The 269,896-nt window shown below is 42.5% G+C and overlaps 9 protein-coding genes across 11 annotated transcripts in view; 5 read left to right on the forward strand and 4 right to left on the reverse strand.

Annotated features, from left to right (window-relative positions):
• The window catches only part of atg10 (ATG10 autophagy related 10 homolog (S. cerevisiae)), a 7,986-nt gene extending 5,501 nt beyond the window's left edge, over nt 1-2,485 (forward strand). Inside the window, exons 5-7 of one of the 2 annotated variants that reach the window (XM_085803939.1) lie at nt 810-907; nt 998-1,095; nt 1,775-2,485. In XM_085803939.1, coding sequence (XP_085660065.1) covers nt 810-907; nt 998-1,095; nt 1,775-1,898 — 320 coding nt within the window. In that variant the 3' untranslated portion in view covers nt 1,899-2,485. The remainder of the gene's footprint in view (nt 1-809; nt 908-997; nt 1,096-1,774) is intronic. The other variant, XM_085803938.1, reaches the window with a different exon arrangement.
• A 16,136-nt stretch (nt 2,486-18,621) lies between these two features.
• Nucleotides 18,622-27,107, forward strand: LOC146970582 (sonic hedgehog protein-like). The gene is made up of 3 exons (XM_085803818.1): nt 18,622-19,007; nt 19,652-19,913; nt 26,224-27,107. Exons 1-3 carry the CDS (start codon nt 18,714-18,716, stop codon nt 26,889-26,891), a joined length of 1,224 nt encoding a protein of 407 aa, XP_085659944.1. The 5' UTR covers nt 18,622-18,713; the 3' UTR covers nt 26,892-27,107.
• Nucleotides 27,108-55,033: 27,926 nt separating this feature from the next.
• On the forward strand, nt 55,034-76,056 carry cnpy1 (canopy FGF signaling regulator 1). Its single transcript, XM_085804738.1, has 6 exons — nt 55,034-55,153; nt 58,868-58,970; nt 61,151-61,266; nt 72,951-73,163; nt 74,819-74,915; nt 75,883-76,056. Exons 2-6 carry the CDS (start codon nt 58,877-58,879, stop codon nt 75,921-75,923), a joined length of 561 nt encoding a protein of 186 aa, XP_085660864.1. The 5' UTR covers nt 55,034-55,153; nt 58,868-58,876; the 3' UTR covers nt 75,924-76,056.
• Nucleotides 76,057-91,578: 15,522 nt separating this feature from the next.
• LOC146970584 (homeobox protein engrailed-2b-like) lies at nt 91,579-95,705 on the reverse strand. The gene is made up of 2 exons (XM_085803898.1): nt 94,533-95,705; nt 91,579-92,186 (listed from the first exon to the last, which is right to left on the reverse strand). The coding sequence occupies exons 1-2, from the start codon at nt 95,080-95,082 to the stop codon at nt 91,867-91,869; spliced, it is 870 nt and encodes a 289-aa protein (XP_085660024.1). The 5' UTR covers nt 95,083-95,705; the 3' UTR covers nt 91,579-91,866.
• Nucleotides 95,706-108,289: 12,584 nt separating this feature from the next.
• Nucleotides 108,290-127,479, forward strand: paxip1 (PAX interacting (with transcription-activation domain) protein 1). Its single transcript, XM_085804110.1, has 23 exons — nt 108,290-108,493; nt 110,055-110,189; nt 110,748-110,791; nt 110,972-111,035; nt 111,164-111,274; nt 111,444-111,519; nt 112,394-112,915; nt 114,123-114,235; nt 114,399-115,365; nt 116,149-116,243; nt 116,434-116,529; nt 117,025-117,162; nt 117,265-117,386; nt 118,358-118,542; nt 118,752-118,795; nt 119,657-119,724; nt 119,813-119,915; nt 120,028-120,196; nt 121,138-121,238; nt 122,105-122,239; nt 122,640-122,715; nt 125,145-125,204; nt 127,187-127,479. The coding sequence occupies exons 1-23, from the start codon at nt 108,413-108,415 to the stop codon at nt 127,201-127,203; spliced, it is 3,522 nt and encodes a 1,173-aa protein (XP_085660236.1). The 5' UTR covers nt 108,290-108,412; the 3' UTR covers nt 127,204-127,479.
• Nucleotides 127,480-139,282: 11,803 nt separating this feature from the next.
• On the reverse strand, nt 139,283-225,125 carry LOC146970586 (uncharacterized). Its single transcript, XM_085805929.1, has 23 exons — nt 224,846-225,125; nt 192,508-192,830; nt 182,445-182,637; nt 181,895-182,093; nt 179,887-179,980; nt 165,384-165,657; nt 163,710-163,983; nt 161,464-161,766; nt 158,937-159,041; nt 158,699-158,736; nt 158,439-158,608; nt 157,244-157,419; nt 151,850-151,986; nt 148,455-148,602; nt 147,534-147,843; nt 147,303-147,455; nt 146,394-146,595; nt 146,045-146,089; nt 145,548-145,887; nt 145,342-145,426; nt 143,629-143,714; nt 142,729-142,783; nt 139,283-141,167 (listed from the first exon to the last, which is right to left on the reverse strand). Exons 1-23 carry the CDS (start codon nt 225,123-225,125, stop codon nt 139,377-139,379), a joined length of 5,781 nt encoding a protein of 1,926 aa, XP_085662055.1. The 3' UTR covers nt 139,283-139,376.
• Nucleotides 225,126-233,679: 8,554 nt separating this feature from the next.
• On the forward strand, nt 233,680-235,776 carry LOC146970587 (E3 ubiquitin-protein ligase TRIM39-like). The gene is made up of 2 exons (XM_085804074.1): nt 233,680-233,775; nt 233,996-235,776. Exon 2 carries the CDS (start codon nt 234,005-234,007, stop codon nt 235,634-235,636), a length of 1,632 nt encoding a protein of 543 aa, XP_085660200.1. The 5' UTR covers nt 233,680-233,775; nt 233,996-234,004; the 3' UTR covers nt 235,637-235,776.
• A 5,067-nt stretch (nt 235,777-240,843) lies between these two features.
• LOC146970588 (uncharacterized) lies at nt 240,844-246,697 on the reverse strand. Its single transcript, XM_085804061.1, has 3 exons — nt 246,581-246,697; nt 246,331-246,402; nt 240,844-244,542 (listed from the first exon to the last, which is right to left on the reverse strand). The coding sequence occupies exons 1-3, from the start codon at nt 246,636-246,638 to the stop codon at nt 240,908-240,910; spliced, it is 3,765 nt and encodes a 1,254-aa protein (XP_085660187.1). The 5' UTR covers nt 246,639-246,697; the 3' UTR covers nt 240,844-240,907.
• A 7,022-nt stretch (nt 246,698-253,719) lies between these two features.
• ca8 (carbonic anhydrase 8 (inactive)) overlaps nt 253,720-269,896 on the reverse strand; it is a 57,906-nt gene continuing 41,729 nt past the window's right edge. For both annotated transcript variants that reach the window (XM_085804063.1, XM_085804062.1), the window contains exons 8-9: nt 263,685-263,879; nt 253,720-254,633 (exon numbers count right to left, since the gene is read on the reverse strand). In XM_085804063.1, coding sequence (XP_085660189.1) covers nt 263,745-263,879 — 135 coding nt within the window. In that variant the 3' untranslated portion in view covers nt 253,720-254,633; nt 263,685-263,744. The remainder of the gene's footprint in view (nt 254,634-263,684; nt 263,880-269,896) is intronic.

Consider the following 269,896-nt stretch of genomic DNA (forward strand, 5'->3'; position numbering starts at 1 on the left):
ATCGTGGGTTTGATTCCCATGTTGACGGAGATGGCAAAACCGGCAGTAACCCCGTGGCCCATTCAAAATTTCCCCAGAGAAAATTTTCTAGTTCACAGTTGTGACTTTCTTGCTTATAAATAACAACTCCACCTCTGTCACATGAACACACCTGGACAGATCAAGCCTTGGTTAACTTGACCACTGACCAGTCCATAAGCAGCTTATTAGAGGTTTAAGGGATGTTAATGACTAATAATGTTAAAGGGATAGTTCAACATTTTGGCAAATTGGCTTATTGCCATAATCCCTATAGTTTTTGAGGCAAATGCAGAGACTGCTTGCCGAAAAATTGCTCGCGCAGCAGTGGTTTTGCACGAATTTACCTTGAAAACAACTCTGTCTCGTAACGTTCTGTTATTATCTCATAGCGTGGTGCAGGTCACAACTTGTCCACCAGAGCGTTTTGGAGTTGTGGGATTGTGTATTTGATGAGTTTGATGAGGGAAACCAAGAAATCCCATTAGCCACCGTAGCGTAGCTCTGAGCAGCTCGCGGCTCTGCTCTGCCGTTCTAAAAACAGCTTGCACCAACAATTAAAGGTAACGAACCTACTCCTTAAACTAGTGATTATGGCAATGGGCCAATTTGCCAAAATGTTGAACTATCCCTTTAGAAGCTTTTGTAGAAGAAGGGAATGGCAATTAACGAGCATACATCACCTGTAACACTGACATAGCTCACATAGCTCTGGAAGGAATGTTTGCTAAATTTGTAGCACAGTTCATCTCACCTCCTTTTTCCCTCTTCTCCTTCTGTCTGTGTGTCAGAGGGGAGGAGCCTGTCCCTGGAGGAGGTGTGGGGATCTGTTCATCCAAACTTCAGGGTGCGTCTTCAGAGCAGTCCTCTCAGTACAGTCACTCAGCAGGTAAAAGCAGCACTGAAGCAGCTTTGTTCTCATCGTCTCCCTCTGTGATGCTCCGCTGACATCATCTCTATCTGTGTGTGTGTGTGTCAGGAGCATCCTCTGCTGGGTCAGCCTTTCTTCATGCTCCACCCCTGCAGGACGGAGGAGTTCATGAGGCCTGTGATGCAGGGGGCTCAGGACCAGCACAGGTATATAACTATAGTTTTCATTTTGTCTGTCTTAAAAGAAGTAGTTAATGTCTTGAATGTAGTAGGTGAATGTCTTGAATCTAGAACAATATTACTTTTGTAGAGCTTACAATAAGGTACAATAAGATGATGACATGATAGTAAATTATGGCAAAAGAGCATTGCCTAATACGAGTCAGGAATGCTAACTTCAAGACATTTTGTCTCTAATCTTATTTCAAGTAGGTGGTAGACTTAAATCTAGAACAGAGTCACTATAGAACTAAAAATTAGTTAAATACACTTGAAACAAACAAGATGACAAAAAAAGATGCTACTTTTGAAGGGAAAGTACTATTTTTGAGCATCACAAGCTTATTATGAGACACAAAACATCACAATACTAGTAAAATATAGCTAAAAATGAGTTTTCCCAGCTAATTTCAAGATCACTCTTATCTTGTAAGGCTTAAATATAATGTCTTATTTCAAGAAATCTTACCAAGAGAATTTTCACTTGTTCCATTGGCAGATTTTTTAGCTTATTACAAGCAAAAAACATCTTTTATGGCTTATTTTTGGAGTGGCCTTTTTTCCAGTGTAGGACCACGGAAGGCTTATTTCTAATTCCTCATGCTTACACACTGTGCATCACATCCTTCACTTCACTGAGGTGTTTGTGTATTTTGTGTGTGTTTAGACCAGTGAACTACGTGCTGACATGGCTCAGTGTGGTGGGTCCTGTGGTGGGTCTGGACGTCCCTCTGAGCTACTGCACCCAGCTCCGTCCTGCAGCCTCTCACAGCAGCTCTGATCCAGACTGAGGCTCCTCGCTGTGGACTCTGAGGATCAACCAGGCTGACAAAACACAGTAGACTCCGAATTAGGAATAACAGGGAGCTTTTATACAGAGAAGCTCAGGTACAGGATCTTCTGGAGCCTGGGAGAGTCACACGGAGACACTCAGGACACATCCATCCAAGTGGAGAACCATGGTCGTCTGCAGAGCAGGACAAGACTGCCGGTGTTGGGACTGTGTGTTTTTATATCCACAGGGAAATGTGCACAAACACAAGGTTGATCTCTGCTGGTGGAGTTTGCACTGGTGTTCCCGAGGGACTTCCTGTTGACACTGTAACATCACCGATCGACAACCGGCTCAGCCTGACATGTTGTCCACCGTCTCCTGAAGCTACATCTAAAGACTGATTTACTTAAACTCCACCAAAATGTAAAGATCTTAACATCTCTGGATCAATAAACCTGAAGATGTCAGCTTGAACTCCACTTCTTGATCCTACATTTCCCATAATGCAACTGAATAGCACCGGTGCTACTCATTGCAACCCTCTGTGTGTACTGTATATGTTGTGTTAGGTCTAAGAAACATGGCAAACATGTCTTTCCTGAGTCAACAGAGGTTTTCCTGTCCCAGCACTATGGTACAGCCCACAGCAGGGGTGGGCAAACCATTTGGGGCCACAATGGGTTTTAAAATTTGATGGAAGGGTCACTATCAGATGGATGGAGACTGGTTGTGTGAAATAATATAAATGACATGTAAAAGCCATTACTTAAAAGTAAAAGAAAACTTCCATTCAGTTTCAGTGGAGCAGTGTTGTTCTTGTTGCTCACCCTTATTTGTCAGTGCATCAAAGTTGGGGTTCTTTGCTATAATTTGGACAATTGTGTTCAAATATGCAACGGGCTGGATTAAAAAGCCTAACCGGCCACATATGGCCCATTGGCCAGAGTTTGCCGATCCACGGGACCTTGATGTGATGATCTGATTCTTGTGGCCTTGTTACTGTAATTTAAAGGTATAATATGTAGGAATTCCCCCCATCTAGCGGTGCGGTTGCATATCGGAACGTATTCTTGATGTTGCATTCACGTGAAATCGGGAAGACATCAGACGGACAACAGACGCTGCATGTAACAGGATAAACGTCTATGTAAAGGCAAGGCAAGGCATCTTTATTTATACAGCGCATTTCATACCAAGGCAACTCAATGTGCTTTACATAAAGACAAAATATTAAAAAAAGAAGCATAAAACAGAATAAAAACAAACAAAACACTAAAAACAGAGTTAAAAGCAAGAGCAAATAAAAGAAAATAGATAAAGTTTTAAGTTCTTAAAAGAGCTCATAAGCACGTGAAAAGAGAAATGTTTTTAACCTGGATTTAAAAGTGCTTACAGTTGGGGCTGATTTCAGTTCTGCTGGTACAGTATTTTGTTCCACTTGTGTGCAGCATTAACAGCTAAATGCTGCTTCACCATGTCTGGTTTGAACTCTGTGCTCCACTATCTGACCTGAGTCAGTAGATCTCAGAGCTCTACTGGGTTTATACTCTACTAACATGTCATTCATGTATTCTGGACCTAAACCATTCAGTGATTTGTAAACCAGTAGCAGAACTTTAAAATCTATTCTGTAGCTGACTGGGAGCCAGTGTAAGGTCTTAACAACTGGGGTGATGTGATCTGATCTCTTTGTTCTGGTTAAAACTCGAGCTGCAGCTGTTTGATAGTTTTTTGGGGGAGTCGAGTCAGAAGACCGTAGTCAAGTCTACTGGAGATAAAAGCATGCATCAGCTTCTCCTGATCTGTTTGGGACATGAAACCCTACTTGTAAACAAGTACCTGACCCACGTTTTACCGTCTTTCTCTCGTCAAGTAAAATGAGGTTGGTCAGCTGACGGCCGTCCGCCTGACTGCACCTGAATGCAACATCAGTGCCTCCGTCCTTCCTCACACTACACAGTGGTGACAGTTTTAACAGGCGCTACCTGGAAAACTTTCTCCCCGAGCCGACAGCTCCGCTGAGTTTCCGTGGTTACCTACGGTCACGCTGCCACTGAACGTAAAAAATGGTGATGCAACATGGCAGCCGAGGTTCGGTGCGTCGCCCATTTATGTAGGCCTACTATTTGTAACGACTTGTAACAACTCATTCTTCTAAGGTAAGGGAAGCTTCATGCTCACACCACAGAGACCTTTAATGGAGATGCTCTTATTCGCTATTGGTGAAGTTCATCACATAGCTTTTTATATCTATCAGGTAAAGCAGTTATTAATGTTTTTTAATACAAGTCTGTTATCTTTAACCTCCAGTTCAGACTCAGGGCCACACGTGTCCTGTTCCTCTGGGCCTGATGAACAGGTGAACCAGATAACATGACATCAGTTATCAAAATCCCACTGAAGTCAGCAACTTCTTTAAAAAGATCTTTGATTATATGATTAGATGATCTGCTCTCACCTCAGTCCACAGAGACCAGACCAGACTGAGCTCCTCTGTCCCTCCTCTCCACCCCACAGGCTGACCAGAGGTGACATAGAGGATGAAGATGATAACAAACCGCTGCTGGCTCGACAGATCAGTGCTCTATTCTGATTGGTTGGTTCACCTCAGACTCTGAGCTGTGTGTGTGTGTGGTTGTGGGGGGTTGGGGTGACGTGTGCACACAGATGCATACAAAATCTGAGTCAGTATTTAACTTATGTTGATGTTGTGTATGAAGTTACTTTGAAAATTATTTTACACACACACACACACACACACACACACACACACACACACACACACACACACACCATCACCACCACCCCCTCGTTTTGTAGCACATTTGTTGGTTTGGAAAACAACCAGTTCAGATGTTCAAGGTCTGGACGAACAATCAGTCATAAAACACTGTCAGTCTGCCCTCACACACACACACACACACACGCTGTAGCCTCAGTGTGGTGTGGACAGTGAGGGAGCAGAGAGACGTCCATCAGCCTGTATTGACTGACTCTCTGCTCGGGGTCCTCGGGGACGGTGCAGACGGGCCAGAACACTTAGGATATTAAAGTAAGGCCAACGTCAGTGGACCAGATCTTTTAAGTGATGCCATCAATTAAGCAGCATTGTGTGTGTGTGTGTGTGTGTGTGTGTGTGTGTGTGTGTGTGTGTGTGTGTGTGTGTGTGGTGTGTCTGGCAGTGAAGTCAGACATCAGGGCAGCTTAGGTAAGAGCAGCCTCCACTGCCAAACAGTGATGTCATGCTCCTGGAGTCCCAGTGGGTCTGAGTGTCCTGGAGAAACCACTAGTCCAGTTCCTCTCAGGTTCAGGTCAGCTGGTCTAAAGCAACACAAGCCAGAGTCTTTACATCACTGTCATGTTCTTTAAATGTGACCTCATGCAGCCCATCTCTGTCACGTGATCTTTGCTGAGATGTGATTTTAAATGTAGCAAATAAAAATGTGTCTCACTGCTTTTATTCTGGAAAGATGGGACTTGTGGTTCAGGAAATCAAACAGAACCAGTGATTATAGCTGTTAAAACACTGGATGAAGCAGCTTTAGTGTTTAGAGACGTCAGGAGGAACTGCAGCTCAGATTGATGCTGATCTTTCTTCTGATTGTTTCTCTGAGAAATGATGAACCAGATGTTCAATAGGCTTTTAAATTGTCCATAGAGGAGTGCTCCATGACAGCAGGGGAATGAAAACCAGTGGAAACACTGAACAAAGCAGTTTCATGTTAAAAGTCAAAGATCTAAAGCTTTTCGACTGATACAGGACAGAAAATCATCGTGAAATCGTCTCTCAGGATTTGAACATTTCTGATGACACCTAGTAGTACTAAAATGACACTGTAGCAGAGAGTTACACAGATGGCTGGATACACTCTAACAAAACGTACCCATTAAAGGTTGTTTTGATATTAGAAGGACACACTCAGCCACATTGCAAATGGTTAACTCGAGGCTCTATTTTCCAAACATTTTAGTTTAAAGTGTAATTGCTCCTGTTTTGCGGTAGTTGTGTCTGTCCCCGCATCGCCACGGCAGTGATGAATGGGAGTGGATTGAAGTTCCACTGCTTAGGCTGTTTACATCCCTCAAAACCACAATTTTTCCACAGACAGTGTCAGATGGCTACTCAAACATGCACCGAGAAGTTTATTTACTTCAAGCAAGTCAAGAGTTGATTTTCTGTGTTTATGACACAAACAGGAGCTTCCGACTGCACGTAAACACACTGAGCGCGTCAACTTGGGTCTCGCGCGAGACTTTGAATTAGATCTAGTTTTACAAGCATGTCGGCTTGCTTGAAGTAAATAAACTTCTCGGTGCATGTTTGAGTAGTGGCGATGCGCGGACAGACACAACTACCGCAAAACAGGAGCAATTAAACTGACAATCTTCAGATTCTTTCTTTTAGACCTAAAATGTTAGGAAAATACATTTGCCCGGAATTGTCCTTTAAGGTTTGTGTAGTTTAGGGCAGATCGTAGTTTGTAGTCTTTCTCACCAGTTATAATAAACCCTTTGGTTAAAGAGGAACTTTGCAAGATTTTCACCTTAATTATGCTACATTTTTACCTTGACTTGTTCCAGTGAGAATGTAGGCTCTCTGCCTTCCACCTAGCATCTCTTGGCCAGAAACCAACCTGAGAGGTCAAAGCCTCCGACCCGGTGTCCCAGCTCTCGTCTCTGCGCCACCGCCACACAAACACGCCCCATAACCCAAAATCTCTTGTTTATGACAGATAAGACAACACAAATATACACGTTGTAACATCGTATAATAAATAACGTTATCCACCGCCCAATGCAGGGGCATAGGTTTTAAGGACAGGGGGGGTTCAGTCCCCAGGAGATGCACAGGATGTGAGCGAATGTAGCGCACCAGCACAAAATTTCACAAACAGCTAACAAAGACTCTGCATGCTTTTCAACTTTTTTGACAGATTTAACAAAGATACAGTACTGTGTAAAACTTTTAGGAAACCATTAGATTTGTAGTTTTATTTCAATCTGTTTTTGTTTTTTTAAAGAAAGCTAAGACCTGTGAGATTGCCACAGAGACACAGTAGAAAATGTAAATTTCCCATTTCCTGTCACTCTCAACTAGCCTGTCCATTAAAGGCTAAAAAGCCCTCCAAAAATACTTTAAAAAAAAAAAAAAATGTAATATCTAATGTGCAAAAGTAGATGCTGACGTGAGCCTGGGCAATTTTACAGATGTTTTATTATAACAGATATGTCCAGGTGGAATTTGACCTTTCTAAGGCTTTAGCCCCCCTAAAATAGGCCTAACACCACCACTGGCTCCATGGATTGTTTTCTCACCAGCTTTGTTGAAAATAAAATGCACATGGAGGAGAGGAGGGTTAGAAAAACAGAGGAGAAGAGACTGGACTTCCATAGTCACAGGTTGACTGTCTGTAGGAAGTCGTCCGTCCAACCACCCTGCTCTCCATGTGTCCTTTTATAAGGACACCTAAAGTCACCTGACCTCCTCCTCTCCTGCGTCGTGACCCCTGTGACCTCCAGAGAGCACTGTCACTTTACAATGAACGCAAATATACACATGAAACATTGTTAACAAAATCTGCTATTATATTTATATTTCGGATCATACATGCTGGTGAATCTGAGTCCCAGCTCAGACCAGACAACGGAGGCAGTGGTCAGTGTCACCTTTATGAGCTGCTGGTTTTATTGTTGAAATTAGGTCATGCGGGTGCTGACGCTCTGTCTGACACCAGTTAACGACCAGTCCACACTTGGGACACTTTCTCTCTGTGGGGCGTATGTGCTGCTCTGAGTGATGGATGGTCCAGCGCAGTTGTCCAGGTGTCCTTGGGACGCCCCCTCACTGACTCATCATCACATCCATAAAGAAGAAGAACGGCTGCTAATTCCAAAGCCGTATATCTGATTTAGTGGATATTGTACAGCCAGCTCGCACACAACTGTTCTTTTTTTTTATCCTCCACTGTTTCTAGAGGCTTGTTTTATGAAACATCTCCATCATATATCAGCTCCCTCACAGCACTTTGATCACTGATTATTGATGAAACAGGTCTGTTGATATAAGCAGGTGAGGGGGGCTGGTGATAAAGTGCTTTAATCATGTCTCAGTCCTGCAGATCATTACAGAGGAGCTCAGAGGAGCACTCTAAATCAGCCTAATCACTGACAGGACTGTCTGTGCTGAGATGCATTGTGGTTAATGTAGGCATTAGTTTTGACAATCAAGATGAATGTGTAGAAAAAGGAAGAAGATATTTGGGTGACTTATGATTCTTTATCTTTCTTTTTTTTAAGTGATCGTCCAGTGAGAGTTACAGTTTTTTTTTCCAATTGCTAACACACTAAAATGACATGCATAGCACAAATATTTAAACTGACATACAAAATGGCACTTTTTAAATGAACTGAACATGGTTCTCTGCTTAAGACACAACAATCTGACATAAAGTCACATCAAAAGCCATTCAAAATGACAGTGAGCTAATTGGCCAATATATGTGCCACCTGCCAAAGTTTCTTCAATTCTCTAATTAATAATTGTCTATTGCCTGTGCTTTGCACTACACTGTGACTTACTGTATTATAATTGTATTGTGTTGTATGCTGCTTAAGTGCCTTGCTTGATACCACTTCAATCAGGAAGTAAGCACTAAAAGACCTCAGGGTTTTTTTTTTTTTTTTTTACAACAATGGAAGATGTTGCAGAGAGCGGAACAGGGAGGGTGAGAATGAGAATGAGAGAGGGAGATATAGAGTTTTTCTACATTTTTTCTGCAATTTTCTCTTTCAGTTTACTGTTTTGTGAGCATATTTCTGTCAAAAAAGTTTCAACTGCGTGTGTGTATCTGCAAATATTCCTGTGCATGTGAACAATCTGAAGAATTCTCTACAATTTGAACTAGTTCAGTATTATGGCAAAGCATACTGCTGTAAAAAAGATGAGAGTGCTAGTTGGTTGGACAAAAATCTGGTAATATGAATGGTGCAAAAGTTTGATTTTGATTTTATAATACTATGTAGTAGTGGTTGCAGTGCTTCATTTTGCAGGCTATCTTTTTTTTCAGTTTGGGTGTGTGGTTTTGTGAATTGCGTTAAGTATTTTTTTGATAAAACCAGGCTAGTTTGCAAAATTGTGTTTTAGCAATTGGAAAAAAAAACTGTATTGCTGTAAGTGTGAATATGAAGATGATAAAAAAAACAAAAAAACAGCGTCCTCCACTGGTAGGCTAGGTATCCTAGTTATCCTTCAAATTCAACATTTGGTGCAAGCAGCATAGTCGTCAGTGAACATAAAGCTGTAATAATGTGTCATGATTGTGCTTTGATGGAGAATGTGATGGGACAGGTTTAGAGCCTAAACTCAGGGACTAACCACCTGTAAACTTCAGGGACAGTCTGCACGATATATTTCCCTTTCAGGTCACATTAATACCTGAATAATATTACAACGGTTTATTGTTATGCAGATGCTGAGCCACGATTACACACATCAGAGAAAAGCTGCTTAGAGTGAAGGCAAAAGGTCACAGTCCTGAGAGCTGAAGAGAATCAACAGTTTGACAACCAGTGTCCACAGTGCGTCGCTTTAGACTGAGATGACTGCCTTACTTCTCTCTGCTGTGTTAGTGAAGAAGAGAGGAGATGGGAAAATGAAATCAGTCATTCACGCAAACTTTTCCTGATCAATACAAAGGAAAGAACCTGTTTCTGCTCCAATGACCCATGTTTGCTGGTTTCCTGTTGGAAGACTTTTGGATCCTGAGCAGTCCCTCATCTAGGCCTCCAGTGGGAACGTCAGGCTCCAAACTCTGGACTGACAAAAGAGGATTTTATGGGAAATGTGTCCAGGAATTAGAGTTAAATCTGGCCACTAATGAGATTTCTTTATATTTCCTAATCTTTCCTCTAGCCACCACCACTCAGAGGATCAGGGCAGCACAAACAGCTTGAACCTCGTCACCTCACGTCAACATCAGCATCCACATCTCCATCCCCAAGTCCTGCTGAGGGTCCAATCAACACAGACATTAACGGCAAATGTCAAATGTTAGAAACACCCTTTGTTGAGTCCCAGGGGGGATCCTCCCTATGTTCCCCGGGTCCTATGTTCCCCACCTTGTATGGGACCGGGGAACCTTTTTCTAAAAAAAGGCTCCTATGTTCCCCACTTTTCCCCAAAAGGGTCCTATGTTCTCCACTGTGTCCAGACCGGGGAACATACAGTAGAACCTTTTTTTTAGAAAAAGGGTCCTATGTTCCCCGCTTTTCCCCAAAAGGACCCGGGGAACATACAAGTTTTATAGGCTACCCATACCTGGAAGTTGAGTTGTGACTTGGCATATTTTTTGCCTATTTTTGAGTGAGAAGTTGAGTTGTGACTTTGAGTGAGAAGTGGAATTGTCCCATTGGTTGGGTTTAGGCAATGAAGAAAGGAGTTGGTTAAGTTTAGTAAAAAGACTAGGTAGAGGTTAGACAGGCCAGATAGATAGAGAGAGTCCAGATTTGCCCAGAATCTTAATAATTTGCCCAGAAAAGAACGATGACCTGGATGAATGAGAATATCCACAGATACGTAGAGAGAGTCCATCGACCAGCAACAGTGGGGAACATAGGACCCTATTTTTAAAAAAAGGTCCTATGTTCCCCAGTATGTATTGCAACCGGGGAACATAGGACCCTTTTTCAAAAAGAGGTTCCTGTGTTCCTCGATCGGGGAACATAGGACCCGGGGAACATAGGTACGCTCCCGCAGACTTCTTCATGTGACTGTATTCTGATTGTTTGATGTTCAGTGATGTTGTAGGACTTCACTAGTCTTCGTGTCTGTAAAATCAGACCTCACCTGTCTGTGTCTGTGTCAGTGGTTTGACAGTGATCAGAGATTGGGCGGTTCAGTACCATGAGGAAAGTGCATGTAGACATGAAGCTGATCTTCTCAATAGACACAACACAACACAAACATATTTTTCCTTCAATAGTAATATCTGAGAGAAGAGGGTTAATGGTCATGTTTAAATATTGTAGGTCTGAATATTTCATTGTTTTCACTTAACAGAGGAAGAAATCACATCCTGTTGTATCTGGATTTGGCCGACCAGGTCTAGAAGGCCCCCTGAAACCCAAAACAAAGAATTCCAGACCGTCTGAAAACTGAGCATGTGTGAGACAGCGAAGGGCAGTTCCACACTAACCCTCATTAGCAGGTCAGAAATGTTAAGCAGTTTCCTTGTTGTTTTTCTCCTGGTGTACAGCGGGTCAGTCTAATCCCTGCAAGTTTAAGTTGCAGGGACACAGAGGCTGTTAGACTGGTGGAGTCCAACATGTCTTAAAGGGACAAGCCCTTAAATGGTGGTGAACGCCACACCAATGTCTGTCTACTGTTTGGCTCCTGTATCTGACATTACAGTAACACAACAGGTAAATCAGAGCATGTTTAGCCTAGCTTAGCACAAAGACTGAAGCTGTGTCTCAATTCGAATACTTCCTTGAGTACACTGTCATGTAGTATGTACACTGAACTTACTTCTGTAGTGCGCTAATTTCAGTTTGTGTTAGTGTTCTCAAATTGAATACTGTCGTTGTCCCCTTACCGGAACCAACGATCGCAACGGTTGCCAACATCTTCTCTTTTTTGGTCACCCATCAACACATCAAACAGCTTGTTTTGGTCATAATTTAAATTAGCAATAATGAACACCTTACTCTTATTTATTTATTTTTTTGCTTGTTTAAATGTGAGGTGGAGATTGTGCCGCTGCCGTGTCAGTCGGCTCTTCTTATTGGCCGACAGTGGACACTTTTGACTACTTGCCATCATGCCTTCATCTTCCCCCGACGAAGGCTCATGATTCATAGGATGCTGATAAAGATAAACCATATAACAAAGGAAAATATGATAACAAAAATATAACTACAGTATAATAAAAGGTTGCACATTACAAAGGACCGGTTCTCCCAACCTCTCAGCCACCTTGCAAAATCCAAGCTAATACAAAACCATTAATCACATAGAACTGAACCACTGAACAACCAATGAACTAACCCTAACTGACCCCACACTGGAACATCACACACCACATAAATAAGCTTATATCTGAAATATTTGACATTGCTTAAATGAGATTGGGTCTGCAGTGTGTCCTGCCAACACCCATAAATAGTCTCCCCACACTGCTGACCTCAGCTGTGAGCTCTTGGTTTTTCATGTTAACAGATGAGGGCAGCCACCCAACAGACAAACTGAGGATCCACAGGTTGAACGGATGGATCTCAGCACATTAGAATTAAGAAAGGTTTCTACTAGTGATCTTTGCCACTTGTTCACAGCCTGAGAGAGGCACATGTGGCCTGCACTCACGAAAAGTGGCTGAAAAATGAAATAGAGGAACCAACAACTGCAGTTCCTCTACTGACCATTAGAGTAAGTCTCCAACAGTGAGTCAGTCTCAGACTAGACTCTCATGTTAAAGGACAATTCCAGGCGAATTCAACTCAGGGGTGTATTTTCATATCATTTTAGGTCTAAAAGAATGAATCTGAAGATTTTCAGTTTAATCGCTCCTGTTTTGCGGTAGTTGTGTCTGTCCGCGCATCGCCGCGGCAGCAATGAATGGGAGTGGATGTAAGTTCCGCTGTTTAGGCTGTTTCCAGCCCTCAAAGCCGCAATTTTTTTCCACAGACAGCGTCAGATGGCTACTCAAACATGCACCGAGAAGTTTATTTACTTCAAGCAAGCCGACATGTTTGTAAAACTAGATCTAATTCAAAGTCTCCCGGAGTCTCGCGCGAGACCCAGTTGCCGTGCTCGGTGTGTTCAGGTGCAGTGGGAAAATCTACTGTTTGTGTCATAAACACAGGAATATCAACTCTTTACTTGCTTCAAGTAAAAAAAACTTCTCGGCGCATCTTTGAGTAGCCATCTGATGCGGTCTGTGGAAAAAAATGTACACTTCAAGCAAGTGAAGAGTTGATATTCCTGTGTTTATGACACAAGCGGTAGCTCCTACTGCGCCTGAATACACCAGCACTGCAACTTCGGGCTCGCGCGAGACTCCGGGAGACTTTGAATTAGATCGACTTTTACAAACATGTCGGCTTGCTTGAAGTAAATAAACTTCTCGGTGCATGTTTGAGTAGCCATCTGATGCTGTCTGTGGAAAAAAAATGCGGCTTTGAGGGCTGGAAACAGCCTAAGCAGCGAAACTTACATCCACTCCCATTCATTGCTGCCGTGGCGATGCACGGACAGACGCAACTACCGCAAAACAGGAGCGATTAAACTGAAAATCTTCAGATTCATTCTTTTAGACCTAAAATGATATGAAAATATAGCCAGGCTAGCGCCGCCTACTGGTTCCGGCAAATTTCATTTGCCTCAACCATGTAGTCAGGGAACTAGCAATGCGTTTCGGTTTGCTCCGTCCGCCAGAGCGGACGGACCAATCAGCGAACAGACGGGTAAGTGAAGGCGATGACGTTGAACTCGAGCGCTCAAGATTAACCTATGAGCTTAACCGGTGTATAGCACACGTGACCACCAAGCAGCAGCGATTAGTTGAAGCAAATGTAAGCAACCGCCTCCCGGAAGCAAACAAATCCCTATGGCTCGTGTTCAGACGCCACATGAAATGTAATGAAATAAGCGGCTGATGCATCAGGCTAATGAAAATACACCCCTGAGTTGAATTCGCCTGGAATTGTCCTTTAAAATGTCCAACTTTACAGCAGAAATAAACATGTTTACAGCCTGGTAAAGAAACAGGTTGGTCTCTACAGCTAATTTCCTCCTTCATGAAGACTAAGGCGGATTCAATTTTACAATTAGTCAGATTACATTAAAGGTCCAGTGTGTAAAATGAGGAAGTGGGGGCGGTGGGGGGGGCATGACATCCAGCGTTCAGATTATAGTTTGCAGCGCTCTTTTGCTCACTCGTGCTCACCCTTCCCATCAGCAAAGTGACGGTGGCCTCCGAGGACAAAAAACCTTGTTTACCACAGCTGGAATGACTGGGAGTATTTCAGGAGCATGGAGCGATGAGGTGAAGATCTAAACCATTTTGCCATATGTTTCCTCCTCCTTCTTCTTTTCACTTCTTTGTTGGTTTATTTATGAATACAAAACGCTCTCTGGCTGGCTGGACTCCCGTTTGGGCTGCCATACAAACATGGTGGCGAAAGATCGCGACACTCTCTAAAACAAGATCCTTCCATATGTATATATAAAAGAAGAATTACAAGGATACGAAAACCAATCCAATTTTATTTTATAGCTTATACATTCATGGGTAGTATATTCAGATTTTGTCAATAAACCTCAACAAATATTACACACTGGACCTTTAAGGTTAAATTTCTGCATAGCAGAAAGTGTGGCTTCTATTAGCAGCAGGCTCCCACAAACCAGCTTGCACCAAAGTTCATCTTTGAAATGCAAACGTCTCAAAATTGACCCTCAAAACCTGTTGGTGACATCACAGAGTCCTCATTTTCAATCTATGGTTTTTCATGTGAGGTGTTTCTCTGCAACAGTGAAAAGATCTACTGACATCAACATGACATCAGACCGACTCTATCTTCAGTGTCTGAGCTGAAAATATCACAGGTGTCACACACAAGTGAGTGTAAGTTCATCAGGAGTTATACTCATACATTCCTCAGGTTCAAATGTGTAAAAGCAGTATTGCTTCAAATCAGTGTGTGTGTGGTGTAAAGGGGAGAGATGGTAGACTGGGAGAGGGGTGAAATAGAAAAGCCACTTTTTTTTTTTATCAGGGGCTATTTTCATCCATCACCACATTAGTGGTCAGATCAAACTGTCTGTTGCCATGGCAACACCTGGGAGGAGACACAAAGGTGAAAAGGATGAAGAGAGAAGAGAAGAACAGAAAGGAAATGACAGAGGAGAGGGCCAAAGGAGCTGAGGAGAAGCAATAAAGGAGCATCATATTGTTTTTCATACACTGCAAAAACTCAAAATCTTACCGAGAATATTTATTACTGTAACTTGTTTTTAGATAATTTCACTTGTTTCAAGCAAATTTTCACTTGAAATAAGTAGAACAATCTGCCAGTGAAAGCAGGTTTTTTGTGCTTGTAATAAGAAAGAAACACTTGCTCCACTATCAAATTCTTCTACTTATTTCAAGTGAAAATATGTTTGAAATAAATAAAAAGTGTCTAAAAACAAGACAATGAGATTTGTTTTGACTAGAAATTAGCCTACATTTTGACTAAAAACAAGACAAATATTCTTGGTAAGATTTTGAGTTTTTGCAGTGTATACAGCTGAGAGATGAGGCCAGAGGAGAGAAAAAAGAAAGTGAGGTGTGAAGGAGAGAAGACGAGAAGAGGAAATAATGAGAAGGTAAAGAAGAAGAGAAAGAATCCTGAAAAGAAGTCTGGAAATTGTAGACAGCAGTCATGTGACCTCTGAAGCTCCTCTTCTTCTCTGCTGCAGGATTCACCAGCTGTTCTGAGCGCAGCACAACCAAAGTTCTGATCAAGCTGTTGGTGCATTGTGGATAACGTAGGCACCAGGTTTGACAAAGAGGAGGAATGGATGGAATATTTTTTTCTGGTGCAGCCCTGGGTGCAACTGCGTGTGTGTGTGTGTGTGTGTGTGTGTGTGTGCTGAGGTCGTTAGCTCAGCTAATTAAAGGCTGATAGACAGAGATGAATACCCAGTGTCCTGTTGGTGTGTGAAGTGAGGTCAGCGTCCACTTAGTGACCACACGCATTCACACTCTAAAGGACTGAGACTGGTGGGAAAGCCAAGACGCTTTAAATCACACTCTTACAAGACAAATATTCAATCTTGCAAATTGTCCCTCTACACACACACACACACACGCACGCACGCACGCACGCACGCACGCACACACACACACACACACAGAGTCTTAATAAGGAGGTTGTGTTTAGGGTATTTGAGGTAATTTGAGGTGTAACAGACACATGGAAAAGAACAAGTTCCTGCATAAAGGTAACATTAAAATGTAACACAAAAGTTATGATAAAGCATTGTTTGAGGGCAACTGTTTCTGTACGATTGTTCTGTTGGTGTAAGATCTTTTCTGATCGAATAAGACTGAAGTATTCCTGACTGTTGTGAGCACTGACAACAAGGTGACGTCAACCTCTCTGTCAGTCCTCTTAACCAGGCTGTCAGAGGCTGGTTTAGGTTTACATCACTCTTTCTTGATATGATCAATCTCTGTTTATTGACTGTGACAACAGCCTGACTCAGAGGAGAGACTCAGGTCGGTGGGTTCACTGGTTGGTACAACTCAGCAAGTTATACTTACAGTACTTAATATTGAGCAATGACGAGAACATAACGATTTATTGTCAAGGATTTTAAGTGTTCATTTATTCAGAGACTGTAATGGTTTTAGAGTAGTGGCACTGGCTAGAGACCAGGTTGTTAAGCAGTAAGTGATGGGAAATGACCATAGAATGCATCTTTGCTGCCTCTGTTGACATGTCATCTCGAATGAATCTGAAATTTAGAAAGTTTGAATTTAACCCGGTTACAGAATTTTTTCACCTGAACTTTGAAAGTTTGGAATGAATCAGAACTCCGAGGTACTTCATTTACGCCAACAACGTCATCATCCTCAATTATATTTGGTTCGTTTTAAACTGACGAAGCAACATGTGAAGGATCACACACAGCTGGGGGGTTGGGAGGGGGCAGTGACTGTTCTTACTGAAACCCCTAACAGGCCGATTCCTCACTTAAGACTCTTAACATAGTTTAAGGATCAGGAACAAAAGCTAATGCTAGCTCTAAGATTCGGACACTTCATGCCACACGTCGGTCTGCACACACAGTTGACTCACACATACCAGTCACTCTGTGTTTATCATGTGTTGTAAAGCAAAAATACATTGTTTTATTTTCTTAAATGAACAATGGATGTGGAATGAGGCATGTCACTGCAGACCTTTGGGGGGAAAAAAACACTTCAAATGTGATCAGCTGTGATGCAGGCTAAGCATGACACCAACTGCTCATTTTCACCCTTTTTTCCTCAGAAGCACTGTGAACACACCTGTCCAGCATGGAGCCGTTACACCAGAAACACCGCAGCTATACCTTCTCCATAGCTGTAGTTTTAAAAACACACAATGACCAAAGGAAATGGATGAACAGACTTGATAAATGGGTAGGGGTCTATGGTGCAGTGGTGGGTTGAGCTTTTACCTCTTGTGCAACAGTGCCGCGGTTTGCAATATATATATGTGGTGTTCCTCAAGGAAATGTTTGAGGTCCTGTCTTTTTTCTTTGGACATGCAGAGCAACGTTATCGGCCACTCCAACTGACTTCTATTCTCAATGGACATAAGCACCTTGCACTGAATCTTTCCATGACATGTACCGTCATGCAAACAAATTAAGTTCAGTATGATTCTAATTCTTGTCACTATGTTTGGTCTTTTCCTATTGTAGTCTAAACAAACAACAGTACAGGTAATTAAAGCTAACATTGAAAAATATGAGAGCACACTATCAACTGTAAACTAAGGCTAAAGATAGAAACCTGAGGATGGAGTCACTAAAAGAGTCCGGCAGGTCTGCAAGACATTCAGCCAACACTGATTTTTTTCTTTTACAAGATTTTTCCAGGCATGGATATGAAACCTATATTGCAGACTTCCAAGTACAAGTATGAAATGGTGTAATTAAATGTAGCTGGGTACATGGACTTCAAACTGTAGGATGTTGTCCATTTTGTCCAAAATCTAACCTTTCAGACAATGACTTCATCATTGTCTTTATTGGGCTATTTATTTCTGTTAAAGGGATAGTTCAACATTTTTGGAAAATTGGCCCATTGCCATAATCGCTAAAGTCATAGCAGTTGGTTTGTTACGTTTATTTGTCGGTGCAAGCTGTTTTTAGAACGGCAGAGCTGAGCAACGAGCTGCTCAGAGCTATGCTACGGAGGCTAATGGGATTTCTTGGTTTCCCTCATCAAACTCATCAAATACACAATCCAACAACTCCAAAACGCTCTGGTGGACAAGTTGGGACCTGCACATTCACCACGCTATGAGATAATAACGGAATGTTCGTTTTCAAGGTAAATTCATGTAAAACCATTGATGCGCGTTGCCTTCAGGGACACACACATACCTCAAAAACAACTCTGTCTTGTAACGTTCCGTTATTATCTCATAGCGTGGTGAATGTGCAGGTCACAACTTGTCCACCAGAGCGTTTTGGAGTTGTTGGATTGTGTGATGAGTTTGATGAGGGAAACCAAGAAATCCCATTAGCCTCCATAGCGTAGCTCTGAGCAGCTCGCGGCTGCGCTCGGCCATTCTAAAAATAGCTTGCACCGACAAATAAAGGTAAGAAACCTACTGCTATGACTATAGCGATTATGGAAGTGTTGAACTATCCCTTTAAGTCTGTAAACACTAAAGACACTATAAGTAAAATACTCCTCACCACTGATTGACTACATTTTAATTGGATTAAAAAAGTTAACTTATTATTATTATTATTAACTTATTTAAAAAATAAAAAAAAATGTTTACTGAAGTTTTCTTGTGTTGTCATTGTGAACACTACCAACCTTCCTCTGTCTGTCACTGGTATCTGTGTGCTCAGTGCGGTCAGTTGGAGAGAGAGAGAGAGAGAGAGAGAGAGAGAGAGAGAGAGAGGGAGAGGGAGGGAGGGAGGGAGAGAGACCTACAGTAGGTATGGTGCTCACACTGCTCCAGCTGTAGTGGACAGAGATACTTTGAGAAAATACAGGACACGGAATTAAGAGCAGTCCGAGGCACGTCACCGCCCCAGGATCCTCCCGCTCAACCAAAGATGGTCCTGATGAGAGTGATGCTGCCGGTGTCCCTGTGCCTGCTGCTCCCGGCCGTCATCTCGGGCTGCGGACCGGGCAGGGGATACGGGAAGCGGAGGCACCCCAAGCTGACAGCTCTGGCTCTTAAACAGTATATCCCCAACGTGGCAGAGAAAACCCTGGGAGCCAGCGGCAAGTACGAGGGCAAGATCACCCGCAGCTCGGAGCGGTTCAAGGACCTGACTCCTAACTACAACCCCGACATCATCTTTAAGGACGAGGAGAACACGAACGCGGACCGGCTGATGACACAGGTGGGTGACAGTTTCACTCCGTGTCATGTTTCTGGACTTTATCACTATGCAGTCACGTGGAACTGATGAATAAGTTTTCATTCATTCTCTACACAAGATCAGAGTCCAGAGCATTGGGAGCTGAACAATAGAGATAAATACTTTATGACTACATTCTTATAGATGGATAGATGTGTGCATGTGTTTGTACGTGTACATTTTTATTTTGGGGATTATTATTATTATTATATTACATAATGGCAAATGAAGTAGCCTATAACCCATGTTGTGACTGTACTGTGGGTCTGTCAGAGCAGCAATCCCAGCCACATGCATCAAACAATGACCAAGTCATGTTGACAAATTAGAAAGGGTATGGGGCCAAAATAATCATTATAACAGTGATGAAAAAGTTTTTTTACAGGGAGAAATGTGATGAATGTTAAGTGATTAATCCAACTTGGGTCTTGTGTTCTTTATAAAATTAAACTTTGAATGTAGCAGTGTTGCCTTTAGAAATGTTATTGACCTGACAACACTGAGTGGCCAGTTGTTGTATTAAACTAGAATGATCCCTGAACATGGTAGTAAATCATGTTTGCTGTGTTCGGGTATTTCAGCATTAGATAACTGTGTGATGTGAACACATCCTCTCTCCTTCTCAGAGGTGTAAGGACAAACTCAACAATTTGGCCATTTCAGTCATGAATGTGTGGCCCGGGGTTAAACTCAGGGTCACAGAGGGCTGGGACGAGGACGGCCATCATTCTGAGGAGTCTCTGCACTACGAGGGCCGGGCCGTTGACATCACCACCTCAGATCGAGACAAGAGCAAGTACGGCATGCTGGCCAGGCTGGCTGTGGAGGCAGGCTTTGACTGGGTCTACTATGAGTCCAAAGCTCACATCCACTGCTCTGTGAAAGCAGGTGGGTGGACTACATCTGTCTTTGTATGATATGTACAGATGCAGCAAATATTTTCATAAACTTGTTCAGACTTTAATGTCTCTGGACAGGAAATGTGAGGACAGAGAGTAGGGAAATGTCATGTAAAAAGTCCAAACAGCTTGGAGTTGAACTGGGGATTTACTGCTGGGGGCATTAGCACCTGTGAGGTAGTGTAAGAGGCACCTTAACCACTGGGCTACTAGATCATCTTTACCTAGGAAAGTGACGTGGTATGGCATATGAAGACTGTCTGGATGTCATCAAACACATCACAAGTCTCAGTTGTGGTGATTTATTTATTATTGATTGATTGATTATTAGTGAAATTTAACACTTGTCTATTTTGTTGGGGGTTTCATTTGACTTTAATGCTGGTGACACTGAGGGAGGCATTATTAACACCTTGATGAAAATGTTGGTGTCTTAAGGTAAAACGGTCAAGGTGAGCCACACAGTGACCTTGGTAAATAAAGTTTTGGCCTTGTGAACACAAAATCTCAGTAACACCTTGAATGGATTTTTAAAAATTTAATAGAAGCATATACTTGGACTCAGGACAAATACATTTTTTGTATCTTAAGGTTAAAAGTCACTCTAATGGTGCTTTTCCACAGGCAGCGCGGCACGGCGTGGCACAGCCCGGTTATTTTGCTTTTCCACTAGCCCTAGTACCTGGTGCCAGGTACTTTTTTTAGTACCTCCTCGGCCCTGGTTCCAAGCGAGCCGAAGCGATACTATAACGTGACGTCAGCCGACTGCCTTCCACTGATTGGGCAGAGCGTCGGCACGAGCACGACGTCCAACATGAGAATCAAACCCGAAAATTTCAAAAACAGAGCGGCAACAGCGACAGCCGATCTGTATCGAGACTGTTGTTATTTCTTCACCCGAGTTAAATGTTGCTGTGTGTAAAACCACACTGTGGTCTGTTAACGAGGTGCAGACGAGTGAGTTTGGAGCTGACGAGCGGATCGAAAAAAGAGAGACGGACAATGCGATCGCCTCCGCGATCACCCCCGTGCCGACCGCGCCCCCGCCCCCACTGAGGAGGTACTAGAGAACCCAGCTGTAGTGGAAAAGCACCTTTACCGTATGTGGCGAACCGGTCATCCAATCCAATCTTTTCACTTTTGGCAAAAATATCCACTGAGACTTATGGATGAACACTAAGGGCCGGATTTACTAAAGGTTTGCGTGTATTAAAACGTGTGCAAACGTGATTGCACGCGCAAACACATGTGGAACCTGATCTACTAACCGGACGCACCGAGGATTGCGTCCCTCACACGGGCAGAATAGCACGTGCGATCCATTTAGCGTGTTTGCCTTGATGAATATGTAAATATGGGCGTTTCAGCCAGAACGTGCTAAACACTGGGAGGAGTAGATGCAAATAGATTTATTTAGCGCGTGCAATGTGATTTACCAAACCAGGAAGAGATTGCGGTGGCTGTTTTTGCGTCTTTATTCACCACGTCTGAAAACCATGTACTAACTGATACAACTTTGTCAAAACGTATGCGTTTATTGATTTGATACCTGTCAGAGCCCCGTGATCTTACATCTCTGCATTTCCTCACGTCTGGGTCATTCTCTAACAGTTTTTCAGCCGTGTTAAAAGTCTTTTACGCGCCGTTACGCACGGGGCACGCCTGTCCTGCAGTACGCTCCTCTCCTCTCCTCTCCTCTCCTTTCATCTCCTCTCACCTGGCTGCTCAGCTCCGACTCTCGGTCCCGGTCCCGGTCCCGGACTGAGACACGTCACCACTGCCTTCACCCGTCTTTAATCCCTCTGGTCAGTGGTCAGAGCGTTTAGATCCGTGTGTCCCACCTGAGCTCTCTATTAATCCACTCGATCATGGGCGGCACACACACTTATTACAGGTGTGTGATTGTCACTGCAGCTGCTGCCTGTTCGTCACTATATGACGAGTTGGGCCCTGTAGCGATTTGTGTTTATTTATCTAAACAGAGCGCGAGAGAGATGAACACACATGCTGTCATTGTATGCATCGAATCAAATGTCATTCTGTCCCTTCGTCCGTCCAGCTCTCTGTCCACTCTCTCCATGGCGGAAACGATTACACACGCAAAACCCTCATTTACATATTGCGGTTTGCACGTGTTTTCATTTAGCGGGTTACTCTTAGTAGATCACCTGTTTTGCGTGCACTAACCAAACTCGCAATATTATAGCGGGCGCAAACAATATAGCGTCCGCTATCTGAGATCTTAGTAAATCCGGCCCTAAAACATCATGTAATTGGTTCATACTTGGATAAACAGGGACACTATCTGAAGCCAATTGGAATGTAGAGGCAGATAACCATAAGTCTTTTAACAGACCTTGTCTCAAGTCTTCATTCCATCATCTTGTCCATCATTTGATAGTTAATAGACTGATAACTGCTGAAATTTTAACTCAATTCCAGGGCAGGCTAACCATTAGCATCCTACACATTCCACAGACCATTGTTGGTCTGCTGAGGCAGCATTGCCATAACTTAATTTATGGCCACCTATTTGTATGTGGTTTAAACTGACCACCACATAACCAATCCTGAGGGGAGCATGAAGGTCGTTGTAGAAGGAAATTCATCCAATGTTTAGGATATTTCCCCGAAAAACACACAAATTAAGTCTCATGGGGGTTATGGTGGCTTTAGATTAGCAGACAGAGGATCAGTATGCAGGGGCGTTTCTAGACACTCTGGGGGCCCCATGCGAGAGGCACCAAATGCATTATTCCACTGCTAATGGGAGAAATTAACATTGGCTTTGGCAGCATTTTTCATACTATGCACAATGGTGTGTGTACACAGCCATTGGCAACATAAAGTTGTCATTGATATGGACCAATGTGAACCATCTCTGGAGGCCCATGCATGGGTTGCTTGCTCTGTTGCAACACCTGTCATTATCCTCATAAAATGGTTCAGTCTATCTGGTAGATTCTAATGTATTTCAGATAAAACATGATTTGGGGCTTGATGAAAGGTCAAGGGTCACCAGTCATTAGCTTCCATCTGCTGGGCCTTGCTGATTATCGAGTTGTTGAGATCAGCCTGGACCAAAGTGCTATTGTCTGACTGATTGACATCTATGTTACTGTGATGAAGTGAAGCCAATTCACCATCATTTCCTTCTAATGAGGAGAGGACCTCATTACTTATCACACTCTGTGTAAAAGACCTCAGCACCATTAAAGGAGTCATCACCCGGAAATCATATTTTTCCTTGTAAAAACATGTACAGTATATTGGTGTTGGACCTCAGTGGAAACTTGCCTGAAAATCTGGACTTTGAAAGTGGCTGAGTTTTTTCGTTTGGGCTCTTTGTTTAAGCCAGAGTAGCTCATGAGGCTGCACACCGCAAAATTACGAGATTTTGACTCTGCTCCTGTGTTGACGTCACCACAGGAGCCTGCTTTCTTAAACACACTCTTCCAAAAAAAAACAAAAAAACAAAACACCTCTTTTCCACCACCCCGACTTCCGAGGCACCGCCATTACTTGTTGTTTTATTTCCCACTTTAACGCTGTTATTTCGTCACTTTATCAACTCATTGAGTGCCAACCACGTAATTTCTCGTTTTTCGTTCCCATGCGTTGAGTGCCAAAAACTCTGCCAAAATTTCTCGTTTTTTGCTTTTTTTTAAATTATGAAACTAGACACTTTAACACACTGTAAATTTGGGGACTCTACGACGAGCAGAACTGAAATAGATGACGATCAAAAACTCATGACAGCTCATGATCTGGAAGTTTTTTATCATAACTCAGCTTTTGCAAACGGAGTTCTGCATGTGGACGCAGCGCAGCTGCTCCGCTGTCACTGGCGAGGCTCCAGCAGCTCGGAGCCGAAACAGGAAGCTCTCAGCCGACAGTCCCGCCCGGTCTTCATCTGGAGCAACACCGTGTCCTCCCCAAGGTCCTCACGCAGTAAAATGTGATGGTCTCTGGGCCAAAGCAGGCCGCTGGCATCACCGACCCGTACCACAGAAGGACCGCGACCAGGACACGGCACGGTGCGTCTGTGTTATTGTTGTTTAGTGCCCCCCCCCCCGATGGTGGTTTTGTGAATAGAAGAACAGTTGTTGTATATATTTATCTTACACGAGCCCTTTGATCCAGAAATGCGAGTGTCAGAAGAGCGACAGGCACAAACAGAGCACCTTTCATTAAAGACGCTGTATCTCCTTTTCTAGAAAAAAAGCAGGGATTTTGATGAAACCCAGCCATGTTTGGCTTGAGTTTTCTCAGGAACGGAGGCACGTAGAAACAAACGGTTTGTGGCCATTTGAAGCATAAAGTTTCACCTTTCAAATGAGCTACAGTATGTGTTGGTGGCAATAATATAGAATACACTGTGGCTCTACAAAAATCGTCAAAAATGGTCTAAATTGCCGGTACACTTGACTAAAACTTTGGAAAGGAGCGCGGCACTCAATGAGTTAAGTTTTAATATTTTGAATGCGAAAAAGTAAGGGTTTAGATCCCCAATGTGCGGTTAGATTATCCAAATGATGGCTGTTTAGAGGTTTGCTCCGACGTTGGGAGAAGTGAAGCTCCAGCGAGCACCACAGCAGCAGCTCCTCAGCAACCCGCCTGCAGTACTCGTTAACCGGTCAAACTACGTCATCATGCCGGGGGAGGAAACAATCGTTAATTAACTTACCCGCAGGTTTGTAGGGGTTTACTGCCGGCTGGTTAAATTCTTTTTAAGAGATAAATGTTGGTCTTATTGATGAAATCTAACAATTGTGGCAGTCGTATTAGTTTGTTTGAATGAAAAGTGAAGCTTCACACAGAGCAGCAGCTCTGCCCCGGGGCTCTGTAGCCTACGTACAGAAATCACCACATTTGCATCAATAAATACATGTTTTACAATGAACTGATTAAATTTTGTTTTATTTTATTAAGTTATATAACATGGTTACGGTACACGGCAGAGAGCAACATAGTATGCGGTTTCCAATACAGCCTGCATGCAGCCTACTGGGCCAGCCACCATCCTTCCTGCGTCCAATCAATGCGCGCCTCATTACATTAATACAATGAACGTCCGGACCAGTCAAAACCATGCACTTACTCTCACGAGAGAAAGTTGCCGTATGAAAAAGTGTCAGAACAAGCTCTATGTTTGATTTAAAAAAAAAAAAATTCTAATAAGTTTTAAGAATTGATTCAAAGCAATTCAAGGGGGACTGGATACGTAAAAACCAGGTGACTCCTTTAAAGTGAAATTCCGGCGTAAGTGTAAACCATGGTCAAACACACCATAACACCGAGTTAGACCCCCCCTCGAGAGATCAATTTGCCCGACCGCTACATTCACGAGATCCACCAACTTCAGCAAATACCGCATTATCGCCACACACGGCGCTGTCCGGATCCACTGTCTGACCGCAACCAAAACGCCACCATTTGCCCAAAATAATGCTCAGAACTGCACCAAATGTCATCAATAGTACACACAGGGTCCCAGCACGTAGTACGAGTTGTCAAACATCTGCTAGCTTTGCCTGTTTTCTTTAGCAAGGAGATGCAACTCAACTCACCTACTTCTCCTCCGGGAGCCGCTCGTTGGTGAGGAAGCCCTGACGAGTCGATCACCGAGTGCACCGGAGTTCCGCAGCTCAATCAACAATTACCTCATGGAAATACAATCAGAGTTTTTTTTTTTTTTATCTTGCATATCACTTTATAACTATTATTATCGAGTGCTGGCCACGATATAGGCGCAAATGAGCATTTTTAAGAGCTGCGGAACTCCGGTGCACTCGGTGATCGACTCGTCAGGGCTTCCTCACCAACGAGCGGCTCCCGGAGGAGAAGTAGGTGAGTTGAGTTGCATCTCCTTGCTAAAGAAAACAGGCAAAGCTAGCAGATGTTTGACAACTCGTACTACGTGCTGGGACCCTGTGTGTACTATTGATGACATTTGGTGCAGTTCTGAGCATTATTTTGGGCAAATGGTGGCGTTTTGGTTGCGGTCAGACAGTGGATCCGGACAGCGCCGTGTGTGGCGATAATGCGGTATTTGCTGAAGTTGGTGGATCTCGTGAATGTAGCGGTCGGGCAAATTGATCTCTCGAGGGGGGGGTCTAACTCGGTGTTACGGTGTGTTTGACCATGGTTTACACTTACGCCGGAATTTCACTTTAAGACAACAGCAGAGTGTGACTTCTACATACATAGATGCATACATCTGCAGCCACACATGCTACTGTGCACCTGAAACAATCATATGCCCTCAAACTTAATGATTACTGTTCTGAATTTGACAGAAAACTCTGTGGCGGCAAAGGCAGGAGGTTGCTTCCCAGGGTCATCCATGGTGATCCTAGCAGATGGAGAAGTTAAAACACTGAAGGAGCTCCAGGTGTGGGACAAGGTGCTGGCTGCTGACCGGCAGGGAAACCTGGTTCTCACTGACTTCCTCATGTTCTTGGACCAGGACCGAGAGACAGTCCGAGAGTTCCACGTCCTGGAGACTGAAGAGCCACGTCGCAGACTGACACTGACCGCAGCTCACCTGGTGTTTGTTGTGAACAACAACAGTACTGACAGCAGTGACGTCCAGGCTGTGTTCACTAGCACTGTTAGGCGGGGTCAGTGGCTTCTGGTTATTGGGAATGAAGGACCAGACCACCTCACCCCTGCCAGAGTGACAAGAGTTCACGTGGAGCAGCATGTGGGATCTTATGCACCTGTAACATCTCATGGAACAATCATAGTTGACCAGGTGTTGGCGTCCTGCTATGCAGTGGTTGACAGCCATGACCTTGCACACTGGGTTCTTGCCCCAGTTAGACTGTGGCGCTCATTCCTGTCACTGGTTGGGATGGTGACAGAGCTCAGCAGTGTGCACCCAAAGGATGGAGTCCACTGGTACCCTGAGCTCCTCTACCATGTGGGACAATGGCTGTTGGACAGCAGCTATTTTCACCCATAGAGTTGTAATGAACTTCATGCACTGTTCACTCTTAGTAAAACATCATGTTTGTGGTCCAAAACTTGTTTCTTCATGTTGATGTGTTGACCGATCAGCACTGAGCAGTCCATCCATCATCCATTCTGTCCCATTTATTTGAGGTCAGGTCTTGGTGGCAAGTCAGTCAAACTAGTCCAGACCTCCCTCCATCCTGCAACTTTTTCCATCTCATATGAGATAATCACAATCTGTTCTGGGTCCACTCCAGCTCCCTACCATCTTTTCCTGTCATTCCTGCTATCATTTATAGCAGGAGTCTAGGGCTGCCCCCGACCAAAGATTTTGTTGGTCGACCAGTGGTCGTCACTAGTTGACTAATTGAAAAAATCGCTTTTGACAAAAAAAAGAGAGAGAGAGAGAGAGCGAGAGAGAGAGAGAGAGAGAGAGAGAGAGAGACACCGTGTAAAAAACTACAACAAAAGTGTCACGTGTCACGACTTCCTGTATCTGGCCCTTCAAAATAAAAGCCCCATAGCCTTTATACAGTTCAGTCATATTGATTTTGACTTAATTTTGACAAGACACGGCTCCAAATGTTTTTGTTTTTTTTCCTGCGACCAATCGACCAATGAAATTTTGGTCAGCTAATGATTTTTTGGTCGACCAGTGCCTGGTCGACTATTTGGGGGCAGCCCTCCACGAGTCCAGGAGGCACCTTAAGCTCCAAACTTCTCCTCACTCTGTCTCTTAGGGTGTATTCAGACTTGTGGCTCGTTTGCTTTGTATCAATTTAGGAGCTAAAACGATACAATTGTTGCATTCATTCTTCTTTTGGCTTCTTTTGTGTTCACACTGTAACAGTCCCAAGCGATCCAAAGTTGTGAACAAATGCAGTGCGCGAACTAACTGTTCTCTATTGGTCAGAAATCTTACCCAGAAGGAGGAGGAGGTTACCCAGGAAAAACAAAAAAACTTGGAATAGAGGTCTCAACCATAGACTGTAAAAAGAATGGACGTAGCGTCCGTGACGTCACCCATTGGTTTTGGGGAGTCGTTTTTGTGACTCAAATATGGCGGCCTGGACAGCGCCATGTTGGATTGGCCGGCCGAGAACCCGCCCACTGGCCTCGAAGCAGCTGTCCACGGAGCTGCTCGGACCTGTCACTCAACGTTTCCGCGCCCTAATTGGTCAGAGTTTTAACCTAATAACAGTAAAACTATAGAGTTAAAAAAAAATTCACCCCCCTCAGAGTGTGTGCGGGGGTAGAAACTATCGATTGAGACGAAAAAACGTTCTGACACCAGGCTTTTAACATGTTTATTGAGGATGTAAAGTCGGCGATTTTAACATGGGGGTCTATGGGGAATGCTCCCTTCTGACACCAGCCCCCAGAGGAATCCGAGGGGATTGCAGTTTTTTGAACGCGGAAGTGAGCTTCACTTCTCAGACCGACAACTGCCCCCTTGGTCTCAACGGGCCTGAACATTAAAATACAACCCAGTCCGAACCGCAAAGCCAAACGAGCCAGGTCTGAATACACCCTTAGGAGACAACCTGCAGAGGAAAGTCATTTCAGCCAATTTCATTCTTTTGACCTCTACCCAAAGCTCATCACCAAAGTTGGTACAATGGTCAACTGGTAAATCAAGAGCTCTGTCTTCCAGCTCAGCTTCATTAAAACCACAACAGCTCAGTACGCTTTACCTCTGATGGTGCACCAATCTGCCTGTAGATCTGCATCCTACCCTCACTGTGAACAAAACCCCAAGATAGTTTCCTTCTCAGAAACTCCATCCCAAGCCAAAGAGAGCAATCAACCCATCTGATCCAGCAGAGAGCTGTGGCCTCAGACTTGAAAGTTCTAGTCAGTCCATGGATAATAAAACATCACAGCATTGTTCTGTGCTGTGTCTCTATTCACATACTTATACTACTTACTTACACTAACTATTTTGAGTATGTACGTAAGTGCATTCACACTGACAAGAATGGCAAAATGCAGTGTAGGATACTGCACTGCAAAAACTCAAAATCTTACCAAGAATATTTGTCTTATTTCTAGTCAAAACAAACCTCATTATACTTAAAATAAGACTCATCACATAAAAAGTAGCTTGTTTTTAGACACTTTTTACTTATTTCAAGCATATTTTCACTTGAAATAAGTAGAAAAATCTGATAGTGGAGCAAGTTTTTCTTTCTTATTACAAGCACAAAAAACCTGCTTTCACTGGCAGATTTTTCTACTTATTTCAAGTTAAAATTAGTTTGAAACAAGTGAAATTATCTAAAAACAAGTAGATTTTTAGGTGATTAGTCACCTCACATGGAAAGAGATTAGTTTTGACTAGAAATTAGACATTTTGACAAGAAATAAGACAAATATTCTTGGAAAGATTTTGAGTTTTTGCAGTGTGCTAGTACCCGGATGTTGAGTGTGGAACGCTGGACACTTCCCGCCCCCAATGATGGCTATCTTGGCTACGTAGCGGAAGGGGAGGAATTTAACGGTTAATGGACTACGCCATACAGGACAAATGTACTGATAATAAGCCATTATTGTGTTAATTTAGCCGTCTGAACTGAATTACTGTGGATTTGGTGTGGTGTCCGTGGCTGACTATCACCGGCTAAATGTTACCTGCTAATGCTAGCTCTCGCGTTTAGCGAATGTTTACAACAAGTTAAACCTCTAACCACACATCTAATGCTAAAATCTTCTACAGTGTAGAAAATTTAACACATAAACAACAAACATTATGCCATAACAAGCTCAATGCGGCAGCTATGGTACATCAGCTGGTAGTAATCGGCAGTAACTCAATTTGATGGCCAAATGTTGCGATCGTCATTTCTGGTAAATGCACAATGACTCTATTCGATTTAACACTACCCTGTCGAAATTCAGGCACTACAGAAGGACATAGTACACTACATGGAAGTGTACTAACTAAAGTATCTGAATTGAGACACAGGGCTGGTCTTGTTCTGGTCATTGTTCCTCTCAGTGTTTGCTTAGTGCTCACAAGAATAATTGTCCGATGTTCTGACAGCCTCTTGATTTGTCAAGAGGTGGATTTGTCATCATGCCCCCAGATTGGAGCTGTAACTTAATGGGAACAAAGCCATTACAGAGAGAATAAGATGGTCAATACAAACCACATTTAAAACCATTCTTTAAAAGTGTTGTTCTAACTTTTGTTGCCAAATACACTGGGGTCATTTTTCACTGAATGGAAAGTAAAACATTACTCAATCACCAACCACAGCATTAAAATCAGATAGTGGATCTAATCCTGTGGCTGATTAATATTTATACGGACGAAATATGTCTGTGTGTGTTGATATTTATTTTTTTCTGTATCACTGACGGGATGTCTGTCATAGGTCCATGTGAAATATCAAGTGTTTCTGAGTCTAAATGTTCAGTGATTCATGTGTTCAGGTGTAGTGAATGGCTGTAGAGTTAATGTGATTGTTCTAACTGACTGTCAGGGCCAATTGTATTTTCATAGATGGATATAAAGTATGACATCAATAAATTCTATTTTTTTATACACTGGCTGTTGACCTCAAGTAAATAAGTGGCCTGAGGGAACATTTGGCAATCATTGCTTCATTTGGGAATAGGCTCACAGGCAGACAGCCCACAGCTCAATCTGCCTAAATGCTTCAGTATAGAACTGAGTCCAAGACCATAAAGCATCAACATATCCTCAGCATATCTGATGCAGTGTAGGCTCAGGACCATGATCTAGATCCTCATGATAACTATGAACATGAGAGTCTGTAAATACCAAATCTATAAAACCATCCTACTTCTAATATGTTTGAATTTTTTCCTATATCTACAAATGACCAGTGTCTATGACTTTCAACGGTTAGTAATTGCATAGAGAGCAGCACCTAACTGTAACACAGCCCTACCCATCATACCAAAGCAGATACATTTAAAGCTCCATTATTGGTTCATTTGTTTTGTTGATCTTTGTATTTTCTGTCTGCTATAGCAGCTCCAGAAATGAAGCTAAAACTCTCAAAAACAATCTCAGCTAAGTTAGGATCGTGACATAGTAGTATTCCCCAGTGTATGAACACTTTGTTCGTTTCAGAAAGTATTTAAACTGTTTAACCTGGGTCCAATTTCTCAGGTGGCCCTCCACAAGCCTCTCACAGTAAGTATGAATCTCTGTTCCTCCTGACAGAACTGGGGGAACTGATGTGTTTGGATGTGGGTTTTTTGTAGAACTATTGTAAAAAAGCTTCAGTGAACATCTCTGAGATGGTAAGATCTCTGAGTTGACACTGTCTGACCATCACTGTGGTGCTGATGAGGAGGACGGGGTGACTGGAGGCAGCAGCTTGTAGTGTGCTGTGACTACCAGCAGATGGTGGTGTTTACCAGTCGGACTGGAGATAATCCTTTATCTGCAACCAACAGCAGGTCACAGAGGCCAAAGTCTGAGTCTTCATCCTGATAAGTGTGTGGTAGACACCTGATGTTTTTTTTTTTCTATTTTCTTATACAAGAAAGTGAAACAATATCATATCACAGAGCCTGATAGCTGATGTCCACCATGTGACACAGACCAGTCGTTAGTCTGTGGTCCTTCAGAGCCTGTGACTCATAGTGATGGACTGAAGGAGGAAACAGACAGTTTTTGAGTAAGAAAGCCCTTGACAGAGATGAAACGTTCCCTGAGCCAATAGAAGAGGAAATAACGGCAGCAGGAAATTACATGGATATTATAAGATGTAATTTAGAAGACGACACTTTATTGTGATGGTGGACATGGCAGACACAGTTTCCTGTATTTTGGGACACTCTCATGTCTGAAGCTGGGTTGCATTTGTTTTTTCTCTCTCAGACACAGAGAAGTTAGGCCTTAAAGGGACATTGTGTAACTTCTCCTGTCATCTATTCACGAAAAAAGATTATTTAGTTCAAAAATATGTTTTTCATTAATCAGTAATCACCCCCATAGTGAGGAGTGAGGAGGAATGGAGCGTTACACTGATGCTGCATTCACGTGCAGTCGGGCAGACGGCCGTCGGTAACAAACCAGATGTCATTTTAGTCACAGAAGTCAAGAGAAAGCCGCTAAAACTTGTTTACATAGAGGCTTGTTTATGCCGTTACGTGCAGCGGCTGCCGTCCGTCTGCCCGATTTCATGTGAATGCAGCATGAAAAATACTATTGAGTTGCTTGCGATATACAACCGCAACACTAGATGGGAGTAATTCCTACACAATGTATCTTTAACTGCAGTTTTATCGATTGACTCAATATTATATCTATGATTTATTCAGGCCTTAAATTATGATACAGTTTACAGTCACAGTCAGTTCACACGTACTTTACAAAGCTGCATGAGGCTGGTCAAATGTTACGGTTGACATCCCGTCACATCCGTCACCATCCTGCGGTTTGTATTGTGACACTACATTGGAGGCTAAAGAGCTCCGTTTTCACACTAGATTACTCTGTACTGCTGTCAGCCCCGAGTCCGGTCTCTAACGTCCTGCAGGAAACATGTGGAGGAGACTTTGACCCAGCTGAGAGGATCTTCCCGCCTTCAGCAGGTGTCTCTCTACAGGACGCTGGCAGATGATGGAAAAAGCCCTTCAAGTGACACAGAACTAAGCAGATGGGCCAGATCCCATCTCAGCACTCAGCACTCTGCACTCTCCCCGAGCGCCCCCCAGCTCCCTCTTCTGTTTGTCCGCTCTGTTTGGCTCCACCCCCTCATCCTTGCTCTCTGCTTCCCCTCTCTGTTGACTGAGCCATATGATCCTGTCTTGATTAGTAGCAATTATATCAAAAAAATAAATATATACATTCCTGGTTTCAACTTCAGGACCATACCATAAAAAATATGATCAATTAGCCTTATAATAACAAAAGAGGAGGAATACGTCATACTACTTTACATGTATATAAATACATATACATAAAGTGTGAATGAAAAATAACAGTCAGGGGTAGAGAATTATGTGCTTCAGTGAACAGGAGTGTTAGTCCTAACAGTCCTAATCTGTTACTTTTTTTTAACCCCTAAACAGGCAGGAATGTAAAATTAATCGTGAAAAATAATTGATGTTAATATTTATCTGTTTTGGACCAAATTAAAACATTTCCATTCATTTTTTTTTCTTAATATCTTGTATATTTTGGATTTTATGAGTTGTATCTCCTGGAATACGTTGCCCTATAATGGTATAATAAGAGTCAAAATGGTAAACATATTGATGGGGAGAAATTATGTACTATTGTTTTTGGTATAATCAACTGTTTCCATCCTAAAGTAATCAGGTGGTGTAACAATCGCATTGCTGCTCCGGTGTTTTTTTTCGGATGTGGGGGGTAAGGGAACAACACGGCCACCGTGCACTTGTCTGGTTAATATCAGTAAAGACATGGTGTCAGAGTGGTGTCTGCTATGTGCTACACACACTACATACATGTAAATTACAGACAGTGTTTGGCCGGGGCGCTTCATGACTACCACCATTCAGACAACCTGTGGTCAAAGCAGCACGCTGACCTTCAAGAGGTGTGGATGTGCATGCATGCTGGGGTTTGTTCCTGTGACCTTGATAAGCTGCATATGGCCTGCAATTTTTTTTTTTACTGTGAACCCCCACCACAGAGCCTTAATGAGCAGCCTGAGAGTACACACACACACACACACACACACACAGTATGCAGACATTAAACTGAGAAGTGGGGCTCTATATCCCCTCAGATTACAGCTGAAGACCGAATCCTGACCTTATTTATACAAACATCTTTTCCTGAGAGATGTTCAACATTTAACCTTCGCTGATCTCCAGCAGATGGGCAATTACAAAATGAAATACCTTCCAAAGTATGCCCTAATTTTATCACCAGGATTTGTGGTTTTGTAACATACAATTATTTAGGCAAGACACTACAGGCAAAAACACAGTTTTTTCCTGCACTGATCAATTTTGAGATTTTGGGCTATTTTTCTTCCTTAACATTTATTCTCTCAGAAAAATCTAAAGAAATGGTAGAACATCCATTAAGGTGGTTATTTTTTACTTCATTTTGTCTCTTTTGTTGGTAGATTTCTCCTAAATTCCCCAAAAGTTTATGCTACTGTGACATACTGTGCTGTGCTTGTTATCAGTCATGTCAGGTATCATTGTAAAGCTCTCTCTCTGCTGAACAATTATGTAGGCTTGTAGGCATTTCCTTTGTATCTGCAACCAATCGTAAAAGTATGTTTTACATTAACAATGTATAGCATTTTAAAGTACAAGTCTTTAAAGGCTGTTTTCTCAAAATGAGTTTTTCCTCATGAGCCTGAAATCTCCACTTCAGCAGCACTTAGAGACACCAAACCTTCCAGTTTTATTCCTGTCTATGTTCTGAAGGTTTTTCCAGAGGGGATTGTTGATATATCATCCAAAGCCCGATTTATACAACATTTTATTCCTAAAAACATGGCAAAATTTGATTTTTTTTTAGGGCTGACAGTATTTTCTCATTTACAAAGTGATAAAAAGAGATATCCCAAATCCCAAATTCTTCTGACAAGAATTTTGAAAGGGGCTTTATCCATTTTTCAGATTTTGGTTCTGGAAATGTATGCAAATTAGCGCATATTTCATCAGATACTGACTCATTTACATATTAAATTTGACAAAACTTGTAATACAAAAAATATTTGTCTTAGTGTAAGTGATAAACTTGTGAAGTTTCATGGTGATATCTGTTATTTAAATTTTTTACCCTATAGTGTCTCCCCTTATACACATGTTTCAGCAGAACTGGGGACCAATAGGAGTGTGGGACACACACAGGGCTGCAAGGACATCTGACTCAGGTCCTCCTGACTCGCTCACACAGTTTTGTTGAGTTAATTCCTTATAGTAAACAACAACACATCAGAAACTTGATTTGCAAAAGGCTCCAATAATCCTGTGTACACAGACCTCACGTTCTTTACACATGCTCTCATACACCACACACGCACACACACACACATACACACACATCCCTGTCACTGTTCTTTATGCACTCAGGTATCACTGGCAATGAAAATTTAATTTCCACTCATCTGCTGTCTGTCACAATAAGCACCTCAAAAGCAAATTCCCTCTAGTAATAAGCGGGGCGTTTTCCCCACCGTGAAGCACACACTCACACACAATGTACATAAAAGATTAATTAACCACAGGCATTGTTTACCTGAAGGATCAAAATCAGGGGAAATAATTGAGAGCCAGAGCCCGAATATAGAGAATGAAGTGGGGGGTGGCGATGGCAGAGCAATATGAAGAGATAAAGGAGCAGACAGACACACACACACACACACACACAGATACACACAGACACACACGGACGGAGATAACATTGTTGAGGTTCAGTTCAGAGGCAGAGCAGACAGATACTGCAGGTCCCAGGGCAACAACCATCATCCTGCTCAGGCATGTCAAAGGAAAACACATTGATTCTGTTGTCGACTGTGTTTAATCCCTACACAGAGGCTACTGATACACACACACACAGAAAGACACACACACGTACACACACATAAAGCGTTTCCTAAAGGATTTTTCCTTTGTGGAGCAGAGAGGCTGAAGTCAAAACAATTACTGAGAGAGCAAAGAGAGGGAGCACTGATGCACCTCTACACATCCACACAAGGGGAACACACTTACTGGGATTTCTAAGAAATCAACCACCAGTGAATATACCATTTACTAACGCTGGAATATTTAACAGCTGATGTTGAAATGATTCTCTTTTTGGCATTAAAGGCAAAAACCAACATGTTAAAGGGATAGTTCGGCTTTTTTGAAGTGGGGTTGTATGAGCTACAAATGTCCATTAAGTATAATATCTACAGTAGAAAGGTCTCTGATACCCCCCACTCAGAAACACCGGCGAGACACAGGCAGTGCACTGTTCAGCATCCAGATTAACAAACTTTTTTCTGACCAGCTGATGCATGGTGATTTTTTTCTTTAGATCATACTCTTGAACTGGTGTATTATTTAGAGATTGGATTTCTTGTAGGTGGTGAAAATACCCTGATTAATGGTTCCTCATTGACAACAAACTGCCTGTGTCTGTGTGTAGCGAGATGCACCTGTGTTTCTCAGTAGGGGGGAGCAGAGACCTTTCTACTGCATCTATTCAATTTAATTTAATTCAATTCAATTCATTATCTTTATTGTCCACAATGTGGAATCTAGTGTACTTAATGGGCATTTGTAGCTCATACAACCCCACTTCAAAAAAGCCGAACTATCCTTTTAAGCACCACACACAGCAGCAGTAGCAGCAAGAGTCAAGCCCTTCTGTATGAGCACCCACCCACCCACCATCACTATACTGTATATCTATATAAGCCAGAGAGGACACAGTGCTGTCCATGTCCCTCATCTGTCCATAGTGTTCTACTACCAAATGTGTAACACCACTGTTTCCAGCTGCAAACATTGTCCTTCTCTATACCTTCCATTGTTTGTGTGTGTGTGTACATCACTAGATACACTGTGACTCAGGAAACACCAACAACCTCTCCAACCCGAACGATCATTTAGGTCATCACCTTTTTGATACAACTCATAGAAGTGTATCCTGAAATAGCATCCCTATGGTGAGAATAGACAACAACAACAACAACATGGATATACACAGACAACATATTTTTTAAGGGAAAGCACACACAGTTTTGGCCACTTGGGGGCAGCAGCTGTAACTAATACTCACTATTATCTCATCAATGGGGTAAATTCAGGCCACAAATCCAGTAGATCAATGATGATGTGCATGTGTGGTGATCATAGACTGTAAAAAGAATGGACGTAGCATCCGTGACGTCACCCATTGGTTTTGGGGAGTCTTTTTTGTGACTCAAATAAGGTGGGCCTGAACAGCGCCATGTTGGATTTACCAGCCGAGAGCCCGCCCACTGGCCTCTAAGCAGCCTGTCTCCGGACCGCTCCGGATCTGTCACTCAACGTTTCCGCGCCCCAATTGGCTAGAATTTTAAACCTAATAATAGTAAAACGGTAGAGTTTTAAAAAAAAATTCACCCCCCTCAGAGTGTGTGCGGGGGTAGAAACTATCGGTTGAGACCAAAAAACGTAATGGTACCAGGCTTTGATCATGTTTATTGAGGATGTAAAGTCGGCTATTTTAACATGGGGGTCTATGGAGAGTTGCTCCCTTCTGGTACCAGCCCCCAGCGTCAACCAAGGGGATTGCAGTTTTTGAACGCGGAAGTGAGCTTCACTTCTCAGACCGACAACTGCCCCCTTGGTGGTGATGCATATCAGTCCAGTGTACCTTTCCTTTGTAGCTCTGTGCTTGGTCCCCACCAGCACCAGAGAAAAATACATTTCTCTTAAAGACAAACATTTTGGCAAATTGGCCTATTGCCATAATCTCTATAGTCATAGCAGTAGGTTCGTTACCTTTAATTGTCGGTGCAAGCTTTTTTTAGAATGGCAGAGCACAGCAGCGATCTGCTCAGAGCTACGCTACGGAGGCTAATGGGATTTCTTGGTTTCCCTCATCAAACTCATCAAATACACAATCCAACAACTCCAAAACGCTCTGGTGGACAAGTTGTGACCTGCACATTCACCACGCTACGAGATAATAACAGAACGTTACGAGACCTTTAGTGTTACCTGTGTAGGCCTACGTCCTGTAATGTCTGGAGTCTGTTGTTTGTTACATCATAGAACACACTCTTAAATGTTCAGTGAGAACACTGTTTTATAGTCATCTATTGCAAAGTGTAAATTTGACACTGCATGATCCACAGATTGGTATATCATGCTCTTTGAACACACACCTCTTGTGGTGCATCACACATTCGTGAAACACCACTGACACTGTCTATATTCAGCCTGAGTGGCTAATTCACATCTCGTGTTGGAGTGAAAGCACCTCTCTGCCCCCCCCCCCCTCCCGTGGCTCTCAGTCAGACACCAGGACACGTTGGATTCACACCGAGTCTGACAGTGACTATTGATCTGGAGAGCAGCCAATGGGAGCGGCCCAGCCAGGTGCATCGATCTGTCTCTCAGCCACTGTCAGAGCTCATTATCTAGTCTAATGATAAAGCTCTGAGCAGAGGAGACTCCTGACCTTAAGGTGAGAGACCAAACAGTACCAACAGTAGAACCACACAGGACGTCCTTTATATGGTAACGTCATGGTAACACACAGTGGACTCAGCTTAAAGATAATTATCCTGTAAAGTTACAGAGAGAACAGTGGTTTCTATGATACTCTGCAGAACAAGCTGCTTCTACCTTGTTACCTTGTGTTTATTGTGTTACACTGTTGTGCCATGAGAGTTGTCATGTGTTGCTGACATATATTCAACACTAGAGGGCAGCACAGCTCTGACACTGGTTCCCTTTCCTACTGGTCTCTATGAACTGTGAGCAGTGTGCAGTACTCGTGTGTCGTTACAGAGACACCAGGAGCTGAGGAGGTCACCTGTTCCTGCACAGCTGTGACTCTTTGACCTGACATTTGTACTGAATCATTAGTATCATGTTCACATCAAGTTATGTGTGTGATGATCAGAGAGCTGGAGGAGCCGGGTCCTGACCTGCAGAGCACTGGTACATTACTGTACTGTAAGGCACGATCCTGGACGAACAACTTGGACATTGATCCTGGGCTGTTAATTACTTGGTGATATCAGATTGTGCGTACTGTAAGATAACAGGCTGCTGGTTTCCAGAGTAACAACATACGTCTCCTCCATCATTTCTCAAATGTATCCCGTCATGATTTTCACTCTCCATGTGTGCCAGGTGGCCGCATTTGACATGTTTTCATGTTCAGCTGCTCATACACTGATACACTGACTCTCTGGAAACTAATTTGATTGGAATTAATTAACTCAAGTGAACCATTTGGCAACTTTTTTCTATTTTCCCCTGTAATTAGTATCAAATTAAAGTTCTTTTTAGGAAATGTCTTGAAGTTATCAGGACACTCTGGGCAAGTGAGATCAGAGTTTGTTAAAGCTATTAAAAGGCAGATTTATGTAACTAAAATTATTGTGCGAAGCCAAAGTTTTGGTTCTCACTAACAATTAAAGCTGTGTCTAGATGTATACCTATAGAGAGTGAGCAATAGACTGTTTTCATCGCAGTGTACTTGCAAAGATCAGCTAGACATTCAAGTTTAAAATGCAGCAGCTATAAACTCTCTACATCAGTTTTTATGCTTTCTATTAAAACACGTAACACTGCATTATGTCTGCTTGAGTGTCGATGTTAGTGCAGAACTGAGATTTTAGAATGAATGAAGATTCAGGTTTGTTTGTGTTAAATCTTTGGGAGTTGACCTTTAAATTTCAAAATGAGAATGATGTGTTTTGGATGGAAGAGGCCACTAATAAGGAACCCATATACAGTTGGGTCAATATGTATTTGGACACTGACACAAGTTATACTGAAATATATTCAAAATTACAGTTGTATAATGAGTATGGATTGAAAGTGCAGAGTCTTAGCTTTAATTTTAGGGTATCCACATCCAAATTTGAGGAAGGTTGTATGAATTACAGCTCTTTAATATGTACTACCCTCATTTTAAAGGGACTGAAAGTAATTGGACAATAACTCAAAGGCTGTTTCATGGACAAGTGTGGCCAATTCCTTCGTTATTTGATCATCAATTAATCAGATAAAAGGTCGTAGTTGACTCCTGGTGTCTGTATACAACATCTATTGCACGTCTGGATGAGGGTTCCCTCCTCTGTTGCTCACCCTGAGGTTTCTCCAATTTTTCCCTGTTAAAGGGGTTTTCTATGGAGTTTCTCCTCAGTTAACAGGACAACGAGGAGTTTTGGAAAAGCGAAGCGTTTTCACACTAAATTTATGAGCCTCCGCGCGCACCGTAAAATTCTTTGACCAGCGCAAGACAGACTCATGTTTTCATTCATCAAGAATTAAAGTCAGAGGTTCAAAGACGTTCAGTAACCGTCGTAGTTCCGACCATAAACGGCCATTCAGCTGCGTTATTCTCATTAAGGAAACGCTGGTCAGCTCGACCAGCATTTCCGCCACCACTAATAATAACAAAATAATGATAGAGACAGAACGATATATTTATCAAAAATGGGCCCATTAACAAGTGTGGGTAGCGGAGATTCATCCACATTAACGTGAGACTTTTTTATAACCAAATAGAAACTCCTCGCTGTCCCTTTAATGTGAGGGTCTAAGGGCAGAGGATGTTGTTATGATGCCATGTAAAGCCCTTTGAGACAAATTGTTTGTAAAAATAGGCTATACAAATAAATTGCCTTGCCTGGTGTTTGCATTTGGAAGATTTTGCTGTGAACCCACAACATGCAGTCAATGGAGCTGTCCATGCAGGTGAAAGAGGCCATTCTTTGTCTGGGAAAACAGAAAAACTCCATCACAGAAATCACAAGAATATTAGGAATGGTCAAATCCACAGTTTGGTACATTCTGAGAAAGAAAATAATGCACTGGTGAGGTCTGCAACAGAAAAAGGCCTGACAACAGTGGTGGATGATCGTAGGATCATTTCAATGGTGAAGAAAAACCCCTTCACAACATCCAGTGAAGTCAAGAATGTTCTCCAGGAGGTGAGTTGCAATATCCAAGTCGACTTCATGAGGGCAAACACAGAGGGTTCACTGCCAGGTGTAAACCACTCTATAAAGAACCTATAGACAGGCTAGACTGGACTTTGCCCCCCCCCCCCCCCAAAAAAAAAAAAAGCCAGCACAGTTCTGGAACAGCATTCTTTGGACAGATGAAACCAAGATCAACCTCTATGAGAATGATGGCAAGGGGGGGCTGAATCTGAGCATTTCAGAGTGAAGCAGGAAAGAGACTGAGGAGAATGGAGGAGTACACAGACAGCTTGTATGTGATAAGTATGGAGTTTTTATTAATTGAAGCTTTCAATATGCTCCACTGGGGTCCAATATCACATTAAAAGCCCCTGAAATGAGCATAATAGGTCCTCATCAGAGCAAAGAGATGGAATGTTCTCCAATGGTCAAGTCAGTCACCTGATCTCAAACCAATGGAGCATGCATTTCACCTGCTAAAGATTAAACCTCAGGCAGAAAGACCCACAAACAGCAACCGAAGGCCGCTGCAACAAAGACCCTGGCAGAGCATTAGAAAGGAAGAAACCCAGTGTCTGGTGGTTTCCATGGGTTCAAGACGCCAGGCAGTCATTGCCTGCAAAGGATTTCCAACCAAGCATTAAAAAGGAACTTTTCCTTTTCAATTATATCAATTTCTCCATTTACTTTTGTGCCCCTGAAATGAGGGTGTGTGTATGTGTGTAAAATGATTGCATTTCCTTCCATTTTTATACAATATTTTTTATTTAAAGCCAAAAGTCAGCACATCGACCCTACATATCATTTTAAATCCATTGTGGTGATGTAACCAAAATTCTGAAAACTGTCTCATTGTCCAAATATTAATGGACCTAACTGTAGTTAGTGGATACAGAGAATGAATGATGCGAATAATGGGTCCCCGTAAATGCAGTCACATTTCTCTGATTGTGAGGACATTTGGTCCTCATGAATCCAAAGGACTGTCTGAGAGATCAGGGCAAGAGATCACATGATGTCTGAGTGTCCTGACAGCTAATGTAAGACGTGTGTGTGTGTGTGTGTGTGTGTGTGTGTGTGTGTGTGTGTGTGTGTGTGTGTGTGTGTGTGTGTGTGTGTGTGTGTTGCCTTTGTCTGATGGTTTTGTTGGTGTCTCATTGAAGTGTCCTTCATGTGCTTCGCTAAGCAAACACACACACACAACAAACAGAGACCTGCTGTGGTCCTAGGAGACACCCAGAGAGTAGCAGCTGCTCTACACACACAAACACACACACACACACACACACACACACACACACACTGCTTGTTTGTCATTATAAGGGTTGGTAAACACTGATACACATCCCATCACACAACTGGTTCACAGTGATACGAGCCTGAAGGATTAAACGATCCTGTTTTATTCATTGGTCCTGGTCTGTGCGTTGGAGGTGGGACTGGACCACGGATGGACAGATGGACAGGTTGGAGTGTGACATGAACACTTGAGCAGAGTGGAGTCAGGTAGGCTACAGACAAGGACTGACTGACCAGTCTGATCAATCAATCAATCAATTTGTTTATTTCGGGCATGTCAATTTAAATCATCATCATCACACTTCATCATCAAATAATACAATACATGGCCGAAAGGGAAAAGCGGGAGAAGCAAAAGCTTATCTAGTCCCGCCCCCATCAATGATACAACAGTGCAGTGTTGACTTGACTGTTTGAGACTGTGATATGAGATGAAGAGGAGATTATTCTCTCTCTCTCTCTCTCTCTCTCTCTCTCTCTCTCTCGCTCTCTCTCAATTCAATTCAATTCAATTTTGCTTTATTGGCATGAATGTTAGCATTCATGCCAACATGAGCATCATTAGACTGTTGCAAGTTGTTATATAAAACATATACATATTGTTCTTAAATGATGACAGTAACGAATTATAATAAAAAACAACAACAATAATATATGACATCAATAATGGTTCTGATCAGCATTCGTGTACTTTTCTAGTATCGTGGCAGAATGTTACATATTGTGCAGCTAATTTAGTGAATTGTGGATCTTTATTTCTTGAAAAGGCCTGGGCAATGAGACGAAGAGCGATATATATAGTTGAGTACTGAAAGTAATCTGAAATTGTTTTTTTATGTGTCACACCTGTGTGGCAGGTAACACCAACAGGAAGGACTGTCTAGTCTTTGTTTTTGTATTTGTCATTAAATGTGTCTTGTAATCCCATGGGATGGGCCACAGTGGTGGCATGACACGAAAATAAAAATTCATTCATTCATGCATTCATTCATTACACATAGTTCATATTAAATGATGATGATGATGATAATAATACATAAATAAAGAATAAACAACAACAATATTGTATTATGGCAATAATGGTTGTGATCAGCATTTGTGTGTTTCTCTAGTCTCATGGCAGAGTGTCACATATTGTGCAGCTAACTTTATAAATGGTGGATCTTCTCCCAGACAACAGTTCATCACATGTTTTTCCCTGATACGATGGATCTGCTGCAGTTATCTGTTGTAGGGAAACCTCTCTCTCAGTTTGGTACACGGGGCAGGAGAGGAGAAAATGGGCCTCAGTTTGTATTTCTCCTGAAGAACAGTGTTTACAGACTCGTAATTCTCTGGGCTTCCATTCTTTCTTATGCCGACCTTTTTCAACCTGTAGTTGATGGTCGGTGAGTCTGTACATTGTTAGTGTTCGTCTTTGTTTGGGATTATGTACACTGACCAGATATTGTGCTGGAGAATACTCTCTATCTCTCTCTCTCTTCCTCCCACTCACAGTGGTTGTAGATGTCTCTCTTATGGCAGAATGAACCAGTCCTCTCTTCTGCTCATGTCTCCTCTCTTCTGACTGAATAGTTTCTCCTGGTAAAGGTCAGCCTGCTCACCTGGACTTTGATTTCTCACAGTACAGTATGTTTCACCTTCAGATTACTCTGAAGGCTTGCACTGTAGTATAACTATTATGAGTAACACTCTATCTTTACTCATTTTCTTTCTTCTATTGTCTATTGTTGTTTGCCCGTCAGTGTTTTCAGCTGTGTAAGCGTTGAGTCTCACCCTGACCTTTAAAATCTGAGTTTGACAAAATAATCATTTTACAAAACTCCATCCACAGATGGAGTTTGCCCAGTCGCCATGGAGACGGCTCAGTTTGACTCATCAGCTGTGGGACTGAAGTTGTTGTTTGCTTTTTCTGGTCTTTTTTCTCTCTCAAAAAAAAAAGAACATCATTCTCTGTATTTTGTCCCACAACAGCTAAAACACACAGAGATACAAAGAATACACAATACAGCCAATCAGAACGCAGTGTTCGCCGTGGCTTAATGTAATATTTTCTGTTTCCAGTGTGTTGTGTCTTTGTCCTCCTTTGTCTGTCATGTCCTCCCTTTATGTGTCCTATCACACACACACACACACACACACACACACATACACACACACACACACACACACACACACACACACACACACACACACTCAGATGTACAGTATGGTATAGCAGTTATCATGAACAGATTAGCAGCAGCGTGGAGCACCTGCAGGACTGAAAGCAAATTGATGACCGTGACAGGACACTGTCCTCAGGCCATATGCAGCACACTGCATCCTCTCTCTCTCACACACACACACACACACACACACACACACACACACTCACACACACACACACACACACACACACACACACACACACACACACACACACACACACACACACACACACACAGGCCCAGTGAAAGGTTCCGGTGTTGAGATGAAGGAGTGTGTCGGATTGTTGTGACAGGTAGTGAATGAAGATGTTGGGCTGTTCGGCCATGGTGCAGCTTCTCCTGCTGACAGATACACACACACACACACTGCTGGAGTGTGTGTTCTACTGGCAGACTGTGTCTGTGTGTGACTGTAGTCTACAGACAGTAGTGATTGCAGTTTCAATAATACTGATGAGGTCAAGACAACACAAAACAAAACACTGTTATTTGCCCTGTGCCACCCTGCCACGTTCAGAGAAATAGAGCTTCTATATTGGATCCTACATTTCCCATAGTGCAATTCTACAGCATTTGTTTGACCCCATTTCTTCAACATTTTGGCAAATTGGCCCTTTGCCATAATCCCTATAGTCTAAGGAATAGGTTTGTTACCTTTAATTGTCGGTGCAAGCTGTTTTTAGAACGGCGGAGCAGAGCCGGGAGCTACTCAGGGCTACGCTATGGAGGCTAATGGGATTTCTTGGTTTCCCTCATCAAACTCATTAAATACACAATCCAACAACTCCAAAACGCTCTGGTGGACAAGTTGTGACCTGCACATTCGCCATCCTATGAGATAATAACGGAACGTTACGAGACAGAGTTGTTTTTTATTTTGGTGTTATTTGGCCAATTTTCCAAAATGTTGAACTATCCCTTTAAATGCCTTTATGCATGCATCTTTAAACCCAAGCTAAAATACCCTGGCATTATGTTTTTCTCATACTTGAAGGAGATCCTCCAGAAACACAAATGATGAGTTCATGGCCTGAGTGGGACAACTCATTCAAAGTAATGACTGACTCATTGTTGACGCTACACTCCAGTGGCCATAAGAGGAACTGTAGTTTTTGTTTGTTTACATGTCTTTTCTTTTGATGTTGTGTTTTGGCTTTCAGGGCCACCGTACCTCACAGTTAAATAAAAAAATCAGTTTGGTGGATGGCACTTCTCTGATGACTGCTGCTATGGCAGCTGCCTTATGTCAGACTAGCTAACACCTAAATGTTCTGGTTGTTATGTCACATCAGTCTCATTGTGACCTGGCAGACAGAAAGTTGTAGACTGTACCCTGTGGGACCCGACCAATCAGATCTTAGTCTTTGATGACCTGAAGGAGGCGGGTCTCCAGAACCAGACACTCACACTGCTAATGGTTGTTTTTTATTCACAATGACCAACATGTATTGGATTAACTACTACAGAACTACAACACTGTTCGGAGAAATTCATGAAAATTTCTCTTGCAGTCAACAGCTGATGTACATAATATCAATGAGCCTGTGGCTGCTTCACCACTGTTCCTTCCTTGGACCAACTTTTGATAGATAGATAGATCCTGACCCCTGCAGACCGGGAACAGCCCACAAGAGCTACAGCTGCAGCACATGAGAGACCCAGTCGTCCTTGGAGAACTGAATCAGATCCTTAACCTGAACATTTTTCCTGCTTCTAACACATCAACATTGAGGACAACATGCCATGATGACTTGTTATTCAGTGTCATTCACACAACATCATCAAGGACCCTTCCCTCCCTGCCCACCACCTTTTGAACTTTTGCCATTAAAACCACCACATGATTCTGGAACAGTTTTTACCCCACAGCCATAACCACACTGAACAGTGAAGCAACCCATGTCAATAACGTGTAATATCTGATTAACATACATTTTATTGTACATTTTATTGCACATTGGTATATGTATGTGTGATGTTCATTGTTTATTTTCTTTATTCTTTCATGAGTCCACATTCTGACTGTGCACCTTAATTCCATTGTACATGCAGGTAATGGCTATTAAAGAGACCCCAAGGAGTTTGATTTTGGTTATCAAAGAGTCTCATAATTAATGTGCATGAATCTACGTTACCCACACTTGTTAATGGGTCCATTTTCGATAAATATATCGTTTTGTCTTTATAGTTATTTTGATATTATTATTTAGCAGTCATGGGAATAACGCTGCTGGATCGCTAGTTAAAAAAAATTCTTGGCAAATGCTTTCGCTTTCGTCCATCTTGCGTCGGTCCAAGAATTTCACCATGTGCACGGAGGCTCATGGGAAATGCTGGAATTGCTTTCCGAAACTCCTCGTATATAGTCCCTTTAAGTATCTTATTTTATCTGATTCAGTTCACCTGTCAGTGCTCAGAATGTCCGATCAGTCCTTCTCTGGTTAAACAATTAGTCTAATCTCACAGCATGTAAACACAGAGCCGATCAGAGCTGTGTAGTGTCACAGTGCTATAATCTGTTCAATCACACGTCAGGTGAAGACAAACGGCTGTGGATAATGACAACAGGGACAGAGCCAAGTCATCGAGTGACTAATCCCATGTATCAACACACAAGGAGGAGAGCTGAGGACCAGGTTAATTAGTACACGTCAGCATCATGGAGGAACAGTAGGTACCACATAACCAAGGTGGGGGGAGGTTCCCAAACACTAGGCTAAAAAAACAAAAAAAAAAACCGCACCTCTATTTCTCACTGGGAACAGGAACCAGACTTGGTCAGGAACCTTCACACCTGGACCTGGAGTTGCTCCTCCACTTTTCAGATGCTGCATCGTTCATGCAGACTGTTTGACCTGAAGACGCCACCACCTGTCACAGCAGCCTCTCTGATTAAGACATGAAAGATACTGGAACAAGAATGCGTATAAAACGTTTGCTGAGACTCCCCCCCAGCCCCCCTCTGGATGGAGACCCTGGGTCTGTGCAGGGAGAAGCTGGATCAGAGCTGACAGGCAATCTGCCTTAACGCTGTGAATTCCAAATTACAGCTCTGCTACTGAACGTCAGGGTTAATTCGCTCACCCGCTGTAATGAAATGATTCCACATGACACCTCCAATTGGTTCCTCTGGAGCCCCGCCCACCAGAGGAGCCCCCCACCTCCTCTTGTCAAGCTGGCTTTCAAACACACAAGAGATGGGAATAAACACAGTCAGCAGCAAAACAATCCCTGGAAATCGTGTTGTTATTGTTGTTGTACATATAAGATTGAACTAAAACAGTGTGATTTTATAGTTTATCTATATTTATAAAAGAGACGTATTAAGGCAGTACACACAACAGCAGACCTGGAATATCAGCACAGAGACACCAGCCAGCTGTCGTATTTATTTGGCAGTAAACAGCCAATCTGCCACCCTCCCTTCCCCCCTCCCCTCTCCATGCCTCACCAGTTCAAATGCCCCCCTTACCCCTCACCATCCCCCCAAAAACCACCCCTGTATACCCTCCCTCCCTCCCTCCCTCCCTCCCCTCCCCTCTTCTCCATCACCCCTGTGTTTTTGTTGTTCAGTGCCATCAGGCAGATCATGTGACAGACAGCAGCATCTCTGGCTCTGTACCTGAGCTCACACCCTCTGCCTGTTTCAGCCTCCTCCTCCTCCTCCTCCTCCTCCTCAGGTCTCCACCTCCAGACAAAAAAACAAACAAACAAAAAAAAACACTCAGGATGGAGACATTTCAAAACACAGTGAGACTGAAGCAGGATGGAGGACAGTGTTTACACATGTGGCAGATGGGAATGCTACGGAAGAGGATTAGGGCCACTGTGGAGAAAAAAAAAGAGTGCATTTTTTTAAAGTAGCCTATATTTTTGGGGCGTTTTATTGCCTTTAATCGATAGTACAGTCAAGAGAGAGACAGGAAATGGGGAGGCAGAGAGGGGGAATGACATGCAGGAAAGGGCTGCCCGAACTGTAGCCTCAACATGGGGCAGCAGCTCTACCAAGTGAGCTAAACGCCCTATAGTTTTTTATAAATAATAATAAAAAAAATCTCCTAGACGGTCTCTGGAGCTCTGGAGATTTTTTTTAATCAAAAGATTTAAAAAAAGTTTTAAGTCTGACTTTTTTTGTTGTTGTTGTTAAAGGTGTTCAGAAAAGAAAATTGAATTTGAGCCCACTGTGGGTCTTAACATTAGTGTAACTCATCTGTCAGACGATGTAGCCCAAATTTTGTGCAAAATTCTATTTTCGAGTAAATCCGTGAGTGTGGTATTTTTTTCGCATTGGATAATGCAGGTGCACGGATTATGCGTCACATTGCTCACGATTCATCAGGCACTGATATTGGATCTGTCATCCGTCAATCAAATGTCTGAGACAACACACAGACACACCGAGCTCGGTCTCGCCCCAAGCATTGAATATCCTATCAAATTCATTTTCCTTACTCGGGTAAAGTCGACTTGTGGAAACTCGTAGGAGGCACGACAAAAAGGACAAACGGCCATTTCTGAACACCTTTAAAAAATAAAATAAAATAAAAAATCTCATAGACAGTCTTTGGAGCTCTGGAAAAAAAAATTTTTTCTCAAAGAGTTTAAAGTCAGAATTTTGAGAAAAAAGTCAGAACTCACTTTTTTTCCCACAGTGGCCCTAACCCTCTTCTGTAGAATGTGAGCTGGTGGAGCAAAAGAAAAAAGCACAGACTTCAACTAAAATGTAGAATTTGAGACACAGGTCAGCATGGACAATTTAGTATCCATGTTGTATTCACCACTGGCAGGCTAGTAGAAGCTGATAGATCCCAATCAGGGTGCAACCATCCAGACTTCAGTTTTCAGACCAGCAGCATTCCCAGAAGTCTCACTTAAACTCTGGAGTAAAAAACATGGACTATAAAAATACAAATGTGGCAGCTTCAACGTAGCCTTGAGGAGATGAAGAACAGATTGATCACTCAGTGCTGGTCCTCTTGATTTCCCCTGCTGGAGATCAGAAGAATTATAATGTCAACAGTCTATTCTAACTGTCAGTCTCTATTGATCTGGTGAGCGCAGTCACCTCAGGCCTCATTATAATCACAGTCTAACTGTCCTTTAATATCTGTCTGTGGATCAGCCACTTAACAGACTGAAGAGGTGGAGCTATTATCTTGTCAGCCGCTCACCTGATTACACAGTGAGGAGGTCAATGATCCTTATTGATCAGTGGAGGCCTTTGGTTTGGATTGAGGAGCTGTGAATCAGCTGTCACTGATAACGGCCGATCACAGACACACGACACATTCTGCCAAGGTCACTCTGTCGCGCTGATGCTCCTTCCGCATGATACTGACTAATCATAGGCTCATAACAGGATGTGCTTATGTTTTAGCATGTTTCTGACTGTGTGCTTGTGCTGTGAGTTTCAGTTTAATTCAGAAGTAAACTTCATTAGCTATTGCTACAGTACATATCCAGTGCTGGCGTAAGAAAAGTGAGTTCAGCTTCAAACTCAAGTCGTTTCACTGCAATCACTGACTACATTGACATGCAGTCAATATTCGGGTTAAAGGGATAGTTCAACATTTTGGCAAATTGGTCCATTGCCATAATCGCTATAGTCATAGGTTCGTTAGGTTCGGACAGCACCCTACTCACCCCAAAAACGCCTCAAAAAACTAAACTACAAGCATGGTGCAGGTGATATTGATTACTGCCACTACGCCCCCGGTGATGCACATACACACACACACACACACACACACACACACACACACACACACACATGCCCACAGCCTCTCCTATCAGTGATTGAGTGACAGGGATGCAACCTTAGTACATTCTCACTCCCACATAGTGCCAATGACATTTTCAGTGTGTTGCCAAAATACAATTCTGACAACAATATTTATATAATAAAATACAATATACTCATATATTATACTGATAGAATAAACTGACAATGAAATGAGAAAATGAAAAAAGAAAAACTTAATGCATAATTGTATATTCATATAAATACACACACAGCATACACACACCTACAGGTGTAAATGTTCACACACACATGCACATAAATGACAGAAGTTAATACAACAGAAAAATGAGTACTGTGTTGGTAGCTTCTGTTTTTGCAAGGAAGTGACACATTTAGTGGCTCATATTGCACATTCCGTCTTTTCCATCAGAACCACTTTCAAATTTGGGGCATTTTTGTCAAATGTTGGGATGAGTTCCTCCCTGATGTTTGTGTTTTTTTGTTGTCTTGTCACTGTGGCCTCCAGTCTGCCCTGAAGACATGGCTGCTCAAGGGATGTATTAGAACTTCTTCTTCTTGTGCAAACACAGCAATGGCTGAAGCTCTTGTTAGGTGATAATCACCACCACTGCTACTGTCAAAAAGACAGGGAAAACTTACAACCAGAGCTGTTGAGTTGCTACAGTAGCTACTACACACAACTGGTAACAACAGGTAATCTAGGATGTGTGTGTAGAGTTTCCTGTTAGATTGATCGATGACTATTAAATCCCCAAGGGGAAATTAAAAATGTCACAGACAGCAGTTTAGGGAAATACATGACAATGACAAGAAAAACACAAATTACAGAAACACAGAAGTAGGGCCTACATAAAAACACAATAAATAAACATGTGGGTAAAAGGTGCGTGTAACAAGGTTAAAAGTGCTTGTATGGGTTCAGAGTGCATATGTACGGAACCTCCACATCTCTCCCACTGATGCAAACAGGAGATTTGGGCAATTTTTCCTCCTGTAGTCCATGACAATTTCTTTGGTTTTTGCTACATTAAGCAGCAAACAGCTTTCATTGCTCATTTCATCACACCCGTGTACTCCTCCTCTTGACCCCCCTCCACACACCCAACAATGGCTGTCATCGGAGAACCTTTGAATGTGACATGACCCTGTGTTGTACTGAAAATCGGATGTGTATGTAAAGAGGAAAGGGGAGAGCACTGTTCCCCGGGGGCCCCCGGTGTTACTGATCAGACGGTCAGACATACAGTTCTGGGAACACAACTGTGCTCAGTAATACAATACAGCTGTGACGTTAAAGGGATAGTTCAACATTTTGGCAAATTGGCCCATTGCCATAATCCCTATAATTTTAGGAGTAGGTTCGTTACCTTTAATTGTCGGTGCAAGCTGTTTTCAGAAAGGTGGAGCAGAGCCGCGAGCTGATCAGAGCTACGCTACGGAGGCTAATGGGACTTTTTGGTTTCCTTAATCAAACTCATCAAATATACAATCCAACAACTCCAAAATGCTCTGGTGGACAAATTGTGACCTGCATATTCACCACGCTATGAGATAATAATGGAACGTTAATTTCATTTCAATTAATGCAAATTCCTGTCTGGGGTTGGTTTTTCAACAAGCAGTCTCTGCATTTGCCTCGAAAACAACTCTGACCCGTAACGTTCCACCACTGTACCAGAGCATTTTGGAGTTGTTGGATTGTGTAGCCTATTGATGAGTTTGATGAGGGGAACCAAGAAATTCCATGAGCCTCCGTAGCGTAGCTCTGAGCAGCTCACGGCTCTGCTCCGCCGTTCTAAAAATAGCTTGCACTGACAATTAAAGATAACGAACCTACTGCTATGACTATAGGAATTATGGAACTGGGCCAATTTGCCAAAATGTTGAACTATCCCTTTAAGTGGTGTTAAAGTGATCAACCCTGCCCTCACAGGAGCAAGACCATGAACAACATGGACAAGCAGGACTGGATCCTTCACAGTGCTGCTAATTCAAACTACACAGCAGCAACTGGTGTATGTGTTTGGCTGCTGTCTGTCTGTGGCTCTGTAGAACACAGAGATGAGGTCAGTGTGTTCAACGCTATCTGAATGCATCGGTTTACAAATGATGAACAAAAACATGCATGTTCACTGATGTTTTATGACACTGTGTGATGATGGCTGTGCCAGCAGTACAGACAATACAGATATTCAGGTGGAGGAACAGAACGTTTTTATGCAAATTGTACCCACCAGGTATTTCCATATAGAGTGTACCTTAACTGCACTTTGGTTTTTGACTCTCAGCATAAAATGACACATTGTTCAAGTGTTAAATATATTCCTAATCTCAACATTGTTTTGTTTTCTTAGTTTTGAATGTAATTTATGTCTGTGATTCTTCAGCGGAAGGCTTTAATAATTCATTCAGTCAGGGAGTGGTAATGTTTTAGGGCTGGTGATGGATGGTAGATGGAAGTTCTATTGAAGAATAACAGCGGGTATCTATTTAAAAACAAAGGACAAATTAAAGTGAGCTATTTCATTTTGTATTGAACTGATACAACAACTTCAAACCCTCTCTGTTGCTTTCAGATAAGAGAGGCATAAAGAGAAAATGTGCTGCTGCCATCTGATTGGCTGATTGGATAATTACATGAATAAGCAGGTGCAGCATGAAGCACCCGTTTCTGTCTTTGTTCAAAACAGTCACATAATCTCTCTTTGTAGATGGATCACATCACATGATGTGTGTTCACCTTGACCTTGTTCTCATCTTGGTCAACATCAACCTTTTCCACACACATATTCACACACACATACACGTACACGTACACATACACGTACACGTACACGTACACACATAGTAGGCTATGTTACCTACGTTGCTGAAGTTCAGATGTGTGGCTAAAGGTCAACACGACGACCTGCTCTCTCTGTCAGTGTTTGCTCTCTTCAGATCACAGACACTATTATCATCAACACATTCTCAACGTCCTCCCTGACATGGCAGACATGGTCAATACAGATGGACGTATCTCCATTATGTCATCCCACACAGAGGGCTTGTTTTGACCATGCCCTGCAGAACTGTAAACAGGTGAGTTAGGCTATTAATAGGGAGGAGGAGGAAATTATATCTGAGGTGGAGGAAGGGGGAGTCTAACAGTACTAGTGACTAGATGGCCTTGTCCACACGGACAACGGAGCTTCACCCAAAATATAAAGAAACAAAGAAATGTCTGCGTACACACATCCACTAACAACTCAAAATGCTGTAGTACTACTCCAGGCCTGTGTGGAGCATGTGTGGCGCTGTAACGCTGCCACACATAAACACCAAAACCAGAGAAGTAGATGGAAAGCTTATTAAGCATATTATAAGTTGGTTAAATGTTGACAAGGAGTCGTGTCAGTGCAAATAGGGAGCCGACAGTAGTCTGCCATTGTTTTTGTTACATTACGTCCAGTAGCTATACGTCTATCAGTGTGGCTCAGGTTACAGGTTGGAGTGTTGGGGGGTATGACATCATTGTTTTTCAAAAGTCTGGACGAAATAAATAAAAAACTTGATGCGGATTCACTGAAACCTGTGTCAGTGTGGACAGGCTCTAAAGATAGATATACTTTAAAGCAGAAGTAAGCTGAATGTTTGTGTTAATATGAGTCTTAAATAGTTATATCTTCCGACAGCAATCACTAGAGTGTTTGGTCTGAAACACGGGTCTGTCAGTCACTCTGCTCTGCTGTAAGCTGAGGAGAAAACTTTCCTTGTATCCTACAACCTTTATCCAATGAGGAGAGAGAACGGCATAAAGGGGTGGTCCTCTCTGTGTGTGCACGCCATGGGGGCAGTTGCATAGACTGAGGACGATGCGCGTGCATGTGGTGACGTAGGGACGAGGGCGGGGACTGCTAACTCCATCCGCTGACAGGACGTTAGCCAAAACAACCGGATCGCTTACTTCTGCTTTAATAATCCTTCACAGGAAATTATGGTAGTATTATGGTAGTATGTCATTCATTGCATCAATAAAAAAGATAACAGCTCTATCAGAATTGCAGACCTGAATATAAAATTAAGCTAACAATAAGTTCTATTTGAAGGGAAAGTAAAGTAAAGATCTTGGTGTATAAAAAAAAAAAAGGTTAAAGCGTGAAAAATTTTGCATCTGTTTTGGTCCTCACCAAGCAGAGTCCACGTCAAGACCCCTTTCATCCAAATCACCCTCTGCTCCTCCAATCGCAGGTAACCCAGATGTGAGGCCTTCATTCTCTCTACACAGCGTCAAGGTTAATAGAAGAGGGAAAAGAAAGTAGCCTACCATTATGTCACTTTAGCTGGGTTGATTAATAGTTTGTGTCTATGGCCCACAGTTATGCTTTAGTAATGGCCAGGAATGTGGGAGGTCTTGATCGCTCTGAAAACCTGATGCAGGATTGGTGACGTTTCAACTTTGAGAAATGTTGACAGCGCACCACCTGAACAGCTGCTCGTCCTCAGCACTACTGCTGAGTCTACCCTGAGTGCTCTACCCAGCTGCTCTGGATCCTGGTCCTATACCACACTCTGCTCGTCTGAGGACACTGTCATCTACCTGTGCAGCCGAGACCTTGATGTTACAGATAACATTCAATTAGTGGCAGAGAAACCAGGTCAGATCCCCCTGTGAAGACACCACCTGGCTGCCTGTACACACAAACACACACGTAGCTACACACATACACGTGGGCCCACACACAGAGATACATTAGATAGGCAACATTTATATATTTCCTTTCCTTTAATGATCCTCATCTACAGTATTTAAATAAAAATGAGCGGTTATTCAATTACAACCATTACAACCTATTGTTTAGCGGGTCATTAAACGCCTCATCCAACGACACAGAGCGTGATTCTCTTCACTGACTTAACCAGACCCGGCACACACCGCAGCTGTCTGATTGGTCCGCGTTCTCCCAGTCTGCAACATGATAGGCTGGCGGGGCCACTGGCTGACTGAACGTGGCTACACTACAGCCGTGCACGTCCGGATACAAACTGACACCCGGTTCACCGTCAGCTGAGCCGCGTCCGGCGAGCAGGAAGTAGCCGACGGCGCCTTCAACATAAAAGCCCGGGTGTAGGTTAGTAGGTGTTATGGAAGAGTGGAGGAAGAGCGGGGACAGACACCGCCTTCACCCACCGTAGACTTCCACTACACGGCCACTGTTGCTTCAGTCCCCCCGCGGAGGGCTCGGGTTTACTTTATTTGAGCAATAAAGATTTTACTTTGAAATTAAGAAGCGGAAGTTGGACCGTGTGTAGCGTTTAGCGTGAACGACGGCTGACTGTCAGTGAGATGAGATGACAGACCGAGCATGAGGACAACAGGTGGTCGGTGACAGCTCGTTCTCCTCACCAGGTAAGACAGCTACCTCTCAGTCCTGATGTGGGACCAGCACCGCCGCCATGTCGGAGCTAAAAGCGGTTCTTTTATGCTGCGGTGGACGATCATACCTGTATACAGGTGATGTAACACGAGTCCACCTGCACTTCTGCGTTCAGTCTCTTGAGCACGCGGGTCATTCACTGGACCGAGGACCAGCACGGTCTGACATCACTGTTCAGTATATTTAGGCTACTTGTAACAATTTAAACTTTACGGAAACAATGTTGCGTAGTTTCCTAAAGGTATGCTGCCAGGTGTGGACTCAGCTCTCACCAGAGCAGCTCACTGTTGGAGTTAGGACACTTGTCTATCAGCATGGGTGCAGATCAAGGGGGGGACGGGGGGGAAATGCCCCCCCCCAATAAAAATACCTATTTAATACATATTAAAAATTGATCAAATGTAGGCTATATTTTCAGATTTCACATTTTTCACATTTTAGATTCACATGATAAATGATTGAAATGGTGGAACAAATCATGATTGACAAATATATTTCTGACTCCATATTCCATCTCTGCAGTCTCCTCCACTGCAATGCAAATTAATGGGTAGTTTCTGACACAGATGCCGATTATATCAGCAGGCTTTAAAAAAATGACCTCCCCAATCATCGGGCTTCATTTATTGATATTCATCCATATCAATTAATCATGTATAAAGTAGGCTAGGCCCATACACTGGGAGAAAAGGAAGATGGGGAGAAGAATTGGGGATCTTAAAATTATGATTCACTAATATAATCGTTGAGTAAGCAGTGATACATGCTGTTGGCTGTTTAGGACAAATAAACAAGAAAGGTAAGCACAATAAATTATTCCCTGTGCAGTACTTTTTGAATGATATGGCGAGTGATTTATGGTAGCATGGTATGAGTTGCATACAGGCCCCAAAAAAAATCACTTTTGTGTCCCCCCCAATCCTGACATCGGATTTGCACCCCTGTCTGTCAGGGTTCAAACAACAAGGAGGACTGGGGAGTCCCCCCCCACCCTCAACCCTGGAGCCCCACCTCCACAGGTAAATCAACAAGTAGGGCGTTGAAACAGGTAAAATAGTAAATAGCCTATTACTGTAACAATATGCCTCCTTCATGTTAGTTGACTGTCTGTCTGCCTCACTCCTGTCAGTGCTGTGTCTGTGTTGCACAAACAACCTGAGACACTCCAGGTGAAGTGGTTATTAGCTGACTATCTTGTTGGTTTAATGCACTTTACTTTCTTACCCTCTGACTTTGTAAAATGCATTGACCACTGCATCGCCCGGCTTGAGAGTGGCTGGCTGCTTTGCACTGTAAAGTTTGCAGGATACTTGCATGCTGGATTTCGCATCATTATAAATTCATTTTATTTAAGGATTCATCAGTTAGATACTGGTTTGCTGTCTGTCTCCACATGCAGCTGCTACAATGACACACTCTTTAAATCACTCAGATTCTTTAAATCAGTGAGGTGTCAGTAGCCTAATGATTGACACAACATCAACAGTCATGTTCTCTGTCACTTTTTGCTGGGAGCTGCATGCATGTAAAATAGATTAGTTGTAGTGTTAAGATTAAGAGATACACATATGCATCACGTGACATATCTTACAGCCAGTGTGTCTGCTCTAATCTATTAACATGTGAGCTGATATTTAAATCATCGTTCTATGCAGCTTGCCACCATGCTCACATACTGTATTACACTGTTGCTAGGATCTAAGCAACACACTGTGTGTAACTGTAACACCGTAACCTAAGCCTTAGGTAGTGAAGCAGTGTTAGCTGACTCAGTAGTTTAACCTGCTGGGTCATTAGATAATACTAAAATACATGTAGTTCTGAATCCTGTCAAAGCGGCACTTCTAATTTTTTTTGCTGCAATACCTCCACTGCATGACATTTCAGAGGGAAACATAGCAGCATAGCCTACTTTCTTCTGCACTATCCAATGTTTATTTGACGAACACACTGTAATGCTTCACTGCACATCAGCACTGTACTGGCTGGGTTGAGGCAGACTTGACATCATAAAACTATATAAATGGATATAAAGTGATATATAAATGTAAATGGCCAGAATGAAAAGAGTAGAAGATGGAATATTATATTAAATCAATAACTATTATTTAATTTATAGCACTGATTAATTGATCATGATCTTCTGGCTGTATTACACTGAAAACACCTGATCATGTGTTTGATCTGATTTTCAGTTGCTCAAATAATTCACTTAACATGATTTGTCATTAATATTCAACAATGATGGTTTCTCCAGTGATGATCAATAAGTCAGTAATAAAAAATATATTTCATATTTATACAAATGAAGCTTATATCCTGAATGCAACATCCAAGAACCTCCAATAAAGAATTAAATTAAACTATTATTTCACTTGATTATACTAGAGTAAACATGTAATTAAATCATCTTCATCTTTATCTTTATTTTCACTTGGACACTTCAGTTATGAGATAAAGTTTAAAAATGTCTCTGCAAGGTTTCATAGAGAGGATGTTCATTCTGCACAGGAACAGGAAGTGAGTGAGATAAGAGAAGCACTGATAGAGCCGATGAAGGATCCCTCATGTCCTGTGGTTCCAGCTGATAGTCAGACCTCAGCACGGTGACAGGCAGCTCATCAGAGTTCTGAAGGTCTGAGCAGTCTCAGACAGGACCCACATGTGGTTCTGACTCTGTTAAACTTCAGGATCCAAACAAACACACCTCTTCTGAAAAATCAGACTTTGTCTGTCTTAAACATTACAATACTCATGAGTCCAACTGCTGTTGTCATAGAGATCAGTCACAGATAAGAGCATGTGTGCATGTGAGTTTTGTCAGTGCAGTCATCTGTAGCTTCCAACCGCTTGCTGATTGGCTGTTTGTTAAGAAATGCATCTTGGGAGTTGCAGTGTACTTCCATTCTTTATGTTACCTGTCTTAAAGGAATAGTTCAACATTTTGGCAAATTGGTCCATTGCCATAATCCCTATAGTTTTAGGAGTAGGTTTGTTACCTTTAATGGTCGGTGCAAGCTGTTTCTTGGTTTCTCTCACAATACTCACAATATACAACTCCAAAAAGTTGTGACCTGCACATTCACCAAGCTATGAGATAATAACAGAATGTTACTAGACAGAGTTGTTTTCGAGGCAAATGCAGAGACTGCTTGCTGAAAAACTGTGGTTTCGCATAAATTTACCTTGAAAACAACTCCATCTCGTAACGTTCCGTTATTATCTCATAGTGTAGTAGCTCGTAGCTCGAGTTTGATGAGGGAAACCAAGAAATCCCATTAGCCTCCGTAACGTAGCTCTGAGCAGCTTGCGGCTCTGCTCCACCGTTCTAAAAACAGCTTGCACCGACAATTAAAGGTAACGAACCTACTCCTAAAACTATAGGGATTATGGCAATCGGCCAATTTGCCAAAGTGTTGAACTATCCCTTTAATGAATGACTGTAACATAATTAAAACTAGTTAAGATACTGAATTGAATTGATTCATTACATTTATGGAGACGTAGGTCAAATCAATAGTATGTTTATGTCAAACTGATACAAATGGATGAATGATTATGGATTATTGGCTGGTTGAAGATTCAGTTGAACGTCAGCCCTCAGCACCTACAGCCCCCGATGTGATGTATCAGTTAGTGCTGCTGTTCACTCCAGCCTGTGTGTGTGTGTGTGTGTGTGCTGTCAGGTGATCAATATGGCCTCATGGATTACTCAGATGACTGTGGTGCTGCTGTCTGTCTTCATCAGCAGCAGCCAGGGAAAGAGGGACCAGATGCTCTACTGCTCAGGTGAGTCAACACAGAGACGTCAGAACCAGTCCTAGCTGGAGGACATGTTTGTAGTTCTCTGCAAGTCCTCGCAGTTTTCTGTAAAATATTTAGTGTTGCATTGACCCCGAAGTTTTCAGAAAAACTGATCAGTGTGGAGACATCTGTAGTTTTAACGTTGTGGGCAGTGTCACATGATTACAAGTGCTAAGCCAAAATCAAAAACGGCAACAGACATTTTTTAAATATTTTTTGTCTCCACATTTATGTTACAAATAAAAACGTAAATTTGAATAGCTTGTATTCATGATTATCATGCAATTATCATGCAATTGATGATTGATGATGAGGAAATTAACTCCAGCCGAGAGCCGCGTATCCATATAATGTGAGTCTACACAGCAGCGCAATGCAGCCTCTAAATAACACATTATCTGCCGCAAAACTCGTTCATTTCACCAATATTTTATTATGATAACGCTACTGCTATTCCCCTCTGAGTCCGGGGTTAGCTGTTATCAACATCCGGGGTCTGTAGTTTGACTTCCGACCGCCGCACAGCGCGGCTTGTTGCTACCGCTAATGCTACAGTTCGTTTCTGCGTGTTTCCGACTTGTCAGAACAAAATGAGCAGCTGGATGAAGTTCAGCTTCCACAGGCTTCCTCTCCGCAACCTGGACTCACTAAATCTCCGGCTAGTTGCGCTAAAAATGGACCCGAATGCCGAAGTGGAATGATTAATCAGAATGAGCCGGGCAGCGGTCAGAGATGACATCATCCAGGTCAGAGGTTAGTAGGTCAACCTACAGACCCCGGATGTTGATAACAGCTAACCCGGGACTCAGAGGGGAATAGCACTAGCCTATCATAACAAAATACTGGTGAAATGAATGAGTTTTGCGGCAGATAATGTGTTATTTAGAGGCTGCATTACGCTGCCCTGTAGACTCACATTATACGGAGCTGGATCTAATTTCATCGGAACAACTTGTAATGACACCAAAGTTGAGGAAATGATCGTATTTTATGCTGGAAATAAGGTCCAGGTTGTAAAAAAAAAGAAGGTAATTCTCCTTTAGATAAAAAGTCAGTGCAGATGTTGTCCCCGCCCCCCTCCCTCTCCCCATCAGTGAAGTCTGTTTATAAATGGCAATGGCAAGGCCCCTTACTCACTGTCCAACTGTATGACATCGCATACATAGACAGGCCCAGTTTAATATAAAACACAGTTTTATCCACCGCTTTCCGGAGAACGATGCTGGGTGTCGCCATGACACTCCATTCATTACATTTTAGATTAACGTTAGCTGGGCTAACCGTTAGCTGTTAGCCGTTAGCAGTGTCTTAAATAACTCAATAAACAGCCCATGAAAAAAATATTTCCTAGTTACAACATGATTGAGCTAACTGGAGTAATTTCATGTCGTGTCCGACAACGGGAGGGTTTTGACAGCTGACGTCCTGATGTTAGTTTGCTGCTGCTGTTAGCTGTCAGCAAAGCTAACGGCTACGATGGCCATGACTATAGTTGCAGAGGCGTGCACACAGAAGTGGTGGTGTTTGTTCGGTAATTCGTTTTGTAGACTTGACAAACAATAAATTAGTCAGGGTGGTTTTGGCGGCCCGGAGCCCCCACATTTGGTGCCTACACCGGTGGCTAACGCTACCAGTTAGCCGCTCGCTAGAATGCTACTACGGGGTGAAACGGAAGTTGAAAACCGACTTCCTTTGTGGTGTGACGCAATGGATCATGGGAAAATAAAGTGGTGGACACAATAAGGGCAAGAGGTTAAAGTCAAGGGGAGAAAAAAAATGGAAGTAAAAATATGTGTGCAGTTTTTTATTTCTGTTAATGTTTTCTGCTCACTACAACCTGAGCCTTACACCTGAGCACATCACACACCCTCTCAGTATTGATATTGATTATGTGATGAGGGTTACATCACATGAGTGTGGTGGCCAACATGTAACAGTCTTTGTCACATGCTCCAGAGATCTGTGTCCTCATCACACTTCTGTTTTGTGTTGATGTAAACTGAATGTTGTTGTGTTTTTCACTATTAGACATTTTAAGACATCAGACATCACTATTAAGTTTTATCCAGAGTAGAATCAAATTAGCACCTGTTGTCTCAGCTGATGGATGTGAGGGTGTCACACATCATTTGATGGCTCTGCTGACATCTGTCTGTGTTTCCCAGCATGCAAAGCGATTGTGGATGAATTGAACTACTCAATCAGTCAGGTGGATCCAAAGAAGACCATCCACGTGGGCAGCTTCAGACTCAACCCTGACGGGACCATGAAGGACAAAAAGGTACAGAGCACCGTGCTTCACCTGACCTCACACTCACCTGTCTGACTGAAACTGCAGCCCTGTCATGTGAGCCTGACATGAACATCAGCAGGTCTCAGTACAGGAGCCCAGAAGGACAAAATACTTCCAAGAATGAAAGGAACAACTGAGAGAAAATTCTACATTACAAACACTGAGGCTACTGCTCCATGTAAAACTGTTTAAAAACACGTCCCATGAGCATGAGCAAGTTGCACAAAGTAGGAACAAGGGACAGCAAGAACATTTTGGCATTAAAGTTTTTTTTTATTTTTTCAGTTACAAATAAAAACGTCAATACATGATTATCATTAAGTTGACAGACATTCTTTATATTGGCATTGGTATCAGTTAACAGGGTCTGTTTATAAATGGCAGTAGTAGGCCCCCTAAATAAATACATGAATATAAACCTGTCTATTATTAAAACGCTTAGTATTAAATAACAAGGTACTTTTATACATGGCACTAAGCTCAATTTAATATAAAATACGGTTTTATATAATATACAGCTCTGGAAAAATTAAAGAGGCCACTCCAATTTTTTCTTAATAAATCATCACGTATGGCAGCAATTCCTTTCCAGTGTCTATTGAATTCCAACAGATGCACACCTCCTTCTATTTAATGAGCCATTGATTAGGTGATCACCTGAACCAAATCATTTTAAACCAGGTAGAGTATAAAAACCATTGCCATGATAAAAAAAAATTGGGGTTATTTCACCAATGTTGATTTCTGAACTCTTCCTTAAAAGATTTTTTTTTAATAGTGCTGTGTTGTTTAAAATTGAACTTGTTTTCTTTGCATTATTCCCGCATTGCATCTTTTTTGTTATTTTGACTAGTTGTCATTTTCTGCAACTAGATGCTCTCAATGCCAATGTTTTTTATTTCAAATTAAGGAAAAATGCTGTTAGTAGTTGAATAAAACAAAAGTGTTCAGTTTACTCAGACACATATCTATAAATAGTAAAACCTGAGAAACTGATAATTTTTAAATGGTCCCCTATTTTTTTCCAGAGCTGTATATAGTAGGGGGGTCTGTTGAAGACCCCTGTTCTAGCCATTATATCACTCAAACAGGCGTAGTCGCGTAGATAATGAATAATTACATAACAACAGTGGGGAAAAACACAGACACGGGACACAGTGAACATTGGCAAATAACAAGCTAGTGTAGATGCTGGTAAAATACTAACAATAGCTCATTATCATTGTTGGGGCATCATAATGGACACATGCAATAGATTCTACAACACTACAACAGGATGTTCTTAAACATGTGGAAGAACAGGGTCACTGATCACTGGTCATCCAATCAAAATGAAAAACAGAATTCAGCTGAACAACAGCCACAGCAAAGACAACAAGCTCAGTTACACTTGTAATTCATTATCACGGTGTATTCACCTCTGCTAGTCCACTAATGAGAGCCAATCAGGGAGTCTGAATTTCCATAACTCTGTTTTGAGCGCTTTAAAACTGCAGAATATTGAAATGTAGGTCAGTCCTGAGGCTACGTCCACACTGCTACATTTTCATATCACTTCTGCTACGTTTCCTCACGCTGTCCGCATTATTTTGGGGACTTTTGGAAACACTGTAGCTGGTCTTGGTGTATTTACTGTGTATGTGAATGGTCACATATGTGTTTAAGGTGTGGAGGAAAAATTATAACCAGGATAGACATCATTTTAAAAAACACAGTTGTTGTTTTTTTAAAACACAGTTTTCAAAAAGAAGTGTAGATTAAGCCTAAAGCACAGTGAGTTCCTCCCGTGTCTGGGTTGGGTCTTGCTCCTTTTATATACAGTATGTTCATGTTAGTTTAGTTTAGTTTATTGGTTTAAGATATACAGAGACAGTGCACATTAATAAACATTTCTGTAAACATGCCGGTTTAGCCAAGTTGGCTAATTTTCAACCATAGTCACATAACTACAGACACAACAACACTGGAGGAAACACTTGATTTCTGTGGTAGTGAAACGTGGATCCTCCCAGTCACAGTCTCTGTTTCCCCCTCATTCAAAATAAAACTAAGACCTGGGCGCTGTTGTTTGCAGAAAGGCTGTGATCAGTGATGTGGATGGATCGCTACAGTCTTGATTGATCTGTGATGGTACTGTGTGTGTGTGTGTGTGTGTCCGCAACAGAGAGAGAAGCTGTGTGAACACAGTGAGGCTATGGATCCAGGTTATTGTTCCTGGTCTAATGAGGTCACGTCCCACTGGAGAGTGGACATCCTCTGCTGCCCAGGGACCAGGCTATCATGAGGTGTCCAGCTCTGCTATTGATTTCCTCAGCTTAAATCCCTGTTTAGGCTGTTTAGACTGTCACTGATAGCTGCTCTGACTGATGTGAGGGTGGATGACTGCACTAAGATGTATTATCTGTGAAATGACGGGATTTGTCCACAAAGTAAAAATGTGCTGCGGGCTCTGGAGGCCCAGAGGAACACTATAACCCTGGAAGCTGGAATCATTGAAATTTAAATGGTTAGTTCATAGTTCATAGTTCATAGTTCATTTTGGCAAATTGGCCCATTGCCATAATCCCTATAGTTTTAGGAGTAGGTTTGTTACGTTTAATTGTCGGTGCAAGCTATTTTTAGAACGGCGGAGAAGAGCCCCAAGCTGATCAGAGCTACGCTACGGAGGCTAATGGTATTTCTTGGTTTCCCTCATCAAACTCATCAAATACACAATCCAACAACTCCAAAACGCTCTGGTGGACAAGTTGTGACCTGCACTTTCACCACACTATGAGATAATAACGGAACGTTACGAGACAGAGTTGTTTTCGAGGCAAATGCAGAGACTGCTTGCCCAAAAACTGCCTTCGACGGGAACACGCATCCACGGTTTTGCATGAATTTACCTCGAAAACAACTCAACTTGGAGTTGTTGGATTGGGTATTTGATGAGTTTGATGAGGGAAACAAAGAAATCCCATGAGCCTCCGTAGCGTAGCTCTGAGCAGCTTGCGGCTCTGCTCTGCCGTTCTAAAAATAGCTTGCACCGAGGTAGGTAACAAACCTAGATAAAACTATAGGGATCATGGCAATGAGCCAATTTGCCAAAATGTTGAACTATCCCTTTAAACAAAAACAGGCTTGAATCTACAACAGGGGTTAGCAAACTTTTCAGCTCAGGGGCCACAATTAGTTTTCAAATTTTACAGTCAGATAGATGGAGAGCGTTTGTGTGAACTAATATAAATTACATTTAAATACCATTACCTAAAAGTGAAAGAAAACTTAAATTCAGTTTCAGGTGGAGCAGTGTTGTTGGTCTCCCGGTGCATCAAAGTTTGTGGTCTTTACTTGGACAATTTTTTAAACAATATTTGTCGGACCGGATTAAAAAGCCCAACCGGCCGCATATTGCCCGCAGGTCTTAGTTTGCCCACGCCTGCTCTACAAAATAAGAAAGTGTCACTTTTTTAATTAAAATACAAAAAAAAAATTACTGAAAATATTTTAGTATTTTGACATTCTAATTTTATGAACTCCACCTGTTGGTCCATGTTTGGATGTGCTCAATTAGTCACATGGTCTTCTAAATCCATCCATCATCATCAACTTAATGCATGTGACTTTCCACTGGGTCGTGTTGTGTCACATTTCCCAAATGATCTATCATGAAGTCTTGACACTCACCTAATAAATACATTTTAAAAAGTCAGGATTTAATCAACAATGTGTTTGGAGTCAAACTCCAAATTAGCTTCATTGTGCATGGATACAAAATAAACAGCCATGAAGTATGCGGATGTGTCCTGACACCTTCCTGCTGAACAGGCCTGACTGACTGAAAACTCATTTGGAGGAAATAAAATGAGGCAAGTTGCAGCTCTTTTCCTCCGTGCTGATTACAACGCAACCTCATGATGTAATAGTGCAACTGCTGTTACCTTTGAGAGAAGTTTTAAATTTGAAAACAGTGTTTCCATTAAGACAACAGTTTGTCAAGAGCTGTAGACAACCCCTTCATGACAAGTGACTGAGTAGAATTAGTGGTCCACCACTTAAAGCAGAAGTAAGCGATCTGGTCGTTTTGGCTAATGCTGTGTTCCAGGCAGGCTTTTGAAACCGTAAGTTACAGCTTCAAGTCACGACTTACGACTTTGTAGCGCTCCAGGCAACCCACTCGTGTTTTTCCGACCTGTTTTACCTGTGAAAGTGCACTATAACGGCCACTCGTAACTTCCGACCCATGAACTCGTACCAGATCGAACTGGTACGACTTCACAGGTCGGAAAAACACTAGTTACGGGTTACCTTGAACGCACCATAACGTCTTGTCAGCCGATGGAGTTAGCAGCCCCCGCCCTCGTCATGGATCTATTGGTCCTCGTCCCTACGTCACCACATTCAGGCGCGTCCCTTGGCTGCACACACAGCCCTTCATGCCGTTCTCTCTCCTCATTGGATAAAACTTGTAGGATACAAGAAAAGTTTTCTCCTCGGCTCAGAGCAGAGCAGAGTGACTGAGAGACCCATGTTTCGGTCCAAACACTCTATGTAAGTGATTGCTGTCGGAAGATATAACTATTTAAGACTTATATTAACACAAAAATATTGCTTACTTCTGCTTTAATGTCACACAACCATGTGTAACAGAAGACAATGTGTCTGTGCTGTGCTCACATGTACATCTATACTGACCATCAGCACTGACTGTTTTACCTCTGCTTTACAGAGGAAGCTGATGTCACACCTCTGTTACCCAGCAGTCCGGGCAGATGGCCGCTCAGCCTGAGTCCCGCTCTGTTTGAGGTTTTTTCCTTTGCAGCTCTCGGTGGGAAGTGTTGGGTCTCTAGATAATATCACAAGGAGAAGGTCTAGACCTGCTCACTTTGAGATAACTTCTGTTGTGAAGTAGAGCTACTGGTATATAAATTAAACCCACATGCGGCAAAGTTTATTACATAATGCGTTCAAGAATTTTATTTAAAAATGTGGCAAATTATTTAAAATTGCAGCTTTATTACATCATGAGGTGAACATTTATTGCATTATTACATACAGTAATACAGCTCCCCCTTAAGTTTTGGAGTGGATATTTTTGCTTATTTTATTTGTAATTTTGAGCATACAGCATTACAACTATCCATGGAGCGATGTCTACCAGGGTGGGTAACTTTGAGATTTCGGATAGCCTAGCATGTTTGTGTCGTGGTGCCGTAAAGCAGTCCAAGCTGTTTAATTAAGGTAAAAATCTTGAATAATATAGTTCCTCTTCAATGATGGGACTGAAGCCTCCAAGATTTCTTCCTCTGTGATTTGAAATGTCTCCTCCAGCTCTGGTAGCAGGCAGAGTTAAGGCCTTCACGCACAGGGGATGTGACGAATAAAAGACAAGAAAATGCGAAAATATTTGCCAGTGAGTATTTCGCATCAAAACCATTCATACCAGTGGCGACGCACATATGCGACAGATGCGACAATTTCAAACCAAAGTTGGGTGGTTCTTTGCCTTAAAACCGGATAACGCACACCTACCTGTTGGTTTGTTTAGGTTGGCCAAACCTGCTGTGCCACTCTGGTCTTGTTACCAACTCTACTACATCCACAACAGCAGCTCGCTGTCTGATCACCATCCTGATGCTTCAGCACACATCCTCCTTCATTTGTTGTCGTTGTAACGGTTTGTGTCTCTTGTCAAACAAGACAGGGTGGTGGGAGACACAGGTTGTTGACATTGTTGTCACGGTGTTGCGTATACCTTCATGCAACATGATTGGTTGACGTGTCCAGTCGCCGGGCAAAAGCTCAGACGAATCGACCTCACTCTGAAATACATATTATGTTGCATTTTCGTCGGTTACATTTGCATTTTGTACGAAACCACCTCGTGATGAAAACCAGAAATATTGACGTGCGAATTACCCGCACCAAATATACATCCCTGGTTTGTAAGGACCTTTACTCAACAGAGAATGTCTCATCACTAGAGATTGTTTGTGGTGGTGCTGGTTACCAGGATAGTGCGGCTCATCTTCTTGCTCCTTGCTGACACCAACCTCCACCTGTTGCTTTGTTTGCTCCATCAAATGTTGCTGAGCTCAGAAGAAGCCAAACCTTGATCCCATGCCCTCCCGGTTCCCTCCTTTTCAGCAGCTTTTGACCTGCTGTGAATCGGAGAGGGAGGGATGTCACAGCTTAGATGCCATCAGTGGGGAGGATTTGCAGGTTTTAAGTCTCTGCTCTTTGGCCCCTTCACAGTAGGACTTCCTGGGGGCATTGGGCTGCTCTCTGGCACAAAAGTTAAACCTGCCTGCTGCAACAATGACACATTTAAGGCCTCCAAAGACATTGAACTTAGTTGGAGCAGCGAGCTGAGCTCATAGAGACCGGTGGGAAGTCATGCATTGAGAATGAGAGGATGCACAAAAGCAGGCTGACACAGTGACACATAATATCATGGCCCAGAAATGTGACTGAGCGAGGGGGACATCCACAGAGGTTTTGTTTTCCCTCTGCCGGGGTCTGAAAGAAGAATTTCAACAGAAACAACGCTGAGGAGATGGAGGATATCAGCCTCATCTGTGTGCGATAGAGGAACAGGATGTGGTTTTCAAGAGGACGTGCAAAGCGGAGTCAAGAGGTCAAATCGGAAAATGTTTAAGTTCATCAGTGACAAGTCGTCGGGAGCAAAAAGGGAACAGTTGGGACTACGTGAAGTTCTTGTTGTGTCGAGGCCTGTGGGCCTTTAGCTCCTTTCCTGCAACGCTTCAATTCAGTACGGACAAAGTTTTTTTTAAAATGACATTTGTTTATTTATTACATGGACCTCCATTAGCCGATGCTAGACAACCAGATTCTTCCTGGTCCATAATGAAGAATGAAGAATAATAAGTTAATAAACATTCAAGGGTCAAGAAACAATGAAAATACAAAGAGTTTGATATTGACTTATAGATGGTTCATGAACAAAGGCAGTTCACTAGAATCCAGCAAAAGTCTACTCATATGACCTGAGGAGTCTCCATGGGTCTTACTCTGAACTGCAAAAAGTGGACAGCTCAATATTATCATAACTTGTTTCTATTATTTACTTTCACTTAACATAATGAGTTTTAAAAAATCAACTTAATTTAATGAGTTGTTGGTATTCTTAGTAAACTCAAGTGTGTCAAACTTACTTAACAATATGAGTTTCACAATGGTAACTGGATCTCTCAGAAACTGACCATGACCCTTGGTGTGGCAGCAATATTAAAAAATAGTGCTTGAAATGTCATCTTGGTCTCACAACGGACTAATAATTCTAAAATTGTTTTAAACACTTGAGCAGGCGCTCTACCGGTGCAGCTGCCTGTTAACAGAAGAAAGGAACACTAGCTGAGCAGATTGAGAACGGTGAAAAGAGAAGTGGCGGATGACTACTTTTTGTCAGCGAGATCAGGATGAGACCAGGGTGAGGGCCTCTCCTTTATTCTTTATGAGTTTCTACCCAGTTATCCTAACCTGGTTCAAGTGTTTTATTTTTATACACCAGTGGCCTTGTGTTCACATGCATGAGCATTCCCTATGTAAGTCTTAGCTTACGTGTTAACACTTCTAAGCATTACATCAACACAGTGACTCTTAGTTCATTTATTACATGCATTCTGGTTGCTAGAAGTACATTTCAGACATCATATTGATTACTGATTGTACGTCGCATGATAAGAAACGTCTTTCTAAAGACATCAGCGACTGAGAGAGACATTCACTGAGATATCAGAGTAGAGACTATTCCAGCAGCTGTTAGAACAGCTGGCCCTGCAGACTGACCCTGGAGCAGCAAGAGGACGGACAGAGTTTTCTATCCACTGAGATATAGAAGGTGCTCCAGGTGTCAATAAAATTAATAAAATCTAGGAAACCTCTCAGTAAATTGGCAGCCATAAGGAGGAGGAGGAACTGGTAAATATTTTATATTTCTCTTTATATATTTTTATTTTAAAACTATAATTCAGATCATTTCAGGGGTCAGCATGTTCACGGTTCAGACCACTGGTCTAAACCACTTCTACTTTACTGCTGCTCTAGGTGTAGTGTGGTTGGTCCTGGTTTTAGTCTCACACACTCACTCCGGTTCTGACTTCAGTCTGGCGTTCATTCGGGAGGGTCCAGACCTGATTCTGATTCTAAATCTGGTTCATGTTGATAAGTGTGACGACCACAGTGCCAAACGATCCCTCACTGGCTTCCCACTCAGAAACTGAATCAGTCCTGAAACAAATAATGAACCAGATTATTGAAATAAACAATTATTATAATTTATTGATTATTATTATTATTTCACTTTTTTATCCTCACCTGTCCTTCATGGTCTTCACCCCTGCAGACCTGCGTCATGTCCAACTCACAATTAGCTGCTAATTACAAACTCTTATTCCTCTCCCGGCTTCACAGAGTCAAACCTTTACTATTCACTAATCCACGTGTTAAACAATCTGAAATGACATCTCGGCTTCTCCGTCCGTCTCTGCGCTTTGATGATAAATTATTATTGTTATTATTATTAATTTATGAGTCTTCATTGGCCCGAATCACCAGGACAATGAAACTGAAAGGCCCCTGTCCACAGCGGTGCAATAATGGCTCCCTGTCCAATGGGAATTGAATGGAGGATAGCATCCCTGAGAAGCCTATTCTCTGGCCCGACTGGTCGCACCCCCCCGCCCCCGCCCCCCCGCCCCATTCTTCAAACAACGCTGTGACTGACAGCTCCTTTCACCAGGCTGCGACTGGCAGGGAAGGGCTTTAATTCCAAACCATTTTGTAGCATGGCATGATAATGACTCAGACCCAAGCCCACGGGCGGAGATGGACCGACGTGGTTTCATTGTGGGGGCAGGAGGGAGCGGAGGGGGGGGCTTCTCTTTTCTCTTTTTTAAAAGGGGGTTGGACGAGATTCAGGACTTAGTTTGAGTTTAAATTTCAAACCCAGTTTTCTGAATTTGGTGTTTATATGACGAGAACAGATGTGTCACCGGTCACGATGAGGATGATGATGATCGTTGATGGAGAAGATTTGATCTGTTGAAGTTATTCACCTGCAGCTGCAGCTCTGTCTGACTCTGATGTGATTATATGTTAGGGATTATATATACAAAGTAGTTTTTATATATTATGATGATCAATAATATTTATTCTATAAAATAATATGTAATTTCCAACTGAGCATATCGGATTGTTCCTGTTTGTTATTTCACAAATAAAATGAAGTGAGAAGGAAAACAGCTGATTATTAGCTGTGTCCTCACAGGTTAAACATTGAAAGCCAGTTTAAATCTGTCATTTGAACTATTTTATAAATCCTACAAATAATTTAACTCATGTTATATCTGATGTATAATGTATAATGAAGTAAATATGTATCAAAAGTCAGATTTGCTTTTCTCTAAATCATCCCAATTGCTGAATTTTAAACATCTTGACATGACTAAAATCTTCAAAGTGTAAAAATAATCTTCATTTAATTCATTAATTACAATAAACAAAGGTAAAGGTGAAGAGACCTCGTGGATAAATTGTCATCTTCATCTTGTTTTAATGCCCTACCTCAGTTTTTATTCTAAACTCTACAATAATAATAACAACAACAATTCATTAAAATAAATAACCAACAACAATGATAATAATGAATAATAGTAATAGCTAATAATAATAATAATAATACTGAATAATAATATCCCTCAGTGGATGAAGTGTCAGCTCGGTGTCAAAGTCATCACGGATTTTGATTGACAGCTGAACCTCATCTTCATTGGCCAGTGTGACCTACATCCCTCAGAGCTCAGCCTCTGACCTTTGACCCCATGCTGTAACATTATGGTGACTTCCTTCCTGCCTCAGCAAAATAGTGATGTCAAGCTCCAGAGGACCAGAGACAGGACAGAACCAGGTCCTGAAGAGATGATAAGGATTATTTTCTTAAAGGTATAATATGTAGTAATTCCCCCCATCTAGCGGTGCGGTTGCATATCGGAACGTATTCTTGATGTTGCATTCACGTGAAATCCGGCAGACGTCAGACAGACAACAGATGCTGCATGTAACAGAATAAACAAGCCTTTATGTAAACAAGTGGTCCGCCAGCACGAGGCAAAACAATACAGGCGTGACAATATGGTGATGTCGTATTGTTTACCTGACCCACGTTTTACCGTCTTTCTCTCGTCCAGTAAAATGACATCCGGTTGGTTTGCCGACGGCCGTCTGCCTGACTGCACCTGAATGCAACATCAGTGCCTCCGTCCTTCCTCACACTACACAGTGGTGACAGTTTTAACAGGCGCTACCTGGAAAACTTTCTCCCCGAGCCAACAGCACTTACCTACGGTCACGCTGCCACTGAACGTAAAAAAATGGCGATGCAACATGCGATTCGGTTCGGTGCGTCGCCCACTTATGTATTTGTAACGACTTGTAACAACTCATTCTAAGGTACGAGAAAGCTTTCATTTGTATGCGGGTGTGATTCGACTTCAGTGAAATGCGTATTTATGAAAGCCATATTTGATTTTTGCTAATAAAAAGCCAAATAAGTTACATACTGGGGCTTTAACGCTGAAACATAGAACAGGAAGGAACCCAGATGGTGGAGAGGCCCTTTGTCAGTGTGTGTGTGTGTATAATGTAATCAGTGGGCTTGGCCCGGAAGGGAACACAACTAAAGGGGTCAGGGAATAATAAATCTGCATTGTTACAAAATCCAGTTCATCTGCAAGATGCCCTCCAACACCCCCACCTCCCCATGCACCCTCACGTCCTCCTGTCACTGCTGTACACCCCCCCCCCCCCAAAACACTCACACACCAAACTAACCCCCTCCACACACACACACACACACACACACACACACACCCCTGCCACCTTTTGACCACAGAAGACAAGGAAGATTTCCTCCTTTGATCAGTGGAGGGTGGAGGGAGGATGAATGGCTGAAAGGAGGCAGCAGAGGCAGGGAGAGGGGAGCAAGGGTGGGTGGGGCAGGGGGTTGGGGCGTTGGGGGGTGGGGAGGGGGGGCGGCTGAGGAGATGAGCTGTTTACCCTGCACTTGGCTTCTGTTGAGGCCTCCTGTTCCTCCATCTCCTCCTCCACTCACCCCACCTTTCTCAGGAAGCCAACACCCCCCCCCCACCACCACCCCGACCGACCCCTCCCTCTGGCTTTTCTCCAGCCTGGTCAGAGGTGGAGAGAGCACCACCCTGTCCCATCACCCCTGTCACCCAACATCCGCCTGAGCGGGGGCGCTGCACCTGTCTTGACCCGTCTAGACACCCTCCTCCTCCTCCTCCTCGGAGGGGGGAGAGGAAGAGGACGGCGGAGGTTGGATGAAGAGGTGGGGAGGGTCTTCACACAGGTTAAAAGTCAGAGTTGGGCAGCAAGGAGGGAGAAACCAGCGGAAACGGGAGCTCACCCTGATGACCTCTCTGAGGAAGAGCCGCTCTTCTTCCTCACCAGGAGCACGGCCTTTTGTGTGGTTGCCAGGCAGCCACACAGGAAGTGCTAGCTTGATTATTATTATTATTATTGTTATTATTATTATTATTATTCCCATTATTCCCCATGTGTTAAGTGAATCAGGACTCAGGACTGTGGTGGACTGGCTCCTGCAGCAGCTGATGGTCTCTCTGTGTCTCTGTGTCTCTGCTCGTGTCCAGGTCCCGTTCGCCCGCTCAGAGACTCACCTCAGCGAGCTGCTGGACGGCGTCTGCGGCAGCATGAGCGACTACGCCCTCCACGTGGACCCCGACACCAAGCACAGACAGTACATGAGGTTCGCTCCCAGGAGCAGCGGAGCCACCGGGGACTTCCCTGACTTCAAGAACTTCCAGTTCGACGGCCCCCAGGGGTCCGACGGCCTGAAGTTCGCAGTGAGTACAAGACAGACGCTGGTTGGAGTGACTGGAGTGGAACTGTGGACTGAATGTTTAGATAAGTGTGGATTTACAAACCAAGAGTGGGGTTACAGGACCATATTTAAAGGATTAGGTTTACAGGATCAGGTTTGAAGGACCAGGATTAAAGGACTAGGTTTACAGGACCAGGATGGACCAGGTCTAGGACTGGGTTCCTCAGTTCTGCGAGTCCTGGACCAGCCACTAGCTAAACCGTGTTTCTTCATTAAATCTGTATGAATCAGTTGTGAGGAAACGTGTTGCTCCGTCCAATCAAAAGCAGCCAACTGCATAAACAGGAAGTATTATAAAGTAGAGTTATTGTGATTTAACAACAGAGAAAAAAAATTAAATAAAGTAAATATGATTTTATATAATGCAGACTCTCAGAAAAACTGTGGAATTAATTAATGAATTACTATAATGTTAAATACAGTAATTTAATCCTGTTTAATTAATCCCAGACATGTTGATTTATCTTTGATACATTTAAATAAAAATCTTTATGTTTTTATTGAACTATATATAATACCCATTCTATTATTTAATAAATCTTTTTTACACTGTAAAACAAAAACAGATTATTCACATTTTTAACAAAAAAAATATTGAAGCAAATGTTTAAGAAATTTAAATAAAAAAAACAAATACTGAATAAATATTTTAAAAGTTTATTTTAAATTCAAACATTTTATATATACATTTTTTTAAATTAAAACTAGAATTTATTGATTTATTTTCTACAATCGTTGCTGTCTGTTATTTATCTGATCAGTTCTATTCATATTTTGAGACACTGGTTCAGGTCAGATGAGTCCTCTTGTTCTGCCCTGTTGTGTGTGTGTGTGTGTGTGTGTGTGTGTGTGTGTGTGCGTGTGTGTGTGTGTGTGTGTGTAAATAGGTTAAAGGCTGCATTTGAACCAGTGAGCTGCTGCCGTTTGCCACATGACGCTTGAGTTGCATCATGTGACCAAAGCATTAGCAGTGATTTTTTTTTTTATGAATGAAACAAACATGTGGGTCATGTACCAGCTGTGGTGCAGTTGCACACGTCATGTTACTAATCCAGCAAAGATCCTGTTTTAACTCCCTGACTGTGTGAGTCTGAGCCTCTTTAAAAAAAAAAAAAAAAGATTCACATCAATAACAGTCATTCTGGTCTGTGCAGAGAATCTGATCAAATGAACGCTGAATGAATGAAAGAAGCAGTTTTTCAGAGGATTGAGGTGTGTGTGTAGATCTGTAGATCTGGTTTTGGTAGACCTGCGTTAGTACCATAAATCCACATCATCCTAAACCTGGATCAACATCCTGCTGTTGCGATTTCTAATGCCGGAGCTGAACATCTCTGAACAGCCCTGATGTAAGTGTCTGGGGCCGAGGCTGGAGTCAGTGAACGCATCATCCCTGTGGCCACCGAGCCGTCAAGATGGCCGAACTGGCAAACACAGGAAAAAAAAACATGGCTTCCAAGCGCCGTGCCCACCATTGTGCAAAAAAAAAAAAAAAGTGAAAACAGTGCGTTGCTGTTGTTTTATGTCTATGTGTGTGTCTCTGCGTGTGTTGTGTATGCATGACCGAGCTGTCCCCCCAGGCTTAGCCTTTCCTCTGCTCTTGTGTTTGTGTCTCAGTGTGAGTCGGTGGTGGAGGAGCTGGAGGATGATATCATCTCTCTGTTCAGCCGCGATGTGGAGGACGTTCAGGAGGAGCTGTGCATCAGAGTGTCAGGTACTGGCAGCTTCTTCACTCTACCTCCTGGTACTTCCTGTTACTATAGGAACACTACAGTGTACTCAAGCGACTGGGCCCAGCGACAGCAATCGGAGCTAATTCTGATTTGAATCGCGTATTTAGCTGTAAAGTTCAGGCAGTTTGCTAAATCATAAAAAAGTGAGTGATTTTATTCACACACAAAATTCCTGAGATCAAAGATTTTATAACGAAGAATGTAATAGATTTCATAGAAGCGGAGACTGCACTTATCTTAAAGGGATATTTCAACATTTTGGCAAATTCGCCTATTGCCATAATCCCTATAGGACTCGGTTCACTACCTTCAAGCTGTTTTAAGATCGACGGGGGAGTACGCGAGCTACACAGTATTTCCAGCTAAATACACAATCCAACAACTCCAAAACGCTCTCGTGGACAAGTTGTGACCTGCACATTTACCACGCTATGAGATAATAACATATAATTATGTAACATTACAACACATGAAGCAAATATTCAGAACTACTTGCTTTTGAAATCACTCCACCCAGAAACCGTGTCTGAAGTGTAGTTCTGGTTATGTATTTATCTCGAAAACAACGCAGAAATATCATATGCCTCCATAGCATTAGCTGAGCAGCTTGCGTCTCTGCCCCGCTGTTCTAAAAACAGCTTGCACTGACAAATAAGGGTAACGAACCCACTCCTAAAACTATAGGGATTATGGCAATGGGCGAATTTGCCAAAATGTTGAAATATCCCTTTAAAGCAGACCTTCACCAATTGGAACATGTTGGTGTATGATGAACTACACCATGACTGTATAATGATCCGTGTCCAGGTTATAAGGCCTGTCTCACAATGTGTCTTGAAGCACAAACTCACAACACTGCAGTTCAGAAACCAATCCTGATGAACCTCATGTCTCATGTGTCCATGTGGACGTGGACTCTGACGTGTTTGTCTCTGCTCTTGGTTTCAGACTTCTGTCGAGAAAGCGGCCACACAAACGAGGAGCTGTAGTGTCGGACACTCATCAGAGGACGAAGGTGGGACCAACAGACCAGCAGAGGCAAATCTATAAAAAAAACAGTTTTTGACAAATGATCGATGACATTTTTTGAATAAATAAAAGGAGAAATCCTGACTAAAAATATTGTGCACTTTAGTTTTTTTTTTAGGTTTGACATCATCTCAAAATATCATTACACTATTAACTGGCTGGCTCTGGCTCAGACCCACAAAGTGTGTGTGTGTGTGTGTGTGTGTGTGTGTGTGTGTGAACGCAGTGACAGGCTGTGGTTCAAAAAGTACATGGAGTTTAATAATCTCCTTTCCTAAATATTTCTCCTCGACATTGATGTCAAGAGGTTGCAGAAACCAGGGAAGGTGAATTTATGAGGATTTAGATAAAGACAGTCGTGGTGTGGAGAGAATCCAACTTTGTTTACGCAGCATTTTATTCAAACTAACTTCAGCCCGCTCTAAAACAGGGACAATTAATAAGTGAATATACAAACAGAGAAAGTTGAGTTATAAAAATTCTAATTAAATAGAAACAAGGGACAGAGCAACGGGCCAGATTAAATTCTATATAAGAGCATAGTTTCCTGGTATATGCATTCTGATATTTCTATATAACTGTTGAGTACAAAGAAATAATGTTTTGCACTTGGAGGGAGGTTTAATGAAAGAACATTTATGTTTAGGTTTTTGGATTTTCTTATATTGATATAATTAAGTATGAAATTCAGTCTGCTTGTTCTCCATGATGACTCCTAACGGCACTGATCTAAAGAGAAGGAATCTATATTTATAGATTTAGGCTTCAGTCGATCCGATGATGTTTTCCATCAGTTTGACATAGTGTCATCAACATTAAAACAGTTTCTCTGCTGTTTCTACATTTACATGAGTCTGCTGTGGTGAAACTACAACAGTGCATCGCTCCTTTCTGTTACTGCAACAAGGAATTGTGGGACGCCACTCTTCCATTTCCTTTCATAAAGGAAGGTTCCAGTGTTTCATCAGCTAACAGGAGATAAGATATGAAGCAGCGAAGCTCCGCCTCTCATCATTTAGAGAGGTTAGAAATGATGTCACATCATTTCTAACCTCCGTGGGTAAAGCGACTTTTCGCCCACGGCCTCAGAGTGAGAACAGAGTTGATCTCCAGAACAAGCTGCAGCCGGACGTGAAGACACAAGGTTTTCCGTCTCAGACAAACTAGCAGGTGTACAGACCGGAGCTGACGCTGAAGAACGCTTTTGTCTGATTGGAGCAGACGGAGCAGCATCTGGCTGCTGATAGGCCAAAACTCTGCGTATTGATATGCTAAAGGATTCATGTCCGCAAGGAAGAGCAGCCACCGTGTCAGACCGAGGCCCCTCTCTCCGCTGGCTCACGTGGTGGTGGACGGCGTCTGGGTTCGGCTCAGGTCTTACATGAGCTGACTGATCAGTAAGCACAATAGACCCTGTTCTAACACTACAGACCGGTCTGACTGCGGTTCCTGGTCTTATTGTTAAGCCACGGTTGACATCAGAAATTAAAATATATAGAGCCTCTGGGTCGTGATGGTGGCAGAGATGAACACATGGTTTCACAGTTGTCCCAGGGTTAGGGGTTAGTCAGAATTTCTAGAAGCATGGAGGATCTTAGAGCATGATCGAAAACTAACACAAACAATTCCAATTGTCCATGGGATGTAGCAAGCCCTCTGATTGGCTGGAGAACTAACCAGTCAGGTTGTAGAGCACTGATGACCCAGAGTGTCACAGAGAATAAGTAAATGGATTAGCTAACGGGAAAAGGAAAAAAAAACAGCGGGAAAAAGGAAATCTCCAATTTTTAAACTGCTTATTCAATTATTTTATATATTTTCATTCATTAAATTCTAAGTATATTGATGGATTAATTGTTCATCTCTAAATTTCCTCTACAATTCAAATTTGTAATGCTGTATAATTATGGAACAAGGAAGGAAATATTGTATTACTTTTTTCCACCATAATGCAGCTTATCATTAACCTGAAGCACCAACCACAGAGGAGGATGATGACTTGTGGGTAACTGGAGGCTGATGGGAAACGCTGACATTTCTCCTACAAACACACTGATGTATGTGACTCCATGGTGATGAAGGAACATGTAATCCAGTGCAACACACTGATTTAATTTTATTGTATCCCATTGCTGCAAATATTCACTACTGGATTAAATTAAACAATTTCCCCTTATTTGACAAAGATCTTAAAAAGTGAAACTCTAAATTTCAACTCTAAATTCACAGTCTGAATGAATGGTGTAAAGCTGTGTGTTTTATACCAGTAGGTGGATTTTGTGTGAAATGCTCAGATGCGTCTGTGAACTGGCCAGCTATTGGACCCCTGGCTAACACAATGTGATGAATACCTGTTACTGTGGTGAGACAACACACAAAGAACATGGTCCCAGTAAAACCTATGTTTTCAAACCTATGTAGTATGTGTAGCCTATGTGAGAGGAGATTTATATGTTTGTCCAGATTACTGAGATAGCAAAGAGGCAAATGTATAGTGTATAATACATTCTACAGTTGGAACTATATTAGTAACTTTGACTGTAAAGTTAATGATGATTGAGATTGGGGGAGGAATATTAGGTGCGGCTGTGAGGTGATGTGTAACATGGAGTGTTCTGTTGCCATAAGTTTTTGAAGCAGAGATTAAAAATGGGATCAAGTGAGTAAGATGATGTTACTTTAACTTTACCCATGAGCTGAAGTGAGTAAACTGAGGGATAACAAGCTAAGTTTAGACTTGGTATAATGTGGAACAAATGTAATATTTTAACAGAGATGTCAGTCAGCAGCATTTGGTCTCATGGTCAAAAAGAAACACACTGTGACACATTTCAAATCACTTATTTCAGGCTGATTTGCTTTAAATCTGGGTCTGGTTCCTCAGACATGTCAGACTGGTCCAGTGTTGGTCCAGTCTTCATTTCACCCACAGATCTTTCAGGTCAACACCCAGGCTGCAGGTCTTAGACCAGTGGTAAACTAAATAACCCCTACACTGGCAAGTAGTGACAACAAGAGATTGGTCAATGGTTTATGGTTTGCTCACGTTTATTTGGAGGGATCTGAGAGGAGAGAAGTTGTTTTATAGACTGTAGCTATTTTTCCAAATAAGATTTTTCATTACCATTTTGTCAGTCTTTGTGGTTTTTCAAAGTAAAACGTTAAACCTTGTAACTGTTGAATTCTTCAAGCTGAGCGGGTGAATGTAATTCCTCAGACGGCCATTTATTTAAAAAAATCTCAGAGCACACACACACACACAGATATCATTGCATTGCCTGTAATGCATGGCACCTTACATTCATGCCAGTAAAGCATACTGATTTGAAATTGAGAGCATCAGTACGAAGAATCAAATCAAATTAAATGAACTTTATTTGTCTTGGGCAAGTGGCGCCGTAACAACTGTTTTGTACATGCAATACATACATACACAATACATACACTACAACAGTAACAATGGCAAACATACCCAAGAAAAGAGAAAGAAAGAAAGTGCGGAGAGTGCAATACATAGTTTAAAATACTTATAATACAAAGTACAAAATACAAAATACAAAAAAAAACATACTAAAAACTAAAAAAACAAGGGGTTGAACCTCCCTCCAGTCTATTCCAGGTTGATTCCTGCTGACTGTTACTCTGACTGGTGTTTTAAACATCCTCAGTGGTTCTTCAGTCATGTGCTGTTGTTAGCAGCACCAGCCTGAGAGCAGATCCTGGACAGTTTGGGTCAACGAGGAGCAGAGCAGTGTGTCAGTGTGCTCCCACACTCCAGCAGCAGTAAATCTTCTCCCTCCCTCCCTCCTTCCCTCCCTCCCTCCTTCGCTGCAGCTTTGGTTTCCTCTCTGCCCAGGGACTGAAGTCACAGTAGGACCCATACAAGCTCATTGTTTAGCTGCTTGTCTGGAAATGTCAAGGAGCCCAGCTTCCACCCCTGACTGATCAAGGGTTACCAAGGTGCTGACTGGCTCCAGGGTGACAGACAACCCTCACAGCCGCTAAACGCTCATTTCCCACAGCGCAGTGATTGACAAGTGAACTTTTAATTGTAGCAAGCAGAGCTGCTCTGAGGGTTGGAATATATAATAACAATACATATAATACTGGGATGATGCACGGGCGGATCACTGAGTTAAGAATCATGTATTCATCCTCTGATTTTACAGAAATCACATCACTCCAGTTTCAGCCTCTTCACTCTTCACACTCACTTCACAATAAGATTTTACTGATCACTTTTAAAGCTCTTCATGGCTTCCGTCCTATTTCTACAACCTTTTATTTCTATGCATACTCAACAGCACACACCTTGGGGTGCTGGGGCAGAGGTCTTTTGTCTTTTCCAGGGGCCCAGCTTGAGAATAAAGGAGATAAAGTGTTTGCTGTCAGGGCCCGGAGGTTCTGGAGCATCCTGCTCAGGGAAACCAAGTCAAGTGCAGACTCTAAAACAAATAATAAGTACACTGGACTTTGCTCTCTGTCGATTGGACCATTCTATGACTTTGTGACATGCCTGGCTACAAGATGAGACTGTTGTTCACTCATGATGGACAAATATGGACACATGTACAAACACACACGTAATCTGTATACTGTCTAGAGCTAGACTGCAGCTCTGTATACTACCTACTGCTGTAACATGCTATGTCAAAATATCATAAGTAAAAGAATGTTATATCAAAATGTAAAAAAGAAAAAACAAACGAAAATATTATGATATGATCTGCATACTACCTACTGCTGTAACATGTTATGTCAAATGTCATAAGTAAAAGAATGTTATATCAAAATGTAAAAAAGAAAAAAACAAAAGAAAAAGATTATGATAAGATCTGATTATGAAAAGACTTTTATTCTGTGGGTAATGGGGGCGGGACTAGATAAGCTTTTGCTTCTCCCGCTTTCCCTTTCGGCCATGTGTATTGTATTATTTGAACTAAGATGAAGTGTGATGATGATGATTTAAATTGACATGCCTGAAATAAACAAATTGATTGATTGATTGATTGATTGATTGATTGATTGATTGATTGATTGATTGATTGATTGATTGATACAATATATTCTATAGAAGAGAGAAGAAGAAAACTGTAAAGCTTTTACCAAAATGATTCTCAGTTTACAGAGACTCTTCCTGCTCCAGCTCACACCTGCTAGCTGCTCTGTTTCATTGTTCAGTGTCCTGACTGGAGATTAAAGGAGACATATTCTGCCCCTTTTCCACAAATTAAAATAGTTCCCAGGTGTCTTAAAGACATGTCTGTGACATGCTTCGGTCAAAATCCCCCAAGGATCAAACATCACAGCTCTTTTCATCCTCTCAAAACAGCCCTGTTCAGAACGGCTGGTTTCAGTGTCTGTCCCTTTAAATGCAAATGAACCACTGCTTGCCCCGCCCCTTCTACCGGTACCTGAGGTTATGCAAATTCGAAACCTAGTTACATCACTAGAAGACGACTGAGGGAACAGCTCGTAAAACCACATGGATTTCAACCTAGGGAGTCTGAAAATTACAGATTTTTAAAAATCATTTCTCACATTTTGGGGGCCGGAAGGCAAGACAAACACCCAAATATATGTTAAAGTTAAGTTACTAAACTGGAATCATTTGGGAGATGATACATGATTCTCAAAATAATTTATTTACTGATTGTTAATGCTGCAGTCACTGACAGTATCTGTGAGTGTCTTTACTCCGTCTGTATGTGTGGGTGAAAACTTCTGCCTCCTGCGTGAAAGTGGACAGACCCATCCACCGTCCTTCCTCACACCTTGGTTCTCTGCCTCACAGTGTCTCCTGGATACAGACCCAAGTGTTAATTAACTCTAAACTGTATCATCTTCCAGTATTGTGAACACGGTAGGTGTTTGATGTATCACTGGAAACAAACAGGTTTGATTAACTAGCGCTTTAACACTAGAACCGCCGACATTCCAACACCCCCTAGAACCGCCGAGGGGGTCATTTTTACCCCCCCCCACTCCGTCATCAAGGATGTCCTTTTTTTTAAGCAGTAAAGTTGTTCATTTTCATCATTTCTTTTAAATAATAAGTAGTGCTTGATAAAAATACTTTTAAATTTTGAATCTATGGGGAGAGTTATTAATTTTACAGTTGCTGTAGCCTAGACTATTTCGTTATGAATCGAAAAAATACATCGTCAAAAATACATTTCGCCGTTTTTTCTCTCCCTCTTCCTCTCTCTCTCTCTCACTCACACACACACACACACACAGACGCGCACAGACACACACAAACACACACACAAACAAACTTACGTTTGACTGAGGCGCTTTCCGTGGTTCTGCAGTTTCAGTAGCAACACACACGCTGCACATACGCGCTTCGTCTCTACATTCGGGCCGATACGGAACGCTACGGAACACTGTCCACACACTGCCTGTCCACAGGCTCTTCATGCACATTGTTGAGATTTTGTTTTTAGTGCGTTTTAACACCACATCTCCTCCTTTTCTCTTCATGCATGGTCAGCAGGATAGGCAGGCTACTTGTCAAACGGCGTGTAATAGCCGTTGCTAAGCAACCGGACAGCGGCGTGAATGTTGATCACGGCACTAAACAGCTGTTTTCTATTGGGGGTAAAAATTACCCCCTCGGCGGTTCTAGGTATAAATGGTCTTTTTTTTTTTTTTTTTTATCCCACAGACTTCAAAATTCACTAGATGATTAATGAACCCATTTTAGGAAAAGTCATGAACTGAGAGAAGTGGAGGTTTTGTTTTAACAGAGTTACACATATTTAAAAACACCAAGGGGGTAAAAATGACCCCTTGGCGGTTCTAGTGTTAAACACAGGCTCCACTGCAGGAAGTCGACCTCAATGAAAAGAAGCCTGATGAACGTTGGCAGCTTCTTCTCAGTAAGATGAAGGTGGAGTTTAGTAGCCTTGTTTGGTGTGGACATGAATCTGGTCTGTCATCATTAGTAAGGACGGACACACAAATATTAGAAAATAAAAGAATTGAATCTCTCTAATTAAAGTGAACTGACTTTGACTTGACTTTAATTTGGATCTTTCATTAAAGTGAAGTCAGTGTTTGTGTTATCGGATGAGTTTGGCTTAAACAAATAACAGTGTTAAATGGGCAGAATTTGTAATTACACCACGTTTCAGCGATGATGGCCTGTGGTGGATTCACTATTTTTGTGAACAGTAAATAATAGCAAGAAAGTACAATTTATTTATATAGCACCTTTCACAGATAAAAACACAAATGTGCTTTACAATAAAATGGACATAAAAATACAATGAGTAACACAAGTAGACACATAGGCACATAGATTCACAAGACCTGTCTAACTAAAAGCCTGCTTAAATGAAAACATCTTCAGCTGCTTTCTAAAAGAAATCAACATATTAATAATAATGAGGTGCAATTATTCACTATGTAATTCCAAGGAGCTGTCAACCAATGAGATCTATACATACTACTGTATATGCTAATCATAATATGAAAATTGATTATAGCACAGTCCAAAACAAATGGTAACATACATGTATGTGCAACAGTGTCTTACACCCTCTATAGAATAAAAAAAAAAAAGTATTGTTTTCATAGTACATTTCTTTGCAAAGTTACAAAGTTGTTTACAAGTACTGTAAAAGAAAGGAAAGGTCCAAAAATCAACATTATAGCCAAGGGCTATGTTAACAAAACCGCTATAACAGGAGATTTAAAGTAAGCTACAGAGTTAGAGTAGGTGCGTTTTCACTGCAGGAACTTCGGGGTAATTTTAAAGGGCCGGCCCCGTCGGTGCGTGTCTCCACTGCAGGAACCTCCCCCACAGGGCTGCTTACAGGAACCTTTACGGGGCTGAACTGAGATCGGCCCTGAAAAAGTCCCGGTGGGGCTTGAGATTTACTCTATGCTGATTGGTCAGACTCAAAGCAGGATGTGACGCTAAGAGAAAGCCCCGAAATAAGCGGCATTTTAAAAACCCAACGTTACTAAAAACGCGAGATGGCCAAAAAAAAAGAGAGTGTAACAGTAGGCGTAGTAAAAAAAAAAAAAAAAAGAAGAAAAAAAGTGTGATAAACAGGCCTACACGATCGCAGGATTACGTGACGATCGAGATGGCAATCTTTTTTTCTTTTTTTTTAGAAAGCGTCTATGCTGTTGGAAAAAACAACAGGACAACAAGAGCAGTTAAAAAAAAACAAAAAAACGCTGCACAACGACCGCACAATGATCAAAACTGTTGCATGTCGCCATAAGAGCCTGGTGGGTCCTGTCTGCAGTGGAGACACGGCTAGTGTCTCCAGTGGCTGTAGTTGTTATGACAGGAGCAGGACGTCAGGTGACTTGATGGACAGGTCATGGTGACACCGGGCAGAGCTGAGTCCAGGAGGTGTTTTAAACCAACAGTCAATATGCCGTGATGGACTTGGACAGGAGGGAGGAAGGTTCATGGGAAATAATAAGATCTTTTATTACCCTGATCCCAACATAACATGTGGAACATTTGTACCAAGATCATGCATCTTTGACTGTATATATCCTTCGTCTTGTGTTAGCTTTCTACTGCCATCTATGGTGTTCGTGTCAGTTTTGACCCGTGTTTTAAATCAGCTGTAAAATACATTTAAAACATTTTTTTTTCATCCAATTTGTTTTTCTTCTCTTGGTTACATTGTTAGGCTTCCTTATCCATGGAAATATTGGTTTTAATATTTTTTTGGTGTGGGCCTCTGGGCCTTTTTTGTCAGTATACCCCTTGGCTTCAATGTAACCTTCCTCTTGTCAGCTTTCTGCTACCATCTATGGTGTTGGGGTCGGTTTTGACCTGAGTCTTAAATCAGCTGTAAAACACACTAAAATAATTATTTATCATCCCATTTGTTTCTCATCTCTTGGTTACATTGTTAGACTTCTTTATCCATGAAAAGGTTGGTTTTGCATTTATGATTTCAGTTTGAACTCTCATTATTGTTCCTATTGTTATAACCAGGTCAAAATTGACCCTATAACACCACAAATGTCATAATTTAAATCAGAGCATTTTATAATTTTGTGGAAATAAATTTTTGGTTGTATTTTGTTTACATAGAGGTTCCTGAAAAAGTCCAAAAGCCTTGATGCTTTAAATAAATCTATGTGGTACTTTTATGCATTTAAAACCTGAAAACTGGTCACCGGTGACCTGAACACAAGAGGAAGGAGTTTGTCCTTGTATTATAAAAGCTTTAATAAAACTTAAATTATAAAACAATACACCAACAATCAACATGATGTCTAATAACTATCTTTATTATCGTTACCATGAGAGCAAAGGTCATCTGACCGTAACAAAATGCTTCAACCCAAACCAGGATCCTACCAAATCTAACATGTGGCGCTGTGACATGGTCAGGTGAGTTCACAGTTCATGTGTGGCGCTGTAGGGGGCGCATAGCGTCAGACCAGCTGTGTGCTGCTGTAGCTGTTTTTATTGGAGAACCTGTTGTGTTTTCAGGCTGACAAGTTTGTCACAGCAGAAGAAGAAGAAGCTCAGCCTGGAGGCTCAGAGTCTGCCGAGTCAGACAGTTTGATGGAGCTCGGTAGGCCTCATTATATCAGAGCAGTTTGATTCCTCCATGTTGTTTTTCTGAAATGTCCTCATGTTTAATAGAAACCCTCTGAGACAAAGTGTGATTTTGTGTTCTTCTCACCTTATACTCTGATAGCATAAAGTTTGGTCACTGAGCTGTGGCATTAACTTGTATTCTAACAAGATTAAAATATATTTGTCCTGGAGATTAGCATAGTTAAGTCTCCCTTTTTATTGGCTTTCGGGGTGGCAGCAGCAGGCTTTGATCAGTGCAGCGCGGCGAGGCCCAGGCTTGGCCCGGCCATCCAAGGCCTGAGTGTGAAATTGGTCTGATGTCATCCCCCATTCTCCACCTTCAGCAGCTTTTAGTCACCGTAATTATATTTCCGCCACAAAGCCCCCGTCCCCTTCATTCCATATTCCAAGTTTGACTAGGAAGCGTTTGGAGAACTATGGCTAAATTACTCAGTGGGGGGAAGGGGGACTGGATGGGCCGTCTTTTGTCCGAGGGACACATGGGACATCAATACTCAGTGATATGTACTTTTCTTTTCTCTGCTCGTCTGCCCTTTGCCTCTGCCTGTTGGAGAGGTTAAGTTTATGACAAGGAGTTGAGTGAACTCTGGGTAAAGTAGATGTTTTTAGGCTTTTCCCCCCAGAATCAACAGGAACTGCTGCTAAAATGTTACCAGAGAATGGTTTTTAACAGAACAGTGACTCTGTTGCTATACTCTGAGTGGGTAAAGTATGGAAAACTACAATAAACACAGGTGCAGGTTGGTGTGGAATGATGGATGTAAATAACCATTTCTGCTATAATGATGTTCAGTGATATGCCTCTTGTTCAAATTAAAGGGATAGTTCACCCAAAATTCAAATTTCACTCATTATCTACTCACCCTCATGTCGACTAAGAGCTCCAAATACCTCCATACTGCTTGTCTGTAATGTCCCTCTTGTATTGAAGCCCCGACATGAGAAATTGTTCCAAAAAAAATTTAATAAGTCTATATTTTAAGCTTGTTTGTAGTGGAAGCTCCCAGTGTCTCAGTTCACTGCTCTTCCTGTGTCCAGCGGAACAATTTCTCATGTCGGGGCTTCAATACAAGAGGGACATTACAGACGAGCAGCATGGAGGTATTTGGATGTTTTTTGTTGTGTCTTTTTGGACGAAGAAAAGTGGTATCCATTCACAACCATTATATGGACAAATACAGCTGCACGGACCCCCCCGTAACTCAGAGAAGGCACGGAGGACTCTGAAAATTCTCACAGCTCTTAGTCGACATGAGGGTGAGTAGATAATGAGTGAAATTTGAATTTTGGGTGAACTATCCCTTTAACAAATTAATAGATACAAATTGAGATGGGTTTTTAAACTGCAGTTGTTCCACTGAATGTTGCTGCTGTCAGCATGATTTCATCCTAACACATGTGAGATTGTGTTGAACAGGTTGTTTGCAGGCATGAGACAGGAAACAGAACTGAAGACCACATCAGGAACAAAGAAAAAAGCTTCTGACCAATTGTATCTATCTGTCTGCTTTGTACACATAACACAGTCATAACAGTAGAAAAGTAGGACTATAATTTTATTTTTTGTGGTTATTATATTTACTCTATTTACTTTTATCTGCATGAACAGGAATGAACGCAGCTTTCCTTTTTCTTGTGAGGATGGGATGGGCATGGACATGAGGTCTGCAGAGGACAGCCCTCTATCTCTATGCAGCATTCAAACCAAATCAATACCCCACCTCCTCATATGACACAGGACAATAAGAACACAAACCATCTCTACTGAGTCCTCCACCACCCTGACCCGTCAACCAAAGTAGCTGTTTTCTGTTTTCTACCTAATCTTCAATAATTCTGAAGAAGAATCATATCAAAACAGTAACAAAAGCAGTTGGTTACATGTTATGTTATGTTATGTTATGTTATGTTATGTTATGTTATGTTATGTTATGTTATGTTATGTTATGTTATGCTATGCTATGTTATGTTATGTGTTTTAGCCTATGTGATGTTATGTAATGATATATATTGTGTTATGCTATGTTGTTATGTTAAGGTGTGTTATATGTTATATTATGTTATGTTATAGCCTATGTGTTATGTTATGTTATGTTATGTTATGTTATGCTATGCTATGCTATGCTATGCTATGCTATGCTATGCTATGTTATGTTATGTTATGTTATGTGTTTTAGCCTATGTGATGTTATGTAATGATATATATTGTGTTATGCTATGTTGTTATGTTAAGTTGTGTTATATGTTATATTATGTTATGTTATAGCCTATGTGTTATGTTATGTTATGTTATGTTATGTTATGTTATGTTATGTTATGTTATGTTATGTTATGTTATGTTATGTTGTTATGTTATGTTATGTGTGAGGGGGCTATATCTGCCATTTTTGGCCAGGTGTACAGGTGGAAGTAGACAGAGTTAAACATGTGGAGCCAGTGGGCTGAGGACAGGAGGAGGCTGTGATGTCAGCAAAGAGAATCACTGACACACAAAGTGACATCGTGATTCATCTAGACTTTTCATATCCGTGACGTACTCTGTCCACAGTGAACTTAGCAGTGTGGAGGTCGTGGTGATGGAAGTAATGTCTTCTCTCGTCTGACCTACTATCACTTCAGGCCTTTGTAACATAAACCACAATTTTAAACTGTGTTGTAAGAGAACTCAAGAGGATTCAGTCCAAACGCAAGTCAGAGTCAAATGAGAAGTCTTTGGTCACTTAAAGCTTTTGAATCAGCACCATAATTCTTTTTTAAGTGTTGAAATGTGAACTGAAAAGTCTCATGTTGAGTCTGGAAAAGTCCTGATCTCCCCAGTGGGAGTCAGAGAGAGGAAACATGTCCATTTCTCACCATTTCTTGGCTGCACTTTTGTCACATGCTGCTTTTTGCATGGACACCCAAAGCATTTTGACCTTCATCCAGGTTCCCTGCCCCCTCACCCCCTCACCACTCCCCCACCTCCCACCTCCCCTTCAGATGGCAGCCCCAGACTATGCAGCTCTCTCTCTCTCTTACTCTCTCTCCCCCTTTTCCTCCTCCAAGTCAAGAGTAGCTGGGCTCATCAAGTCAGCAGCCGTTGGGCGTTACTTCCACATACAAGCAGCTAAGAAAGGAAATGCAGATGAGTCTCCTGCAGCCATTCACAGAGTCCAGGTCTCTGCTGCTGCTGCTGCTGCTGCTGCTGCTGCTGCTGCTGCCAATGGACAAGTCCCAGACAACTCTCTGGCTCTTTGTTGATGGATCTCTGCTCTCATTTCATTTCCTCCATGTTCACCTCACTCTCAGGTAAACTGCACACACACAGCTCCAGTTACAGCCACATGCTGCTGGTGGACCTCTCATCAGTCGTCCTCTGAGTTTCAACCTGAGACTTTGGCCATGCCGCTGGGACAAACTGATCGGGACAATGATGGGACGGACTTACTGTAGTGGCTGAGTGGAAGGAAGAGCTGCAGTTCTGTGGGTCAGAGGTCTCCAGTGTGAACAGAGTTCAAAAATATAAAAAATAAAAAAGTGAACATGTGGGGTCACAGGTCTCTGTGGTGCTGCTCTGTGACTGTTGAAAACCAATGATCCGGTTCAGTGTCTGATACTCACTCTGACTTCAGGTCAGTTCATCTGTGTTAGGTTCAGGTGAAGTGTTTCTGGGTCTGATGATGATCTGATCTGAAGCCTTTTTTTATTCCTGAGTTGTTAGTGATCCTGTCACATCTGTTGCAACTGCTCATGTGTAACATATTTTTCTTTCGTAGTGCATGAATAAAAATATCTGAAATGTTTAGCAGCTTAAGGATCTGAAGCTGTTGCTCAGGGAATCAATGCAATATCTCACAATGAAGAAAAGCACAGAGGATCCACCGTAGCGTTTAGAATCCTGACTGACTGGTTAACGACAGAGTGAGGTACGTCCTCAGATTCACTCTGCACTGTGGTAATACAAAAGCATCAAAAAGGATCTCCTCCTTTTTCATGCTTTTTTATCACAAAAAAGGTACATCCTGACAAGATCCACTGGGATCGAAATGTTGATTTAATATAATAAACACTCGAGGAGCTTTACACAGAGTGCAGACTTCACTTTTTTCTTCTAAGTTAATTTTGTTTTTTAGTCCTGCACCTGTTACACGTTTGGATGTGCGTGCTTTACCCCACAATAGGGTTTCAGGTAAACCCATGTACTCCAAACACAGAAACATTAGTGTTTCAATGAGGTAAAGAAGTGCAGAGTGAAATCATATGTGATCAATCTGAAAACATTTCTGATGCCTGCTTATGTCACTACTGTCATGTAAGGAGCTTCTGTCTCCAAAAATATCAATAGTTCATTAAAATATACAGTATATGAATTAAATCTTTCTTTCTTTCTTTCTTTCTTTCTTTCTTTCTTTCTTTCTTTCTTTCTTCCTTATGTATTTATTACCTAAACATGCTAAAGATGGGGAGAAACCTGGGGAGCCATGTTTTCACTGAGCAGCAACATCACCCTGTTCTTATTTATTTGTTTGTTTCAGTGGGTTGCATTGTAAATAACGAGTCTGTTATGTTTAATATTACCTGTGAGTTTCTAAATGTTTTCCAATTAACTTAACACATGTGTCACGTGATCCGCTGATGCATTTACTGTAACAGTGGGATGCTGCTGGTCTCCGTGCACCTGCCGTCACCTGCGTCTGACGTCACTGCTCACGGACCAGCAGCATCACCTGTAGAGGATGAAGGTGAGACACAGCTGGAGAGTCCTCCATGTTGTTGTGTCTTCATTCCTTTCCTCTCTGCTCATCATCATCATCATCCAGATGTTTTAAGCCGTGCCGTTTCCCCGGTTATAAAATAAAAGCACAATTTGAGGAGTCAAATTTGCATTGTTGTCGTTTATTCACCATCACACCATCACGATATAAATTATTTACATGTAGCATATAAAAGAGAACAGCTGATTATTTCATCTGTAAAAATCCTGATATGAAACCGCCGCTGACAGAAAAGCTGCTGCTCTGACTCTGAGGGTTTCAGCTTGACTTTAAGGCAGAAGCTCGTCCACGTCTGGAACTGAAATAAGAAACATTCACAGCATTTGGTTTGGACCCAGAGAAGATGTTGCATTCAAACACAGGAGTTATTGCAGGAAAATAAGTTATGTAAACACTGCAGAGCCCGCGTCCACGGGCCTCACATGTCCATGATATTATAAATAAAATAAAAAAAGAAAACACAGCGGTTTATTTCCTCGTTGTCCGAAACTGGTCTGTTTTCCTGGCTGGTCTGCGAGACCGTTCTGGGAGCGCAGAGGAAGCTGTTTTAGGCTCAGACTGGAGTTTTTGTGCTGGTCATTTGAATGGACAACTTTTCAAAATAAGTGTTGTCCCACAGCTCAACAGAAAATAATAATAATACAATTTAAAAAAAAAAAAAAAAAAAGATCCTGCTTTTATTCTGAAAATCTGTATCTACTTTATAAACCAGGTCATATAATATTTTGTTACACTGTGTTCATTGTCAACTCTGTGTAGTTGTTACACACATGACGTCACTGTTCATTACAACAAACTGCGGCGTTACATTCCCAGATCTGCGGCGCGTCTCGCGCCTGTAAAGGCTGTAGAAGGCAGACAGCAGGTAAACACACACACACGCGCACATACACGAACACACACACAAACACACTGAGCTGCTCCCACACAAAACTCTTTGGATTTCAGCAGATTCGTTTCATAATAAAACGCAAACACACACACACACACACACACACACACACACACACACACTGGGCCTCACGGACACACAGGGCTGCAGTGTCCTTGTATTGTTGACTTTTCCCATCTCTAAAAGGTCAGCTCTGTTCGCCCTAGGGTGGTCAATTTTCTTTCTTTTATTTATTATTGATATATATTTTTTTATTTTGTACCAAGTTTTGTTTTATATACCTAAAATGAATACAAATTAATCTGAATTAGAATCTGAATCTGAATCTGAATCCGCTGAAGCTGTGTGCGCCTGAGCCGTGCAGGCCCTGGCCTCTGACATGTGACTGAGCTGGTGAACACTGAGTTGCAGGTCTATACATCTCTGACTGGGACGTGAACGCAGCACCATCTTTGACCCGGATCAGAGTATAGTCCGCTCTAAAGCCCTGAGGACACGTAAACTACGCACACATACGCACGCACGCGCACACACACACACACTCACACACACTGCAAACAAACCAAAGTCGTCTCTGGTCTGGTTTTAAATATGAATGCTGGTACTGGAGTGGTTTTATTGCATGGTTCAGGACTTCCTCCTCCTCCTCCTCCACTCGGGCCTTCTCTCTAGTCGCTGTCCGACTTGCCGTCCTTGGTCGCGGCGTGGTTGTACAGCCCCTGCGCCATCAGGTGCAGCGCCAGAGAGTTCTTGTTCCCAGTGGCCTTCTTGATCTTGGCCCGTTTGTTCTGAAACCAGATCTTGATCTGTGACTCGTTGAGGCCGAGCTCCTGGGCCAGGCTCTGTCTCCGCTGCTCGGTCAGGTACCGGTTGTTCTGGAACTCAGTTTTTAGCCGCTGCAGCTGCTCCGCCGTGAAGGCCGTGCGGGGCCGCTTGTCCTCCTTACTCGGGGTCGGCGCCGCCTTCTTTGGTTTGCGGGATCTGGGCCCTGGAGTCGGAGGAGAAACAACATGCAGGGGTTCAGAATCAGAACCAGAGACTATATACAGAGACAGGAGTGTCGGGGATTCTGATCCCAACTGAATAATAATTATTTATTTATTATTTTTGTTTGTGTAAAGTCAGAACACTAGCGACATTTATAGCGGGGTCCAAACGTGTCAACCTGTCGGGTGTAGGCACTAATAATAATAATTGTAATTCTAATAATGATAATTAGAATAATATAAGGCCAATAATAGCCTATATTTTACGCTGTTTTTTGTTGTTGTTGTTGTTGTTGTTTTTTACAGTTTGTGTCATTATAGCCTACTGAGGACTTGTTAGTCAAGGGAGACAAGGGATCCGTGTAGAGGGGGTGTTAATTCAGGATCCATCAGATCCACCGAGAGTTTTTTTTATTTATTTATTTTTATTAGAATTGAATTGACTTTATTGCACAGGATAGTCCCTTGAGATGTGCCATCTCGTTTTCGAGGTTATTATTATTAGACTAAATGAAAAATCCCCTCTCTGTTCCCACTAGTATCTCTAGTTAAGCGTCTGTTTGGATTTCTTCTGTTAAAACCAATTCATTTCTAATGTTTTGTTTTTGAGAGTGGGTTTGTCATATGAACAGCTGATGGGGTCAACCCCCTGAAACCAGTTCAGTAAAATCCTGAAGTGAAACTGTAAACTGTTATCAGTATCACAGGCCCACGGCAGGTCCTCCACATCCAGATCCACATCTAAATCCAGATCTACTGCAGCACCATTACGCAGGGGAAGAGGAGGAGGAGGGTGCATATATATTATATGGGGGTGGGGTCAGGGTATGATGGAGGACTGGGGGGGTTAGGCGCCTCTTTCCCCTGTTACCATGGGAACCGAATTTTAAAAACTATAGTTTCCTAAATATAGAGAGGGTTCGTCCTGTGTGAAAATGTTCAGACGCATCAAGGGACAAACAAAAACAAAAAACACCTGATCCGAAGTGAATCATGGGAGCTTTAGCCACGCAGGCCTCAGTCAGCTGTTCCATTTAACATCTATAGGCCTAGAAACTAGTGAGACCACAATCCAGACCAGAACCCAGAGTCCAGCTCAGACCCACTAGAAGTCTTTTCTCGGTCTATAAACAAGTGTTTTCCTCTGACGGAGGCCTGGTGGTGGTCTGTGCTGCAGCACCCCCCCACCCAGGACCCTGTGAGGGTCAGACCCTGCAGGCTCAGGCCTCATGGAAACTTTCAGTGCCTCATTACAACAATAAAACATCATCAGTGAGCGGATCAGACCCGTTCTCACCAAACCTCTCTTCGATAAAACACAAAACTTTCCTGCGCTCAGCTGGTCTCTCCTGGTTCTAGAAAGACCAGCTCATTGAGTCTAAACCACGACAAAGGAAAAGTCCAAGTCCACCACGCGTCCACTAAATAACCTCTAACATTAAACTCCGAGTTGAGGCCACGAAACCCGGTTTTAAAGCGGACTCAGGTGGTCTGGAGAATCCAAGACGCGCACGAAAAGCGTTTTTACGCATTTATTTATTTAGGTGTTTTTGCGGTGTAAAGACTTTAAAGTCTTGGTTTAGCATTTCACATCCAATCCAGATCCTCCGGGACTCACGGCCTCACTTTTTAAACCCCCCCTCCACCATTGTCAAAAAAAATATGCTAATGGATATTAACAAAGAAGACTGAGGAACAATGGCGTTAAACTTGGTTTTACTTCACTTCTGCTCGTTTTCATTTGATTTTTCTCTGTTATTTCATTTCTCTTTTATTTTTTAAATCACTTTCCTGCAATCTCTCAGACTTTTATCTTTATTTTAGATCCAGGATCCGGATCGAATCACCCACAACAACGGGAACTACTTTCTATTCCGCCTTAAACTACTTTTTTGTGTCTAAAATCGCTTTATGATGAAAGAAATTTTAAATAAAATGGTAAAAATCTTTTTCCATAATGTTGAAGTTATGAAATATTAAAGATATAAATCAATTATGATGGTGGAATAATCGGTTTGTCAGTTGGTGAGTGTGTTAATAGAAGTGTGGAACAGCTGGAAGAATAAATAGAATAAAACCGAAGTCTTTTGTTTTCTTTCTTTCTTTCTTTTGTGGATTTTACTTTTTTTTTTTTTTTTACTTTGCATGTTTCTCTCTGAATAAAGAGACTGAGTTTTCTGCATCTCAGTTGTTTTTTCAACAATTCAAAAGGAGCCTAGTTTTGTTTTTTGCACTGTTCAATCTATTGTTATAGGCTATTTATCTTGTTTTATTTTTGTAGAATTTTGTCTTGTTTTTTTATTTCATTAAATAATATATTGGACATTGTTCTTTTTTTTTCCACCAACCTGAGGACGGACGGTCAGAGTAGCGGGTACAATAAACCCAGGCCGGCCACAGCATCGGCTTGGCTCCGGGGGCCGCGCTGGCCTGGGGGCTGAGGCAGCGGTCCTCGTCGCCCGCTCGACCCTTCACAGCCGCGTCATCATCCCCGACTCTCAGGTCAGGCGTCCTGGCCTCTGGGTCCGGATGCTGGTCCTCGGATGCTCCCGTGTCGTCCTCCTCCTCCTCCTCCTCATCATCACCATCACCACCACCCTCGCCTCCTGCTCCACCCTGCTGCGGGTTGCCAGTTTTGGGAGCCTTATTTCTCCCCGTCAGCTCCTCTCTCCGTAGGATCACTCCCAGTCCCAGACTGTCTCTGTCCCGGACCAAAGTCCCGTCCTTCCTCTTTCGGCCGAAGTCCGGTCTTAAAATGTTGTCGATGTAGAAGTTGGTGATCCTGTGGGACTGCTGGTTTCCAGGCGGCTGGAAGAGAGGCAGAATGGCCCGGTTGGACTCCTCGCCACGGATGGAGTCCTCTGGGCGCTCCGGGTCTCGGCGAGCATTTTCTTCCATAATGATGAAGCCTGGCCGCCCTCAGGACCTGTTTCTGTGCGTCCTTTTTGCAGAGCAGTGATCCCACAGTCCCGGCGCGTCCTCTTCACCTTCTGATTAATTAATGAGAATAATTCAGGAGCTAATAATTCAAAGTGAGAGCTTTAAAATCCTGTTTGAACACTTCACAGTGTTTCTGCGGAGAAAAGGCGCCTCTTATGATTTTGACAAAGAGAGCTCATGCTTCAGTTGGAAAGGCCGCTCCTCATCCTCACACCTTCATCAAAACATGAAACTCAGCTGAAGAAGGGGAGGGAAAAAAAAAATCTCGAGTGTGTTTTTATTTCTGCGGCTCTGCACAAAATCATTGAAGCTTCCAGCAGCTGAAAGAGTCTGATGAAGACGAAGCTCAAATACTTTCACTACGGATTTTGGTTCTCATTTCTGATTGGCTGCGAGGGGCTGCCATGACGTTAAATTACGGGTTCTCCGACACGTGCCTCGGACCAATAGAGGCGGAGAGCCGCTGTCACGTGAAGCTCCCGGAATTCCCTGGAGGCGCAGATTAACCCAATCCACGGTCAGTGTGTGGTGCGTTCACTGCACAGCGGAAACGTCTCATTATTGCAGCTTTATTTCTTATTTTTTCCAAGTGGTGGTTCTATTGCTGACCAGATAGCCTCGGTCCGGACCGGGTCAGACCCGAAATCCCTGGATCAAGCCTATATACAGACCTCTGGTCTGGGGTCCAGCAGCCACAGGTGGAGGTGATGATGTCATCAGACTGTGGGATCAGGGTGGAGCTGGAGACAGTAAACGCATCTTCTGTAAACAGAGGTGAAGTGCATCAGCAGGTGGTCTTCTTAGAGTATGTCACTCTGTTAAGACTTCCAATTTACTACATCACCTGCACGCAACAAAGGTCAACGCCTCTCTTCTTCTTCACGTGTTCCTGTTTAAATGATTTTGTTCTTGTGTTGTTCAGGGCAGGTTCTGAGTCTTGAGGCCAGCAGTGTGAGATCTGAGCCTTTAACCCAGGGTTTGATCATTTCCAGCTGATCCAGGGTCACAGGAGGTCAGCAGAGAAACAATCTGCCTGTCTCTAATTGGCTGAGCGAACTCGTCCTTTTTTAATTGTTGTAAATTAAATGCATTAAATGTTTAAAGAGACACCAGATTCAGTGTGTTTCTGTATGTTGTTGTTGTTGTTGTTGTTGTTGTGTGTGTGTGTGTGTGTGTGTGTGTGTGTGTGTGTGTGTGTGTGTGTGTGTGTGTGTGTGTGTGTGTGTGTGTGAAACTGTCATTGTTTATTTTTTTCTGAAATAGCCTAAATCATAACTTTGTTCATATGTCGTCATGTAAAACAAAACAAATGGCTGTAGTGTAGTGTAGCTGTTGCTGTGCTCATTGGTTGAGTTCATAGGCCGCCTCGTGCTGCAGCCAGCAGGCGAACACAGACCGCTTCGCTCGTGTTCGCGCCGCGAACCCAGGCGAAGTCACGTCCGTTCGAGCTGAAACCATCGCACCGCAGATCAGTGACCCAGACCAGGACCTGAAGAGTCAAGTCAAGTGAAGACACCCCACTGGACACAGTGCGGGTGTGTGTCGGTGTCGGTGTAATACAACAACAAATCAGTGTGATTTTGTAGGCATCCTGAACGCAGCATCCGGTTGTTGATTGTGCCCCTTACCCAGAGAGAGAGAGAGAGATTTTTTTTAATCGGCAAAAAAAAAAGTTATTGACAATTTGACAGAAAAGCAGTTCATAGAGAGAGAAAGAAAGAAAGAAAGAAAGAAAGAAAGAAAGAAAGAAAGAAAGAAAGAAAGAAAGAAAGAACAGGTATTGCTATTATATGATACGTTTAATTTCCGTTGGACCATGTAGGCCTATAGATTTCTAATGTTTGTGTGCAGCTCTTAAGGCTCGCTGTCCCGCATGGACAGTGGCGCAGCCCGCGGGGCCGGAGCGGAACGGTCCCTCCAGTCTGAGGCCTGAGACTGGGACTGAACCCCCGGCTCACTGCGGGCGGAGGACAACCCCGTATCTGCAACTTTGTGTGTAAATGGTCTGTTATGAATCTTATAGCTGTAATAGTTTATATTACAACTTTAATTTCAACAAACCTATTTATGTTGTAGCTATAGCCAATATTATTCTCATAGTCCATTATCATTATGTAAAATAGCCTACTATTTTATATTATGGCAATTATATCGTATTCATTACGCTTTCATTATATTATATTATATTATATTATATTATATTAGCTATATTATATTATAGCCTATTATATTATATTTATATTATATTCTAGTATAGAATTCTACTGATTTTTGTTTTTATTTCATACGTCTTCAGAAGTCTTATGTAAATTATTAGTCATATTACAGAAGAATTAAGGATATTACAGAATTTGGTGATTAAACCTCCCTCCGCCTTCCCTTCATCTTTTTCTGAGCTGCGTGTCTCTGCAGCTTGTTCACCTTTCGCGCCTCCAGGACAGAGTCAGTGTGATGTTATGGTCCCTGACATCTGATCTGAACTCAGTTTAGATACGTTTCTCAACAGGCCTCTTGGAGCTCGACGTCCACGCGGGTTTCCTCCTCCTGTCAACTATATACGACAGCTGTAGGCCACGAGATGCGGTCCACCTGTGACCTTATTTGAGCCAATCACAAGCTCTGGACGTCTAGCATGCAGGTAAGACACAGGTATCTACGGCTACAGCATCAAACACCGCTGGAAGTAAAAAAAAAAAAAATCCAAAAAATCCAGAATGTTGAAATCTGGCCTATCTGTATAAATAAAGGTTAATTTAAAAAAATAAAACAAGAAAGCTAAGATACATTAATTTCAGCACGATGAAGAGGAGCGTGGTTATGAGGTCATCAGGGCCGTGTGTGTTTAAATTTAATTTTCTCTGTTAAAGTCCAGGGGAAGAGTGAAGCTGTGGTTCAGTGTGAAAATGTTTTTGGTGGATATTATAAATATAGATGAGCTTGCTGTTGGCTCCATCACAGAACTGTTTCATCCTCACAACCAGTCACACCTGAGTCTGATCCTCCAACCAGACCAGGGAACCACAACCACATACTCTGGACATAGAACTAAAGCATGGATGTAACAGTCAGACTCCACAGTCTGAGTCTTACTCATCTATTGCACGAAGCACGTTAGTTCTTGAACCTTAAACTGTCTGTGTACAATGCATTCTGGGGAAATTAATGAAGACTTTCTTTTTCAAAATTGAAAAAAAAGAAAGAAAACACAGATTTCTCAGTTCACTTTACCCAAGCACAAAATTATTTCCCTTTCACACACAAATAAATTAACACATATGACAAAATATGACATTCAGCAAAGAGTGAAACAATTGAAAGTAAAATTTGATTCTGGTCTCCAAAAACGTTGGTGCTGCTGGTCAGGCAGGTGTCACGGGATGGTACCATGGTAATACTGGTCTTAGGGCTGAATTAAATGAGAGGAAATGTTTTTGGTATAACACTGAGTTTGTCTTTATTTTCTTTTGTGTAATATTGGACTGATGTGTGAGCAGAGTGAAGACGGGCCTGACACAGGTACACACAGACCACAGCGTCAGTGATGTCCTGTCTCAGCCCGTGGTATAACGGACGTCCTCTCTGAGTCCTTGCATGCCGTCTCATTGTGCTGGTGTCCAGATGTGAGATGAGCCTGGAGACAAAGCAGAGGTCAGCTGAGACCATCAGCTTCCTGTCCCCCTTTACAAAACCTCCCTGAAGGGGAGGAGGGACGAGAGGGGGACACTTCCTATTCCTCTCTGTCTGCTCTGCGGGGACGAGAGGGTCAGTGATGACACACTGATGATGAGTGGGTATCTATCTATCTATCTATCTATCTATCTATCTATCTATCTATCTATCTATCTATCTATCTATCTATCTATCTATCTATCTATCTATCTTGGAGGCACAGCATAACAAGAGTCAGAGTCCTACCTGGACACAGACCCAGTCCTTGTCCTCCGGTCCAACATGCTGACAGGCCTGTTGCTCTCTCTCTGACTAACTGCTCTGATCCTCCTGGTCGCCGTGCCGTGGATAAACCCGGTGTGAAAGCAGCCTGCAGCCTGCAGGCCGCACTGACTGGCAGAGCCTGGTCTCCCGGACCATGGCTCGGTCCTGCATGACTTAACAGCAGCGCTGGCTGACAAAGGAAGGTTTTGCTCCGGTGCTTTTTTAATTAATTCCTCCCTGACTTTGTCCTCTGTAGAAGAAAAGGATGCAGTGCACACAGGAGACAAAGCTTGAGCCGCTCTTCTTCTTCTTCTTCTTCTTCTTCTTTGGTCTTTATGTGTTCTAAAGGAACATGGACAGGTTCTTCAGGACCAGCCAGAGCCTGGATGTGTCTTGGATGAGGTTTAATTTCATATTACTTTGGTTGTCACCTTGCAGTTTTTCTCAGTTGTTTTTCTGACATCAGAAACATTCAATGTTTATTATTATTCAATGTCCCACAATTCAATGCTATTTTCAATAGTTTATCATTTCCCAACATACAACAGAAATTCTCCTTCTATTTGTACTACAAGCTTTCTTTGTATCCACACAGTTTACTATTACAAGGTTTTCTCATTACGTTGATGTGTGTGTCTCATCTCACTCTGACAACTCATGAAAACAGTTTTAAAGAAAGAGAAAAGCAAATCACACACACACACACACACACACACACACACACACACACACACACACACACACACACACATGTATTGTGAATTTACTCTACTTTACAGTAATTGATGTCATCTTTTAGTTTTATTGCATAATTGTGTTTGTCTATTTTATCATGTATAGTTTATGCCTTTCCTCAGTTTTATAATTATAAATTCATTCTTTGAATTTACAGATATTGTATGAATGCTTTTACACATTTTCATAACTTACATACAAATCCAGAAATTGCAAGTTGTGTGTGTGTGATTGTTCTCGGTCTTTTAAACATACAGGTGCATTTCAAATTATAATATGATGATGATCATTTATTTCAGTACTTCAATTCAAATAGTGAAAATTTTCATGTCTTTATTTTTCATTTTTAAATTGTAATGATTACGGCTTACATTAGTAATGAAAACCCAAAATTCAGTAAATCACACAATTAGAACAGTGAAAAAGTTCACTATTGTAACCTAATGGTGTCACCTGTAAAGGTTTCCTGAGCCTTTACAGTAAATGGTCTCTTAGTCTGGTTCAGTAACTCCACTATCATGGAGAAGACTGCTGTCCTCCATCCTATTCTACTTTATTCAGATGCATGTATAAAGTTTAAAGTAATCTGATTGAGAACTCTGATGTGATGCAGGACGGAATAATGGGGACTGGTCTGTTATTCTGTCTGATGAAGGCACAGACTGTTGTTAATTTAACAGACACATCAACACAATAAGGAAACGTCTTGAGCAGTGAAACGTGTCAGTACGATGGAGGTCTCTGCAAACGTTAAAAGCTGTGAGAATCATATTTATATGATATATATCACTGAGAAATGAAAACTTATGTGATTATAATAATTCTGTTTTTTTGTTTGTCACCTTGTCAAAATCCCACATGTGCTCTGTCACTGAAAATGCCGTCTAAGAAATATTTTTCGTTTTCAACTGAAGAGCAGCAAAGCACTCAAAAGTACATGAAGTGAGACTTAAACAGACAGTATAGGGCGCATGCCAAATAAATCAAAACAATAACAAAATGCATAACATAGTGTGGAATCATGGTACAGTAAGGCAAGGCATGTTTATTTGTATAGCCCATTTTTACAAACAGTTTGTCTCAAAGGGCTTCACTTCACACAGCATCACAACAACATCCTCTGCCCTTAGACCCTCACATGAGGAAAAACTCCCAAGAAAAAACACAAGAAACCTCAGGGTGAGAGACGAGGGACGCTCATCCAGGACAGGCAGACGTGCAATAGATGTTGTATACAGACGGGAAAACTGTTTAGGCTACAACACGGAATATGTAAAGTGGGATTGTTCAGTCAAAGAGGAGACAGTGAAGGCAGCGCCTGGTGGGCAGGCTGGTTCATACAAAGGGAGAGCAGGGAGAGCAGACCAGCTTAATGGGAGTACTGGTGGGCAGACTGGTTCATAAACAGGGAGGGCAGGCTGGTTTACAGTAACAGCAGGGGAAAGGAGGTGATGCAGGCGGTGGTTGGTGCAGAGGGATGGATCTCTGGAGAGATCTGACAGAGTGAGACACCAAGGCCAAACTACAAAGTACAACAGATAAAGACAAGATAAAAATATGTGAGAAGAGAGGAGAGGGCTCCATGTAACCAGATGTGTCCCCCAGCAGTCCGCCAGACCCTCCAGAGAAGAAGGGTCTGGCTGGTCCACCTATGATTCTGCGATCGGAGAAAAAAAAATGCTCTGCCCTTTTGGAATTCTTTTAACCAGTCACAATCGTTGAGGTTGGCGCCATAGCAACAGTGCGCTTGCAAAATATTGCCGGTTGGATTTGGGTCCGCGGTGTAACGACGGTCAGCAACCGTTGACGGATATTTATTCTTTTGTTTGGTTTAACGGCGGTTGGCAACTGCTGACGGATATGTCTTCTTCTGTTCAGTTCATGACATGGATGTATAATAAATCTATGGTTCGATTCCTGTTGTTGTTTGTTGATCAAACTTTCAAACTTTATTTATTTGTATAGCACCTTTCATACAAAATGCAACACAAAGTGCTTTACAGTGTTAAAAGACCCGACCCGACCCCCCCCCCCCACACACACACACACACACACACACACACACACAAACGCATGCATACACATGCACACACACATACATATTTAAAGTATATGTTAAGGTATGATATGGGTATAAGGCTGGGCACTGACAATCAGCTGTTTGATGTTTCCCTTTACCGGGCAGACTATGAAAGCTGCAACACGGAGACGGGACTTCCGCCGGGTGGCTCGTTCCGGCCAATCAGAGAGTAATCGCAGCAACGCGCTTCCGTCAGGTCAGACTAATAGCAGCATAGCTATAAAATGGTTCAGAGCTACCTGAACCAGCCCTAACTAAAAGCTCTGTCATAGAGGAAGGTTTTAAGCCTGGACTTAAATGTAGTTAGAGTGTCTGCCTCTCTGACCCATGGAGAGAGCTGGTTCCACAGTAAAGGAGCCCAGTAACTGAAGGCTCTATACCTCCCAGTCTGTTTTTAGAGACAACAGGCAATAGGGAACAATGAGGTCTTTCAGATAAGATGGAGATTTGTCATTAAGAGTCATAAGTCAGTAGAAGGATTTTGAAGTCAGCCATGAAAATGTCATCACCCAGTCAGTCAGTCAGCAACATTCACAATGATAGTTTTGGCTACAACATGGGACCTTTAATGGTCACATGCTTCATAATACACTGCATTGACCATGTCTGATTTGTCACGTGTTGAATTATCTGTTTTGGTTGTTTACCTAATGACAATAAAGGGGTGACGTTGTGTGACTGGTAGAATAACCAGAGGATCTTGGGGTTTCTCAGTCTGTGACCTTGACCTGGTGCATAACAACCATCTCCCTTTCCTTTCCATTATCTTCTCTGCCACCACGTCCCATCAACTCTCTACCAACCATCAGGCAAAGGCTATTATTATTCCAGCTAAATATCATACTTCAAAATGCCCTAATTAAAACTGTGCTGCTTGTTCTGGTTAATCTGATGGTGCTGATTGAATCTGGGTGGCAGTAAGTACCACTGTGTGTAAACCCTGGGGAACTTTTCTATTAGACACTCTCTGGTTTCGCTCTGTCTCTTGGAGGTCATTCTCTCGTTTTCAATTAACAGCCTGGTTTTTAACATTGTGCCGCTGTTCCAAAATGTCTGATGACAACATTTAACCTACAGAGATAAAGTCTGGAGGAGGAGTGTGTGCCGTTTGAAGAGTCTCCTCTGCAGCTGCTGCTCATCTTCTTCTGCAATGCAGGTTCAGGTAAGGCTGTTTGAATAATGGCACAAACCTTAATAAAGATTATTCTGATTAATATTGAGATCATTATTATTCAACACTTTGGAAATACATCATATTATTATTATCTCTTGCAATTAAATGCAAAGAAATTATGAAAAATGAATCTAAAAACTTAGACTAATAGATGAAATAATAAATGAAAGCATAATAACCCAATAAAAACACTTAAACAATAAAAAAATGAATTTTAAGGTGTTCGCAGGCCAGCCTAGTGACATAGTCACTCTAGCGTGTCCTGGGTCTTCCCCGGGGTGTCCAGTGGGACATGCCCGGAATACCTCCCCAGGGAGGCGTCCAGGGGGCATCCGATTCAGATGCCCGAGCCACCTCAGCTGGCTCCTCTCGATGTGGAGGAGCAGCGGCTCTACTCCGAGCTCCTCCTGGGTGACAGAACTCCTCACCCTATCTCTAAGGGAGCGCCAAGCCACCCTGCAGAGGAAACTCATTTCAGCCGCTTGTATCCGGGATCCCGTTCTTTCAGTCATGACCCAAAGTTCATGACCATAGGTGAGGGTAGGAATGTAGATTGACCGGTAAATTGAGAGCTTCGCCTTTCGGCTCAGCTCCTTCTTTACCAAGACAGACCGATACAACGACCGCATTACTGCGGCCACTGCACCGATCCGCCTGTCAATCTCGCGCTCCATCCTTCCCTCACTCGTGAACAAGACCCCAAGATACTTAAACTCCTCCACCTGAGGCAGACAAGACAACGTCATCAGTGAAAAGCAGAGATGAGATCCAGTGGGTCCTGAACTGGACCCCCTCCGGCCCCTGGCTGCGCCTAGAAATTCTGTCTATAAAAATAATAAACAGAACAAGTGACAAAGGGCAGCCCTGCCGGAGTCCAACACGCACTGAACAGGTCTGACTCACTGCTGGCAATGCGAACCAAGCTCCTGCTCCAGTCGTAGGGACCACACAGCCCTTAGTTTTCGATGTGATGGTCTAAAGGCAGAGGATGTGATGCCATGTAAAGCCCTTTGAGACAAACTGTTTGTAAAAATGGGCTATACAAATAAAATCCGAGTCCATACTCCCAAAGCACCTCCCACAGAATGCCAGGAGGGACAGCCTTCTCCAAGTCCACAAAACACATGTAGACTGGTTGAGCAAACTCCCATTGAGCGCCCTGTGGAGGGTATAGAGCTCGAGGGCATATTCAATTTTCTTGAAAAAAAAATGACAATATTTTGGAGTCATGGTCGATGAAGTTTAGCAAATATCAGAATTTTATCTCAAAAACTGAATTTTTGAAAACATTTTGAATTCTGCTCTCATGGGAACAGTCAAGAGAGCAGTCAATGTAAGAATGGCATTTTTGAACATCAGTTTTTCACTTGTGGAGCAAAACACTTATTGTTAAAGGGGAACTATGCAAGTCCGGTCGCTTTTCCTCTGCTTTGCTAACCCTCCTCCCGACCACGTGCATTATAATGTACGATGTTATAATGTGCATATTTGTGTGATCTTATCTGTCATAAACAAGAAATTACAGGTTATGGGGCGCGTCTGTGTCGTGGTGCTGCAAAGATGAGATCTGGGACACCGGGTCGGAGGCTCTTGGAAGGTTGGTTTTCAGCCAAGAGACGCTACATGGAAGGCAGAGAGCCTCCATTCTCCCTGTCATTTAACTATCACAATTATTACTCAGAAAGTGTTTGAAATAGCATAGTTAAGGTAAAAATCCTTCATAGTTCCTCTTTAAAAACGAGTGGCCAATATTCCCATGCTGTCAAGATGCAATAGGCCTAGAGACTTGTCTTAAAGCAGAAGTAAGTGGAATGTTTGTGTTAATATAAGTCTTAAATAGTTATATCTTCCGACAGCAATCACTTACATAGAGTGTTTGGTCCAAAACATGGGTCTGTCAGTCACTCTGCTCTGCTGTAAGCCGAGGAGAAAACTTCTTGTATACTTCCTTGTATCCTACAAGCTTTATCCAATGAGGAGAGAGAATGGCATGAAGGGCTGTGTGTGCAGCCAAGGGATGCGCGTGAATGTGGTGACGTAGGCGGCACAGTGGCACAGTGGTTAGCACTGTTGCCTCACAGCAAGAAGGTCCTGGGTTTGAATCCCCGGCCGCCCAGGTCCTTTCTGTGTGGAGTTTGCATGTTCTCCCCGTGTCTGCGTGGGTTTCCTCCGGGTGCTCTGGTTTCCCCCACCACTAAAAACATGCCAGCTAGCCTGAACCTCCAGTCAGTGCCCCTGAACAAAGGCACTGGCTCATAATCTGGAGTTGGTCCCTGGGCACTGCACCGTGGCTGCCCACTACTCCTCAGGGATGGGTTAAATGCAGAGAAAGAATTTCACTGTACTAGCTGTATATGTGACAAATAAAGTACCTTTACCTTTACCTTAGGGACGAGGACCAATAGATCCATGACGAGGGCGGGGACTGCTAACTCCATCGGCTGACAAAAAGTTAGCCAAAACGACCGGATCGCTTACTTCTGCTTTAACAGAATTATGGACATTTTGACAATTTTTGAAATCTGCCTTGACAGCTGCTGTCATCATGGTGACTGGCTTAGTCCTTTGATGAAGCCACACACCGGGTCTCAACTCTAGCCAATTAGCTCATTGAGTTAGAAGATGGTTCTTGGTGTCAGAGGTTGTGAGTTGAAGCCTCAGCCAAGGAAAAATAGACATTGTAATGCTGATGTTCTTGTTGTCTTCCTATTCTACTTGTATATCAGAATTGCCAAAATTTATCTAGGCATCTAATTGCCTGGCCCCAACCACTGCTGCGAAGCAGCTTCAATTCACCGTAGTCTTTGAGTTGTTCAGTAGGAGACAGTTTTTGTGACTCCAGTAAGGCTTTTATCAGATCAGATTCCTGTCAATTCCTGATACACACAGCAGTGTCATCCGAGTATTTCTGGATGTGGCAGGACTCAGAGTAGATATTGTATGTTACCACTATTAATATATGAGCACTGTGTTAATATGATAAATGTGTGTGTATTCACACAAAATTAACAGAAATTAAGTGACCAGACTGGAAGAGTCAAATCCACTGATTAAGATACAACTGTCATACCTGAGAGAGGACATCAACACCTTAAGGAGTAAATGTTCCTTCATCGTGCCTAAAGAGAGATGATGTCTATATCCAACAGGTGTATTTGGTCATCAGGTGATCAGCCTGAGCATTAATGTAGCTGTCAAATGGCTCATCCAATCAGTGTTCTGCTGGCTGTGTCTCACTCTGATCCCGGTGATGGCGGAGTGGGGGTGATGTGTGAGGATAAGGTCCAAAATCGACATGATGCATAATGACAGGTGGTGTGTCTGCGGTAATGTCTAGATTTGATACCAGCGAGGTCAGGAGGCAACGTCTCCACCAGGGGTGGAGCTGTCACAGAGCTTCTCCAGTCACTGCTCTCAATTTGCTGCAGCTCCGTTTGTCAAGGTCTTTTAGCTCTGAAGCAGCTATGATTCACCATGCAGCATACACACACACACACACACACACACACACACCTACCTGTGTGGACTGTACGTGCCTGACAGCTGATGTGACACACACTAATGAATGAAGCAATTAACTGCTGCAGGAACCAATTGTAGGAGAAATGATGTGTTAGAAAATTAGCCACATGAGCAGAGAGGCAGAATCTGTCAGATGGGGACAGAGGGGGAGCTGTTGGACGGCCCTAACCCAGGACAATACCCCCCCCCCCCCACCATCCCAGGAACTGCTGTCTGCCAATGTTAAAATACTTAGATATCCCCTATTTCGTGCCACATGGGGACATTGTCCTAATACCAAATACTTTTTTTTTTTTTTTTTTTAATCTTGGCAAAGATATATGAACCTGGGGCACTTTATAGCTCAGTGGGTTGAGCAGACACCTCATATGCAGAGGCTACCGTCCTTGCTGCAGCCGGCCCTGGTTCAAATCCCAAATCTGGTGGCGCTTTGCTGCATGTCACTGTATTGTATTGTATGCTGCATATGTACGGACAGGTTGATTGCTGTAATTTCGCTGTACTTATAGTGACAATAAAGGCTGATTCTGATTCCCCCCCTCTCTGCCTCATTTCCTGTCTTTCTCAACTATCCTATCAAGGCAAATAATGAATACTAATATATTTATATGTAGGCTACAATTAAATATCTTAATATAATTTATAAAAAAATAAAAAATATTATATAGAATATAGATCATAGGTTCCTAACCTGGGGTCCGGGCTGCCCTCAGGGAGGTGACAGAGATCTCAGGGGGGCAACTTTGTTTGTTTTATATTTGAGCATATTAAAATTTAAAAGTCCCAATAACGCCCATTAGGAGGGCTTCAGGGGGAAAAAAGGGCTGGGAACCGCTGGCACTGGCATAGATGATGTGTTTTAGAAATTACTTTTTTAATCGTTAGTTTTTGGTGTGTGTAGTCCACAGTTTGTTGTACAGCATGACAGCTGCAGTAAGGCAGTGAACAAGGCAGCTTTAGTTTGGTCCGCATTTTTCTCTTTAGCACAGTAACGATCACACCCTGAATTCATAATGAAGACAGAACAGAAAGTTTTTTAGTGATACTTTCAACAGTGTGACTTGAAGGACACTCAGAGGTCACAAACCCGAGCCAAGGCCAATGTCAACATACACCAGACACATACACACACACACACACACACACACACACACACACACACACACACACACACACACTGCACACATTGTAGCCTACACATACACCAATAAATTCTCGGTCCTACTCAAAGATCCAAATCTGCACCAAAGTATTAGCCTATGGTTTATTCTCTGCCCCATGTTCCACCCCTCCCTCCACAAAGTTCGGTACTTTAACCCCACTCATAAATGAACAAAGACACAAAATATATCCGTATTGAGGATGGTGATAAAGAAACAATGGCAACGAAATAACAAATCAAAACCCAGAAATTATGAATGTCCTCACTTCACCGTCTGGACCGGACGGATAACCCGCGTTACGCGTTTAGAAGAACTGTCCAACTGTCATAAAACGGGGGTTTCATTGTACTTAAGAAAAACATAGTTATACATCCCTGCCCCTCTAAGTCTGTTGTATTAGTCATCTGTATACGTCCGCTCTTTAAATAGCCATGTTGTGCTATACAACGCCTTAGATAATCAATAGAAACTTTGTGAATGACTCGGTAATAGTAATGGACAAACAGACTCCCCCCCTCGAAGAATGAGCGAATGCAGCGGTCCAAGGCGCGCTCAGCGGTTTGGCGCTACAGAGTGTCCGGGGTACAGCGGTTCGCTCCAAAGTAGCGGCGGCACCGAGCACCGACGCTCACTCACTCCCCTCTATCCCCGGCGTCAAGCCCGGGAACTTCATGGACAGTCATGTCTCAGGAGGAAAACGCTGTTGCAAACGAACTTTTCAAAGACGTCAAGTTCTACGTTGTGGGGGACATTGACGAAAAGGTGAGCCTCTGGACGTTAGCTTCCTGTAGCTAAGTATGTAGCATACACTAGCTAGCACCATTCAATGTGAATGAGGTGCTACCAGAGGAGCTAACTAGCTAGGTATGTGGGCTGACTACATGAGAAACAGTGAGCTGACACTGAGGGTTTAGCAGTCTCTCCGTGCTGGCTCGTGTGCAGTGTTGTTTTTGTGGTACACTGAGAGTGTAAACATTTGGATAGAAGCTACTTAACCCTGTACTTTAGCATTAGCACAGACATTTAGCTGGGAGCTCTTGGGGTTGTGGCTTATCTCGCTAAGCTAGTGCTAAAGGCGGTGCTTGGTTGGGTGCTTGTTTATCCCAGAGCCTCGGGTCGCACCGCTGTCACTGCCTCTGAAGTGACTCGTAATGAAACATGTAAATGTAAATATAACCGATCATACTCTGAGGCTGCAGCAACCTGTCACTGTTAGCATCCTGCTGCATAGTGCGCCCTTGCACTGCGCATGTGCGACAGCTGTTTCAGTCGGCTGTACCGGAGACCTGTGGCACAGAGCTGGACTTCCTGCCAAATAGTGACCCCTCCAAGTCCTTGTTTGAGTTGTTTTTGCATGTTTGGTGCAGACACGTATAAAATCGTTCATCTATAACTATTGCAACTACCCGGTGTTTACAATTGGTGGTGCACAACAGCGTAGTCAGGCGACATGGCAGATTATCATGTTACTGTTCAAGAGAAAGAACATGAAAACAATGTTCTTCTCATCCACAATGTCAAGCTGCTTCTGGAGTTTCGTTCTAGGTTTTAGCTCAAATGATAGTTTATTTTATTTCTTGTTTTACTCCAGCACACGTGGCTGTCTCCTGAAAACTGCTACAGAATAATTAACTAAGTCTGAACAGTGACAGGATGAGCTCTAAAACATAAGGCCCAACAGTACGAGGATTTGTGAAGTCTTAGGCAGAGGATCCGTGCGGAAACAGTGGCTACTGGCAAGACAAAGAGTGTAAACATCAGGATTTAAAGGCAACTGCACTGTGACTGACACTTTGTTGAGGTCCTGCAGTCTTTGAAATCCATTCATTCAATAGGCTTCAAATGTTTGAATGTGTTCAATAGACATTCTGTAGTGTCAGCACATTATGACAGTGAATGTTTGCTTCATTTTAACTGGGATAACTTCTACAAGTGCAGGTCGATCAACTAACCAGGCAAAGTTGCATTAAATGTTGGAAAAGCTAATTCATATTCTTCCTCATTTGAAAACCTGCTGCAGTCATGCTTATGATCTTCTGACTTTATTCACAATGAATAATAATGAAGCATGGAATTTAGAAGTATTTTTTAGAACATTTGTGTTTTGCTGCGGGTTCTTCATTTTCCCATTCTGTGACCTTTGGCCGGTGTCTTGCATGTCAAACACAAAATAGAGCAGGCCACCCACTGATTGTGAGGTTAGTGCTTTGTTTGAACCTTCCTCCAGCCCACATGCCAAAGTGTCCTTGTATAACATATTGAAATGCACTTGCTCTTTGTCAGTGTTGAGTCTGACTGACTGAATGGTCTGTCGATCCTCCAGGTGGTGCAGCTGCTGAAAGCAGGAAAAGGGAAGGAAGTATCCTACAATGCTCTGGCCACACACATCATCGCAGAGGACGGGGACAACCCTGAGGTGGGCGAGTCCAGGGAGGTTTTTGACCTGCCTGTTGTCAAGGTAAGAGTTGTGTCACATTACGTTTGTGTCTCTGTCCCTAAATCGATGTTTTCTTTCTTTTTTTCTTTTTTGAAATCGGCAGGTCATCATAAAACATAAAATGCAATGTTTGTATGTGATGGTTGAGGTTTAAAGGGATGGTTCAACATTTTGGCAAATTGGCCCATTGCCATAATCCGTTAAATTCGTTACCTTTAATTGTCGGTGCAAACTGTTTTTAGAACGGCAGAGCAGAACCGCGAGCTGCTCAGAGCTATGCTACGGAGGCTCATGGGATTTCTTGGTTTCCCTCATCAAACTTATCAAATACACAATCCAACAACTCCAAAACGCTCTGGTGGACAAGTTGTGACCTGCACATTCACCACGCTATGAGATAATAATGGAACATTATGAGACAGAGTTGTTTTCAAGGTAAATGCAGAGACTGCTTGCCGAAAAACTGCCCTCGACAGGAATGCGCATCAGCGGTTTTGCATGAATTTACCTGGAAAACAACTCCGTAAACAAACCATAAATGATGAAGAATGAACCTACCTCTCCCTTCATGTTTTCCAGCCTTCCTGGGTGATCCTCTCAGTCCGCTGTGGAGACCTGCTACCGTATCCTTCCACCACCAGAATATGTGTGAACACAATACCAGTAGTTATAACTGTGTATTAATGTTTAGAGTTGCAGAAATCAAAACTGTTTTAGAGGATTCGCAGACCTAAAACGTCACAGAACAGGTAGCTGCTTTACTTTTGACTGTGTTTTTTCCCATAACCCTGAACACACCACAGAGTCACCGGTTTCTCCCCAGAATCAGGCCAGATATTCTTTGGTGTGACAGCTTGTCTTCCCAGGGTAAGTGTGTGTGTGTGTTGTCTTAAGGAAGTTTTCTAAATGTTCATATCATCAGATTTACCACAGGTACTCGAGGTCAAATTTGATGGTCCTGTATTTTTTTCTTGTGTGTGTGGACACGTGTACAGCTTCCAGATGATCTCAATGCCCTGTGGGCTTACATCACCTTTCATGGAGGAGAATGTCAGCTTAACCTCAACAAGAAGGTCACTCACCTGGTGGTGAAGGAACCTAAGGGGGTAAGTGTGTGTGATCGGGATTAATTCACTCAACTTTCTGTCAGAACATTCGGTCCATCAGTGCTCTGATGTAAAAACAGCTCTCCTGCACAGGAAGTGGAAGTGAAATGTTTATCTTAACGGACACAAGTGGTTATCAAATATGTACTTGTTGTATTTGTCCTTCCAGGCCAAGTTTGAGTGTGCCCTGAAACACCCAGGCATCAAGATCGTAACCCTGGACTGGATTACAGACTCTGTTAAAGGTAATGTTCTCAGTCGGATGTAGTTTGTATCTAGATCACAGATTATTCTGATAACACAGGGTTCTCACTTTTGAACACATTTTTATTTTTTTAAATTATTAATTTTGCACGGACATATCATTTAAAATAGTATGAACAATTATTATGATTGGGATGTGCGAAGGGGAGGTATGAAACCCAAAAGGGCTTATATGAAAACCTCACCCATGAAGAACATAATCAAAAACCAAATTCATTACGAATAAAGACAAGAAAATAAGGAACAATTAAATGATAACACATGTTTCTGTCATACGGATGTAATAGAACAGATACTGTGGTACCAAGTAACTGGAGTTGTGATCCTATAGTCTGACTATATGGCTTCAAAGGAGGCGAATCACTGCACATTTCACACTCAGTACTCGCTGGCTTGCAACTGGGCAGAGCTGAGGTTGTTAAGACTTCAAAGTACACAACTGATGCTTTTTCATCCCATATCTTTGGTTGAAGCTCGTCAGCAACTCAGCCAGATATCTAGTATCTAATATTATTCGAATATTTAACATAAGATGGGTTAGAAATTCGAACCTGATTTGGGGGAAAAGATTGACAGCCCTACTTGGTACCAGGTACTAGGGCTAGTGGAAAAGCAAAAAAAGCGAGCCGTGCCGTGCCGCTCTAGTGGAAAAGTGCCAAAAGACAGACACTGAGCTCACTCTGCACCTGTGGTTGCTATGAGGACAATGCTACATTATGTGCAATGTGCTTCATTGCAGCCAAATCTAAATGTGTGCATGTTATTTTACAGGCACGTTAACAAACAAAGATAAAACTACTGTAATATCATGTGTGTGCTCAACAAAACAACTGAGACTTGATTTCTCTTTTCCAGACAAAAGCAGGAAGGATGAGGCTCTCTATCACCCCAGACTCACGTATGTGGAGCCTGAGGAAGAGGATGAGAGTGATGCGGAGTCATACGACCAGCCGTCAGACGGAAGCTACAGCCCCCGGCGATCCCGAATGTCCAGCGGCGGCTCGTCCGGCGAGGAGTCCAGCCCCCGCAGACGGCCAGGGCCCAAAAAACTGAATTCCGTGTCCCCGTCGTCGCCCAAAAAGCCCGAGCGTCGCAGCGAGCGCATGTTCGACGACTCCGACGACGACTCCTCCACGGAGAAGGAGGGCACCAACCTCAACTGGACGCCGGCCGAAGTCGTCACGCCGACGCCGACTGTCTCGACGGGCACAGCCAGGCGGCGAGCCGGGCCGCCCGGCAGCAAAGACCCGGTGGCATCCACGGGCAGCGGGCTGATCAACCTGTGTGCCACCGTGCCTCCTGTTCCCGGCAGCGGAGGAGCCATTCCTGCAGAGGCTCGCTCTGCTGCCGCCGCCATCAGCCACAGCACACAGCAGGGTCAGTGGTCGCCACGACATCCTGTCACTTTCTTCTGGTGTCACAACACTGCCTGAGTTGCAGGGTTATTATAGTTCACTAAACTAGCAGTGATTCTTTTTTTTAGTAAACTGAAATAAAAATAAAATGACAATTTTTCCAAAAAGGAGAACTAAATAAAAACTACAATGAACAATGCAAAACTAACTAAAACTAAAGTTCAGTCAGATAACATCAGTTTAGTTTTAGCGTTCTTAGAGATGTTAAAGCTGCAGGAAGAAAACAACACAGCTCAATATGGGACGATTTGGAGTACGACCCACAGGTAGATAAGAGTGAATGGAACATGATGAAGACTGATGGGAACGTTATGGGATGCAACTAAAAGGGAAAAATCCCACACATTTGGAAGTTCATCCTCAGAGGTCTCACAGGCTTTCTCAAGCAAAGTGAAAAACTAAATAAAAACAAATTAATATTTTAAAACTATGATCAGCTTGCTGAGTTGTAGTTGACATCTTTCAAACTACATTTAAAAGAGCTTAAGTTTTTCTATCATTACATAGCTAACATTAGCATTAGCAGCTGTCTACTTACTGATAGTTCAGCATCAAACATCCCTGTAAACGCTTTAACACTGCATCCTGACATACAGTGAGCGAGCAAACTGGTGACAAAATCTTACACGAAAGTGTCCTGATATGCAGCGCAGAGTATATTCTATTGGTTCAGAATCCAAACCAATCAAATTATTGAGGGATGTAAACAAACTTCTGGTGCTATTTTTAGATTCCTGACATTTCCTGGTTGCCGCTTTTGACAATCCTGTGCCATCTTGGAGTATTTTTTTTTATTATTTCAATGCAATTCTCTCATATTCTCCTTTCTGTAACTAGCTTGTCAACAGGAAAACCATCTAACCAAAAGTCTCACGGGAAATCTTAGGTAGCTAAAGCTGTAGAGATGGGTGATATTTGGCAATGTCATAGAGTCAACACTGATTCAGTGACGGTTCAGTCGGGTTGAGTTAACAGAGTGTTTGACCAAAGCTTCACACAGCTATAGAAAGTTCTTCAGCAAGTTGAATTCCTTTAAAAAGTTTTTAGTTTTTTCAACTTATCTAAATGGATGTATTTAAGTAGTAGTAGTTAGTTACTGTTGTAAATAAGTATTCTATGTTTCCAAACCAGAATCCTGCCACTGAAGGTTTCACCTCTTGCTGTTTTAGGTCTGTCTGTTCCAGAGGGAATCCCTGGCTGGAGTCCAGCTGCACGAACCCTCCGCAACATCACAAACAACTCCGACATGCCGCCAGCCAATCGACCTGCCAACGTAGCACATGTAAGAGATCCACAGATTAAGAATCAGGTGCTCATCGTCTGCCGTCTCAAGAGCCCCTCGTCACAGTATCATTCTGATACGAGCGATGAGTCAAGCTTGAATGACTCGCATCATTTATGCCAGTGTTTTTCTTCAATTTGCTCTTCTTTCTCCTCTGTTGCAGATCATCCAGAATCTAACGGGCAACCAGACCAAGCCTCTGGAGCAGCAGGCCAATCAGAGCCACATCCAGGCGCCCAACAGCACCAACCCTCTTCTGTTCAGTCAGGCCAAACTGGCCGGCCAGCCCCTCACGGCAGAGCAACAGCTGCTGCAACAGCAACAGTCGCACCAGGCCGCTCAGCAGCAGCAGCATCAGCAGCAGTCATCACAGCAACAGCCGCATCCCATGATGCACCTCCAGCAGCAGCACCAAATGATGCAGCTACATCACCAACAACAACAGCAGCAGCAACAACAACAACAACAACAACAACAACAACAACATCAACAACAGCAGCAGTCTCAGGTTGCACAGCAACAAGGATTCCCGCAGTTGCCTCCACAGCAGCAGCAGTTCCTGCAGCAGCAGCAGCAGCAACAAATGCATCAACAGATGTTTTCGCAGCAGCAGCAGCAGCAACAACAACAACAACAACAACAACAACAACAGCAACAGCAACAGCAACATGCATTTTCCCAGCAGCAGCTGCGGCCCCAGCAGCTCCTACGGCCTGGTTTACAGCAGCTGCAGCAGCAACAAGCCCTGCAGCAACAGCTTCAACAATTCCAACAGCAGCGTATGCAGATGTTGCAGCAGCAGCAGCAGCAGCAACAACAACAACAACAACAACAACAACAACAACAACAACAGCAGCAGCAGCAGCAAAATCAGCAGCAGTTACACCAACAGCATTTGCAACAGCAGCAGCAGCAGCAGCATTTCCTGCAACAGCAGCACCTGCAGCAAATGCAGCAGCAGCAGCACCTGCAGAATCAGCAGCAGCAACAACAACAACAACAACAGCAACAACAGACTCTGCAGCATCAGAACCAACAGGTGCTACAGCAGCAGACCACCACGCTGCAGCCTCAGATGCAGCAGCCCCCCCACGTCTCGCCGCTGTTCGGCCACGAGCATGGGCAAGAAAGTGAGTACAACCACCTGGTCTGACACACTGGTCCATAGTGAACCAGTGTGTAGGACTGACCACAAGCAGAATCACTCTTGGAGTTCTTGCATTTACACAAAATTGAATGGAATTTCACAATGCACACGTTTATTTAACCAGCTCCTCAAAAAGATAGAGAGACAGAGAGACAAGGAACTGAGAGGACGCACCAACACACATGGACAAACATGTCTATCAGTATTTCCGCTAGGATTTTTTCAAGTAGTGGCGGCGATGCGCCATGATCAATTACATGTAGCGGAAACTCTATCAACAGGAGCAGAGGGGTAAAATTACAGTTTTTACTCTTAGTTACTCTTATTTGTCATATTAGAACGATGTGATTAGAATAAATGTATGAAAGCAACTGATGGCTTTGAATACACCCACATTACTTACTGTGTTGAGTTGTATATCCAAGTTAACACCATCAGCAGGTTGGCAGTGAACAGTCACATAGATGTGGTTGTGTTAGGTGTTGTGGTTGACTGACTCATCATCAGTCAGTCTGCGCTCACAAAGCTGATAAACAGAAGATGTCTGCAGGCAGGGTTATCAGTGTGGCTGCTCCTTTGTTTCAGAATCGCCGTTACAAAGATACTTTGAAGGTTGGTTCACACAGAGCTCAAACAGAGGCAGAGACCTTAAAGATCCTTCCTTCATCATTCAACATTCTTAAGATTAAAAATTCAGGTCTTGTTATAAAGTCTTGAAATGTTTCTGTTGGACCTGCAGAATAACCTCCTCTGTTCTAAACATCAGTCCCACAGGACGGCTTCCTGCTGGGCTGTGTGTTTGCTATTGCTGACTACCCTGAACAGATGGCTGACAAACAGCTCCTGGCCACGTGGAAGAGGGTAAGACACTCCTTCATTCATTCAGTCCTTTACCTACTCACTCACTCACTCTCTCTGTGGTGTCCCTGTAGGACTTGGTTGGATAAAAGAGCAGAAGTCTGTGTTGTCGTAAAATTCCATGAATCATGATAAAAACAACAAAGTGAACAGATATTGCTGATGACTTGATGTTACTCAACTCCTCCCTCAGGTGATCCAGGCCTGTGGAGGTGCTGTTGACACCACCCTGACCAGCCGCTGCACACACCTGCTGTGTGAGAGCCAGGTCAGCAACATGTATGTACAGGTAAGGCTGCGTGTGACCCCGAGACACTGTGAGTCGCTCTGTTTTTTGTATTAAAGGGGAACAATGAAGTCCAGGTCGCTTTTCCGCTGTTTTACTAACCCTCCACCTGGCCATGTGCATTTTGTTTTCAACGAAGCCGACGAGAAATCAATCCATGGAGCGGTACATAGGTTTATGGATAACATACGATGCTACAAATGTATATTTATGTAGCTTAATCTGTCATAAATAAGAGATAATGGGTTACAGGGCACGTTCTAGGTGGAAGGCAGAGAGCCACACCAAAGCTGTTTAATTAAGGTTCCAATGTAACATAGCTAAGGTAAAAATCCTGCATAGTTCCTCTTTAATGTATAAAAACTGTAAACTCTTAGACAGCAGAGGCTTCTTCTGTAATGACAAGTGAGCATGCCGACAGCACGGTTTGGTTAAGTGAATCATGTTGGTGACTGATTCTTGGTGACTGACGTTGATGAGTGTTGTTGTGTGTGACAGGCGCTCAGGGAGGGGAAACGCTGTGTAACCGCCCACTGGCTCAACACTGTACTGAAGAGGAAGAGGATGGTTCCTCCTCATCGGACGTTACATCTGCCCTTCGCCTTCCCTCCCGGAGCCAAACCCTGTTCTCAGCACGTAGGTCCACGTCCGTCACTAACCTGAGCTCTGCCAACAGCAGCTCCTCTGTGACGTGTTCTCTGGTGTGTGATGTTCTCCCTCACTGTCTGTCTTCTTCAGATTATCTCAGTGACGGGGTTCGTGGACGCCGACAGAGACGACCTGAAGCTGATGGCCTACCTGGCAGGCGCCAGATACACTGGATACCTTTGTCGCAGCAACACAGTCCTCATCTGTAAAGAGTAAGACTGGGGGGTTGAAGGAGTGTTTTCTGGGGCTATCATGTGTAGAGGTTAGGGCTGGGCCATAAATTGATTTTATCAAAATTCATTTTATCAATTTATGTGAATGCGTTGTTAAAGTCGTGTTTCTCTTAAACTTCCACCACCGACGCTCCCTGCTTGACCTGTAGTTCAGAGCAGGCTCACCCTAGGCTTGTGCCAGTCGACAATTGGGAATTTTTTTTGTCTTTCCATTGTTATAAAACACATACATATATATATATATATATATTTTTTTTTTTTTTCCATTTTCCCTGTAATCATAATTAATGTTACCCCTCGGGACAAGGGTGTGGGTAAGGGGTCTGGATGAATGGAAATGTAATGAGATCAAATAAAATAAAAAATTGATCACAAAAAAAAAAACACATACACGGCACGCTGCTACAGGTGACACACACACAGACGTCCATGTAAGTTTGTCGTCTGATCTTCTTTCACGTGGACAACTCTTTTACAAAAGTTTGTAAATCGACTGCATGGTATGCATTGTGCATTGCATTTGTGTCACTGTCAGTTTGAAACTACAGAAACTTTACTGACTGAAAGTTTACTACATTCTCACGGTTGTTTATATCTCTTATTTTTCTGCTTTTTGTGTGTGATTGCAAAACAATATCAAAGTTAAAACCTATTTTGAACAATTTCTTTGTCATCTGCAGATTAAGTTTAAGCAGGGGGGGAATAAATCGATTTAAATCATGAAGCAGATTTGTTATGAAAAAAAAACTGAGATTTTGTTTTAGGCCATATCGCCCAACCCTAGCAGAGCTTGTTGAAATATAATTAATATGCAGGTCTTCCTACTGTGACTTGTTGCTGTAGAATTGAATGAAATCCACAAACAGAACTGGGTCTCCATCAGTGTTGAGCTTATTTGGAGCTGTGCTGGAGAAGACTCTGATGTGGTTTTCTTGCTGATCTCTTCTCAGACCCAGTGGACTTAAATATGAGAAGGCCAAGGAGTGGAAGATCCCGTGTGTGAACGCCCAGTGGCTGTGTGATATTCTACTGGGCAACTTCGAAGCCCTCAGGCAGATTCAGCACAGCAGATACTCCATATACACACACCCTGAACCACTGGTGCCTAACCCACAGCTGGTCCAGAACCTGCTGGGTGAGTACAGCTCAACACAGCATCGTTGAAACTGACCATCCATGTCCGACTCTTGAGTTTTATCATAACGGGACAAACGCCTCAAGAAGATCAATTAAAAACAGAAAACATAATGAGACATCATTCACTCCTGAGTGGAGCATTTCCACAGGTGTGTGTGTGAGACTAAATGAAACACTCCTGACATGAACATGTGTGTTTCTCTGCAGGTGCTTGGAGGACGCCAATCAAAGTGTCTCCTGAAGCTGTGGCGGTGAGTTTGTCCAAGTGCTGCCTCAAGAAATGATCAACTATGATACATATGAAAACAGTCTCTCCAGTTCCTCCCTCTGCTCTCTGTCACGTACATGTGTGTTCAATTCTTTCTCAACACCTTGTAATTGGCTGTTTTAATTGTTTTAATTGTTTTCAACTGTGCTTTATAGCCATTTTAGTCACTTTGAAGCATATTCAGTACTGCAAAGTCATGTTATTGTGACATGATGACACTGCAGCTGCAGCTCTACTGTATGTAGGACAGACACTGGTTTGGTTGTAAGGATGGAACTTCTCTTTAACGACACTGTGTATTTACAGTGACTTTTCCTTATATTTTTGGGGCATTGTTTTTGCCTTTACTTTATAGGACAGTGTAGAGAGACAGAAAAGCAGAGAGAGACCTGGGAAATGACATGTGCAAAGGATCCTGGTCGGAAGTCAAACCAGCATGTCGGGCATATACCGACATGGGACATGCTCTCTAACCACTCGACCACCCAGCACCCTGGGACGAGATTAAAATGGTCAAATATGTGTAAGACAGCTACCTTTCCACAACTGCCCCTTCTGATAGAAACTTTAAATCATATAAATATAAATTATAAATACTCTAGTCTTGTCATATATTTCAGTTGCCCACATATTTTGACATCCATCACAAGCTGTTGGATTAGTGTGTAGCTCTAAACCTTCACACAAGAGACTAACTCCCTACGTTCACCTCCACATGTTCAGGTCACACTGAAACAGTGTTTGACACCACAGGGGAGAGAGTGAACATGGTGTGTGTGCTGTGTTTGTGTTCTTTCTGGGTGACTCATCTGATTGTGTGTGTTGTGTTTTGTTTGATGTGCAGAGTCTCCAGCTGATGCAGAAGCAGAAGCTCTCTGACACCACCAACCAGCCTCCAAACAAGAAGGCCAGGTGAGTGCAGCAGGTCTGAACCATCCACACACCACCTGCAGATGAACAGTGGAATGATGAACCTCGGTGTGTGTCTGTGTGTGTGCAGGCTGGAGGAGATCCAGTGCCCCAGTAAGAAGCTCCCTCCAGAGTCCACTCCTCGAGTCCTGTTCACAGGCTTTGAACCAGCACAAGTCCAGCAGTACACAAAGGTAAACTTAGTCTGATTGGACTGATCCACATCAGCCACCAGCTCCCTCCATGTGAACCACAGCTTCTCCACAGATGTGTGTGTGATGAGCTCTGTCCTCCCCCTCCCTGCAGAGACTACACGCCCTGGGCGGTGAAGTAGCAGACGGCGGTCAGAAGGTCACTCACCTGCTGGCCACCAAGGTCACCCGCACAGTCAAGTTCCTGACCGCCATGTCTGTGGTCAAACACATCGTCAGCCCGGACTGGCTGGAGGAGAGCTGGAGGAGCCAGAAGTTTGTGGGTAAGGTTGTGTGTGTGTCAGGGCAGGAACTACAAGCTGAAAATAATCAGTGTAAGCTCATGTCACTCTATCCCAGGAAAGTCGGAGTTCACTGTGACCTCACAGACACATTTTCTGGCCATAACTCAAAAAGTCATGATGGTTATTGCTACAATTTAACATGTCTAAACCAGTGATGGGAATAACAGTGTTTAAAATAACAGCACTACTTTTTCCATTAACGAGTAATCAAAAAAGTTACTGTTTCCCCCGTTATAACACCGGTACCGTTACTGACAGTAAAATACACCGTTAGTTGACTCAAGAAGTCCCATCAGAAAATAATACACCCGTTTCAGTGTAGGACATCATGTGCACATTTTTTTCAGTTCATGAACTCTTCAGAGTAAGCCGTTTATCTGGAACTAACCAACTCACTAGTACTCACTCAGTATTCCTCCACATAGACAGGCTCTGCGACTCCACCTCTTCCACACGCCGCTGATCTAAACAGCTGATAGGCGGAGTGGTACAGCTCGTGGCAGAGCCTGCCTGTGTGGAGGGATACTGAGTGAGTTGGTTAGTGCAGTAGTTAGATAAACGGGGGTTAGGGAGGGAAGTCATTTGACACATTTGAGCATTTCATAAAAAAGAAACGCAATATTTACTTTCCTTGTAATGAATTACTTTTATCATTTAGTAACTCAGTTATTTTTGGGGGAAGTTACATGCCCAACACTGGTCTAAACAGGAAGTGATGAATCCCTGTGATGTCATCATGCTCTGTTCATCATTTAACCCCAGAATCTTGGGAGGACAAACAGTGACCATGTTATTAACTTACGTTATTGGAAAGAATATTTTCAACTGAAAACCTTTTTCTTTTCATAAGTATGTTTTCCTCATTGTTTGAAACAATGTTTTCTCACTACTTAACCCTGTGCGTGTGTGTGTATTGGCAGATGAGCAGACCCACACTCTGAGGGACGCAGAGGCAGAAGTGTTGTTCAACTTCAGTCTGGAGGACTCACTGAAGAGAGCCCACAGTGCTCCTCTGTTCAAGGTCAGACCACAGCTCCACCACATGAGTCCAGCTCTCTCTGGTCCTTTACCACCTCTCTGACCCAGGAACACACCGTCTGTGTGGTCTGTGTGTGGCAGCTGAAGTTGCTGCGTGTTCTAGGTTTTTTTTTTCTGACCGTTAACCAATAAGATTAAAACGCTCTGTTGAGTGTCAGTGATTAGGCTTGTGCCGATCAGCAACCTGATCCTATTGTTGATTAAGGGAGGGGTCGATGATGTTTCTGTTGTTGCAGGTTTTTTTGCTGTTATAAAACACAGACAATAGCGCTGCAACAGCTGAGCAGCACCACATCCACTGAGCTCTGGCTCAGCCGATCAGCGCTCAGACGGCGGCTAGATCGTCCTATGTTGAACTGTTTTTAAAGCTACAAAGTGCACTGCACGGGGACAGCGCTGCATACCTGGCACATACTGTCAGTCCTCCTGTGTAACCTTTTGCTGCAAAATAGTGGAAGTCTACACGTGTCGACACGCCCACATGAGTTGACGACATAAGGAGCTAATTAAAACAAAACAACTATAGTATTCATCGGTCAAAGTTCTTCTTATTGGTTAACGGTTAAACAGTCAATCATGTGCACCCCTAGCGTGTTCACATTGGCTTCATGTCTGCTGTGTGTGTGTGTGCTGCAGCTCTGTCTGATGCAGGTTTGCAGGTGACTGGGATGCAGAGTTTCACAAAAGCACACACATGCGGCTGTCACACTGGTTAAGAATCAGGGCAGTTGTTATCGCATTAACTTTGACAGACCTAGTTTTTAACAGTGGAATGAAAACCAACAGCCTTTAACACTGCAGAGAGTCAGGCCTGTGTCTCACTGTCTGTTTCTGTGGTGGGTGTTGCAGGGGAAGTACTTCTACCTCACCCCTGGGATCTGCCCCAGCCTCAGCACCATGAAGTCCATCCTGGAGAGCGCTGGAGGGAAGCTGCTGGGCAAACAGCCGTCCTACAGGAAGATCATGGAGCACAAACAGAACAAGGTCCTTACAGCTGCACATATGTAATACTCTGGAAAACACCGAGCGTAGTCGCATCGTTTACTAGTTGTTGCTTTCCAGCCTATAGCTGGCAGCGGCCGACAACGGTGACAGTGGTTGTGCTAATGCTGACCAACTGCCAGACTCAGGTCCTGGACGTCACTGGAAGGAAAATCAATATGTAGCAAAACATTTTTGTCATTCGTGGAAGATATGATGATGATGATGATGATGATGATGATGATGATGATGATGATGATGATGATGATGATAAAACCTCTAACAGGATTCAAGATAAAACAAACTAAAGGATAAGCAGTAGTCTGAATGAAGCAGACACTCACACACCTGAACATAAAACCTGACTTCTCTGTCACTTTCTACATCCTGGTGTTTTTTACAGAACCTTCCTGAAATCATTTTAATTTCCTGTGACAACGACCTGCACCTCTGTAGAGAGTACTTCTTGAAAAACATTGGTAAGACACACACACACACACACACACACAGTCCATCTTGTATTTACATGCTGACTATTGCAGTTGTATAAAGGAGAAGACAACAGAGGTGAAACAAAACAGGACAGAAAGCAGCTGGATTCCCTGTGAAGCTCAGTCACTGTGTCACAGCTTCAGCCTCGGTCTCACTCCTCTTCATCTTCTGACTGTGGTGACAGCGTCTCACCTTCACTGTACCAGATACGTGTTAGATATTTGCATGTAATGTGTTGCTGTGTAAATACAGCAGCGGTGGTTTTAAAATCAGGATTCAGCAGAGCAGCAGCTTATAAACTACTTAAAGCAGGAGTAAGCGATCCGGTCGTTTTGGCTAACTTCCTGTCAGCCGATGGAGTTAGCAGTCCCCGCCCTCGTCCCTACGTCACCACATGTTTGCGCATCCCTTGGCTGCACACACAGAGGACCGCCCCTTTATGCCGTTCTCTCTCCTCATTGGATAAAGGTTGTAGGATACAAGGAAAGTTTTCTCCTCTGCTTACAGCAGAACAGAGTGACTGACAGACCGGTGTTTCAGACCAAACAGTCTATGTAAATGATTGCTGTCGGAAGATATAACTATTTAAGCCTTATATTAACACAAACATTCTGCTTACTTCTGCTTTAACAATATAATAATCTTTATTCATTGAACATTTTTCAAAACAGCATTACAAAGTGCTTTACAAGGCAGCAGAAAAACAAAGGTCACAGAGGAAACAAAGAACATAAAATCAAAAGACAGGTAAAAGAGAGTAGATAAGAAAAGAAAAAAAAAATCAAATGTTTTATGAAGGAATTTAAAACAGATACTGACTCACTGACCTGATCTACTTGGACAGGTCGTTCCAGACAGCAAACACCCTCTCTCCTTTTGTGTTCAGTAGTGACTGGTGAACAGGTCGTCTTCGTTAGGGTTGGGTATCGTTTAGGTTTTATCTGATACCAGTGCCAAACTGGTACTTTAGAAAGTGCCGATCAGGTTTTTCCTTGCCGATGTCATAAACCACATAGGCTACACACACCTGCAGCTGTGCAGCGCTACATCCAGTGTGCCAACGTCTAGCCTCACAATCAGTGCCTCAGTTCGCGATAACACAGCAGTTTGCCATGGAGACGTCCTTGATCGGGTCCCAAACAGAGTCAACAATCAACAGGTGTCCATGAAGAAGGGAGGGAGGAATAGGAACACAGAGCGAGTACCGTATTTTCCGGACTAAATGTCGCACCGGAGTATTAGTCGCATCTGTCAAAAAATGAAGAGGAAAAAAACATATAAATCGCACCAGTCTATAATTCGCATTTATTTTCAGACATTTAATTAATAGCCCGGTCTCATATAATGGCCGGGGCTTTGTTTAAATGAACAAATAAAGGCCAGCACCAAATAGCCTACTACAGGCCGGGTCAAAAAAAAAAAAAAACTGACGAGGATATGATTAGAAACTCTTTTTGGACTGTCTGTGAAGACTGACGGGAGTGAAGCCGACCTGTCCTCTGCTTCAGAGAGGGACAGCCTTGCACTGTCGGACCTGGGTCTCTGCTCCGTGTCCGGAGTTTGGTTGGGACCGGAACAGAGACCGAAGACGGACCACAGAACACGCTGTGAAAATATTCTGAAAAACAACGCGATTTATAATACGGAAAATACGGTAGTCGCATTTCAATAGACTCGACTTACTCTGTCCATTCTGGTCTCCAAATCGATCCATTCGTCTTTGCAAAGCTGAAAGCTTCTCCAAGATGTCTTGAATAAACAGGCAATTTAAAAAAAAACTTTGCTCATATAGGCACCTCTATGTCACACACAACAAAAACTGACGTGACGACACATGTAGCACCGGCACAGCAATAGAGCTAAGGGGGCGGTAGGCCTAATTAAAAATTCAGTGGCACTGAAATCTGCGTTGCTTTTCTGTCTGGTTACTCCTGTTTACGTTAGCACCGGTGCCATTATGGTACTGAGTATCGGTACCCATCCCTAGTCTTCATGGGCCATGTTACACTCTGTTTTCATACCTGTTCCACTGTTCGACAGCAGAAACGGAACAATATGTGGATGAGAAAACCTTCATTAGGAATTCAGCTGTGTTAAACATATCTTTTCTTGGAGTGTAAGAGGAGTAAACATCTAAGCAGCAGTCTAAATGAATAAGTACAACATCTCTAGAGAATGACACACCTCCACATCATGGGGTTCTATTAGTTTAAAACAACATCCAACCATGTCTCAAACCCACCTCCTGCCCAACATTTAGCTCCGCCTCCAACACAGTTAGCTGACTTTCTCAGAGGGGTCGTACTCACTGCAGCGTAGGCCATGATGTGGGGTGTGTGTCAATACTCCTGAGGTGTAGACCTTGAACCATGATGTTCCAGTAGATCTCATGCTCATCTCTTTTCTCTTTGTCCAGATGTCCACAACGCTGAGTTCATCCTGACTGGAGTTCTGACCCAGAAACTCGACTATGACTCATATCCTTTACACCCAATCACAGCTTCACAGCAGACCGGGAACAGCAATATCTGGGGGACAAAGAGTGATTCTTAGACTCGAGAAAGCTGATAAATAAATAGCTTTTATTCTTAAGTTTAAAAGTGGGACTAAATTCCACAAATTCTAAGCACTTAGAGGGATAGTTTGGCCCATTGCCATAATCCCTATAGATTTAGGAGTAGGTTCGTTACCTTTAATTGTCAGTGCGAGCTATTTTTAGAACGGCAGAGCCGCAAGCTGCTCAGAGCTGCGCTACTGAGGCTAATGCGATTTCTTGGTTTCCCTCATCAAACTTATCAAATACACAATCCAACAACTCCAAAATGCTCTGGTGGACAAATTGTGACCTGCACATTCACCACGCTATGAGATAATAACGGGATGTTACGAGACAGAGTTGTTTTCGAGGTAAATACAGAGACTGCTTGCTGAAAAACTGCCTCCAGGAACGCGCATCAGCTGTTTTGCATGAATTTACCTCGAAAACAACTCCGTCTCGTAACGTTCCATTATTATCTCATAGCGTGGTGAATGTGCAGGTCACAACTTGTCCACCACAGTGTTTTGGAGTTGTAGGATTGTGTATTTGATGAGTTTGATGAGGGAAACCAAGAAATCCCATTAGCCTCCATAGTGTAGCTCTGAGCAGCTCTGCCCCGCCGATCTAAAAACAGCTTGCACTGACAATTAAAGGTAACAAACCTACTACTAAAACTATAGGGATTATGGCAATTGGCCAATTTGCCAAAATGTTGAACTCTCCCTTTAAGACTAAAATGACACTCTCCCATTTCACCCCTTGGCCCTACCACTTACCCCTACCCCTCCGTTTTGCGCGTTCACGTGTAGGGGTAGGGGTGTCCCAATTCCCGTAAGGACAGAGGGGTAGGGGGAAGTGGTAGGGCTACATACCCCTCCAAACGGAGATTTTTCAGAGGCACACTCCAAACGGAGGGGTATGAAAAGTTTCCCAGAATGCATCTTGCGGCAGCCGGCAGCGGTGGCTGTAAAACGAAAAGCTGTTTTATTTCTTGCTGTAGCGCTGTTATTACGTCACTTTCTTAAGTTTTAATATTTTTTCTTGCGAGAAAGTAACTGTTTAGGTCCCAAATGTGCGGTTAGTTTACCCAAATGACGGCGGGTTAGAAGTTTGCTGCGACGATTTTTCGGAGAAGTGAAGCTCCAGGAGGAGCGGCTCCTCACAGAGACAGCAGCCGGTCTGCAGAGCTGCTCCGCCGGCCAAATTACGTCCTCGTCCCGGTCCCGCCGGGAGAGAAGGCGGTCGTTAATTAACTTATCCGCGGGTTTTTAGAGGTTTACCACCAGCATGTTAAATTCTTTTTAGCATTTAAATGTTGGTCTAATTGATGAAATCTGACAATTGTGGTTGTGGCAGTAGCATTAGTTATTTGGATGAAAAGTGAAGCTTCATGTATCAGACAGAAGAGCAGGCAGCTGCCTCTGGGCTCTGCACGTACAGAAATCACCACATTTACATCAGTAAATAAATGTTTTACAATGAACCGATCAGTCTGCATTAAGTTTTATCTTATTTTATTAAGTTATATCGTACACGGCTATTTGATTTCTGGCAAAAGCTCGCCGCATCAGCTTACGTAAAAAAGCCAGTGAGACTACGTGATGACGTATGTGACTGTTGAAGGGGTGTCCCAATTCGGAGGGGTTGACTTTCTACCCCTACCCCTTGTAGCTCCGTTTCAAGGGGCGAGGGGCAAGGGGTAGGGGAAGGGGTAGGGGTAAAAAAGAGAAATGGGATTGGGCCTAAGAGGCTTGATAAATACGGCCCCAGATCACTAAAGCTGCAGGTTAATAGCAGGTTGTGAACAGCCAGAGTCCAGGTTATCATGGGGGTGGTGATGTTGTGTTGTAGGATGCAGTGTGTTAAACTGTTACTGTTGTAAACACTTAGACAAACAGTCACTTTCCTTGACAGTCACACGTATAAGTTCACTTGATGGTGACACAGCGACAAACTGAGGAGGAGACAACGTCGACGATGATGAAGCCCCCGTGTACAGTCCAGCCACACTGACTTTTCTATGTTTTTATTTCTGTGCATAGACCTGAGTAATTTTGTAGCCTTTTGTTACCTGTTGGAGAATAAATAAATAAATAAATTGATGTTATTTTTGTGAATGTTTACATCATGAGGATTTTAACCTTTTTCCTGTTGTTCTGATAGAATGTGTAAAAGCTTCAGCTGCTTTTTGAATAAAACTACTTTGTTTGTGAAGCGTCTCCGTCTCCGGCCGCGTGTCTCTCTGAGGACTTTTATGTCAGAGCTGTTAGTTTGGGACTCGTCTCCCACGTCCATGGTGGAGAGAAGGACGTTTGAGAACAAAAGCTGCGTCTCTCAGCCTCTCGTCGCCGTGGAGATGCCTCTTCAAGGTATTCCTCCCAGGTCTCTGCACATAATTCCTGATAGATTTGATTTAATTAACTGTTAATGAGGGTCTGGGGTAGTTACTGGTGAAGTCCTAATTGGTGGCTGTCAGACAGATAGCCTGGGGTCATGTGTGGGTGGGGGTGATGGTTGGGTGGTGGTTATGGGGAGGGGGGTGCAGCGTCGCCTGCGGTGCTGCCCTCAAAACTACGGCAGACTGAATTAGACGCAGCCTGAGCCAAGGTCATGTGCTACATATTCCATGTGTGTGTCTGTCTTTGTGTGTTTACACGAACACCAGAGGGGGGCGGTCTCACCTGAAGGTGTCGGAGCTGTCCAACAGAACCAGCACTCGTCCACCCAGAGTCCAGACCGAGCCCCCACAGAGGTTCTGCCCCCTCCAGGAGTCACACAGGGAACTTCTCCATCTCTGTTCAGCTCCACACTGAACCCAGTGGGTTCACACAGAGGCTGTGACCTGCTGCTCCACTAGAAACATAAAGTGTGTCACTGTGGCTGTGGGATTAGTCCTTTTTTTTCTTTCTTTTTGTATCTTTATTACCTCTATTTATCCTGTCTCCTGTATTATTTTAACTGCACCCATTCCCACAGGCCACATCAAGCTTCCTCTGGCACTATTGAGACTATAACTGAACTGCCCAATCTGTATCTGCAGTGATGTCAGTTACTCATATAGTCAGCCCACCGTTTCAGTTTTTCCCCATTGCTAAAACACTCTTCTTGAAACCTTTTCTCAAAACCAAATCTTCAAACTACATTCACAAAACCCCAGACTTTCCCATCAAAGTCAGACTGTCACCTGAAAACCAGTTATCCTGTGTTCAAAACCAAACAATATGTTAAGATCGTACACAGCAAGTAAAAACATATTCACCACAGAGCATGTCGTTGGACACTGCATAAAATAATTTCATCCAGAGCATGTTAAGTAAAAAAAAAAGTTTATAAATGCATTTAGCAGAAAAATATCGTAGTCAATGTGGTATCTACATTTAGCACTTTAATAAAAAAATTAAAATATTTAATATATTTAAAAAAAAATCTAAATGAAAAGCGCATTACTGCACAAAGTCACTGAGATTCATTCTCCAACATCATGACGATCCCACACGGTATGTTTCTGTCCATTGTAGATGGATACGCATCATGTGCCACCTGTGCTCTGAACTGATTTTTATCTCGCAGCATTGGTCTGATCACATCATTAGGAATGTGTGTTCAGTTTTGATTTGTCGTGTGTAAAAGTGTTCACAAATGTATCACAGTGTGAAATGTGGTTAATGACTGAGAATGTGTTAAAGGTTTTGGAGTGGATGTGTTTTGCAAATTGTGTCAAAGTGCCTGAACAGTGTCTAAGGTTTGGCCAAAAGAGTGTTTGATTAAAAAAAATAAAAAAGAGTTTAGGCTGCTGAGAATTTGGTTCAGAGAACAGGCTTTTAGTGTTTTAGCAACTGAGAAAAACTGTAAACAACTATGCAGTTTATTTTCTACATTGATATCAGGGTAACACTTTGACACCTATCTCTAAGCAGTTAGCACTGTATAACTAGAGTTATTAACACTCATAACAATAATCATAACACACTATAAAGCATTTTATCATGACTTAAAAGGTATTATAATACGGTATTACTGTTAGTAATTCGCTGACAATGCCCACATCGATAATGCATTATAAATATAGCTATAATGTGTTATAATTGGCTTATAGACGTGTAGAACTATCATTATAAACACTCATAAATTACCATAAGGCTTTATAACAATAATCATAACACATTATAGAGCATTTTATAATGGCTTATAAGATCAAGTATTATAATAGAGTTATAATGCTCTATAATGTGTAATGCTTATTGTTATAAAGCCTTATTATAATTTATGAGTGTTTATAATGATGATACATATTTATAAGCCAATTATAACACATTATATATAACTATATAATGCATTATCGATGTGGGCATTGTCAGCGAGTTACTAACAATTCTAACGTATTATAATACCTGACCTTATAAGTCATAATAAAATGCTTTATAGTGTGCTATGATTATTGTTATAAAGCATTATGGTCATTTATGAGTGTTTATAACTATAGTTATACAGTGTTATAACTGCATTATAACTCATAAGTAGGTTTTGTTCATATTGTATGCAGTTGGTCGGTTCATCAGTTCGGTTCTTCTGAATCTAGATGAAACGAAACATCCTGAATCTTTATGTGGAACAGAAACAAAGCCACAAAGTCACCTGAGCACCATGAGGAGGTGGAGAGCTGCTCCTCCCTCCAGCTGACGTCCTGCTTCCTGTCTGCTGCCCATGTGCTTTTCATGATGGCATCATCAGATGGATAAAGAAATCCATATAAGCAAGAACATCCTCTCTCTCACACACACACACACACACACACACACACACACACAATTTGGGCAATCCTAATTAATTCCAATTAGAAATGCAAATAAGGAGGCTCATCTTTGATTAAGCAGCAGTCGGGCTCCTTGTTGGTTTGTGATGTCCTCCTCTGACGCAGCCCAGTTGTGGGGAGAAGGAAAGGGAAAAAGTATTGGGACACAGAAACTGTTGTAATTAATTAAAGTAATTAATGCTTTGAGTGAGATATTTCTAATTAGTCCCCAGTCCCTCCCTCTACTGCATCAGACACAGTTTTGGCCTGCTCCTCAGGATGCAGAGGAATTACAGACTAATTACACAGAGACGGGCGCTGGGATTCATCTGGCCCCGCAATTTACATGTGAGCTAATTAGCATATGATGGAACTAATGACTAATAGTTTAGCCAATTATGGGGCTGGGCTCGCTCAGTGCACGTCTCTTAGATAAAAATGTCTAGTTCCAGACCTGACAAAGAGAGGAGCAGGAGCAGCTCCTGGTCCAGGGTCAGTGAGCTGCAGGGGGGGTCAGAGTTCCTCCTTCACTCAACAGCGGGACAGGAGTCTGCAACATGTTCAGGCCAGGGACCCCCAAACTGATGGAGAGATGGAGCAGGGACCCCCTACTATATAACATTGTGTATTGTATTACTGTAAAATTCAAATAATTTGTGACATTTGAGTAATTAGATGTGTATCATGTAAATAAATTATGCAATTAATCATTTATTTTCATTATTCTGAATTTATATGCCATTATGTCACCAAATCATTTCCAGGAAATTGTAGCTAGGTACAATAGCGCATAATAATTAACCCAAATAACTTTAGAATCAGATCAGACCAAACCCAGATAAGTATTAAGATAAATATATCTCCCCAGATCATCAGTTCTTTGCTTGTAATTGGCTTTTCTCCTTTTTTTTCATTGTTTATTCGTTTAATGCAGGTTTTCTATGATGAACCTTATTTATCTGTCACCTGAGACTCCTGAGTGGAGGACTGGTTCATGTACTGGACTGATCCTCCTCAGGTCCAGTTCTACTGATGAACCCACACAGAGTGCTGCAGCAGGTTTGACACCATCAAATCCTCCAGTCACAGCTTCTCTGTGTCCAGGTCCAGCGCTGGAATACGAAAAACTCATAAAGCCCGCGCACCATCAGTAGCTCCAAGTAGTAATGGTTTATTATCACTGAGTATCACATCACTCACTAGGTGATAATAAACCATTAGCTTGGAGCTGCTGGTACTGTGAGGACTTTGTGATTTTCCTATTTTGTATATTTTTTTGTCTGGCACCCAACCTTTAGATTTTGGGATGTGCATGCATTCTCTATTGTTTTTCAGGTCCAGTACTGCAGCACAGGTCAGTGGTCAAACATCATACTTGAATGGTCATGTGTATGTGTGATTTTGCTTCAGCTCATGGGGATCCTTAGAAAAAAAATAAAGATACTGGTGACTGAGGCCTGAAGACAGACTAAAAGTGACTTAAAGGGATAGTTCAACATTTTGGCAAATTGGCCCATTGCCATAATTGCTATAGTCATAGCAGTAGGTTCGTTACCTTTAATTGTAGGTGTAAGCTATTTTTAGTACAGCGGAGGTAAATTCATACAAAACCGCTGATGCGCGTTGCGTTCGGGGACAGTTTTTCAGCAAGCAGTCTCCGTATTTACCCTGTATTTACCTCGAAAACGGCTCCGTTTCGTATCGTTCCGTCATTATCTCATAGCGTGGTGGTTGTGCAGGTCACAACTTGTCTACAAAAGCGCTGTGGAGTTTTGGGATGTTGAATTTGATGAGTTTAATGAGGGAAACCAAGAAATTCCGTTAGCCTCCATAGCGTAGCTCTGAGCAGCCAGCTGCTGCGCTCCGCCGTACTGAAAATAGCTTACACCTACAATTAAAGGTAATGAACCTACTGCTATGACTATAGCGATTATGGCAATGGGCCAATTTGCCAAAATGTTGAACTATCCCTTTAATGATACTAATTTCAATCCATACAATCAGCATTAAACCACAGATGCTTGTATTTCTATCTTCCTCCTGTATTCATGTTCCTGGTGGTTTGGCATTGAGGTTAAAGGTGAAGCTGAGTTTTATTGGAGCCTTCTCACTGTGTCTCTGCTGCCCTCTACTGACACAGCTCAGCACTGCACTGTGGAAGGAAGCAGCAGACGTGTCAACACTGTGGAAGCCCTTTATTACTCAATGAGAGCCGACAGTCTATACAAGCAGAACACACACTTATTTACAGCAGTGTAAACTCCACACAAACCATCGAGGCATGCACAGGCTCATGAAACAACAACAGTGACAGTTGGACCGTGTCGTCAGGTTTCAACAACAAATACTTAGTGATGGTGGCGGTGCAGAGTGTTCCAGCTCAGAGGGAGAACACGGGTCAGATGAGAAGATGAGCGTCTATCTCTGTGTCCTCAAAACACATCATGGACACACAGTGGACATACAGTTGGTGGTGGCGTTGGACCATTAAATTCTTAGTTTTCATTTCCATTCACCTGGATGAAATGAATAGTCTATGAGTTTTTTTTCCTTTCCTCATCAGCGGCAGCTGGTTTCATTTATTACATTATTCTTATGTAGTGCTTTTCTAGTCTTAGCCATTCAAAGTCCTTTACAACATAAGTCACATTCACACACACACTAACTCATACAGTAATGGTTATCAGGTAGGTGTTCAGTTCCTCTTGTGTTAGGGTCGCCACTGACCCGTTTTTAGGTTTTTAATGCATACACCACTTACATTTTTGTTTATTGCATCAATGCTTTTTGACTTTGTCAGGAACCTCTATTTGAACACAATAAAACTTTTTTTTTTCTCACAAAATTCTAAAATTCTCTGGTCAAAATTATAACATTTGTGTTGTTAGGGTCGATTTCGACCAGGTTATAACGATAAGAACAATAATGAGAGTTCAAACTGAAATCATAAGTGCAAAACCAACAATTTTGCCTAACAACGTAACCTAAAGATGAGAAACAAATGGGATGATAAATAATTGTATTTGCTGAGTTTTACAGCTGATTTAAGACTCGGGTCAGAACCGACCCTAACACAAGAGATGGTAGCAGAAAGCTGACAAGAGGAAGGTTCCATTGAAGTCATGGGGTAAAAACTGACAAAAAACACCAAAAATATTAAAACCAACATTTTCATGGATAAGGAAGCCTAACAATGTAACCAAGAGAAGAAAAACAAATTGGATGAAAAGAAATGCTTTTAGTGTATTTTACAGCTGATTTAAGACATGGGCTAACAAGATGGTAGCAGAAAGCTAAAATCATCATGATAAAAGTCTCCAGTGTCCACTGGGTGGATGATGGGTGGACACACTCTGTTCCAATCTCATCTTCTCATCTGACTGAGCGGCCACGTTTCAGACACGGTGGCCTGTGTCTCCACTCTGGCTGCTGTCACTTCACACACCTCATCACAGACACACACACAGCAGAAACACTATAACACACAGCTTTGTTAAAGTAGGCTACAATATATAATTTCTATACATAACAACTGCGCCGGCTGTACAGAACACTCTGTAGAAACTCTATGTATTGAGGATCACAACCTGTTGTAGAGAAATCTTTTCCACGCACACACACACACACACACACACACACACACACACACACACACACACACACACACACTCATCATCCTGTGCTGCCAAACTGATGTAGAAAAATGTATTCACATAATACCATAATGAATCAATATTATTCTGTATCTATATGATAGTCCAGGAAAAATAGCGTTTTACGACAGACTAATTGTTAATATAATTTTGTTCACCATACACCATTTCTATGAGGTGTCCACAATAACATACTAAAAGTCCTAAGAAATCCTAGTTGGGGAAATATGTTTAATTCTCATCAATCCAAGACTGATTTACTGTATAAAGTCTATGGTGCCAATAAGGCAGACAACAATACACCCCAATGGGGCTATTTTTTTTCCTTTACTGCTATCACACTAAACTTTACACAATGGAAGTATCTATGAAATGTAAATTTTTTTTGTATTACAAGTTTCTTTGAAAATTAATGTGAATATGCAAATGAGCCATATGGAATATGCCCAAAATGAACCTGGATAGGCTTATTTTTTTCATTTACTCCTACCACAATGAAACTTTGCACAATGAAAGTATACATGAAAGGTAACATTTCTGTATTTCAAGTTTCTTGGAAAATTAATTCTCTCTCTATATATATATATACAGCTCTGGAAAAAATTAAGAGACCACTCCCAAAATGATCAGTTTCTCTGGTTTTACTATTTATAGGTATGTGTTTAAGTTGTTTTATTCTATCAATATTTCTCCCAAAATTGAAAAAAAAAAAAGTCATTAAGAGCTTTTATTGGCTAATGACTAAACTAGTCTAAATAACAAAAATATCAAGTCTTTTCAGACCTTGAACAATAATGATAATAATAACAATAATAATGCAAAGAAATCGTGTTCATATTTATTCGTAAAGAACACAGCAAGAATATTTTAACTCAGGAAAAGAAAAGAATGACTGTCATACATGTAGAGATGCTTTTAAGAAACATTGTGTGAAAAGTGGTCTTTTTTTTCCAAGGAAACTTGTAATACAAAAAATGTTACATTTCATGGATACTTTCATTGTGTAAAGTTTCATTGTGATAGCAGTAAAGGAAAAAAATAGCCCCATTGGGGTGTATTGTTTTCTGGCCTTAGTGGCACCATAGACTTTATAAGTAAATGAATCTTGGATTGATGAGAATTAAACATATTTCCCCAACTAGGATTTCTTAGGACAATTAGTTCTATTTTTGGGTCCAAAATGAGTTAGATTGCCTGGACTATGACCTGTGACATCACAGTGGAACGACAGTCACGCGCACACACACACACACACACACACACACACACACACACACACTGATTGTCTGAAACACTGCACCTGGCTCCAGCAGGTGAGGAGGAAAATAAACCACAAGGTTCAAACGTCAGAAAATGTTGAAGTAGAAATGAGCAGGTTCATCAAAAATACAAATCTAGTTAGGTGCGACTGTGACATCACAGGAAGACATGAAAAGAGGTGAAGGTGTGGACACCTGCTGCTGGTGTATGCTGTGTGGGTATACAGCCCCACCAATACTGGTTATCTGAGGCTGATCCATCGACTGGCTTCTCAGCATAAACACACAACTTTGAGAACATCTCAAAAGTCTGTGTCGCTGGTGCTGCGACCTGCTCCTCTATCACCTCATGAGCTCCCATGATTCCCTGCTGAGCGCTGCCCACCTTTAAACCTGAGAAAGGTGCAGCCGGGCAATGTAAAGAAAAATCAAACAGCTGATGTTATCATGAACTAAAAAAAAAAAGAACACTAACTGGATGCACGAAGCCTGATCCTGGACCAGATCCTTGTTCCCGTGGAGCTCAGGGATTCCTCGCCATTTTTACCTGGTCTGGTGTCATGAACCATCTGTTCATGTCAGACTCCACATCATCACAGTGTCACAGCACCCCCTGCTGGAGCACCTCAATAATCTCACACACTGATTTTTGCATAAAGAAATAAAGTGAATATAAATGTCAGAGAGGAACAGTCATAATAAAAAGACTGGATGTTGTTGCAGAATTGTCCTGAGCGGATCGTTCACAGTTCAAAGATAAAACTAATTTCAAATGATCTCACACACGTCTTTGGTGTCACAGATATCTGCTTCGGTAAGGTCATCCATGCTGACGCTGGGTCGGCATGGAGACGGCCTGGACACACAGTTTATGGGGCCTGTGTAGCTTTGGATTGTCTTTTTATTCAGGTTCTAAAAGGTTTATCTTTGATCACATCATCCAAAACGAAGGTAAACATCAGTATCTACAGTATTGCTGTAGGAGGAGTTCAGAGTCTGTTGACCACATCACCTGGACACGCCCCCTTTTCTCTCTCTCTCACTCTCTCTGCACATACATTTTTTAAAATCCACATCAAACATCACACTGAGTCCCTTGAGGCCGCCGTCGCCCTTGTGAGCCGTCCAGCTTGACTTCCTGTGCACTTCCTGCCCGGGCGTGGAGAGACGGGGTCGGGCGCTGCCACTCGAACGCTCCTGGCGCCGTGATTCACCGTGGTGGGGAGGAGGGAGGAGCAAGAGGAGGAGGACGGGGAGGGAGGGGAGGAGGAGGAGGAGGATGGAGACAGGGAGGAGGAGGTGGAGGAGGAGGAGGAGGGCGAGGATGAAGAGTAGGAGGATGAAGTGTAGTAGCTGTGTTGGAGGGAGGTAGGGGTGGAGGTGGATGAGAGGACGAGGTGATGCTGGCGGTTGCTGCTGCTGCTGCGAAGCCCGTGGTGGGCGGGGCTGGCGTTAGCGTGGGATGGCGACAACACGTGGCTAGATGTGGGGAGGAGACGACTCAGATTCAGAGACGGGATTGAAGATTTGTGAGGAGAGGAGGAGGAGGGAGGAGGTGGAGAGGGGGAGTGAGGGGGAGAGTCTGAGAAGGAAACCGAGGAGGAGCCCTTCACATAGGAGGGAGAAGAGGAGAGGGGACACAAGGAGATCTGTCTCCTGGAGCGCTGGGAGAGGGAAGGAGAGGGACAACAGGAAGGAGGCTTGGAGACATTTGAAGGAGAAGAGAGAAGACAGTGTTTCCCTGAAGAGGAGGGAGGGGAGGAGGAAGCTGAGGAGGAGGAGGTGTCTGAGCAGTGAGCAGTGGACAAAGAGGCAGACGGGTGTTTCCCAGAGCTATGGAACAAGGCTGGGATCTTAGAGGCACGCAAAGCAACCGCGCAACCGTTACTATCCCCGGCTGCTCTACTGCTGCTGACAGCCTGCAAACAGACACCATACAAGAAGTCAACCCCAACTACACACACACAGCTACCAACACAGGACAACACACACACACACAGAGCCACCAACACAGGACAACTCACACACACACACACACACACACACACACAGAGCCACCAACACAGGACAACACACACACACACAGCCACAGTCACAGGGCAACACTCACACCTGTTACCTGGCTGTGGCCAGTCTGTCACTTTGTCAAGGTCAGAGATGTTAGATAGTCAGCCTAATACTGAGGGAACCTGTAACTATAGGAACCAAATGCTAAGAGAATCTATAAGTGAGGGAAGCTGACACTGAAGGTAACTGACACTGAAGGTAACTGACACTGAAGGTAACTGACGCTGAAGGTAACTGACACTGAAGGTAACTCACACTGAAGGAACCTGACACTTAAGGTAACAGTCAGTAACTTCAGATCCTTCAGTAAAATGGTCTGCTAAGGTATGGTATGGTGTGGTAAGGTAGGGTTTAGTCTGATGTGGTCTGCTCTGGTATATCATAGAGTCTTTAGGCTTCTGGTCACTGTACAAGTTAAAATATATGTTCCTCTTCTCCCGGCTGTTTTGTCATTAGAGATTTGACACCGAGATTAAACAAGCTCAACCCTCAACATACAGCGCTTAAGAGGAAGACACTCCTCCACCCCATAAATATGAGGGTAAACAGCTGGATTACAAACATCCGTAAACTGTTTTAAAAGATTTTTACACCCAGCTAGTATTTCCACACCTCACTGCCAGATGAGGAACAGCTGGACAGTGGACACAGTGAACATGCAGGTTACAGCAGGTAAAGATCGACTCCCTGATCCACGGACCCATGTCAGCTGTGTGAGGTGTGTGAACGCCTGCAGCTGAGCTGGGATGTGGGGATATTAAAGGGCATTACTGCAACATCAGGGAGTGGATCCTGAAGAGGTGTGCCAAGGTGAAGAGGAAGGAGAACAAAGCTACAAACAGACAGAAGGAGACTCACATCTTCACAGGTTAAAGACAGATACACTCAAACATTTAAAACGAACTGCAGACACAGTAAAAACACCTGAACAATTGCTAACAATATTATATATCGTTTTCAAGCTACTGAATAATGGAATGAGTCACTATTACAGGTCTATAGAGTTAGAGCTCCCTCTCATCTATCTGATCATAGGTATATAGTCTAAGTAGTTACAATAAGTACATTTTAGTATGGGTGATTTCAGCTGAGTCATTTTCTACTTGACATCAATGAGATGTAGTATGCTCCTTCATAATAAACAGCTTCAGAGGATGGTAGCTACTGTTTCTCTGGGAGCACTGTTTGTTAGTTTGTGATAATGATCATCACTGACCTAACCTCAGGGCTCCTCAAAGGTCATTTACCTGACTCTGCTGCATCTGCGTGGCCTGCTGCTTAGTCTTAGGCGACTTCTCAGGGGAGGAGGAGGAGCGGCGGGACTTTGTTCTCAGAGCAGACGAGCCGGAGGTGATGTTGGACGTCTGCAGGGACAAGAGTTAAGTTAGTCCAGACTACAAGCTATCACTGGACAACATGAAGGAGATCCCACAGTGTGGGAGCTGTTTCCCCAATTTGTATTTTGAGGGCTTAGAACCAGAGTGGTGTAAGTGACATTTCACCAACTTTACAGGAGGACCAAAGCAAAAAACTACCATCTGACTTCATGTACTGATTTCAGTCTTTCATAATAACAAAAAATCTTGTCGATGTCAGTATACTGTAGTTCATGTACAATATAAAGAAAAAAAATCTAAATTTTTAATCTGGTGACATGTACTGTGTAAGTAAGTCTTTCTTTTTCATAGCAGTGATCCCAGATGGATATGTAGGATCCTCAAAAGAGTATGCCCTTTTGATGCCAAAAGGGCATGACAGGGTTTCCCCATGACATGTGGTGCACTTATGCCCTATTTGCACCAAATGGTTTAGTGGGTTCAGAGTTAAGTCCTTTGGTTTTTGATCAATAACTCTAACTTGATTAAGAATTCATTTGCAGCGAAATGAGCTGATCAAGAGCTTTCATTTAATATGGATCTCCATTTCGCTCAAAATTACACTCTGGTTCCCATCCCTCAATTTCTCATTTTGAAATGAAAAGCACAGACTGCACAGACACTGTAGCACGGCAATCAGTAAACACATGCTTTGCTGCAATTGTCACCGAACCATAAATATGCACCATATTTAGCAGAACTAGCCCCTGATTACTAGAGACAACAGTAAAAAGGAAGTCGATCTTTGAAGCCAGGACACAAGATCCTCCAACTGACAGAGCAGTAACAGTCACTTTGTCCCTCCCTAGTAGTATCACTATTGGCTGCACGAGGACACGAAGTGAGGTTGTAAAGGATGGACTCGTAGAGCAGAAGACATGAGTCGGACAGAGAGAAGAACCCGCCACCATTCCACCACCAGACCACCACTGAAGCAAGTGAGCTCCATGGGGACAGAAACTTCAGACCTGTTTCCTTGAGGAGGGTTTCCCCGTGTCGAGTGGTGGCTGTGGTTTGGCCTTCTTACTCTGATATGGGTTTGAACTCTTGGGGTTCTGGGGGGCCGGGCGTTTGGACGGGCTTCTCTCCCTCTCCCGTTTGACTTTGTGCTGAGTCCTGTCAGCAGAGGCAGAATCGGGGGACTGAGGATGAGGAGAGGACTGAACGGCAGAGGGGGAGGAGGGGGCGCTTATACTGCTCACGCTGATCTCCAGCTGTTTGATGGACTCTTCCAGACTGCCAATGGAGTCTAATGTGGTCTTGCAGAGCTCCTCCACCCGGCTGTGTGATGTGGGGAGTCTGGGAGAAGACACCGTGTCCTCTCTGTCATAGCTGTTGCTTTCACCAAAGTCAAAATGTTTGGCCGTGCTGATCTCACAACCCCTGGACTCCTTGGTCTGGTTCTTGGTCTCCTTCCCCAGGCTGCTGTCTAAGGCTGTCTCCTCCACTTCTTCATAGACAACGACCTCCAGGGTCTTCTTTCCAGTCTTGGACCCTGTTCGGATGGCCTGGCTGATAGCAGCTAGTTTGTTTTTGGGGAATTTGAATTTGAATTTCCTCTTGGTTTCTGTCTTTTTAGGTGAGTCTGATATATTCTGGTCCTGGTCTTCAGGAACCGAGTCAGTATCTGGTCTTTGATGATTTATCTCAGTGATGCAGAGTTTCCTCAGGCCTTGCTCCTCTTCCTCCTGCTTCATCTGCTCTTCATGCACTGTACTCTCTGGAGAGAGGATCCCAGCAAGATCCTCTTCCGACTCAAAGATGGTAGACAGGCGTTTGTAGGCTGACTGAATGTCCATAGGTTCATTCAGGATGACAATGATGGGTTTCTTATTGTCATTGTGCTCAAACCCTTGGTTGTCATATGTCAGGTAAGTGGATTCTCCAGCCTGTGTGCCGGAGCCGTTCATCTGGACCTGATCTTTCTGTTTGGACTGTGCCTTGACTCTGCTCTTGGACCTCCTGAGGCTGATGCGAGCGTTTGAAGGCGGTGGAGGAGGAGGTCCCTCGTCATCCCCTCCGTCGGGGCTCAGGCTTCCTCCATCTTCTGTGTACTCTAGGTCTCTCAAACTCTGCACTGTGGATTCCCGGTCCTGATGCTTGTCACTGTGGTCTTGGGTGAAGCTGGAGGAGATGGAGGTAGGACTTATGACAGGAGCAGAACGGAGACGCTCCCGGTCCAAGCTCTTGGATGAACAATCCCGTGGAGAGTTTTCTTTTTCTAAAGTTACGATTACCATCATATTTGACTTCTTGTCAGGTGGAACCTCTTTGACAATTTTTCCACGAGTGTTTCCGGGAGCCTTGAGGTCAGATCTTTGACTCGGTCCTTTCTCTAGAGTAACAACTGTAGTGAACTGAGTGTTTCCAGGAGCCTTGAGGTCAGATCTTTGACTCTGTTGTTTCTCTAGAGTAACAACTGTGGTGAACTTGACTTTATTTTCTGTTGTGGTTTGGGAGCCCACTTTTCCTCCTAGCTCCCTGCTTGGTGTCTCCATCCTCTCCATCTTCTTTTGGGTTGGTGTGGACACCTCTTGAGTCTTCTGAACATCTTGTAAAACAACCAGCTCCACCTTTTTTACTCCACCCCGCTCTTCCAGTCCAGCTGCTGATTTGAGTTCAAGTGAGCCTCTTGGCTGAGCAGCTGACTGGTGGTCACATGTTGCCAGCTCAGGAAGCTCTTCAGATGTCCTCACCTCTACTTTCTGTTGCTTAGTTCCACCTGGCAATGCATTCTTTACTTCTGTAGTCCCCTATAATTAAAAAAGCGAAGATTGAACATGTGATTATCCGGGAATTACATTATTTTTTAATTATTTATTACTCAAAATTAATACCAACACATATACATGCTGTATACATACAGTTTGGGAGACTGGGGACAGTTGCAACAAGGGACGGTTGCAAACCTTATTTCTCCAATCAGAAACATGCTAGAGTAATGACACTTGCACTGCACATGCACAGTTAGACCCCTCTACCCACCAAGAATAGAGAAGACATATTCAGCATCTGCTCCTGCTTGTACTGTGACACAGTTGTTTTAGGTATGGAAGTAGCTTTTTTCTTGAGCTGTATTTTTGTATGAATTAATCCAAACCTACATGGTTTACACTGTTTCGTTGACTATCAAATGACATGGTTAGCATGTGTCATTGTCATTGTGTCTAGCTAGTACATGATGTTTTGCCATGGCTGATAGGGTGGGGACGGTTGCAACAACTGCCATTTGAATGGAAGCACATTATGCAAATGCAAATGTATAAAGAAAAAAACCCAAACATATGTCTCCACACCAGTGGCAGCTGGAACCCAAGATGTATTGTTTTCGAGCTGGCCACAAGAGTGTTTTGGAGTTATTGGATTGTGTATTTGATGAGTTTGATGAGGGAAACCAAGAAATCCCATTAGCCTCCATGGTAGCTTTTGGCGCTTTTCCACTAGCGCGGTACGGCGCGGTACGGCACGGACCGGCACGGCCCGCTTTGCTTTTCCACTAGCCCTAGTACCTGGTACCAGGTACTATTTTTAGTACCTCCTCGGCCCTGGTTCCAAGCGAACCGAAGCGATACTAAAACGTCCGTCAGCGGACTGCCTTCCACTGATTGGAAAGAGTGTCGTCACTGGAAGAGTGCGAGCGCTACGTCCGACATTAGAATCAAACCCGGAAATTTCAAAAACAGAGCGGCAACAGCGCTGTAGATCTGTACCGAGACTGTTGTTATTCCTTCACCCAAGTCAAATGATGCTGTGTGGAAAACCACACTGTGGTCCGTAATCAAGGTGCAGAAGAGTGAGTTTGGAGCTGACGAGAGGATCGAAAAAAGAGAGACGGACAATGTGGCCCTGCGACCGCCCCACGATCACCCCCGTGCTGACCCCGCCCCCGCTGAGGAGGTACTAGAAGAACTCAGTGGAAAAGCACCTTTACCGAGCTGAGCCGTGCCGTGGCTGTGTAGTGGAAAAACGCCATCTGAGCAGCTCATGGCTCTGCTCCGCCGTTCTAAAAATAGCTTGCACCGACAACTAAATGTAACAAACCTACTCCTAAAACTATAGGGATTATGGCAATGGGCCAGTTTGCCAAAATGTTGAACTATCCCTTTAACCTGAGCCTGACACACCTGGAGAAAAACAGCAGTCATGTGTGGATCCACTCCAGCTCTGCCTTCCAAACAGTCACAAACTTGGTACCCTAGCCAATCTGAGCTGGACAAACCACTTCTGAGACAGGATGCACTTCACAAATGACCTGGTGTGGACTGTAAAGACCAACTTCCACATTAAGAGAGACCTGCACATGCAATTTCTGACATGGATGAGATCCTCTACAGAGTCTTTACCCACGGCCTGTTTCCCCTCCTGCCCTCTGACATACACAAGCACATTGATCATGATTAACAGGAACAGAGAAAGGTAAAATACAGGTCACATGACCACAGAACTAGGGAAGCTGCCACAAGAGGTAAATACTGAAGGTCAAAATGAGTCTGTCTGGTATCAGTGGCGTATTAAAGAAGAGAAGCTTGCGGTCACAGAAAGGTTAGACCAGTGTCACTGCAACACACAGCACAATGTTAACCTTCTTCTCCTGCAGCAGTGTAGCGCTATAGTTTGGAAACACAAGTCAGTGAAAGCAGTGAAATGATTATGAGAGACAGACAGAGAAGCAGAGAGGAAGTTAGTCAAGATCAATGGTGTTAATCAAACCAATCAGGTGAGATGAACATTTTAATGTCTCACTGGATTAATCAATATAAACTATAATATATGACTTAATTTAAAGCCAGTTTCAAACTTTACTGACTCTATCAAACTAACCATGTTTTTTTATTATTCTTTTAATACTGAGTTGTTAATTATTAGTGCTGTTAGTCCTTTCATTTTACCTCAGACTGCATGTCTCTCTCTGAGGGATCTACCACATCCCTCACAGTACATTTCTCAAAGACCTGGGTGACAAGGGTGGAGGGTCCACGGTTAGGGTGAAGGTGTGGAGAGATGGAGGTGGGGGTCAGAGGTTGGATGCAGCTAATCCTTAAACATACCTGCAGCTCCTTGATGAATTTGTTGTCCTCTTCATCCTCCTCCTCATCCTCATCCTCCTCCTCCTCCTCCTCCTCCTCTTCCTCCTCCTCCTCTTCCTCTTTCTCCTTTTGTGCTGGGGCAGGAGCAGGGGAGGAGACAGAAGCAGCCAGATGTGCAGGAGCACACATCTGAGGTTTGGGTTTGACCTCTGGTGGTTGTCTTGGTGGTTTGGGCTGAGGGACCACAGGGGGCTCTTTGTCCTGTTTCTCATCCTGAAACACATTCACGGAGTGAAAACACACAACAGCTGAGACACAGGGTTGTTTCATGTCAAGAATGGCTACACATGGGGCGTCGCGTGGCGTAGTGGTTAGAGCGGGCGCCCCATGTATAGAGGCACAGTCCTCGCTGCAGTCGGCCCTGGTTCGAATCCCGCGTCGGGCGCCATTTACTACCGTTTCCTGTCTGTCTCAACTGTACTATCTATAAAGGTATAAATGCCCAAAAAATATACTTAAAAAAAAAAAAAAGAATGGCTACACATTAATATTTATAGAGAATCTGTGGAGGCGTAATCATTTTGTTTGATTTGTGATTTGTGCTTCCTCAAGCAGACACAACACACATGCATCGGATATTTATGACTCAGCATATGATAAAGATTATTATTATTCAAATATTTTTATTGATTTTCACATTATACACTCACAGTAGAACTCAATACCCCAGACAAGAGGGAAAGTAATGTATATAAATTATATATATAGAATATATGGAGGAAGAGTGTACCAATGTAATTGCTGCCTGCCAGTTTACGTCTGAAATGATGGTTCCTAATTCTTCCTCCCACTGCCTTGCTAAACGGTTAAGTGATACGACAGCCACCCAAACATTCATCTATCCATGCACTCTGAGAGGTTGTCAAAGAGAAGTGTTTTTTAACATAACTCCGCACCTGTAGATATCTAAAGAAATGTGACTGAGGGATGCTGAAGTCTTTCTTTAGCTGTTCAAAGGAAACGAAGTGCCCTTTCTTAAAAAGGTCCATCACACATTTAATCCGTCTCCTATGCCACAATTGAAAAGATGGATCTGTGAGAGATGGGGCAAAATTGATGTTTGCTAGAATAGGGGAAGTGACAAGAGCTTGTTTATGCTTAAAATGAATCCTAAACTGCGACCATATCTTCAGGCAGCCAGAAATTATTGGGTTGTTTGTCCAACAACGTTTACTTAAAAGTAGTGGGGAACAAATTAAAGAGCGGAGTGAAACTGGATTACTCGAATACTGTTCTATTTGACACCATACTGGAGAGTCATCATCTGATGCATCAGAGACCTAGAATATAAGTTTGTGGATATTGGCCGCCCAGTAATAATACAGAAAACTGGGTAGGGACAGCCCACCATCTCCCTTCTGTCTTTCCAAATATTCCTTCCGTATTCTGGGTACTTTTTATTCCAAATAAAAGTAGATATGAGCTTATTGAAGTCCTTAAAAAGGATTTAGGTATAAAGACTGGTATTGCTTGGAACAGAAATAAAAATCTGGGCATGATAGTCATTTTTGCTGAGTTGATCCTTCCGGCAAGTGACAAAGGGAGGGTTGACCATCTCTCCATGTCCTGTTTAGCTTTGTTAAACACCGTTTTGAAATTGCTGTCAAACAGATCCCTATACTTGTGAGTAACACAAACCCCCAGGTAAGTAAAACTACCCTTATTAACAGAGAAAGAGAAGTCCTGGAATGACATCTGGCATGCTTTGTCGTTTATGGGGAATTGAACTTATCCTGAAATTTGACCAAATTTGGTGATAAGCTCAAGAGCAATAGGAGCATTATGATAAAGATGAGTGTTAATTCTAAGACACATATGTCAAATTCAAAGACACACATACCTGTGCTCCATCCGGCTCTCTCCTGGTGGTGAAGACGACCTCTCCTGACCTCCCAGTGGTCACACCTGAACTGACCGTGTGGAACCTGGAGAGACCACAAAGAGAATCCTCATGATGAAGTCATGTTGATGTACTGAGTCTGACCCTCAGTGGTGGGTGGGTGGGGGGGGGCTGACCTTCGTGGAGGGGGAGGAGGAGGAGGAGACCTGCTGCTCCTCTCTGGACTCTGCCTCATCTCCTTGTCCACGCTGGAGCGTCTGGGTTTCTCCACCAGTGGCCGCCCGCTGGGAACAGCTGATGGAGCGGCTACTGGAGCAGCTGACTGAGAGGTTGGTGCAGGAGCTGATGGAGCTTCTGACTGAGGAACCGATGGAGGAGCTACTGGAACATCTGGCTGAGGAACTGATGGAGGAACTGTTGGAACATCTGGCTGAGGAACTGATGGAGCAGCTACTGGAACATCTGGCTGAGGAACTGATGGAGGAGCTACTGGAACATCTGGCTGAGGAACCGATGGAGGAGCTACTGGAACATCTGGCTGAGGAACTGATGGAGCAACTGACTGATGAGTTGACACAGGAGATGATGGAGCAGCTGATGGAGGAGGTTCCACTGCTGCTGGAGCTGAACACATGCAAAAAGTGTTGTGGCAAATCTGAAGATCTTTTAAATGTTACTGTGACATCAAATCAACGACATTCACCTGTGTCTGTGGAGTCAACCTCGTCACTCAGCTGTTCCACTGAGTCTGAAACACACACACAGATATATGAATTTAAAAAAAACCTGCTTCTCATACTCAAGAACAGCTTTCACTTTGGAGATACATGGTTTCCACAGTAGTATGTGGAACATTGGGCCTCATGTAAGATTGACTTGTTTCTTCAGTGACATGTACAAGGTCTTTACTGTAACACACATATTTTCATAAGAAAGCTCATGAGTCCAGCTGTGTATGACACATTAGCGCAGTTACAAGTTTGACCAGGAGCATAATGTTCTTGCATTAGGCCCAATGTTGTTTTCAGTGAAGGGGGATGCTGCAGGTCTACCTGGCAGTGTCAGGTCCAGCGGCAGGTTCGGACCCTCTCTGGTGTCTGACACATCCAGATCAGGAATGGCCTTCATCAGGCTGGCCTGGGCCTCCTGGAGGACCTGGTCTAAATCTGTGATGATGCTGGTGGTCTGCTTGTCTTGGCCTGAGCTGGACTGGTCTGGTCTGCTGGTTTCTGCACTCACACCTTCCTCTGCAGTCTGTGGAGAAGCTCAGATATCTCACCAGATCATACTTTGACAGAAAATGATGTCTACTGAACAAAACTGTTATTACCAGATCTGAATAACTTTCAAATTTAAAGTCCTACAGTCGTCAATCCACTGTTCAACCTTCACATACACAGAGAGAGGAGAAGTCTGTTTGAAGACGGTGACACTATCTGCTCAGTTTTTCATCATCTTGTTTGAAAACTGAGGGCAGCTCAGATGCTCCAAATCCACAGCACCCTCAAGGAGAACCTCCATGCTTCAGCTGACAGACTGAATTGCAAACTGCTGCATCTCAGTACAGGGGACAGATGAATAGAAGGCACACTCTCACTACATTTAAGTCCAGGCTTAAAACCTTCCTGTATGACAGAGCTTTTAGTTAGGGCTGGTTCAGGTAGCTCTGAACCATTTTATAGCTGTGCTGCTATAGGCTTAGACTGCTGGGGGACACATCTGGTTACATGGAGCCCTCTCCTCTCCTCTCCTCTCCTCCTCTCCTCTCCTCTCTTCTCCTCTCTTCTGCTCCGCTCTCCTCTCCTCCTCTACTTTCCTCTCCTCTGCTCTGCTCTCCTCTCCTCTCCTCCTCTCTCCTCCTCTACTTTCCTCTCCTCTCAAGCAACACCAGCGTCATTCATCTGCTCCTCTCCGTCTAAGCTCAGGCTGCTACAGGCCGAGCTGGTATTTCCTTGACCTACCTTGTTGTGTGTCTGTGTGTGTGTTGTGTTGGTCTGGTCTGTGTGGTTCTCCTGTGTTTGTGTTCCACCTGCTGGACTGCAAAGCACATCGGCCTGCAGGGGGCCGGGCCTCCGGTGCAGGGCGGGGCTGCCTTCTCTGCTGCGAGGCCTCACCTTCACAACACAACAACACCTGTTACACACTCTGTCCAACACACACACACAGACTCCCATCACCGGCTTCATCGGTACCTTTGCCACGGTGGGGGAGTCTCGTCCGTGAGTGGGTGTCAGTGGGGGGCTGGGGTGGTGGGGGGGCTGCATAACTGTGGCTGGTGAGCTTGTCATCCTGCGGGTCATGATGGGGGAGGCTGAGCCCCCCTGACTGACCTCAGTCCCAGAGAGGGGGGGGGTTTGGAGAGGGGGTCTCACAGAGGACCGAGGCTGTGGTTTGGGGGAACTCTTAGGACTCTGGGTCTTCGGGGGTCTCTGGTCTGTTTCCTGGACCTTTAGAGGCTCCATCTGGGCAGACTTACCCGGGGCGGTCGACTCTGACACACACCTGTTGGTAAGAGGACAGAGACGACCACACAGACGTCACAGACGTGATTCACCAGAATAAGTAGAGGTGTGCATCTTCACTGGCCTCACGATTCAAATCAATTATGATTCACCAGTCCATGATTCAGTTTGATTTGATTATAGGATGCATCTCGATGCATTTCAATGCATCACATCCTCAATTTCTATGTTGCCACACAGGACATGTCTGTTCTGATGATAGAAGTCAGCAGTGTAAAACTCAAGGATGTGGGACATTGAAACATCCCTGGATGCTATGAGTGACAGACAAACAGCCAATCATTTAACAGATGTGTAGTTCGGTTGCAGCACTGTATCTAAGTGTGTTAATTCATGCTCTCTCCTCTCATGTCTCTCTCCAGCAGTCCTTTCAAAATAAATGCATAAAAAGCCTGGAAGAAAATGACTTGTGAGCTGGAAATCTTGCGGTGGTATCATCAAACTTTGAATTATTTCAATTTAAAAATCGATAATGTGAAATAACAGCATCAATTCAGAATTGTCCAATTAAGAATCTCAATGTATCTTTGAAACAGTTATCTTTGGCACTAATAAGAATAAGAGGAGTTGTACTTCAGAGTGGAGCAGTACCTGCGCAGGCAGCTGAGGGCCTCGGTCAAGGCTTTGACCCTCTTTAACATGGAGTCCATCTTGTGTGGCTCCTCCTTCAGGAAACGCACCGCCTCCACCTCCACCCTCAGTACCGAACGCATCTTCACCTGCAGCTCCGGAAACTCCCCTAGGAAGAAATGACCCATCGCCTTGTAGCTTTAACAGTGGGGTTCAGGAAACAAGATTTTGTTTGAACTCTTTTATCCCGTCTTTTCTCATCTTACCATATTACATCTTATCTTCTTTTATCATATATACACCCCCTTTTATTTATTTTACCTAATCAACTGCATCCTGCATTTTAATTTGACTCCTCCTGGTCTCAATTTGTTGTTGGGGTCTTGTATTGCCTGTGTTGCTTATGCCAGTGGTTCTCAAACTTTTTCACATCAAGGGCCCCTAAACTGACACAAATTAGACCACGGACCCCCCATTGGACAAAATTTTGAAACAAACACCAGAAATATACAAATATCTGGAGTTAAAAAAGAGAACTGCATAGCAGTAGCCTACTGCTATGGGTAGGGCATGAGGTGCTTTTAAGAATGCCACTGTCACATGACTGCTTATCACCTTGTTAAATACTCACCTGTGCACTTTGTGTTTCACACCCCCGATGAAGACATAGTGAAACGCGTTGGGTCCTCCCTGCAAATTAAACATCTCTCTGTTTGACTCAAGAGTGCCTCAGGACCTCCTTTTGACTGCATCAGACACCAGTTATTCCAGACAGTCAGTTCTCTTTTTTAACTCCATTACATTTTTTTTCTTGAAGAGCACCTTGAGTTTCATTCCATATTACATTTTTCATTAGCCTTTTGAAGCACTCACCCCACCCCATCTTATACACAAATATTTGTTCTGAGACTGAATAACGTTACTTTTTTTAGTTTACTTTTTTATGTACATTCAAATTAGGGCCAATGGTGTGAATCTTTGGAAAAAATTTGGAGAAATGTCTGGAAAGAAGTTGTAAAATTTCAAGAAAAAGTTGGAGAGCCCCTTAAACCCTCTTGGGGACCCCCTTAAATCCTCTCAAGGACCCCTAGGGGACCCCCGGACTCCACTTTGGGAACCACTGGTTTAGGCAGTCCATCTCCTAGAGCTTGTGCCATGTGTATGTGACTTTGTAAACTCGTGTTTTTAAAGGTGCTATATAAATAGTAATAGTAGTATTGTATTAGTAATAGTATAGTATAAAAATTATATATTATTATTATCATTAAGATGAAGTCAGATCTGAAAATATGAATGAATCGATTGTAAATATTCTGAGTGGCGGACGTAGCGCTCGCGACTCTTCCAGTGACGACGCTCTGCCCAATCAGTGGAAGGCAGTCGGCTGACGTCACGTTATAGTATCGCTTCGGCTCGCTTGGAACCAGGGCCGAGGAGGTACTAAAAATGGTACCTGGTACCAGGTACTAGGGCTAGTGGAAAAGCAAAAAAAGCGTGCCGTGCCGTGCCGTGCCGTGCCGTGCCGTGCCGTGCCGTGCCGTGCCGTGCCAGTGGAAAAGCACCATAAGGGAGCGCCCTGCCACCCTGCGGAGGAAACTCATTTCGGCCGCTTGTATCTGGGATCCCGTTCTTTCGGTCATGACCCAGAGTTCATGACCATAGGTGAGGGTGGGAACGTAGATCGACCGGTAAATCGAGAGCTTTGCCTTTCGGCTCAGCTCCTTCTTCACCACGACGGACCGATACAATGACCGCATTACTGCGGCCGCCGCACCGATCCGCCTGTCGATCTCGCGCTCCATCCTCCCCTCACTCGTGAACAAGACCCCAAGATACTCAAACTCCTCCACCTGAGGCAGGAACTCTCCCCCAACCTGGAGGGTGCAAGCCACCTTTTTCCAGTCGAGAACCATGGCCTCGGACTTAGAGGTGCTGATTCTCATCCCAGCTGCTTACCACTCGGCTGCAAACCGCCCCAGTGCATGCTGAAGGTCCTGGCTCGAGGGAGCCAACAAGACCACATCATCTGCAAAAAGCAGAGATGAAATCAAGTGGCTCCCGAACCGTACCCCCCCGGCCCTTGGCTGCACCTAGAAATTCTGTCCATAAAAATAATGAACAGAACCGGTGACAAAGGGCAGCCCTGCCGGAGTCCAACACGCACCGGGAACAGGTCTGACTTATTGCCGGCAATGCGAACCAAGCTCCTGCTCCGATCGTACAGGGACCGCCTCCGACCCCATACTCTCGGAGCACCTCCCACAGGATGCCACGTGGGACACGGTCGAAAGCCTTCTCCAAGTCCACAAAACACATTGGTTGGGCAAACTCCCATGCGCCCTCGAGCACCCTGCGCAGGGTGTAGAGCTGGTCCAGCGTTCCACGGCCAGGACGAAAACCACATTGTTCCTCCTGAATCCGAGGTTCGACTATCGGCCGAATTCACCTCTCCAGCACCCTGGAATAGACTTTCCCCGGGAGGCTGAGGAGTGTGATCCCCCGATAGCTGGAACACACCCTCCGGTCCCCCTTTTTGAAGAGAGGGACCACCACCCCGGTCTGCCAGTCCAGAGGCACTGTCCCTGACTGCCACGCGATGCTGCAGAGGCATGTCAGCCACGACAGCCCCACAACATCCAGAGACTTGAGGTACTCAGGGCGGATTTCAGCCACCCCCGGTGCCTTGCCACTGAGGAGCTTCCGGACTACCTCAGTAACTTCAGCTTCGGTGATGAATGAATCAACCTCTGAGTCCTCAGCCTCTGCTTCCTCGACGGAAGGCGTGTCAGTGGGATTGAGGAGATCCTCGAAGTATTCCTTCCACCGCCCAACGATATCCCCAGACAAGGTCAACAGCTCCCCTCCTCCACTGTAAACAGTGTTGGCAGAGCACTGCTTCCCTCTCCTGAGGCGTTGGATGGTTTGCCAGAATTTCCTTGAGGCTGACCGGTAGTCCTCCTCCATGGCCTCTCTGAACTTTTCCCAGACCCGAGTTTTTGCTTCCGTGACCGCCCGGGCTGCCGTCCGCTTGGCCTCCCGGTACCCGTCAGCTGCCTCAGGAGTCCCCCGAGCTAGCCAGGCTCGGTAGGACTCCTTCTTCAGCTTGACGGCATCCCTTACTTCCGGTGTCCACCACCGGGTTCGGGGATTGCCACCACGACAGGCACCGGAGACCTTACGGCCACAGCTCCGGACGGCCGCGTCAACAATGGAAGAATACTCTCTCAACTGAATAATCAACAACATCAAACAAACCTGCAGTCACATGATCAGCAACAAGTCTGTGTCCGCCCCTCCTCTGAGTTCCTATTCCTCCTATTTACCTGTGATCATCCATATTCAGCAGGTTCATATCTGACAGTATTGATCTGGTCTTCTAATCACATATCTAATCTGTTCTCTGACTCTCCACTGACCTTTCAGGATGGCCAGAGCTTCTCCAACCCTCCTCAGGCTCACCGCTCCCTCCTCCACATCTCTCAAAGTGATTGACAGCTGGCCGGGACTGGAGGCAGAACCTCTCTGCAAACGGTCCACGTAGTCCTCCAGTTCACTGAGGGGGGAGGAACACAAGAGTGGCATCAACAGAAGTAGACTGAGGAAAGACATGTGATGAGTGGCTGGAGACAGGAGATGGCAGCAGAGGTCATGTCTATTAGCTGCTGTATGAGTCTTCTCGTTCTGTGATGATCTCACATGTTTAATAACACTGAGCTTTGAGATGATTCATTTTCTTTATCTTATCTAAACATCCATGTAGAGCTGCTGTGTTTCTGCAGCACAGACTGTCCTATTAAAAAACTGTTAGCACTACCTCCTGGACTCAGGCTTAACACAGTGCTCCTGAAGCTGTGTAGGTTCTCAAATCATTAGATTTTACTTTAATCCTAAACATGGAAAACAAGAGGAAGTTCAGTTGCACTTCATCCTTCAACGCCTGAAAGATAAATAGTTCCAGTGTTTTAATGGAGCTCAGCTAAAATCATTTGACATGTTCAGTTCTTAGACTAGAACATACTAACCCTACATAATAATGATCAGTGATGATGATCCAATAATATGTATATACAGTTTGGACACACATTCAATGTTTTTTCTTTATTTTTTATTACTTTCTACATTGTAGATTCAAACTGAAGACATCAAAACTATGAAGGAATGATATAGTAAACAAGAAAGTGTTAAACAAAGCAGAACATATTTCATATATTAGATTATTTGAAGGAGCAACCTTTTGCTTTAATGGCAGCTTTTTGCACAATTTAGATTCATCAGCTCCATGAGGTCGTCACCTGGAACAGTTTTCCAACCATCTTGGAGGAGTTCCCAGGGGAGCTGAGCACTTGTTGGCTGTTCTGGCTTCACTCTGTGGCCCAACTTTAGGTCAGATGACAGATAACACTCTTGTTTTGATTAACACTTTTCGTTTTATCCTCCATATCTATTTATCTAGCCACATTGTATTTTCTTTGTATATGTGCATGTATTTATATGTGCTATTGTATTTCATATCTGTTTTTTTGTAAGGTGACCTTGGGTCAACAAATAAAATGTATTCAAAGGGAGGGGTGCTCTTGCGCTTCAGCCAAACCAGTAAATCGGAGCTCTCAGACCAGGACAGATTACTGAGGCGTGGGAGTCAAGTGGGTCACTTCACAGGGACTGAACCCAAATGAAAAAAGACGGAAGCACTCGATAAAAATGCAGATATATTTAATAAAGGTGCACAACAACTAACGTTTCGACGCCAGTGTGCGTCTTCATCAGAGTAAGCAGAACTGAGGATGACAGTGCTGGTTAAATATTAGTAACCTGAGGTTCATACATCTCATTGGTGTCAGTCAGCCAATCCTGTTCTCGCACTCAAAAGACAAGGTGTGGGCCAATACAAGATAACAAGGGCAAATCAGGCCTGCCCACAAGGAATAATAAACACAAAAATTACGCAAAAATGTACTGACTCTGCACCAATGAGATGAATGAACCTCAGGTTACTAATATTTAACCAGCACTGTCATCCTCAGTTCTCCTTACTCTGATGAAGACGCACACTGGCGTCAAAATGTTAGTTGCTGTCCACCTTTATTAAATATATCTGCATGAATAAAATGTATTATTATTATTATCATTAATCTACTATATATATATATATATACATGACCTGAGTACTGAAGATGATTTTTTATTGGGGGGGGGGGGGGCAGTAGTTAACCGGGCAGTAGTGATAGACAAGAAATGGGATGGCAGAGAGAGGGGGAATGACATGCAGCAAAGGGCACGCCGGGGGATTCAAACTAGGGCTGGCTGCAGCGAGGACTAGAGTATAGTATAGTACATGGGGCACCTGCTCAACCCAGTGAGCTAAACAGCACCCCTGCACAAACTAAGCGTTATCAAATCTGAACCTGCACGGTCTCATCTACCAGTCAATTAGCCTTACACACTTCAATCATATAACTTCTAAGAGGGAGGATATTGATATGACAGTAAGTACCGTGTTGCTGTGCTTAGTATTGTTGTAATAATAATTGATTTTGGTCCAAAGCCAGTATGAGACATGCAATCCACCAGAGCTCAGTTTACTGCAGCAGCAGGCCGACACATGTCCTGCCCCGAGGACAGACAGCGTGGGAGAGCAGAGACAGCAGGACACTCTGCTGCAGGAACCAGGTCTCTGCTTTATGCTTCATTTCAGTTCAGTGTTGTTGTTCAGCTGAGTTTTTCAAGAAGGATTCTTCTAACTAGAACAGATTGGACAGATAGATGTAGATAAATGTAATGTAATTTAATGTAATTTTATCTATTCTTAATTATTTACTTGACTTATCAAAACTTTTGCTGTCTTTTTAGAATTTCAGAATTATTATCTTGTTTTAAACATGTCTCCCTTTTTTTATCCTTGCATACAACATGACAGGGAGAACGGCTTCTTGCTCCAATGTTGAAACAAACAATGTTTCTCATGAAAGTGACAAATAAAACTGAATTGAACTGAAGAATTGAATGTGTGAACAGCAGCCCACAGCAGCCAGCCCAGTGCCGAGCCAGGTATTACTGTAAGAGCAGGACCCAACCCATACTCAGCCCAGATCAGTACCTCTTCTCTCCAAGTCTGACTGCGTGCTGCTTTGCTGTTTTTGTATTGGATTGTTAATATGATTATAATCATATAATCATGATCATAATGGGTGAAGCCCTGAGGGGAATATTTGTATAATGCCGTTATTGTTGCAGCAGCTCAAACTGCCGTTAGATGGAATGAGCTCCAAGCGTGAGCCTTGCACAATAACTGAAAATAATTGCATACACATTATCAGCTAGATAGTAGTGGTGTATTTAAGATAATTTACAGAGGGCCACACCCCTTACAACACGAGTGCGACTTGAAATTTGAGTCCCAGTATATGAAGGATATTGAACATGTGAAAACTTGGCGAACAGAATCTCACTGTTTTAGATGAACATGCTCTGAGATCAGGATTAAAACTCTGAGGTGACGGATTGATCGGTGCAAGTGGGCTCAAAAAGGGATATAAAAAGGTGTGTGTGTGTGTTACATAGGTTGAATGTGGGTCAGTTGCGAACACTATGAATATTACACACATGTAATCGTGCAGCTCTCTGCAGAATATGTGAGACATCCACTGTAAATCATCCACTGAGCTTCAAGTCAACTTTAAATTCATGGTCCAACATGAAGGAGAAATTCCCTCTTTTCCTCTCAGTGTTCAAATTACTGCTTCACAGTATGGATACAGAGTGAACACACACACACAGAGACGCACACAAGTACAGTACATGCATTTGCATTTTTAACAGACTGAGAAATGACATGATCGGCTTTGATCATCGTGCTCGTCTCTTGACTTCTTCACAGAGCAAATTAATGTGATGTTGTGCTCAGTGAAGACTGTTTTCTCTGTTACAAACAGAGATTTGTAGACTGGACTAAACACAACAGTGCACGTCTAAACAGACCCACTGTCAGACCCTCCTGGACCACAGTTTGACCCACAAAACTACAATACTGGAGTGAAACCCTTTAGATAGTGTGTATCTCAGTATATAATAAGGAAATCTGGTTGCAAGTTCAGGCCCTCTGTTTCAAAAACTTAATATTTTGAATGTTTATCATATCAATGTGTATCAGATGTGTTTATTTGTGTTTCAGCATAGAATTAATTTTTTACCTCGTAGTTTCTCTCATATATTTATGTCCAACAACCAAGTCCATAGCTACCAGACACGAAACTCTTCCAAACACTGCCTTCTTTAGAACTGCTCTTGGGCAATTTTCAATACGTTATCAATTCATAAAAAGGGCTTATTCATATAAGCCCTCTTGGGTTTCATACCTCCCCTTTGCACATCCCAGTCATGATGATTGTTCATGCTGTTTTAAACGATATGTTCATGCAAATAAATAAAAAAAATTAAATAAAAAAATCTCAGAGTGGTATGGTCTTTGGCCCTCCTGGTTCACCTCTTGTCATATTTAAGGTGAGTGAAACAGCTAAAAGAAGGACAGTCCACCTAATGTGTTGCATTTTTCTGATGAGACAGTTGCATCTCAGTCTGAGACGGCCGCTCATGAGAAACGCTGCGACTCTGTTTGAACAGAGTCAGAGTGCAGTGTGTTCACATGAGAATGAGTTCTGATGTTTCTGGAGACCACATCACAGCACATCACATCACTTCCCATCCCCCGGCTCTATTTTTAACAATATGTTTCCTCACAGTCTCTTCTGCCCGAAGACGCTGCCGTGCTGTGTCACACGTGGCACCGATGATTTGACCTCAGCCGCGGTGACATCACTCGGAGCCTGATGTCAGAGCAAGTGTGCGAATGTTGAAAAGGCCAAATCACCACTTCATAAATCATTGTCACTAATGGGAAGTCCAATCTCTTAAGGAGAACACAGATGACGTCTTGCATGTCATGGGGCTTATGGTCTGTTGTGCACACTGTTACTCAGTGTTGCAGCAACAGTAATCCAGTGTTTGTCACAGAAGCTATCTACCACAATATCAACACATCCAGCTTCATGAGTAATTATATTAGAATGGGTCTGGTGTGGCTCCTCAAATCCCATGTGTTAGAGTGTGTTAGCTCTGTCAACACAGTTCTGGACATTAGTGTGATGGTGAAGAAGGTGTAGAGGTCAGAGGATCCTGGTTATGGAGGATTATGTGAGTGATGAAAAGGAATTTGAGCTGAATCAGTTTTAACACAAAGTAAGGCCAAGGCTAACACATTGTCTTCAATGATCTCACACTGTAGATCTTTGTTGAATAGGGATCAGTTTTTCCACAGCTGTTGATTCTTGATGATGATGAAACAGGAGACATATTATTATATTATATTAAATTATATTACATTACATTACTATTGCATTACATTATTATTTTATGTATGTATGTATTATTATTATTATTATTATTATTATTATTATTATTATATTATGCCCCTTTTCCACAGCTCTTTTCATGCTCTCAAAACAGCCCTAGAATGGCTGGTTTTAGTGCCTGTCCCTTTAAATGTAAATGAGCCAATGCAAATTCGAAAACTAATGACATCACTGGAAGACAACTGAGGGAACAGCTCGTAAAACCACGTGGATTTCAATCTAGAGAGCCTGAAAACTAAAGATTGTTTGTCAATTCTCACATTTTGGGGGCCGGAAGGAAAGACAAACACCTAAATATATGTTGAAGAGCCTTCAAAAAGTGATATTTCCATAATATGTCCCTGTTAACATTAGCCATCATAAGCTCCTAGACACAGTGGACCATGCTGTGGTGAAACCAACCTGAGCTGAGAGAGTATTCTGTCCTCGGTGGTGAGGTAGTGGATCCTTTCCTCCTCCATCTCAGTCCTCCGTCTGTACGCCGCCTCCTCACACTGGGCCAGCCGCTCACACATCAACCCCACCAGCTCCTGACCCGCCATCCTCAGCATCGAAGTCACGCTCTCCTGGTTCAACAGCTGGAGCACATGGAAGAAGTAAAGGAGTCACCAAGGGGCCTGAGGTTTTCTGGATGTGTGTTCTGCCAACAGCAGGCTGAAGTCTAACTGATTTACACAAACATCCTGAACACTGTCATAACCTCTGAGGAACAACTTGTAAAGGTTTTCATCCACTCAAAGGTTTATTTACTCAATAACAAGCAATACTTAAAGGTACATTTTGTAGAAATTACTCCCATCTAGCGTTGCGGTTATATATAGCAAGCAAGTCAATCGTAACGGCATAAACAAGCCTCTATGTAGACAAGTGGTCCGTCAGAACGAGGCAAAACAATACACGTGACAATATGTTGTCATGGCGATGTCGTATTGTTTACCTGACCCACATTTTACCGGCTTTCTCTCCACTTCTGTGACTAAAATTACATCTGGTTTGTTACCGACAGCCGTCTACCCGACTGCACGTGAATGCAGCATCAGTGTAACGCTCCATTCCTCCTCATATATATATATATATATTTATCTTTTTGTTGACTTGTTATCAACTTGATCCATAGATTTTGAGTACCAGTTAAATATAATTAGAGTTGTGTAGATTATGAGTGGCTTAGTTCTAGCTGATTAATATTATTAATACTGTTTATTGTTTATAATTATTATTTAATTTAGTAACTTTTTCTATATGATTCTTTTATTTGAAGGTAATCATCCTAAACCCTTCAATTCTGGAACAAAGAAAACTAAATAAATGCAGAAAAGGAACTGAGTTGCCCATTGTGTCCTCTGGTGTGTTCCAAGCCTTTTTCAAGTTTGGGCAGGTTTGAAGCAAAAGTATAGTAAAAGTATATAACTTGACAACGTGTGTTACTATACAGTGAAAAAAAAATACTGTGAATGCATTATATTTAAAAATAAGAATGATGATAACCAAATTGGATCACAATTAATAAAATCCCTGACAATGACATCATATCCTCTATGATCGGCATCACATTGTTATTATTGCATTTCATTGATGAAAATAAGTGAGGACACACCTGTAAATGTCTGAGTTGGCTGAGTTGCAGGCGCAGCTCACTCACACTTCTCTTTGCTAACACCAGGCTCTGCTGCAGCCCATCGTCAGGAGGAGGGGCCTGAAGAGCCAGAGGGGCGGGACTGATGCCGTCAGTCAAAGTGGTGGGGTCCTTCTGAGGCTCAGATGACACTGAAGATGACAGAAAGGTGATTTAAGATAAGCTTTGTGTTCAGTGTATTAGAGGTGTGTATGTTTTTGTGTAAATGTGTAAAATCTCACCAGGTCTGTTGTTGAGGAGTTTACGCCCAGAACTCTCACTGAGAAGACATCGTTATTGGTTATTGAGCCATGGTGAATGAAGGATACACAACTAATGTTATCAACAGAATAATTTCCTTCAATGTGATACATGATTGAACTTAACTTTTTGTGTGCACATACAACAGCAGATACATCTATTGAGCATATTGGTTGTAATCACTAGCATTGGTGGGGGGTTAAATGCAGATGTTCAGACCTGACAGCGTCCTTGACTCCTGGAATATCTACTCCCATAGACAGAGCATGGTGCACCAGCCCTGCTAGACTGGCTATCTGCTCCTCCATGGCTTTCATTCTTTCACTGAAACACACAAACACAAGCATTAAATGGTGTTGTCAAATATGGATTGAGTTGTAGTGTATACTGTATATTCATAGACATTTAGGACAAATAAAGGATTGTCTTGTCTTGTCTTGTCTTGTCTTGTCTTGTCTTGTCTTGTCTTGTCTTGTCTTGTCTTGTCTTGTCTTGTCTTATTTCCAATGTAAAAATGGAGCACCACAGGGCTCTGTTCTTGGTCTTCTGCTTTTCTCCTACCTCCTGGTATGCAGTCATTAACTTAATTTCCACTGTTAGGCTGATGGCACCCTGAAGAGCTGGTATCTTCTCTGAAATTATCATATCAATGGTCAATTTGTGAAAAGCCTGACATAGAAATGTTCTTCTTCTAACCTCAGATGAAACTAAGAATCTGTTCACAAGTTGGTTAACTCTAAGTAGACCTCCATCAGTCCACGACTGGCTTTGAAAACAGTCATTGACCTCTTGTGATCAGATCTTGTACGTGAATAAAAAGTACTAAGGTGTTTTTGTTTTTAGACAATCCAAACATGACATGATGCTATTAGCATGCAATCTGTTGACAGAATGCAACCTAAGCTAAGTACTAGGCTAGCTAATGCTAACTAAAATATAAAGTATACCCTGTGTGTTGGCAGAACACATTTGGTGAGTATGCTAAGACCTTGACAGTGAATGTTCCTGAAGTGAGTTGTGTGTGCTGTAAGAAAAAAATCTACGCATACCAATAACTCCTGAATGCATAGAATCTTGGTATGCATACATTTGGTTTGCCATTAGTGTGTGAAGACAATGCATCTATGCCAATGCCAAATTCATTCACCTCTGAATTTAGTACTACGGTACCACCGGTGATTGGAGATATAATTAATGCAGAAGTAAGCGATCCGGTCGTTTTGGCTAACTTCCTGTCAGCCGATGGAGTTAGCAGTCCCTGCCCTCGTCCCTACGTCACCACATTCACGCGCATCCCTTGGCTGCACACACAGAGAGGACTGCCCCTTTATGCCGTTCTCTCTCCTCATTGGATAAAGGTTGTAGGATACAAGGAAAGTTTTCTCCTCGGCTTACAGCAGAGCAGGATGACTGACAGACCCGTGTTTCAGACCAAACACTCTATATAAGTGATTGCTGTCGGAAGATATAACTATTTAAGACTTATGGTGCGTTCCAGGCAACCCGTAACTCACGTTTTTCCGACCTGTTCCTATGGTTACCCGTTAGAACGTACAGTCAAACTCGTAACTTCCCACCTGTGAACTCGTACTAGATCGATCTACTCCCAGTTCCCAGTTCGTAACTCGTAACTTGCCTGGAACGCTACAAACTCGTAACTCGACTTGAAGTCGTGACTTACGGGTTAAAAAGCCTGCCTGGAACGCACCATTATATTAACACAAACATTCTGCTTACTTCTGCTTTAACCTGTATTGGAACTAGGGTGATCAGGGTTCCTTAGTCCCAATACAAAAACCAGTTTGAGCATGTGACACATTTCCTGTGTGGCTGAGACTCAGGTCTGCAACCTACTGAAAGTCCACAATGCTTCAGTCTTGACTATGTCTACACAATCTGACCACATTAGTTTCCCTTCATGCCTCCCTGGTCATGCTAGATCAGGAGTTAAGGTGTTTCTGATGACCCAAAATCCTCTCTGTCCTTTTCGTATCAGGGTGTTCATCTGGAAGCACCTCCCTGCTGACTGTCTGGCTCTGCTGAGGCTTTAAATCTAGACTCATCTGACCTCAGGCCTGCTCCCTGCTCCCTGTTATCATTCTCCTGATGAGAATCACCGGCCAGAAAGATCATCATAATCTTCAGTCAAACAGGTGAAGAGATTCCTCTGTGACACATCCCACATTCTGTCCTCTGAGTTGCTGGCATCAGTCTGATATCAGCTGCACCGGTAGGAACACAACACTGTGGGTGGTGATGGAGGAACACAACACTGTGGGTGGTGATGGTGAAAATAATAATGACTACACTACACTACACACAAGACAGAGTTGTTTTTCGAGGTAAATTCATGCAAAACCACTAATGCGCGTTTTTTGGCAAGCAGTCTCTGTATTTGCCTCTAAAACAACACTGTCTCGTAACGTTCTGTTATTTTCTCATAGTGTGGTGAATGTGCAGGTCACAACTTGTCCACCAGAGCGTTTTGGAGTTGTTGGATTGTGTATTTGATGAGTTTGATGAGGGAAACCAAGAAATACCATTAGCCTCCATAGCGTAGCTCTGAGCAGCTGGCAGCTCTGCTCCGCCGTTCTAAAAACAGCTTGCATCGACAATTAAAGGTAACAAACCTATTCCTAAAACTATAGGGATTATGGCAATGGGCCAATTTGCCAAAATGTTGAACTATCCCTTTAAATACTTTGTTACAGTGGAGACATGATAGCGTGGCTCTCAGTCGCCTCACCTCTGGGTGTTGCTGGCAGTCACATGACCCTGAAACAATCGCTCTGGCTGTCCCAGAGGGCTGTCCACAAACACGGACGAGGTGGAAGACGAAGAGCCGCTCCCTCTGTTTCTGTTTATGATCTCCACTGTGGCTCCGTTACTTTCCCGCCGCAGGGACCGGCGAACCGGTGACATCCTCTCTGGAGATACCGGGCCCACTCCGTCAATCATCCTGACTTCATTTACTCTGTGAGGTGAAGAGGGCGGGGTTTTGGTCCCCAGGGGAGGCAGCTGGCTGTCTCCATACTTCCTACTCTTCTGCCTGGATGATGGGAACAAAAACATGGAACAATGGATTCATACCAGCAAAGACAATCAGTCGTCATGTTGTGATATCACTATGTGTTTCCGCTGTCATTGATTTTGCCTCTATACCACCGACAACTCCAGCATATTGTTTTGTGCATCTGTTCCATTCTTATCAACACAGTGTCTCAACTTGAACAAACTTAAAGGGGTATTTCAACATTTTGGCAAATTTGCCTATTGCCATAATCCCTATAGTTTTAGGAGTAGGTTTATTACCTTTAATTGTCGTTGCAAGCGGTTTTTAGATTGGCGGGGCAGAGACATGAGCTCTGCATGGCGCACGGTATTTTCGCCTTTCCCTCATCAAACTCATCAAATACACAATCCAACAACTCCAAAACGCTCTCATGGAGAAGTTGTGACCTGCACATTCACCACGCTATGAAATAATAATGGAATGTTACGAGACAGAGTTGTTTTCGAGGTAAATGCTTAACCGGAACTACATTCCAGATGTGGCTGCTAGGCGGAGTGACTTCAAAAGCACAAGTAGTATTAGTCTAGTTTTGCCTCATGTCTCGCAATGTTACATAATTTTACGTGATTATTTCATAGCGTGGTGAATGTGCAGGTCACAACTTGTCCACTATAGCCTTTTGGAGTCGTTGGATTATGTATTTAGTTTGATGAGGGAATCATGAAAATACCTGTGCGCCTCTCATCTAAAAACAGCTTGCACCGACAATTAAAGGTAATGAACCTACTCCTAAGACTATAGGGGTTATGGCAATAGGCGAATTTGCCAAAATGCTGAAATATCCCTTTAACATAAGCATTGACTGGGATTCATGGACTTTGTTTCCTCAGTGCCTTAAATTTGACATTGTCCATGTTCACATCAAATTTCAGACATTTGTCTTTGCAGCACTGCTCAGTCAGCAGTTACACATCAGCAGCACCATATAATCTCCAACAATGCAGCATGTCCAGTCAGATGTGTCATCTAGTTTGATCTCAGTTTCACTCAGTAGTGGATTAGCCTACTGCTAATGCACACAACATATTCTGTTGCATCACATCTGCTGCTCTAAATGGTAATAGGAAGACCCTGTTGGATCTGCAGGCTTAGTAAAGGCAAGACAGTTACTCTGCCCTATAAGGCAAAGTGTAGTATCTGTAAAAATGCCAAACTGAGAAAAACAGCTTTTTGTATTTTTCATTGTCAGGTTTAAGCATCAAATTATGAATAACTACCAAGTCTATAATTGATTAGATAAAGGTGGACTGAATTAAATGTATTTTGTAGTTTATCTTTCTGACTAATTTTGACTGTTTTATGGCAGATACGGCACTTTGCCTTGGTATTAGCTACAGATACGGCACTTTGCCTTGGTTTTGGTGCAGATACTGCACTTTGCCTTGGTATTAGCTACAGATATGGCACTTTGCCTTGGTTTTACTCCAATGGAATTATAGAGTAAATTATAGAATGTAGGGAGTACACAGTACTCTTTGCAGATACTGCACTTTGCCTTGGTTTCACAGTGCTTTTTTGGATGGACAGCAAAATAAAAAGCCCAATAACTCTGGAAATTTTAGCAGTACCAATATCAAATTCTACCAGATTGAAGAGAATATGCCACACTTTTGACAAAAAAAAAATTGAAAAAATGCAGATACTGCACTTTGCCTTTGTAGGGCAGTACTGTCATCTGCAGTTGCTGTAGTGACGGACTGAATCGAGGTCATGATCTCCGTCAGCCTCTCACTTTCTGTTCTTAGCTGTGACCTCAGAAATAATCATCTTCAAACAGCTCTAAGGTGTCATTTTGTCAGTTGTGTGTGTGTGTGTGTGTGTGTGTGTGTGTGTGTGTGTGTGTGTGTGTGTGTGTGTGTGTGTGTGTGTGTGTGTGCGTGCGTGCGTGCGTGCGTGCGTGCGTGCGTGTGTGTGTGTACCTGTGGAGGGAGTGGGTGGAGTGCTCTGTGCTCTCTCCGTAACCCATCGAGGGTTTGATGGAAGCCCGGTACTGGTGCAGCACCGCCGGGATCCCAGCCAGCCCAGCATCCACCACGTCTGCAGGGACGGCGGGTGCAGCACTGCTGTGGGAGGAGGCGAAGCTCAGACGACCTCCGCTTCCATCCTGAAGGGAACTGTAGGAGTCTGGGTAATGTGGTCCTCCTTCACCTCGCACCACCAGGGCCATGCTCTTACTGATGCCGATATCCTCATCTAACACACATAAATAATCAAAGGAAAACGATGATGTCTCTCTATAAGGAGTAGATAGTTCATGTGGATCAGACGGGAGATGGATGGGGTTTGTTTTCAGAGAGGAAATACTCCAGGCCTTAGAGAAACTCTAAGTTTTCAGATGCAGAGAGACAACTTCAACTCTCAGTCACTACTGCTAACTTTAACTGAGTCAGTAACTCTGAGAACTTAAAGGAGACATATTATTACCCTTTCCACAAATTGAAATAGTTCCCAGGTGTCTTAAAGACATGTCTGTGACATGCTGTGGTCAAAATCCCCCAAGGATCAAACATCACAGCTCTTTTCATCCTCTCAAAACAGGCCTGTTCAGAACGGCTGGTTTAAGTGTCTGTCCCTTTAAATGCAAATCATCCACTGCTTGCCCCGCCCCTTCTACCGGTACCAGGTAGGGGTGGGGTTATGCAAATTCCAAAGCTAGTTGCATCACTGGAAGACAACTGAGGGAACAGCTCGTAAAACCACATGGATTTCTAGGGAGCCTGAAAATTACAGATTTGTCTGTCAATTCTCGTATTTTGGAAGCCAGAAGGCAAAACAAACAGGCTTACCCAAATATATGTTAAAGAGCCTTCAAAATGTGATATTTCCATATTATGGCCCCTTTAAGTCTGAGTTAACTGCTGCCTCTTTTGCTGCCCCTGCTTTGTTTTATCATGTTTTATATCAGGACCGGTACAGCAGGAACACCATCAGCAGTTATGAGTTCTGCTAAGTACCCATTTTCCCTAGGATCTTGAAAGTCTCTTAGGCCAATCTATAAAAGGTCCACTGTTTTTTTAAAGCTTAAATTAACTACTTATGGCCCAGACTCTATTTGTTAAACTGTATCCCCCCTTCACCTAAATGATTGACGAGATATTGTCTCTGTACATCCTCAACTTCTTTTTCTTTATCTTTTTCCATTAAATGTTCATGTATTTATTTACACTTTTTTCCCTCTGTGTTTGTCTTTTTCATTCTTTCTTTTTCTTTTCATAAAATGTTTTGTTCCTTCATATCAGCCTGTATCATTTATGAGTCTGGCTGCCAATAAAATTTTAGATGAAGTTCTGCTAAACTCTGTAACACCACTGATTTGATGATAAATATTTGGGGAGTCATTCCTCTTTCCAGAGTTTCTCCTGTTTGTTTTTCTTTATCCCAGCTGAAAGTTCTCAGTAGAGTGTGGTTGTCTATTGTTTATTGTCTTATATTCTCTTATATTGTCCTGTGTTGCTCTGTATTTGTACAAATTGTGACATTCTTTGAGGCAACTGTGTAAGTTTAAGCTGATTTAATGAATAAAAAAAACAGTTATGTTGCATTTTGTCCTAATGTGATAATGATCAACTGATCAATCCCTGCGGGTATCTCACCAGGCTTCACGTCTCTCCTCTCCAGGATGACGCTGCTGCTGTTGTTGACGACGCTCGGCCGCCCCGCCCCCGTTAGGCGTTCCCGTGGTAATGTAGCGTTGCCTGGATCGGCCCCTCCCCGTGAGCCTCCGTACGCCATCCTGGAGGGAGACGAGGGCATGGAGCGCACCATGGGAGGAGACATGGAGCCCTGCAGGCTGTGCAGGGTGCTGCGGCTGGAAGATGACAGGGTGTGGACTGGACTGTGACTGCCATACAACACCTCCTTGGAGATCTGTGAAAACATGAAAAAATACTGTCAGTCAGCAGCCCAGGGACTGGTCAGACATGAACCTGCACTGTACATCTCTAATAACTAACAATACTGAACTGTATGTGTGAAGGAATTCAAGGAACTGCAGTCTTACAGCTGTAGTTTTGTTCCATCTGTGCTGATTAATATTAAAAAAAACCTCTAGTCTGAAGAAGATGAGTGAATATATGAGAATAAAACACATCCAGGGATACACTTTCCATCTTCATCATCTATCTACTGACCAAGAATTAATTCAAACCATGCCAGCGGTGTTGATATCTCATGCACATCAGGTGTGTGTAAGATGAGGGATATGCGCGAAAAACCCTGTGTAGGCATGCAGATTTGTGTGTGGTGTGTGTACTGTATGTGTGGGTGTTTGTGTGTGTAAGCAGTGCAGTATTGTGGGGACAACTTCAAGCATCAACATGTTCTCATGAAGCCGGTGAGTCAGCATGTGTGCTCTCCACAAACAGGTCGGTTTTAACCAAACTGAAAAAAACAGCTGACTCCACCGCTGCCTGCTTCTGTGTAAAAAACCACTGCTGCACTGATCCAGGAACAGCACCATTCTAGCCCTGATGCCTTTCTCCGCTTGGTTCCTTTAACTTAACAATGTTGTCTTGGTCATTACCTGCAGAGGCAAATGTAATTAAGGTTCAACCTCACAGTGTTTGTGCAGGTTCATTATTATTACCATTATTAGGGTTTTGATGCTGAAGGAGAGTCATTTGGAAAAAGTCCATTATTATCACCGTATTGTTATTATAAACAGTTGTCTTTGGCTCAAACAAGCCAAAGACATGACACTTGGCACCACGACTGGAAATGATAAGTGAATGCTTCACAACAAACATGATTCCGTTCGTCATGATGATGGTGGTGCTACAAAAGAGTAAAGAGGGCTCCTCCCCCACATGGAGAATCTTTTTGGACAACAAGTGCTATGATTTGCATAATCAGAAAAACAGTATCATTACCTTTCTGGGCACAGTCAAGATCAGTTAAGGTGAGGCGCTGCAGGCAAAACATTGTTTTTTGTGCACTGATTTTGAGATTTGGGGCTATTTTGCTTCCAGACATGTCTGCTTTCAGACTAGTGGAAAGAAATGGTAGAAAAGATTCACTGAAAGTTTGCATTCTACCACAGCATACTGTGCTGTGTCTGTTATCTGACCCATGTAATCTCAGGTGTTGCTGTAAAGCTCTCTCTCTCCTGCACAATGTAATTGTCTCCAAAAAATGAAATTTCCTTTGTATCAGCAACAAATCGTAAAAGTACGATTAACAATAACAATCTATGTAATACTCCTTTAACATCCCGTAATCATAACCATCAGTTAATTCATTGTAAGCTAATACAAAGATACTACTTCTCTCCAAGACGATGTTGCCAGATCGGCATTACGCAGAGCCTACTATGTCAGTTATGACCTCACAAAGTGTTGGGCACATACCTGCACATGATGTGGGAATACCCTGGGGTCTTCTCCTTTTGGCTCAGTATTTCGAACATTCTTTCTTGTTTAATACAGACAAACATACCTTGTCTACCACACATCTTGCTTTTAAATGGTGATACTTCTTTGAACTTAAAATTTTACATGAAGAGAGTACTGTTCGCGGGCCTAACCGCAGCAAAGAAAATGTTGATAAAGAGATGGAAACCACCACATGTTCTGAATGTGTCTCTGTGGAAAGTATCATTTTATGAAATTCTGTTATTAGGAATAAATCTCCAGTGCCCGAGTCCAAATGGCAAAGACAGAAACTATACAGAATTTGGAATCGGCAGCTGAGAAAGTTAAAGCTCTGTTTTGAGGCTACTTGAATGTATCTGTGAATGTGTGTATTCTATTTTATTTTATTTTATTTTATTTAATCTTTATTTATTATTTATTTTCTTATTTTCTTTTTCTTTCATGTAATGGTTTTCATAATTTAATGTTACCCTCATGACAGGGGGAGAAGTAAGGAGTATGGACGAATGAAAATGAAATGAAATAAAATAGTTATTTGTTAGTTGATCATCTATGAAGTTTTCCAAAACAAATAAGGCCGTTTTCTCAAAATAAGTCTTCTCCTCTGTGCAAGAACTCTCCACTTCAGACACCAAACACTCCAGTTTGATTCCTTTCTATATTCTGGAGGTTTTAGAGGGGTTTGTTGATACAGTATATCATTCACAGCCTGATTTATACAACATTATCTTCTTGACGAAAATTGATAGTTTTTGGGCTGGTGACAGTATTTTCTCATTTATAGAGTGATAAAAATAGGTATCCAAAAAACCTTTCACTCTAATATGTCAACAGCAACAGCAACAACAACAACAAAACAATAAATTTGAAAGGGGCTTTATCCAGTGCTCAGATTCCTGTTCTGGAAAAGTATGCAAATCAGCGCATAATTAATAGATAATGCCTCATTTGCATATTTAACTCATTGAGTGCCGCGCTCCTTTCCAAAGTTTTAGTCAAGTGTACCGGCAAATTAGACCATATTTGACTTTTTATTTTAGAGCCATAGTGTATTCTATATTATTGCCACCAACACATACTGTAGCTCATTTGAAAGGTTTAACTTTATCCTTCAAATGGCCACAAACCGTTTGTTTCTACGTGCCTCCGTTCCTGAGAAAAGTCAAGCTAAACATGGCTGGGTTTCACCAAAATCCCTCCTTTTTTTCTAGAAAAGGAGATAGAGCGTCTTTTATGAAAGGTGCGCTGTTTGTGTCTGTCGCTCTTCAGACACTCACATTTCTGGATCAAAGGGCTCGTATAAGATAAATATACACAACAATTGTTGTTCTATTCACAAAACCACCATCGGGGGCGGGGGGGGCGCCACTAAACAGCAATAACACAGACGCACCGTGCCGTGTCACAGCCTCTCGCCGCGGAACGTGAGGCTCTGCCGGCCACAGCGGCTCGCGAACACCGGTCCCGCCGGTGGTCGCGGTCCGTCTGTGGTACGGGTCGGTGGTGCCGGTCTGCTTTGGTCCAGAGACCATCAGATTTTACCGCGGGAGGACTTTGGGGAGGACACGGTGTTGCTCCAGATGAAGACCGGGCGGGACAGTGGGCTGAGAGCTTCCTGGTTCAGCTCCCAGCTGCTGCAGCCTCGCGGGTGAGAGCGGAGCAGCAGCGGAGCAGCTGCTGCATCCACATGCAGAACTCCGTTTGCAGAAGCTGAGTTATGATAAAAACTTCCAGATCATGAGCTGTCATGTGACTTTGATCGTCATCTATTTCAGTTCTCCTCGTCGTAGAGTCCCCAAATTTACATATAATGTGTATTAAAGTGTCTATTTTCATAATTTAAAAAAAAAGCAAAAAACGAAAAATTTCGTTTTTGGCACTCAACGCATGGGAACGAAAAACGAGAAATTACGTGGTTGGCACTCAATGAGTTAAACATGCAATTTGGCAAAATAATGTAAGCAATAAACATGACAAGTTTCACGGTGATATCTGTTAGTTTATTTTTTTCACCCTATTCACCTGTAGTGTTCCGCCTTAAAAATGATGGTTGGTTGCCTTCAATGAAAACATTTTGCAAAGGGCTGTAACTCAAACTGCTGAGAGCAATCCTGGTTAAATTGACTGAAGTCATCTGGCATTGTGTCTTGAACATAGACCAATATTAACAATTTAGTTATATGGAATAAAATAGAATAACAATGTGCGAAACACACAAGTGAACCTGGATTAACTGTTGCTGAAGCTTAGCATTAGCCTTGCTCTCTTTCTCAATAATTCCGTAAATGAATGTTTACCACTGCTAATTCTTTTTGAAAGGGAAAATATCAATAGACAGCACTGAAGTAGTGAGATGTATTTTACGACTTTGACATGCAGTACGTTTACATGACACTTGAAAAAAACGAATTATTGCCTTAATCCGACTATAACTGGACAACTGAAGTGCATGTAAACACCTTAGTCTGACTGAAATCGGAGTTGAGAACTCCGATTAAGACACCCAGATAATGCGATTGGAATTCGATTTTCTCCGTCATGTATACACCTTAGTCGGAGTATAACTGGACAATGCATGTGCGCATGCTCCACAACAGTAGAGACGGCACCAAGTGGAGCAGAGAAGCCGCCTGAATCCCGCAAAGTAAAGAAAAAAACCCAACGTCAGCGCAGATTCAATGCATTTCACACAGCGCAACCAGTGTTTTATTTAAAAAAAAAAGAGAGAGAGAGAGAGATGAAAAAAGGAAGCCTGTACCCTATTCTCAGCGCGAATCCGGCCCAGACAGGCGCTGGTCTGGTACTGCAGTTGAGAATTTAATATTAAGCTTACTAAGTTGTTTATATTCAGTTTTTTACGAGGTGACAGAAAAGTCAACAGGACAGGGGCGTATTAACCCACTGAAACAACGGGTGACGCCGCATGAGGGGGCGGACCCTGTCAGTTATTCAATTTTCTCAGTTGCATGTAAATTGAGAAAAGGACAGAAGTCCGACTTGAGCCAAAATCGAATTTTGAGCATAGCTCGATTAAGCTCTGCATGTAAACGTACTGACTGTTTAATTAAGACGTTGTGTTCTGCATAACGTTGCGGTGATGTAACGAGTCTGCTTGGTCTCATAATTTCAAACATAATCAGCATAATGACCGTGTTCTGCTTCATCAAGCTGCTACTTGTAGCTTTAATTCTGAGCCACTGAGCTGTTTCCTTCAGTTGAATCCAAAAAGGTTAGATGCTGTGAACCGCTGCTTGTGGCTACGTGATATAAAACCATGTGTTTCAGCACATGTTGCCTGGAGTAAAAGTAACAACCAAACATCAGAGGGACCAGCAGTCAAGTACTGCGCAGCACACAAAAATCTACATTCACCAGTGTAGTGTATTAAATATTAAGTGGTCAACAAAGCCATGCTTCAGCTCATAGACAAGTCCTTATCCCAGATCAGGAGCCCATTATTCCTCTTCAGGATCCACATGAGCAAAAAGGCATGATGCAACACAGCTGGTTACTAATGCACAAGCTTAGGTCTCTGAACACCATTCATACTTGTCTATGAAGTTGTGGGATTTGTCTTGCATATATCAGTTCTTCTATTCTGTATAAATACTGTGAAAATATCAAAGTCTGAGTCCACAGAGAAATATACACAGCCTGTATTCAGAAACTGAGCTTTAAAACCAGTCGTCAGGACTTACTGTGACTTTGTGATGTCACAACAAAGCAGTCACTTCATCAAACAAAAACAAAAAAACCTTTTAATAGTCAGTGTAAAGACTGACCACAACATGACTGAACTTAAAGGGATAGTTCAACATTTTGGCAAATTGGTCCATTGCCATAATCCATAGTTTTAGGAGTAGATTCGTTACCTTTAATTGTCGGTGCAAGCTATTTTTAGAACGGCGGAGCAGAGCTGCGAGATGCTCAGAGCTACGCTACAGAGGCTAATGGGATTTCTTGGTTTCCCTCATCAAACTCATCAAATACACAATCCAACAACTCCAAAACGCTCTGGTGGACAAGTTGTGACCTTCACATTCACCACGCTATGAGATAATAACTGAACGTTATGAGACAGAGTTGTTTTCAAGGTAAATTCATGCAAAACCGGTGATGCGTGTTTCCATCGGGGGCAGTCTCTGCATTTACCTTGAAAACAACTCTGTCTCGTAACATTCCGTTCTGGTCATAGTCACAACTTGTCCACCAGAGCGTTTTGGAGTTGTTGGATTGTGCATTTGATGAGTTTGATGAGGGAAACCAAGATCTCCCATTAGCCTCCGTAGCATAGCTCTGAGCAGCTGGCGGCTCTGCTCCGCCGTTCTAAAAATAGCTTGCACCGGCAATTAAAGGTAACAAACCTACTCCTAAAACTATAGGGATTATAGCAATGGGCCAATTTGCCAAAATGTTGAACTATCCCTTTAAAGTTAAAGTTAAGTTGACTTCCATGCTTTTAGCCTTTACATCTACATAAATCCTGCTGCTCTGACTGAGGGGCTGTAACAGGGTGTGTTTGAAGTCTGTTTGTGACTCACAGCGTTAACGCTCTGTGGTAAATCCTGTCAGTCAGGTCAGCAGATGTGCATCACTGCAGTTCGTTCAGTGCTATGTCTGCGTACATCTGGATAATGTACGTGGATATATCTGCTCTGTTAATATCGCTAATGTACACACTCTGTAGCCTTAAGTCTTCCTCTGGGTGTGTTTGTTTGTCTCACACATTCTCATCATCAATCATCTTTACAAGAATGCTTCTCTGTCTAAACATTTACATTTACATTTACATGACACTGTCGCTTCAAGACATTCATTTAATAATGTCTTGATCTATCACAGTATAAGGACATTTTTATTTTTTTTAATTCATGCAGTTACAGTTTGTTTGTTTTTTACAGTTTATGCACTGATATAATGACTTATTTGTCTGTGACAGGGTCTCTCTAAGGCGCTCCATTCATTATGTGAAGGGTTTTGGGATATCAAAAAAGTAATGTTGCAAAAGAAAGAAATCCACATTTCACATCATGTACTGTACAATGGTCAAACTGGCTGAGTAAGTGTTGCAACTTTCTCTAATAAAAAGTTGGTTGACTTAAACGATTCTCACCAACCAATGTATAGTTGACTGTTCGAGGGTGTGTGAGTCATTAGATGAATCCCTTGTAACAGTGATTATATAATTCGAGGTTCTGTGAAGCTCAGCGACCATCGACTCCTGGTTGTTCTTCATGTCAGATGCAGCTTTTAAACAAACCTTCCTTCCTCCTCATGGTCTCTGCTCTAATCTGCATTGTCAGCTGTGAGAGCTTAGTTTAGGTTAAGAATAGAAACATGCGAGAATGAAAGCACTAGGGCCCGACTAATGTGGATCTTTTGGACAAAATTCTGATAACCAATACATCGGCTGATTAAATTTTTACATTTTTCAAAAAAGAAGGAAAAAATCAAACAAATAGCTGCTTTTGATCCCTTAAATAACCTGTTACAAAAGTAGAATTTGAAGGGAGAATATTTTACAATTTCCAAATTTCAAAAATTTTTGTGTGAGGCAAGTAGCATAGAACAATTCTAACATAACTACATTCAAAAAAACACTCAACAGTAGGATGATCAACCAATATAAATTAGAACTATGAACTGGTGCCTTCTGTCTGTAATACTGTATGGTAGGGGAAATGAGATGTGCTTCAGCCTACACCGGTCTGAATGACTATTTATTTGTTTACTTTGATCTGTTTATTTCTGGGGTTTTTTTCATCTTTTCTTGGATCTTGTCTAGCTACTGTATTTATGTTGAGCTGTAATTGATATAGTGGTTAAAGCAGCCCCCCCATGTAAAGGCTACAGTCCTCACCGCAGGCGGCCCCGGTTCGAATCCCACATCGGGCAGCCCTTTCCTGCATGTCATTCCCCCTCTCTGCCTCCCGCTTTCCTGTTTATCTCTGTTGTGTGCTATCAAATAAAAAAGGCAAAAAAATATAGTTAAAAAAAAAGTGTCGGTCTTTGTCAAACCAAAGACCTAAATAAACTAAACTAAGCATATAGGTAGGTAGGTAGGTAGGTAGGTAGGTAGGTAGGTAGGTAGGTAGGTAGGTAGGTAGGTAGCTAGGTAGGTAGGTAGGTAGGTAAGCAATTTCATAGAAATCACTGGTAAAACATGATTTGAAATGGGCCTCTGATGTCCTCTAAACGTGCGTTCACATTTTCTTTTCTCTGTTATTCTGAGCCATTAATACAAATCAAACTTCAACCAGACACACCTTTTCCTGCTCAACGTTAAACGTTCAACCAGTGGGTGTGCTGCTGTACATAAGGCCATAATGTCCTCAGCCATTAAGTCATTATTATATGGCAGAGTGACATTAGTATCAATCAGTTGCACAACGGTTTTTGCAGAGGAGTAAAGGATGGAGCAATAACATTAAAGGGACCACGAGGAGTTTCGGAAGGCAAAGTGTTTTCACACTACTCCCATGAGCCTCCGCGCGCACGGTAACATTTTTGGACCAGTGCAAGATGTACCAAAGCAAAAGCATTTGCCAAGAATGTTTTCATTAATCAAGAATGAAAGTCGGAGGTTCAAAGACGATCAGATACCGTCCTAGTTCTGACCATAAACGATACCAACTAGCGATCTGGCGACATTAGTCCGGGAAACCGGAACTAGGAAATGCTGGGTGAGTCGACCACTAAAAAATAATATCAAAATAACTATAAAGACATAACGATATATTTATCGAAAATATTAGTTAATATGAGACTCTTTTATAACCAAAAGCAAACTCCTCGGGGCCTCTTTAACTTGAACTTTTAATTTACTTCAGCACAGTGCCCCCCTACTGGATAAATAATAGCACAAGGACATCATAGAAGTATAACATCTGTGTCTATCAGCCAACTTTTGCGCAATTAAAGCCCCAGTATGTAACTTATTTGGCTTTTTATTAGCAAAAATCAAATATTGCTTTCATAAATACTGAAGTTGATTCACAGCCGCATACAAATGAAAGCTTTCTCGTACCTTAGAATGAGTTGTTACAAGTCGTTACAAATACATAAGTGGGCGGCGCACTGAACCTCGGCTGCCATGTTGCATCGCCATTTTTTACGTTCAGTGGCAGCGTGACCGTAGGTAACCACGGAAACTCACCGAAGCTGTCAGCTCGGGGAGAAAGTTTTCCAGGTAGCGTCTGTTAAAACTGTCACCACTGGGGCGGTGCGTGGCGCAGTGGTTAAAGCGGCCGCCCCATGTAGAGGCTGCGGTCCTCGGCGCGGGCGTCCCCGGTTCGGGCCCCGCTTTTCTGCGTCATTCCCCCTCTCTCTGCCTCCCCCTTCCTGTCTATCTCTACTATGTGCTATCAAATAAAAGGCAAAAAAGCCAAAAAATATACTTAAAAAAAACAAAAAAAACTGTCACCACTGTGTAGTGTGAGGAAGGACGGAGGCACTGATGTTGCATTCAGGTGCAGTCAGGCAGACGGCCGTCGGCAAAACAACCAGATGTCATTTTACTCGACGAGAGAAAGACGGTAAAACGTGGGTCAGGTAAACAATACGACATCACCATGACAACATATTGTCACGCCTGTATTGTTTTGCCTCGTGCTGGCGGACCACTTGTTTACATTATTATTATTATCCTGTTACATGCAGCGTCTGTTGTCTCTCTGACGTCTGCCCAATTTCACGTGAATGCAACATCAAGAATACGTTCCAATATGTAACCGCACTGCTAGATGGTGGGAATTCCTACATATTATACCTTTAACGATTGTTTTCAAAAGGCTATAATCGACTAATTAAATAAAAATAAAATCAGAAGGTACGTAAGTCAAAGAAGTGCCATAAGCAATTGTTTGAATATACTTGAGTGTGATTTATTACTTTTTATCTACATACATATAATAATGATTCAATCTCAGTTTACTGCTCAGTATAAACTCAACCAGAGTTTTTTCCATTGTGTGGAGAATAATAAAGAAGTCAGTGATCAGCAGTGCATAGCTGTGTGTGACCCTGTCACACTTCATGATGATGATATGAGCTGATGCAGAAGCACAGAGCGCTGCACTGTCATCACACACAGCACACAGCAGACGGAGGCTCAGCAGCAGCTTCATCTTAAATGTTCCTCTGCAGCACAGCCTGTCCTCCTCTCAACACTGACACACAACTCTGGAACTTTCTGACTGGGAAACAATCATCACAATTTTCAGCCAAACAGTCACAGATGTCTTTTTTATTTCTTCACACAGCACAGTTCCCTTCATCTTTTTGTTTTTCCAACTGCATACTGTGTTCTCTGCTGCACACGGACATCGGTCCTGATTCCTCAGCTGAACCACTGACCACAAAACAACTGATGAGTCAAAACTTCTATCCACAACTTTCTTTTTCTTTTTTACAGAAACACATATTTTTCAAATAGTTGAGCTCAATTTTTTAGACTCAGTTCAACCTCCCATAAAACAAAGACATGACAGACAATGAAATGGTTTAAATCATTAGTCTCCAGACTGACCTGTTACCAAATGAGTTGAGCAGCTCCTGCTGAAACCACAGTAGGACTTTATCAAATGTTCTGATGCGGTTTGAGCTGGGACTTACCTCAGCACGAGCACAGTTAACAATCCTGCGGCTGAGTAGGTGAGAGGTGCAGAGGAACCTCTGTGGCTGAGTGGGTGACACCACCTGAATCTCTTTATTTCAAAAGGGCGTAGAGATCTGTAAACCAGCACGGAGCACAACGTGCCACAACACATAATGCAGGATTCTGACTGTCCCACATGAAATAAAGCCTGCAGACCAGTTCCACAAGGAGAGCAGGCTGTCAATCAAATCACCGTGCCAGCACAAAATCGACTTGGCACGGACTCACAACAACAAAATCTCCAACTGTGACTCAGCTCCGACCGGCTTTCACTTCAGTTTCCAGACTCAGCAAATAAACACACACATACACATACGCATGCATGCACACACAGTCAACAGTTACCATCAAAGCTCTCACTCCCCAGCCCTGTGAATTTTAAAAATCTCAGACTGAACAACACGCTCAGTGAGAACGGAAACATGAGTCTGCTGTGGACACACACCCACCAACACTGGCCGGATGAAGACTGGAAACATACACACCAGTCTGATGGATCTGGGCTGGTGCTAAAGCACTAAAGGGTCATTAAAAAGCATTAAAAGTCATTAAATACATTTGCTAAACTTAATGCCTTGAATGACATTAAAAAGCATTCAATTTGATTCCCAGAGGCATTAAAAAACTGGACATGGGTTGGCAAATTTGATCAGCCCACAAGCCACTGGCGGGTAAAAAAAAGTTGTTATTAAGAAAGGCAGATAAGCTATTTTATTTTTGACCAAATATTCTTGTTGTTGACTTATGAATAGTGGAATAAATATTGTAATGTTGAGCGTATATGGTATTATCATCAGTACTGCAATAAATATAATGGTCTTGTTATTGAGGTATTGTAATATTGTGAGATTTTGATATTGTTACATCCCAAAGAGCAGAAAATAGGGGGATGATACAATTAATCTACAGTAAAGTTAAACGTGGGTGAAGAAATAGAGCATTTTCTAAATGAATATTTTTAGGTAATGGTACTGTTGACTTTAAAAAAAAATTGGTATCGGCAAAAGTTGGATTCATTAGGTCAGGCTTTTTAAAAATCGGTGATCGGTGATCAGCCAGAAAATTGCAATCGGTGCACCCCCTATTGGTGTGATACACATGCAGAACCAAGTAATTGGAAATGTGTATGTGTAGTATACACATGCACACGTATAGTATTTGCAGGCAGGCAGTAGCACAAATCTCACAAATGATGCATTGTGAACCAGACCTGACTATGAGATACCACCATGAGCCATATTTTCAAAAACAAAGCATGTCACATGTCAATCACTCTTTCTGATTCATTTCAGCAGCATCAAACCACTGTTGTAATTAAGTGAGCATTTAAAATCACTAGCACTTTTATTCTGAAATTTTTTTAGGCAGGAAGTGGTGACGTAGTTGCTGTCAACTTGAAGCTTGAAGCAACTTAAGTGTTAAGCTTGAGTGTGACTGTTATATATAAATACTGTGCTAGGTGAAGCAGCACTACACTGATTTCACACAGTCTGAGAGATTCATCCTGATGATGTCATCATTATGTCACCATGGGTTAGGTCACACTTTGTTGAAAATCCGCTTCTGGAAAGTTTTGAGACTGTTTATCCTATCCATGTCTGTTTATAAGAGCTCATATAATAATATGTTTCATCTTCCTCTATTTAACAATGTAACATTTGCTGTGTCTACCACATTATTTTGTCCATATATAATGAATCTGCTGAGTCTGTGACTGTGATGTTGTCTGTAACACCCCAGCAAACACAGTGGATGTTAACTGGGTTCTCAAACTGGAAATGATGCATCTCTGCACTGTGTTGCCACGTCTCCAACATGATTCCGCTCAGCTCGGGGGGATGTTATAATTATGGGTCAAAACAAGATGACATATTTGTTGCTGATTGAGCCAGAGGGGACTGCATCATTTATGGGGTACAGCATGTTTACTGCGGCCTTGTTGAACCCGTGTCTCCTCCTATCACTCCTACGCAGTCACACGAAGCCGCCCACTGTCTTTACACAGGGCCATGTGCAGAGGGGAACCCATCTGTGATACAACACACTGTGTGTTAACACCATCTGCTAACTGTTAAAGGGATAGTTCAACATTTTGGCAAATTCACATATTGCCATAATACCTATAGTCATAGGGGTAGGTTCATTATCTTTAATTTGAGAGACCCTGCTCAGTAATCACAATGGAGGTGAATGGTACAGGTCTCATGTCCCTCATCAAACTCATCAAATACACACTCCAACAATGCCAAAACGCTATGGTGGAGAAGTTGTGACCTGCACATTCACCACACTAATCATGTATAATCATGTAACATTACGACACATGAAGCAAATACTCGACACTACTTGTGCTTTTGAAATCACTCCACCCAGCAGCCATGTCTGGAATGTAGTTCTGGTTGCATTTGCCTCAAAAACAAGAACAGTTGGATTGTGTATTTGATGAGTTCGATGAGGGACAGGGGACCTGTACCATTCGCCTCCATTGTGTTCGCTGAGTAGCTTGCGTCTCTGCCCCGCAGATCTCAAAAAAACATGCGCCAATAATAAAAGGTAATGAACCTAGTCCTATGACTAAAGGGATTATGGCAATAGGTGAATTTGCCAAAATGTTGAACTATCCCTTTAACCTTGTATGGTCTGTCTGGTCCACTCTGTGGCTTATATCTAAATTAGTGATGCGCGGGGCAACCAATAACCGTCGGGTCCCCTGGGTTACTGGTGGGGTGGGTCAAGAAATTCTCACTGTATTTGTGGGACGGGTCATAAAAGATGACTGAAAATAAATTCCTTTATAATTAATTTCGGAATTACATAAATGCATGTTGGGTAATTGCTCTAGCGCATAACCTGTGACCTGACGTCATGAAAGTGCCAAGCAACAGCCACAACAAACAGAGAAGAATAAATGAAGAGCGAAGATGGAAGAAGAGGTGAGGGAGAAGTTACGTTCGGGAGACAAAGGTCAAGCTGCTATATCCCATGTTTGGGACAAGTTCTGTGAGGTAGTGCCATTGTGGAGAGTGAGGAACATTTGGGGGCTGTTCTCACACACCTTTTTCAGACAAAAGTTTGTATGACATCATGTCTCGTGTGTGTGTTCAGTGCTGAGCTGGATTCAGGACATTAGTTTAGCATGAGGACTGGAAGCAGGAGGAAACAGCTACATGTCCCGTAGTGACTAAATCCACCTACCTGCATGGTTTCAGCTCAGACTTTAAGAGACCAGAGCAACATTATAGAAGCTGATGAGTAGATTTGTGTAGATCATGTGAGAGGAAACCCTTCAACTAAAGAGGGGTGTCAAACTCTTTTTCAGAGGCCACATAGAAGACAATTTGATCTCAAGTGCGCCGGACCAGTGAAATAATCCGACAGGCCAGTTTTGGCCCATGGGCCGTATGTTTGACATCACTGCCCTAAGCCCAACCTGCTGCTACTGTGTGTGTTTTATATGTTATTATATTATATCTCCTCACTGTCGTCCTCTAGGTATCTGCTCTGTGTATGTACTGTCCCTGACTCTGTAAATAAGAAATAAACAAAGTGGCTGAGAGTGAGTCACAATATTCCAACCAATCAGCAACAGGGACGCTCGCGCTCCTGCATAAAGAAAGATGAAGAGTGGGGATGAGGAAAGGAAGCAGTGGGAGGGAGAGACGGTATTTAACATGGATATGGCCAATTTAAACTTGACCAACGGAAGGAGAAGGAGCAGGAACAGCCTGCAGACGAGTGAGTCACTGTGCCTCTGTAAAAACTAATCTAAACAAATGACTCTAGTTTTTACTCTGTTGTGTTCATGATGTTTGTCTTTATTTGTATGTTTGATGGCATTTTATGTTATCTAGTCTGTTTTGCAACAGCTTTGAGATTGAGAGCAGAAGACTCTGGATTGTAGCATATTGGACAACAGTACCTTTGACCCCAGGCTGCTATTTTCCTCAGTGGCCTTTGGAAATAAATAAGAAATAAAGCTCCCACCTTAACATCCTGTCTGAAAGGATGAGGGGTGAGGTGATGAAGGATGAAGTCATGAAGAGTGAGGACGGAAGCAGGGTTTGTACTCACCCTCCCCTCTGTGCTGCCAGATCTGGTGTAGCGGCTAAACACCTGTTCTGGGTCTTTGTGATAAACCTTCAGACAGCAGTGGGGTGTGATGTTTCTAGAAGCAAAAACAACACACACATATATGTTAAGTATATGGTACTTCCTCAAATAGTGGCCAGAGCTTTTATTTACTAAACTGCCCAGCGTACCGGCCCTTAATGGAGGCAGGCTTTTATTAGAGAGAGGCCTTTTTCTAATTCCCTCTGTTTAACAAGTAGGCTATATTTGTTCATATTAAGCCTCCTCATGTTCTGTTTTCCTTCCATTTGCTCTGTTAATTTTTAAACATTAGCCACCATATGCAACAACAAGCCCATTGTTGTTGTCCGGCGATGCAGTCCAAGGATTTTCTAATCTGTCCTTGTCCAGTTTGTCCCAGGTGGCTGATTTTTAGTTGGCCCCCGGCCTGTTTTGGCGGGCTGGCTTTTATTTGTCCCCGGGCGTTAGAGACCCGGTTCTAAATTGAATACCGGCTTATAACTGAGGAAATACAGTACAGGTCTGTATTCAACATCAGTCTCGTTTTGTCATTTGGTATAACGAACACACCAACACACATCAACAACATACAATGACAAAGTGAAAAACTTTCAAACATGTTGATCCCACTCACTTTTCCTTCTCATCATAATTATCAGCATCATTTGTCCGTGTTCAAATACTTGTAAACTAGAGTCAGTGACAACAGTGACAACATCATGTTTTGTTTTGTTTTCATTGGGTTTGAGGACAGTGTGCACTTGCATTAATCATTAAAGCAGAAGTAAGCGATCCGGTCGTTTTGGCTAACTTCCTGTCAGCGGATGGAGTTAGCAGTCCCCGCTCTCGTCCCTACGTCACCACATTCATGTGCATCCCTTGGCTGCACACACAGAGAGGACCGCCCCTTTATGCCGTTCTCTCTCCTCATTGGATAAAGGTTGTAGGATACAAGGAAAGTTTTCTCCTCGGCTTACAGCAGAACAGAGTGACTGACAGACCCGTGTTTAAAAAAAATAAAAAATTAAAATAAAGGTGTGTGCCCCAGATATAGCAGCAAGATATTGTATTGACATCATTAGGACAGGTTTGTAATGAGAGCAAAGATGCCTGGGGTGATTGGCTGCAAAATATGATCAGCACGAAATCATGTGATCGGTAGATGAAAATGAATCAAATACTCTGATGTCAATGGCTGAGAGGAGCACTGTATGCTGTGATCATGATCATGACCTGCACTGGCCATCCTTAAGTGTAAGGAGGGAGCAAGTTGCATGGTTTTTATTTACAAAGCTTTACTTGACATTTTACCTGTTTATCTTACCAGTTTAATCTCACTTAGAACTTGTAACTTGCACACTCATACACACAGGATGCTTAGATTTTAAACATTCCTAGTATCAAAATAGCATTGGAATAATTTACAGAACTGTCTGAAACTTGATCACCTTATTTCTCTATATAGCTTTAGAAAACGTATTATTAATTGTTCTGCAGTCTGTTGTGGACTATGATTTGATTTGTATTGTATATTTGTATTTCTATATTGTGTATTGTAAGCGCAATTGTATATTTATGTTGTTCTTGAAATCAGGGCATCATTTGAAAAGACAGCTTGCTCTCAATTGACCTTCCCTGAATAAATAAAGGTGAAAGAAAAGGGGGGGGGGGGCACGGTTCTGCCCATCTCACTCATTAGCAGCAAAAAAACATGATCAGGGCACCACAAAATGAGACTGAATGTTATTCTCACACTCCGTCCGTATCTGTGAAGTCACATGATGGTGTCACAAAGTGTGAATCTCTACATGTGCCTTGAGCAATTCGACAGGCAGAGGGGCAGCTCCTAGTTTTGATTTTGTACCTGTCAACACAGATTTGAATCACAAGGCAGGACCTGGCAGCTGTGGGTCAGCAGGTAACTTGTTCATTAAACACATAGTAGGCCAGTGCAGTGTGTGAGTTCACGTGTGTTCACAAGGCTCCTCACCTGATGTCGTCCAGGTCGTAGTAGACGTTGCGGCTGGTGTCTTTGATGTAGATGGCCATGTTGGGAGACTGCAGCATCTTCATGGTGAGCTGATGGGGGAAGGCGGTGACAAACAGCGCCCACAAAGCGTCCTGACTGCTGATGTCAGCTGGCATCCTCACCTGCTTAGTCTCCTCCCCATACTGCAGGTACAACACACCTGAGACAGCACACACAGGAGGGGGCGGGGGGTGTTTACAGTGCATAGTGTGGTAATGCTGACACATCCCTCAATCTGAATGCACCACATCTGACATGTGTGATTGTTAGACTGACTGAAGCCACTATTCAACTAAATGGGTCTCATTCATGAAACGTGAGCAACGTGAATTTGTGCGTAAACTGTGTGTGGACAGAAATGTACATGAATTTCTGCATTCATCAATCTTTTAGTAGCTGCTATCTTTTCGTAGCTACTCACAAAATGTGTAAAGGGGTGTGTGTGTGTGTGTGTGTGTGTGTGTGTGTGTGTGTGTGTGTGTGTGTGCGTGTGTGTGTGTTGTGTACCTACCAAGTGACCTCTCTCTGGACTGACCACTCGAGCGGCCCACAGGTAGACTTGCTCTGGCTTTACAGCCCCTAGAAAAGGGGACTGAGGGGGGTTGCACGTCTCCATCGAACATGGTCTCTGAAGGATCCTGCTGCTCCACCAGGCCTGGCTCACCTGCACAGAGGGGGCTGTCAGAGGCCTGCAGACTTCTCACCTGGATGGAGGGACAAAGAGGAAAAGGGTAGATGTTAGTCATTCAGAGAGAGAGGTGGCAATAGTGGAAACACTCTTCTTTGGAGTGCTGTGGTCTCTTTAACAATGAAAGACAGAGGATCAAAGCTCCAGGCTGTTGTGTTATCTTTAGAAACATCTGTGCACATCAAACACATCACTTTGATTGTTTTACAGTTTGTAGATGAGCAGGTGTGCTTGAGACTGAAACACACCCAGACTGTCAGGAGATATCAGAGATCAATTAAACACTCTCTATGCTGATGATGTGATTCTGTCAGCTTCAGACAGAGAGCTTTAGACTGTGAGCTTCAGACAGTCAGCTTCAAACCATGAGCTTCAGACAGTGAGCTCCAGATTGCCAGATTCATACAGTGAGCTTCAGACCGTGAGCTTCAGACTAGAGTTCTCAACGGGCCGGGCCAGCCCGACAAACCCGACCGGACCCGCAGGTTCGGGCCGGGTTCGGGTCGAAAAAATATAAAAGTGACTCGGGTCGGACCTCGAGCTTCCTTTTTTCCTCTCTCATAAAACACATTTATGGTGTAAATTGTTGTTTGTTCACGTGTGAGTCTCAGACAAATATCCCATCCTGTGCTGCTGTGGGCAGAACCACTGAAACATTACTGCCGGAAAATGCCGATGATCCACAGCTGCAGCTGTGTGTCAACCACACGTGCACTGGTTGGTGGATAAACCTCCACAAAGGCGCACCGTTCCTGTGGCGGAAATTTAATAATTTGCCACAGCTGGCCGCTGATCAAAGGGCAAGTGTAGCCTACAGCAGTACGTCAAGTCCCGCCTGTTAGCGGGCCGGTACCGGAGGGGCCAGATGACGTGAGGCAGAAGACGAGTGCTGCGTCACCGGCAGCGGCACCTCCTGCTGCAAAGAAAGCACGCCGCTTTTTTTTTTTTTTTTTTTTCCGGGCCGGGCCGGGTTCGGGTAGATAATTAATGCTGGTCTGACGGGCTCCGTCGGGTCCGGGCTTAATAACCCGCGGGTCGGGTCGGTTCGGGTTGTAATTTTCAGGCCCGTTGAGAACTCTACTTCATACAGTGAGCTTCAGACCATGAGCTTCAGACCATGAGCTTCAGATGGTGAGCTTCATACAGTGAGCTTCAGACCATGAGCTTCAGATCGTGAGCTTCAGACCGTGAGCTTCAGATCATGAGCTTCAGACCACGAGCTTCAGATGGTGACCTCCAGATTGTGAGCTTCAGGACCATGAGCTTCAAACCATGAGCTTCAGATGGTGAGTCTCAGACCATGAGCTTCAGACTGTGTGCCTCCGATCATGACCTTTAGCAGATGTTCTGGTTTGAAGTGTGAAACAGGAGTCAGAGTTAACACCTGCTGGTCTGACTACAAGGCTCTTGGATGGAAATTGACTTGACGTGCAGTAACACAGGTCAGCAAGGCCTCCAAACTCCCTTCATCCATCCATTTTCTTCCTGGAGGTCAGGTTGCCATGGCAGCAGGTTAAGCAGGGGGGCTGGAGACATCCCTCTCCCAGCTCCTCCTGGGGGATCTCAAAGTGATCCCAGGCCAGAGAGGATATACTGGCTGCAGTTCTAAGCCTTCTTCACCTCAACAAAGCACATGTCACCTCGCTGGTCAAACCCCCATGGCCTCCTCAGTGACCTGCAAGGGTAAAGAGCCCAAGTCCGGTCCAGGTCTGAATACAGATTATTCCTCCTGAATCTGAGGTTCGATAAGTCGAGCCTCCTTTCCAGTACCCAAGAACAATCATAAAGAAATTGCTCAGCTGCATGGCTAACAGACCTTCCCATTTGGAAATTGAACACAAGCCAGTTGGCACAGGTCAGTCATCCACTCCAACCTCCTACTGATGTGAACTTTGAGCTGTTGGTGAAAACATGGAGAAAGGAGTAAATGGCTGAGAGAGTGAAAATGTGGATACAAAGAGCCAGAATCAGTTTCCTCCACAGGGAAGGTGACTTGGAGCGGGCAGTCAACCATCAAGTCTGATCCTTAATGGTTGCTGGGGGGACTGGAGCCAATCCCAGCTGGTTACACGTCTCTGCAGATGGCCTTGTGTTTGTCAGTGCTTGTGTGTTTCTGGGTGTAGCTCGGCACATTGTGCGCCCACCTGTGTAGACAATATTACTTACTTACAGTAATAGGACCTTAAAATAACAGTGAAATACTGACTATAGACCAAGTTTTTAGGGTGGCTTTACTCTGCCTCAAGATAACATTGTTCCTGACCACACCTCATTTTAAACCAACACTGCCAAGTGTGCACAGATCGACAGAAGTGTATTTACTATTCAAACAACATGGGCGCTGACATTTTGTGTTGCTATTGACAGAACCCACGGAGCTCACGAATACCAACAAGGCTCCATGGACGTACCAGCCAGTACACATCATCTCTGCAAAACTAGAAATCTTCTTCCAATCCAGTGAAAAATTTGCTTTGAACTAACTTCAAAATCCACTGCGGCTCAGCTTTTAACAGCCATACTGTACACAGACAACTTGATGCTGACAGCCTGTTTTCTACCGACACAGTAACAATGAGCATATTCCACAAATGTGACTGCAAGTTACATTGTCAAGATGATACTCCAGTCTCCAGAATAACTGAAATCATTGAAGATAAGTATGAGTATGAAATGTGTATTAACCACAAGTCTATTAGACAGAAAACTGATGGTGATGGTTCAGTCTAAACAAAGTTGAGTTGCATTCACATATAATGTCTCTGACCTTTGTTACTGATACTGACTGTAACAAACACTAGTCAAGAGTAAACATTAGCGAACAGGATAATTCTGCCAGAGATTTAAACCAACCAAACTCTTAGGAACCATTTAGGTTTAATTAATTAATTAATTGGTAATACAGTTTGACCATCACGTCTTGGTAATGTTATGGGACATGAAAGATCTACTCCTAGCTGTACAAGTGCAGTAGTGTTAACAGCTTCTTAAGCAAACATGGTAATAAGGAATGTGTCCATTCCAATTTCCAAACAATGTGACAAAAATTAAACTTTAAACCGTTTTAAACACTAAAACACTGCCAAGAACCAACACAGCATCTGCACCCTCTGAAGGCCTAGAGCTGCATTAAACTGGAGACAGATATCTGTCCCCTGGTCAAATAAAAAGGGTGAACTGAATCTTTACATTTCACAGCAATCAGCTCAGTGTGGGATAGACGGACTACTAGGCCAAGGATCATTCATCCATAGATTTACTGGTTCCTTCTTCACCTTTCAGATTGGAGCTACAGATAAACACGGTTACGTGATCGCACAATTCAAGGCATAATCAGTCAAAGCCAGCATATTATGCCGGTGGCGCATTTTTTCAAAGACACTGCACTTTTGCCACATAAATATCCAATTTCCATGCAAAATGCACGAAATATGCATGTTTGTATGATTTCAGAATCCCTGCATTTCCCTTGCAAAAAAGTCACATTTATCTTCAGAGAAAGTTGAAAAATAATGCACGATTACTTCACATAGAAGTTGCCTTGGAAACGTTATGAAGTGACGCTATTACGCAACCTGTGCGACATAAGACAGCCCAAAAGAGAGAACAGGGTGTGAGGGCAATCTTTTTCTTTCCTTTTCATTAAATCCTATTTTTTGCCAGCTCCCAAAGTTCTGAAAGTTCCCACAATTTTAGCAAAATCTTTCATCTCATAAAGCGGCAAAAATACCTCACATATTCTGTCACATTTTTTGAGAAAACCTGCTGCATAATCAAGGCTCTTTGCCCACAACAATCATAAAAAACAAAAAACAAAAAAAAGAAATGTGTCCATTCTATACAGACAGGAAATGATGCAACAAGGCTCTTTACAGGAGAAGAACGCAGACGTTGCACAACTAATGAATGAATGAATGAATCTTTATGAGCCCCAACAATCCTTACTGATTACGTCCATACTGTGTAAACATGTGTCCGTCACACACAGGAGGTAACCTGGCTCTTTTGCTGTATGTATATGTGACAAAGGGGAATGCTACAGAGAGGAATCTGTAGACATCCACACACACAGTTGGTTGTGTGTTTGAGATCCTACCTGAGAAGGACAATGGAGTAATTACAGACCTGGGGGACACTGACAGATGACTATAATGAAGCAGAATTTAATGATGGTTTTTAGTGCCGTCACGTGCACCTGAGCTGGAGCCTCTAAAAATGAGTCAAACCTGCAGAACGAGACGTAGTCTAACACCGACAGCTCAACAGAAGTATAATCATTAGACCTGCAGTATATCTGTCATCTATCCACTCGTGCTTTGGTGGAGTTTCTGGAGTGAAGCCACGTGCTTGTTTGAATGTTATGTTCTGATCTTCATCACATAGGTCTACGGAGAGTTCACTGGACTTCATGTTTGTTTTTTTACTTTTTTACTTTTTGCGGCCTCAGCAAATATCTAAATACTCTGAAATGGCATTATCTGATACCATGTATTGATTCTGACAATGATAATGACATATTGTGTTTTTTCATTCTAGATAGATATTAGAGGGGGCGTTATTTTCAGAGGATCAGTAGAACTAACCATGATGAGTAAGTGACATGAAAGGGTATTCCTTTAATTTAAACCCCCAGGACAGAGAAAAAACAACTACTGGTATTAAACATAAATGATGTGTAAATTAAAGGGTGAACAAACTAAAGCTAAACAACCAGTACTTTTACGATGATTTGATCAGCTCATTGTGTTGCTCAATGTCAAAAGACACAGAGAAAAGCTTGATATATTTCAGATGAGGTTCTGTGCTGACTGACCGTCAGTGGAATCAGAAACATTCAGTTTTAGGTTGGACAAAAAAAGCATTAAATCCTCACACTGAGAAACTGGAACAGTAAGTAAGTAATTGAAGTAATTCATTTTCATTCAATTAGCCTCAGTCACTGTCACGCCTGTGACTGTAGATTGGGTCATCATCTAACACTGTGCATGTTATGTCACTGAGCATGCTGTAGGCCTATGACTAATAAAGTGGAGTCTGTGACTCTCAATTTGTTGTCACAAAGAAACGGAGTTAATGATTTTTGAGAGCTCACAGCTTTCCTCCAAACACTTGAACCTCAGCAAACAACCCAACATCAGTTTGCTACACTTATATTCAGCAGTGGTCAGGTGAATATACACCTATCAGGTATAACATTCTGAACATTGACAGGTGAAGTGAAAAACACTGAATAACACATCACCATGGCTCCTGTTAGTGGTGGGATATATCCGGCAGCAGGTGAACGTGTTGTTCTAAAAGTTGATGTTAGAAGCAGGAAAAATGTTCACGTTAAGGATCTGATCCAGTTCTCCAAGGACGACTGGGTCTCTCATGTGCTGCAGCTGCAGCTCTTGTGGGCTGTTCCCGGTCTGCAGTGGTCAGGATCTATCAACAGTTGGTCCAAGGAAGGAACAGTGGTGAAGCGGCCACAGGCTCATGGGGAGAGAAGGCTGGCGCGTGTGCTCCATCCAACAGACCAGATACTGTTGCTCACACTGCTGCTTCTGATAGAAAGCTGGGTAACACTTTATTTACACTGGGTAACAGCATTAGTAAAGCATAGTGAATTCTTCATTTGTAACGCATGAATACTCATTAGTATGTAGTTTATAAATACAGTTAGTGCTTATCAATGATGATTAAAACATTTTTAACTGTGTTTATAAACTACATACTAATGAGTATTCATGTGTTACATTAAAGGGATAGTTCAACATTTTGGCAAATTGGCCCATTGCCATAATTGCTATAGTCATAGCAGTAGGTTCGTTACCTTTAATTGTAGGTGTAAGCTATTTTTAGTACAGCGGAGCGCAGCAGCAGGCTGCTCAGAGCTACGCTATGGAGGCTAACGGAATTACTTGGTTTCCCTCATTAAACTCATCAAATACAAAATCCCAAAACTCTACAGCGCTTTTGTAGACAAGTTGTGACCTGCACAACCACCACGCTATGAGATAATGACGGAACGATACGAAACGGAGCCGTTTTCGAGGTAAATTCATACAAAACCGCTGATGCGCGTTGCGTTCAGGGACAGTTTTTCAGCAAGCAGTCTCCGTATTTACCCTGTATTTACCTCGAAAACGGCTCTGTTTCGTATCGTTCCGTCATTATCTCATAGCGTGGTGGTTGTGCAGGTCACAACTTGTCTACAAAAGCGCTGTGGAGTTTTGGGATGTTGAATTTGATGAGTTTAATGAGGGAAACCAAGAAATTCCGTTAGCCTCCATAGCGTAGCTCTGAGCAGCCAGCTGCTGCGCTCCGCCGTACTGAAAATAGCTTACACCTACAATTAAAGGTAATGAACCTACTGCTATGACTATAGCGATTATGGCAATGGGCCAATTTGCCAAAATGTTGAACTATCCCTTTAATGATGGATCCAGTATTTAATTCTTAACTAGTGCTTAGTGTGTACATATTATAAAGTGTTATCGACTACTGCAGCGCAGTTTGTTGTGTATTTGGCAGCAAAAGGACCAACACTAGACAGGTGGTCAGAATGTTATGACTGATCAGTGTATACAGAAGGGCTATGGTGTTACTGTCCTCTCTGCTCAGTCTATAGTCTGCACTGTAGTTTCACTTTAACTCACATAGTCGTCTGTTTTGACGTGCAGCTCAGTGGCACAAGAGGTGAGATGGAGACACGTCTTCTTAAAGGACAATTCCGGGCAAATTCAACTCAGGGCTGTATTATCCTAACATTTTAGGTCTAAAAGAAGAAATCTGAAGATTTTCAGTTTAATTGCTCCTGTTTTGTGTCATAAACACAGGAATATCAACTCTGGACTTGAAGTAAACAAACTTCTCGGCGCATGTTTGAGTAGCCATCTGACGGCTGTCTGTGGAAAAAAATGTTTATTTCAAGTCAAGATAATTTCTTTAAGATTCTTTCTTTATTCTTTATTTGTCACATGCATAGTTAAAGAGTTGATATTCCTGTGTTTATGACACAAACGGGAGCTTCCGACTGCACGTAAACGCACCGAGCGCGTTAACTTGGGTCTCGCGTTGAATTAGATCTAGTTTAGTTAGTCGGCTTGCTTGAAGTAAATAAACTTCTCGGTGCATGTTTGAGTAGCCATCTGACGCTGTCTGTGGAAAAAAAATTGCGGCTTTGAGGGATGTAAACAGCCTAAGCAGTGGAACTTGCATCCGTTCCCATTCATCACTGCCGTGGCGATGCGGGGACAGACACAACTACCGCAAAACAGGAGCAATTAAACTGAAAATCTTCTTCTTTTAGACCTAAAATGTTAGGAAAATACAGCCGCGAGTTGAATCTGGCCGGAATTGTCCTTTAATGTAGGAAACTTCTTTATACTAATTCCAAGTTAAAGGGGAGCTATGCAAGTCAGGTCCCCTTTCTTCTGTGTTGCTAACCCTCCTCCTGGCCATGCGCATTTGTTTTTAATGAAGCCAGCGAGAAAGCGATCCATGGAGCGGTGGATATGCCAACAGACGCTAGGTGGAAGGCAGAGCCAACATTCTCCCTCGTAGGCTAAAAAGTTACAAGTCATTTATTAAATCATCACAATTACTCCTAATCTGTTTAATTAAGGTAAGAATGCTGCATAGTTAAGCTAAATGTCTTGCATAGTTCCTCTTTAAGTATCTTCTTTCACAGTTAGCTCACACCTCACCTCCATGGTGCAAACCACGAAGAATAGAAAAATGTGACTCAAATAACAATGTTTGGGGTTTGGGACGCCGGGCGCAGGACTTTGTTTGTCTTTTCTAGTTGAACTGTGGATCATTGTCACAAACAGGAGAAGCAGAAAACAGGCAGGTGTTGAACAGAGTCTGGCGGCGCTCAGCAGCGCGCCGTGACACCGAACACAACCCGTATAATGAGGTGTTGACAGAGCAGCTGTGCACTCACATTAAGGCGTGGGCTCCTTCACTGCCTGCTTGGAGTGTTAGTACCTGAACCGCTGTCTACACGACTGAGGAAAGACTTTTGGTCGGCGTTGGTTAAAGTTACACTGAACCAGGTTCAAGCTCTTACCTGCAGGAGGAGGAGGCTTTCAGCTGGACCTGTCAACTTTGAGCTGCCGGCTGAGATGAAGTCCCATGCAGAGGTTGACTTCAGCCCGGGCTCAGAGTGGTGTGTTCTCGTGGTCTGTCAGATTTGATTGTGTGTGTGTTTGTGCAGCGTGTTTCTGTGTCAGGATCAGGTGCAGGTCAAATCCACATGCCTCTGTCTCAGTCTGTCGCTGTTGCAACAAGACTCCACCTCAGTCAATAATGCTGGATTTACCAGTCTGACGAGCAGAGCAGTAGGAGCTGACAACCCCTTGACACCACACGTGTCATTACTGTGAGTCAACCCACCACCACCAAGCATTACAGTACATTACATGACATTATTATGTATTTTTACTGTGGGAGGGCAGATGTGATGTGCTGTAATTACAGTATGTGTGGACAAGTATGTACATGAGACTGTTTTTTCACCTTGGTTGTAAGGTGAAAAAATGCGTAAGGTGTTGTGGACGCGACAGACTGATCAGCAGAGGAGAAACTGTTCCGGGGGGGCTTTCAGGCCTTTAATGAAAGCCCTTTAAGAAAAATTGTATTGCAAGTTTTCTGAATTTATATATGCAAATGATAATTTGCATATATCGCCAAGAGTAGAATCACCAACATTGGATGATGCCAGATTCAAAAGCTTGGTTTCATTTTGGTGATACATTCCACAAGAAACTTTTTGTCATAAAAGATCAATTTCGCCATGTTTTTGGTATAACATGTACTTTAAACCTGGCTATGAATGATATATCAACAAACCCTTCTGTAAAAAGAAGCAGGATGGGGCGGTGCTTAGCTCACTTGGTATAGCTGTCGCCCCATATTGAGGCTACAGTCCTCACTGCAGGCGGGCCCCGGTTCGAATCCCGCATCGGGCAGCCCTTTCCTGCATGTCATTCCCCCTCTCTGCCTCCCCATTTCTTGTCTCTCTCTCCACTGTGTATTAAAGGCAATAAAAAGCCCTAAAACATTTTTTTTTAAAAGAAAAGAAAAAAAGAAGCAGGAGGAAGAAATGTGGAAAGTTTGGTCAGTGTAGGTATAGGGTATTTCATATCTTGGTGTGTAAGAAAAACTAATTTTTGAGAAAACGGCCGAAAAGTTCTGTATTGTAGCCTAATATTCCATACATTTTTATTTGAAACTGCTTTTTTACAAACACAACACCTAATCAAACCATTAGCCATCCAATAGACAACCTAAACACATGACTCATAACTGAAGTTATTCATATGAAATCAACTACACACATACAGTGTAACTTTTGGCGAATTTATGAGGAATTTACAGACGCAAAATAAAGTAAAATAAACAACTAATTGTGTGTTATTGAGGTTTTATTGCCACTAGTTTGAAAGAAGAAATGATTAGAAAGCAAAATATCAACCCCTCCAAAAAAGTTCCGGGAGATGGCCCTTTAGGGGTGGGATCAATAAAGTTGTCCATCCATCCATCCATCTATCTATCTATCTGCTTCATTGTAGAGACTGTTAAACCCTGATCTGATATCAGTGATCACTCTTACATAATAGTCCAGGTGGGTCAGGGCACAGAGACGAGAGCTTTGTTGAACTTAAATAGTTTCACCATGCTAAGACTCACAGTGACCCAGCACTGCAGTTCCAGAAAGGGAAACTACCAGCAGACTGAGAAAGAGGAAGCTACCTCTGTCATCCTGTGGAATTCAGCTCTAATTACACTTAATTGCATTTCAGCATAATGATGAGAGTGGCATGATCTGTAAAGTTGCCAGTTTTGTTCTTGTTCAGTGCTGGCAGCTAATGAAACAAAGCATAGCCTCAGATCTCACCTGCTCCATCATGTGGTCGTGGTGTCCCATGATGATGGCAGCATGGTGGGGGTACTTCTGCCTCAGGTGGTCCAGGAACACCTCCTTCTTCCTCTCCACCTCCGTGTGCTGGCCGTCCAGCTGGCTGTCCCTGCTGCAAGCACCGCCGGCGATGGTGTAGCCTCGAGGTAAACTGCTGGGGGAGCGTGGAGCTGGACCATAGGAGGAGATGTGTGGGTTGTGCAGCAAACTGCTGTTGGTGTTCTGTTTCTTCTGCAGCAGATGCTTGGTGCTACTGTCCACAGCAGAGGAAGAGGAGGAGACTCTGGACAGGTTCCCTGGGTCTGGGTGGATGAGAGAGAGGGAAGAAGGTGGGACAATAGGGAGAAGAAGGAGGTAGAGAGATTATTAATATAGGACAGGATGAAATTTCTGCCACTTACATTGAAGGAGTCTCACTATGTCTCAAAATGAACATGAACTGGAGGTGTTAAAGGTTATAACTTTTTCATCAAAACGACCTAATTTTTCAAAAATAATACATCCACAGTACATCTAGAGGGGTGCAGAATAAAAGTATTAATTTTACTGATTTTTTTAATAGTAGCCTATATAAATAATTGTTTTAGAAATTTTGACGGTCCAAAATATATATTTACATCTGGTTACGTTGACATGAAAAGATCTCTGCGCCATCAAGGTTAGTACATTGATGTCACATGAGGCGGAGCTCAGCGGAACCAGATCGTGATAGTTCTGTGGAGAAAATTGCATCGTGCTAATGCTAATGCTAACTAAAGGTCAGCCGGCCTACTGTAGCTAATGTTTCCGGTGCAGGTGTGATGCTGCAGGTTTGTCCGGTTTGTCTGCAGGTGAGTTAGTGTGAAATGATTCAGATGTGTTTCCAGTCCGCTGTCAACACCGGAGCTGCTGCTCGTTAAATACAGTTAGTGTTAGCTTAGCTTTAGCTACTAGCCGCTCCCTATAGGCGTACCTGTGTGAGTGCAACACCTACTGGCTGGAGGAGGAGGAATTAAACTTGTAGCTAACACCTTTAAGTCAATGTAGGGACTCTGTTCTCAAAGCCAGGAAAGATTATATGCAGCAGTGAACCACTGTGTGGATGAAATGTCAATGCAGTGTAAAGATAGGCTAGATGTTTCAGTTATTTTTATGCAATAAATGCACTTTATGAAGTCATCCTTGTGATCTTCAATGTACAGTACTGGGTTAACAAAAATTTGAACGCAAATATAAATTGCAGACTGCTTGCTGTGCTGACCAAATACAACTGGGCCAATATGCCATCCCACATGTCTTGTCTGTTTAGGGTTTTTTCGGTGGGTATCACCAGGCCTTAAAGGGATAGTTCAACATTTTGGCAAATTGGCCCATTGCCATAATTGCTATAGTCATAGCAGTAGGTTCGTTACCTTTAATTGTAGGTGTAAGCTATTTTTAGTACAGCGGAGCGCAGCAGCTGGCTGCTCAAAGCTACGCTATGGAGGCTAACGGAATTTCTTGGTTTCCCTCATTAAACTCATCAAATACAAAATCCCAAAACTCCACAGCGCTTTTGTAGACAAGTTGTGACCTGCACAACCACCACGCTATGAGATAATGACGGAACGATACGAAACGGAGCCGTTTTCGAGGTAAATTCATACAAAACCGCTGATGCGCGTTGCGTTCAGGGACAGTTTTTCAGCAAGCAGTCTCCGCATTTACCCTGTATTTACCTCGAAAACGGCTCCGTTTCGTATCGTTCCGTCATTATCTCATAGCGTGGTGGTTGTGCAGGTCACAACTTGTCTACAAAAGCACTGTGGAGTTTTGGGATGTTGAATTTGATGAGTTTAATGAGGGAAACCAAGAAATTCCGTTAGCCTCCATAGCGTAGCTCTGAGCAGCCAGCTGCTGCGCTCTGCCGTACTGAAAATAGCTTACACCTACAATTAAAGGTAATGAACCTACTGCTATGACTATAGCGATTATGGCAATGGGCCAATTTGCCAAAATGTTGAACTATCCCTTTAAATGAATGCCTGATGTTTTGATTAATCAACGCTAGAGTTCTCAACAGGCCTGAACATTAAAAAAATAAATAAATAAATGACTCGAGTCAAATATAATTTATATAAATATAATTTTGGCCCGAACCAGCGCATCCTGTCGGGTTGGATCACATCAAATGTAAACTGATGACATGTTTCATTCAGAATGATCTGAATCAGAAAAAGGTCTGCATGTAAACCTGGCTATTGATTCAAACAGCACTCCTCGGGGCTATTAGGTCCAACTATGAAGAAGACTGGGACAGCACTCATTGCTCTACTGGATGCTTGGATCACACTTCATTTGGGCTCTCCTGTAAAGTCCAGATGTCAGTGGAGTACTGCTCTGTAGAAGAACCATCACTGCTGTTTCACAAACCAAGAGAAATAGCTGACGGCACCGTACATCCTGAATCTGCATTTGGACATGATCATTAGCACGGTCTAAATGCCAGTGATCAGCCTGAACGACAGCCTGTGCTCTGCTCTGACTGAAGCCTTGCAGAGCTGTGTGGCATTTACATGACTGCAGGCTCTAACATACACTCGCATGCACACGTGCACTGTAAAAAATGACACCCTAATTTCACAGCAGAGGTGACTCATCCATCCACACCTCTCCCAATTCTGACTTTTGATGTGAGTTCATGGAAAGGCCTTTTCTCTAGCTCCATGACTGCTTCATTGTGATTTATAGCCTGTAGATTTGATCTAATCTTTATTCAGCAGCAGAATGACCACTGTCAGGAGGAGGTCTGACTGTCAGTATGAAAACATGTTTTAGTTATGAAACTGTCAGTAGATTTTTTTTTTGCAGTGTACAAACATACATGGCTCTTCTCACACACATCTTCATCGTCCTGACATTTGGAGCTGTCCTGGAGCTCTGCAGTCTGGAATGGGGACACTTTGACTGGTTGGATGGAAAATTACACTTTAACTTAACTGGAGGCTTTGGTTTTATTGACAGAATACAAATGTGAAGTCATTTGTCATGTCAGTGACATCGCTGCCGTCTAAAAGTGTAACATTTTTAGAGAATTACAAGATTTAAAACTAATTCATCATGAGAAGAGAATTTGAATCCACATAACATGCAGGTATATATGCACAATGATTGTGCATAATTCACTTTTGGATGGGACCAACCCTATGCATGTGTCTGACTCCTGACTGAAACGCTCAGCCTCAGTGTTGGTTGTCCATATCCGACTCTGTAACAATGCAGAGGCCACATCATTTGTTCACAGAGTACGTTTTATTTTAATTACAATCAAACATAACCTGAGGGAACAAGACTCTTGTCAGTTTAAGAGATCACCAGTCGACTCGAGTCAGCAACTGTCAGACAAGATGTGGTCCCATGGCAACAACATAAAGGGTCCAATCTTTGTCTATTTTATCATTTTTTGTTTTTAAAGATAATTCTGCTTTAGAAAACATTTCAAACACATTGGTTACCACTAAATTAGAGCAGACCTAAGTAAATGATAGCTGCAGTATGAGGCCACAGCTCTTATTCACATGTACTGTATGAAAAAACCCAGAGCACACTGTTAGTGGACTACCTGACTACAAGAGACTTATTTAAACAGCATCTGTGAAAAGATTTTGTTCAAGGCTTTTTTCATCTGTATAAACTGTTTCCATATTTATACGTACATACACATATTCAGTACATGCATGCATACAGCATTTACTGTATAGGTAAGCTTTTGGAGTTCCAGGGGTTCCGGCTGGCAATGGATTTTCATATAATGGCGGTAGATAGAGCTCACTTTTGAACTGTCCAAAAACTTTTTACCTCCATACTGCTCGTCTGTACTGACCCAAGTGTCCTTAAGCCCCTCCATTATAAATCTGTTGCCAGCCAGACCCTTTAAATTGAGAAGATTCATGTCAGCATTTATACTATATACAGTGGGTGCCCACAACTCAGGTGTTATTCTACTAGCACACATTGCAGCGTGGATAAAGTGAACTATCCTTCACAAAAATTAGGTTCTGTCTGTGCTTTCAAAACCACCTGACAAGCCTCCACCTGATTCTGATTTATATTTTACAAGTTGGATCACAGCAGGATTAATGCAGATGAAATGTTCTGTATATCCTCTTATTCACTAAATGTCTGCAACATACTGGTACAACATGAACTGATAACATGAGCATTAACCGTATTTCCTATACTCAGACATATATTTACATTAAGTTGCTTGGATTGCATCTAATTTGAACCTCATCTGTTCAGCATTAAACATTCCCACAACCTCTTCTCAGCTGTGACTCTCAGCCTACAACATAAGCTGGCAGGGTATAAACTTAATCCAGTGAGTGAAGCCCAGAGTCAGGCAGGAAACATGGCTGTTAAACTCTCTCACAAAACTCTGGTCTTAACGAGGCTTCAGCTGCACTCAGTTCAGCATCATTAACTATTTAAAGGGACAACGAGGAGTTTCTATTTGGTTACAAAAAAGTCTCACGTTAATGTGGATGAATCTACGCTACCCACACTTGTTAATGGCTCCATTTTCGATAAATATATCGTTTTGTCTCTATCGTTATTTTGTTATTTTAATTAATGGTGGAAATGCTGGGCGAGCCGACCAGCGTTTCCTTACTTTCGGTTTTGCGGACGCTCATGAGAATAACGCCGCCGTATTGCCGTTTATGGTCGGGACTACGACGGTAACTGAACCTCTTTGAACCTCTTTAATTCTTGATGAATGAAAACATGAGTCCGTCTTGCGCCGGTCGAAGAATTCTACGGTGCGCGCGGAGGCTCATAAATGTAGTGTGAAAACGCTTCTCTTTTCCAAAACTCCTCGTTGTCCCTTTAAGCACTATAGTGCAGACATCACTCAGACTCACAGTGAGTTTGTGATATGAAACATATGGATCTGATGTACAACTAATCTGAAATTAAAACTGGTTGACTGAACTCATATTTTAGATTTATAAAGGGTCAGATATGGGTCTACTATGATAGTTCAGTTTTTTGAAGAGGGGTTGTATGACGTACAAATGGACCCTAAGTATAATATCTGCAGTAAACCCAAACTAACTTTTCTGGAGTTGGTTAGTTCCAGATAAACTGCTTTTTTTCCCGACTAGTTGAAGCACCAAATAACTTGTCTACAGTGTACACGTAAACTGGTGTATCATTTTGACATGGGACTTCTTATAGGCAGAGAAAATATGCTGTTGGGTCCATTCACAGCCGTTTTGTCTCTGCCCATTTGTACCTCACTTCTTTTCCATAGAACTTCTTTGTTTTCTAATAATTCATGCAGTGTAGCCTATTTTGATACAAACATAATCAGTGCTTATCTGTCCACGAGGTGTTCCAGCCGGGTCAGAGGGAGAGAGAAGGTCCTGGTCCGGGAAGGACCCGCCTGTCTCTGTCTCTGTTTCTGTCCCTCTCTCTCACTCCATGTCGTTTCCCTTCAGTGGACGGAAAATTGAATTTGGGCCGAAAGTTTTATTTACAAAATTAAACTACAGTGACACAACAGCATGTTCATGGTGCTGTGGCAGTCAACCCTTGGACCAGCTAGCGATGACGGGAGTTTTCATTCTCCATACGCCCTCATTAATTCAAAGCACAAACTCATACAGTCATCACTACTCTGTCCTCAAAAGAGAGACAGTGATTCATGTCCTGCACGCAAGCCTAAAGAGTGAGATCAGGAAAAGAATGGATGGAGAATAACTGTTATTGTTATTTTATGTCAACTGCAGAATTAAATTTGTTTACTTGGGTGTTTTAGTTCTTCTCTCTGGAGCGGGAAAAGACGTAAATTAAATCAATGATCAATGAGGAAAAAACAACATGATTCAACAGTAAGTCGACTAAAGGCTAAATCTGACCAATCAGATTCGACTATGAAAATTCTTAGTTGGGGACACCCATAGATTCAGGTGAAGGTAACACCAGGAACATCAACAGGATCGTGAATACCATGGATCCCAGTTCATCAGAGTTTGTCCTTTTGTGACTAATTCATAGTATTTGTCAGCAACAACATAATGCCAGTAACAGTGGCACACTTGTTATTATTAGAATCAGGAAACATTTAGTCAGGACACTAATAACTAAATCTTATGGTGTTATCCGTAGAATTTCATCTTTTATAAATAGATTGTGTTTATTAACACTGTATTATAGCTTGATTTACCCTTATTTATCATACTGCAACCTTGTTTGGGCCAGCATATATTCAACATCTCTTCACAATTTGTTGTTGTTACAAAAGAAATTTGTTAGACTTGCCACTGCCTCGTGTTACCTAGCACCAACTACTTTTTTGTTTAAGCAACTTAAAATCTTGACCATTTCTGAAATTAACACTTATCAAATATGTATTTTTATGTTTAATTGCACTACAAATGCTGCATCTTTTCCTATTGTTTTCAATGACTTGTTTGTTGCAAATTCCACTATTCACTCATACCCAAGCAGACAAGCTAATCATATTTATCGTAAATTTTCTCGTACAACATTAGGGCAGTTCAGTATTAAATTCAGAAGTCCTTTAATCTGGAATTCTATACCTCATATAATTACTAAGTGTAGGTCTATTTCAGTGCTCAAATGTAGACTTAAAAATGTTCTACTAAGTGACTGTATGTTAATATTGGAGTGATTTGAGTTGTCTCGTTAATTAATATTATTGTTAGCACTGTGATTTTTTATTATATTGTTATTTTTAAGATGAGTAGTGTTTCTACTCTCACTGTCTAGTATGTATGCATGTGTGTGTCTGTGTATGTATATGTATACATGGGTATACATATTGTTTGTTTGTTTTGGTAACGGTTTTTTTTTCCTGAGCTGAGGCCTTGTATAGGCCCTTTGGGTCTCTTGTCTCGGCTTGCACCTATTTTTTTTTTTTGTCAATGTATTTTAATGTATCCTATTTTTCTTATTCTGTATTGGTGCGAATAAACTAAACTAAACTAAACACTAACTTGTGAGTAAAACTCAGACAGTTTCCACTTGTGGGCAGCGGTGACCTTTCATCCTCCTCCAGCACTGTGATCATCCTGCTTCAGCTCAAACACTCAGACTTCTCATCAACCTGTTGTCACATTCAGTACTTTGCTGCAAAGGTCAGTCAGTGAGATTTTAACACTACGGCCTAATGTGTCCTGAGTTTAACTTCAACTGCTGAGCATAAACTATTCGGAGCACAAGAAATGATGGTCATAAACATTCATCTTCATCAGTTTTCCCTTCAGCCACCGTGAAATCTTGGCCTCCGCTCATTGCTTGGACGAACAATTTGATTTAGGTCAGCTCCACTTGTTTCTGCTTCTATGTTCACAATGTTGGGTCAACATGCTTCTAAGTCTGCAGGTTGAACACAGGCTGCAGGTAGAGGTGCGCGAGCGCGATACTGTATACTATCGCCTACGATAGCGTGGTAAATGTTGTTTTGCCGATGTGCAATTTTACATCATCGAGTATTTATACTTTCTCGAAAAGAAAACAAACAGAAGGTGCATAGACTGTAAAGGAGAGGTGCATGAAAGTCTGTCTCTGCCGAATTCGTCAATCAGCGAGCAGGATTCAGCCACGTGGTGATAACGTGATCTCCCACAAGCAGTCTGGTATGGAGGAAACATGCAGTAATCTCTGGTCTCAGCAACGACCTCTGCTGAATCACGACTGTTTAGGCGAGACACTACAGGCAAAAACACTGTTTTTTCATGCACTGATCAATTTTGAGATTGTAGGCTATTTTTCGTCCTAAAAGGGGAATTGCCGTTTTTTACAATCTGGACCTTATTTCTAGCATAACAACCGATCATTTAGTCACCCAGATAACTTTGGTGTCATTACAAGCCGTTCCGCCAAAATTAGATCCAGCCGAGAGCCGCGTATATCCATATAATGTAAGTCTACAGGGCAGCGGAATGCAGCCTCTGAATAACACATTATCTGCCGCAAAACCCGTTCATTCACCAATATTTTGTTATGATACGTTAGTGGTATTCCCTTCCACTTCAGCATTCAGGTCCATTTTTAGTGCAACTTGCCGGAGCTTTAGTGAGTCCAGGTTGCAGAGAGGAAGCCTGTGGAAGCTGAACTTCCTCCAGCTGCTCATTTTGTTCTGACAAGTCGGAAACACGCAGAAACAAACTGTAGCATTAGCGGTAGCAACAAGCCACGCGCCACACTCAGAGATGACATCATCCAGGTCAGAGGTTAGTAGGTCAACCTACAGACCCCGGATGTTGATAACAGATATATAAACGGCAATTACCCTTTAAGATGTATTCTTTCACAATAGTGGAAAGAAATGGTAAAATATCCACATTAAGGTGGTTATTTTACTTAATTTTATCTCTTTCATCAGTAGATTTCTCCGAAATTCACGCAAGTTAACATGCTTGTTGTCTGACCCATGTCAGCTCTCTCTCATAAACAGTGATGTTGATCATTACCTCGGTATCCGCAACCAATCGTAAAAGTACGATTTACATTAAAGGGATAGTTCAACATTTTGGCAATAATTTTTACCCTATTCAATCATCATATTTGCATTGACACGACTCCCAGTCTAGTTAACATTTAATCTTTTTAATTTTCTTTTTTCCCATATCGCCCATGCACTCCTAGTTGCATGTGTCACCTCAACACTCAGACTAGAATTATAGAGAACACAACTTTATTAATTTTTGCAGGTCAACCTAAAAATATTCCAGAGGTGACCTCTGAGTCACTGTACACTCAAACAGCTGCGGCCTATGAAGAAAAGTAACTTTCTCCACTGATGTCAGTTACAGGATGAGCTGAATAATGATTGACATGTCAGGGAGAGGGAACACGACTGTGAGCATTCTCTGAATTTTTACTGTACCTCCACACAAATATCCTTCCTTATACTGCTTATATGAAAGTGTGACTAGAAACGGAACAGAAGTCAGAGGTGTCAAAGGATAATGAGTTTCTATTTCTTTAGTGTCATTTCCCCCCTCTTCTTTTTTTTTTTTTCATTTTCTCCACCACCCACCCACTTTCTTTCTCTTCTTCTTTCCATCTCTCTTCTGCCATGCCTCCCCGCCCTCCCACCCCTCTCTCGTTGACAAAGCAAATCTGATTGATCTAGTTCAGTGGAGGCCTGGAGGAAAATCTCAGCTCTTCACTGCGCTGGGCAGCCCTGTGTGAATATTTGGCTCACAACATGAACAGGCAGTCAGCTATCCAGTCAGTCAGTCATCCAGTCGGTCAGCTATCAAGTCTCTCAGTCAGTCAGCCATGCTATTGAAGAATCAGTGAGTCAATAACCCGGTTGTATAGCAAACAGAAGTTGATTACTTAATTAATGCCATCTGTAGTTTGTAATGAAATAAGTCAGTATTTAAAGGGATATTTCAACATTTTGGTAAATTCGCCTATTGCCATAATAGTTTTAGGAGTAGGTTCATTACCTTTAATTGTTGGTGCAAGCTGTATTTAGATCGGCGGGGCAGAGACGCCAGCTGCACCCTCATCAAACTCATCAAAATACACAACACAACTCCAAAACACTCTCGTGGACAAGTTGTGACTGGCACATTCACCACGCTATGAGATAATAACGTATAATTATGTAACATTACGACACATGAAGCAAATACTCAGAACTTAACTAGCTGCGCTTTTGAAATCACTCCGCCCAGCAGCCGCGTTTCAAATGTAGTTCCGACACGCATTTGCCTCGAAAATAACTCGTAACATTACATTTTTATCTCGTAGTGTGGTGAATGTGCAGGTCACAACTTGTCCATGAGAGCGTTTTGGAGTTCTTGGATTGTGTATTTAGTTTCAAAGACCGTTCAATTATTTCCTCAGTTCCTACTTGTTTGTTTTTGGTTACTCAAACACAAGGAAATAATGCATTTGTCAGAACTGAGAAGATAAACAGTGGATGTGTGTGCGCGTCTGTGTGCGTGTGTGTGTGCATGGTGACGAAGGAACATGCCAGTGTGATTAAGTGGGAAGAAGCAACTCTTTGAATGACTTATTTTCTGCACTGGTTGCACTTTTCTGCTGTATATAGGGCAATATGCAGGTGTCCATCTTGGTTCCTGTTATTTTGTGATGCAAGCAGTTGTCTTCATATCCAAAACCACAGTGAGATGTCAACACGCTGAGGTGTGAAAAAAACACAACAAACCTTTGGTTACAGACAACCACTCTCTTCCTGCCTTTACATACGAGTTAACCTTATAATAGCCCAAAGACATGTCATACGCACTAAGTGCAAACTTGTACTATGATTGGTCTGTTGCAAACTTCATCAGCAAGAAAGCAATAATGTTATTGGACAATGTTTTCACAATGCGTTGCAAGATAAAAAATAAAGTACTAATAGTAAACCTTTATTTTCTGGACTTGTGATTTTCTCTCACACAAGTTAAAGGAAATTTCCGCAGAACTGGTTGGAAAATGTGATGTGATCAAAGTCACAGCTAAAATGGTTAGGCTAAAATCACACAGGTATAATCTTTGTGTCTTTGTTGTCAGTCATTCAACCAGCTCTCTGATCAGAGTTGCTTCCTTATAGAGCTGCTCAGCTTAAACAGATGCACAGTTTTGCTTGAAATTTTATATATATATATATATATATAATTTGATATTTCTATGTATATTTACTGTTGATGTGCTTCACATTGTTTATAGCACTGAAACAACAGCTTTAAAAATACCAAGGCGATAGGTCGCTGTATTACACAGGGCATTTAGCTAAAGTACTTGAAATTTAATCAAAAAACTGGTGAGGAGCCATCTTACTTCAGCTCCCCGTAAGACATGGCTGAATATGAGAACAGGGAATCATAAATGTGGCAATTGTAATCATTGTGATAACATGGTCAAAGCTAACTATTTCACAGACGTTACTTCAGGTTGCAAATATGATATCAAATCATTCATAAACTGTAACACTACATTTGTTGTATACAGACTGGAATGCCTGTGTGGCCGGTTTTATGTTGGGAGAACGAAGCGTAAACTCAAGGTACGACTAGCTGAGCATAAACATGCCATTAGGACAGGTAACCCCCAATATCCTATGGCTCTACACTGTAACGAGGCCAGCCACAGTTGTAATACCTTGAAGATCTCAGGTATAGAGCACATTGCCAGTTCAGTAAGGGGGGGGGGGGACAGGTTAAAAAGGCTCTTACAAAGGGAATCCTTTTGGATATATACTCTGAAAGCTACACAGTATCCAGGCCTAAATGGTGAACTTGACTTCTCCCCTTTTCTTTGATCTAGGCAGAATCCAGCTCCTAATATGTGTCTTCCTTCAGCTTCCTGGATGAGAAACCCCTGTTAATTAACCTGATGATTTATAATGTTAATTAACCTGATTATTTATAATGTTTGAAATGTTCTCTATTGTTGATTGCTTGTATATTTTGTGTTATTCTCCTCTCATGTCTGATTGGATGTGGATGTATATTGTATTCTGCTGATTGGCATCACATGTGCCTCTACCATGGGGCCCGCCCAGTCATGTGACCTCTCTCTATACAGGTTACATATGGGCGGCCATTTTATACCAGCCCTGATGAAGGCCTGTGGCCGCAACGCGTTGGCTTGGTTTTAATTTGTTTGGCCATGCTGCAATAAAGGCTTTTTAAAATCACCTTCCTACTCTGAGTGCCTCAGTTCCCGCTACCACCCAGTACTTGAAATTTACTTTAAACAAGAGTCCCTTTGTCTTATTCTAGGTTGTAAAAACAAACAGGAAGAAGGAGGAGAAGAAGGTGGCGGCTGACAACATGGAAAAGAAGAATTTGCAGTGGTCCGCTGGGGGGCAATCGTCATTCCGACATCCCACCAGTCCGACAGCCTCTAATTGTCTAAATGGCAACACATTTTCTATCAAACTTTCCATCATTCCGACAATTCTGGCCTCCTATAGTTGGAATGACAGGATTTTTTTCTTTTTTTAAACATCCTGCTTTTCTGACAATTCCTTTAGTAGCGTATTTTCCCCCCAAAAGATTTTGCGCTGGTTGGGTTTAGGCAATGAAGAAAGGAGTTGGTTAAGTTTAGTAAAAAAGAGCAAGCAAGACAGACCAGATAGACAGAGAGAGTCCAGAAGTAGATAGTCCAGATAAGTAGGAGGGAGTCACCTGTTGAGTAACGCACATTCCCTTATATTGAAAGCCTTTGTCGGAATGGTGGGACGATGGCATGTCGGAATAGCGGTATGTTGGAATGGTGGTATGTCGGAATGTAACGGATCCTCTAAGGAAACTAAATGTGGTGGCGATTTAGGCATCTACAAAATTTCAAGAAAAGCTAGAAAGCAGTATAAGAAAGAACAAGTTGTATGCCCAACTTGTGAAAGAGGTGGCCATGGCTGGGTTCACTCCAACCCCAGACCAAATAATAGTAAGCCGTTATAATAAGTACACACTATTAAGCATTAGTTAAGCATTAATAAATAGTGAATTCTATAAACACATAAATACTCATTAGTATGTAATTTATTAACACAGTTAGTGCTTATCAGTGATGAGTAAAACCTTTTTAACTGTGTTTATAAACTACATATTAATGAGTATTTATGTGTTATAAATGATGAATTCAGTATTTAATGCGTAATAGTGTGTACTTATTATAAAGTGTTACCCAACTTTTCATTTAGTGTTGATTTTGGCGGTGTTATGCCAGAATGAAGACTGCATTTCCCTGTCGTGAAGACGTTTGTCTGGCCGGCACGTGTAGATTTGTTTTGGAAACGTCGGAAAGGAGATGGGACTTGCTTTGAAAACTTTTTAAAAAAGAATTTTAGCAGATATCTGCAGCATGCGTGTAATGTATCTATCCGTATGGTTTCGTCAGTGGTCCGACCCGACCATGCCTTCCAGAGGTATAGAATTAGACTACTTAGAAATAGCGTATCTTCACACTGATGGGCTCATTTGCAGTTGTACGTAACAGAGACACATCAGCAGAAACCAGAGACTTTTGCGTATAGTTAAAAGCTCCGTACAGGGGCTTTAATAAACTTAAAAAACTGAAGAAGAATTACTGAGACAGCAAAAAGCCATTTTGCCGCTTTACTTCCACCTGCGTAACATCCTCCCACTTGGTTCCACTTCAACTGGTGTGAATGTGGGCTGGTTCGCCAGAAAGCACCAAGGTTCTGAGACTCCAGAACTGTAGGCTACAAGGATCAAAAGAGGCTGTTAGGTCTGCTGGTCGTTTGCAGGCTGATGCTGAGGCCAGAGAATCAGGGAGTGGAAATGATTCCTTGTCATCGGAGCAGCGTATCCTGGAAAAACCTTCCACATTTCCACTTTCACATCCATCTAACTGGAGCAGGGATTAAATCTGGCATGTGGCTTGTTTTCATGACAGTGTGTACTCCATGATACGTTCAGAGCCATGTAACAAAAAAAAGAGAACTACTGGACAAAAATGAACTTGATAGAAGAAAGTAGGTCATGTCACGCTGATGAATGTTACTTTACACTGATAATGATGATCTCGTCCATGTGTAAAAATATCCTCAAAGTCTCAGCTGCTTTGTCCTTCATCCATATTTGGAATTATGTGTACTGGTAAAATGTGCTTCCAATTACTCAGTGTACAGTGTCAGAGACTTTTCACACTATGTGTCTGCAGAAACATAATAGAGGAAGTGTCTTGTGTGTCTGCAGTGGTCCAGCTGAGCAAACTGATACCCTGCAGCCTTTCTTTGACTGGGATGTTCCTGACTTACTGTCTGACAGAAATTCCACCACTGATCAATCAAGTACCTCGTCAGCAGGGGTGGGAGGGTTACTTTAAAAATGTATTCCAGTACAATTACAAGTTAGCTACCTGTTAAAAAATGTAATTAGCCGAACTTACTCTAAGTATCACAAAATTGAAGTAATGTAACTGATTACTTTTAGTTACTTTTGGATTATTTTAATACCAAACATATGCAAATTAAGTCACGCAGCCATCACGCATCAATCCCATAATACATCCATGATCAATCCATGTCTGGAAACAGGAAATGAAACGCACCGAATATCCGGTAAATTTCAAAATAAAACACAATGGATAAACTCTCGATTGTAAATCATCACTTTATCAACATTAAGTGACAGCCGCCGGGGGGCACAGACCATTAGCTACACAACAAACCGTTAACAATGAATCCACACTCAAACCGAAGCAACAAAAATGTTAACCGCACTCAACAAGCTATTATTACAAGGTTTACAACAGACAACCTGGGCTGTGTGCGTGTGTGCGTGCGTGTGTAAAGAAGAGAGAGAGAGAGAGAGAGAAAGTCTGTAACCTGCTAGCTGTTAGCTACCGTAGCTCAGGCGTCGGTCTCCTGTCAGGTAAAAGCTGCCGTTTATTCCTCAAATGAAGCTCATGAAGTTGTTGAGCCTCTCCGGTACAGTTATCCATCACTGCTGTTGAATTAGCCGCTAAACTGCTGGACGCTAAAACCGAGGGTGCCGTCTGTGTTTACAATTCACGACAGCAACGTGAACGTACGAGCTGCTCACACTTAGTTACTTAGTTACGAGGCAGCATAGCCCACACACACACCGTACTGGCAGAAGAGGCAGAGCAGCTCTTATCTGTGCCTCGCCTCTGAAATACAAAGAGACGGCGAGTGGCTTCTACGGCCGCTTATAGCCTGTGGTTGATTTTTAAAATGTGAAGTAATCAGCCAAGTAATCTCCGTTTTTATCAAAGGTACCGGTAATCTGATTACGGGTTTTTTTTCTGTACATGTAACGGACTACAGTTACCTTTTTTGTATCCTGATTACGTAACGCCGTTACATGTAGTCCGTTACTCCCCAAGCCTGCTCGTCAGTGAGTTGGAGTTCCTGGTGTCAACAGATTCTCTCAGTGTGACAGACCGGTGGTACACCTGGTTCATGACTGGACTGTGTGCAGATGCCAAAAGGCAGCTTAACGCTACACTTCTTGTTTCAAGCTTCCGGTAACCTACACTCCTCAAAAAAAGTTCAGAAACGTTTTTTCAGTCAATCATTTCCCCCCTTTAATAATATCAATTGGTGTTGTATTTTATAGTTGGAAAGTCTGATTACTCACCTTTACAATGAGGTACAACTTGTAAGGATTGTGCATGAGCATTGAGCAACACAGCTACAGTATGTGTTGGTGGCGGCAACAACACCGATGGGTAGGCTATAATTAAAGGGGAGAAATAATTGAGTGAAAAAACGTTTAGGAAAGTAGTGTAGTAAATAATTGGATATAAATAACCTAGAGTTCCCAACTACAGTTCCTGACGCGTAAGTCCGAGCCGGGGGGAAAGTAGCTATATATACACACACACACATAGATATATATATATATATATAGGCTATATTATTTTATTTTATTTTTTGAGCACCTGTCCCCCCAAAGGTCTCAAAACGTGCCTGCCTGGGTGTAGTCATCTGGAGAAGTCCAGTCTGAGTCAGACTAATGCGTTTACATGCACTTCAGTTGCCCAGTTATAGATGAATAAAAGCCGCAATTTGTTTTTTCAGCTGTCATGTAAATGTACTGACTGTTACTAAAGGAACCAGAGGAAGAACTAGAGACTGAGCAGACCGGTCAGGAGAGATCTGTAACGAGACTTCGTTCTAACAACTATGACCAACTCTACATATCAAACAGAGGGAGTTCAACATAAAGACTTGCCTCCAATAAAAGTCTGAAGACTAAACTATAGTGGTTTCAGATAGAGGCTGAATAAGTCTCTTCTAACGCTTTCTCTCTCTCTGAGTGATGATTTTACAGTGTTTGAGGTTATTAAATCAGGATATGACTGTATGTGGTCCAGACGTGTACTAGGTTTTGACCTAGTCTTGTTGCTAACAGTAGCGTTTGCAGCACAGCCCCCACAGTGAGGAGCAAGGGGAGAAATGAGTGAGGACAGGGTTAATGTGCGTCACAGGGATGGGACATTATACGTGGTGAAAGCCCTCCACCCCTCCAGCACAGTACAACCTGTGATTTTACAGTAGGTAATTAGCTTATATCAGTGTCAGTGTCTGTGCCTGTTGGAAATGGTCACAATAATCATAATTACTATTACTAGTCTATTATCTGGAGAAACTGGACTGTTAAAGTTAAAGAACCTATATAATATTAATTCCTTAAAGGGATAGTTCACCCTAGAATGATATTTCGCTCATTATCTACTCACCCTCATGTTGACTAAGGGCTGGAAGAATTTTCAGAGTCCACCGTCCCTTCTCTGAGTTACAGGGGGTCTTGGCGTAGCAGTGCATGTCCATATAACGGTTGCAAAGGGACACCAGAGCTCTTCGTAAAAAAACACACACAAAAAAACATCCAAATACCTCCATGATGCTCGTATGTAATGTCTGTCTTGTGCTGAAGCCCCAAATTGCGTAATTGTCCCGAAAAAAAATTAAATAAGTCTATATTTTAAGCTTGTTTGTAGCGGAAGCTTCTCGAAGCTCCTCTTCCTGGTCCGTCCAAATCTCGCGTGATTTGCGCCGGCGTCAGTGCGGTTACTGCGAATCACGCGAGATTTGGACGGACCAGGAAGAGGAGCTTCGAGAAGCTTCCGCTACAAACAAGCTTATATATAGACTTATTTAATTTTTTTCGGGACAATTACGCAATTTGGGGCTTCAGCACAAGACGGACATTACATACGAGCATCATGGAGGTATTTGGATGTTTTTTTTTTGTGTGTGTTTTTTTACGAAGAGCTCTGGGGCCATATTCACAAAGAATCTTAAGGTTAAAAGTAGCTCCTAAGGGCCGAATTTAGGAGCAACTCCTAAAAAAAGTGGGCGTGTCAGTCTTAAATTTAGGACTCCTAGTTTTTTTAAAATAAGAGTAATTCACAAAGTATTTTATGCCTAAAAGTAGCTCCTAAGTCTGGGAGAGCTTAAAAGTCCTCGTGAGGACTCCTAACTCAGTAAGACCTATTCACAAAGAATCGCAAATGGCTGCAGCCAGGCAAATGTATGGAGGACTGCGAATTGCTGCAGAGGGGGGAGCTGGAGCACCTGCCCCTTTGCCCTTTGATGCCCAACGTGCCTTTTTGTCGGTGTTTATTTTTTTATTTTTTTGTCATCACCAACATTTTCGCTATAAAACGGGAGGAGTGACGGTGACGAACTGTCCAATATAGGCGTCACAACGGTCGGACCGAGGTAAATGCGACCGCTGCGATGCAGTCGTGCTGATGTGAGCCAAAAATATTTTTAAAAGGTTGGTGGGTGCGCTAGACTCATACATCTGTTAGTAGTAATAGCTCACGTGATAGGGTAGCTCCCTCAATAAACTAAACGTACTTGTCAGTGTGGGTTCAAATCCTGCTATAGGCCACAAATGTGGGTAATGCATTTTCTTTTCTCATCATTATTATGATCACCATATAATATTACGGCTGTCAACGAATGTGAAAATTAATATTAAAATGTGGGAAGAAAAAAAACCAGCGGCTGCTTTGCGAGTGGACGCACTGACCCTCATTGCATTTGCACAGCGTCACACTGCAGAAAGTGAGACGCGACAAAAACTGTAGCAGAAAGATGCAGATGGCAGAGAGAAAGAAAGAAAGTTCAGAGCCCAACTCGGCAGCAGAGACAGTGGTTTGGACTCGAAGCTGTCTGAAAAGCCCCGTCGGACCTGACTGCAAAAAAAAAGTGGAGTGGAGCGGAGCGGCTGGCGGCGAGGAGGAGGAGGAGGAGGAGGGAGGGAGGGGGAGGGGGGCGCCGCCGGCACTCAACAACCAATCACCGTGTTGAGCGCCTCGAATTCGTGCACAAGAATTGACGTAATCCATAGCAACGGGGCGTCAACAGGGGCGTGACTCTTAGTTTGCTCTTAGTGATTTATCCTTAGTAAGAGTAGGTCTCAGCGGCTTTGTGAATAGCTTTTAAGAAAAAACTCCTACGTAAAAACTTTTAGTGCGAGTTAGGAGCACTCCTAGCGGTAAGATAAAAGGCTTTGTGAATACGGCCCCTGGTGTCCCTTTGCAACCGTTATATGGACATGCACTGCTACGCCAAGACCCCCTGTAACTCAGAGAAGGGACGGTGGACTCTGAAAATTCTTCCAGCCCTTAGTCAACATGAGGGTGAGTAGATAATGAGCGAAATATCATTCTAGGGTGAACTATCCCTTTAAGTGTATTTTATCTTAGATGAATAACATTTGTTCCCCCCTCCAACACCACAAAGCCGCCTGGCATGCATACAACATTGAATTCCACAAACTTTAGCGTCACCGTATTCACGCAGATTTCCCCCAGAAATTCCACTTTTGCACATTCTGTTTAGATCGTTTCTGTGTAAACATAGCCTTAGGCACAACAGCACTGTTCTCTGATTGGTCGATGTCCATCCACTTGCTCCCCGACAACTCATCCGCCCTCTCATTCTCCCTCACCCCTACACTGACCCCCCTGACTGACTATTCTTGTGCCTGACTGAAGCACTTCATATAGCCTAGTTAGTACATCTTGACGACTGCTCGAATGGAAAGACATTATGCTTGCTAAGGCTGAGGATGAGTCTGAACATATCAACACTTTATTTTGACTGCACCCACTGTAATGCATCCAGCACCGTCACCGTTTCCACTGTGTATACTCCTAACTTATTGGACATTCTTTTATTTACCCCAATTCCTTTCTCTGGCACTGACACCCCAAACCCTGTCACTTCTGTCTCCGGTTGTTTAGCACCGTCTGTATAAATCTGTGTGAAGTCCCCATACTCTTTCCTTACAGTAGTATATGATAGCTACCTGAAAGCACAACTGAACCTTTTTTCTTCCTTTCAACCTCTAACATATGGACTCGGCGAAGAAACTCCCACACACTTTCCTCTTAGAGGCCAACGTTTCGGTTGTTTAACCTTCTTCAGGACGTTGGCCTTTTAACAATAAATAATATTGCAAATAAGAGGAAAATGTGTGGGAGTTTCTCCGCCTAGTCCACTCTGGCTCCTCCCATTTTCCCAACATTCCTGCAGCACTCCTTTCGTAGGATGAGAATTGTTGTGCCCCTGCAAATTAGCCCAGTAATTTGTCATCAGTTGCATCCTTGCACGATCTGATATCACCAAGTAATTAACAGCCCAGGATCAATGTCCAAGTTGTTCGTCCAGGAGCACTGTTACAACCAACCAATCAGGGGTCATTTGTGCGTTGTGATGTCATTGACAGTGCGACGTGAAAAATTCAATGTGCGTTAGCCTGCCTCCTTTTTTGTAGCCTGCCTTCATTTCACCAAGCATTTAACAGTGCTCCTGGACGAACAACTTGGACATTGATCCTGGGCTGTTAATTACTTGGTGATATCAGATCGTGCTTGCATCCTTCTTAATGTCCCTCCAAAATGGCGACTCGCCGGCTAGGTAGCAAGGTAGAAATTACAAAAACAAAACAAAACTCTCATCTTTATGGTTTCAATAATTTAGGAATTTATTTTAAAATGTATTTTATTTCTATAGCATTGTAAGAGTAGCATAACTATCATCGCCAAAACATGCACATTTTTTTCCCGTTAAATTTGAGAAGGGAAGTCTGCACTGACCACATTTCAAGAGAAGAAATTTCCTCATTTGGCTAATTTATGACCTGAGATTAGGAAGATTAACTCATTGAGTCCCAGCCCTTTTATAAAATGGTCAGTGCCATGTGCCAGCGTTTTGGGGCATTTTGAGTAATATTTCAAGACCCACGGAATATTTTGTACTATGACACCAAACAGCTCAAAGGAAAGAGGAGACTCTCTATTTAACTAGGGAAAAAACCATTTGTTTGTACCATTCTTGATTTATCTTAAATCTTAAAATTGATTTATCTTAAAAAGACCACTTTTTTTTCTAGAAAGCTGAGAAAAATGCATTTTTGTGAAAGAGAGTCTCTCAAGAAAAACAGTGATTTATCCGTTTTCATTTTGGCTTCAAAAACATGTAAGACATCTGAAAATTTCATTTCACATGTTTTTGCATTGTACAATTAAAAAAAAACTAAAATACAACAAGTAGGAGTCCTACTCTGCAGAGTGATGCCTGCTCTCCTACTTCTCCTCCTGCAGTTGCTGCACCCAGCTTTCCTCCAGCTCTACCTTACATTTGTTCCAGGCTCTGCCCGTCGTTTTTCTTTAGAAATAGAAACTTTTTCCAACTTTTTTATCTCCATACTGATCGCGCTCGTCTTCTCCTTCTTCTTCACTTCTTGCTCTGGTCTACAGTCTTCTTCGTTCTACACATCCCAGAAGCCCCAAAATTACTCACAGAGCGAGAGCGTCCCCGTTTACCAGCCGCAGAAAACTGCGTTTGACGTATATGTACGTCAATGGCACTCAAGCATTGGATTTTGATTGACGTACATAAACGTCAATGGCACTCCATTGTTAATAGTAATATTGACAGAAATGTGATGTTGACATTATTAATACAGTGGGGAAAAGAATTATTTGATCCCCTGCTAATTTCTGCCCTTATTTAATTTGATCAAACAAATGTATTTATAACTTTTATATGATTATATTAATATTGGATGTTTTGTTGATATTCCATCTTTTTCTGTTAAAATAAACTATAGACTCTCCATTGCTTTGTGGCGGAGCTAATTTACAAAATCAGCAGGGGATCAAATACTTCTTTTCCCCACTGTATGTATTCATAGCAGTTTTCGATGGTAGCCAACAAAGTTTGTTTTGTTTTTTTCTTCAATCCATATAGGCTTACTGCTTATCTGTGCAGGCTGGAGCTAATCCCAGCTGACATTTTGGTGAAGGTGGGGTACAACCTGGACGGGTCACCAGTCACAGGGCCACATATAGAGATGAATGATTTTACACACTCACATTCACTACAGGCATTTTAGAGTCACTAATCAACCATAATAATGTCCTTGTCTCTGGACTGTGGGAGGAGAATGGAACCCATGTAGAAAATCAAGTCCACCCAGAAAGGCCCCATGCCTGGGGATTGAACCCAGAACCTTATTGCTGAGAGGCAAGAGTACTAACGACCATGTCACCCATTTACTTCAAGATGTACTTAAATGGAAATAGTCACGTTGTGGGCATGGTCAAAATAAGCAGAGGAAACTGTGCCATGAGTCTTATTGGCAGAGACGTGTGGGTCCACATGTAGCCTGAAAGATCAAAAATATACCATGGAGATGTTTCTGGACCAAGCAGCTATTTCCCAGGGCTCTGAGTGCTCAGTGAGGCGCACTGCAGCAGATTTTGACTGTAAGACAAAAGAGTGGAAAAAGAATATAGAAGCACGACGAGAGTGGTGTGTAGGGATGCAGAAGACGCTGCAGGGGTTGCGAATAGGGCTGGATAGGAGCGGATAGATGGAAAGACATCTGAGATGAAATCACACTGCTGCTGTCTAAACTAATCACCAACTCAGAGAAGCAGAAACAGAAAGTTAGATCCTTACTGGGGTAAGTAAGGTAAAGAATGGAAAGCGAGAGGCAGAGGAATTAGTCATTTGTGCCTGTGAGCAAAAAGCTTAGCTCCCAAATGCTCAGCTTGAGTCGTACTGGGCAGCTTCCAGCTGTGTCACTGCGTGTGTGAACAGGAGCTTCCCCCACAGAGGCTTTCCTCCAGATAAATGCAGAGGAAAAAACTCTCTAACCTTTACACACTAAAGCCAACAAGAAGCAGTAATCACCACAGCTCACTCTGAGTGAAGCTCCTGAAAATCAACCATACAATTCCTGTCTGAGAAGGACAAGTAGTCTCCACCCTGCCATCCTGGGAAGGATGCACTTGGTGAGTGAGCACTTTATTACTGGGTAGTTCCTCTCTTTGTTCCTCTGAGACTCTGCTCCATGTTGATGTGACAGCATCACATCATTTCTGCTGATTTGTCAGCTGCTCATTCAAGCTGATATCTCTTCTTCTACTGGGTTCAGGTCTGGAGGAGGTCTTCACTCACCTCACTGTCATGTTGATTTTGAGCAGGAGTGTCAAACTCAATCACACAAGGGGCCATACTGTAAATCGTCTCAATGAAATTAAAAATTAAATGGGAATATAATGAATGAAAATAAGATTACTTTGTTTTTCATAAATGGTGCCGTCATACAAAATGAGAATATATCTATATCAGATATGATGAAATAACATAATAAAGATTTATCCTGGTTTTGTCTCCAGGGCCATTGTGTCCATGCCAGATACTTGGCATCTGTTCTTGGCTACAAGTTCGAACCGAGCTGAGTGGAGGTGTGCACCAGTGAGATTTGGCAATTTGTGGTCAACAGAGAAGCAGATAGGGCATGGTGCTTGTTGATCTACTGCTTTGTCACGACCATATGGTAGCTGTTGCAGTGTATTATGGGATTTGTAGTGCGAGTAGTGTGAGCATTATACTGGTGTGCCATTAATAATGGAAGTATGACATTTTCTTGGCCTCCAGGCCTTGTGTTTGATATGTTTGAGTTTGAGCCTGATTCTGCCAGAAGTCGACATTAGAGGACGGTAAACTGTAGCCATGAAGGCATCAACACGTTGAGTAATAATATTCAGATTCATGGCAGCGTTGAATTTGAAACCATGATTGCTTGGTATTGAAGCCCACAAAGAGATAAGACAACATTTCCCACATCATTACACCAGCAGCAGCAGCAGTCTGGACTGTTGACACAAGTCCGGGCCCTGGATTCAGATTCTGACTGTACCATGTGCTGCCTCAGCAGTAATTCAGATCCACCAGACCAAATCTACAACTGCCCAGCGTTGGTATGTTTGTCTCGTCTGCAGCCTTAGGTTTCTGTTCTCGGTGACAGGAAGTGGAACCTGATGTGGTCTTCTTCTGTTGTTCTGATTATTAGGTTCCGGGCTGCTGCAAGGAACCTATTGTATTCTTAGCTTTTCTTCTTTCTTTCTTCTTTCTTCTTTCTTCTTCCGAGGAAGTCATACTTCCCATGGGTGAAAACTTTGAAACCAAACTTTGCAGAAATGTCCGGCCCCATGCCAGATTTACTCAACTCCAAGGACATGTGCCCCCCCCCCCCACAAATTATGAAGTCCATCACTCTGTTTTTTTCAAAAACTGTAAAACTTATAAAATGAATCTCCTCCTACAATTTTTGCTCAATTGACACCAAACTTGCCACAGAGCATCTTCAGACTGTCCTCCACAAAACTTGTTTCTCGAATTTTTGATTGATCAAAGATTGAGCCTACAATCCATCAAAGCGTTTGACTGTAAACAGTACTGTAAACATAGACTATCCAATTCCAGCTAAATACATTTTCAATCTTCCTGAAAAAAATTGAGAATATTTTGGAGTCATGGTTGGTTAAGTTTAGCAAATATCAGAATTTTATCTCAAAAACTTAATTTTTGAGAACATTTTGAATTCTGCTCTCATTGGAACAACTGCAGTCAATGTAAGAATGGCATTTTGAAACATTCACATTTTCTCTTATGAACCAAAACACTTCTGGTTAAAAACAAATCACCAACATTTCCATGCTGTCAAGATGCAATTTATGTATTATGAGATTGTTGTTTAGATAACAGAATTTCTGACATTTTGACCATTTTTAAATCTGCCTTGACAAAGAGCAGCCTGGAGTCTATTTGAGAAGCCACACACCAGTCCTGATTACCAGCCAATTAGCTCAGTGAGTTTGGCACTGGATCATGGTTCCAGAGGTTGTGAGTTCAAGTCCCAGCTCAATTGCCAAAATTTGCCAAAAATGGCATCTGTTCCTGTACCACGTGATTACACGCACCCTATACGGTACCTTGTTGTCATAGAGGCAGCATTCAATGACCCTCGGTAAGCAGAGAATCTCACAATTCAGATGCTTTTTACAGTTCGTTTCTATCATAAACGGTTCAGAAGTTGTCATGTTTTGTTGACATTTTGTAAAACATGTGCAAGCGTGTACGTTCGGGTTAGCATCGATGCTACTCGGTTTAGCATCTGTTTCTGTATCCGTCCCTTCTCGTCATAGAGGCAACATTCAATGACCGTCGGAAAGCGGAGAATCCCGCGATTCAGATGCAGTTTACAGCTCGTCTCTATCATGAACGGTTCAAGATATTTCATGTTTTGCACCGAAGCAGCACTCATTTTCAGAGGGTTTAAGTTGCAGGTCAACTTTAATCATCATTTACGTGCCTTTTCTCAATTATCTGGACTGTGAAACTTTGGGAGATTGTTTTTGAATGTCATTGCTTTGAAATTAGGGTAAAACATTTTTTTTGGATTTTCTATGGGTTTTCCATGTTATCAGCTGATCTAAAAATAAAACGTTGCGACTTCCGACTCATTTTGATGGAACGGGTCACATTTATAGGTTTCCTGTCCATAGCGGACTTTAAGGTGCTTCTGATGACATACATACAGGACACCTGTTGTCTAGTCCCAGAATTATTGTCTCCTTGCCAGGGAGTCAGACAGATCTAATAGAAGTCTAATACATTCTGAAGTTGAAGTACATAAAGGCTAAACTATTATGGATCCAGATGGAGGCTGTGAGCTGTCTGAGAGACTAAACAAGAAAGATAGTCTGTCTCAGGTGGCAGGGACTTGACTGGTGGAGTTTGTGATTTGATTTGAGTTTAGTGCTTGCTGCAGTGGTGGGTTCAAGCTCAGCCTGTGGCTTCCTCTCCACAGTTTCCTCTCACACACACACACACACACACACACACACACACACACTATGACTGGAATAAAAGAAAAAGCCTGAAAAAAGATCTTTAAAGGTACGTTGTGTAGGAATTACTCCTATCTATTGTTGCGGTTGTATATCACAAGCAACTCAATCATATTTTTCATGCTGTATTCACATGAAATTGGGCAGACAGCCACTGCACGTAATGGCATAAACAAGCCTCTATGTAAACAAGTGGTCACACGTGACAATATGTTGACATGGCGATGTGGTATTGTTTACCTGACCCATGTTTTACCGGCTTTCTCTCGACTTCTGTGACTAAAATGACATCTGGTTTGTTACCTTGCAGCATCAGTGTAACGCTCCATTCCTCCTCACTGCGTTACCGCGGTGACTTTTCACAGACGCCACCTCCACCTGAGCAGACAGCTCCGGTGTCTCCGCTGAGTTTCCGTGGTTTCCTACCGTCACACTGCCACTGAACGTAAAAACATGGCGACACGACATGGCAGCCAGCACCGAGCTTACCCGCTCCATATATATATGAATGATATGAACGGCAAATTCAGAGCTTACAGGAACACTTCAGTTTGTTGATGGGGGTAATTACTGATTAATGAAAAACAGACTTTTGAACAAAATAATCGATTTTCGTGAATAGATAACAGGAGAAGTTACACAATGTCCCTTTAAAAACAAGATGTGGTGCTTCCTCTAACTTTGTCAGGGAGATATTTATTTAGAGTAAATAAATCATTCATGTGTTTGGTAACTTTGTTAGACAACATGGGTAGCTTATAGAATTGTGATTTGACCACAGGCGGTCCAGACATCCACTATGTTCTGATCCAGTCTTGTTTTTACAGCCAGTCATCTGAGGAGCTGGGCAGCGAGCTGCTGAGAAGACCGCTTTCCACCTCTCTTCCCATTAAGCCCACTGGTTTTCGAATACGGCAGGTTTATAATAGCACATCACACCATTTGCCTTCTCCCCCTCCCTCCCTCCCTGCCCCCCCCTCCCTGCCCCCCCCTCCCCCCTCCTCCTGTCCTCTTCCCTCCAGCTTTTGAAGTGGAGAGCAGGGAGATTAGCGTCACTTCATAGTGAACGAGGGGAATGTGATGATACGAGAGGGAATGTAACTAATCAGCAGTGGGCTGTAATCCACAGGGGCTAGACCGGACAATACGGCTGGACTCCAGAATGTATGACAGGACAGAAAAGGCTGTGACCGCGGAGCAGAGGAGATCCCACTGAATACAGGACATGTTCAAATCACAAAAATACAGTACACGCTGTTAGACTTCAAGAAGTTTAGACTTGAACTAAGTTTAAGTTGAACTTTGAAACTTCACCCCATTTATATGGAAAAATTTAAATTATACACGCTGAGGAGAGAGTGTTTGACAGGCTGAGGAACATTTTTATTGTATTTTATCTATTTTTATTCTTTTTTTTTCTCTCATCACAATTGCTGTTCTTTTTGGGTAACACTTAATAATAAGTACACACTATTAAGCATTAATAAATGCTGAATTCTTCATTTATAACGCATGAATACTCATTAGTATGTAGTTTATAAATACAGTTAGTGCTGATCAATGATGAGTAAAACATTTTAACTGTGTTTATAAACTACATACTAATGAGTATTCATGTGTTATAAATGATGAATTCAGTATTTAATGCTTAACTAATGCTTAAAAGTGTGTACTTATTATGAAGTGTTACCTTTTTTGTCCTGTCCTAAATGTGTGAAGAACAGTTTTAACTGAATTTAACTGAATTAAAGTGAGTGACTGCTGCTACTGCTGCTGCTGCAGTAGATGGTTACGTACAATGTGCTGTAAACCTAATTGTAATCTTAGTAGGGCTGACCCAAAAAATTTGAATCTTCGAAGCTTCGTTCGTTGCCATGGTAATCGATCATGAAAGTCCGTGATCGATTTTTTTTTTCTCCTCCTTTTTCCCTTTTTGACACTGGTTCTCATCAGCAATTATTACATTAAAGGTACAGTATGTAAGAAATCTAAAGCAACTGGCAGTAAAATCGTCCTAATATGTAACAGAGACTCAGGAATAATGTTCATATAACATACTGAACTCACCAACAACAATCCTACAGCCAAGATATTCGCATTAAAAAATTTTTTTTGCAGACCGCAAATCATGTTTATGTTTTGAATTTCTATGGTTGGCATGTGTCGCCACCCAGCGCTTTCTCCCAGTCACAGCGTCTGTGGCATTTCAGCCTCCGGGTTGCCAGTTAAGCTTCCACTGAGCTGCAAATACGGCTGGGAGATAAAACGAGATCGTGAAAAAAAAGATTGTGTTCTATTATCGGTTATTATGGTCATATTTGCTTGATATCACACGGTAGAAATAAGCGGCTTGTCGCTCTGCCGTTTAATAGGCTACACAGCTTGCTGTTGTGAGCATAGCCTAGTTAGTTTGAGCTGCTGCTAAAGCTAAAGGGAAGAATTACAAAGTTAGAAAAGAGGGAGGAAATGTGGCGAAATGGAGCCGATGGTAAATGAAGTGATTGTGAACGTGAGGAGCCGACGGTTCATTAGATGAGTCCGGCCCGGTCAGGTCGCCTGTCTCCAGTCGTCATGTTTTATGATCCGACATCAGAAAGTGGAGGAGAAACGGAGCGGCTCACGTCTGCGGTAAGATGTCTCTATTTTGGCTCATCTACGGCGTGATTAACATGCACTAAGGCTCCGGTAGATGCGGGGTTACAGTGTGTGTGTGTGTGTGTGTGCGTGTCTGTGTGTGTGTGTCAGCGCTGCACACAGACACAGCGTCGGAGCGGTGAATGTATCAATAACTTGCAGATCACCTGAGTGACGTGAACTCCGCTCGTAGTTACTGTGAGTCAGAGCAATAAAACAGTGAGGTTGTTGATGAACATTTAGCTTTTTACTCTGCTTTGAGACTGACTGTGAGTGAGCAGAGCGGAGGTTAGCGAGTTGCTGTCTGGCAACCTGGAGTCTGGTGGGTAGGGGAGGGTGGACAACGCGCTGCTGTGTTTTGAATTTGACTGCAGCAACATTTTTGGCCACATTCTTACATATCGTACCTTTAAAATGAGTAGGCTACTTGGCATCCTGGAAACCTGCCTGATTTTGGAATAAATCTTAGTTGGATGTGAGTGTTCAGTGTCCTCCAAACCTGCTCTCCTTTCATTCTTCATTCAGCTCTTTCCATCATTTCTCATGTCAGCGACAGAGGCGAACACGTGAACACGCTCAAATGTTTCATTTCTTCTTTTCCCATGAAAACGGAATGTTGTTGCCAATCCCTCAAAGTTTTTTTGATTATGACAAAGACATACATCCTCATTCTTCTTTGCGAGTGGTTTGGTTACTTCCACCTACTGACTTCAATTTCAGTTGTGTAAGGTCAAAAGGTCAAGGTCACATTTCAGCCACTACTCAAGGACTTCACACAGTAAAAATGAGAATGTTATGCATAATTGTTGCTATTCCATATGAGTCTGGATAAACAAGGATGTAAGCTGAGACTGGTCTGAGTGGAGGAGGCAGACAATCATGGGCTGCTGATTCTAGTTTGAGCAGAAACACTTCTTTTTCCATGTGGTTGGATGAGACACCACACAAACACACTGAGGAGTTTCATTATGAGTGTGGAACTGTCCACAAAGGGAAGATACAAAACTAAAGCTGAAATGTCACATTTTCCATATTGTCACTCCATCTAGGGCATTTAGTGACCTTTGACATTGACTTCTACTAGTAAACAAGCAACTTCAACAAAACTGACAAGTTTGCATTAGCCTACTGCCCCCCAACCCCATCGCTCTCTGACAAACAGAGACATGCTATGGATGAAAATAATGAGGGATCTTTTCCCAGAACAGAGGGGTGTCAGCTGACTGGGACACAGATACTTTCTGACTTGACTGGAGAACTTTTTTATCCTTATCTCTGAAATGGGCCGTGACGCCACTGGCTCGCTCACTCCTGGCACTGATCTCCATCCTCAGGCTAGAGGAGGAGGAGGAAACTAAAAACTGTTGTTTGTTTTTTTATCCTAACCCAACATTTCATTTTCAATAACATTTTGGACTCTTCTTTTGATTTTGAAAAAAACCTGCAGCACCCCTGCTGCTCACTGCATATCTGTGGTATGTTTAATTTAATTTAAGCATGAATTCATTCTGAGTCATACATGTACATGACTAAGATGCATTAGCATGCACCTTAGTCATGTAGCCTCATTATAAAGTCTTTCAGAAATGTCCCCTGAAAGAGAATAATAGTCTACTTGTACAGTCATAAAACTCTTTCTACCCCCCCCCCCCACACACACACACACACACACACACACACACATTGCTGTAGGCTCTGAATATAATGGAAGGTTGGTCTTCGGTCTGTAAAAAATATATAATCTGACAGCATCCTGAAGATCAGGATTATATTCTCTGAATAACAATGAGGTGAGGCCTGAGCTGCTCGTGTGGAAGTGTTTCCTTTGTTAGAGAGCACATGACCCTGAAAGGAAATGATGCTTGTATATTGTGCGGTCAAACGGAGTCTGGGTTTGGAAACTCTAAACAAAGAACTGTACGTTCAGTACTAAGATCTACACGGCTTGTTACTTACTGACTTTAGTTATGTTTTGTAACATGCCAGTGTAAAGACAGACATTTGAGTTGATATTGATTGTGTGAAACAAACATTAGACTTGTTTTACACAGCACATGGACATGTCTTATTACATGTCCAGTCAGAGACAGATTATCATGACCACGGGCCCTGGAAAACAAACTCGCCACGGGCCCCTGCCCACACACTGCGCGCGCAAAGGCGCTCTTCCCACATAACAACACCAGGCAACACACAACCACACAAAATTACTGTCATTTTAGGTCTGTTTTGTTTGGAACCTGCCATGTAGGCCTACCGGACAATATATTATGGGAGAGACAGCAAGTATTCGAGTAGTGAGCACTTGGATGCAGCCCAAGTCGAGCGAGTACTCGAGTACTCGGATATCGGCTACAGCCCTACAAACTACTCACCTAAACCACCGGCTTTTTCCTGGCCTTCTTCGAGGTAAAGTCCTTGGTAAGGTAATCAAAGTCCAACTCTCGGACCAGTTTGTCCTCTACGGCCAGTTACATGGTGCAGTTTCAGCCGTTTCAGCTTTTTCTTGCCTTTGTTTTCGTTTAGCTGATCCACTGAGCGCCCGCGTTTTAAAAACGCACTGTAGCCTACGTTTGACCCCAGCGTACGTACGTCATTGTGTCATCACACATTACTGATTTAAATTTATAATTTCTAAAGCATTCAATTGCTTTTATTATCATACTACATTTTCAAAACCACATTCATTCCGTTTTTTTAATTTTTTTTAATTGTACCAACAAAAAACACACACACAACTCTGAAGGCCGAGGGCTCATATCGGCTCTGGGGCACGCCTACTTTGCCCATGCGGTAATCCGTCTATGACACTGCTGACAATGCATATCTGTGATTTGATAAAAGCATGAAATCTATTTATTAGAAAAGGTCTGGAGTAATCGTTTTACTGGGGGGAAAAAATCCATAGGTTTAAAGGTTTCCTTAAATATAAATTATTTCTGCAAGGTTTTGTTACTGATGACCATGATCATGAGGGATGGAAAACGTTTATGGAAGCTGAGATGGTGGGGGTGAGATAAACTGGGTTTTCCCTTTAGAGTCAAGAGTTAGTTCTGTGGTTATGCTGTGTGCTCAAGGACATTATTATTGTAAATTCTATCTTATCTTCATTTTCACTTCTTGAAAAAAAGAGGGAAAGAATAAAAAAAAAATAAGAAAAAGAAAAGAGCCAGCCTGTCCAGAGAGTGGCAGTGAAAGGCAGAGGAAGAGTGACCGACCGACACCGACAGTTCATGCATGAGCTTTGGCCGCAAGACAGCAACAAATCTGCCCCGATGCAGGACTGAGAGGACAGACATGAATCTCCTCTGTGCTTTTCTAACCCCATCTGGAACATATAAATGTACAACATGATGAAACACGTTTGTTTGAGAACTCATTACCTCCCCAATTTCAGCCTATATTAAATATTCCTGAAATAAACCACCATGAGGTAGGAAACACCAAAACATGTTGTTCCAATTTCAACAATGAGCAAACTGGACAAACAGTCCTAGAGAATTTCTTCCGTCTTGACAAAAAGAACAGTATAAATGTGCCATGGCCTGCCCATGTTGGACTTTTTGTGGGACTTCCTGTTTTATTTTAAAATTGCATATACAGTATGTCTCTCTGCTCTATTCTCGTGGACTCAATTTATTGGTTACACATTGATGGAACTTTTAAGCACATGGGCTCAAGGAGGAACAGATTTTTTGGTGGCCAAAGGTCAAAGGTCAGTGTGACCTCAGAAAACACCTTTTACCCACTTAATTATGACAAAGATACACACAAATGGTTCATATTTAATTATTATATATATATATTATATTATATATACATTACAGGCCAAAAGTTTGGAAGCAGGTCCCATAGGCCGAACACTTGGAAGCAACTTCAAGTTTCTGTTCACAATGCCTTCCTTAAAAAAACAGTATGAGTTTGATGAATTTAGGATGTATTAACTGTATGATCAGACTTTGCTTTCATTCCTCAGTTTACCCTTAGATAATACATTGATGTTACCAGACCATTGCTGAATAAATGTTACTAAAACAAAAGAGTTGAGAAGATGTGCAAGACTCACAACTTAAGTGCAAAAGTGAAAAATAAATCACAGTTTGCATTATTCAATTCAGCTCTTTGGCTTTTGAGAGTTTACATACAGAAATCCAAATAAATCTCAACTGTGTTCATATCTCTGACAAACTACCACAGAAATGGCTAACAGCTGTGTACAGATTTGTACAGTGAGGAAATAGGGATACACTGAAAGATAAATTGCACAACGCCTAATGGTGTCCAACAAAGAAGTTCACTACACCCTGAAGAGACTAGAAGAACTTTGTAAAATGGTTTGGCCTTCTCAGTCTCCAGACCTCTCTGCAATTGAGCTTGTGTGGGATGGATTGGACTGATCAGTCAGAAAAACTGTTGTTACTTTGAAGAAAGCAAAGTCATTCTGTATGTAGCCTATGTATCCTGAAAAGTGACTCTTCATATAATAACCATGTTTATTTTGTTACAAAGTACACCAGTGGAACTATGATCTTGTTTACACAAATTTGATCATGCTTCCAAACTTTCAGCCTGTAGTGTATATTATATACTGTATATTTTGGTGGCATGACACGAAAAAAAAAAAAAATCATTCATTCATTCATTCATTCATTCATTCATTCATTCATTCATTCATACATATAACCCTAACTGCATGGGTGTAACTGGATTGGGACATTTGGGTAGGAGCTGGTTTCAGTTTTCCCTTCCATCCTGTTATGTTTTTCCCCACATATTTCTATACCTGAGTTAAGATTTCTTGTTTTTCCATATATGAAATATATCTGAAACGTTCCTGTGTTGGCTGAAAAATGAATTCAAAATAGATAAAAGAGATACAGGTCAGGGTCGGAGTGCCTCCTTGTAGAAGAGCTACATGACTCTTGTGACTGTACAGCATATTTCTCATCTTGAGCCTTCCTGCTGCTTTGTTATTTTAGGATGCTTTCCTGGGCTTGTATCACCTTACCTTTGCTGGAGGTGCTTCCTGTGCGCTGGCTGGCTTTGTCGTTCAGGGCTGGAGCTTGCGTCTGCCCATTTGATCTTTGTCCTAATCCAGCTGAGGAAGCGTGGCTCTGGCTCTGGGCTGGAAGCGGTCTCTGGACCAGGTTTCCCTCGCTGCCTGCCCTCATCAGCCTCTCGCCGATCCGCAGCATGCATGAGCGGTTCCCCTGCAGCTCCTTTCTCAGGCTGGGGCTCTTTGAGCCTGCTGAGCTGGGTCGACCCAGGCGGGAGGAGGACTTGGACATCTTCCCTGCTGGGCTGAGCAGAACACTGTTTAGATACTCCACAGTTAGTCTGACAGTTAATCTTCACTAGTCCCCCCCCTCCCCTTGTCTCTAGTCTGGTTCTCTTCTGTCTCTTCTTTCTCTCATTTACAGGAAAGACTTGTTGTTTTTTTTGCCACAGTGAGAGTTTTGGTCCTTGCACTTCTCTCGCTGTGTGGAAGAAACGTCCTGAGAAACGTTTGTGTTGTGATGATGTCTATAGTTTTGTTAGGTTATCTCCTGTGCTCCTCTGTTAGTTCTGCCTCACACTGCACGTTACTGCCCTCGGTCTCGTTATCGGTCTGTCCCTCTGTCCCCTTCAGACCTGGACGTCTGTGCCACAGGAGAGATCCTGTGCTTAAAGCAGCGATCAGAGAGTGTAAAGAGTGTAAAGGCAGTTCTCTCACGCTGTGTCACTCCCTCAGTGAGCCCACTCTCCTCTGGGGAAGCTGACTGTCTTCCTACTCTCTCTCTCTCTCTCTCTCTCTCTCTCTCTGTCTCTCTCTATCTCTTTCTCTCTCTCGCTGTCTGATTCCCTCAGTTCAATTCAGTTCAGTTCAACATGCAGTACAGACAGCAATGAATCAGACATCACCAAAAATGTAAATACAGTGGCACTCCGTTAAAGGGATAATTCAACATTTTGGCAAATTGGCACATTGCCATAATCCCTATAGTCTTAGGAGTAGGTTCATTACCTTTAATTGTCGGTGCAAGCTGTTTTTAGAACAGCAGAGCAGAGCTGCGAGCTGCTCAGAGCTACGCTACGGAGGCTAATGGGATTTCTTGGTTTCCCTCAACAAATACACAATCCAACAACTCCAGAATGCTCTTGTGGACAAGTTGTGACCTGCACATTCACCACACTATGAATAACAATAACGGAACATTATGAGACAGAGTTGTTTTCAAGGTAAATGCAGAGACTGCTTGCCGAAAAACTGCCCTCGACAGGAACGCGCATCAGCGGTTTTGCATGAAGTTACCTCGAAAACAACTCTGTCTCGTAACGTTCACAACTTGTCCACCAGAGCGTTTTGGAGTTGTTGGATTGTGTATTTGATGAGTTTGATGAGGGAAACCAAGAAATTCCATTAGCCTCCGTAGCGTAGCTCTGAGCAGCTCACGGTTCTGCTCCACTTGCACCAACAATTAAAGGTAATGAACCTATGACTAAAGGGATTATGGCAATGGGCCAATTTGCCAGAAATGTTGAATTATTCCTCTTACGTGAGTGGAAGATGAAATGATCTCCAAAAGAAATTTTAAACATGAAAAATTTAACATGAAACACTCTTTTGCAATATTTTCAGCAATATCAGGTTATTATTTTTGTTTTAGTTTCATAGTGAAAAAGGGAAACAAATCAGCAGCCTGCAAAAGAATGGGAAACCCAGGAGACTTGAGTTCTCAAGACAAGATATTTACTATTTACACAATGTGATAGTTTCCAAAGGGGGGGCTACTAGGTACTAACTGTGCAGGGTGGCCAAACCTTTGCTGCGGGCCTTTTTCCTTTTCTGTCAGTTTGAAAATGTAAAAGATGAAAAGAAAAATGTATAACTATTGTTTAAATGTAATGTGAATGTGTCATCTGTAACTTTATGCCTTTTAGAGATTAGTTTATTAGTTTATTATTGATCCCCATTAGTCATTACCTCAGCAGCGACTATTCTTCCTGGGGTCCAAAGTTACAATATATTCTCAATCTGAACACACATATAGATATACAAATATTTCATACAAATATTTATTGAATATAGATAATTTCATCTTCCACTTAACTGTTCACGGTAACAGACATTTTGACCAGGGGTGCTCAAACTTTTGCATGCCACTATAGATACACAGTAAAATAACAATAAAGAACAAGAACAATTGTGATACATGTATTAAAGGTCTAGGCTATTTGTGCAAAAAGAAACATTTGAGTATGAGATGTGACATCAATAGATTGTGTTGTTGTAGTGATGCTGCTCTCACATATCTCGCTGCTTCTGCGGCCACAGAGGAAATCCAAGCTTTTACACTGACAGTCAGTCTCAGTGAGGAACAGAGTGGACACAGCCACATCAGCCTGAGGACGGCCGGTCTCTATGTCCACACTGTGATCTGTCTGCACATATCCAGGATCTCGCTCAGCGTCCGATCCCTCTCAGTTGGCAGATCGTCTGCTGCTGTATCCTCTCTCTCTGTCTCTGCCTCCTCACACTCCTTTTTTCTCTCCTGTTCCCTCTCTTCCTTTTTAATTCCTCTCTCTGCACATCTCTTGACTCCCTCTCATTCACGTTGGTTGTCAGTTTTCCCCACAATAATCCACACTGATGTCTCAATCCTCATATTAGCCTAAACAATCTACAGTAATCTTCTTTGCTTTCATCCCTATATATTTCCTACCTTCCTTCCTGCTTTTCAATATTCTTTCATCTCCCAGTTTCCAGTAAATAATCTTGATGTCTTCCCTCAGACACTCAAAAGTTGTCCCTATTTATAATTCCAGTGTTCTGGGTGCTCACATTTTGAGTTATGCATGTCACTTAATGATGTCTTAGATTGTGTATCTTGTGTAGGAAGGTTGGGCATGGATCTGAAGCTGTGTTGAGCAGAATGTGAGCCTGCAGCCATGAGAGGCTTGGAGTGGCATCATTAGGAAAACCAGATCAGAAAACCAGTTCCAGTGATATGTATTTTTAATGCCAAAGCTGCAGAGGTGTCTGCTGCATCCACCACTTCCCCCTGCTGCTCTTTGAAGAGGCATGTTTAGTTTTCACGCTGGTGAGAAACTGTAAAACACAAACTTTTCATGGGTTAGTAGTTGGTCGTTTTTTTCCCCCTTATATCGTCTTTTAAGTTGGGAGACTCAGTGTCTCTTCCTCTTAGCTTTCATCAGCTCAGGTTGAAGAAGACATAAACAACACGAGAGAGGAAATAACAGATGTGCTCTAACGTGATTGTTCCCCCTGTAATCCATTTGAATCGTGCATTTTGAAGTTTGAAGTTGGCTTTTAGTAAATACCTTAGAATTAATTCACAGTATTAAATTATCACTGACTTTGATTTTATTAATTCAAGGCAAGGCAAATTTATTTGTATAGCACAATTCATACACCAGGCAATTTAGTACTTTACAGAGGCATAGAAATACATTTAAATCAAAAACATAAAAATACATTTAAAAGGAAAAGAAAGACAATAATAGCAACTAGAATGATTAAATCATTAAAATGATACATTTAATTTAGCTAAAAGCTAGCAAATCATGACATTTTCAACCCTGACTTAAATGAATTGACCTCAGGTGTACAGGCAGTCTGTTCCACAGATGAGGAGCATAAAAACTGAATGCTGCTTCACTTTGTTGGCTTCCGATCCTGGGAACACACAGTGGACCTGTCCCAGACAATGCTTCATGTGGATTTAATAAATCTAGAATATGTTTTGGCCCAAGACCATTTAGTGTGTTGAGGACCAACAGGAAGATTTTAAAGTCTAACCTTTGAGTCACAGGAAGCCAGTCTAGTGATCTGAGCTCAACTCTGCTGTCCCATTCTTCTGTTATCCAGCCTCCTGTCTCCTGTCTCCTGTGTCCTCGCTCCAGCTCCACCACAGCCCTCTGTTGGACCAAGACAGCTACTGCAGATGGAAAAAAGGCTGGAATCAACTCCAACCTGATTATAGGATATTTTGAATATGGTTGCAAAAAAGACAATAATACGATAATAGTTGTATTTCTGTATAAAATGCCCATCGCTGGAAACAGCTGTTGTTGAGTGAAGTGAGTGAAAGAATGAAGCTTGATGCTGAACTCATGTTTCTTTTAGATTGGCAAACTGCTTATGCTAATGTAGCAAAGCTATAGCAATAATAAGACTTACATCCAGTATAACTTCTTTAAAATCTGAGGTCCAGTGACTTACCAGGTTAAAATGTTGAGCTTCTGTTCAAATACAACATTGACATGTCACTTTTAATCACTGTATACTTGTAGCCTATATTATGTATGCTTATTTGTTGTTAACTATAGCCTACATGCTAGGACTGACTGGTATCATATGATGCTGGACCTGAGAACAAATTTCATTTCATGTGAAAGTGACGTTAAATTGAACCTTATACCTTGACATATGCACATGAAAAAAATCTTCCATCAAAACTGACCTCAAACCAGCTCTGAACAGCCTACATACAGTCACAGAGTTGAACTGAGGGGGATGAAAAAGAACATGCTCATCTGTGTCTCTGAGTCAGAAATCATTCACCTGCAAATAGACAGAAAAGTCATCTCATTCCCTGTAACATAAAGTTGTATAGAACAGGTGAGAGACTTGTAAACCTCCACACCACCTACCAAAGAAGAGAATTAGAGCCAGGTGCAGTAGCAGAGGCATTGGGGACTCCCCTTGCTGCACTGACTTTAGCCCTAATTCAAACCACATTTGTCTGCTGTTAGTAATATCACCAAGTCCCTGTTTGATTTGAGGTGGGAGGTGAGTTCTTCTGCCAGATTTCTGTGGAACTCTTACATCTGAAAATCATTTGGTTTAGCTCCCCAAGCGGGGCTGATGCAGATGTTTCATGTCTGTCTAAAGGATAAGTCATCAGTGGCAACACTGGATCTAGTCTTGGACCAGCCTTAGTCTCTGATGGATGGACTGAGGAGATGTGAGGACTATGGATTGTACCTGCCAGTAACATTAAGGGTTAGGGTTATGTTATTTTTATTTTTCTATCACAGTACAGTAATAGAAAAAATGTTAATAATGTCAAAGGTGTTATTCATACCAGTGAAATTATTTTGTTAGATCTTGCTCAAAGTTTGTCTAATAACAGTACTTTTTATGTGATTAAATATAATGTACCATTTAAAGTCATCATCCATTTTCAAGCCAACTTTCTGAATGTTTGCATACACCACATATACCCAACATTTTTGCTTTTTTATTTGAGACCTCTGAAAATGTGTTTTACAGTGTAACGGTTTTACAAGTTACAGTGTCTTTAAAGAGGAAATAAATCCTGGGCCACATACTGTACAGTGCAATTTGATCTCAAGTGGGCCGGACTGGTAAAATAATATCATAATAACCTATAAAAAAGAGAACTCTAAAGTTTTCCCTTTTTTTAGTACAAGGAAGTACATAATTAAGAAGTTTAAATGAAATAATCTATCCTTTTACACAACATATTAGTGACAATTTGAAACTTCTTTAGGAAAAATATGCACAACTTCAACAATATTATGCCTCTTCTGTCTTTTAGCTGTATAATTTTCACACCTACTGTCAGTGTAGTGTGAGAGTTTGAACATAATGTGTATGGGCGTAAATGGAGGCGGTGTACGGTGTGAAGTTCATGTTGTAAGTGCAAAGCGAAAAGCAACAAAGCGTCAGCTGGCAACTGCCAACTAGGTGGAGTCCTTATATCAGGGAACCAGGAATGCTGACCAGGTGTTCCATGCAACACACAAACACAAATACACACACAAGTACACGAGACAGAAAGCAAGGCTCCACGCCGTCACAATAAGCCAAGAGGAAATATTTGTGTCTGACTGGCACCAGTGTTGTGACGTTCACGAACGAACCGATTCTATTGAACGGCTGGTTAACATGAACGATGGGAACCGAGTCACAGCTGGGAACCGTTCTTTTTTTTTTTTTTAACATCTCTGTGTGTTCATAACAGTCAATTGAAGCTGCTCCATTGGCTGCGTAAGTGGCGTGCAAACTCAGATATTAGTGGGATATCTAATTTTGTATTATTTTGTTCCAAATCTCACCCCATTATTTCCAAGATAAAACGAGTTACCACCAGGCTGGCTTCTTAAAACTTAATAAATATTTAAAAAATCAGTCAAATGAGCCAGTTTTTTGAACGGCTCTTTGAAAGGAACGGCTCACCAAGATCCGGCTCCCTTCAAAGAGCCATAAATCCCATCTCTAACTGGCACATGATTGTATTTATCTGATCTCTCTACTCTCTTGTGTGTGGGCCGTCAGGTACTTTCCATGACCTTGAACTTTTACTCACAGCCACAGAGCACATTTGAATTTACTTTCTCTTTCAGTCTTGTGCCTGGATATCATTTGGTTAGATTTGACACTTCAAACCAAAACAAGCAAGTTTTTACAGTTAATAATCAACATCTTCTATAATATAATAGCATGGTTCTGGGCTGGACTATACTACATTACAAATTTTCTGTCATGTCTATACACCTCTTTGCTAACCAGGGTGCATCAAAGGAGGCCAAAACTGTGAAGGGATGATATAAGCAGATTTGTTAGGAGAGGGTGGAAGTTCTCCCTTGACTGGATCCAATCTCACAAAAAGAAACATAGAACAGTTCTGAAAGGATAGATATAAAATAAAAAAACAAACAAACATCCATCATTGTCTATATAGCTTATCCATTTGGGATTGAAGCAGGGCTGGCTCTACGCAGGGGCAAGAGGGGGCAGCGCCCCCTCAAATAAATGTCTTGCCCCCTCAAATCTGCTGTAGCAAAAAATCTGCCGAAAAAGGGACACTGTTCTTTTCTAAAATGTTCTGTTCTTTTTTCTTTTTTTTCCCTAAAATGTTCTGTTCTTTTTTCTTTTTTTTAGTATTCATAAGACTACCTTTCAGTTTTGTAAATCTTGACCATAGTAGAACTAGAACTGGCCCTGGATTGATGTGGGGTAGAAGCCAATCCAAGATGACATAAGGTGGAGGTGAGTTACACCCTGGACCAGTCATCAGTCTATTATGTGGTCACTGACATAGATGAACAACTTCATAAAATTGCATTACTTTTGGTCTGTGGGAGGAAGCTGAAATACAGAGAGAGAGAGAGAGAGAGAGATCACGCAAGCACATGGAGAACTTGACAACTTCACTCTGAAAAGAAACAAATCCAGAAACCTGCTCATTGAGAGGTGTGGGTACTGATCCCCACACCACTGAGCTGCACTGAAAAAGAAACAGCTTGTTTCTTTTAACTTTCCTAATACAATACAACTTTCTTTGGTGAAGTTATGGGACTCCACAACCAATGCCTTGAGGAGGACAATGGTGTCATTCTTAAAGAGTAAAGGGGGTGGGGAGACTAAGGATTAATTACTTTGCATGTTGTATCTGATGAGAACCTCTTTCAGTTAATTTTAGAGCACAAGAAAAGATGGGAAATGCCAGAACACACTATGATTCATAATTAAAAGAAATGGTGGAGAAACCGCTTTACTTGGCATCTGTAACACTTTGTACAAAATGGGTCGGAATGTTAGTATGATGGCGGCCCATGGTCATAGCAAAGAGATGTATTTGAGAGTGTGGAAATCTGACACGCCACCTAAGTTCAAAGTCTAGGTGAGGGAGCTGGTAGGAATTCTCCATATTGAAAAACTGAGATACAAGATATCTGGTAACTTACAGAAATGTTGTGGTGTGTGGAGACCTATCCTGGAGTACTTGAAACTGTAGTTGACCTCCCTAAAGAGTATCTATGTAAGGGATAATGTATAGTTCGGAGGTTCGCGTTTAAAAAACCCGCGTCGACCCGCTAATTTTAGTGGAAAACGGCTATAGATACCGCCCCTCACAGTGGTCAAACAGGATACACCTAATGATGTTGATTTAAAAATAGCTGTGTTTGAACTGCTTTCATTAACAATACTATGAGATACAAAACAAAACAATGGTTGAAACGGTTCACAAAATGAGCAGAAGAGGGAGGGGGGGGTCAGGAGCCCGCAGAGGAGGGAGGGGGGCTCGATCCCCCTGCGCGTTCATGAGGGGACGCACGCGCGTCACACATGCACGCGCAAACGTTTTCGCATGCACGCGCAAAGGGGAAAAATATTTACTACTGACAGGGTAGTTCCTGATTTGTTAATCAACACTATGGATTTGAGCTCATGACCCAGACTGTGTTGAGAAACTAGGACAACATTTGTGAGAAACTGCATTTCTACCTATCAGTGTTCCTGGGTTAGTTAGGGGACATATTATGGAAATATCACTTTTTGAAGGCTCTTTAACATATTTGGGTGTTTGTCTTGCCTTCCAGCTCCCAAAATGTGAGAATTGACCAAAAGATCTGTTCCCTTTCTTGACTGGCAATGATATAACTAGTTTTTGAATTTGCATGATACCATCCCTTCCTGGGACCCGTAGAAGAGGTGGGACGGGGCAATAAGTGGTTAATTTGCATTTAAAAGGACAGACATTGAAACCAGCCGTTCTGGCTGTTTTGAGAGGATGAAAAGAGCTGTGATGTTTGATCCTTGGGGTATTTTGACCATGTGACCATGTCACAGACATGTCTTAAAGACACCTGGGAACTATTTTAATTTGTGGAAAAGGGGCAGCCATGTCTCCTTTAAAGGAAGACAAAACAAGTAGACCAACGTTGAATGGCACACACACACACACACACACACACACACACACATACCCCACACACACACACAGATTTTACTGGAAGGAGGAGGAGCAGCTGCAGAGGGAGGGGGAGGACTTCCTTGTTTATAACACAGAGTAGCTCAGAGGATCAGCTATGCTGGAGGCGACACCAGTCTCTGAGTCTGAGGGTGAATAAAACTTTATCTGGATAATCGTCAGGATCGCTTTCTCCTCTCTTCAGCCCAACCAGGTACAGTCACATCTATTTGTCCTGTTTAAACACTGACAAACTGTTAAAAACAAACTATTAAAAACTTTAACATTGTACACAAGGCATACTTTAAAGACAAACTAGCCTGTCGAGTATACCCACAGTGTTCTTGTTGTTGCACATTTTAAGGATTATGTAAAACTGCGTATCTGTATAATAAACGTAACAATTTCACTTTCGCTTTCATTCCTGCTCTCAGTGTGTCATCATGGCAGCCAAAAACTGCCTGCTGTCCGAGGAGCAGTTTCTCTGCTGCATCTGTCTGGATGTTTTCACTCAGCCGGTCACCATACCATGCGGACACAACTTCTGCAAAAGCTGCATCACACAGCACTGGAACATCAACAGGGTCCACTGCCAGTGCCCCCTGTGTAAAAAACACTTTCAAAAGCGGCCCGAGCTGATGGTCAACACCTTCATATCAGAGATGGCTGAGGAGTTCAAACAGTCGACCACAGGCAAAGGCAACGCGGCCTCGGAGATACAAGTGGCCAAAGCAGGAGAGATCCCCTGTGACATCTGTAGAGGGACTAAAATGAAGGCTCTGAAGTCCTGCCTAACGTGCTTCGCCTCTTACTGCGACGTTCACCTGGATCCTCATCGGACCTCTGAGCCGCTGAAAAAACACTCACTAGTGGATCCGGTACAGAACATAGAGGACTGGGTGTGTTCAAAGCACGGAAAACCGCTGGAACTGTTCTGTAAGACGGACCAGGTGTACGTGTGCTCGCTCTGCACCGTCTCAGAACACGTGGCACACAGCATAGTTTCTCTGAAAGACGAATGTGAAGCAAAGGGCGCCGAGCTGGAGCAGATTATCAAGGAGAGACGGCAGAAGATCCAGCAGATCAAGCGCTTGAAAACGCACGGTAAGGAAGACGCGGAGAGGGAGATAGCGAACGGCGTCAAGGTCTTCACCGCTCTGATGCAGACCGCCGAGAGAAACCTGAACGAGCTCATTGAGGGCGTCGAGGAGAGGCAGAGGACGACGGAGCAGCAGGCCGACCGTCTCATCGGAGAACTGGAACTGGATATCTCCGCGCTGACGACGAGAGCATCTGAGATCCGGAAGCTCTGTCACACTCAGGACCATCTCCTCCTGCTCCGCAGCATCACATCCGGAAACGCCACCGTGTGCGGCAAGAACTGGACAGGGGTCAGCGTCTGTCTGCCGTCGTACGAGGGGACGGTGGTGAAAGCCGTGGCTGAGCTGGAGGAGATGCTGAGCACCAGAAAGGAGAGGCTGCTTTACGAGGCCAAGATGAAGAGGGTCCAGCATTACGCAGTGGATGTGACCCTGGAACCCGACACAGCCAATCCCTGGCTCGTCCTCTCTGACGATGGCAAAGAAGTGAAGTGTGGTGACGTGATGAGGGACCTGCCCGACAACGAGGAGAGGTTTTCCCTCTATCCTAACGTCTTAGCGCGGCAGAGCTTCTCCTCTGGGAGGTTTTACTACGAGGTTCAGGTGGCAGGGAAGACTGACTGGACTCTAGGAGTGGTCAAAAGGTCAATCAGCAGAAAGGAAGTGATCCCACTGTGTCCCGTGAATGGCTACTGGGCTGTGGGCTTAAGGAATGGAAATGAGTTCCTTACTCTAGCCAGCCCTGTTGCCAGCATCAGTCTGACCCCAGCACCTCAGAGGGTGGGGGTGTTTGTGAGTCACGAGGAGGGTCTGGTCTCCTTCTATGACACCGACGCTGCAGTTCATCTCTTTTCCTTCACCAACTGCTGCTTCACAGGGGAACTCAGCCCCTTCTTCTGTCCCGGTCTTCATCATGGCGGCAGGAACGCCACCCCTCTCGTCATTCTACCTGTAGAACAGACAGATCGGAACTGACTTTGTTATTTGAGAAGATGAGGTAAACGGTAAAATGGACTTGTTCCATGTAGAGTTTCTCTTCCACGCGGTACATCACAGGAGGAAATCTGAGCTTCAGTATTTTACCCAAGGATAGTGTGGCAGTGATCAGTGGGTGAGCTTCACCTCTTCAAGCCTGACAGACAACCAGTGAACTGACCTGTGATATTCAGTGGTGTTTTTTTTCCTCAGAATTCTCACTTTAAAGGGAAGATTCAGCTTTTTGGAGGGGGGTTGTATGAGGTACAAATGACCATTAAAGGGATAGTTCAACATTTTGGCAAATTTACCTATTGCCATAATCCCTATAGTTTTAGGAGTAGGTTCATTACCTTTAATTGTCGGTGCAAGCTGTTTTTAGATCGGAGACATGAGCTGCTCAGCTAACGCAACAGAGGCTCATGGTATTTTCATGTTTCCCTCATCAAACTAAATATACAATCCAACAACTCCAAAACACTCTGTTGGGCAAGCTGCGACCTGCACATTCACCACAATATGAAATAATGACGTATAATTATGTAACATTACGACACATGAAGCAAATACTCTGCCAAGCGGCCATGTCTCGGATGTAGTTGCCTCGAAAACAACTCCATCTCGTGATGTTACATTATTATTTCATAGTGTGGTGAATGTGCAGGTCACAACTTGTCCATGAGAGCGTTTTGGAGTTGTGTATTTGATGAGTTTGATGAGGGAAACATGGAAATACTGTGCTCCGTGCTCGTCTCTGCCCTGCCGATCTAAAAACAATTTGCACTGACAATTAAAGGGAATTAACCTATCCCTAAAACTATAGGGATTATGGCAACAGGTGAATTTGCCAAAATGTTGAAATATCCCAGAAAGATCTCTGAGAAAAAAGTCAGAACTCACTTTTTTTTTTTCTTTTTTTTTTTTACAGAGGCCTTAATCCTATTCTGTATGTTTATTAGGAAGGGCTGAGGAACTAGTATTATATTATTATTATATTACATTCCTGTTTATTCAGACTCATGAATCATCTGGGTGGAATTTTGTCATACTCAGTCTTGAATGACCACTAAAAATCTTTTCATGAGGACACACTGATCTTGACTTTTGACCACTAAAATCTTATCAATTCACCCTTGAGTCCAAGTTGAATTGTGCCAAATCCGAAGGGTTTCCCTGGAGGAATTCTGGAGAAATCACAGTCACATGCCCAAAATCATGTTTTGTAGGGTTACTGCTGCCCTGACCTTTGACCCCCATAATCCGTTCCGTCATCACACTCTGTTAAACTCTTTAATCCAGTTAAGTGAATCTGCACTGTCACTGTTTAAATTTTTCAACAAATACAGTGCTATGTTTACATACAATGTATGTATTATGACCTGAACCTTAAGAAATAGAGTGATCACATATACTGTACCATCTGTTGCAAGACTCAGTCTTCTTCTTGTGAACTAAAGAGTTATTTTTTATTTATTGTAGTATTTTGTAGGGAGGGGTAAGGGTTATGAGTGAGTGACTGTATGGGTGAGTGAGTGATTGAGTGAAGTTGTTTTGTTTGCTTGTTTGTTTATTTTTGTTTTTTAATACTCTTTTCCTTTTTATCATTATTATTACATCTGTTGCTGTAATTGTTGTTACTGTTTTGTAGATATTTGTGCAGGCCTTGTCTTGGGTTGGGGCAGATACAGTTGCCATTGTTCTCTGTATACTGGGTCATCCTGAACACATAATGTCTGCCTTGATTAACATAGAAAAGAACAATAAAGAGTTGATCACCAAAAAAAGTTATTTTTAACACTGGCTGTAATTTTTGGGTCATTGTCGTGCTGCAGAATAAATGTGGGACCAATCAGAGGCCTCTCAGATGGTACTGCATATGGATAAGAATCTAGACACCGTGCCTAAAACCTTTGCACAGTACTGCGACTAGTAGTTCAACCACTTCCCTATTCCTCAACTGCACATCTGCCCCCTGCCCTTCACTTAGTCTATTCTATTGCCTCAGGCCTACTCTGTGTTAGCAGGCTCACCATAATGTGAATTATCAGTGAACTCATCCCCACTGCAACAAACTTAGGAACTAAGGACATTGGTGATTTTTCTTCAACTGATGCAACATGCAGCTAAATTGATTCAGATTAGGTTGTGAATCTCCTCATATGTCTCAGATTTGTCTCTCAGGGATCCAGACATTTAGACAGAGGGATCATTCAATGTTAGGGTTAGGGTTACTTTTATCAAAGCCAGTAGAACAACACCTGGATCTGTAAACAGCTACTCAAGCAGCGCTTCTGTACCGATCCATTTTTACAATGTGTTTTTTTACTTTAGTTTATTATTTCTAATCCTTCATTGTACTCATTCATTTTGTGGCAAAATTTGTGTTTTTTTTTTCTTTAAAAATGTATTCTGGGGAATTAATGTGAACCACATTGACAGAGGTAACTGTGAGTTAGTAATAACTGTGTTTATTACAGTAACCACAGTTCTGCTGTGGCACTGTGGTGTACTGTCAGTTTGCATAATATGCAGTTTAGCTAGTGTAAAAATGTTCAAGCTGTTTGTTTAGTTGTCTCCTGATTTATTAAACTTTCACTGTAAACCTTTGGTATCTCAGTTTGATAACAGTTTGCTTTAAACAATAGAGTCAGTCCGTGTAAGGATAGGGTCAGGTGGGGATTGACATGATTGTGCTGCCATATATGGAGAGGGTAACCTTAAAATAATTTGGAAAAATTTGATTAAATTCAATTTACTTTGGTTTTTATTTGGTTGTATGCTGTATTTATACAGCTGACAGTGACAATAGCACTAGAGTGACCACTAGAGGGGGCAGTGGGTCAAAGTTTTCCCTGTCTCTCCACCCAGATGTGAAGACATCAGGAGGTCAGTACACATGCCCCTTTGCCTTTTTTAAATTCTATATCACACATTATTTTTGCCCAAACACTGCATTTGTGTTCTTATAATAAAATCTAGAGAGCAGCCATGTGAGACAGACAGCACCAGCTCACAGTCGACAAATTAATACTCATAGACCTGTGGAGCAACATTCACCTCTCCTATAAAGAGTTCCCAGAAATGTTTAAGTTCTTTTCTTTAAATTCATTTCTGGTTAATTTTGAAATTTGAGTGCTGCTACAGTGGTTAACACCATTGCCCCTTTATACGTGTGATGTCTCAGTTTTATGTAGCCTAATGTTGCTGCTATTACAATAATTCAAATCAAATTAACTTATATTTTACTTTAACCTTTATAGAGAGAGATTCCCTTTATCTTGTAAGGGTAATTTCAATCTTTTTCTGTTTCAACCACTTGAGATGTCCCTACACCATGATTTTCCACCAAGATATTTGTGAATTGTGATGTTCAGGCCTCTTACCTTCCCACCTACTGTAGATACAAATCCCTGCAGGATACCCCAAGTGGCTTGGGGGAGGTGACATTCCCATGCAGCAGACAAAAAGGTGTGAAACACACTCTGGGGGTCTTCCTCAGGTATAAAGGTTTAGGTCTCCCCATGCCCAGGGCCCTTCCTTTACCATCACCGCTTGGGTGAGGACTGAACTTACCTTAGAAGGAAATTTAAAAAACTTGTCGGGTGGCAGAAATCTGTATTTCATTATTCACCAACAACTAACAACAGAGAATTTCCACAGTCTCCTGAGCACCTCACTGTCAGCCAGGCATACTGTGCAACTGGAGATTATTTAACTTCTCCAGAACAGGAGTAGCTACTACTCCCCTTGGTGGGTTAAAAAGGAACTACCTGATTTTAAAATCAGTAACTGTGCCTAATTTTCTGTAGACAACATTTCAGTCTGTTGTCAAACAATTATCATGAAGCCGCTGCAACAGCATGTCTGCCCAGTGTCCCATCTCACACTGACCCAAATTATATGATCTTATTCAGCCCCTCAAAGACCAGAGTCTAGACTTGTGACTAGTCATCTTTATTTAGCAGAACTCTGCATGTGAACAATGCAAAATACATAAAAAAGACACTATCATCTACAGTGTCGTACAATTCCAGCTGATTCCTACAAATGCTCAACAAGAAGCTGCTCTAATTTGGGTTTAAAACCAACTTTCAAAGATTAATGAAGTAAGACAGGTCATGATAACAAATCCAACTATACCATGATATGGATGTAGGATACATTTGGATAGACAGCAAAAACATAACCACATAATAAGATGAATATCGTTAAAGGATTGAAACATAATATAACATCTAGATTAGATTATTATAACAAGTACATAGAACATGATTTAATAGCTTGGTTAAATCAAGAAAATGATGATGGTCCTTCACACTGACACTGACACACATCTCACTTAGCCACCTCTCATGTTACGGACTGATCCATAGTACAAACTGATAAGTGACTGACAAATAAATGACATAAGAATACATCAAGAGCAACAACATCAAGTTAATTATCTTATCCATTAAAATGTAAAATACAAAACACACAAGAATTTATTTGAAGATTTGACTGCACTTTTAGTTAAGTCAGAATTGTGAGAAAAAAGTCTGAACCCCCTTAACCCTAACCCTAACTATATCAATAAAACTGAAACATAGTATGGGAAGAATTTTTAATTGGCCGTATTTAAAGCAGAAGTAAGTGATATATTTGTGTTAATATAAGTCTTAAATAGTTATATCTTCCGACAGCAATCACTTACATAGAGTGTTTGGACCGAAACACGGGTCTGTCAGTCACTCTGCTCTGCTCTGAGCCGAGGAGAAAACATTTCTCGTATCCTACAGTTTTTATCCAATGAGGAGAGAGAACGGCATGCAGGGCTGTGTGTGCAGCCAAGGGACGCCGTGAATGTGGTGACGTAGGGACGAGGACTGTTATGGTGTGTTCAAGGAAACTCGTAACTCGTGTTTTTCCGACCTGTGAAGTCGTACCAGTTCGATCTGGTACGAGTTCACGGGTCAGAAGTTACGACTCGAGTGGCCGTTATAGTGACTTTCACAGGTAAAACAGGTCGGAAAAACACGAGTGGGTTGCCTGAAACGCTACAAAGTCGTAAGTTGTGACTTGAAGCTGTAATTCACGGTTTCAAAAGCCTACCTGGAACGCAGCATTAGCCAAAACGACCGGATCGCTTACTTCTGCTTTAAGGTTTATTTATCTTAAGATGAACACAATCAAAGTGAAAATAATATGGTCATTTGACAGTATTGTGGTTGTTCATAGAGAAAGTAAAATGACTGCACACACCTCCAGCTTAACTGTAAAATGTAATGTCAATTACTGAAACCAAGCAAGTGGATTGTTGAACAGTCCCTTGACAGTGGACTTCATCTTCTCCCATGTTGACATTTCTTTCCCAGTCAGGTCAACACTGTCTGCCAACTTCTTCAAAATAACTGCCCGCTCTCTCACTCTCTGCAGCTCTTTGATACGTGGCTTAAATCCAGGTCTGGCTTCATGTTCCTCTGTCTGTATGAGGAGATCAACATAGTCTGGGGTAGCCAGTGGATCTGGACGTAGCGCAATCTCTCTCAGGCGCTGCAGGCATTGAGTTAATTCTCCCATCATTCCAGCAACTTTCCCCTGCACCTGCTCGTACTCTACCTCCAGTTGTTTAATGATTTTCTCTGTAGTCATCTTCTTTCCCAGAGCTGTTTCATATTTCTTCTTCAAGTCCTTATATGTCCTCTGCTCTTTTACGCGTTTTGTTTCCCACCGGTACGTCATGTTGAAATGGTCACTCCACAAACATTTTCCTGGGCACACTGTGCAGTTGTCATCTTTCATTGCAGCGCAATTTCTTTTATCCTCATCTTTTGGTATGTAACAAGGATAATGGCAGGTATAGTTGCAGCCATGGCAGTTGGTGATGAAGGTTCCTCGATCAATTTCGATCTTGTCAGAGTTTTCCACCTCTACTTCATAGTCAAAGTCCTCGTTCTCTTTCATGTGGATCTCATGGTTTTGTAGTGCAGCTTTTGTGGTGTTTATTTCCTCCAGCTTTGACAAACCTTTCCGTATCATTGGCTGCACCCCTTCAACAGTCGCCTCAAGCTGTTTACGCTCTTGGAGAACCTGCTTCGTCAGGGTCAGACTCTGGGTTTGCATAGTGGTGAGATGATCAAAGAACTTCTTCATGCTGACTTTCCCCATTTTCCAGAACATGCGATCAAAGTTTTCCTCATCGTCACTGGCTCCTTTTCTTTTGGCAAACAGCACAGAGTTGTTGAATTTGAAATGGAGAACAGTTTCATCTGGGTTTCTAGCGCATGGAATCTCAGCAGCTTCAATCGCCTCCAGTGCTGGGGGTGATTTGCCATCAGCAAAGGTGACCAGAACAAGAATGTTGCTGGCAATGTCCACCCCGAAAATGGAGAGGATGGCATCAAAGATGTACTTCTGTGTGGGTGTCAGACGAGCTGAAGTAGACTGCACTACAAAGCAGACTGCATCAATGCTATCAATTCCACCCTTGATGGAGAAAAACTTTCTTATTTTTTCTGTGATTTTTTCATCTTGTTTGATTCCTTTGGTGTCCCCAAAGCCAGGGGTATCGATGATTGTGAGAGAGTACGGAACTTGGAAGCCATCTGTGTGATAAATCTGATAGGCCGTCACCTCTGAGGTCTGACTGTTTGCTTGTGATTTATGAGTTTCTTCATTTATCAGTTTATATCTGCAGTTGTCCTCCCAGTCGACGCCGAGAATGTAGTTGATCATGCCGTTGATGAGCGTGGTCTTCCCAGACCCAGTGGCACCGACAACCATGATAGTTTTGTTTGATTGGTTTTTGGTTGGTGCACTTCCAAAAACCTTTTTCTTCAGCTGACCAATTCTTTCTTGTTTCAGATCAAGTAAGTAGATGGGTGGATCACCTGGGAGCAGAATGGACTTCTTTATCTTCTTCAGTGTTTCTTTCTCAGTTTTTATCTTGAATTCTTCACCAGGTAGACTTACTCCAGCACCAACGTTTGTGCGCATCCTCATGAAGTAGACTGTATTCTGTTTAAGGTCATTCAGAGTGAACGTGTTCACCTCCTTGCCTGTCCCTTCACTCTGCCATTCACTGCTGTTCTCCTCCCTGAATTCAATGATGTACCCTTGAACAGATACATTTGGTAGGACAGATGGGGCGCTCCATGTCAGAGTGATGGAGTTTGCTTTCACCTCAGTGTGTTTTACCTCAGTTGGTGGACCAGCTGCTGTGAGGGTTACAGTACTGCAGACACTGCTGCTGACGGCATAGCCGACTTTGCCCATAGCTGTGGCTCTGATCTCATACTTAGAGTTTGGCTGGAGTCCTGACAGAGTTGCTTCTTCTTCGTCGTTTGTAAGTGCTTGAAATGACCACTCGGTTTTCTGTCTCTGTTTGATTCTGTACTCTAATCTGTACTCTACATTGGCAGAGTGGGGTTCAGATACTGTAAGTGTGACACTGTCATGTGACACATCAGTAACCGTCGGAGTAGCCGGTTTTGATGGAGGAACAAAGCAGACTGCATTATCAGACCCATCTTCATATATGAAAATACATGCTCCTGGAAGACTTCCATCATATTTTGATCCAAATATGAATTTGATGTCACTGCTGTTGCTCATCTTCTTTAATTCTTCAAACAGTCTGAATTGTTTCCTCATCATATGCCTGGTGTCAGCAGAGAGCCAATCTGTGTTTCTGTCTTGTTGATCAGTAGATTCTTCAGAAGTGTCCATCATTTCTGCTGGTCTGAGAAAATGTGACAGTTTCTCCAGGAAGCTATCAGGCTGGTCTACAGAGGTAAATGTAAAGCACACAACATTTCTGACACTTACATTAGACAAGAGGTCATCCAAGTTCTTATCAGATTTTGTCTCGAGTTTCTCCAGTTGTTCAAGGAAGGATTTCAGTGTATCTGATTCCCTCCCCTTGGTTTTTAGCCACTGGTCGAGATCTTTGCTATTAAATGGCGAATTTTCATGTGCCTTCAGGATGTCCTCAAGGTCACTCTCTTCTTTCCCACCACCTCGGATTGAAGGAAGCACTGACCCAAGCTTCTGCATGAAGCCAAGCTTGTAGTGTTTGCACTTCTGCATGAAGTCCTGAACCTTCTTTTCCATGGCAGGAAATGTTGTTACTGCAGCATCTTTCAGTAAGTCCCTGCATCTCATCTCTGTTTGGTTCAAACTCTCAATTGTTTCTGAGGACAGTGTAATGAGGTCATTGCTGATTTCTCTTTGGAGTCTTGCAGCTCTTGAATCCAGCTTCGCAAGAGGGTAGAGCCACACCCTGAGTGGAACAGCATGCTCTCCATTCTCTCCCAGCATGTTGGGAAGGTTTCTGTAAACACTCACAGCCTCATTGAAGGACGTTGGGTTGGAAGATAACTTAAAATCTCCATGAAATGTGCAGCTGAACTTTTCAACTGCCAATTTCTCTTCTTCGTTCATGTTGAGTGATGCCGCAGAATTGATTGCAAGATTTTTCAGCTTAGCTATGGTGAGATTAGCTTCGCCCTCTACTTGTTTCCTATCTTCCTCTGCGGATGACTCTCTGTCAAACACAAAGTAAGCCCCTGCTCCGTACAAGATGGCTGTGACCACATGAGTGGCAGTGCCATCATCAAACACATTAGGATGAGTTACCTTTCCATGAGCTAGGTGAGACATTGTCATGGTCTCAACCTTTGTGGTTGTTTTGTAGTGAAGAGTCACCCTGGCTTGTTTAGTGGATTTCTTTGTGTCTTGGAAATATTTGGCAGATCCATCCACATTGACCAGTCCTCCCAAGAGACTCAACTTAAGAGAGCCTGAGATCTTTAATGAATGTGACTTCTCCTCAATGGAATCTGATGCTGTGACATTAAATTCTGTGTTACTTTGTGGCTGCACACTTGTGTTCTTTTGTAGCTGGTCTGCATCCCAAAGAGTGACACCTGTTGAGAAATGTATGACATCCAAAGTCAGCAAAGAATATTGTTTAAACCTAAATGTATAACAGTAAAGGTAGAGTCTGTAGGTTTGTTCTTTGCAGTTTTGTAAACCCAACATTCAAATTGGGCCCCTCCTCTCAGGGTCAACTGTGCACACCCCCTGACATCAGTTCTCAGGACTGACCCATGCTGTTCAAACTGAGCCCTTCTCCACTTCATTTGAATATTTGTTCCTACCACCAAGATAGCGACTGGAGGCCATCAAGCCGGGAGAAATTGCAGATACACATTTAGCAGCGGAGAAAGGGAAATACAGTCCAAGTGAGCCACTGGAGCATCATGACCATATCTGGCCGACGCTGGTAATGGCCGAGGGCCCAGATAGCTTGGCAGCTCAGCGGCTTAGCCGGGTGGAGCCCAAAGGTGCTCATGGCTTGGCGCAGCCTAGACTTCTGTGCCCACACTGGTGGCCCTCCTAGTCATCGCAGCATAGCCCTCGAGGTTCCTGTTGCCAGCGATGACCGGGTATGGGCCTGATGCTCCAGCGCCTTACCCAGACTGTATTTCCTAAGTGTGTATCCGGGGAGACTCAAGCACACTGTCTTAACTTGCATACAGTATTTAATAAGAGTACAACGTTTTGGTCACTGGGACCTTCATCAGGTTATGTTACAGTGTGGATTTCATTTTAAATAAAGTCTATTTTAAAATTTAAAAAACTTAAAACAAAATTAAAATGATTTTAAAATAAAATTAATTTAAAAATAATCTTATAAATGATCCCCTTGTTTTTATATCCTATTCACCTTGTGTATATACATGCTTTGTATCTACAGTTATTGTGATGGACTCATTTACATTATTGTCTGTAGTGTTTATGATCGTGCTGGTTTTTTGATTGTGTTACTTGTTTCTATGGCGTCACCAGGTGTGGGCTCTGATTGGCCCATGTGGTCCATAGAGCCTAAATGCTTGCTCTGTCCACACCACAACGTAACCTAATGAAGGTCCCAGTGACCGAAACGTTGTACTCCTGTTATATACTGAAAGTGACAGTGTGCGGGAATTTTCCCTGCTGCAGTTTGTTGGCCGTACTGGTCCTCTCCAACACATCTGTGTGCCTCTATAGGTGTGCATAAGTTTTGGGTGTTCTAAGTGGATATCATTATTTATCATATACTGTACATGTTACAATGTTTATATTTGTGTAGTCTTATCTGTCATAAACAAGAGATTCACGATTATACAGGGCACTTTTGTGTTGCGGTGCCACCAAGACGAGAGCTGGGACACCGGGTCAGAGGCAGTGACATTATAAGGTTGGTCTTCGGCCAAGAGACGCTAGGTGGAAGGCAGAGAGCCTCCATTCTCCCAGTACAAGCCATTAATTTAACCATCACAATTACTCCAAAACGTTTATTTATTTAAAGTAAAAATGTAGCATAGTTCCTCTTTCAATGCTCAAAAATAAACATGCTAGCATGCTAACCAACCTAAACTCCAGAGTTGTGTGTAGGTTGAGATGGATGTACACTGTTCACTAGACCTGTACATTTTTGAGGAGAATAGTGTTCACATTGTGCAAAGCATTCATGTCAATATTCACACTATCACACTATAGCAACAATAAATGCATACACATAAATCACAAGTAACGTATGGAAACTAATAGGAGGATTAACTGAGTCGGTGACACCCCTTATTGACATTGGAGCAAGTAGCATGATCTTACACATTATACCTTTAAAATATAACTGAAATATTTAAAACATAGGTCTACAGACATCCTACCTTGAATTAGAGCATCACTCCTGCAGTCATACAGTGTGCCGAGCTTGAATGGTCGTCCCAGGGCTGCAATCTCTACACAGCAAAAATTGGAGTGTTCAGATTTCAGGGTTTAACATTTCAGAGTTGACTTCAGCTCCCTAAAGTTTATCTTAAAACATTCCAATGTAAATGGTTTAAGTGTTGGAGTCACTTCACAGTTAATCACATCAGTGTTTTAGCGAATACCAGTACCAAATTAAGCTCCACCTACCCAGCTGAACCTCTTCAGTTGAAGATGGTTGAAGGTGGCTTGACTGTGTTCCTCCCATTCTGCCCTACAGGAGTGCAATAAAGCCAAACCTTTATCAAACGATGATCATAAGTGTCTGTACAATAAGTTATGGAATATACGGAAGTTACAACTGAGGTCAAATATTATCATTTGGATGTGTTCAGGGCAGGACTCTTATTTAACACAAAGTTTGAAGCAGTTTGTAATGAGAACAATTTCAATTTTTGGGTGAAATTATAAAAACTGCTGCCTCTGACAGAAACTTTTTAATAACTCTTAATTGCAAAGGTTATAAAGGTAGAGTGTGTAGGTTTCTTTGTTGCAAGACAACATTCAATTTCCAAGTCCATGTTTTGTGTTTCCTACAGACTCTGCCTTTAAGGCAAGGGTGAATTCCCTAAGAGTTTTTTTTAAAGCATGGCATCAATAAATTGCAAAAACATTGCTTATATAAGTGCATATTCAAATACCGGTTTTATACAAGTAAAACCACTGTAATACAAGGCCTGGTTTGAAATTTTCTAGGTGGTGCTTTGGAGACATTTTAACCCACGTGTGAGACCTTGGTGAAAATGGTTGGTATTTTCACAGTTCATGTTCAGTTCATGAACCCATTGGCCTCAGGCACCATCATGTTCATGTGCCTCACACACCCTTCAGTGCACTCATGGCCTTCATCAATATACACCAATATACACATAGGGGTCATCAACTATATTTGTTGAAGGGCCAGAATCTTTCTCAACAGACACCTCGGGGGCCGGACATTCAAATAGGCCGAGACTGAAATTAAATTCACCTTTTTGCCTAATAATTTATTTCTATTTTACCTGTAAGCTCATAATTTTCATTTATACATATCTTTGGTGTTTGGTATGATATAAAATGAAAAATCTTGACAGCTGGACTTTCAGATACTCCCACAAGCTGGAGCTTTACACTGCTGACTTGTCCTGTGATTTTCAGCCTAAATATGAAAGGAGGCTGACAATTGGTTCTGATGATACAAGTCAGTAGTCCTGAGTAATACACAACATCTCGGAGGCGACGTTTTTCCACACACGGGCAGAGCTCAGTGGGAAACAGTAGGAGAGATGCAGGCCGAGGGGGAACCGGGACAATTGCCCCTCGGGGATAAATAACGTTTTTTGAATTGAATTGAATTGAACACCGGAGGGAGAAGCAGGTCCGTGCAGCTGTGCGCCACGGACATGCACAAATAAAAACAACCGAGTGGCATCAAACACGCGCCGCTACCGCATCGTTCGAGCGCGCATGACACTGAATGGGTTTGAGTGCGCAAAATACGCTACATCTGAACGGCCCGCCCGTGCACACCCAGTTTAACTAAGGCAGCGGCCAAAATCACCCAGCTCACCTCTGCAGACAGGCAGGGAAAACCCTGCAGTCCAGTCGGCTCTCTAAACTTTCATGCACGGTGCTTTGGGTACCGCGGCGTTTCCTAATCCCAGTGCAGGGACTCACAGGCACACAAACACTGAGCGCGTCTGCGTGTCTCCGTGTCCCAGCGCATTGACTGACAGGCGCACACAACTGGAGACCGAGAAATATAGGTACTTGTAAACTATTAGAACTCAGTCGCGGGCCGGATTGGAAGGTTCGGCGGGCCGGATTCGGCCCGCGGGCCGCCAGTTGATGATCACTGGGCTACAGGATTATTGCTTTACCCCAGGATCTTAGGTAAAGTGCATTAACATAAGGAGAAATGCACTAAAATTAATTTATGAACAAAATAATGCAACCTGCATGTAAACCATGCAAGTGTAAAATAAAGCGCATGAGATAATAAAGTCCATGGTTATAGTGTGTTACTTGCACAGGTATATCTGCCGTTTGAATTGGACAGCAACACGTGAAATGGACCGGACACATTCATAGCTCATCATGGGTCAGTGTATCTTTTGGTCATTGGATTTTCTTTTGATGAATGGGAATTAAAAATCAATAATCACTGCTTTATTCTATTTTCGTTTTGAAATACACAAAATAAAATTGAAACACAAAGCGTTCTTCTTTTTGAGTATCAAAGAACAATTAACTAAAATTTAATAACAGTTTGATTTTCATGTTCTATTTCATATAACAAAAATAAAATCACTAGACTACAGAAACAAAAAAACAAACTTTTTTTTCATATTCACTGACACTGGACACTGGAAGTTGTCATTTACAAGGCAAAGCAATGGGCCGGATTCGGACTGGTCTATCAGGCCAGTTGATAGTCTTGCCTGGGCCCGGGTTGGAACGAGACAGTCTTAGGACCCCCACCCCAAACTCAAATATTACATAACTATTTTTTTTTCCACAAATAGGCCTATTCTGAAACAGTATTCTGTAATTTAATGCCCTGGGCCAGGACAACAGACCCGTTTCCCCCCCCCTATTGGCGGGGGACAAAGTCTTCACACGCACATGCTCACAACATACAGAGTAGAAGAAGGGAAAAGGGAGATATAGCAAGTCCATACTTTGGTTATAACTTTTGCCACCTGTGATGTACGTTGGGGACTCAAGCTTCTGCCATTTTCATCTTAAAATCTCCTTTCTGCCCTCATTTTCATCTGATAAGCGTACAGATTTCTGTAGATGTCAGGCCTTGTTTTACTGTCTGAAATCATATCCGAGTAGATTTTGGCCTACAGAACCACAGACACACAGGTACCGTAGTGCTCATTGGCGCTCTTGCCTTGAAAATGACAACATCTGGTGTCAAAATATATATATAATATATATATTTGGTCTGTTGACTGCTGATTTTATTTTTTGTTATGTGACATGATTTGAAAATCAAACTGTTTTTAAATTTTAGTTAATTGTTCTTTGACAGTCAAAAACAAGAACACTTTGTGTTTCAATTTTATTTTTTGTATTTCAAAACGAAAATAGAATAAAGCAGTGATTTTTGATTTTTAATTCCCATTCATCAAAAGAAAATCCAATGACCAAAAGATACACTGACCACTGACCATCATGGTGGGCAGATCACCGTAGCTATACAATCCGCAAATATCGTGAGAAAAACCAAAGCATCAGTCAGTCGCAGCCCTGCTGAGAAGTGACTGAGAACTTAAACATCGGATATCCCGCAATTTTAGTGATTTATTAATGATTGCGGTAGGCTATTTTATTCTACTCACTCACAAACACTCACCAGTCTGAGCTCAACCGTTTCCCCGTCTTTCTCGTAACTTTCACTTTCCACACATCATCTTCTCTGCTATCTGCTCTTAAAGTGATAGTGATCTCAGCAGAGGCAGCAGTTTTGATTGTGGTGATACTACACCTGATGCACAGTCTCGGCGGGGGGGGGGGTAAATAAAGAAATACTTAGCTCTGAATATGGTATGAGATCTTGAATTGTCAACAAGCTAACTGTAAAACTTCAAAATCTGATCAGAATGTTACAGCCACCAATACATTCTTAGACAACTTAGACAAGCTTTAAATATTCAATTAATGTATAAAAAAATTACAACTGCTGCACTTTTTTTTTTTTTTTGAATTTTACACAATGTTTAAATTGCTGCACTTTAGCCTGTAAATGATTTACATACTGTTTAAATGTTGTAGTTTTTTTTTTTTTTTTTTACTACAGGCACTGCTGCTTTCTTAGCCAGGTCACCATTGCAAAAGAAATTTGGATCAATGGGTTTTATCTGGTTAAATAAAGTTTGGATAAATAAAATAAATAAACAAGGTAATTGTTTGAATTAGAAGGGAAACTCATCACGTTACAGATTCCTACCTGTGATGCCTGATTTCTACCAGCTGTGGGCAGCAGAGTCACATGGTCATTATTTCATCACTCAGTAGGCCTATGTCTATTATGAAATTTCATTTGGAAAAAAAATAAGACAAGAGGATTTTTGTGGAAGAAGTCACTTTATCAAAATATATTTTTTTCCTCAGAACACAACTATTCTGATATCTTAGGAAATGACAGAGTTACATCCAGTCAAGCACATTGAGAGTTAGCAATGAATATTCTGTATACACAGGTCAAGCTTGTGACCTTCACTGCTCTGTTCTGTTCCCACTGCAGGAGGAGTTGGCATGAATGCAACTGGATGCACCTGGCCAGTCCACCCAGCATGCATTGCCAACCATTGATCTTCATTCTCTCTCTCTCTCTCTCTCTCTCTCTTCTCTCTCTCTCTCCCTCTCCGTCACTACATGGCTGGATCTTCTTTTTGCATCACATTGTTTCTTTTCTTTGGTTTGCTTCTTCTTTTATCTTGCACTCAACACCATCTTTTCATACACCCACTCACCGACTGCCCATTGAACATATTCTGCATTGTATTTTGCTTTTCTTGTACCTGAATAAATAATTTATTTTTCATGTCAATTTAAATTGGCTGTATTTCCTATCATTGGTCCAGGCCTGCTGTAACCAGGTCGTGGGTGGCTGCTTATGAAGGACTATAATATTTACCTCAGTGCATACCTGTGCTGTTTCATAGAAATTCATAAAATTAATAAATATGTTAAAGCAGAAGTAAGCGATCCGGTCCTTTTGGCTAACTTCTTGTCAGCCGATGGAGTTAGCAGTCCCCGTCCTCGTCATGGATCTATTGGCCCTCGTCCCTAAGTCACCACATTCACGCCCATCCCTTGGCTGCACACACAGCCCTTCATGCCGTTCTCTCTCCTCATTGGATAAAGGTTGTAGGATACAAGGAAAGTTTTCTCCTCGGCTTAAAGCAGAGCAGAGTGACTGACAGACCGTATTTCAGACCAAACACTCTATGTTATGGCGCTTTTCCACTACACTTTCACAGCACGGAACGGCACGGAACGGCACGGCTCGGTAAAGGTGCTTTTCCACTAGGCTACAGCTGAGTTCTCTAGTACCTCCTCAGCAGGGGCGGGGGCGGCACGGGGGTGATCGCGGGGCCGCATTGTCCGCTTCTCTTTTTTCGATCCGCTCGTCAGCTCCAAACTCACTCGTCTGCACCTCGTTAACAGACCACAGTGTGGTTTTACACACAGCAACATTTAACTCAGGTGAAGGAATAACAACAGTCTTGATACAGATCAGCGGGCGCTGTTGCCGCTGTGTTTTTGAAATTTCCGGGTTTGATTCTCATGTCGGACGTCGCGCCGACGCTCTGCCCAATCAGTGGAAGGCAGTCGGCTGACGTCACGTTATAGTATCGCTTCGGCTCGCTTGGAACCAGGGCCGAGGAGGTACTAAAAATGGTACCTGGTACCAGGTACTAGGGCTAGTGGAAAAGCAAAAAAAGCAGTCCGTGCCACGCCATGCCGTGCCAGTGGAAAAGCGCCATAAGTGATTGCTGTCGGAAGATATAACTATTTAAGACTTATATTAACACAAACATTCCGCTTACTTCTGCTTTAAAGGTTTTGATAATTTACAAAGAAGATTTAGTCCAGTCTTTCCCCCATGTAAAAAGGAGTTTGGATGAGTTAGGGTTTATATTTATTAGGAGTAACATTGTGTTCATGCAAAATAAACAGCTGATTTGACCCTGATGAGATCCCAAAAAGCCCAAGAGAATCCTGAGGCATTAACATAATGTACACAAGAACGTGATGAACTGTCAAGTCAAGTGTTAAGTGCTCAAACTTGTGTGTGTGTCTGTACAACAGCTGAACAAGGGAGTTGTGGGTAATAAGACACCAAGTTTGTTTCAGCAGATTAGACAGAGTAAAGCATCAGCAGCCACACCTTGATAAATCCACCAGAAAATATTTGAACAGCCCTCAGGTGACTTCCACAGGCCGATACATCTGACTGAGCAGAGCATGTCCTCAAATAATATACACCTCTTATTTACTCAAAGGATAAGTCTAGCGTTAGTCTGTATACATGTATTTGTCAAGAGAAGAACAAGCCAGCAATGAGTTTGTCTCTCGATACTTCTTAGCCCTTTGTGTGACACTGACCCTAAAGTGCATCATCTAATAAGAGGAGATAACAAATACATCATTTCATTCTTCTCTTTTTTCATCCAAGTTAAAGGGTTTAATGCATTTGGCATGGACTACTTTCAGACCATAACTTGCTAGCTTGGATTCTAATTCTGGTCTGCACGAGGAAGTAGTTGGCAGTAGGAGAAATAAAGAAAAGTTGTGTTGATGACAACAACATCTCCCATGATCCTAGGCTATTTCATGATGTCACCCAAAGTTACTGTACCTCTTGTTACTATTGATAAGAGAGGATTAAGAAAGGAGTTACAGACAGTGCTGTGTTGAAGAGCAGCACTCATTCATGCTTTAACCTTCCTCTTGTGCTAGGGTCACCTCCATAGGTTTTTAATGCATAAAAGTACCACATAAATTTGTTTATGGCATCAAGGCTTTTTGACTTTGTCAGGAACCTCTATTTAAACAAAATAAAACCTTTTTTCCCCACAAAATTCTAAAATGCTATGGTAATATTATAACATTTGTGGGTCGGGTTCGGCCCGGTAATAATGATAAGAACAATAATGAGGGTTAAACCTGAAATCATAAGTCCAAAACCAACTATTTCATGGATAAGGAAGCTGTAACCAAGAGAAGAGAAACAAATGGGATGATAAATAATTGTTTTAGTGTAACTGACCCTAACACAAGAGATGGTAGCAGGAAGCTAATAAGAGGTTAAATTGAAGTCAAGGTCTATATGGACAAAAAAAAGGTCCAGGGGCCCACACCAAAAATATTAAAACCAAGATTTTTATGGATAAGGAAGCCTAACAATGTAACCAAGAGATGAGAAACAAATAGGATGATAAATAATTGTTTCTAGTGTATTTTACAGCTGATTGTTAACACATGAGATGGTAGCAGAAAACTAACAAGAGGAAGGTTAAATTGAAGTCGGGGGGTATACTGACAAAAAAGGTCCAGGGGCCCAAACCAAAAATATTAAAACCAACATATTCATGGATAAGGAAGCCTAACAATGTAACCAAGAGAAGAAAAACAAATTGGATTAAAAAAAATGTTTTTAGTGTATTTTACATCTGATTTAAGACTCGGGTCAAACTGACCCTAACACAAGAGATGGTAGCAGAAAGCTGACACAAGACGAAGATTAAGTAAATTCAGTGTAGCCTAAACACAAACCACAGTGTAGCTCAGTGTTTAATAAGTCAGTGTTGTGTTTTATTGGTGTCTTACAATAACAGTCATCAGTTGTCACAGTTTACTTCAGCTTGTCAGATACAGTACCTTTAAGAGACTAGACACACAACCTTACACACAGCACAGCAGTGCTCATAATCCTCCTAACACAAGATGAAGGGAGTGGTGACAGTAGTGTTACTGGTGTTACAGGAGGCTGTGACACAGAAGCTGCTAACACACACTGTGCAACAACATTCACCGTCTTTGACATGCATTACCAATCCAAAAAAAAAGATTGTTTATATTCTGCTCTTAATAATGAACAGACACTAAAACTATATCAAAGAATGAGGACAGTGCAAATGCTTATAACCTACATGTGTGTGAATCCAAAGCAGAGTTACAGTCCATGAGGATGAAGCCACTATAATGAGGATGTTCAACTGAAATTTGAGTTTGAATCATTACCCAGTTTGGATTGAAAACGTCAGAAAAACATTTTTTTCCTGAATAAACTAAAGAAAAAAAGTGTCAACTTCTTGTTTGCTACTAAAAGTTGACCTGCTTTCCAGTTTGTTGTATACAGCACATGTGAAGTGAAGTTGTGTGGGTGTGTTTCAGTGAGTCTGTCTCACACACACATGCACGCACACACACACGGCAGGTTAACATGGTAAGGTGGACAGTACACTCACATACACTTATATGATAAGAGGGAGAGAGAGAGAGCGAGAGAGAGAGGTTGTGCAGAAGATGGAGAACATAGCGGTTACACGCATACACACACACACAAATAAACATAAACACATGGTGAAGGTGTGTCATCAGTCGTTTCTTTGTCCACCTTCAGTTTGCAGCTGATGTGCAGCATCACCTCTCTCTCTCTCCTTCTCTGTCCGTTCCTCTCTTCACCGCTCGTCTGTCTCCTCTCCTGAAATGAAAAACATGTCCGGATGAGAGTGAAAGCAAAGAAGGCAAGGCAAGGCATCTTTATTTATATAGCACATTTCATACCAAGGCAACTCAATGTGCTTTAGATAAAGACAAAACATTTTTTTTAAAGGGACAACGAGGAGTTTCTCCATTGGCAGAACGAAAAATTCTGCGACAATAAAAAAGTCTCATATTAATGTGGATGAATCTACGTTACCCACACTTGTTAATGGGCCCATTTTCGATAAATACATCGTTTTGTCTCTATCGTTATTTTGTTATTATTAGTGGTGGCGGAAATGCTGGTCGAGCCGACCAGCGTTTCTTTACTTTTGGTTTCGTGGTGAGTCATGAGAATAACGCCGCCGAATCGCCGTTTATGGTTGGGACTACGACAGTATCTGATCGTCTTCGAACCTCTGACTTTAATTCTTGATGAATGAAAACATGAGTCTGTCTTATGCCGGTCAAAGAATTTCACGGTGCGCGCGGAGGCTCATAAATGTAGCGTGAAAACGCTTCGCTTTTCCAAAACTCCTCGTTGTCCCTTTAAAGAACAGTATAAAACAGCATGAAAACAAAAAAGCAGGAGCAAAGAATAATAAAAAAGTAAAAGAAAAGAAAATAGAAGTGAAGAAAATATGAAGTTTAAAGTTCTTAAAAAGAGCTCAGCTATGAGCACATGAAAATAGAAATGCTTTTAACCTGGATTTAAAAGTGCTCACAGTTCTGCTGGTAGTTTGTTCCAGTTGTGTGCAGTGTAACAGCTAAATGCTGCTTCACCATGTCTGGTTTGAACTCTGTGCTCCACTATCTGACCTGAGTCAGTTGATCTCAGAGCTCTACTGGGTTTATACTCTACTAACATGTCATTCAAGAAGAAAAAGAAACCAGATGTTTTCTGCAGCTGAGTGAAGCTTCCAGAAGAGCAGAAAGAACTGTGGTCACTCTCACTCTCACCCTTCTCACTGCAAATATTTAAAGTCCAACAGAGTTACACCAGAGCAAGGTGCTGAGACTACTCAGTAAAAGTTGATGACCTGACCATGTGCAGTGCCATATGTAATGAAAGTGTAGGGGCCCCCGAGTTATATGGCCCCCCAGCTTTGTCTAGGCCTAACAAAGTCCTAAAAGCACAGCTGGAAACAGTGTTGTATAATGCTGTAAAACCTTGTAGTGGAAGCTGCTTGTGGTAATTACAGTCTGTGACTGTCTGTAATAAAGACTTTACGACTGCACACACAAGAACAAGAGATATGCTGCATGATTCAGCCCTCTCAAACAATAGGGATGAATGAAACGGGTAAATGTTATTATAAAAGATAACATCATAGGTGAACAGTCACTGGGCTGTGGCCTCTATAGAGAGGTGTTATTAGTTTTGATTGAATTTTAACTTCAGCTGAAAGAAAAAACCGTGTTGGGACAGATGAGACTCCACAGTATTTCTTTTTTTAAATGTTATTTCAGTAGGAAATTCGTCAGTAGAACATTTGGCCCGATCGTTAATGGTGCACCCTGAGTATATTCTATCATTACCATATGGCTGACGCATGTTGTTTTTGGTGGGGGCATTTTTGCCTTTAATTGACAGGATAGTGGAAAGAGACGGAACAGTACTTATATACTCAAAAACTCATCCTGTGTTTGCATCGTCCCTGTCCTCAACCAGGAGTCAGTACTTTTCTTTGCCATTTACAGGCATTGTGCTTTACCAGGCTGCTGCTGGAGAAATATCCAGCCCATTTAATGTTGTTCATTTGATCTAAAGACCTTTGCAAAGCTAAATCATGAAGCTTTTGAGAATGTATTGAATGGCATGATGGCAGCAGATGTTTTCCCATTTAAGATCAAAATCTTTTTAATTAAAGTTTTCCCTGTTTTATTTTGAAAATCCTGCCTTTTTCCTGCCTGCTTGTGCTTCCCTCCTTTGATCAGCACCTGCCTTGTTGCACCTGGGTCTCATTCAGTACGTTTACATGCACAGTTTAATCGAGCTATGCTCAAAATTCGATTTTGGCGTCTAATCAGACTTCTGTCCTTGTCCCAGTTTACATGTAACTGAGAAAATCGAATAAATGACAGAAACGTGTCCTCCACCTCAGCACCAGGTGGCGATATGCGTCGTTTCAGCTGATTAATACGGCGCCTTTTCCGGTTGACCTAGTAGCCAGGCGGCAGACCGGCATTTTCGAACAGCGAGATGGTTAAATCGTACAGCTTTGTTCATCTCATACGTAATGTGCGTGTTCAGGGTTCAAACTTAACTTTTTTGCTCACTGGCCAACTGGCTAGTGAGCTTTAAAAATCTACTGGCCAGAAAGATTTTTTACTGGCCAAAAATTATGTATAGCTGTTTTGTATATTTTTCATTGTGTTGAACTGTTATAATACACTCATAAGCATTTTTAACACATATCATAGCTATTAGCATATTTTTGTGTGGAATAAAGGAGTCAAGTTTGCCTTTTTTCCCTAAAAGGTTTATTTTAGGGATGCACATGGTTAACCGTTTAACCATTAACCTATAACAAGAACTTGACCGAATAATACTATCAGTTATTTATACGTATATATTTATTTATTAGCTCCTTATATCGTCAACTCATGGGGGCGTGTCGACATGTGCAGACTTCCACTGCCTTCAGTCATATTATTTAGTAGCTAAAAGTTTCACAGGAGGACTGACACTGTGCACCATGAAGGAAGATCAGACAATAAATGTAGCTACACGGACATAGATGTGCATCACCTGTAACAACAGCGCTGCAAAAAAAAAAAAAAAAAGACGTTGCAGCTCTCCTGCAGCTCCACAGAGGAGCTGTCAGAGGAGCTCTGCTGTTCCTCTCTCTTCAGTCTGGTGTTTGGCTGCACTTTCAATAAGAGAAGCTCCATATGAGCGCGATCAGCTGAGACAGAGCACAATGGATGTGGCATTGATCAGACATCGCAGCGCACATGTTTATTTAACGGCAAAAAAATAAATAAATAAATTGGAGCGATGTTTTTTTTGCCGTTAAATAAACATGTGCGCTGCGATATCTGATCAATGCCACATCCATTGTGCTCTGTCTCAGCTGATCGCGCACGACACCGGCTCACAACCCAAGCGTCACAGCCGGGTCGGGAGGAACAGTAACAACAACGAGGTAGTTTTTTTTTTTCACTCGCCAGGGTGGCCAGTCAGCCGGCTTCCTTTACTCGCCAAAGTATCAAAGTTAGTCGCCACTGGCGACTGGCCACCGCTAATTTTGAACCCTGTGCGTGTTACTTATTGTGCAGATAAGGTGCGTGCTATCCCTCATGGTCATGGTGATTCCAAGAGGCAGACAGGAATGCCGTAACACTACAACAATAGCTTCTGCGACCGGCTTTCTTGGATGTTTTTGTTCCCGGGTCTTACACCAGCGCTGGGGGTGTGGAGCATGAGCACATGCGTTGTCCAGTTAAACTCTGATTACAGCGTATACATGCCTGAGAAAGTCAAATTCCAATCACATTATCTGGGTGTCTGGGTGTCTGAGTTGGAGAACTCCAATATTAGTTGGACTAACGCGTTTACATGCACTCAGTTGTCCAGTTAGAGTCAGATTAAGGCGATCATTTGGTTTTCTCAAGTGTCATGTAAACGTACTGATTGTCTTCCCTTTGTCTGTGTACAGTATACCCCCTGTTCCAATCACTTGTTGCCAGTTCGTCCACATTGTCTTTGTTGGACTTCCTCCACCTCTCCCCCATAAGCCCTTGGTTTTCTTTTGGGTTTAGTCTTCAGTACTTTTTGTTGGAATCCCCTTATGTGTTTTTTCCCTTTGGATTGTCCAAGGCTTCTCCCCTTTGACCACATCGATACTCTCTTCTTTCCTGTTCTGAGATTTTTGCCCTTTGTCCCTTTTTGTTGGTAAAGACTCTTGCCCCTGCCTGTCTACATTTGGGTCCTGTCCCTCCCTAAACCTGACACTGAAGACACAAGGCAACAGCAGGTCACAGTCATAGCACTGCCTGCTGGCAACACAAAGTCTTGTGTGATGATCACAGTGGGGCGACCATGTTTTCATGGTCTGGCCTCAGCCAGGGATACAGTGCATGTTTGGTGGCTTACAGCAATACACCCACCTCCACCCACTCCACACAGGAAACAACACCTTACTCATTACTACATGTCCAGTGGTCCCAACAGGGTGCAGCTGCCTCAACTGGCCTTCCACCAGCACACACACACACACACACACACACACACACACACACACACACACACACCATGCATAACACTACCTCAGCTTTTATTTTTGTTGCCTGTTATCCCACTAGCTCAGCCTCAACCCATATTCTCACCTCCCCAATTTCTGGAAATTTCCTGTAACTTCCCTTCTCCGTCCTGCCACCACATGTCCATGGACTTTCCCTCCAATCCCACAACTTGACTTTAGCTTGTAAATGTCTATGTTGCATTTACAGACAGTACAAATCTATCCAGAGCCAACCCAGCAGCAGGCTCTGCCTTGGTATCTCTAATACCCCTTTCCCACTGACCAAAAAACCCATTTAAACCCACTAACAATCGGCTTTTGGTGGCAGTGGGAAAGGTGCACCGACCCGCGTCAAACGACTCGGCAAGCGACGCGGGTTAAAATCAGCTTCAATCGGCTTGGCTCCGATCGGCTTGCAGTGGGAACGCCAGACCCGGGTCACCCCGCTAATTTGCGTGATGGCGTTGAGCGTTACGTGCCGCCACGTCATCACGCCGGTCGCGTCTCATATCACGTACCAAAACAAAGCTCTTCTCTCATTCGAGACTGAGATCAAAAGATCAAAGAACACTGACCAAAAACAATTGAAAAAAAAAGAAAGAAGCGACAGTCTGTTTAACTGACGTGTTCTGCCGCAGACGTCCGTCATACGGCCGCGGCAGACTCGCTGTCCTCCGCGGTCCTGGTGCTCAGGTCAGCCAGACGCCTCGTCTGCCTCGGCGAACGGACCTCACACTCCGCGGCGGGCGGCTGTGGCATCACACGGTGTTTCTCGCACCACAGATGAGAGCGGGGCGACTGGTTTATGCTCTGTCTGATCCCTCAGCGGGGGGTCAGACTCGGCTCATTTTGGTCAATGGGAAAGGGGGCAAATGCTTTAGTGGGAAAACGGCTTAAAAGACCGTTTCCACTGCAGGAACCTCCCCCGAAGGGCCATTAACAGGAACCTTTACTGGGCCGAAAGGAGTCCCTGAAAAACTCCCGGGTAGGGGTTGAGATTTACTTTGTGCTAATTGGCCAAACTCAGAGTGGGATGTGACGCCAAGAGAAAGCCCCGAAATAAGCTGCACTTTTAAAACCCCCTGTTGTTAAAAAAGTGTATTGGCAAAAAAAGAGAGAATAAGTCAGTATAAGACACGACGTAGTAGTAAAAAAAGTAAGTTTAATACACGATTGTGCAAAGATCGAAACGGCAATTAAATCCCAACTTTATTAGAAAGTGTATATAGCAATCCATCCTGTCTTCTGACTATGCTCCGAAGCAGCTACCTTTCTCTTTCTCTCACTTTTACTGCTGCTAGCAGGACCGACCCCAGTCTCCACAGGGCTTTAAGCAAGATTTCTTTTTGGGGCCCTCTGTCACTAATAATACTGATTATTGATCATTTACACATCTATAAACTTAGGAACAAATCATCATTTTGGGTTTTTAATCTGAAGTGGTACCAAATTCAGCTAAAAGTGCAAACTGGAGTTGATTTATACTTAATGTTCAAAGTGAAACAATCGTAAGTGAGATACTGAATGTCACCTTGGGCTACTATAACAAAATAAACCAATATGGATTTACTGTAAACCAGAGGTCTACAACAGGGGGTCTGTGAAGCTGCTGCAAGGGGGTTGTGGAATTTTTGGTTGATTAGGCAATTTTTTTCTATTTTTAGTTTCCACATGTATGTTTCAAATAAAAACATCAATTTGAATAGCTTGTCTGCATGATTATCATTCAGTTGACAGACATTGTTGATATTGGCACTGGCATCACAAGGTCTGTTTATAAATGGCAGAGGGACAGCCCCCTCACTGTACCTTTACACATTTAGAAAAAACACATATCATACATATATCATCCTGTATATTCTTTCTTTCTTCTGAAATAATAATTCTAAATATGAGGAAGCACGTTAACGTAATTACCTAATAAAATGTCACCCTTCCACTTCTGCCATGGTTGTTTTCTGCCTGACCTCCACCTGGCTCCCTCTCCTCTATGTCCAGCTTCACAGGTCTCAGGTGGGTTTGTGCTGCTGAGACTGGATCAGTATCCACTTACAACACAAATAATAGTCCTCTGTTCTCCTGCCGTCTGTTCCCTGCCCTCCCTCCTCTTCTTTCATCCCCTTGGCTCTGTCGCCTCCCTTCACCACAGTACCCCTCTATTTCCCTCCAAGCCTCTGTTTTTCCACTTCTTCTAGTCTTCCTCATACTCTCATCGGTCTGTGGCTTGAATGCGAACTGTGTTGAAGTCAGTTCAGATTGTCTTTGGGAAACAGTTATACTGGGCTGCACATATCATTTGAAACAGTTTTTATTGTGTCATTGTGCTGCATAGTGAGAAAAAATGTAAGCAGCTGTGTTTCAATTAAAGACTGTATGTGTGTTTGTACTGTATTTTAACAATTATAAAACCTTACACAGCATTGCATTATGGGATATGTCAGATCACACTTTTGTAGCCTTCATCTTGTAGATGCATTGTTTCTCCTGTGTAGCATGATGTGACTCTTCTCAGACTATTAGCTGTCTGCTCACCTGTTCTTGTGAATCTTGACAGACTCTTGTGCCCTAATTAGCTCAGAGCTTGGACCCTGGGTATAAAAGTGTCGTTTGTCTTTGTTTTTAACCTTGTTGGTCCCTCAGAGCTCAAAAAGTTCCATCCCGGTTTCCTGCTGCTGAGCTAAATCTAGTCTCCCTCCATGCACTACATGCTGGATATAGGCTATTCCCAGACTAATAACTGAACTGGGTTAGTTCTTTTAGGGCTTGATCCATTATACTATGGTTACAGAGAACCCACATACCTCAGGGAAAGCCTACTTCCATTAAAAGTCTTCCCTTGGGAGGAAATTTGCTGGACTAACTAAAAATAAAGAGAACAGTGTTTGGTGATATGTGAGAAAATTACTGGTCACTTTTAAATGATCTATATATTTGTGTAAAAATCTTATCTAAGATTTTTCTTTTTTTCTTTTTTTTGTAGATGCTCAAAATCAATACAGTGGTGAATTTAAAATGAAAGATGTTGATCCTTGTCAATAACCCGAACCTACTGTCCACTTCCTCCCAGCATCAAACCAACCCAAGGTGTAATCTGGATCAAAATTATCCGGATTTTGAAATCCCTTGTTTTGCATTCCAGCATCATGTAATCTATGTTACTTTTATCCCAGTTGTTCAGAGCAAAGTTGGATTTGATCAGTCCGATCCAGATACTAACTTTTCAAGATGACAAAATCCAGATATAAGTGCTAAATGGGACTGTATATCACAATGAAGGCTAACAGGTAAGTAAAAAAAAAAAAAAAAAGGAGGAATGGCCAGCTCACTGTATTGTGTAAGTGTGTTTATTTGGAAATGGGGTGTATGTTTTTGTTTCTTCAATGTCTTGTTCTTTAAACAGCCAGACTTGATGTTTAAATGAATGAAAAAGCAAATATTGTACATTAGTCAAACACACTGTGAATATTTTATTTAACTATCCAGTATTTGGGAAAAGTTCTTTATTTGGAATAATCAAAAGGTAACTTTATTTTCTTTATCCCTGTAATGGTTTAAAAATCAGGGGGTCACTGCTGGGATCAGAATAATCTGACTAAAACGTTTTGAACAACACAAACTGAAGGTTTGATCCAGATTAAAACCAAGACTGATCTAATCCTGTCTCAGAATCCATTTTTAGTTTCAAACAACCCATTTTCAAGATTTGATCCAATCCATTACCCAAAATTCGATCAGATTACCTTTGGGCCCAGGCTACCGAACAGTGGAGAATTCAACAGCTAAGGAGCCAGATATTTCCCTCTGGAGTGAATGAGGGTCAAGACAGGGTTAAATGAGAGGTTATATTGGATCTATATTTACCACATGGAGGCAATTGGACCAAGAAATTAGGCTAATTTGTCCTTTAATTATTTGCTAACAAAAACCAACTAATAATGCTGCTAATCCATGGTTGGATATGTGGCTTAGGCTTGACTGTACTGTTTCATTAGCTCATATACTGTTTGTGTTAAAGGGATAGTTCACCCTAGAATGATATTTCGCTCATTATCTACTCACCCTCATGTGGACTAAGGGCTGGAAGAAGTTTCAGATTCCTCCGTGGCTTCTCTGAGTTACAGGGGGTCTCGGCATAGCAGTGCATGTCCATATAACGGTTGTAAAGGGACACCGGAGCTCTTCGTAAAAAAACACACACAAAAAAACATCCAAATACCTCCATGATGCTCGTATGTAATGTCCGTCTTGTGCTGAAGCCCCAAATTGCGTAATTGTCCCGAAAAAAATTAAATAAGTCTATATTTTAAGCTTGTTTGTAGCGGAAGCTTCTCGAAGCTCCTCTTCCTGGTCCGTCCAAATCTCGCGTGATTTGCGCCGGCGTCAGCATGCGTCAGTGCGGTTACTGCGAATCACGCGAGATTTGGACGGACCAGGAAGAGGAGCTTCGAGAAGCTTCCGCTACAAACAAGCTTAAAATATAGACTTATTTAATTTTTTTCGGGACAATTACGCAATTTGGGGCTTCAGCACAAGACGGACATTACATACGAGCATCATGGAGGTATTTGGATGTTTTTTTGTGTGTGTTTTTTTACGAAGAGCTCTGGTGTCCCTTTGCAACCGTTATATGGACATGCACTGCTATGCCGAGACCCCCTGTAACTCAGAGAAGCCACGGAGGAATCTGAAACTTCTTCCAGCCCTTAGTCAGCATGAGGGTGAGTAGATAATGAGCGAAATATCATTCTAGGGTGAACTATCCCTTTAACAGGAGACAGCAGAGCTCAACGTGATGCCGTTACCTTCTGTTCTTGTATCTCTAGGTCCCATTGTTTCTTCTAGTTGGAGGTGGTGAATGGGAGTCACTGGAAGGCGGCACGAACTATCCGGTCACTGAGTGGCTGAGTGGGACGGAAGTTGTCCCCCAGCATCCCATCGTTCCCCTCCAGCAGCTCAGCGCCTTTAATGTGGGACCGAAGTCTCCGAAACTCCTCGATCTGCAGAGACACAAGTGGAAAGATGCTGAGTTGGGTCAAAGTGAAACAGACAAGAGGACATCACTGGACTGAGGTGACTTATGACCACCCCTATGGAGTGAAATTAACCCCCCTTTTTTCTTCTTTTTTTTAACAGCTTTTATACAGTGTACTTACACAAGATAAGATAAAACATATTGTTTTCCCCCTTTAGCTTTGTACATTATAGTACACCATATCTTCAAATATTTGCTGTGCACTCAGGTGAGTTTCCTCAGGCTGTTTAACGCTCAGGTGATAAAGCTTTCAGCGCTGAGTGAGAAGAAACTGCCTAGATACACTGAAAGGAGAGAGAGAGAAAAGCCTGATACTGATATAATGACAGTGTGGGAATGACACGAGCATTTGAAGACAGTTTTATGGCTGTGACAGCTCTTGGTAGTAGCATTCTTAGATTTTATTCCTGGTGATTTCAGGTACAGTTCACAGAAGAGTGTGAACGTGAGTTCGGTAACACTTTACTTGACGCCTATCTCTACAGTATAACACATTATAACCATACTTATAATGAGTTAGCCTACTATGAAGCATTTTATCATGACTTATAAGGTCAAGTATTATAATACGTTATAATTGTTAGTAACTCGCTGACAATGTCCACATCGATAATACATTATGAATATAGTTATTGGCTTAGACGTGTATAACTATCATTATAAACACTCATTAATTACCATAAGGCTTTATAACAATAAACATAAGTCATCATAGAGCATTTTATAATGGCTTATAAGGTCAAGAATTATAATAGAGTTATAATTGCTCTATGATGTGTTATGCTTATTGTTATAAAGCCTTATGGTAATTAATGAGTGTTTATAATGATAGTTACACACGTTTATAAGACAATTATAACACATTATAACTATATTCATGCTGCATTATCGATGTGGGCATTGTCAGCGAGTTAACAATTATAACGTAGGCTATTATAATACCTGACCTTAAGTCATGATAAAATGCTTTATAGTGTGTTATGATTATTGTAATAAAGCATTATGATCATTTATGAGTGTTATAACTATAGTTATACAGTGCTTATAACTCATTATACGTAAGTATGGTTATAAAGCGTTATAGACAGAGGCGTCGATTGACTGACTGAAGATACCATCTTTACACATGTTCTGTGTGGCAGGTAGCTGGTTAAACAAGTAGCCTAAACAAACATGACAACAGGTCCTGTGCCGTCTGTCATGCTGTTGGCTTAGCGATGGAAGATTTACAGCCCACTGTCTAAGTGCAAACCGAGTAGGCATAGCAACTGTTCAGTGACATACACTTGGATATTTGCATGCACTCTTTTACTGTACACACACACACACACACACACACACACACACACACACACACACACACACACACACACACACACACACTGTTGGTGTTTCAGCAGTCAATAATAGCCGGATGTTTGAGGTATGTATTGTAGGTAAGCAGGACCTGCTGTTTTAAAGCACTTTCCGCTGTGTTTACTCAGAGAACAAGCTGCTGCAAGTTGCATTTCATTTTCTGATACTGTCAAAAATCTGCATTATCTACACAGTGAAGGGCGACACAGACACAGGAGATGTGAGGCAAAGATATTGCTCGGCCTAAAATGGGAGGTTGCATGCTACTGATCGAAAAACAACAGGAAGTCAGGCCAGTTGTTGTAGTGTGGTTGCTGATTTGGCCCACTTACTGTACAGTACCAACAGCCCAGAGCTGCAGCGGTGCCTGTCTCTCTCACACACACACACACACACACACACACACACACACACACACACACTCATGAGCAAAGAACTCACGAAGTCAAATCTGAACACACAGGGATGATAAGAGGAGGGAATTAGTGGCGGCAGGCTCATGGTTGGAGAAGCTGATGGTGCATAAAACAGCAGAAATAACTCTGCTGGGAAAGTTTGCGTATTGAATTTTACTTTTCTGTTCTGTAACATTCTGTTGATTAAAGGTGCAGAGATGCCATTGTATGTCAGATTAAAAGAAGTTATAGGTAAATTCTGAAAATCCAGATGTCTGAGGCAAAGTGCATGAGGTGAAATTTAAGGGTGCACACTAGGGCCAGTTGTTCCGTATTGTGTTGAAGCAATGGCACCCACTCACATTACCCCGTGCCCAAGTGTACTCAAGCACGGTTGCCTCCAATACATACATCATCACGTTGATACACAACATACGTATCATTAAGTGTGTTGTTTATACGCAGTGGCAGCAGCGCAATGGAGAACAAACCTGAAAACATGGCTCACACTGTAATGACCTTCTTGTTTTTTTTAATCCATCCTCAAAAAATACTAAACAAATATAAAATGCTTAGCTTTGATCATTTAATGATGTATTCTGATGTCCATTTAGTGTACAAAATAATTCATAATGTTGCCCCTCCCCCATTGAAAACCTTTGTTAAACTCTGCTCTGAGTATTCCACCAGAGCTTTAAGATCTGTCTCAAGTGGAGACTGTAATATTCCTAAGCGTAGCTCTGCCTTTGCTCAATCTGCCTTTTCTTTTAAATCTGTCAAATCATGGAACAATCTTCCAACTAATCTGAAACTTTGTACAGACTTCAATGTTTTTTCCCGGGAAGTCAAACAATGGATCCTAAGAAATCAGTCATGTCAGCATTAATCATGAGCCTAAATTATTTTTAACCTTGGCAAAGTGTGAAGTATTTTAGAGAAGTAGTTTCTTTCTGATATGAAATATGTCTTGAGTGTTTGTGATGTGTGAGAGGGTGTATTATGCACATGTGTATGGATGTTTAGAACGCTATGTAAATTGATAATTCTTACCTTTCTATTGTTCCTATTCACCTGCCCAGGGACTACAGATGGAAAGTAGCTAGTAAGCTAAATCCATCCAAGGCATCTCTTCTCATTTCGAGACTAATGTTATTTTGTACATTGTCCCTGATACAAATAAACTTATTAAACTAAACTAAAACAAAATAGTCAACCCTCACAAATTATTGACTGCGCGGGGCGGCGATTCGCAGTTAATCGTATCGCATGGTTGATACGTACATAACTGTGCTTGTGCGCATGCATGACCAGGTGCAAGGGCATAGGAATGAGTTTAATATTGAGCCATTTCATTCCTATCAATTGCTGTTTTTCTATGACTTGTAGCAGCTATGTCAGAAAATGTTTATTTTTCACTTCCTGTTTTATTTTGGAGGGTTTACCCTTTTCTTCTGGTTTCAGGGCAACACTTCCTGCTGTTGTGTGTTTCCTGCTCCTGTGATTCGTCTCACCTCTGATGTGCTGCACCTGTGTCCAGTTGATTTCCCCTCCCATAGAGTTTGTGTGTGCTCCCTCTCCTCTGAGCTCGTTACTCTTTGTTCTCTGTGGCAAGTTTTCTCTCTGTGTTTCTTCACTGACCTTGAGTTTATAGCCTCACCCTTTTTGGATTTGTTTCTCTGACCTGCCAGTCTGCCTGTGTACCTGCCCTGCTTGTACTGAAGACCCACTGAGTCCACATCCAGGGGTAGTTTGAGGTGCACAGTGTCACATGGTGACATTTGTCTCAGCATTTAGGATGATGCGGCCAAAACCTGGCTTCTGCTCTGAACCAATAAAAGCACAGACCATTTAGTCAGGGCTGTGCCTTCTGTCCTCATGAACTATACACCTTGACCAAATAGTTGCTTTAAAAACATTTTCAAAATTGGCTCCAAACTACAGTCAACTTGTCCAGGTAACAGTGTGTGGAGCGGGGGGAAAGAGTCTCTCTTCCTGTTAGCATTTCAAAGGGTCAGCCAGCCAGAGGACGGCACAGATGTCAGACTGAAGTAAATGTCAGAGGATAATCATCTTCATCCTCTACAAAAACCAGCCTGAAGAGAAAAGGTTGCATTAAAGTTTAAATCTATTAAAGGATGAGACAGGCTCATTGATTGGCAGTGGGTGTCAACACTTCCTCCACTGCAGTGAATGTCAGAGAGCCACAGGTTAGGCTCATATGTGTAACTCCAGTGGGATGTAGAATAATGGAATAAAGCTCCAGATGTTGAAACAACTGTAAGAGAAAACACCTTTTTTCTTTTATTCTATTCTGATTCTGGACATGCCTGGCTGTCAGTATAATCTCCACTCAGCTAATGGTATTTCCAGGTTTCCCTCATCAAACTCATCAAATACACAATCCAACAACTCCAAAACGCTCTGGTGGACAAGTTGTGACCTGCACATTCACCACGCTATGAGATAATAACGGAACGTTACCAGACAGAGTCGTTTTCGAGGTAAATTCATGCAAGCAAGCTGATGCGTTCCTGCGTTAACATTATGTCACACGAAGCAAATACTCAGAACTACTTGCGCTTTTGAAGTCACTCTGCTGAGCATGTGTAGTTTCATTTACGCATTTGCCTCAAAAACAATGTAACGTTCCATTATTATTTCATAGCGTGGTGAATGTGAAGGTCACAATTTGTCCAAGAGAGTGTTTTGGAGTTGTTGGATTGTGTATTTAGTTTGATGAGGGAAATGTGGAAATACTATATGTCTCAGCAGCTCATATCTCTGCCCCACTGATCAAAAAATAGCTTGCACCGACAATTAAAGGTAACAAACCTACTTCTATGACTATGGGGATTATGGCAATTATGGGCGAATTTGCCAAAATGTTGAAATATCCCTTTAAGCATAACAAAAACTGCCACAGGGATTGACAGAATGCTCAACACACTCTAAGGTTTCTGCCATACATACGTTTTTTTTAGGGAAGTGTAAAGAAAGTGTAAGAAAGTGTAGCCTATTTTCCCAATGCAATCTGCCTACAGATTTATTATAGTAAAGTCTGCTTTAAACAACTGGGTGGCCAAATTAATGGGCTACACTCTCCAGCTCCCCTCCTCCATTCAGTGTGGTGCTGTAGATTACAATGTTCTCAGAAAATTAAAGCTATTTCGAGTGTTCCCCCAGGCGAGGAAAATGAGGGTTATCACTGCATTACCATCTGGATACCAAAAACACAGGTAGCATATTCTCAACCTGTCGCTTCTCAACAAACACATCATGAAAACACATGCCCCTCATCTGCAAATACGGAAAATTAGTGGTCACTCTCATTGAACTCATGTTGTTATGTCCTCCGTCCATTGATTTGCTGAGGTGACCATTTGTTGTTGGTAAAACGTGAAGTGTGATAGGCAAGTCGATGGAAATGAGAGCCAAAAGGTTGACTGTTACGTGAACTCCTGTTGGCCGACAGTTGACTCACTTGTATCTATTATAAGTGAGTAATTATTTGATTATCCACTCACACAGTAGTGTAAAGACATTTTGCGTGTCAGGTCTTGTAGGGTTTTAGTATGGTTTTGGCATTTCAGTGAACTTTGGTGGGGTTTTTCTACACTCACCAATAAACCACTGGAATGCTTTTATTGTGAAGCAGCTCAGGGATGCTGCTTCTGTGCTCACTTCACTTTCACATGTCAGAAACTATATGCACAGATCCAGTATACATATGTTCATTGTGTCTATGGATAAAAGCATATTGCAATTGTATCTTCATCAGGTGGACACAATCACCAGTAAACAACCTTGCTCTCCATCCATCCATTGCCTATAGCACTTATACATACAGGATCAGGGGCTGATACACCCTCTATCACAGGGACGACACACTCACAATCTCTGTGTGCAATTTAGAGTCACCAATCCTATCATAAATGTTTTTGGACTGTGGGAAGAAGCTGGAACATCTGGAAGGAGACTCCACCCAAACTCCACCCAGAAAGTGCATCGTTATGTGTTTCGCCACATGTATTGTATTTATTGTATTGTTTTTATTCCTTGTGGTGTACTGTTGTTTTCTATTTATTTATTTATTTATTAGGGACGACGGATGTAAATTAGCCGCCTGGCTATAATCCGTCATATTTACTGCAGTATTTCTTTTTAATATACCAATGTTCATCAATATGCGCTGTCCCTATTCAAATAAAAAGTTATTATTATTATTATTATT

Source organism: Trachurus japonicus, chromosome 17 (genome assembly GCF_045865225.1).
Source record: "Trachurus japonicus isolate A0001 chromosome 17, Traja_1.0".
Lineage (NCBI taxonomy): Eukaryota > Metazoa > Chordata > Actinopteri > Carangiformes > Carangidae > Trachurus > Trachurus japonicus.

Excerpts from the sequence above, each read along its gene's own strand:
- LOC146970582 (XM_085803818.1), top strand. The coding sequence starts at position 18,714 with ATGGTCCTGATGAGAGTGATGCTGCCGGTGTCCCTGTGCCTGCTGCTC. Across the intron at positions 19,008-19,651 it reads CGGACCGGCTGATGACACAG|AGGTGTAAGGACAAACTCAA; the intron begins GTGGGTGACAGT and ends TCTCCTTCTCAG. Across the intron at positions 19,914-26,223 it reads CCACTGCTCTGTGAAAGCAG|AAAACTCTGTGGCGGCAAAG; the intron begins GTGGGTGGACTA and ends TGAATTTGACAG.
- cnpy1 (XM_085804738.1), top strand. The coding sequence starts at position 58,877 with ATGGCCTCATGGATTACTCAGATGACTGTGGTGCTGCTGTCTGTCTTC. Across the intron at positions 58,971-61,150 it reads CCAGATGCTCTACTGCTCAG|CATGCAAAGCGATTGTGGAT; the intron begins GTGAGTCAACAC and ends TGTGTTTCCCAG. Across the intron at positions 61,267-72,950 it reads GGACCATGAAGGACAAAAAG|GTCCCGTTCGCCCGCTCAGA; the intron begins GTACAGAGCACC and ends GCTCGTGTCCAG.
- LOC146970584 (XM_085803898.1), bottom strand. The coding sequence starts at position 95,082 with ATGGAAGAAAATGCTCGCCGAGACCCGGAGCGCCCAGAGGACTCCATC. Across the intron at positions 92,187-94,532 it reads CTCTGACCGTCCGTCCTCAG|GGCCCAGATCCCGCAAACCA; the intron begins GTTGGTGGAAAA and ends CTCCGACTCCAG.
- paxip1 (XM_085804110.1), top strand. The coding sequence starts at position 108,413 with ATGTCTCAGGAGGAAAACGCTGTTGCAAACGAACTTTTCAAAGACGTC. Across the intron at positions 112,916-114,122 it reads CAGCCACAGCACACAGCAGG|GTCTGTCTGTTCCAGAGGGA; the intron begins GTCAGTGGTCGC and ends TTGCTGTTTTAG. Across the intron at positions 117,163-117,264 it reads CCAAACCCTGTTCTCAGCAC|ATTATCTCAGTGACGGGGTT; the intron begins GTAGGTCCACGT and ends TGTCTTCTTCAG.
- LOC146970586 (XM_085805929.1), bottom strand. The coding sequence starts at position 225,125 with ATGTCCAAGTCCTCCTCCCGCCTGGGTCGACCCAGCTCAGCAGGCTCA. Across the intron at positions 147,844-148,454 it reads GCCCTCAGCTGCCTGCGCAG|GTGTGTGTCAGAGTCGACCG; the intron begins GTACTGCTCCAC and ends TCTTACCAACAG. Across the intron at positions 146,596-147,302 it reads ACACACAGACACACAACAAG|ACTGCAGAGGAAGGTGTGAG; the intron begins GTAGGTCAAGGA and ends GCTTCTCCACAG.
- LOC146970587 (XM_085804074.1), top strand. The coding sequence starts at position 234,005 with ATGGCAGCCAAAAACTGCCTGCTGTCCGAGGAGCAGTTTCTCTGCTGC.
- LOC146970588 (XM_085804061.1), bottom strand. The coding sequence starts at position 246,638 with ATGGGAGGAACACAGTCAAGCCACCTTCAACCATCTTCAACTGAAGAG. Across the intron at positions 246,403-246,580 it reads AACTGAAGAGGTTCAGCTGG|AGATTGCAGCCCTGGGACGA; the intron begins GTAGGTGGAGCT and ends TTTGCTGTGTAG. Across the intron at positions 244,543-246,330 it reads GAGTGATGCTCTAATTCAAG|GTGTCACTCTTTGGGATGCA; the intron begins GTAGGATGTCTG and ends ATTTCTCAACAG.